Source organism: Budorcas taxicolor, chromosome 5 (genome assembly GCF_023091745.1).
Source record: "Budorcas taxicolor isolate Tak-1 chromosome 5, Takin1.1, whole genome shotgun sequence".
NCBI lineage: Eukaryota > Metazoa > Chordata > Mammalia > Artiodactyla > Bovidae > Budorcas > Budorcas taxicolor.
The window spans coordinates 87,777,204-88,065,561 of record NC_068914.1 but is presented as its reverse complement, the minus strand read 5'-3'; the positions used below and the strand labels follow the sequence as shown (position 1 = coordinate 88,065,561).

Sequence of the window (288,358 nt, the reverse complement as noted above, 5' to 3'; positions counted from 1 at the left end):
GTCATGGTCCACTTTGCTTAGAACTATCAGGATTCCCTTCTGGCACATAGAGAGTTATCCACGAAGGGCTTTTACCATTAATTTTAGCTAAAGACCTATATTTTAATTTTAACTAAAACAAATTTTAACTATCACAGACTCCGGGTGGGCTTATGGCTATTATCTTGCTGAGTCCGAAACAAAGGGGATTTTGTTTTCTGAAGTCATTGCACGAGAGCAAAATGCTGTATCAGACTCTAGGTCAGGGGACTGTGCAGTGGTATTCTAAGTACTCCAGTGGTCTCAACCCAGATGATCCAGCCCAGATGGAATCACACCACAGTTGGTTGTTTCCTCCAGGAAAGAGGGTGCACGTCTTGAGATCCTCCACGTATGTATTTGGACCCCAGTGGTTAGTTTTCTGGGAAGAACTCATGACTAGGTAGCTTTTCTTATATTCTTCTTCTCTACCCTGACCCTTTTTGTGGTTTATAACTGCTATTTGTCCAGATGCCTCAAGACTCTGCTTTCTGGACTTGAGCATAAAAATTCACTTCAGTGTCTACCTGAGATTACAAACTAACTTCCTATATTTCAGTCATTATTAAGCATCCCAACCACTTGTAACATTCTAGAACTGAGTTCTATCCTGCAAAGGACACACATGTCTCAGACACCTCAGAGGTGTCAGAGCCTCTCAGACTTATCTGTCTCTTGTTTTAATACCAGCTGTTCTATATGGGCTCCTGCTGACAGCGCCTCACACTGGGCTGCACCATGTGCCTCTCATCTCCAGCCCCAGGGAGGTGTTAATGCCGAGATTAAGAGCGCTACAGGATTCTGCTCGTAAAGCCCTGAAGTGCAGGGAGTGGGGGCCCCACGAGGCAATTTTTGCAGAAGGAGACAGCTAATAAATAGTCTCATCTCTCTTTCTCCCTGTGGACGGTCCCTTTTGGGATGCTGTATATGCGACTTCCTGAAGGATGATACTGTGGCTCTGAACAGTCAGTCTCACTTAACAGCTGCCAGTTTGGTATTGTGGTCCTATATTGGCTCCTCCTTTTCTGCTTCAAGCCTCTTGTCCCCAAGCTGGAAATGCACTCCCTAATCAAGGAGAAGTATTCTAAGTTCCTTGCCTCCAGCTCTGCTGTCTGGGTAACACAGGCTGAGACACCACCACAGGATCCATGGACAAAACTATACCGATTTCACCACCAATTTTGGTTTTTCTCACCTAGGGACACTTTTCTGGCTTTCCACTCAGTTGTATCCTAAATGTGAGACTGAAAAAATTACTTAATTTCTCTGAACCTCCTATTCTTCAAGGTAATATGGAGATAATAATAATGGTTATCTCGTGAAGAGTTGGAGGAATTAAAATTTTTAAATGATTGTAATTAAAATTTTAAAGTGTATCACTGAGTATAGTGCCTGGAGGTGTTGTTACTGCTATAAAAATCCATCCTATTTGCAACATGATGGAGCTCTAGGGGAGATGGAAAAAGAAAAGGAGGTTCATTTACAGATCTTTTAGCAAGGTTGGAAAGATATATTGGCATACCTCTGAGCACACATAATGATATTACTCAATAAAGCCTCAAGGTTCTATTCCATTGTCAAAAAAAAAAAAAAAGGTTTAGAAATGGGGCTAAAACTCCTTCCAGAGTGACACTTTTGTGGCCCCAATAAAAGTGATCATTTTGAGCACTTGAGCATTTTCAAGGGATTAGTAAATTTAGACTGAATTAACACCCCAGTTGTTTCAGGCTTTGACATTTTCATCTGTGGCTTCCCGTTCAAGGGGCTGGCACAGCCGAGGGACGGCCAGGCTTCTCTCATCTGAAGCTCTCTTCGTTAATTTTGTGCTGTGCCTTGGGTTTCTGATAGTATACCGCTTGCTTCTCACATCTTGCCATCCTTTGATTCCAGAGTTTTAGTTGTGTTGTTTTGGGGTTTTACTTGCTGATGAAGAGATTTTTGTGAATTTAATTTTCTTTAGTCTCTGGCTGCTGACTTTGGTGTTTATAATGTTCACAGGCAACTAGATCAATGACAACCTTTTTTTTTTTTTTTTGGCTGGGTGTAGATTTTCACAGTAGCGGGAAGTCAGAAGTGATTTGTAGGTTACTAAATCTTGGGCTTTGTTTAACATATAACATTTATAGCCAGTGAGAATGAATAAGGTCCCAATATTTCAGAACTTCATATAGGAAGTAAGCCAGAATGAAAAATTACACTGTCCACCCACCAAACCTAGCAATTGCATAATGTACTTTCTCAGAAAACATAATCCTGATCCCTATTCCAGCGTCATTTTGCCCTCCAAGTCTGGAATGAACTTTTGGTGCTCGTTTTCCTTTGGTAAAGCAGCAAATCAAGTGTCCCTCACACTACACCCAGATGTGCAGAGCAGATGCGGTTTCCTTGCGTGCGTGCATGCTCCTTCACTGTCATGTCTGACTCTTTGCAACCCAACGGACTGTAGCCCACCAGGCTCCACCGTCCATGGGATTTTCCAGGCAAGAATAGCAGAGTGGGTTGCCATTTCCTATTCCAGGGGATCTTCCTGACCCAGGGATTGAATCCGCATCTCCTGCCCTGCAGATTCTTTACCACTGAGCCAGCAGGGAAGCCCTGAGCACGTCTTAACTGATATTTTCTCTCTGATGGTCTCTCAGCTTTGGAGATGATGGAAAATTAAAAACCAAATTTTGGCCTAAATACGGAACCTTAGTCTGGTCCACTCTTTTGAAATCTCTTTAGGGAATTCAATTTCTGGTCAGTTAGCCCCAATAAATACTGAATGCTTTGCTGCTCCTGTTGTTCCACTCCAAGATGGTGTCTGCCTGTACAGAATAATATAGGTGCAATTCAGCTGGTAAGACGGGGGGCCTCAGCTCTACTGTGGCCTCAGAATCCTCCTGTTAGATGTACAGGAGCTAGAAAGGGATGCCCCTTCATGTGGCACTCATCAAGGGGCCACTGGCCTCACTTTTCTGCAAGTCTTCCCAGCAGCCTCTGCATCATAACCTCAGGACTTTACTGGATTGTCCCCTCTGCCAGTACTCAGAGCGTGCCCCTTTGAGACTAACAGATACTTCAGAGTCCTTCAGGAAAGGGATATTGGGAACTCTGTCTCCAACCCCAGATGGTAGACCTAAGGCTCACTGCTCAGATCCCCCTTCAAGAAAAGATTTGCTGCCTTGGCAGCTGAGAGAGTGGCCAGCAGATAGCGTCTGGGCAGATAGCGTCTGGGCTTACAGCTCCTTCAGGATCTCCTTCAGTCATAAAAAGGCGTCTCAGCCAAGGTCATGCCCTTCCCAGGGAAATCCTAAGTGAGGTGGGGTGTAAAGACCTGAGCAATTCAGCAGATTGCAAAACAATGCTAGAGTTTCCCTTTGGGTTAGCTGAGGCTTTGTTGAGTCTTATCATAACCTCATCAATTTCTCTTTCTGTCCAGTACTGCTTCCCCGTTTCTCACAAGTACTGATACCTGAAAACATCTTGTACCCCCAAAACTCTGTCTCAGCATCTATTTCCAGAGAAGCCAACTCACAACACTCATCCTTTCATGTGTCATCTGTCACTACCTTCAATGCCATTTTTTTCCAACGTAGAAACTAGCTTGTGTAGGGTTTTTCCAAAGGCTTTCTTTAAAAGACTGGCTTTCAAATTCAGTATCATGCTACATATCTAAAAAGCCCATTTTGAACACCAGAATCTATATACTAGGTCTTTCTTTCTCTCTGCATATCTATATAACAGTCTGAATTCCCCCCATGTTTTTCTCATAGATTCACGGCCTGGTCCTTAAGAAAACTTTTCATTCTAATCTTGTTCAGTTACTAAGTTGTGTCTGCCTCTTTGTGACCGCATGCGCTCCAGTACTCCAGGCTTCCCTGTCCTTCACCATCTCCTGGAGTTTGCTCAGACTCATATCCATTGAGTTGATGATGCCATCCAACCATCTCATCGTCTGTTGCCCCCTTGTTCTCCTGCCCTCAGCTATCTTTCCCAGCATCAGGGTCTTTTCCAATGATTTCTCTCTTTGCATCAGGTGTCTGAAGTATTGAAGCTTCAGCTTGAGCATCAGTACCTCCAATAAATATTCAGGGTTGATTTCCTTTAGGATTGATGACTTTGATCTCCTTGCAGTCCAAGGGACTCTCAAGAGTCTTCTCCAGAACCACAGTTCAAAAGTATCAGTTCTTTGGCACTCAACCTTCTTTATGGTCCAACTCTCAGATCCGTACATAACTACAGGAAAAACCATAGCATTCTAATTTTAGTAGGGATTATAATCAATTCTTGGTGTGAAGACAGCTATACACTGATGTTTAAGTATCCTCACAGGCTCTTACACGAGGCGAGATATGCAAAGGAACTGGACTCCCTGTCTCCTATGCCTTATCTGTTCTAACCCAGGAGACCCAACCCACCAGGCAGCAGAAGAAAATATACTACATTTTAGAACAATCCAGTGATATCTGTGTGACCTATGGTTTAATTTCTATAATCTCTGGTTGGATGCCTCAGGAAATTTTCCAGTCATTCAGAGTTTTGCTTTTTTTCTCCTGCTCTTTCCAAGCTGGTACAAAGGGAAAAGGGTCTACAGACTAACATTTAGCTGTGAGGAAAGATAGTTGGAAAGCCCTGGCCAGTCACTGCTGTGCAGTTTCTGATTCAGATTGCTCCTTGGCCTGGTGGTCACTGAGGTGTAGCTCGAATTTTCACAGTTTGTAAGAAGGCATACCAGCACCCACCCAGGTGCTCAGTGGTGAACAATCTGCCTGCCAATGCAGGAGACACAGGTTCGATTCCTGGGTTGGGAAGATCCCCTGGAGAAGAGAATTGGCTACCCACTCTAGTATTCTTGTCTGGAGAATCCACTGGAGGGACGAGCCTGGAGTGCTACAGTCCATGGGGTCTCAAAGAGTGGGACATGACTAAAGCGACTAAGTAAGCGTGTACATACCAGCATCCACTACCGGAATCTGTATTTTCTGTTACCAGTTCCTAGAAGGAGACTTGCTGCTCTTCACTCTAACCTAGGCTTCTGCTGATCTGTGGCCTCTTTAGTGCTCCTGATTACTTTCCTGCATGCATTTGCCACCTGTGAGCTCCAGGGAACCAGGAGTGCAGCTAAGCCCCACTGACCTGGTGTTCTCTTACCACCACCTCCATGATCTTGCTCCCATACCATGTGGATGTAACACTTAGTCCTAAGCTAGGCTTCTCCCAGATGCCTGCAGCCTTCCCACATTATACCCAGACCAGAAAAGCTAGCCATAAACCTTGATGTTTCCAGATGCTTCCTAAATTCTCTGTGTGTTTCTGAAAATGCTTCCTTCTACTAACTTTCTTGAGATGGCTTCTGGTGCTCCCAGTCCTAAGCAGAAAGGGCTACTAGAAGGACTCTGCCAGCTGACTTCCTTAATCTACTCCTGCAATGTTCTGACTGTAATTCCTACTTCCTCTCTGCTCTGTTCTCATTAGAGTCTAGACAGGAAGCCAGTCAAGAGAGACTTCAGAAGTCTTTGCCTTACTCAAGGAAATACGTTTAGAAATTCAGGCTCAATTTTCAGGACGCTAATAAAGGTAAAAGAAAATTTTAAATCATTTCTTCCTTGGCAAAATGAGGCTTTTGAAACTATTGCTTTGCTTTGATCTCAAGCAAATGCATTAGCCATTATCTCTTTGATTTAACAGGTATCTATCCTTCTCCTGAAGCATTTGAACTCCCTTTTTCCAATGGTGATAAGCTGCCAGTTGACAAGATTTATGACATGAAGGTGTATCTGAATATCATTCAAAAGCGTATGTATAATAATAATAAATTTGATAGTTATTACCTAAGACTCAGTGATTGTGCTCTGCATACATTATCTCATTTAATTTTTATAACAACCTGTGGCAAAAGTGTTTTTATCTTAATTTTGAAAATGATAAATGAGGCCCTGGAGGGCTAAGCCACTTGCCTAAGGTCAGGTACCTAATAAAAGGTGAACCAGAATTCGAATTCAGGTCTGAGTGATTCTAAACCTCTTGCTCTAACCACCTCCACTAGGAAAGATTTGGCTACAAAGCAGAATTTTGATCACACAGAGCTCTCATTTCTGGTTTACCATTTCTATAGTGAGAAAGAGCTGGGCACAGTGTTTGAGAACCAGGCTTTGAATTTGGGCTGCGTCCCTCTGCTCCATCATCTGTAAAATGGAGATGATCTTCCCCCTAACCCACAAGATCGTTGTGAGATTTAAATGAGTTAATACATGACAAGCAAGCGTGCTTGGTACCCAGGAAACTTTAATAACTGCTAGCTAATGCTGTCGTGAAATCCTCAGGATAATATTGGCTTTATGATAGCCCGAAGATTTAAAAATCAGAGGTGAAAAAGGTGTTTTTAATTTCTGGCATTCATAAATATTTCAGTTGTGTTCCTGTTGTTCTTTGTCCCTCTTTTTTCTTAGAAATTAGCTTCTATTCAGCCGTAGGAAGGAAAATTCTTCTGTGAATGTTTAGGGAGAATTGAAGCTTTGAGTGTTATCACCCTGTCAGATGTAACACTGATTGTTTTTAACCATTTTAACTTAAGAAATGATTGCTTTAGTGAAACTTTACCATGTGTTGAGGTTGTTATTATTATTACTATATCATTATTATTGATAGTTTGGTTTTGCAGAGAGCCAAGGAAAAGGTAGAGGCCTGGGCTTTGCAGACAGATATATCCCAGTGTGAATCCAGTTTCTAATGTATCCGAGGAAAGTAATTTAATTACTGAAACTTGGTTTTTGTCATTTGTACTTATCTCCCTAACACAATTGATATCAGATTAAATGATATATGCTTCAAATGCCTAAATATTTACTGACACTATAAGAGTTCAGGGAAAGCTATTTCACTTTCTTACTCCTGCTTTCTATATTTTCCTTACAAAGATGGCCAAATGAATTTGTGGGGGATATTTTTTATTTTTGTAGATCTTTATTACATAGTAAGTGTTATGGGTTACATTATGTTTTCATATTCCTATCTATTATGAGTTAACCAAATTTCTATGTTGATGTTCCATACCTCAGAATGTGAACAAAAAAAAAGATAGTGCCAAGTTGGGTCCAACTATTGTGGTCCCATGAACTGTAGCCTGCCAGGCTCCTCTGTCCATATGATTCTCTAGGCAAGAATACTAGAGTGGGTTGCCATTTCCTTCTCCAGGGGAACTTTCCGAACTAGGAACTAAACCCAGGTCTCCCACGTCGGAGGCAGATGCTTTACCGACTGAGCTATGCGGGAAGCCCCTCAGAATGTGCACCTGTTTGGAAAGAGTTATTGCAAATGTACTTACAGCAGCCCTCCTCCCCCATTATCCATAGTTTCACTTGCCACACCTTCAGTTTTCCATGATAAACCATGGTCCAAAATTATTAAATAGAAAATGTCAGAAATAATTCACAAGTTTCAAATTGCATATTATTCTGAATGGAATGATGAACTCACACACCATCTTACTCAGTCCTGCCCTGGACATAAATTACCCTTTGTCCACCACATCGTGCCCAGTAGCCACGTAGCAACTGTCTGGGTTACAAGACTGACTGTCATGGTATCGCGGTGCTTGTGTTCAGCCCTGATTTTATTTAATGCTGGCTCCAAAGCACAAGTGAAGTGCTACTGGCAATTTGAATATGCCAAAGAGAAGCCATAAAGTGCTTCCTTTAAGTGAAAAGGAGAAAGTTCTTGACTATAAGAAAAATTTCATATGCTGAGGTTGCTAAGGTCTATCGTAAGAACAAATCATGAAGTAGGAAAACGAAAATCATAGTGTTGTTGTCATCCCTCAGACTGCAAAATTATCGCCATCGTGCCATAAGTGATTAGTTAAAATGGAAAATACACTAAATTTGCGTAAGATATTTTGAGAGAGAGAACAAGAAAGGTAGCAGGAGCCAGAGCACATTCATGTAACTTTTATTACAGTTTATTGTTATAATTGTTCGAGTCTATTATTTGCTATTGTTCATCTTTTGCTGTGCTTAATTTGTAAACTTTGTCTTAGGTATGTATGCATAAGAAAAAACATGGTATATACAGCGGTCAGTGCTCTGTGCATTTTCAGGCATTCACTGGCAGTCTTGGATTGTATCTCCTGATAAGATAAGGGTGCACTATTGTAGTTAATAAAAGTTATACTGGGGTGGGGTGGGCCTCTAATCCAGTATGACAAGCGTCCTTATAGAAAGGAAAAATCTGAACACAGACATGCTCACAGAGAGAACACCACATGGAAATTAATCCAGAGATTGGGGCGATGCTTCTGCAAGCCAAGGAATGCCGAGGATTGCCAGCAAACCACCAGAGGCTAGGCAGAGGCTCAGAACAGATTCTCTCCAACAGCCCCCAGAAAGAATAAACCATACTAACACCTTGATTTGGGATTTCTAGCTTCCAGGACTATGAGATGTAAGTTTCTGTTCTTTAAACCATCTAGTTTTTTGGCATTTTGACACTGTAATCCCAGCAAACTAATATAGAAAAGAATGAGGACTAAAGCTTTCTCTGAAATGTTTAGTTGGGAGATTTGTTTTACTTACTTATTAACTTCTTATTTTGTATTGGGGTATAGCCAATTAGCACTGTTGTAATAGTTTCAAATAAACAGCAAAGGAACTCAGCTATTCATATACTTGTATCCATTCTCCCCCAAACTCCTCTCCTATCTAGGCTGCCACATAACATTGGGGAGAGTTCCCTGTGCTATACAGTAGGACCTTATTGGTTATCCATTGTAAATGTAGTAGTGCGTACATGTCCATTTCAAACTTCCTAACTATCCCTTCCCCCCATTCTTCCCTCAACCCCAGCAACCTTAAGTTCATTCTCTAAGTCTTCTAGCTTGGAAGCTTTAGATTTTATACTTATTAAACTTTCACTTATTTAAAAATTAAATTCTTCAGTCAAAATCAAGGGAAGTCAACAGCTTATCCATAGACATTACCTAAAATCAACAATATAAAGGAAAATAAATCCTTTATGAGACTTCATAGAACAATACTATAAAAATTGAATAACATTTTCATATGGCTTCTGATGCAACTTTTACCAACTCCCCATTAAAACAATTAGAAGCAATACAGAAAAAAATATGACAATAATACTAAAATCTAAGACTGACAGCCAATGTTCGCCAAAATCAAGTATAGACACAAACCACAAGTTGATGGAACTAGACTGAGAATCTATTTTCAATGGTCTATAAATACATTCCTTTCTGACACAGAGGAAAGTGTTGGACTGAACAGAAGTGAGAAGATGCTTCATTTCCCCCTCCCACCCCTCGCCCATGACCGTCTCTGGGCTGTTCTACTCAGGGTCTTTACCCATAAGTAAAATGTATGGCCACAGGCTATGGCTTTTAACACATCCAGATCAGTATGCACCATTCACTCATGCAAACTGATGTCTAAATTTCCACATTCATTTAGAAACTCAATTTCTTGAATGTATTAAATGAGAGGAAAAAATAGTGGTGTATTAATACACACTTGGAGGTGGGATTTTTATAAAGTGTTTGTGGAAGAGCTGTTGACAGCTATTTTAGTTCTCTTCGGCACATAGTAGGATCACATTATCTCACCCTCTTTGGAGTTGCTTTCTTGGTTGAGATGTAAGCTGAGGTGGTGTGTACCACTTTGGGCAGGAGCTAAAAAGCCTGTTTATGGTTCACCATGTTCTCCTCCCTCTGCCATGATGCTGAAAGAAGCTCAGGTCAAGAAGGAACACTCATCAGCTTGGGTTCCTGAGTAAGTTTTATGATAAGCAGTGTTCACTGACCTGCACTAGATGTATAGGATGAGTTAGGAGAAAAAGCTTTCTTGTATTAAACCACTGAGGTTTTATGGCTGATCTTTACTGCAATATAACCTAGCCTAGACTGTGGTGCAGGTGAAGGAAGAGACAGGAAGAGCCCTTTAACAGTCATTCTGGGCATTGTTATTTTTCATGAACCTCACAGAAGAAGAAAATTCTCATTCTACTTCCTATTCCAAATTATATCCAGCCACATTGCTCATCACATCCCAGCAGAGGCTTTGCAGTGAGATTAGCCAACTGAAGTATTCCAAGAATAAAATACCAGTATAGAGATGCCCAACATTGCTATATAAACTAACATTCCATTGCAAATTCCTGGGGAGAAGTTTAAGTCTAAAGGTTAAAATTCTTTGCATATTAGAATCCAAAGATATAAAAATATCTAAAGGACTTTAAGTCTGAAATCAGATTCTCTTGTTCTTATGAGTTAAAGTTCAAAAAAAAATTAAATTATGCTCTAATTTTGTATTCTGCTCAGTCTACCGTTTGCAATGCCAAGAAAGAATCGATGTTCACTGGTTTGCTGCAGCTTCGGCTGTCTTTCTTGGGATGGGAATGTTTCTTTCAGGGCCTCAGAAGCTAAAGAAGCCTCTTGCGGGACCCACTTTATCATGAGCCTCTTGAAGAGTTAACAGAATATCCTAGATTGACACAGAATCTCCCCAAACCCCCACTGAAGAAATAAGAAAGTAATCACCTAGTACACAAAGTCATTATTCCAGAAAAAAGAAAAATCTCAAGATCTCAAAATTTGATATTGACAAAGATCGTAGCAGACTCGCAGCAATATCATCTAAGATGGAATAAGCCTTAGAAGGAAAGTTGATCTCAGTCTCACCAGAATGCCAGTCAGTCAGATTTGGTTATCTATTACCTGTGCAAATAAATAGCACATCTGCTGGAATTAGAGATGGAGGTGAATGGTGAAATTTAACTATGCAAACTGTTTCCTATCTCAGAGAATGGCATTTGAGATAATTCTGTGTTCTTACCTTCATAACTGATAAAATTTGCCATTTTGCCTATTCGAAGCCTCTTGATGCTCACACATCTGGTACCCAGATACCACAAGGAGAGTAGGTCCCACCTAGACAGGCCTTGCACTGTCTTTTGGGAGGGAGTGCTTTCAGCCCAATATGCCAGGGGCTGTTCCCACTGCCTCTTGACATGAGGTTAACTAGGTCTGTGAACTATAGCTCCCTGGGAAGGTTTTCCCTCTCCTCATGTTTGTTTAAATGTTCTTTTTTTCCGTCTATAATCTAATTCTTCACTCAGTTAGCCCCACTTACCAGGACTTTTGCAGCCTACTAGCACCTTCAGTGTATCCTGCTAAGCCTTCCTCTGCACATTAGGGCCAAGGCTGTGTAGTTAAAAGTCAAGCAGCTAAGCCATTCATCCTCTTTTGCAATAAATGCAGCCAAGTGTTATCTTCTTTATGAAGATATTATGCTTATCAATTAATAACCTACAACATCCTTAAAAAAAGGCAGAAAATATAGAAAATTCCTAGAAGAACAATTAAATGGCTAGAAAGCATATTAAAATGTTTTTTCTAATACCATGTACATAGTAATAAAAATGTAATAAAATTCCTATACATTTAGAAATATTAAGAAAATTTATTTTCAGTGTTGAGGAATGTGAGCATGCAAAATACTGTAAATTGGTATGAATACATGGGTGAAAGAAGTGAATAACTGAATAAATGTATAGAAGCTTACCCAAAGCTTTTTGACAATATATGTCATCAAATGTTTTAAAAGTGTTATCCCACACTAAAAGTGTTTTAAAAGTGCTGCATGTGTTATCTCAGTAATTCAGCTTCTAGGAATCTATTTGTTACTGTTGTTCAGTTACTAAGAGTCGTGTCTGACTCTTTGTGACTCCATGGACTGCAGCACACCAGGCTTCCCTGTCTGTCACTGATTCCCGGAGCTTGCTCAAATTCACATCCATTGAGTCAGTGACGCTGTCTATCTCATCTTCTGCTGCCCTCTTCTTTTGCTTTCCATGTTTCCCAGCATCCGGGTCTTTTCCAATGAGTCAGCTCTTCTCATCAGGTGGCCCAAGAAGTGGAGCTTCAGCTTTAGCATCAGTCATTCCAATGAATATTGAGGACTGATTTCCTTTAGGATAAAAAAGGGAAGATAAAAATTATATGTTTAATATGACCCTCACAAATATACATAGAAAATATACTAAAAAGGAAATACACCAAAATGTAATAAATGTTTACATCTGGTTAATAGCATTATGGGAAATTTAAAGTATTATTTTCAATATCCTTTTTATATTTTCTATTGACTGATAATGAATATTTATGCACGTGTGATAAGTCGCTTCAGTCGTGTTTGACTCCTTGCGACCCTATGGACTGTAGCCTGCCAGTCTCCTTTCCCATGGGATTCTCCAGGAAAGAATGCTGGAGTGGGTTGCCACTCCCTTCTCCAGAGGATCTTCCCGACCCAGGGATCGAAACCGGGTCTCATGTCTCCTGCATTGGCAGGCGGGTTCTTTACTACTAGAACTACCTGGAAAGCCCAATGAATATTTATAACCAGAAAGAAAAGCAGAACATGGTTTTTAATAAAAAATAAAAATAAAACTTGGCTCTGCTTTTTACTTTGTAGTCTGAAAAAGAGACTTAGAAAATATATATTTAATTACATTCCCACCAACAGTGTAAGCTTTTATTGCTATTGTTTAGTTGCTAGTTAGTGTCTGACTCTTTTGAGACCCCATGGGCTGTAGCCCTCCAGGCTCCTCTGTCCATGGGATTTCCTAGGCAAAAATACTGGAGTGGATTGCCACTTCCTATTCCAGGGAATCTTCTCAACCCAGGGATAGAACCCACATCTCCTGCAAGTTTCCTACATTGCAGGGGATTCTTCACCGCTGAGCTACCAGGGAAGCCAACAGTATAAGAGGGTTCCTTTTTCTCCACACCCTCTCCAGCATTTATTGTTTGTAGATTTTTTTGATAGCCATTCTGACCAGTGTGAAGTGATACCCATTTTAGTTTTGATTTGTATTTCCCTAATAATTAGTGATGTTTTTATTAGCATCTTTTCATGTGCTTGTTTGTCTTCTTTGGGGAAATACCTATTTAGGTCTTCTGCCCATTTTTTGATTAGGCTGTTTGTGTTTTTTTGACATTGAGTCGCATGAGTGGTTGTATATTTTGGAGATTAATCTCTTCTCAGTTGTTTCATTAACAATATTTTCTCCCATTCTGAGGGTTGTCTTTTCATCTTGTTTATGGTTTCCTTCGTTATGCAAAGTCTTTTAAGTTTAATTAGGTCCTATTTGTTTATTTTTGGTTTTAGTATGGATATACAATGGAATATTACTCAACCACAAAGTGAAAGTGAAGTCACTCAGTCGTGTCCGACTCTTTGCGACCCTATGGCCTGTAGTCCACCAGGCTCCTCTGTCCATGGGATTTTCCAGGCAAGAATATTGGAGTGGATTGCCATTTCCTTCTCAAGGGGAATCTTCCCGACCCGGGGATTGAATCCGGATCGCCTGCATTGTAGGCAGATGCTTTACAGTCTCAACCGCCAGGGAAGTTACTCACCAGGAGTGAAATAGTGTCATTTGCAGACACATGGATGGACCTAGAGACTGTCAAAGAGAGTGAAGTAAGTCAGAAAGAGAAAGACAAATATCATACATTGACACGTACATGTGGAATCTAGGGAGAAAATGGTATAGATGATATTATTTGCAAAGCAGAAATAGAGACACAGACATAGAGAACAAATGTATGGACACCAAGGCGGGAAGGGAGGAGGGCATGGCATATATACACTATATACATTTGCCTTTCCCTAATAATTAGTGATGTTTTTATTAGCATCTTTTCATGTGTTTTGTTGTCTTCTTTGGGGAAATATCTATTTAGGTCTTCTGCCCATTTTTTGATTAGGTTTTTTTTTTGACATTGATTTGCATGAGCTGTTTGTATATTTTGGAGATTAATCCATTGTCTGACATATATACATATATTGGCATATATACACTTCTATAAAATAGAATAAATAATGAGAATAGATAAATAATGAGAACTTACTGTATAGCACCAGGAACTCTACTTGGAGTTCTGTGATGATCCAAATGGGAAAGAAATCCAAAAAAAAAGAGGAAATATATGTATATGTATGGCTGATTCACTTTGCTGTACGGCAGAAACTGATATAGCAGTGTAAAGCAACTGTATTCCAATTTTAAAAAGAAAATACATATTTAGCCAAAGTGAAAAAGAATAGGATCAATACATACTTCTTCCTTTTCTCTTTGCTCATCTTTCTGCCTCTCATTATGCATTTTCTCTGCCATTTTCTCACTCCCTATGTTTTACATAGCAGTAAAATATAGACAGAAGATGAATAAGCCTTCTACAGAATATAATTTTATTGGTTCCAAAGATACTTGGGGTTAATTCATTCATAAAATACCACTGCAGGCTATGACAAGAACTCAAAGAGACCACAATGCTAATGGATAATGGAAGGCCTTCTAGCATACAAAATATCCCTTCCCCCTTAGCTAACATTTTTGAAACCAGCAACAGGGTAACCTATTACAAGGCTTTCTCTGTGTTAAACTAGGGAGTGTAAAATTCCAGGTCCCTTCATTTTAGCAGTTGAGTGGTCAGAGGAAAATTATTGCTTCCTTTATTTTATGACCCTAGTGAGATGCAGCTTGTCCCCAGGATGTGCAGCTGAAAAATCGATGCCAGATGGCTCAGAGGAGACAGGTCTAATGGTTCTACATTGCTCTCCATCTCCCCAAGAGGAGAGCGATGCAGTGGGGGGTACTCAGGATTGTCACAACCAGTGACTACCAACAGCACTGGTGAGTGTTCACAGTGTGCTGAAGCCTGTTTTACATTCATTGTCTCCTGAAATCACAACAACCTGTAAGGTAGACACTATTGTGTATCATACATGTCACTGCTGCTGCTGCTGCTGCTGCTGCTAAGTCGCTTCAGTTGTGTCTGATTCTGTGCAACCCCATAGACGGCAGCCCACCAGGCTCCCGTCCCTGAGATTCTCCAAGCAACAACACTGGAGTGGGTTGCCATTTCCTTCTCCAATGCATGAAAGTGAAAAGTGAAAGTGAAGTCGCTCAGTCGTGTCCAACTCTTAGCGACCCCATAGACTGCAGCCCACCAGGCTCCTCTGTCCATGGGATTTTCCAGGCAAGAGTACTGGAGTGGGGGGCCATTGCCTTCTCCGATACATGTCACAGGTATAGATAAATAAATGTCCTGAAATCAGACAGCCTAGAGATGCAAAACCTAGAATCTGAATCCATGCCTGCTAGACTCTAAAGTCAGTACTTAAAGGCTATTTTAATGCAGCCTAGAGATGCAAACCTAGAATCTGAATCCATGCCTGCTAGACTCTAAAGTCTAATGCCGTTGGGTGAAGTGTCAGTAACAAGAAATAATAGTTCAACATCTTTCAATACATCAGTGAAACTTCTGACACATCCAGATGGGCCAAGGCCTCCTCTGAAAACATTTTCTAGCAGCCTCTTTCAGTGCAGCTTCCGCTAGAAAATTAGACTCTATCAAAAAGTGATTTGAATATTATATTTTCATTTCTTCCAAGGATGGTGGCATAGAATAACTAGTAACACTCTAGATGCAAAGGAAGGAAGTTATTCACTACATACAATGGATGCCTTAGGGCATTAGGGCTAATTTCTCATTTCTCTCTCTCTCTTTTTCTCACTCGGTTTTTCTCTATGTTTTTAACTTTCTCCCCTGAGAAAATCGCATGGGTAACAAGCTTTCACCGCTATTATCAGCTGAAACCTCCATAGTTCCATAAACAATGCCTGAGATGGAGGTATTTTATTCAGGACTTTATGTTGATGTAAAAGGATAAATGCTATATTGTATATTGCTACTCCACTTTCAATCTAAGCAACCATTCATAGCACCACAGACTACAAATAATACAGAGGCTGCTTCTGGTATTTGCTCTAATCCTTTCTTGTAAAGGGATAAGTAATACTGTAGCCCATGGAACTCTGCTGGATGTTGTGTGGCAACCTGGATGGGAGGAGAGTTGGAGGGAGAATGGATACATGTGTGTGTATGGCTGGGTCCCTTCACTGTTCACCTGAAACTATCACAACATTGTTTGTTATTCAGCTATACTCCAATACAAAATAAAAGGATAGGTAGATCCCAAATGAGAGGAGCACAGTGGGAGTCCTTGAGCTCTCCTGTCTAGATGTTCTTCTTTATTTATTTTATTCTTCTTTGCTTGGTGACCCTCTTTGAAGCTTCCCATTCTCTACTGGAGAATGGTTTATACAGTATTACTTATGTTAATGTAACTACTCAGAATTCCAACTTTAATTACAGAATCCTTATCAATGCTATTTTATACCTCTAAACAGTGTTACTTCTAACTTGTTATTCATGAAATGAAGGCACTTGGAGTACTTTGTTTTGCAAGGTCCCAATAACTAGAACTTCCTTTTCTCTTTCTTTTTTGTCATTGTCCCTCTACCTTGCTTTTGTTCCAGAAAGAAATGAACATTCTGGTTAAGTAGTAGCTGGAAAATCTTTCCCTTTGATACAGACGCCCCCATGGCTTAATGAGTCTTGTGGCTCTTGGCTAGGTGCAACAATTTGGTTGCTTCATGCTGGCTTTCATTTAAGCAAAACCAGCATCGTTAGCTATCATCGAATGTTTGATGTTCCACAAAATATCCTCATGCTAAACGGTTCAATGCCCAAAACATCCTTTTTCCAAACAAAACTGTTTAAGTTATGTTGGCCTTTTCATGGTGGAGAAAATAGGCGTGACATTCTTGAAGTGTTTTCAGTGAGGTTTGTGGGATGTCTTATAGACTGCAGTTAGGATTGAGTGGTCTAAATAGCAGCAACATTGGTGACAACACGAGAGTTGTCACAAGGTGTCCTAAGTCCTCTTGCTTTTCACTCTCAGATACCTGACATTGTAGGATGATGCCAGAATTTATGAATCTTTCTTTGATTTATCCTCTCATAAACCTCCAGTCACAGGAAGGTGGTGATGAAGAATATGGGCGTTACAGTCAGAGGATTCAAGCATAGCGCCACCATTCCTAAGTAATGATACTACCACCTGGGAAGCTGGGAAACTTGAGGAAACCTGGGAGCCCTTAGCACAGTACCTGCACGAAGACATGGTAATAATCATTCTAATTGTAATCAAAATTGACAATTATTGACAATAATAAACCACCTTACAATGATCCCATGAAGTAGATACAATTATAATTATTGTCATTTTATAAGTGAGAAAATTATGGTGAAGAGAGATTAAGTATCTTGTCCAAGGTCACACAGCCTGTGCGGGAAGATAACTTCTCCTACTTAATCAAGGGAATCTATCAAACACTAACAATAAACATTAGTCTAAATGGTAAAACTTTAGAGGCATATCCAGTAACAGGAGGAGATGAGAATGTCTGCAAAATCAAACTGGAATTCCTAATCAAAGGAATAAAAGAAAAGAGATATCAGAGCTAGAAAAGAAGATGCAAAATTTTAACTGGTAAACCATATAATTACCTTCTTAAAATATTCAAAAGAACCTTCAGTTGACTTGTAAAATTAAGAGGATTCAGATTATTTGACTTCAGATTGACAGACAAAAAGCAATAGCAATTTAAACACTAACAATAACAAATAGGAAATACAATTCAAATTTTTTAAATTAAGGCATTTATGGAAAATATCACAAAAACTATGTTAAAGAACGTAACATTAATATGGCACAAAAATACAATTGGGATACATACACAAATGACACTGACCTTTGGAAAGAAAAGAGAATGGTCCAGGACAAAGGGAACAGAGAGATTTTAATGCTTTATTTAAAAAAGAAAAAAATAACTGAAGGGAATGAAAGTTAATATTTGCTTATTTTGAAGGTGAATATCATAGATGTTCATTTAGTTCAGTCACTCAGTCATACCTGAATATTTGTAACACCATGGACTACAGCACGCCAGACTTCTCTGTCCATCACCAACTCCTGGAGCTTGCTCAAACTCATGTCCATCGAGTCAGTGATGCCATCCAACCATCTCATCCTCTGTCGTCCCCTTCTCCTCCTGCCTTCAATCTTTCCCAGCGTCAGGGTCTTTCCCAAGGAGTCAGTTCTTTGCATCAGGTGCCCACAGTATTGGAGTTTCAGCTTCAACATCAGTCCTTCTAATGAACATTCAGGACTGATTTCCTTTAGGATGGACTGGTTGGATCTCCTTGCAGTCCAAGGGACTCTCAAGAGTCTTCTCCAACACTGCAGTTCAAAAGCATCAATTCTTTGGCGTTCAGCCTTCTTACGGTCCAACTCTCACATCCATACATGACTACTGGAAAAACCATAGCTTTGACTAGACAGACCTTGTCAGCAAAGTAATATCTTGGCTTTTTAATATGCTGTCGGGGTTGGTCATAGCTTTTCTTCTAAGGAGTAAGCATCTTTTAATTTCATGACTGTGGTCACCATCCACAGTGATTTTGAAGCTCAAGAAAAGAAAGTCTGTCTCTGTTTTCATTGTTTCCCCATCTATTTGCAATGAAGTGATGGGACCAGATGCCATGATCTTAGTTTTTTGAATGTTGAGTTTTAAGCCAACTTTTTCACTCTCCTGTTTCACTTTCATCAACAGGCTCTTTAGTTTTTCTTTGCTTTCTGCCATAAGGGTGGTGTCATCTGTATATCTGAAGTTATTGATATTTCTCCCAGCAATCTTGATTCCAGCTTGTGCTACATCCAGCCTGGCATTTCTTATGATGTACTCTGCCTATAAGTTAAATAAGCAGGGTGACAATATACAGCCTTGATGTACTCCTTTTCCTATTTGGAACCATTCTGTTGTTCCATGTCCAGTTATAACTGTTGCTTCTTGATCTGCATACAGATTTCTCACGAGGCAGGTAAAATGTGAAAGTGAAAGTCGCTCAGTAGTGTTCAACTCTTTGCGACCCCATGGACTATACAGTCCATGCAATTCTCCAGATCAGAATACTGGAGTGGGTAGCCTTTCCTTCTCCAGGGAATCTTCCCAACCCAGGGATCGAACTCAGGTCTCTCACATTGCACTTGGATTCTTTACCAGCTGAGCCACAAAGGAAGCCCCATGGCAGATAAAGTGGTCTGGTATTCCCATCTCTTTCAGAATTTTCCACAGTTTATTGTGATCCACACAGTCAAAGGCTTTGGCATAGTCAATAAAGCAAAATAGATGCCTTTCTGGAGCTCTATTGCTTTTTCGATGATCCAGTGGATGTTGGCAGTTTGATCTCTGATTCCTCTGCTTTTTCTAAAACCAGCTTGAACATCTGGAAGTTCGTGGTTCACATACTATTGAAGGCTGGCTTGGAAAATTTTGAGCATTACTTTACTAGCCTGTGAGATGAGGGTGATTGTGCGGTAGTTGAAGCATTCTTTGGCATTGCCTTTCTTTGGGATTGGAATGAAAACTGACCTTTTCCAGTCCTGTAGCCACTGCTGAGTTTTCCAAATTTGTTGGCATATTGAGTGCAGCACTTTCACAGCATCATCTTTTAGGATCTGAAATAGCTCAACTAGAATTCCATCACCTCTACTTGCTTTGTTTGTAGTGATGCTTCCTAAGGCCCACTTGACTTCACATTCCAGGATGTCTGGCTCTAGATGGGTGATCACACCATCGTGGTTATCTGGGTCATGAAGATCTTTTGTTGAGAATCCCATGAACAGTATGAAAAGGCAAAAAGTTGTTCATTCCATTTTCTGTATGTTGAGATTTCCTCCCAAATATAAATGTATTCAGAACAGGATCTTGTTGATCAGAAAGAAGGATCCTAGGGGACAATAGTTATAAAGATATCTTCAATGATTACTGAATCAATTACCATCTAGTGCACATGGCCATTTATAGTATTTTTAGAAATACTACAATATCCTTAAATACCCTATCCTGGGCCTTTTAGGCATGATCCATTTCCTGGGCTTCAAAAGTATTTAACACTAGATGGAATAAACTGCTGCAGTGATTTCTGGGCTTTACTAGAGTAGATTTTAAAAGTCTATTTGGGGCTCTGTATCAACCTAGAGGGGTAGGATGGAGAGGGTGATGGGAGGGAATTTCAAAAGGGAGGGGATATATGTATACTTATGGCTGATTCATGCTGAGGTTGGACAAAAAACAACAAAATTCTGTAAAGCAATTATCTTTCAAAAATAATTAATTAATTTAAAAAAAATGTCTATTCACAAGTGGACTTTTGGCAGACTCTACACCCTGAACCATCATACCTTTTTTGAATATACAAGTAGGGTATGAATATTCAATAACTGAATGGGACATATAGGGAGAGCTTCCAATGCCTGCATTCTCTACCTTTTGCTGCCCTGTTTGGCAAGAGATCTATGCCCAAATATTAAAGAAAGCCTTTTGTTGGAAGCAATTCAAATTCTACAGCACAGTGAGGCAGTCTTACATGTTTTCAGAATTTTGAGTTATTTTTCCATTTTGAACCATGAGAAATTCTAGAGTGTAGAGGGAAACTTTAAGAGCCTGATTTTATTTTATCTAATTGTTCCAGAATTTATGCACTGTTCAGAATATGCTTTATAAGTTAATTTATGTGTTAATAAGAACCACCCAAAGGGCAAAATTGATATATAAATTATTAAATCAGTCTGTCTGCATATTCTCCTTTTTTAAACAATTACTTTGTCCAAATATTACCAAACAACCAGACAATATAATTACTTTGTGCTCTGTTAATAGAGGTTTTGTAGAGAGCTAGTGGTCAAAGAAATCCTTTATCTGTAGCTACACAGAAGGTTGTTTCTTGGAATGTCTTATAGACATAAGTTCCATTTAAATAATGAGAAAATTACTGAGTGTCTTTATCAGAGCAGTATAAATGTTTTGACCTTAGATGCCAACATTTGGCTTATTTTTTATTCACTGATCTGCTTTATAACAATTATCAGCATGAAATTGTTTCTGTGAGTGTAGAAGTCAGGAAAACTCTGATGTCACCACAAAGGAAAAAAATTTAAAACAAGCATCAAAGTGGGGAGGAGAATAAACTCAAAGTTTTTGTTTCCCCCAACCCTTGGAGTTGAGCTCTGAAACAGAGCCACCATTTGGCAAAACTGAGACAGACAAACTTATCTGAATTCTGAGCTCTTCTCCTCTCTCCTGATTCCTTGTAACTCAGATTTCCACAGCATCTAGCCTTGCCCTTCATAGCTCTCTATGTAGACTTGGGCAATGATCAGGGCTTCAAAATGATATTTCTTACCTCCCACACATCAGAATCCTATTTCTCCAGTGCTGAGCTCTGAGATGATAGCTCAGGAATAAAGCAATTCCCCACCAAACAGCTAATGGTTAGGTATGACTCTTTGGGCCCACACACACACACCCATCTCTCCTGAGAAGTAGACAATTGAATCTGAGACACTGCAGGGTTATGAAGCAATTTCAGAACAAAACTCAGAGCTAAGAGTCCTTTATCAAACCTAGTGCGAAGGTTATTTTGCTTATACACCTGGATACCCCACATATCCCCCCAGTACTGGGAAATGGGTACATGTTACTGTGAGAGTGACAAAGGATCCAGCTAAGCTATGTGTGTCCAAAGCCTTTAAACCCATCGGTGAAAATACAATGATGCTTTTCACTTCCAAAGAGGAAACTATGAATGTACCGTTATCTACCTCTCACATTCAAAAATTGTCTTCCTATAACAAAACAAAAAGTATTAGAGAATAAGCCATGTTGACTTTGTCTTCCTGAGTATTTTAGAGGATGCAGCAGTAAAAAGATCACAGATAAATTACAATATTGGAAAAATACTTTGTGTGGCTCAGAGCCTTGAGAGCACTCTGAATGTCATATTAATTCTATAAAGTCTATCAGACCCTCAGAGAGGATTATCCTGGGATTTGGGGGAGGGCAGCACAAAAGTCACTCCTTTGCAAATAACATTAGACAGACCAGTCCAACATTTTATAAGCAGATAGCAGAAAGAGCATGGAAAATATTTTTTAAAGTGGGTATTGGAAGATGAGATGGTTCTTGTTAAAATCTGATATGCACTGAGGAGGGTTCTCCCTAGAATTCAGATTAGAGCCTGGGTACCTAAAATCTATTTTTTAAAGCTTCAGTTAAAGACATTAGAGTCTATCTTTGAGAACCAAATCCAAAGTAAATCCAGCAGAGGGATTATGTGTTAAATATACAGATGTTTGGGATAAAATATTTTTTTGTCCTTGTAAGTAATTATGTACATGTAAGAAGACTGATCAGTAAAAGGACATAGATTTAACCTTACTATTAAAACATTCTGTGGAGTATTTTAGTTTCTTTCTGGGGTGTGTGTATGTGTTTATCTGTCTGTCTGTCTATATATGCAAGAGATAAAAACTAATGTGAGTGCACATGCTAAGTCGCTTCAGTTGTGTCCAACTCTTTGTGATGCTATGGACTGTAATCCACCAGACTCCTCTGTCCATGGGATTCTTCAGGCAAGAATAATGGAGTGGGGTGCCCTGGCCTCCTCCATGGGTCTTCCCAACCCAGGAATCTCTTGTGTCTCCTGCCTTGACAGGCGGGTTCTTTACAACTAGCACCACCTGGGAAGCCCCAAAGCTAATGTGCATGCTAAGTTGCATCCAACTCTTTGCAAATCTATGGACTGTAGCCCTCCACGCTCCTGTGTCTGTGAATTATCCAGGCAAGAATACTGGAGTGGGTTGCTATGCCCTGCTCCAGGGGGTCTTCCTGCCCCAGGTATCAAACCCCCATCTCCTGGGGCTCCTGCATTGCAGGCAGATTCTTTACCACTGAGTCACTGGGGAAGCCAGTAATTGGGAATTTCAGAGAGTTTAAATGACTGTTTTCCTCTATTAGAAAGTCATAACCACTCAATTTCTACTACAAAGTTTTATTCTGAGAAGTGAGTAAATAAACATGTAATAGAAATTACCATTATGGAACAATATTCTGTGTTTTCTACCGCTCCTTTTGAGAAAAGAGAATATAGACTGCAAATACAAAAGTTTTAGATCAGAGTTTCACGTGTCTCAGGGAAATTTTCAAATGAGTAAATTATTGATCCATATTTCTGTCCTCACAAATTTCTTACCTAAATAGCTATTTTTAAGTTGTGAAGAAAATGAAGACTATTAGAAAGGGCCAAGACGGAGGAGTATTAATAGAAACACTCTGAACTCATCTCCTTCCATAGATGAAAATTCTAACTACTTACAGGGTAACTATCTGTGAGAATGACCTGAAGACTAGTAGAAAAGATTTCCCACAACTAAAGACATAAAGAAGGAATCACAAATAATTGATAGGAAGTGTAGAGAAGCAGTACCATCAGGATCCACATCCCTGGGTTAGTGACCCACAAATGAGAGGAATACCACAACTGTAGAGGTCCTCCCCAGAGAGTGAGGTGTCTGAAACCCACATTGGGCTTCTCAACCAGAGGTCCTAACATGGGAAGTAAACCCCCAGAACATCTGGCTTTAAAAATCAGCAGTGCTTATGTTCGGGAGAGGTAGAGAGGTGGAGAGCTACCAGCAACTCTGCTCCTAAAGGGCACACACAAAATCTCTCATGTGAAAAACAAAATGAATCAACAAACAAAGCAAAATGAAAATAGTTTCATAGACACAGAGAGTAAACAGGTGGTTGCAGAAGGGAGGAACCTGGGGGGGCAAAATAGGAGGAGGGGATTGAGAGTTACAAACCTCCGGTTATAAAATAAATAAGCTATGTGGATGTAATATACAGCATAAAAATATGGTCAATAACATTGTAATAACTTATATGGGGACATATGGTTACAAGACTTTTCATGGTTTTCAGTTTATAATGTATGCACATGTCAAATCACTATGTACACCTGAAACTAACATAATATTTTACGTCAACTGTATTTCAATTTTTAAAAAAGAATGTAAAAAACCAAGACCTATTAGCTTAAAATAAGAGAATTCATTATCTCAGACAATGGAGATGTACAGTTGGATTTAGCCGTAACTAGATCAAAGGGCTTAGCGACTGTCACTGGGTCTCATCTATCTGTCTTTCCAACTCACAGCTCTACTTATTCTCTTTGTTGGTTTTTCTTTCACATAGAGTCTCCCTTTATGATACCAAGAAGGCTACCAGCAGCTCCAAAGGACATCTCTACCAATACAAAAACCTTAAAGAAAAAAAATTTCTATTTTCAGTTGTCCATATAAAACCCCAAGATTGAGTTTCATTAAACCGTCATGGAACCATGATATTCATCATTACATCCATCAACAGAATTAGCACCATGACTAGGGCTGATATACACTGAGTGGATTTTGCTTGTAACTAAAAACTTAAGTGTTACTTTATTATGTTGTAGCACACAGCTAGTTAATTGTCTGTTGAATCTTGTGATGCAGACAGTGTGCTTAATAAAAATGCAACATTCAGAGCCTTGGAAGGACAAACCTGGATGTTATAATGTGTGGACTTTTCTTTGAAGCCTCAGGCAGTTTTCTCCAAAAAGGGGACAACTTTCAGTTGAATTAGAAATGGGGAAAGAAGCACATATATCTTCATTCCAAAGGTTTTTTTTGTCTAATAACCAAGATGGAAGACAGCCTAGTAATTTGATTGAAAAATACAAATTCCTACTCTATACAAGGTTAATGCCAGGAAAATCATGGAGGAAAGAACTAACTGGAAATTAATTCTGGAGAAAATTTGATTCCCAGGGTACTCTTACATGTTTGTTTTTTGCTAGAGTAAAATATGATTGATAAGTTGTAAAATACTGTACATATGAATATGGCTCCCCAAGGACATTCACACCCTAGTCCCTAGAACCTGTGAATGTGTTATTTTCCTTGGCAATAGAGGCTCTTTAGTTGTGATTAAATTAAAGATCTTGAAATGAGAATATCATACTGGATTAGCCAGGTAGATCCATTGTAATTGCAAAAGTTCTTAGAAGAGGGAGACAGGGGAATCAGAGTGAGAGAAGTGGGTGTTAGAAGAGAAAGAGAAGCTAGAGTAGTGCAGGGTCAGGGGGATAGGAACATGGTTGTAGTGTCCAGAACCTGGAAAAGGCAAGCAGACAAATTCTATCCTAGAACATCCAGAAGAAATGCAGCCCTACTAGTCCATTTTAAACTTCTTACCTAGCGAACTGTAAGATAATAAATGTGTATTATTATAGGGCACCACATTTATGGTAATGTGTTATAGCACCCATAGAAAACCAATACATGATAATGCAAGCAAAAAAGAACAGAAACCCAGGAAAAACAAAATAAACACATGGAACACATGGTCTAACTAAGAAAAAAATTAAAATGAAGCTACTGGTTAATAAAAGTTTAACAAAGAGTATACCCTCGATCTTTAAATGTAATATTTGGGGACTTACCTGGTGGTCCAGTGGTTAAGAATCTGCCTGCCAATGCAGGGGACATGGGTTTGATCCCTGGTCTGGGACGATCCCACATGCTTTGGAGCAACTGAGCTGGTGTGCCACAACTACTGAGCCCACGTGCCTAGAGCCCAAGCTCCGCGACTAGAGAAGCCACCTCAATGGGAAGCAGCTACAGAGTACCCTCCGCTCACAGTGACTGCAGAGAAGCCCAGGCACAGCAATGAAGATCATAAATAAATAGTTAATTTTAAAAAACAAGCAACATTTTTCTTCAAAAAGGCCAATTTTACTTTGAATCTATAAAGAAAGAAATACAGTCTTGGCACAGTAAATTGAACTGGCATTGAATAAATTTTACCATGATAATAAAGACCATCTACTGCTTTTTAAGAGTTAACTTATGGCAAAATATAGACGACCTACTTGTGTTTCTAAGACCAAATGCAAATCTCAACGTCCCTGACAGCAAAAATTTAAAGTTTAGTTGACAGGAGGTAGGATATGGAAACAGGATGAAAAGTGAAAAATAAAATAGATGCATTCATACTACAAACTTAAAAGAAATGGGAGTTAAAAGAGATTGTTGAAGCTTTATGGAACAAGAAATAGAGGGTTATGAATATACGTTAGAGCTATAAAGATGTACAGTAGAACTAAAAATAATACAAATATCAAACATACTGAGGAGAGGAAAAAAGACAGGAATAATGTAAGTCAGCTAAATTCTCATTTTCCTAATCTAGTTATAACTAGCTTTTAACTTACCAGTCCCAGGCAGCATCTGTTTATCAGCACTCTTTGGTTAAGTAGTTAATACTCAAAATAATTCAAGTTAAAAGTGTAACTGTGACAATAATACAAAAGGTAAGATTAGAGGTGAGAATCTCCTGATGAGTAATATCATCCATTTAAGGAAGGAAGGAATACGGGAAGTAAAAAACACAATACAGGAAGTAAAAAACAAGAGAACACTTCACAAATCTTTTTATGAGGCCACACTATTCTGACACCAAAATCAGCTAGCTAATAAAGGAAGACAAAAGTTAAAAATTTAAAGTAAAATATTATGAACTCAAATCTAGCAACACATAAAAAATTTAATAAATCTTGACAATGAGATTTGATCTATAAATGCAAAGATGGTTTAATATTCAAAAATGAATCCATGTAGTTCACCAAACTAAAGTAGCAGAAGCACATAATCATTATAATAGATGCTGAACAAGCTGTTAAAAAAATTCAAGATCAGTCATGATAAAAAAAAGAATCATGATATATATGGACAACCTAAAGATAACATCATACTTAATGGTGAAAGACTGAACATTTCCCTTTGCAACTGAGAACAAGGAGGATGTTCACTCACACAACCTATATTCAATATAGCCAGTGTAAAATAAGTCAAGAAAAAGAAATAAACAGCATACAGACTGGAAATATAAAACTCATTTTCCCTTCATTAATATGGTTGCTAACACAGAAAATCCAAACTAATCTCCAAAAACCTATTAAAATAAATGTGAGTTTATCAAGGCCACAGAATACTAAGTAAATATAAAAAAAATCATATCAGTTCAATTCAGTTCAATTGCTCAGTCATGTTCAACTCTGAGACCCCATGGATTGCAGCATGCCAGGCCTCCCTGTCCATTGCCAACTCCTGGAGCTTACTCAAACTCATGTCCATCGAGTCAGTGATGTCATCCAACCATCTCATCCTCTGTCATACCCTTTTCCTCCTGCTTTCAGTCAGTCCTAGCATCAAGGTCTTTCCCAAGGAGTCAGTTCTTCGCATCAGGTGGCAACAGTATTGGAGTTTCAGCTTCAACATCAGTCCTTCTAATGAATATTCAGGACTGATTTCCTTTAGGATGGACTGGTTGGATCTCCTTGCAGTCCAAGGGACTCACAAGAGTCTTGTCCAACACCACAGTTTACAAGCATCAATTCTTTGACGTTCAGCCTTTTTACGGTCCAACTCTCACATCCATACATGACTACTGGAAAAACCATAGCTTTGACTAGATGGACCTTGTCAGCAAAGTAATGTCTTGGCTTTTTAATATGCTGTCAGGGTTGGTCATAGCTTTTCTTCTAAGGAGTAAGCATCTTTTAATTTCATGGCTGTGGTCACCATCCACAGTGATTTTGAAGCTCAAGAAAAGAAAGTCTGTCACTGTTTTCATTGTTTCCCCATCTATTTGCAATGAAGTGATGGGACCAGATGCCATGATCTTAGTTTTTTGAATGTTGAGTTTTAAGTCAGCTTTTTCACTCTTTCACTTTCATCAAGAGGCTCTTTAGTTTTTCTTCTCTTTCTGCCATAAAGGTGGTATCGTCTGTGTATCTGAGGTTATTGATATTTCTCCCAGCAATCTTGATTTCAGCTTTTGCTTCATCCAGCCTGGCATTTCAGATGATGTACTCTGCATGTAAGTTAAATAAGCAGGGTGACAATATATAGCCTTGATGTACTCCTTTCCCTATTCGGAACCAGTCTATTTTTTCATGTCCAGTTCTAACTGTTGCTTCTTAACTTGCACACAGATTTCTCTGAAAACAGGTAAGGTGGTCTGGTATTATCATTGCTTTAAGAATTTTCCAAAGTTTGCTGTGATCCACACAATCAAAGGCTTTGGCGTAGTCAAGAAAGCAAAAGTAGATGCTTTTCTGGAGCTCTATTGCTTTTTCAATGATCTAACGGATGTTGGCAATTTGATCTCTGGTTCCTCTGCCTTTTCTAAATCCAGCTTGAACATCTGGAAGTTTACAGTTCACATACTGTTGAAGCCTAGCTTGGAGAATTTGGTGCATTTCTTTGCTAGCATGTGAGATGAGCGCAATTATGTGGTAGTTTGAACATTCTTTAACATTGCCTTTCTTCGGGATTGGAATGAAAACTGACCTTTTCCAGTCCTCTGGCCACTGCTGAGTTTTCCAAATTTGCCTGCATATTGAGTGCAGCTGTTTCACAGCATTATCATTTAGGATTTGAAATAGCTCAACTGTAATTCCATAACTTCCACTAGCTTTGTTTGTAGTGATGCTTTGTAAGGCCCACGTGACTTCACATTCCAGGATGTCTGGCTCTAGGTGAATGATCACACCATCATGGTTATCTGGGTCATTAGGATCTTTTTCGTATAGTTCCTCTGTGTATTCTTGCCACCTCTTCTTAATATCTTCTGCTTTGTTAGGTCCATACCATTTCTGTCCTTTATTGAGCCCATCTTTGCATGAAATGCTCCCTTGGTATCTCTAATTTTCCTGAAGAGCTCTCTAGTCTTTCCCATTCTATTGTTTCTTCTGTTTCTTTGCACTAACCACTTTCTTATCTCTCCTTGCTATTCTTCGGAACACTGCTTTCAAATGGGTATATCTTTCCTTTCCTTCTTTGCTTTTCACTTCTCTTCTATTTACAGCTATTTGTAAGGCCTCCTCAGACAACCCTCTTGCCTTTTTGCATTTCTTTTTCTTGGGGATGGTCTTGATCACTGCCTCCTGTACAGTGTCACGAACCTCCGTCCATAGTTCTTCAGGCACTCTATCAGGTCTAATCCCTTGAATCTATTTGTCACTTCCACCATATAAACATAAGTGATATGATTTGCATCATACCTGAATGGTCTAGTGGTCTTCCCTACTTTGTTCAATTTAAGTCTGAATTTTGTGATAGGGAGTTCATGATCTGAGCCACAATCAGCTCTTGCTCGTTTTTTTGCTGACTGTTTAGAACTTCTCCATCTTTGATTGCAAAGAATTTAATCAATATGATTTTGGTATTGACCATCTGATGATGTCCATGTGTAGCTGTCTCTTGTGTTGTTGGAAGAAGGTGTTTGCTATGACCAGTGCATTCTCTCGGCGAAACTCTGTTAGCCTTTGCCCTGCTTCATTTTGTATTCCAAGGCCAAATTTGCCTGTTACTCCAGGTATTTCTTGACTTCCTACTTTTGTATTCCAGTCCTCTGTGATGAAAAAGACATCTTTTTTGGGTGTTAGTACTAGAAGGTCTTGTAGGTCTTCATAGAACCATTCAACTTCAGCTTCTTCAACATTAGTGGTTGGGGCATAGACTTGGATTACTGTGATATTGAACGATTTGCCTTGAAAACAAACAGAGATCATTCTGTTGTTTTTGAGATTGCATCAAAGTACTGCATTTCGGACTCTTTTGCTGACAATGATGGCTACTCCATTTCTTCTAAGGTATTCTTGTCCATAGTAGTAGACATAATGGTCATCTGAATTAAATTCACACATTCCAGTCCATTTTAGTTCACTGATTCCTAAAATGTATTTAGTTCACTGATTCCTAAAATTATAATTATATACAAATATTTCTAGAAGAAAACAGAGAAATTATTTATGGACTTGGGTTACATAAATGTTTCATAGAAGTAGAAAAAATGAAACTAATCATCAAAGAAAAAACTGATAAATTGGACCTAATAAATATTAAAATCTTACTCTTCAAAAATATTTTTTAAAAAAATAAAAGAGCAAAAAATTAAAAAATAAAACAAGCAAGCCAAATATGGGGTAAAAAATATTCACTATACATACACTATGGCACCCCACTCCAGTACTCTTGCCTGGAAAATCCCATGGACGGAGGAGCCTGGTAGGCTGCAGTCCATGGGGTCGCTAAGAGTTGGACACAACTGAGCGACTTCACTTTCACTCTTCACTTTCATGCATTGGAGAAGGAAATGGCAACCCACTCCAGTGTTCTTGCCTGGAGAATCCCAGGGATGGGGGAGCCTGGTGGGCTGCCGTCTATGGGGTTGCACAGAGTTGGACACGACTGAAGTGACTTAGCAGCAGCAGCAGCAGCAGCAGCAGCATACATACACTGGACAAAAGACTTGTATCCAAAATACACAAAGCACTTTTACCGCAAAATATAAGAAGAAAATGTTTAATGGGCAAAAGATTTAAATATTAGTATTATAAAAAATTCACAAAATAAAATGTATTAATATCCAATAGGTACATGAAAAAAGTTCAACATCATTAGTCATCATAGGTATACACAATAAAACAGAACCACAATGAGATGCCACTTCAAACCTACTAGAATACTCTTGCCTGGAAACTCCCATGGACAGAGGAGCCTGGTAGGCTGTAGCCCATGGGGTCGCTGAGAGTTGGACACGACTCAGTGACTTCACTGTCACTTTTCACTCTCATCCATTGGAGAAGGAAATGGCAACCCACTCCAGTGTTCTTGCCTGGAGAATCCCAGGGACAGCGGAGCCTGGTGGGCTGCCTTCTATGGGGTTGCACAGAGTCGGACACGACTGAAGCGACTTAGCAGCAGCAGCAGCAGAATGGCTAAAATTAGAAAGACTGATAATACAAAGTGTTAGTGAAAATACAGAGCAACTGGAGCACTCCTATATTACCTGTGGAAATTTTAAATAGCACAACTACTTTGGAAAACAATCTGGCAGTTTCCTATAAAGTTAAATACATACAACCTAGTAATCCTACTTTCAGATATTTACTCAAGAGAAAGGAAAACATGTCCACACAAAGTCTGTACATGAGTATTTATACCAGCTTTATTAATAAAAACCTACAACTAGAAGCATCCTAAATGTCCATCAACAGGTGACTAGATAAACAAATTGCTCTAATCCATGGCAAGAATACTGCTCAGCAGTAAAACAAACAAAAATTTCAGATCCATGCAACAATACATGCGAGTCTTGAAAACATATTGAATAAGAACAAAAAAGACTCAAAAGATTTCATTCTGCATGCTTTCATTTGCATAAAATTTAGAACAGGCAAACTAATCAATAGTGACAGAAATCAGATCAATAGTTTCCTGGGATCAAGGGTGAAGCAGATTAAACTGGAAAGGATACAAAGAGTGATAGAAATGCTCTACATCTTGTTTGTGGTACTGGTTACAAAGTTGCATTCATTTCTCAAAATGCATTGAACTGTAAGTATACAATATAGGGAAAAAGTGTTAGTCACTTAGTTGTGTCTGACTCTTTGCAATTACGTGGACTGTAACCCACCAGGCTCCTCTGTCAGTGGAATTCTCCAGGCAAGAATACTGGAGTGGGTTGCCATTCTCTTCTCCAGGGGAACTTCCCAACCCAGGGATTGAACCTGGGTCTTCTGCATTGTAGGTATGTTCTTTACCATCTGAGCCACGGGGGAAGCCCATAATGCTGAAACGGGTAGACATTCCCTTCTCCTGGGGATCTTCCCAACCAGCTGAGCCACCAGGGAAGCCCAAGAATACTGGAGTGGGTAACCTGTCCCTTCTCCAGCAGATCTTCCCGACCCAGGAATCAAACCAGGATTTCCTGCATTGCAGGTGGATTCTTTACCAGTTGAGCCACCAGGGAAGCCTTATGTATACAGTAAGTGCATTTTATTATATGCAAAGTATATTTCAATAAAGGTTATTTTTAAATTTGGGGGAAAATGTTACTTTCAAAAAATGAATTGTTTACAGAATTGTGATTTTAAAGACGATTATAAAAAAGGATGAACAAGTACCACAGATGTTCTGTACTAAATTATTAAATAGGTTAAACTTCTTTATTTTTTGGTTACACTGGGACTTCATTGCTGTGCGTGGGCTTTCTCTAGTCACGGCAAATGGGGGCTACTCTTTGTTGCAGAGCGTGGGCTCTGGGTGTGCAGGCTTCAGTAGTTGTGTCTCATGGGCTTAGTTGCCCTGTGGCATGTGGAGTCTTCCTGGACCAGGGATTGAACTCATGTCCCCTGCATAGGCAGGTGGATTCTTATCCACTGTATCACCAAGAAAATCCTTAAACTTGTTTTTATGCTCTTTCATATTTTCTATAATCTGCTCCTGTCTCCTTCTCAACCTCTGTAAATGCTTAGAACGTTATTTTCAAAGAGAAACACGACAGTAACAGTAAAAGTAAGAATACCTCACTTTGGATTAGTGATTATGGTTTATTAACCCCATATACTGTCTCAGTCTATTTTTAACAACCCCATAAGGTAGATCTTTATTATTTTTCATTTTATAGATGAGAAAGCCATATCTTTGCTTCATTTAAGCCTCAACTCAAATGACACCCTCTTAGAGAGGTCTTTGCTGATCACACTTTCTAAAATAGTACTTTATTCCTTTATGGGCTTTATTTTGTCAAATGTGTGCGTTAGTCACTCAGTCGTGTGTGATTCTGCGACCCCATGGACTGTAGCCCACCAGGCTTCTCTGTCCATGGAATTCTCCAGGCAAGAATACTGGAGTGGATTGCCATTCCCTTCTCCAGAGGAACTTCCCAACCCAGGGATCAAACCCTGGTCTTCTGCCTTACAGGCAGATTCTTTATCATTTGAGCTACAGGGAAGTCCTATTTTGTCAAATACATACCACTAAACTGACACAAAGACAGGAACTTTGTCTATGATGTTCACTACAATATACTCCTAGTTCAGTGTTTGACCCATAGTCAGTTCTCAATATGGAGAAGGAAGTGGCAACCCACTCCAGTATATTTGCCTGGGAAATCCCATGGACAGAGGAGACTGGTGGGCTATAGTCTATGGGGTCGCAAAACTGTTGAATATGACTTAGCAGTTAAACAACAAAAACAAGTTTCTAATAAATAAGTGTTGAATATTGAAGTAATTTGCCTGAAGTTATAGAGCAAGGGCAAGGTTCTAACCCAAATTTTCTGACTCAGGAAATCTGTTTCAGATTCTATTTCATTCTAGGTTGTGAAGCAAAACCCTGTCTCCTCTCCCAAACACTTTGAGGTCCATTTGTCCCTTTCTCCTGGTCCTATGACTCTTTTTATTGTGTCTTCTGAATCATCCATGCAGTAATTGTAGTTTTGAATAGTGATATTAATGGGGGATGAACTGGTTCTAGGTCAGAACATCATTATATCTTGAAATCCTGTCTCTTAAAAGCAAATTTTATTTTCTATAGAGTACAATGCAGAAAACCCAAGGAATAAACTTATAATAATTCAAATGAATTAAAAAACAAAAGCAATATCCCATGTACATGAAACCCATGTCTTATTTATCTTTGTATCCCTGTTGCAGAGTATATAGGCATAGTTCAGGAATACTGTAGATTTGGTTCCAGACCACCTCAACAAAGTGAATATTGCAATAAAGAAAGTCACTAATTTTTTGGTTTTCTGGTGCATATACAAGTTATGCTTACACTAAATTGTAATCTGTTAAGCCGACAATAGCACTATGTCTTAAAAAATGGACACATATAAAAAACACTTTATTGCCAAAAAATGCTAACCATCAGCGGAGGCTTCAGCAAGTCCTTTTTGCTGGTGGAGGGTCTTTCCTCAATGTTGATGGCTGCTGGTGGATCAAGGTGGTGTTTGCTGAAGACTGGGAAGATTGTGGCAATTTCTTAAACAATGACATCTGCTGTGTTGGTTGATTCTTCCTTTCTGTGTCTGTAGCATGCAATGCTGTTTGATAACACTTTATCCACAATACAACTTCTTTCAAAGTGGAAGTCAGTCTTCTCAAATCCTGCTACTGCTTTATCAACTAAATTGATGAAACATTCTAAATCCTTTACGATCACTTCAACAGTCTTCACAGCATCTTCACCAGGATTAGATTCCATCTCAAGAAATCACTTTCTTTGCTCATCCATAAGAAGCGACTCCTCATGATTCAAGCTTTAGAATGAGAGTGCAGCAATTCTGTCACCTCTTCAGGCTCCACTTCCACCTCCAGTTCCCTTTCTATTTCTACCACATCCAGAGCTATTTCTTCCCCAAAGTTTTGAAGTCTTCAGAGCCATCCATGAGGGTTAAAATCAACTTCTCCCAAACCCCTGTTCATGCTGGTATCTTGACCTCTTCCTGTGAATTAAGAATATTCTTAATTGTATCTAAAATGATGAATGCTTTGCAGAGGTTTTCAGGTTACTTTGCCCAGATCCATCAGAGGAATCACCATCTGTGGCAGCTATGACCTTACAAAATGTATTTCTTAAATCATAAGACTTGAAAGTCAAAATGACTCCTTGATCCACGGGTGGCTGGATGGATGTTATGTTAGCAGGCATGAAAATAACATGAATCTCAATGCACATCTCCATCAAAGCTCTTGGCTGACCAGGTGTACTGTCAATGGGCATTTGTATTTGCATCTTGGCTAACTGTTTGACTCAAGAGACTAGCTTTTGGACGGTTTCAGCTTTCAGCATGTCTTCCTCATTAAGCTTAATCATTCCTAGCTTTCGATTTAAAGCGAGAGACATACAACACTTCCTTTCATTTGAACACTTACAGGATATTATAGGATCATTAATTGGTTTAATTTCAATACTGATGTCTCAGGGAATAGGGAGGCCCAAGGAGAGAGATAAACAGACACACACACACACACACACACACACACACACACACACACACACACAGTGAAGTGTGTGAAGAATAGTGACATAGTGAAGCCTGAGGGAACAGTCAGTCAATGGAGCAGTCAGAACACATATATTTATGGATTAAGTTCACTGTCTTACATGGGCATGGTTCGAAGTGCCCCAAAACAATTACAATAGTAACATCAAAGATCACTGATCACAGATCACCGTAACAAACACAATAGTAATGCAAAAGCCTGGGATGGTGTAAGAATTACCAACACGGGACACAGGGACACAAAGTGAGCAAATGCTGTTGGGAAAATGGCACCGATAGGTTTGCTTGACACAGGGTTTCCACAAATCTTTGACTTGTAAAAAACCACAGTATCTGTGAAGCACAATAAAGTGAAGTGCAATAAAATGAGATACGCCTGTAGTGCCTGACAATTAGTGAACTCAAATATTTGTTATTTATATGACTTAGACCGCATCCTCTCTCCCATACCACACACTCACAACTGTTTCCTGAAGATATCAGTGTGCTTTTAATCTCAGCATTTCCTGGTTTTAAATCCTAAAGTAAAACGTTGCTAGAGTTCAGGTCTACCTAACTCATACCCTCCCTGCAACTGACGCTTCCCCAGATTAAATTTTTTAAAAAGCAATATACCCACCACTATGTTGCACATGGAAGTAGAGACTATATTTTACCTACTGATCACATTCTCCTATAATTAAAAAATATATACAAGCAATAAGACTCGTAGTTGAAATGTTAATTCTTCTAATAGTCTCAGAGTTTCTCTTCAATTATATATCAGGAAAGAAAACTTATTACAGAAAATGACTCCTGGGGTACATAGAGTCATAATCTCGTTAATAATGTTACAAGAAGAAAATAAAGATAGAATCAAAGGGGTAAACAGATAACTGGAAATGGCCCACCCCACTTGTTTTTATTGCCTTTAATAATAATGTGTATTAAACTCTCTGCATTTTTGTGTGGATGAAGTGGAATATGGAGAGGAGAATGTTTTACTATCTGCCCCAACATTTCTACAATGTCACATTAGAAGAGGAAACAAAATTCCTAGAAGGCTCAGCAGCATCATGGGAGATACAACAAGGACTATGTAGTCAGTCTTGAATTTGAATCCTATGCCATTTAGTAGCTAAGAAATCTTGAGTACGTAGCTTAACTTCTCTGAACCTCAATTTAGCAACCTATAAAATAGGGATATTACTACTGTCTTGACAGCATGATTGGGAGAACTGAATGAGATAATACATACAAATTCTTACAGCACAGTGTCTGGCACAAAGGAGTCCTCAATAAATGGGTGAATTGGAGTATGTGCTAAGTCGCTTCAGTTGTGTCCGACTCTTGCGACCCCATGGACCTCACCTTGCCAGGCTCCTCTGTCCATGGGATTCTCCAGGCAAGAATACTGGAGTGGGTTGCCATGCCCTTCTCCAGGGGTCTTCCTGGCCCAGGGATTGAACCCAAGTCCCCTGCAGCTCTTGCATCAAAGGCAGACTCTTTACCGCTGAGCCATGGGGAAGCCCAAATTAGAGTATAGGCTACATTTAATGCAGTGAAGAGACTCCCAAAACAGTTGGTTAAAAAGTTGTTTTTCTATCACTTAACAGTCCCAAGTTGGTAGGGGTGCTTAATTTGGTGGGGTCATCCTGGGGCCCAGATTACTGTTTCTGCCACACTTCAGGTCAAGGACACTGCTGCAGCTGTAGCCTGGAAATCCAGCCAGCAGAAAAAGGGAAAGTAGTAGTTCCAAGTGAGCAGTTTTATTCTTAAGGAAATGATGCTGAAGTTGCACTCATCATCTCCAGTCATATCACACAGGCAAAGCTTAGTCTTTTATTAGCCACATCTTGCTCCCAGGGTGCTGAAAAATAAAGTTGTACAGTCGTGATCAGCCAAATTCAGGTGTTCTCTTACTAACAGGAAGAAGGGTTAGCAATTTTTGCCATAACAAAGTGGCTTTATTGAGGACACATCAAAAAGCATGCTCTAGTGAAGTTGTCAGAATAAGAGAAGTATACCACAAAGTAGATGAATACCTCAAAACGTGGTTTACTTTCGTGTGCTCAGCCACTCAGTCATGTCTGACTGTTTGCAACCCCAAGCACTGCAGCCTGCCATGGGATTATGGCAGCTGTCCATGGGATTATCCCAGCAAGAATGCTGGAGTGGGTTGCCATTTTCCTCTCCAGGGCATCTTTTCAACCTGGGATCCAACCCATGTCTCCGGCACTGGCAGGCGGATTCTTTACCTCTGAGATATCTTCAGCATAGCATAATTGCAAACTGAACAATATTCACAAATTTATGCATTTAAGCAAATCTGATCAGTTGTAGATCCAGATACCTTCAACCCACAGGGTCAGCCACACTTGGATCCTGAGTCACTTCTCCACAGTGCAAGGAAGAGTGAGCAGTTTGGTTGGATCTGAAAACGGTTGTGCTGGTGTGTTGCCCATGATTTGCGAGGAGTCCAGGGATCTCAGCCTCCTCTTAATACTTTCTATGGTGTATTCTGCATTGGCTTCCTTAGTTGATCTTTATTAATATCTGAGCATCTATATACTTGACATGTCATACCTCCTCCCTACTTCTTCCAGCACTTTCCACTAGAAAGGCTGTGTTTCCTTATGTTCCCAGCTGCTAGCTAACTATCTTGCTATAAAATAAATCTAGGACTTAAAACCACAATGTTGCTACCCATCTGAGTTTTACAACTCCCTGATGCCTTGCACTCCCATTTCCTATCAGATAAGACTAACCTTTATATTAATGGCAGCTGGGGGCAAACTTAGTATGCCCTTTGGACTTGCCATATTAGGCTGCTGACTATCAGTCTCTTGAGACTCAGTGTGCTTGAAGTGGGGCAATAAAGGAAACTTTAGTCTGGCAAATCTACAAATCTTACTACTGGCTTCTTTTCCCTACCAGGCTCTGCCTAGAAGGTCCCTACATACCTTTCAATTATACTTGTCCGAGTTATGACAAGAGCAGACAGGAAGCTTCAGGATGGAAAGTTCCGAGGTTACTTACCACCAGAATCCTAATCCCTTGAGAAAGAACTGAACAAGGCAGTAACTCTAGGCCTGGGATCAACTTGGCTTGACACTAAGTTCCATGACAAAGAGCTAAATCTATCTTGTTCACTGAGTGTTTTCAGTACATAGCACAGAATAGTACATTAGGAGCCAATATATACGGGCTTCCCCAGGGCTTAGCGATAAAGAACCCAGTGCAACGCAGGAGATGCAGCAGGAGCCATGGGTTCAATTCCTGGATCGAAAAGATTCCATGAGGAAGGAAATGGCAACCCACTCCAGTATTCTTGCCTGGAAAAAATCCCATGGACAGCCCATGGGATTGCAAAAACGTCAGACATGACTTAGGGACACAACAACAATTTTCTGATGAGATGAATGAGACACTAAGCAGGGACGTGACTACAAAGAAGGAAGAAGCCTCGTTTTGAAAACCGAGACTCTAAATACACCAAATATTTCCTATCTGCCAGTATCTGCTTATAAGAGAATCTATCCACACCACCAAATCTTGTCCCATGGCTGAGTCCAGCAACAGAAATGGCAAAATCATTTACGGCGCCCTGATTTGAAAACAAAGAATTTCATGATAGGGCTTCCCTGGCGGTTTAGTGGTTAAGAATCTGCCTGCCTCAGCAGGAGACATGGATTCGATCCCTGGTCCAGGAAGATCCCACATGCCTGGGAGCAACTGAGCCCGCGCACCACAACTGTTGAGCCTGTGCTCTGGAGCCCGGGAACCACAGCTACTAAGCCCATGTGCTGCAACTACCAAGGCCCATGTGCCTTCGAGTCCATGCCCCACAACAAGAGAAGCCCCTGTAATGAAAAGCCTGTGTACCGCAGCTAGAGAAAAGCTCAAGCAGCAACGAAGATATAGCACAGTCATAAATAAATAAAATTATATATATGTATGTATATATAAAGAATTTTATGATAGTGACACTAGAACCTTAAAGTGAGTGTGGAGAGTCCTTCAGAGCCCAGGACCCCATGTGACTGCACAGGTTTCACACCAAGGAAGTTTCTTGCCCAGCAGCCATGTTTACACAAGTAACCCTGCTCCCCAGACACAGGTGACCCAAGCTGGCCCAATGAGATCCTCTCTGAAGAACTAAGTCTAAGAGACAGAGACTAACTCAGTTCAGTGGTGGTGAGCACTGAGCTTAGTTAGTGTAGACTTTAAGCTGGCGGCAAGTTGCAACCATGTGCATGCGGTTTCCTAGGAGGAAAAGGCCAGTTATAAGAAGAAGTGGAGAATGTAGAAGCTTTAGGTGAGATAACCAAGACACCTTGTGACCACAGAGAGCATCAGAGAGAGAGAAGCTATCTGCTGAGCCCTCGGGAGGCTGCATTATGGAGACCTTTTTCCTGTTCTCATAAGGCCCAGCTATTCTTGAAATCCCTATGCCCTCTTAGATAGAATTAGGTTCTTGCATGTACTAGCTACTCTGTTGTTGTTTAGTTGCTAAGCCGTGTCCGACTCCTTGTGACCCAAAGACTGTAGCCCGCCAGCCTCCTCTGTCCATGGGATTTCCCAGGCAGGAAGACTGGAGTGGGGTACCACGTCCTCCTCCAGGGATCTTCCCAACCCAGGGGTCAAACCGACGTTTCCTGCTTGGCAGCTGGATTCTTTACCACTGAGCCACTGGGAAGATTACTTAGTGAATTCAAAAGATGTCTCAGGCTCTAATCCAGTATCACAGGGTTCATTCCCTCTCCAACAGGGAGAAAACTGGCTCTTCTCATCCACCACCCATTACTAATTTGTTCAACTCTTAGAATCATTTTAAAATTAAGTTATATATATATATATATACACACACACACGTGTATGTAATCTTATTGAATTGTGAGTTCTTTACTTAACCCTTATTATTGTGAATATGTCTTTTATCAAGTATATGTGTTGCAAATGTTTTCTCCTAGTTCAAGCTTTTCTTCTCATTTTCTTCCAATGATTAAAATGTTTTCGTTTCAATGAAGTCCAACTTATTGATTTTTTTCTTTCACCAGTCTGTTTTTTGTGTTCCATCTAAGAAATTTTGGCTCGGCTTAAGCCAAGGTTTCAAAGGTTATTTCCTATGTTTTCTTCTTTGACTTAATTTTTGTCAATCTAGTTTTCACAAGGTGTCACTTTTATTTTTAAAAAAAACTTTTAATTTTGTATTGGGGTATAGCTGATTAATAAACAATGTTGTGATAGTTTCAGGTGAACAGCAAAAGGACTCAGCCATACATACACATGCATCCATTCTCCCCCAAACTCCCCTCCCATCCAGACTGCCGCATAATGTTGAGAAGAGTTCCATGAGCTAAACAGTATGTCCTTGTTGGTCATCTGTTTTAAATATAGCGGTGTGTACATGCCCCCAAACTCCCTAACTATCCCCTCCCTGTATCCCTTCCTCTGGCAACCATAGGCTCATTCTCTAAGTCTGTGAATCTCTTTCTGTTTTGGGAGTAAGTCCATTTGTATTATTTCTTTTTAGATCCCACATGTGAAGGATGTCATATGATATTTCTTCTTTTCTGTCTGACTTGTCACTCAGTATGACAGTCTCTAGGCCCACCCATATTGCTGCAAATGGCATTATTTTGCTCTGTTTTGTGGCTGAGGAATAGTCCATTGTATATATCTACTGCATCCATTTTTCTGTTGATGGACATTTAGATTGCTCCCATGTCTTGGCTATTGTAAACAGAAGATAGCACTTTTATTTTTGCATTAATATTTCTTTGGTTATATAAAAGTCAAATTACATTATTGCAGTAACAAGTACAACTGTATGAACAACTTAGGAAAGCTCAACCGAGTCTTGATAAGTGTACCATTCAACTGGGAAAGAGGACACATAGAGTATACTAGAGAATAGCTTCCCTAGCCTTGAGTCTTCAGCACTGTAGACTTCAGTGGGTAAGTTTTTTACTGACAGAACAGAAATACCTGGTTAATCTGACATATAGGTAAACAGAAAATGGGTTAAAAAAACATCTACCAGATATAAGCAAGTGAGTTGACAGATCAATTTCATGCAAGCCAAACTTCGTGCATGCCCTGAATTACGTGTTCATTTTTGGATGTCACAACTTTGAAAAAATTGACAAACTCATAGAGTGGTTTACAAACTATCCTTCAGAGTTCTGTGGTTCCATGGCAGTTACCTCAGTAATGCTTATGCAGAGAAAGTCATTAGTTTTGTTTTTCTATTTTGCTTGGATTTCTTTTTTTCTTTTCTAGCAGCTCCATAGCTTAGAAGAAAGGGAGTGAAAGTTGGAAATCCTGATTGAATAGGTATGCACTTAGAGGAAGTCAATCAGATATGAGTATACTGGACAATATGCATGGAAGACAGCTCTTTCCTCCCCTTCATGCACAAAACCCTGATTTTGTAACAGCAACAATGTCCCCAACATAGTAGGCCCTAACAAAGAGGTAAAGGCTTGCCAGCTACAGAGACCCAGGGCTTAGACCCCATCCTGCTTGATCCTACCTCAAGAAAATCTTACAGTCCTCAGTCATTTCTCTGAGTTTCCACTTCCTGCTTAATCGGCCTTTATAACAGCCAAATAAGGTTGACAGGCAAATGAACAAATGTTGACAAGGTATATGGTACCATAAAGAGACTGTTTCATTTTAGTTATTTCATTCAAGTTGATTCATGAATTGCCTCACCAGGTTGATTCACATTTACATGTCTCAAAGGAGACTACTTTCTCTAGTTTCCATGGAAGATAGGTTACCAGCCTTCGTTGTTCAGGTGCTAAGTCATGTACAATTCTCTGCAGCACAGCATGGACTATAGCACACCAGGCCTCCCTGTCCCTTACTATCTTCTGGAATTTGCCCAAATTCATGTCCACTGAGTCAGTGATGCCATCCAACCATCTCATCCTCTGTGGCCCTCTTTTCCTTTTGCTGCCCTCAATCTTTCCCAGCATCAGGGTCTTTTCTAATGAGTTGGCTTTTCCCATCAGATGGTCAAAGTACTGGAGCTTCAGCTTCAGCATCAGTCCTTCCAATGAATATTCAGGGTTGATTTTCCTTTAGGATTGACTGATTACCAGCCTTATCAGTTTCAATGTCATGATGCAATGTACTTGTTTAGTTCTCTTGAGAAAAATTTATCTTTGTAAATATGAGCTTAGAATATTGCTTTACTTACCTTCAAAACATTTTTCAGTTTGGATGATAATGCATTATTGAAGAAAAATCTTATTTGATCTGATTTTTAAAAAATTAGAAGCTTTATTTTATGATTTAGGTATACATAATCTTAGATTGCAATCATTTTATTAATTCGGACTGTGTTGAGAAAATAATTTTTGGTATTAAAAGAGCCTGCCTAATTTATTCTCTGAATTGTGAACAGATAAATTTAATTATCAACCTCTTTAAATTTCCTTTGGGAATATCCTTTCCAAACTTCAAATTGTAAAAGCCAAGACAGATGTTTTGACTAATCTAAATGCAATGATCAGTAGGCACAAAATAAAGAATAGTTTAACATGCCATTCCAGATAAATTTGAAAAGATATAGAAATGTAACAAAAAGAAAATACCTACCTCAACTCTATCACTGGAAGGCATGGCTGGAACAGAAATCAGCAATGATGCCAGATAGGAAACATGAAAGTCATTTACAGCCAAGCACAGTACCACAGAAGTGGAAACTAGTGCTCAGAAAGGTTGAGTGATTAACTTTAGATCATATTCTTTATTATTGGTGGGGCTCTAAATCCAGGTTTCCTTACCTCCAGTCTTGTGTTATTAATGATTGTTGTTTTCCATTAAATTACAGTGTGGATGATCACATCTGTTATGGCCATTTTTATGCTGGATATAATGACTAATTTAATTGGTCAGTCATCATTATCCTGGTGATCAAATGATTAGGAAGCTTTCCCTTCACTTCATTCACTTCTGATGGATGAACTTCAACCTTGTCATAGCTGCCCTGGTTTTTCAACTTGGTTTTGTGAGCATAAATTCATCAACCTTTCCAGTTTTCCATTTCAACCCTGGGGGAAAAAAATCAAGAGGTCTTAATCTAGAATGTGGAGCTTCCCAGATGGGAGAGTGGTAAAGAATCCACCTGCAAATGCAGGAGATTCAAGAGACACAGGGTCGATCTCTAAGTGAGAAAGATCCCCTGGAGTAGAGAATGGCAACCAACTCTGATATTCTTGCCTGGAAAACTCCATGGACAGAGAAGCCTGGCGGGCTACAGTCCATGGGGTCTCAAAGAGTCAGGCACAACTGAGCAAATAAGCATGCACGCAATCTACTATGTAGAGTTGTATAAGTTAATCCAAAAATGAGTCTATCTCAAATTTGCAAAGCACTTTATCTCAACACTGTGAGATATTATTCCCACTTTACAGATAAGAGATATGAATTGTCCAACTGAGTTGCAGAACCAGACTAGAAACAAGTTCTTCTATCTACAAATCTGTGGAAAGTGCTCTTTCCACATTTTGACTATTGCAAATCACTTAAGAAAATATTTACCTTCTATTATAATCAGTCAGTTCTGTCACTCAATTGTGTCTGACTCTGAAACTCCATGGACTGGAGGCCGCCAGGCTTCTCTCTCCATGGAATTTTCTAGGCAAGAATATTGGAGTGGGTTGCCATCTCCTACTCTAGGGGATTTCCTACTCCAGGGGACTGTAGTCTGCCAGGCTTCTCCGTCCGTGGGATTTCCCAGGCAAGAATGCTGGAATGGATTGTCATTTCCTTTACCAGGTGATCTTCCCAGCCCAGGGATTAAACCCAGGTCTTCTGCATTGCAAGCAGATTCTTTACTGTGTGATCCACCAGGGAAGCCCTGTTATTATTGTAATACTTGAAAAAAAAAAAACCCACAAACCTTCACTGCTGCTGCTGCTGCTGCTAAGTAACTTTAGTCATGTCCGACTCTGTGCAACCCCGTAGACAGCAACCCACCAGGCTCCACAGTCCCTGGGATTCTCCAAGCAAGAATACTGGAGTGGGTTGCCATTTCCTTCTCCAACGCATGAAAGGGAAAAGTGAAAGTGAAGTCACTCAGTTGTGCCCGACTCTTAGTGACCCCATGGACTGCAGCCTACCAGGCTCCTCCGTCCATGGGATTTTCCAGGCAAGAGTACTGGAGTGGGGTGCCATTGCCTTCTCCAACAAACCTTCACTAGGAAGATTTAAACATTTATAGTAGAATGTATTAATTCACAAAAAAATATATTTACTAAGCACTTACTACTCACAAGAAGCTGTTAGTTTTCAGGAGACAAACCTATTTCTAGGAGTCGTATGTAAACTGTAAACACTAATGTAGAGTGTCATTTTAAAGGAAAATCCACCAATTAGTAATAGCCTATAAATGCCTGAGTTTCATTAAATTAAGGCCCAAATTAAAGACTCAAAAACACTTAGAAAAGAAATCTTTCCAGTCACTTGCTTCAATAACCACCTTTTCATGATAAGGAAACCTAGAAGAGAGAGGTTAACTGCCTTGCTAAGCATCACTTCACCACTTAGTGTCAAAGCAAGATGATTGTTTTAGAAAAGTTTCAAGTTTCAGGACACGATGAGACTTATTTGGAACTTTAACATCCAGGACCTAACAGCAGTTTAACTTGTCTACAGCAAGTGAACATAAAACACAGAGGAAGCCTCTAGTTTCTTTTTCAATAATGTGGCAATTCCCTGGTCTACAATTGCACAGAGATGACTGATTGGCTTATATATAACAGTCACCAGTAATGGAAATCACCTGACATTGTAATCAGGCAGAGCTGGGTCATTTGCATTTCAACTACTTTGTCGTCGTCGTTTTCTACAAAACTGAAAAGTACCGGTGGTGTGATACGGCATCCCTCTCCCTCAAAGCTCAGGTTATCACTTTCAACTGTTATGTAGGACACTTCGAGCTGGAAATTTTAAAAGGTATTATTTCCACAGCATATCAGCATAACAGAAACAAAACACCTTAAGTCAATGAGCATGGAGTTATATAGAATTAATGGAATGTAGACAAATGAGATGTGATCAGTAAAGTGAGTGCTTCGTTATCAGTCCATTTTATTCCTATCAGAGAGCTTCCTCCTAATTCAAAGCAATCTTAACTGTCAGTCACTTCCAGTGAAAGAAATGGAGAAATCCATTAATGAGCACTGCTTATCAAATGGGAATCTATATTCTTTTAAATCGGTGGAACACTGTAGGCATAGAACCCAAGCATAAACAATGCTCTTGGCAACTGGGTATCCATTCACCTTCAGTTTAGTTCAGTTCAGTCGCTCAGTTGTGTCCAACTCTTTGCAACCCCATGAATCACAGCACGCCAGGCCTCCCTGTCCATCACCAACTCCTGGAGTTCACTCAGACTCACGTCCATCGAGTTGGTGATGCCATTCAGACATCTCATCCTCTGTTGTCCCCTCCTCCTCCTGCCCCCAATCTCTCCCAGCATCAGAGTCTTTTCCAATGACTCAACTCTTCGCATGAGGTGGCCAAAATACTGGAGTTTCAGCTTTAGCATCATTCCTTCCAAAGAACACCCAGGACTGATCTCCTTTAGAATGGACTGGTTGGATCTCCTTGCAGTCCAAGGGACTCTCAAGAATCTTCTCCAACACCACAGTTCAAAAGCATCAATTCTTCGGCACTCAGCTTTCTTTATAGTCCAACTCACATCCATACATGACTACTGGAAAAACCATAGCCTTGACTAGACAGACCTTTGTTGGCAAAGTAATGTCTCTGCTTTTGAATATGCTATCTAGATTGGTCATAACTTTCCTTCAAAGGAGTAAGCATCTTTAAATTTCATGGCTGCAGTCACCATCTGCAGTGATTTTGGAGCCCCGAAAAATAAAATCTGACACTGTTTCCACTGTTTCCCTATCTATTTGCCATGAAGTGATGGGACCAGATGCCATGATCTTAGATTTCTGAATGTTGAGCTTTAAGCCAACTTTTTCACTCTCCTCTTTCACTTTCATCAAGAGGCTCTTTAGTTCTTCGGCACTTTCTGCCATAAGGGTGGTGCCATCTGCTATCTGAGGTTATTGATATTTCTCCCAGCAATCTTGATTCCAGCCTGTGGTTCTTCCAGCCCAGCATTTCTCCTGATGTACTCTGCATAGAAGTTAAATAAGCAGGGTGACAATATACAGCCTTGACATACTCCTTTTCCTATTTGGAACCAGTCTGTTGTTCCATGTCCAGTTCTAACTGTTGCTTACTGACCTGCATATTGAATGGCAAATAACAAAGGCAAGCAAACAGATAAATACTGGCCCACTTATTTGTTCTTTAAAATACCTGTCTCAACATATCCTGCAAAGTATGTACAAGAGGATAAATGGAAAATGAGGCCAAGGAGGAAATCAAGTACAGAAGGATCTCTGATGATGTCATCTCCATTTTAGCTGTGGCATCAGATCGGCCTCAGCTTACTTCATCTATTCTGGGCATTAGGCTCCTGCTGCAAATGTTAACGGGGTCCACTAAGTTTAGATATTTCATCTAATTGAAAATTTTTGAGGATTTGCTTGCAAAAGCACTAATTTAAAAGAATAAAATCTCCTCTATGGAGGCTTCAGGCATAAATATACACACGAACATTCAGACACTCTGTCATGTCCAACTCTTTGCAACCCCATGGGTTGTAGTTTCTGTCCGTGGAATTCTCCAGGCAAGAAAAATGGAGTGGGTTACCATTACCTTCTCCAGGGGATTTTCCTGACCCAAGGATCAAACCTGGGTCTCCCACATTGCAGGCAGATTCTTTACCATCTGAGCCACCAGGGAAGCCCAGTGAATTATAAATCAAGCAATAGGAATAAATATTCATAGCAAATTAAAAATAATCCCATTTCACAAGCATCAATAAAACCAAGTTATAAAGAGAGATTCATTATCCTTCACGTTAAAGCATAATTTTCAAAAAGTAAAATCATGACTCTCAAACAAATACACAATTAACACATGTAAAAGATTTTCTTTAACTCTTCAACTAACAAGAAAGCCAGTAAGATAAGCTCAAAAATAAGATGCTGAGGTATTTATGGGTAATTTAAGAAAGAAATATTAGAATGAGATTCCTGGGTTAAGACCCAGGAATGACCAATAGGCCATAAATCTCAGGGGTTATCTTTTCTAGCAGACTCCATCACTGTCTCCACTTGGCAAAGTCCCTGAGTTAGTGAGCCATGTCACTAAAGTCTGGGCCTTTAATCAGTACTAAGTATTGTTATGAACTGAGTACCTTCCCTACACAATCCTTGGGTGGCATTGGCCCCTGCTTTATAAAAGGTGGAAGAGTGTCCACATTTTTTTTGTTTTCCTGGTATTATTTCCAAGTTTTGGGTAAATTTTCTGGCATGTCATGTTATTACTTACTTCTGTAGAACCATAATCTAGGTGAGTCCAAACCAGTTCATGGATCAGGATGAAAATTCTAACTGACCAAGAGAGTTGTTGATTCTTGTTCTATGTTTGCTTTATTTTGTACTCGGTCACCAAAAGTGCAATAACTTTCAAACCCAACTATATAAATACCATAAATATATTTTCTATTGCCCTGGGTTTTCTGTTTCTATTTAATTCTGTACAAATCTATGGAATTAAGGGAGTAATGGAGATGTGCATGTTATATGTGAATATTCTCTGTTAAAACTTCCTGAAAAGTGTCTGAGAGTGACTTCTATTATTTAGGGTAACCCTAGAGCTCTCATTAGCTTCAAATAGTGGGGTGAAAACAGTGTCTTTCAAGCTAACCTCTAAATGAAAGTTTTACTGAAAACCCAGCTCCTCTTGTGGTTATTCCATGCCTTTTCACTTTATATTTGCCCTTCCCTCTCTATTTCTTTGCCTTTTTCAACTACAACCTGATAACATCTGACTACTTTTCTAGAATTTTGATGGTTACCTGTTTCACAGCCTATGATATATAAACCATTTTAAAATGAAAAATAAAGAGTGTGATTAAATGATATTATAACTTCATCTGAAATCCCTTCTCATCCTCCAAATCAAAGACTAGTGGAAATTTGAAAAACAATGAGTTGAGAGAATATTCCTTTTACATAAATTTGTATTTGAATCTCTGGTTATTCCTTTGTAATAGTTTTTCTGGAAATGGAATTAGAGATTCAAAGGTTATGAACTCTGGAGTCAGACCTAGGATTTTTTCCCCTACCCTTCCACTTTTTCTCCACAGTTTGTTGTAGTCCACACAATCAAAGGCTTTGGCATAGTCAATAGAGCAGAAATAGATGTTTTTCTGGAACTCTCTTGCTTTTGGATGATCCAGCGGATGTTGGCAATTTGATCTCTGGTTCCTCTGCCTTTTCTAAATCCAGCTTGAACATCTGGAAGTTCATGGTTCATGTACTATTGAAACCTGGCTTGGAGAATTTTGAGCATTACTTTGCTAGCATGTGAGATGAGTGCAATTGTGCAGTAGTTTGAGCATTCTTTGGCATTGCTTTTCTTTGGGATTGGAATGAAAACTGACCTTTTCCAGTCCTGTGGCCACTGCTGAATTTTCCAAATTTGCTGGCATATTGAGTGCAGCACTTTCACAGCATCATCTTTCAGGATTTGAAATAGCTCAACTGGAATTCCATCACCTCCAATAGCTTTGTCCATAGTGATGCTTCCTAAGGCCCACTTGACTTCACATTCCAGGATGTCTGGTTCTAGGTCGGTGATCACACCATCATGATTATCTGTGTCATGAAGATCTTTCTTGTGTAGTTCTTCTGTATATTCTTGCTGTCTTTCTTAATATCTTCTGCTTCTGTTAGATCCATACCGTTTCTGTCCTTTATTGTGCCCATCTTTGCATGAAGTGTTCCCTTGGTACCCCTAATTTTCTTGACGAGATTTCTAGACTTTCCCTTTCTATTGTTTTCCTCTATTTCTTTGCATTGATACCTGAGGAAGGCTTTCTTATCTCTCCTTGCTCTTCTTTGGAACTCTGCATTCAAATGGGTATATCTGTGCCCTTCTCCTTTGCTTTTCACGTCTCTTCTTTTCTCAGCTATTTGTAAGGCCTCCTCAGGCAACCTTGCCTTTTTGCATTTCTTTTTCTTAGGGATGGTCTTGATCACTGACTCCTGTACAATGTCGCAAACCTCCGACCATAGTTCTTCAGGCAATCTGTCTATCAGATCTAATTCCTTGAATCTATTTTTCACTTCCACTGTATAATCATAAGGGATTTGATTTAGGTCATACCCAAATGGTCTAGCAGTTTTCCCTACTTTCTTCAATTTAAGTCTGAATTTGGCAATAAGGAGTTCATGATCTGAGCCACAGTCAGCTCCTGGTCTTGTTTTTGCTGACTGTATAGAGCTTCTCCATCTTTGGCTGCAAAGAATATAATCAACATGATTTCGGTATTGACCATCTGGTGATGTCCATGTGTAGAGGCTTCTCTTGTGTTGTTGGAAGAGGGTGTTTGCTATGACCAGTGCATTCTCTTGGCAAAACTCTATTGGCCTTTGCTCTGCTTCATTCTGTACTGCAAGGCCAAATTTGCCTGTTACTCCAGGTGTTTCTTGACTTCCTACTTTTGCATTCCAGTCCCCTGTAATGAAAAGGACATCTTTTTTGGGTGTTAGTTCTAGAAGGTCTTGTAGGTCTTCCTAGAACCGTTCAACTTCAGCTTCTTCAGCGTTACTGGTTGGGGCATAGACTTGGATTACTGTGATAATGAATGGTTTGCCTTGGAAATGAACAGAGATCATTCTGTCATTTTGGAGATTGCATCCAAGTACTGCATTTCAGACTCTTCTGTTGACTATGGTGGTTACTCCATTTCTTCTAAGGGATTTTTGCCCACAGTAGTAGATATATAATCATCATCTGAATTAAAATCACCCATTTCAGTCCATTTTAGTTCGCTGATTCCTAAAATGTTTATGTTCACTCTTGCCATCTCCTGTTTGACTGCTTCCAATTTGCCTTGATTCATGGACTTAACATTCCAGGTTCCTATGTAATATTGTTCTTTACAGCATTGGACTTTACTTCCATCACCAGTTGCCTCCATGACTGTTACTCCAGTATTGTTTTTGCTTTGGCTCCATCTCTTCATTCTTTCTGGAGTTATTTTTCCACTGATCTCCAGTAGCATATTGGGCACCTACTGACCTGGGGAGTTCCTCTTTCAGTGTCCTATTTTTTGCCTTTTCATACTGTTCATGGGGTTCTCAAGGCAGGAATACTGAAGTGGTTTGCCTTTGCCTTCTCCAGAGGACCACATTTAGTCAGTGCAGGTCAGGAAGCAACAGTTAGAATTGGACATGGAACAACAGACTTGTTCCAGATAGGGAAAGGGCTATGTCAAGGCTGTGTGTTGTCACCCTGCTTATTTAACTTATATGTAGAATACATCATGAGAAACGCTGGGCTGTATGAAACACAAGTTGGAATCAAGATTGCCAGGAAAAATATCAATAACGTTAGATAGGCAGATGATACCATCCTTATTGCAGAAAGCAAAGAAGAACTAAAGAGCCTCTTGATGAAAGGGAAAGAGGACAATGAAAAAGTTGAGGAGAGGAGAGTGAAAAACTCAACGTTTAGAAAATCATGGCACCTGGTCCCATCACTTCATGGCAAATAGATGGGGAAACAGCAAAACAGTGACAGACTTTATTTTGGGGGGCTCCAAAATCACTGCAGATGGTGATTGCAGCCATGAAATTAAAAGATGCTTGCTCTTTAGAAGAAAAGTTATGACCAACCTACACAGCATATTCAAAAGCAGAGACATTACTTTGCCAACAAAGGTCCATCTAGTCAAGGCTATGGTTTTTCCAGTAGTCATGTATGGATGTATGAACTGACTCACATAAAGAAAGCTGAGCACCGAAGAATTGATGCTTTTGAACTGTGATGTTGGAGAAGACTCTTGGGAGTCCCTTGGACAGCAAGGAGATCCAACTAGTCCATCCTAAAGGAAATCAGTCCTGGGTATTCATTGGAAGGACTGATGTTGAAGCTGAAACTCCAATCCTTTGGCCACCTGATGTGAAGAACTGAGTCATTGGAAAAGACCCTGATGCTGGGAAAGATTGAAGGCAGGAGGAGAAGGGGACAACAGAGGACGAGATAGCTGGATAGCATCACCAACTCAATAGACATGAGTTTGAGTAAACTCCGGGAATTGGTGATGGACAGGGAGGCCTGGTGTGCTGCAGTCCATGGGGTCGCAAAGAGTCAGACATGACTGAGCCACTGAACTGACTGAACTTTCCACTTTCTACTGGCCTTGTGACCTTAGTAGCTAACACCTAAGTTTGCTCATCTTTAATGTGGGCATCATATTATAGAGGTGAAAGATAATACATTTTAAAAATTAGCTCAGATTTATAAAAATTTACAAAATTTACAAATTTACAAAAATTTTGAGCTTTTGTAGCTCAAAAAAGTGGTAGCTATGGAAAGAACACCTCACTGCTACCCCACTTCACCATGCATTCTATTTAAAGGTCATCTCTTCACAGAGGTTTTCCTCGCCAATCTCCTTCATCCCTGGTATTCCCTACCAGAGTTTCTTGTTTGTTTCTTTTATAGTCTTTTTACAATTTGTAGTTATTTATTTGAAAGTTATTTATTCCTGAAAGTTTCAGGAAGCAGGGGTAATGTGTATTTCATTCACCACTATGTATCCAGAATGTAGCCCATTGCCTGCATAGAGTAGACATTTAGAAAATAGTTGATAATATATTAATCTAAGCCCCATATAGGGCAGCATTACCCAACATTGGGCTTATCATAAAAAATGTGGAAATCTGTATTTTTCCTTCAGTCTTTGCAACTTTCAGGGAATTGAGATTTCATCCAGAATCCAATGATTTCTGGATGAATAAATTTTCTTTTAGTCATGTGCCAAAGGTACAGTATATAAGGATATGCTGCTGCTGCTGCTAAGCCATGTCAGTCGTGTCCAACTCTGTGCCACCCCGTAGATAGCAGCCCACCAGGCTCCTCCATCCCTGGGTTTCTCCAGGCAAGAACACTGGAGTGGGTTGCCATTGCCTTCTCTGTATAAGGATATGGGATATTTTTAAATACTGTATAATTGTGAACATTAAAAGGTACAGATTCATAAAAAAAAAACCAAATACATTAATTAAAAATAAGTAGAAGAAATAAATAGACATTTTCCAAAAGACATCCAAATGACCAACAGGTACATGAAGAGATGCTCAATATCACTAACCACCAGGGAAATGCAAATTAAACCACAGTGAAAGTATAGGTGTTTGATGTTTTAATGAGATCTAAAAATAAACAAAAAGCTATAACAGTCAAAAAATTAAAATTAAAAAACCACCTTATACATATTAAATAGTTGTTGTCAAGAAGACAGTTGATAACAACTGCCAGCAAGGATGTGGAGACAGGGAAAAGCATATACACTGTCAGTGGAAATGTAAATTGGTCCAGTCACTATGGAAAACAATATGGAAATTCCTTAAAATATTAAAAACAGATCTACCATTTGACCCATCAATGCTACTTCTGGGTATATATCTAAAGGAAATGAAAACAGGATATTGAAGTGATATATGCATTCCCATGTTTATTGCAGCATTAATCACAATAGCCAGGATATGGAAACAACCTAAGTGCCCACCAACAGATGAATGATTAAGAAGTTGTGGTGTATATATACAATCAAATATTGTCCAGTCATGACAAAGGATATGCTGTCATTTGTGAAAACCTGGGTTAACCTTGAGGACATTATGCTAAGTGAGGTAAATCAGACAGAAAGATAAGTACTATATGATTCACTCATTATGTAGAATCTAAAAAACCAAACTCATAGAAACAGGGTAAAGTGGTGGTTACCAGGGATGTGAGGCAAGGAATGGAATCAGACATATTTTGTTTAAAGGTACAAACATGCAGTGAGTAGTTTAGAGATCTAATAATGCTCATTACAGTGACTATAGACAACAATATTATATTATAATCATCAAACTTGCTAAAAGACTAGAATTTAATTTGTCTAGCCATCCATAAGAAATGATAGTTAGAGTGAGAGAGGTGCTAATTATCAAAAAAATAGCAATCATACTACAATATATAAATGTATTAAGATTAACATGTTGTATCATTTAAATTTACACAATGTTATATGCCAAATATTTTTCTATTTAAAAATGTACAAATATTCATTTTGTATTACATATCTAAATGTAAATGGAACTTTAACTTATGGGAATTCTGAAATGAAAGAGATTTGTAAAGGTGGCCAATCCTTAACCATATAAAATGCTTTTCTTCCCAAAGTAATGATAGATTAGATTTCTAGATGTATAAATTATAGGTATCCATCACCCCCACTTGTCACCCAGCACTTAGATATCCTCCTCTGCTTCTCTGTTTCATTTAACATAACTCAAGCCTTTAGCAAACAAAGAAAAAACATCAATATAGAAAATCCATATGTGCTTATTTGAAGCGCATACTGTAGTAAACATCCTGGGTGTGGTGTTGATGGAGCTTAGTTCTGAAAAACATTTACTTATTCAAATGACATTTCACAGAATTGCTTCATAAGTCTACAAATCTAAACATCTGCCCTCACTATTTACTCTTATTCAGGCTTCTGGGAATTTCAGCTCAGGCTTTATCAGAATAAAACTAAGTAGAAGAAATATTTTTCTTCTTCTGTTTTCATCATTACTATCTAATAAGAAATATTCTTGTTATTTCTGCAATCTAATTATTTTAAATAGTCAAACTCAGAGGCTCAAGATCAAGGTTAAGTTCAAAACCAATGGGAAAGAAACTGTCTTGCAAACTGAAAGTAAAGGGCCTTCAACAATGGCCTTGAGTTCTGGATTGAAGAGAAGCACTGAATTTCATGATACAAAAATTCAGAATGGACTCTTCCAAGGCTAGCAGACTTGAGACCAATCATAAGAATTCAAATAGAAATGATTCTATGTGCATTAATTTATCATTTTATTTTCTAAGCCATTTTTATTGAACTACATGAAGGAACTGTGTTTTATAATTTTGTTTCATTTGGTTACTTTTTTGTATTTGACATGTTTTTCCCTTTAAAAAATTACAACAAAGAGCCAAAAAGAGAAAAAGAACACATATTGTGACATGAAACCATTTCAGACATAATTACTGCCTTATGTGGTTCCATATAAATTAAAACAACACATAGGACAGATGGTACAGAAAAAGTTTCACATTGGCGTTTAAAAACTTAGGAATATGGTTGAGTTTCATGTGATTCTGTTGATAAAATCAGAAAGACACAGAGTCTTGAAAATAAATATTAGCCACTATGTGGCCTTGACCTTAGAAATTTGAACCTAGAGAAAATCACCTAGCTGGTGCAAAAACAATACTCTTCAAAGTCCATTCAAAATCATTTTTGTTTCATCAGATTCATCTACATTGTGAAAGAAAGAAGCCTTGGTGTGACCAGAAAGCTTTAGATTGAAAGAATTAAGAGACATGGATTCTAGGCCATGCTCTATTAATTCCAAGAAATTATAGTCCCACCTCTCCAGACCTCTGTTTTTTATCTACAAATTGAAGGAATTAAATTGACTCATGGGCTTCCCAGGTGACACTAGTGGTAAAGAACCCACCTGCCAGTGCAGAGATGGAAGAGGCATGGGTCTGATCCCTGGGTTGGAATGATCCCATGGAGAAAGGCATGGCAACCCATTCCTATTCTTGCCTGGAGAATCCCATGGACAGAGGAGTCTGGTGGGCTACCGTCCATGGGGTCAGGAAGAGTTGGACACTGAAGCGACTTAGCATGCATGCACACACACTTAGTATAGCTAGAAATACTTAGTAGAGCTCTAGATGTCAGCTCTAATAGTCTAGAGGTCAATGTTCCTGTGAACATCATAATGTTCAAAGTATCTCATCTGCCTTATTACAGAAAACCCTTAATGAATACCCATCTTCCCATCAAAGACTGCTTTTTAAAAAGGGCTCCTACTGGATGGGAATTAAGGGCACTGATCATAGACTTCTGTCTTCACGGTTTTGTCTAGGTGTGGGTTTTCTTTGCCTTTACATGCTATAGTAGCATAATGACTTTGAGATCAGGTTGATCTGAACAGAAATGTTAACTTTGCCACTAACTAGTTTATGACCATCTTGAGCAAGTCATTTAATTTCCCTGAGATTTAGTTTCCTCATTAATAAAATAAGCATATTAATACTATCTTTGTCGTAAGGCTTTGTGAGGATTAAATGAGATGACCCACAAAAAGTCATTGGTAAGGCACCTGCCATGTGTTCAACGATTTTTGTTGACTCTCTCTTCCCATTTTGACTTGTCCTATGGATCTGTGTGAATGTGGGGCAGGGGTTTTGGCTTACACTTGAAGGTGAGCAAGGATTAGTACAATAGAATGAAAGGGAATGGGATGGGGGGAGGGGCAAATGTAAAATGTCAAATTTAAGCTTCAAAAATAAAATCTGCAGAATAATCTTTTTTTTTTTTTAAGAAATGTTTAAAGCTAAATTTAGAGCCGCTAAGGGAACTCTTGTCTCTATTTAGCAAATTACTAACTAAATGAAAGTTGAGAATTATAGACTCAGTAAAGGAGATCAGTCCTGGGTGTTCATTGGAAGGACTGATGTTGAAGCTGAAACTCCAATACTTTGGCCACCTCATACGAACAGTTGAGTCATTGGAAAAGACTCTGATGCTAGGAGGGATTGGGGGCAGGAGGAGGAGGGGACGACAGAGGATTAGATGGCTGGATGGCATCACCAACTCGATGGACATGAGTTTGAGTGGACTCCGAGAGTTGGTGATGGACAGGGAGGCCTGGCGTGCTGTGATGGGGTGGCAAAGAGTCAAACACGACTGAGTGACTGAACTGAACTGAACCGAAGGCTGAAATTTGGATTATTTCATTAAAAAACATTTTCCGCAAATGAAAGGAAATACACCACTATATTATTAGTGGATATAGCTGGATGATAAAAGTATAGGTAATATTTGTTTGCTCCTTTATATATACTTCATTTATTTTCCAAGTTATTGTGTTCTATAATAATGGTTTTATTCACAATCAGAAATTTAATCACTATAATATATGTAATAATTGGAGGAAAAAGGATATGGATCTTTCATGGGTATGTTTTTCACATTGCTTTAATTCTCCTGAAGCTGTTTAATATTTGCACTTTTTTTCTTGTTAATGATATAATTATTTAATCCTCCTCTGAGTCTGCAGCATCAAAGTCACTGCCTCAAAGGCTGTGAAATTCTGAGATGATTTCATACATCAAACACTCTCACAGGAACACGGTAGAAAGAGTCAAGTCAGGAATGAGGGGGCAAAGCAGGCAGAAGAAATAAAATTTTTTTTTAAATGTTTACACATTTACGTTCTTACACAGACATACATGTATACAAATATATACATAAATACACACATAAATATTCATACACATACATATGCACATTGTCCCCATCTTACTTCCTGTTGCCTTTTATCTTGGATAAGGTTTGATTATTGCTAATGATACCCAGCTGTGCCAATTCCTTGTACTCTTTACCCATGCTTTTCTTTCTCTCAGATGTAATTTCTCTTGCCATTTAAATAACCCTTCAAAATGAGGCCATTCTGACAGGCCCTGATCTAGCATATGGTTGGCAAATATCCAACAAGTTCAGGATGCTTAGCCAGATAATTCAGATACCGCAGATGTGGCCTCTGCTTAAATGACCTTAAATGGACTCCAGGGCCTAGAGGCTGAAGGCATGCTAAGAGACCAAATGAGAAGTCACAGTTAATGGGAAAATGCATTATCCCTCAATCTATTCATCTAGGAATAAGCATATGCTCAGAATTATTAAAGACTTCTAAGGAGGGCTGGCCTTAGGTATTTATTTCTTTTCAGAGTTAGAGAAGAAATTAGAAATCATGTAGTTCAGCCACTTCCTTTTCACACAAGAGAAAAATAAAACCAGAGATGCTTAGTATTTCACACAGAGCCATCATGTCTCCTAATACCTTAAGTTGGCTGTCAGTCTTTGGTTGTAAGAAACAGAAGCCTCCCTGGCTATCCTAAGAACGAAGGACTAGCTGGGAGATAGTGGAGATCTCTCAGATAGGGCAAAGTCTCAAGTGCCAAGATCAGAAAGTACAAAACCAGGTAGCTACAGTGGTAGCTTAAAATACAGAAAGTATTCAATGTTTTGACAGAGAGCAATCCAGTAGTCGTGTATGGATGTGAGAGTTGGACTGTGAAGCACCGAAAAATTGATGCTTTTGAACTGTGGTGTTGGAGAAGACTCTTGAGAGTCCCTTGGACTGCAAGGAGATCCAACCAGTCCATCCTAAAGGAGATCAGTCCTGGGTGTTCATTGGAAAGACTGATGCTGAAGCTGAAACTCCAATACTTTGGCCACCTCATGTGAAGGGTTGAGTCATTGGAAAAGACTCTGATGCTGGGAGGGACTGGGGGCAGGAGGAGAAGGGGATGACAGAAGATGAGATGGCTGGATGACATCACTGACTCGATGGACGTGAGTCTGAGTGAACTCCAGGAGTTGGTGATGGACAGGGAGGCCTGGCGTGCTGCGATTCATGGGGTCACAAAGAGTTGGACACGACTGAGTGACTGAACTGAACTGAACTGAACTGAATCATAGAACATGAGGAACCAATAAGTTGTCCTTATTCTGGATCAATCCATTAATGAGCCCAAGGACTAGTAAGAAGAAGTCAGATTGGCTCTTGGGTCACCTACCCATTCCTCAGTCTGTGAGACATGCACCTTGATTTATGGTATCAGAAAGTTTTTATTTAATAGGGGAGACATAATTCCACAAAAGGAAATTGTAACACTATTATGCTATTGACCAAAAAGTGAGAATGGATTAAAAAAACCCTCCTCTGCCTAGTATGCTTGTCCAGTGCTCATTTTACCACATCCAACTGTCTCATTTAAGTGTAGAAATCCTTGAGTTCATTAAACATATTTCTTATACTGCTTACAGATTCATATATTTCTCATATATTTTTCTGACTTTGTCCTACCTCCTTGTTGACTGGAAAATACCCCTGAGGGAGGTAATACATTTACAAATTAGAGTTAATTCAACAGAACCTCCAATAAAAGGAGAAAGGGGAAAGCACTGGAGAGCCCTGTGTACTCAAGACGGGGGAGTGAAAAGAGAGATCAGGGACACCAAAGACAAACTCTGTCCTCTTCATATTTTTGTCTAATCTTCACCCAACTATAGGGCTTATGAAACTTTCATTTTTGTCCTATTGCCTTTTGCCTAAATCTTCTAATTTGTAAGAATTTACTAAGCAGTTGAAGATTAGTTCTTTTCTACAGGGCCCTTAGGTGAGCCAATTTTTCTCTCTTCATGATAATTGTAGAAAGATCATAGAAAGTTGCAGAAAAAGGAAAACTGTATCAGTGACTTTCTTTTCTCTGAGATGTGCTCAGCTGCTCAGTTGTGTCTGACTCTGCGACCCCGTGGACTGTAGCCCACCAGGCTTCTCCGTCCATGGGATTTCCCAAGCAAGAATACTGGAGTGGATTGCAATTCCCTCCTCTAGGGGATCTTCCTGACCCAGGAATTGAACCTGTGTCTCTGGCTTGGTGGGTGGATTCTTTACCACTGAGCCACCTGGGAAGCCCTTTTCCTTCAGATAGCTCTTGAATAGAAAAAGTAAAAGTTGATTGATATTTTTCAATTTACCAAAAATAAGGCTTGCTTTCCAAAACTTTTGTACATGCCAAAAACTGTAACAGTACTAAGATTCAGGACAGAAACTGTACTGATTCAGATTTTCCATTGTTAGGTAATCCTATAGTAATTGGGAGCAGTCTGTCTATTTCATTTTCCTCTATTTTGAAATTTATATTCAATATACAGTTTTTGGAAAGAGGAAAGAATTGACACTGTTTAAAGACCACTCATTTACCCTGCACACTGGGTATTTTATTGTCATTTTCTTGAGAGAGAAAGAGACAAAGATTCAAAGTTATTCTGTAACTTGCAAAAGTTTCAATTGAAGAATGAGTCCTGCTCTGGAATTTAAATACATATCTGTTTAATCACAACATGTGCACTTTTTCCATTATGTCATCCATTAAACCTAAACACACAAAAAAACTTCAGTGCAGGAGCTGAAAACTGGAAGAGAATTTTCTTATCATAGAATACTGAAAGCATATAGCAAGGGAGTCTATTTCAATCTGACAAAATATCCAACTATCATGCAAGATCTGTGTGTTTTAGATGTGCAATATTTTATCAGTTTCCTATATTTTAGGTTTCTTGTTGGAAGGAGGGTTGGCACAGTTGTTTGATTGAACCTATATCACCAGTGCCAAGTGTGGGAACTGACACAGAGTAAGATTTCAATAAATACTGGTTAAATGGAAGTTGTTGGGTGCTAAAATTAGTTCATTATTTCACAGATTATTAAGCCTTTATAGTAATTCCTAATCTACAGGTTTCTTTAATCAGTTTGTTAATTCAGTTCAGCTTCTGATACACAGAAATGAATAAAATCCAGTAACTCATGATGCTACTGTAGAAGTTATGTTGCTGTTTTGCTACCATGTTATTGTTTTGCTGATCCTGTTAGACAGAACATCCTTTAGCAGTCACTTTTATAGTGGATACAGTTGGTGCCTCAATCAGATCCACCCAGTAAGGTGCCAACACAGCTGTCCTATTCTCCAGAGAATTGTCCTAAGCTGGCAGAAGCTGCCCGGCCTGCAAGGATTTGCTCCACACCCCTCACAAACTGTCTTCTACCATCCCTTCCAGGGTTTCCCACAGGTAATGACTGCTTGACATGTAGGTGTCAGAACCAGTCTGCTCAGGTCAATGTAATTTTTATGTGAGAACGCCCTGTGGAATCAGACTGAATACAAACAAAACAGTAGTAAGAGCAGAGATAGGGGAGAGGAAGACTCAATGGAAGCTTGCTAAGCGTAGAGGGAGGAAAGTTTGAAGGCGAAGGTCCTGAGGCAAGAAGCTCATGGTATCTTCAGAAAATGGGAAGAAAAACATAATACTTGAGCAGAGATTTCATGGGGGAGAATAGTGGAAAGGAAGCTGTAAGTTAATACAAAGATATCATACTATAAATGTTTAGATGTTTATGCGAAAGCTTTGAAAGTTTCTGTCTGCAAACTAATTCTCTAATGATAGAGTAGAACATTTATTTTATTTTCTCAAGGATATGTTCACAATGACATTTTCTTTTAAAATGGTTACTTTAAAGGATTTGCTGTTTTCCTAAAAGTGATTTTATTATTCCTTGGGGCCAACATATTTGTCCAACTGTGGACACATCTGTTTGTTAATGGAAGCAATGGAAACTTTGGATTTAAAATCTTTACATGAAACCCTTAAAAACCGCATTTACTGCTTATATAGAATAGTATAGGGTAGTATCCATTCTCATGTGCAGCTGGAGTCATGTGGTATGAATTCAGTGGTAATTCTGAGCACTTCAACTTACAGCTCAAGCAACAGTGAAACAAGGATAAAGTGAGAAGTGATGGTTAAGTGAATAAACTATAAAAATCATATTTTAGACAAAGCTTTATCTTGGTGATACTTTTCCCATATAGATTAAATCCAAATATACAAAATAATTGTTGTATAATTATATGAGTGGTTACATAGTCAGTCTAACTACATGCTTTGCAATAAGTTATCAAATATCTAGTATGAATACATAGGCATGCTTCTGCTCACATTCCACTAATATAGTCATGGCATATGGCAATGGTAGTACTCAAGCTTATATAACTTCATTTTCTTGATTATGTACAATAGCAGACAGAAAATAATGTAATGATAAATGATCATCAGTCCTGAATATTCATTGGAAGGACTGATGTTGAAGCTGAAATTCCAATCCTTTGGCCACCTGATGTGAAGAACTGACTCATTGGAAAAGACCCTGATGCTGGAAAAGATTGAAAGCAGGAGGAAAAGGGGATGACAGAGGATGAGACAGTTGGATGTCATCACTGACTCGATGGGCATGAGTTTGAGCAAGCTCAGGGAGTTGGTGATGGACAGGGAAGCCTGGTGTGTTGCAGTCCATGGGGTCACAAAGTCTTAGACACGGCTGAGCAACTGAACTAACTGAACTGAGCCGGATTGAGGCACGTTACTGAAAATCACGTTAATGCTGTACTCAGTGTTCCCATTGGAAAATTATAAGATCCCCAAAATTATAGTATTCACTACTATCAAACTGCTATTTTAATGTTGTAACATTAAAAAAACAGAGATAAAATCAAAGAATAAGAAAGCTATCTTAGCCAGCATAAAGCCTGTCTCAGTTCTTACTAAGCTTCCATCTCTCTTATATATCATATTAAAGTAACTACTGTGATAAACATTTCAGGCTTCCATATATGGATTTAACCTGGGTTAAACCTAAGGTTTCTTGTGGACTTAGGTACAAGCTAGATTTAGAAAAGGGAGGAACCAGAGATCAAATTGACAACACTCGTTGGATCATAGAGAAAGCAAGGCAATTCCAGAAAAACATCTACTTCTGCTTCATTGACTACATTAAAACCTTTGACTGTGTGGATCACAACAAACTGTGGAAAATTCTTAAGGAGATGGATATACCAGACCACCTTATCTGTCTCCTGAGAAACCTGTATGTAGGTCAAGAAGCAATAGTTAGACTCAGACATGAACAACTGACTGGGCCAAAATTGGGAGAGAAGTACAAAAAGGCTGTATATTGTCACCCAGCTTATTTAAAATATGCAGAATACATCACATGAAATATGAGGCTTGATGAATCACAAGCTGGAATCAAGATTGCCAGGAGAAATATCAACAACTTCAGATATGCAGATAATACCACTTTAATGGCAGAAAGTAAAGAGGAACTAAAGAGCTTCTTGATGAGTGTGAAAGACGAGAGTGAAAAGCTGGCTTGAAACTCAGCTTTCAGAAAACCAAGATCTTGGCATCTGGTCCCATCACTTCATGTCAAATAGAAGGGAAAAAGTGTAAACAATTACAGATTTTATTTTCTTGGGCTCCAAAAATCACTGCATATGGTGACCTCAGCCATAAAATTAAAAGGTGCTTGCTCCTTGGAAGAAAAGCTATGGCCAACATAGACAGCATATTAAAAAGCAGAGACATCATTTTGCTGACAAAGATCCATATAGTTAAAGCTATGGTTTTTCCAGTAGTCACATACAGATGTAAGAGTTGGACAATAAAGAAAGCTGAGCACCAAAGAATTGATGCTTTCAGATTATGGTGTTGGAGAAGACTGAGAGCCCTTGGACTGCAAGGAGATCGAACCAGTCCATCCTAAAGGAAATCAGTCCTGAATATTCATTGGAAAGACTGATGTTGAAGCTAAACTCCAATACTTTGGCCATCTGATGCAAAAAGACTTCTTTGAAAAGACCCTGATGCTGGGAAAGATTGAAGGTGGGAGGAGAGGAGATGACAGAGGATGAGATGGTTGGATGGCATCACCAACTCAATGGACATGAGTTTGAGTAAACTCTGGTCATTGGTGATGGACAGGGAGGCCTGGCATGCTGCAGTCCATGGAGCTGCAAAGAGTCAGACAGGACTGAGCGACTGAACTGAACTGAACTGATGCTGAATCTCCAATACTTTGGCCACCTGATACAGAAAATCAATTCATTGGAAGAGACTCTGATGCTGGGAAAGATTGAAGGCAAAAGGAAAAGCGGGCAGCAGAGGACTGCCTTATTAGCTGTATTATCGACTCAAAGGACATGAATTTGAGCAAACTCTGGGGAACAGTGAAGGATAGAGGAGCCTGGCATGCTGTAATCTGTGGGGTTGCAAAGGGTTGAACACTACTCAGTGACTGAACAACAGCAATCACAATCCCCAAAGAAGTAAAATCTAGTTAAAACATAAAAATAAAGTCCTGCCTTTAATCTCCAGGAATAAGAGATGAGGGAAAGAGCAGCCAACTTCTGTCTCCAACTGCTAACAAAAAACTTTGAAAGCAGGAGACTGTCAGTAACCAGGAGAATGGCTATATACATATCAACGTGCAAAAATGGGCATCTTTCTTATACACTGCCGATGACATGTTTTTGAAGATTCCATTCACAGCAGCAACAAGAGCTATAAAGTTTTGAGGAATAAATGAAATAAGAAATGCACAAAATCTATGTAAAAAAAATGAAACTTTACAAATATACAAAACACCCAGTTAAATGGAGACACACCATATTCCTGAATAGGAAGACTCAATATTCGAAAGCAAAGTAATTATGGTCCAAACCCCCTCAGGATTTTTTAAAAAGTGGACTGTGATTAGCTTATTCTAAAAATTACGTTCTGAGAAACAGAAATAAAGACTAATAAAGCAAATGAAGCAAAATATTAAAAGTTAATAAAGGATAAGTGGAAGTTCTTTATATTATTTTTGCAATGTTTCCGTAAGTTTGGGAATATTTCAAAATAAAGCATTAAAAGTTCAAAAAAAATTACATAGAAGAAAAAAATTTGTAAACATCATTAGCCTTCAAAAAGAATTACAATAGGTCTTTTATACAGCAAAGGAAACCATAAACAAAATGAAAAGAAAACCTACTGAATGGGAGAAAATATTTGCAAAGGATGCAACCAACAAGGGACTGATTTCCAAAATACAGAAACAGGTCATACAGCTCAATACACAAAAAGAAAACTACAATCAGAACAAACTGGCCAGAAGATCTAAGTAGACATTTCTCCAAAGAAGACATATAGGTGGCCAATAGGCACTTGAAAGAAAAATGTTCAACATCACTAATTATTAGAGAAATATAAATCAAACCTACAATTACCTGACACCAGTCAGAATGGCCATCATCAGAAAGTCTATAAATAAATGTTGGAGAGGGTGTGGGGAATGGATCCTTCCTACACTGTTGGTGGAAATGTAAACTGGTGCAACCACTATGGAGAACAATATGGAGGTTCTTTAAGAAACTAAAAATAAAGTTACCATACGGTCCAGTAATTTCACTCCTGGGCATATATTCAGAGAAGTCTATAATTCAAAATGAAACATGCACCCCAACAGAGCCTAGATATGGAAGCAACCTAAATGTCCATTGATAGATGAATAGATAAAGATGATGTGGTGTGTGTATATATATTTATATATATATATATATATGCATATATATTTAGGTGGGTAAATATATATAATAGCTGAGTAATGAACTACTCATTTAAAAAAAAGTAGAAATAACCTGGGGAAGGTAGAGGGGCAGAAGTTGAAAACTCAAAAGGACAGGATGCAGACAACTTCTGTGTTGTTGAACACATGGAGGTGCAGACAGAGTGGCATGCCTTGAAAGGGCATGAAAGCTCCAAGCTCCTTCCTGCCTATCTTACCCTATCCTTCTCTTCCATCTGGCTCTTCATGAGTTGTATCCTTTGTAATAGCTAGTAATCTAGTACATAAACTCCTTTTTGTCCTGAGTTCTGTAAGCCATTCTAGCAAATTATCAAACCTGAGGAGTGGGTTGTGGGAACCTCTGCTTTACAGCCAGTCAGAAGCCCAGGTAGCAACCTGGACTTGGCAACTGGCATGTGCAGTGGGATAGCAGTCTTGTGAGATTGAGTCCTTAATTTGTGGGATTTGATGCTACTTACCTCCAGGCAGATAACATCAGGATTGAGTTGAATTGTAAAGCATCAGGTATCTGCAGAGAATTGGAGAATTGCTTCGTCTGGGAAAACCCACACACATTGGAGTACAGAAGTATTCAATGAGTGGTGAAGTGGACAAAAACAAGGAGCTTCCCATAATACCTATCATTTCAGTTCAGTCTCTCAGTCCTGTCTGACTCTTTGTGACCCCATGGACTGCAGCATGCCAGGCTTCCCTGTTCATCACCAACTCCTGGAGCTTACTTGAACTCATGTCCATTGAGTCAGTGATGCCATCCAACCATCTCATCCTCTGTCGTCCCCTTCTCCTCCCACCTTCAATCTTTCCCAGCATCAGGGTCTTTTCCAATGAAGCAGTTCTTCGCATCAGGTGGCCAAAGGATTGGAGTTTCAGCTTCAACATCAGTCCTTCCAATGAATATTCAGGACTGATTTCCTTTAAGATGAACTGGTTGGATCTCCTTGCAGTCCAAGGGACTCTCAAGAGTCTTCTCCAACACCACAGTTCAAAAGCATCAATCCTTCAGTGCTCAGCTTCCTTTATAGTCCAACTCTCACATCCATACATGACTGCTGCAAAAACCATAGCTTTGACTAGTTGGACCCTTGTTGGAAAAGTAATGACTGCTTTTTAATAAGCTGTCTAGGTTGGTCATAGATTGTCTTCCAAGGAGCAAGTGCCTTTTAACTTCATGGCTGCAGTCACCATCTGCAGTAATTTTGGAGCCCCCCAAAATAAAATCTCTCAGTGTTTCCATTGTTTCCCTTTCTACTTGCCATTAAGCGATGGGACCAGATGCCATGATCTTAGTTTTCTGAATGTTGAGTTTTAAGCCAACTTTTTCACTCTCCGCTTTCTCTTTCAAGAGGCTGTTTAGTTCTTCTTTGCTTTCTGCCATAAGGGTGGTGTCATCTGCATATCTGAGTTATTGATATTTCTCCTGGCAATCTTGATTCCAGCTTGTGCTTCATCCAGCCTGGCATTTCACATGATGTACTCTGCATATAAGTTAAATAAGCAGGGTGATAATATGGAGCCTTGATGTACCTATACTCAAGTCATTTTCTCAGAACCTGCTTTTGGAACATCAAACTAAGATAACAGATACTTAAGTTTTTATTCCATAAGCTTCTATATAATATTAATTTTTCATAATAATGATATATTCATGTAGGACTTGTGTCATTTAAAAATATAATTAAAATTTTTCACCCTGGCCAAATGACACCTGTGAATCTGGAATATTGTTTAAGGATTTTAGGTTTTGTTTTTATAAGAGTCTGTGAATGCACGCTCAGTCACTCAGTCGTGTTCAACCCTTTGCAACTCCATGGACTGGAACCCACCAGGCTCATCTGTCCATGGGATTTCCCAGGAAAGAATATTGGAGTGGGTTGCCATTTCCTTCTCCAGGGGATCTTCCCAACCCTGGGATCAAACCCACGTCTCCTGCATCAGCAGGTGGATTCTTTACCGCTAAGCCACCTGGGAAGCTTTTTCTAAAAGAACCTTGTATTTAATAAATACTTCATGCTTCATACTCTTTTAAATCTCTCAAAGCTTAGATCTAGAGTTCAACAAATATTTCCAACTCATTCTGCTCTTGGCTTTTCACATTTAGAACTGATAAAGTAGAATCATAGGAAAGATTCCTGATGTGGAATTTTGTCAATCTACAAGTCTACAAAAAGCTGCAATTTATAAACCTGCTATTCCCTCAAAAAAAGAGCATTAATGGGATTTATCTATCTCTCATCTTAAAGTGTTTGAAGTCTTAAGCACTATAATGCTATAACTAAAGGACATTAAAGAATATGTTTCTATAACTAAAGAAACATTATCTCTTAAAAACATGTGTTAAACTCCAGAAAGAACATGAGAGTGTGCAGTGTGCAGAGCTGGATACGTAATCCAGGAACTGATAGGAGTGTAGTCCCAATAACTGACTGAGCTCAGGAAATCCCATTTATTTCTACTGTAAATGGAAAACTATTCTTCCAACAGGAGGTAGGAAGGGAACATAAATCTGGAAACAGAAAAAGCATGGACTAAGAGGAATATGACACCATGAAGAAAAGTTAAGAGTTAAAAATGAAACTGGCCAAGGTATTTCACAGGCAACAGAGAAAGTCATTTGAGAGACAAGTATAATCTACATATAAGTGCCACTACATGGATAAACCACATAAACCCCAGTGGTCAATAAATGGATAGCTTTCACCACAGCTCATGCTAATGGAAAAATAGAAAAGAAGTATTGATTAAATTATACGCAAAATAACCATAAAGTAGTGGGATTATAAGTAACAGGAAGAGTTTCTAGTGAACACTCATGTCAGAACTGACTATTCATCAAACACCATGGATCCTTAAAAACTACCATAATAGAATAAATAAATAAATAGAAGTTAGTTGAAGCTGTAGCAGGCATCCTACTATGATTAAAGAATTATTCAGCCTGTATCTGTTCAGCAGCAAAAAAGAATAAACACAGCCAGAACAACTGAAAAACCATAAAGACATGGTAACCAACCTTTGTCCCCATCTTAGTGGGGGTGAAGCAGTAATTAAGGCCAAAGCTACATATTATACTAGAAACACATATGTTCCTTTATTAATATGGGCTCCATTATTCTCAGTTGTATCTTTATAGCACCCCAAATGAAAATTGCCCTTTTGATCACTAATGGTAGGAGCTTGAAACACCTGGAATCAAAAAGCAGACAGTAGTCAAGATCTAGGGCTTATGACACTTGATACTTGTTCTTGGTGAGTAGCATGATATATAAACTGTTGTTAAACTAGGAATTTAGAACATGTGCTAAAAGAAAGCAGAAGTTTAGAACAGTGAGAAAGGGACTCAATCCATCTGTTCAGGTTTAGGAGTGTCCTATGTCTGTCATATGTTCAGAATAATAAGCAAAGAACCCTTACTCTAACTGAAAGTAAAAATAATCTTTCAAATCTGCTGATATATACTTATAAATGAGGTAATTTGAAAAATAGAGAAAGCTTAACATTCTGGTACCTTTCAAGAGACCTCTTTAAGAAGCTATCAGTCAGCTACTTCAAGGTCAAAGCAAGATGATATAAACTTGTAAAGAGAGCTCTGGAGTCTAACTAGGTGGGGTTTTTTTCTTCCCCTTTGGCCCAATTTTAGTTTTTTTCCTAGTTACCTCCTCATTAAGGAAGGGCACCAACATATGTAAAGAAATCCACATTTTCTCAAGTTTCCAATGAGAAACTAAAGGTGGGAAGTGAATAAAGGCGAATCCTCAAGACTAATAATTCATTGCTTTTCATCTTCCGAAATGTGGATGGGATACAGAATCTTGGTGATTTATTCTCAGTAGCAAAGACCCACACCTACAAGGCTCATCTGTAAACTAGAAGACCTATAAAATCTAAGGGTGATTTTTTTTTAATTGAGGCATAGCTAATGTACAATATTATACAAGTTTCAGGTATATAACATAGTGATTCAAAATTTTTATAGATTATGCTCCATTTGAAGTTATTATAAAATATTGACTATGTTTCCTGTGTAGTACACTATATCCTTATAAGTTTATTTATTTTATGCATAGTAGGTTGAATCTCTTAATTGCCTATCCCTGTTGTGTTCCTCGCCCCTTCTCTCTCCCACAGGTAACCACTAGATACACATATGTGTGTGTCTGTTTCTATTTTGTTATATTCATTTGTTTACTTTTTAGATTTCATATATAGATGATAACATACAGTATTTGTCTTTCTCTGTCTGACTTATTTCACTAAGTATAATACCTTATTTCACTAAGTATGAAAACTTCTAGGTCCATACATGTTGTTGCAAATTGCAAAATTTTCATCCTTTTCATGGCTTAATAGTATTCCATTGCTCTGTGTGTGTGTGTGTGTGTGTGTGTGTGTGTGTGTGTGCATATACATACATGCATATATATATATGTATGCTGCTGTGCTGTGCTTAATTGGTCAGTCATGTCTAAGTCTTTGCAACCCCATGAACTATAGCCCACCAGGCTCCTCTGTCCATAGGGATTCCCCAGGCAAGAATACTGAAGTGGGTTGCCATGCCCTCCTCCAGGGGATTTTCCCAACCCAGGGATTGAACCCAGGTCTCCCGCATTGCAGGCAGATTCTTTACTGACTGAGCTACCAGGGAAGCCCAAGAATACTGAAGTAGGTAGCCTATCCCATCTCCAGGGGAAATTCCTGACCCAGGAATTAGACTGGGGTCTTCTGCATTGCAGTCATACTCTTTACCAGTTGAGCTATCCAGTTCTGTTGTCCCCTTCTCCTCCTGCCTTCAATTTTTCCCAGCATCAGGGTCTTTTCCAATGAGTTGGCTCTTCACACCAGGTGGCCAAAGTATTGGAACTTCAGCATCAGTCCTTCCAATGAATATTCAGGGCCGGATTCCTTTAGGATTGACTGGTTTGATCTTCTTGCAGTCCAAGGGACTCTCAAGAGTCTTTTCCAACACCACAATCTGAAATCATCAATTCTTTGGTGCTCAGCTTTCTTTATGGTCCAACTCTCACATCTGGGCTCCAAAATCACTGCAGATGGTGACTGCAGCCATGAAATTAAGACGTTTACTCCTTGGAAGGAAAGTTATGACCAACCTAGACAGTATATTCAAAAGCAGAGACATTACTTTGCCAACAAAGGTCCATCTAGTCAAGGCTATGGTTTTTCCAGTGGTCATGTATGGATGTGAGAGTTGGACTGTGAAGAAGGCTGAGCGCCAAAGAATTGATGCTTTTGAACTGTGGTGTTGGAGAAGACTCTTGAAAATCCCTTGGACTGCAAGGAGATCTGACCAGTCCATTCTAAAGGAGATCGGTCCTGGGTGTTCTTTGGAAGGAATGATGCTAAAGCTGAAACTCCAGTACTTTGGCCACCTCATGCAAAGAGTTGAGTCATTGGAAAAGACTCTGATGCTGGGAGGGTTTAGGGGCAGGAGGAGAAGGGGACAACAGAGGATGAGATGGCTGGATGGCATCACTGACTCAATGCACATGAGTTCGGGTGAACTCCAGGAGTTGGTGATGGACAGGGAGGCCTGGCGTGCTGCAGTTCATTGGGTCACAAAGAGTCGGACACGACTGAGCGACTGAACTGAACTGAGCTCACATCTGTATGTGACTACTGAAAAAACCATAGCTTTGACTATACAGACCTTTGTTGGCAAAGTGATTGTCTCTGCTTTTTAATATGCTGTCTAGGTTTGTCATAGCTTTTCTTCTGTTGGTTCAGTGGTAAAGAAGCCACCTGCCAATGCGGGAGACATGGGTTATATCCCTGGATTGGGAAGATCCCTGGAGTAGGAAATGGCAATCCACTCCAGGAGTCTTGCCTGGGAAATCCCATGGACAGAGGAGCCTGGCAGGCTACAGCCCATGGGATTGCAAAAGAGTCAGACACGACTCAGCAACTAAAAAACAACAACAACAATATAAATATATCACTTCTTCTTTATTCACTCATCTCTTGATGGACACTCTGGTTGCTTCCTTATCATGGCTATTGTAAGTAATGCAAACTTGGGAGTACATATATCTACTCAAATTAATGCTTTCTTTTTTTTCAGATATATTCCCAGGAGTATAATTGCTGGATCATATGGTAGTTCTATTTTTAGTTTTTTGAGGAATCTCCATACTGCTCTTCATAGTGACTGCACCAATTTGCATCCCCACTAACAGTGCATGAAGGTTTTTTGCCACATCCTCACTAACACTTGTTATTTTTTGTCTTTTTAATAATAACCTTTCTGACAGGTGTGAGGTGATATCTTATTGTGGTTTTAATTTGCATTTCTCTGATGATTAGTGATGTTGAACATCTTTCCATGTGACTGTTGGCTATTTTCATATCTTCTTTTTTTCAATGTTCTTTTTTTAAAACGAATTTATTTATTTTAATTGGAGGTTAATTACTTTACAGTATTGTAGTGGTTTTTGCCATACATTGACATGAATCAGCCATGGGTGTACATGTGTTCTTTTTTTAAAACTATCTATTCAAGTCTTCTGTCCATTTTCAAATCAGATTGTTTGTTTTCTTGATATTGAGTTGTATGAGCTATTTCTATATTTAGGATATTAGCCCTTTATTGGTCATATTATTTGCAAATATTTTCTCCTATTCTGTAGATTGTCTATTCATTTTGTCAATAGTTCACTGCGAAAAAGCTTTTCTGTTTAATCAGGTCCTATTTGTTTATTTTTGTTTTTATTTCCTTTGCTTTAGGAGACAGATCCAAAAAAATACTGCTTTGATTTATGTCAAAGAGTGTTCTGCCCTTTTTCCTCTAGGAGTTTCCAGTCTTACATTTAGGTCTTCAATTAATTTTGAGTTTATTTTTGTATGTGATGTTACAGAATTTCTAATTTCATTATTTTACATGTAGCTTTTACCTTTCTCAGAATCATCTATTGAAACGGACACCTTTCCCCCATTTAATATTATTGCTTCCTTTGACATAGATTAATTGACCATAATGCATGGGTTTATTTCTGGGATCTCTATTCTGTTCATAGACCTATGCATCTGTTTTTGTACCAGTACCATACTGTTTTGATGACTGTAGCTTTGTAGCATAATCTTCAGTCTGGGAGCGTGACCCCTCCATCTCTGTTCTTCACTCTTGAGATTGTTTTGGCTGGGGCTGGGGCCTAGCATGTCCCAGGGCTGATGCTGGCCTGCTAGTGCTTGGGTTGGGTCCTGCCATGGCAGGCTGTGGGGCTATGCTTCTCTTGTAGCTGGTATCCATCTGTTGTTGGGCAGGGCCATGTCCAGAAGTGGCTGTGGGCTCAGGGGGTCTTATGGCAACCTGCCTTCTGGTGGTGAGAACTGTGTAACTACCTGGCTAGTTGCTTAACCTGAAGTATCCCAGTACTGGTACCTACAGGCTGGTGGGCAGGGGCAGGGTTAAGTCTCAAAGCAAATAAGCTAGAGGGAGAATTCAAAATGGTGCTTGCTAGCACCAGAATCCATGCAGTAGAATGAGCTTCCAAAAATGGCTGCCACCATTGTCTACATCCCTAGTGTGAGATCCAGTTTCCTTCTGCCTCTCTGGGAGACTCTCAATAGGTAGGTATGACCCAGGCTCCTTTCATATTACTGCTTCTACTCAGGGTTCTGGAGTATGTGAGAGTTTGTGTGCAACCTTAAGAGGGGACTCTCTATTTCCCACACCCTCTGGGTCTCCTAAAAGTAAGCCCCACTTGCCTTCGAAGTCAAATATTCTGAGGGTCTATCTTCCTGATGTAGGACACCTGAGCTGGAGAACCTGAAGTGAACTTCAGCTGCCTTATTCTTTGGGGAGAACATCTGTGATTGCAATTATTCTCCTGTTTGTGAGCTGCCACCTGGGGGTTATAGATCTTAACTATACTGTGACTCTACTCTTTCTACCCATGTCATTGCTGTTCCTTCTTTATATCTTTAGTTGTAGAAGATCTTTTCTGGTAGATCCCTGTCTTTCTCATCCACAGTTGTTCTGTAAATAGTTGTAATTTTGGTGTGCCCATGAGAGGAGATGACCTCAGGGTCTTAGTCTTTCCACTCTGCTCTTGCAGCAAAGCCTGAGTCTAGCTAGTTTCTTAAAGATTTATTGCTGCATAACAAACAATGATAATCATTTCAATTTGCTTATAATTCTATGAGTCATACATTTGAGCAGGGTGGTTCCTCTGCTAATCTCATTCATTTTGCTGATGGTCACTTGTAGAAATTATCGTCTAGAGGCCATTAAGTATGCATGGTCCAAACTATTTTTAATTGAGAAATCTGGTGGTCAGTGATGGCTTTGATTAGGTCTCTCTGTCTCCATGCGATCTTTCATTCTCAAGCAGACTGAGACTTTTTTGTACGATAGTGTCAGTGTTCCAAGAAGACAAGAATAGAAGCTTCAAGGCCCTCTTGAAGGCTACACTCAGAAGTACCACAGTGCTAAGTTCCACTGTAAGTAAAGAAGGCAAGGTCAACCCAGATTCAAGGATCTGGAGAAATAGTTTCACCTCTTGATAAGAGAAGTATCAAGGTCATACTTGCAAAGAAACACTTATACACAGATGGAAGGAATCATTGCAGTTGTCTTTATAAACAATTACCTCAGCTATGTATTATTTAAAAGTCTTTCTTCTCTAGAAGCTGAGACATAAGCTGAGAAGGTCACAAGAGGCCTCCATTAGGAGGCCACCAAATGTATTTATAGTGGGATCTTAGACAGACTAGACCACTGAGTGTTTGAATACTAAAAGATTTAGGGGAAACACCAAGATCAACTGAAGCGCTTTTTATTCACCAAAATATTGAAACAGTTTAGGATTTCCCAAATATTTATTTCATCTGTAATGTTTTCCTGCCAGATATTCAGATAGCCAACTTCTTCAATTATTTGAGGATAAATTCAAACTTTGCCTCCTCAGGTACCACCCTAATTAAACTTAACCACCTCCATTTCACCATCACATTTTCTTTATACAATACCATAATCTGAAATTACTTTAATATTTGTTTACTTGTTTATGATCTGCTTCCTTCACTAGAATGTAATTCCATGGGATTTGAGATTCTATTAATTAGTTTAGCATAGTAATATCAGTGAGTGATGAGTGCTTGAAAAGGTAGCAAGGCAAGGAAAGGATTTTACTAATGACTTCTGCACTGATATCCCAAATTTGGTTCAAGTCAATCTCTGCTACAAAGCACAAAGTAGATAACGCCATCTAATCTGTCCCTGGGCTTAGGACTTATTAAGCTTTTCGTGTACAAACATGTCTTCTTGGAACTTTCCATTTATGTTACAGATTCTAGTCTTTGAAACACATCTATTTAACCTCAATTTTTTTCATTTGTATACATGAAAAAATACCTCATTTATTATGTAAATTAAATGAGTTTCCATTTGTAAAATGTATAGTGCAGTACCTGGTATAAAGTAGACAATAAATTGTAGTTACTATCATTATTATCCAGAAATCAGTTGTGACTAACTGGACTTCCACACATCTCAAGCTCAATCAATATTCCATTTGTTTTTTGTTTTCAATGATCAATTCCAGTCTTCTGTTTCTGAAGTGTTCTCTTATTCCTTACTCCTCAGAAGGTTCTAGAAAAAGTCTGATCATTGATGTTTACAATTTACAGTGTCCAAAACAGAAATACAATTCGCGGAGTCAAAATAACACATGTTGTATCAGTTAAGATGTTCTTGCATATGTGGCCATTGGCATTATTGCCTGCTGAGCAGTCTCCCCAGGTTTCTTAATCTTCTGTTGTTCTAGCTGGCCCTTTCCTCATCTTCACAAAACCCAGGGACTCTTGCACTTAAGCTTAAGCTGCTCATAGAGGTGGTGATCTCTACACTTTCTGTAGTCCTTACAACTCCATATTACAGCAGTGGATAACTGCTGTTAGTAATGGCTTTTTAAAGACTATTCACACCTCAGACATTTTATTGTCTGACTTTCATTAATGTTATTGTAACAATTTCTAGTCACATTCTGTAGTCTTAGAGTGAAATATTTTTTATTAAGCTAAAATTGCATTAATGTAACAGCTGAACCACTCTAAATCTGAAAAGCCCCTAAATCTGAAAAGTCTTAAGAGGGTGTTTTCCTCTGAAATAAGAACATTGGCTTGCTCAAATTATGGGTTTCTTCTCATGCCCTGTTAACTACTTCCTGTTTACTCTTGTTGGTATGTTAGATACCAATCCACCGGGGAGGACAGCATGTAATTATGTACTTGTCACCTTCCTTCCTTCTGGATCCCGAGAGTACCACCTTGGACTCACTGGGCCACTTCATTGCTTTCATATATTATAAGAAAGATTTTACTTTACATTTCTCAGCTGTCCTCAGATAGTACCCTTTTCTTCTTTATTCATCCCTGTGAGGGGGCAATAAACAAACAATTAGATTCAGTTATGTCACTTGGCTGACATGAACAGGCAGTGGTTGGTTTAATGACAAAAGTCCAGCGTTCTTGATTCCCCACACAGGTCAAAACTACCCTCCCTCAGGAAAAGAGATAGGACCTTGTTAGCTATATCAGAGGAAAGCTGCATTAATCCAAGAAAACGGGTGTATAGCTGTTACCAAAGCAAATTCTGTTTTTTTCTCTCTTGTGGTAAAGAGGATTAGTAAATCTGGCATAGGGATTTTAAAGAATATGTAATGATGGTGTGCCATGATAGTCAATTAGACACTCCTGTTTCCTTGGTGGCTCAGGCTATAAAGAAACTGCCTGCAATGCAGGAGATGCAGGTTTGATCCCTGGGTAGGGAAGGTCCTCTGGAATAGGAAATGGCAGCCCACTCCAGTATTCTTGCCTGGAAAATCCCACAGACACAGGAACCTGGTGGGCTATAATCCATAGGGGTCACAAAATAGTCAGACAGGACTGAGCAACTAAACAAAACTCAATGATATCGCAGCTTAAATTAAAACACTGAAGAAGCTATGTGTGACTTTGGTGCCTTCGTGAAAAATATGGTCTGCTTTGAAAGCCTGAGATGTTTTATAGACAATGACAGTTATACAAAAAGGAATCCAGTGAAACTGGTTAAGTACTAATGTGAGGGATGCAAAAAAAGACTTCTAAAGAAGGCCCATTTATTCTGTGAGCATTTTACAGCCTTGGCTAGGCCAAGATGTATAAAACTGAGTTTGGGAGTAGGGGACATGGAGACCTAAGTTACTCTATCACTATAGAGTTGGAGAAATTGAAGTTATATTCCTTAAAGGAGGGGACAAGAAAAGTCACAAGGGTAAGAAAAATACAGGAGGCTGACATCAATTTGGGCTGTTTTCTGTTATTGTGAAATGATGAGCATCCCTGCACATTGCCACCTTCATTAAAGTCATCTCTACATATAAAAGTCTTTGAATGTTTTAAATGGCTATTGGGGAAAAGACCAAAGTCTACAGCTGGGTTAACATGTCACAAAACAGGTAACATGACCAGGATGATGCATAATTTGTAAACTAGACTAAGTAGATGGAAGCAGGAACTCAGAGCCAGAAATTATTATGAGGTCTCAAGACTTCAAGGGACACATATAAAACTCTAGGAAAACAGACATCTACAATCCATAGAATAGTGATGGATTGAAGCAACCTCATCCATGTCTTTGGTGGCCCCAGAGAACCAAGATGATCTCTGAGTTATACATGTTATGTTTGACCATTTTATAAAGAAAAAAATATTAAGTACTGTTATGATCTGAAATACTGAAATCTTAAATTGAGTTCTGAAAATAATAATATTCATAAGCATAGCACCAACTTATCTTCTTTATCTTTTTATCTCTGAAGTTAAATTATTGCTGAAAAATATTTAAAGAAAATATGCCCAAGAAAACTTCAAACTATCAAGCATTTGGGCACATTTATGAATAACTTTATTAGTTACATGTGAAACATTAACATGCCTTGGCAATCTTTTCTCCTGTCCTTGACAAATTTATATTCCACTTTTTGTAGTTCTCTCCACATCTTTGGGGCTTCCCTGGTAGCTCAGACAGTAAAGCGTCTGCCTACAAGGTGGGAGAACCGGGTTCAATCCCTGGGTCGGGAAGATCCCCTGGAGAAGGAAATGGCAATCCACTCCAGTATTCCTGCCTGGAAAATCCCATGGACTGAGGATCATGGTAGGCTACATAACATGTGGTCACAAAGAGACACGACGGAGCAACTTCACTTTCCACATCTTTATGGCTATCTTCAAGGCCCCTTCTTTGTCCTCTACTACCTAACCTCACTTTTGGAAGATGACTTAACGTTCTGCTTAATAAAGAAACTTGAAGTCGTAAAATAATATTTTCCTAAACTTCTTTCCCATCTCTGAAAATAGTCTTGCAACTTCAGGAATAATTTAATCTCAGAGGGACCCTCCCACCTCTTCCAGACCTTGCTGCTTTCTCTCTTTCCATTACATTCAAATTTTTCTTCCCTACTAGCAACATATTCTCAGACTACAATCAATTTCTCTTATACTAAAAAATAAACTCCTTTAACTCATATTCTCCCAAACACCACCCACTACCTATTTTCCCTTCTTATACAAACTTGTCATAAGCATTGTCTTTATTTTTTTTACTTAACTCACAACATACTTATTCTCAATCCAACAAATATTTCTTTAGCAACTACTCTATATCCAGCACTGGGCTTTGTACAACCATTACAAAATTGCTCTGCCTCTACCCCTCCTCTGAAACTGGACTAAGAGATTACCATGTGAAATCCTAATTGTCAAAGCCAAAGTCTAGTTTTTGATCCTTGTATTTCTTGACCTTTCTGCAGCATTAGATTTCTTTCACTCTCACCTTCTTGAAATTCTTGTAATCTGTGATGGTTTTTTCTTCTTTTTTACTTCTTTGACAATGTCTTCTTTATATATTCTTAGTGTAAAAAGCTTCAGAAGAGGGTAGAGTGAAGATTACTATTGAGGTCCACTACCCTGACAAACATTTCCCTTGGCAAAAAGTGATAGGACCCTAATCTATGTGCAGTCTATCAGGGACACAGTTTGGACTCAGCAGATCCATCTCTTTATTCAAAGCTTTTTGAGAGCGGGGTCTTTGATGTCTCCACTACATTATTTCCAGAACTTAGAAGAGTTTTCCAGCACAGAATGAGCAGTCAATCAATATTTTTTGTAACAGTTTTATTGAGAAAGAATTAATGTACCATAAAATTCACTGTTTTAAAGTGCACAACTCATTTTTAGTATAGTCACGCCAGTTCATAATTTCTATAACATTTTTATCACCTCAGAAAGGAATCCTTCTACACTCATTAACACTTTTCATCCTCTTTCCTCCCCCCAACCCTTGGAAGCCATTAATTTATTCTTCTCTGGATTTGCCTATTCTGGACATCTTATATAAATGGAATCATATAATGTGTGGTCTTTTCTTGTCTGGTTCTTTTACTGTGGCTGAACATTCCATTGTATCAATATATCACATTCTGTTTATCCATTCATCAGGTGAGGCACATTTGGGTTCTTTCCACTTTTTGAGCTGTTAGGAAAATGCTGCTATGAACAGTCACATATAAGATTTAGTGTGCACACATATGATACATTCTTTTGGGGGTATGTCAAAGAGTGGAACTTCTGGGTCACATGAAAATTCTATGTTGAATATTCTGAGGGACTGCCATACTGTTTTTGTGAAACGGCTGAACCATTTTACAGTTTCACCAACAATTAATGAGAGTTCCAATTTCTTCACATTCTCATTAATGCTTGTTATTATCTGTCTTTTTTAAACCATCCTAGTAGGTGTAAAATGGTATCTAATTGTGGTTTTCATTTGCATTTATCTAACAATTAATGATGTTGAGCATCTTCTCATGTTCTGATTGGCCATTTATAGTCCATAAATATTTTATGAATCAATGTGTTCAGTCAGAGACTCTGAGGCAGGCTCTCAGGGATACCATCCATAGTTATTCAGATAGTCATTGTCTAATAGCAATGAATGATCAGCAGAAGTTGGGAGTACCTTATGAACAAATGACTGCGTATCCAACTCCCTTACTTAGTCAACATAGCTGGTGTTTAAACCTGGTTTGTTTTGTTCAGTATTGACTTCTGATTTTGATATTATCAAGGAGAATTAGTACTCCTAATTCTGAGTTCAAATTCTTTCAAGCAAATATAAAAAAAGAAAAAGTAGCTTCTTCCATGGCAGCCACTGAAGAGCATCAGCCATGGCTCGGTGCCGTCCCATGGCCATAGGCCTCAACAAGGGCCACAGGTGACCAAGAACAAGAACATGAGCAAACTGAGACACAGCTGCCACCACTTCACCAAACACACCAAGTTTGTGCAGGACGTGTGCGGCTTCGCCCCTGATGAGTGGCAGCCCATGGAGCTATTCAAGATTTCCAAGGACAAATTGGCCCTCAGCTTCATCAAGAACAGGGTGGGGACACACGTTCCTGCCAAGAGAAAGAATGACGAGCTGAGCAATGTCCTGGCCACCATGAGGAAAGCGAAGAAGGACTGGGCCTTTTCCCTCTGTGCATAATAAAACTCTCCTGGGGAGATGGGGAAAAAAAAAGAAAGAGAGAGAGAAGAAAAAGTGAAGGACCTATAAGAAAATCAATTGTCAGAGGGGATGACTGGCCTACACCATTTGGGGGACCAGGAGCCAGGAGTTATCTTGACTCTAATCTGTCTTGATTTCCCTGTTCAAATGCTAATATGCAATATGGAATTATTTTTGAGGTGACTGTACTGTAATAAAAGGTAGTGGGCTTAGGCAGCCTAGCTGCTTTTGCCCAATCCTTACAGCAACTCCATTATCTTTTAGGGAATAGCTTTTAATCCTATAAATACAATAAGGTGGGACTGTAATTTCTCTAACCAACAGATATCCTTGTTCACCATACTAGGCCAGTTAGAAACTTATTTTCTAGAGTGTTTTTTTTTTAATTTAACCTTTTTATTATTAAATAAAGCACAGATACAGAAAGTGACACAAAATAAATGTATAAAAGTGAATTATTAAAGGCCAACACCCTTGTAACCACCACCCACATTATGAAAAAGAAACCTTGCAACTACTCCAGAAGTCCCTTCATGTTGCCCATCCCAAAGGCTATTCCTTTTCTACAAAATAATCACCATCATGACTGTTACAATGATTGCTTTTTACATTTCTTTGTGACTTAATCATGTAAGTGTCTCTAGGCATTGCAGTTTAGTCTTGCCCCATTTTTAAAAAGTCTATGGGGACTACCCTGGTGGTCTAGTGGTTAAGACTTCACCTTCCAATGTGTGGTTCATCCCTGGTCGGGGACCTAAGATGCCACATGCCTCATGGCCAAAAAACAAAATAGAACACAGAAGCAATATTGCAGCAAATTCAATAAAGAATTAAAAAAAACAAACTTAATATGTCTTTTAAGAATCTTTTAATCTGCAGACTCTCCATTATTCCTCTTTCTTAATATACATTTTTTGAAGAATCTAAAACCATTTGACCTATAGAGTATTCCAAAGTCTGGATTTTGCTGATTACACACTCATGGCGCAGGTAAAATTCTCCTCTTTCCTATTTCTTATGAAGTAGCAGTTGAAATCCAGCCAACTAATCAAATGTGTTAGGAAGCACATAACGTCCAGTTTTCTCACTTTTTTAATACTAGTAGCCAATGATGCTCAATGCTTATCTCCATTAATTCACTGAAGATTGCAAAAATGCTTATATTTTAATTTCATCATTTTATTTTCATTTATTTGCTGATATAATTTTATGTTCCTTGGCTACCCCATGGTACAGTTTATATAGGAAAGGCAGGTTAAATATAAGATTCTTTTCTTTCTCTACTTTTCAAGAAAATGAATTGGTTCCCTGTTACCCTCAGAAATCACTCCAAAATCACTGCAGATAGTGACTGCAGCCATGAAACTAACAGACACTTGCTCCTTGGAAGGAAAGTTCTGACCAACCTAGAGCATATTAAAAAGCAGAGATATTACTTTTGCCAACAAAGGTCCATTTAGTCAAAGTTATGGTATTTCCAGTAGTCATGTATGGATGTAAAAGTTGGACTACAAAGAAAGCTGAGTGCCAAAGAATTGATGCTTTTGAACTGTGATGTTGGAGAAGACTCTTGAGAGTCCCTTGGACTGCAAGGAGATCCAACCAGTTCATCCTAAAGGAAATCAGTCCTGAATATTCATTGGCCGGACTGATACTAAAGCTGAAACTCCAATACTGTGGCCCCCGATATGAAGAATTGACTCCTTGGGAAAGACCCTGGTGCTGGGAAAGATTGAAGGCAGGAGAAGAAGGGGACGACAGAGGATGAGATGGTTGGATGGCATCACCGACTCGATGAACATGAGATTGAGTAAACTCTGGGTGTTGGTGATGGATAGGGAAGCCTGGCATGCTGCAGTCCATGGGGTCACAAAGAGTCGGACACAACTGAGCAACTGAACTGACTACCCTCAAAAGGTGACCAATTGTTTTTTTCCCCAATGTCATTATGATAATTCTTTATCACACATTTAAACTTATCTAATGGACTTAAACTGGAAAAGGTCAGTTTTCATTCCAAGCCCAAAGAAAGGCAATGCCAAAGAAGGCTCAAACTACTGCACAATTACACTCATCTCACACGCTATAAAGTAATGCTCAAAATTCTCCAAGCCAGGCTTCAGCAGTACATGAACCGTGAACTTTCAGATGTTCAAGCTGGTTTTAGAAAAGGCAGAGGAACCAGAGATCAAATTGCCAACATCTGCTGGATCATCAAAAAAGCAAGAGAGTTCCAGAAAAACATCTACTTCTGCTTTATTGACTATGCCAAAGCCTTTGACTGAGTGGATCACAATCAACTGTGGAAAATTCTTCAAGAGATGGAAATACCAGACCACCTGACCTGCCTCTTGAGAAACTTATATGCAGGTCAGGAAGCAGCAGTTAGAATTGGACATGGAACTACAGACTGGTTCCAAACAGGAAAAGGAGTACATCAAGGCTGTATATTCACCCTGCTTATTTAACTTCTATGCAGAGTACATCAGGAGAAACGCTGGACTGGAAGAAGCACAGGCTGGAATCAAGATTGCTGGGAGAAATATCAATAACCTCAGATATGCAGATGACACCACCCTTCTGGCAGAAAGTGCCAAAGAACTAAAGAGTCTCTTGATGAAAGTGAAACAGGAGAGCAGAAAAGTTGGCTTAAAGCTCAACATTCAGAAAACGAAGATCATGGCATCCGGTCCCATCACTTCGTGGGAAATAGATGGGGACACAGTGGGAACAGTGTCAGACTTTATTTTTCTGGGCTCCAAAATCACTGCAGATGGTGATTGCAGCCATGAAATTAAAAGACGCTTACTCCTTGGAAGGAAAGTTATGACCAACCTAGACAGCATATTCAAAAGCAGAGACATTACTTTGCCAACAAAGGTCCGTCTAGTCAAGGCTATGGTTTTTCCAATGGTCATGTATGGATGTGAGAGTTGGACTCAGAAGAAAGCTGAGCACAGAAGAATTGATGCTTTTGAACTGTGGTGTTGAAGAAGACTCTTGAGAGTCCTTTGGACTGCAAGGAGATCCAACTAGTCCATTCTGAAGGAGATCAGTCCTGGGTGTTCTTTGGAAGGACTGATGCTAAAGCTGAAACTCCTATACTTTGGCCACCTCATGCAAAGACTTGACTCACTGGAAAAGACCCTGATGCTGGGAGGGATTGGGGGCAGGAGGAGAAGGGGACGACAGAGGATGAGATGGCTGGATGGCATCACTGACTCGATGCACATGAGTTTGGGTGAACTCCGGGAGTTGGTGATGGACAGGGAGGCCTGGCGTGTTGTAGTTCATGGGGCCACAGAGTCGGACACAACTGAGCAACTGAACTGAACTGAACTGAACTGAATGGACTTTGATCCATCGTAATTCTATCCTTGTGCTAAGTCGTTTCAGTAGTGTTCAACTCTTTGCCACCTTATGGACTGTAGCCTGCCAGGCTCCTCTGCCTGTGGGATTCTCCAGGTAAGAATATTGGAGTGAGTTGCTGTGCCCTCCTACAGAGGATCTTCCTGACCGAGGGATCAAACTTGAGTCTCTTAGGTCTCCTCCATTGGCAGACAAGTTTTTTTTACCACTAGCACCTTCTGGGAAGCCCTCTTATCCTCAATGAAGTTCAAATTATGTCATGTTTGAGCAATAGAAGCTTACTCCAGTTGATTCCTGTATTCTATTGGCACAATTTTTTTTTCTAGAAAGAAGATATTTTATTTTCAGCACGTAAGTTGTATATTTTATGGTCTAGCATATGTTTTTGTTTTGAGCTATTCCTCGAGGGGGAAACATCATATTTTCGGTGATTAGATGTTAATGGTCATAATTCAGTGAGAACCACAGCATAACAAAGAGACAGAGTTGGGGAAATCTGCAGCATTCACACGGTTCATACTATTTCACTCAACTGTACTCCTGGAATTATGTCGATTGATTAATCCAGGTCAACTCAGAGACTTTCATCAATTTATGGGTCTGATCTTTTCTTATGATTAGATTCAGGTTATGCATTTTTGGCAGAAATACCACAGAAGTGGTAAAAATGTAAAGAATGGTATTTACAATTAAACCTAGGCTCAGACATGCTCACTACTACTAGCATTCATTGCTTTTAGACCCACTCAGGAAAAATCAAAGTTTACTAGAATGAGTTCTGCTTCCAGTAACAATAGAGTAGCATGTATCAGGCTAACTCTCCTGCACATGATACATTTAAAATCTGGACAACATTTGTTTAAAAAAAAAGTTTGTTTAAGCCAACCAGTTGAAGGCTCTGGAGAATGAAAAAGACAGGCAAAAACTAAAGGAATGTTGACTCTTGAAATAAGGGATGTACTGTGTGATATTTGTGTTCCAAAGGCTTTTTGCTTGAGCGATATCCCTTGTCTGTGAGACATATGGTAGCTAGAACTCAAGTAGAAAACTGAGATCTTAGTGGCGTGAGGAATCATAAGACTGAGTGTAGAGCTGCTGGAACACCTGGAATGGGGAGCCCTGAGAACAAAGAAGTCTGAAAATCTGCATAAAAATTCCATCCAAGTCTTTGGCTGATCACAGAACTATACCCTTGTAGGGAAACTGTATGGAACCCCATAGAAAACAACAGTGGAGAGAGGGAAGGAATTTAGCACATTTCAATTACTGTCTGTCACAGGCGAGACTGAATTGAGTTTGTATCCATTCAAGTTAACTACTGCTGAAAAAAACAACTAACGTTCTTCGGAGGAAAACAGCAAAATCCAGTGTCCCTATAATGTCTGGCGGCTAGGCTGTCGCTTCAGTTGTGTCCGACTCTGTGCGACCCCAGAGACGGCAGCCCACTAGGCTCCCCTATCCTTGGGATTCTCCAGGCAAGAACACTGGAGTGGGTTGCCATTTCCTAATGTCCCAAAAATGTGGTGAAGTGGTAAAGAATTCACCTGCCGATGCAGGAGATATGAGTATCATCCCTGGGTCGGGAAGATCCCCTGGAATAGTAAATGACAACCCACTCCAGTGTTCTTGCTTGAAAAATCCCACAGACAAAGAAGCCTGGCAGGCTATAGTCCATGGGGTCGCAAGGAGTCAGACATGACTGAGCACACATGCATACAATAAAAAAATTAATTTGCACAGAAAAATATGGCCCATGGACAAGAGAAAAAACAATTAAGAGAAAGCAATCCTGGGTGGCCTAAATGTTGCAATTAGCAGACGAGGATTTTAAGACAGCTATAGAAATTTTGTCATAATGGATTAACTAAAGGATAGATACCAGGAGAGAAATATCAGTAGAAAAATGAAAACTATGTTTATAATCCCAGTGGAAATTTCTGGGTATCATTTTGTTCTAAGGTCTGTCAGATGCCTTGGTGCTTCTTCCAGGTTTCTTCCACCAAGACAGTGATAACATACAAGCCTGAGGATACCAGTGTTTGGGGGCTGGGAGGGACATCTTATTCATTTCATTCTATTATAAATGCTCTCCAGATGGTTTTGTTATCTAGTTTCTCACTTTACTTTCATGTAAAGATTCAAGAAAATTCTGCTGCCACTCTGCCACCTTCTTCCCAGAACTCCTGAAATTTGAATCTTCAGCAGACTTAGTAAAGGTACTGAAAATAGTTGAAATACATTCATCTCAGTGGACGTGTCCTAACTAAAATAGTGCTAATATAACTTCTCCTATCATTCTTGTTAATCGATGCCCAGAGCTGCTTTGATTCTCAATATCCTTCTGAAAAACACCTTTTTACTTAAGTAAACCAGAAATCATACCTTATGAAAGTGAAATACTTTAAGATCTATAGTCCCAGAAAAAGAGCAAAATATAAAAAAAGAAACTTGACCATGTTAATAGTAAAGTCGATGCACAGTCTCAGAATTGGCTCTGGGTAGAAGTTAAAAAAGAAGTCTCTCCACAAAATGTTGGCCATTACGCTATCTTCACAAGGGTTTGAAGTCTAAATCCTCTGTAATTGAGGACTGAGATTTAAGTGGCATTGGTGTATTGTGTTTCCTGGAAGGCGCCTGGAAGAAGAAAACAAACCCTCCTTGGAAGAGTATACTCTTATGTTAGCCTTAATGTCTACAGATAGAGTTCTAATTATTTAATAATAATTTAAAAATTACAAACACAAAGGGAAAAAAATCAGAAATAGAATAAATAATATACTAGAGAAACATGCCTTAACAGACTACAGATACTGAAATTATCAGATAAATATACAAAATTACTCTGACATATTTACAGGAATATAAAAGAGACTAAAATATCTGAAAAGTAATAGGAGAAAAAAGTAATAGGAACTGATCAGGAAGATTTGAAAGCTAGTACATTGAACTCATAAAAATGAAAATGTAATAAATGTAAAACTCAACCAAAGAATTAGAAAGCAGATTAGATACAGCTGACTAGAATGAATGAGTTATAGAACTGAAAAAATTTTCAGATTGCAGATTGAGGGGACAAATTGATGTAAAACACCAAAGTGAGTTTTGGAGACATAGAGTGTAGAGTGAGAAGGGCTAATTAGAATTCCTCAAAAGGCAATTGAGATAAGGAAAGACAATATGAGAAGACATAATGACTAAGGGAATTCCCTGGTAGTCCATGGTTAGGATTCTGTACTTCCACTGCCAGGGTCCTGGGTTCAATCCCTGGTTGTGGAACTAAGATCCCACAACCTGTGTAGCACAGCCAAAAAGAAAGAAAAAAAACAATGGCTAAGAATTTTCTAAAATCAATTCAAGACGTAACCACATTCAGGAAGTCCAATAAATGCCAAACTGTATAAATAAAAAGAAATCCATACCTACATACAAAATAAAGCTGCAGAGTAACAAAGACAGGAAGAAGGTCTTAAAAGCAACTAGAAAGAAAAGATAGATTACCCACAAGGGAGACATAGTTAAACTGGCAGCTAATGCCTTAATAATAATAATGGGGGCCAGAAGATAGTGGAATAATATATAATCAGCATGACCTTCTGAAAATGAAATGCACTATTCAAAAATAAATAACTAAATAAAACCAAGAGGATTTACCAATAAATGATTCTCACTGAAGGAACAACTCAAGAATGTAGTTCAATAAGAATGTAAGTGATTCCAATAAGATGTCCTGAGATGCACCTATCAAGCAGGAAGGTGGAAACTTTGCTGAAACATGACACCAGAGATCTTCAGAGCCACACATAAAGAAAATGCTGTTTATTTCTTCCAACCACGGTTTTAGATTTACCTATATTTGATTTTGCCAACAGATTCAAAAGCCTCTGTCATTAAGGCCTTGAATGCTTTCTAAGCAAAAAGTTTTTTAAAAAGAAAAACTCAATGGTTTTCTTAAACATTACTAGCTGGGGTGAATTTTATATTTCTATAGTCAAAGGGACTTGCTTTTGGCTAACAACACATTTCTGGAACAGCTTGGTCTATCTGAATCAGGAAGCAGAGAAAAGAAGCAGTCAGATCAGCAGGAAGAACAAATGTTGCAAATGGAACAAAACATGGACAGATGGTTGAATCTGTGTTAGATCACTCTGAACCACTGTGAAGGCAAGTAGGGACATTAATTGTTCAGAGCATGCACACAGTGAAATGGGGGGAAACTATTCAATATATTGCATGTGAATTTCCCAGTACTCTACAGAGAAGAATCACTGATACACATGTATGATGTTTTCCTGGAAGACATTAAAAGTTTTGGCATTTCTCCCCAAAGCACATCTTAGTTTCACATTTCCAGAGAAAGGGTCTTCACTAGATTATTTATCATTATGGTCATCTTGCTTGATGGCTTTTGCATTGGTCGAAAGCTGGGAGATAATAGAACACTTTGGAGATACTTGCTTACTAAAAAAGTCAGGTTTTAAGTCCTCATTACTTCAGTTGTTGCCAGGTGTCCTTAAATTATTGTCATCAAAAAATGTGAGAATTTTGCCTATAAAAGGCAAAATTGTGAAGAAGGCAATAGTTTCTTTCACCATAACCTAAATTAAAATTAAAATTTTTTCTTTCATCATCTTTCTTCTTCATGAAGATTTGACCTCCAGAGCCAAAATTACTGTTTTTTTTTTTTTTTGCTACATTTATCTCAGCTATGTATTAAGAACTCAATGCTATCTAACTTGCACTGTAGTGTTTCTAATTAATAACCCTTTCACCAAGGTTGAATTTTTACAAGGATTCTTTTTAACCAGAATGAAACACTAATTGACAGAATGTCCAGTAATTTAGCAAATTTCTGAACATCTACTGTATCAAGGTGGGATATCAACTCATTAGAGAAAAGATATATTTTGGAGATAAATGGATAGCCATCTGGGGGAAAGTGAAACTAGACCCCTACCTCAGACGATAGACACACATAGTAAGAGATTCAAGATTAATTATCATAAAGTTGAAAGTTAAAATCATAAAACTTCAGACTAAAATACAGCAAAATTTTTATTTTTCACATTTAGCCTTAGTATAAAACAAATTGAGTATATTTCTTAAAATATTAAAAATTTGACTATATAAAAATTTAAATGTCTAAACAGTAAAAGATATCATATAAAAAGTTAAGAAGATAAATGAAAATGGAGAAAATATTTGCAACACATACGATAGACACATAAAACCAGCATAGGTGATGTTTAAGAGCACAGGCTCAGGAATGAGATTGCCATATACAGATACTAGCTACACCATATTCTAGTCTTTTGATCTTAGGCAAGTTACTTAATTCCTTTGAGCCTCAAATTTATTCATCTATAAAATGGAGATAATAATAGGGTTAGCTGAGAGCTATTATTATTGCTCATAGTATACAAGGAGTCAATTGAATCAATAAGAAAAAAGCAACTGATCCAATAGAAATTCAACACCAGTTAAAATCACACAATTTTGGTGTATCAAATTGTCCTAGTCTATATTCTCTTTAGATTGGCTGGCATTATACTTCTTTGCTTCCATACTTTGCTGTTCTCTTACCTCAATCTAAGAATTCTCCACCTAGTCTTCACACAAGAAAACATCACCCATATTCTAAATCCTAACTCAGATCCTGACTTCTCTATAAAGTGTTTCTCATTAGAGAATGGTGCATTCTCTCCCTTTCTCTCTGAATTTCTAAGGTGCTTATAATACTAGTTTCTACATATAATCGAACTTGGTTTTTCCTTTCAGAGTAATGTGTGTACATGTTTTATCTCCTATAGAAATTTGTGAATTTTCACAGGACGGGAAATTCACATATTCTATTTCTATATCCTCACAGTGCATAGTAAGTATTCACTGTATAAATGTTTAATTTTTTATTTCCCATAACTTGATCTATTACAAAGCATTGAGAAGATATATGCAATTCTCACACCCATAATTTGTCCACCCCACCCATTCCACCCACACACATAGGAAAAAAAAACATTTCCCAAACAGCACATAGCTTCTTTCTTTATTTACACTTAACTGTAAACACATCGGATGGGCACAGCTGAGTGACTGAGCACACACACACACACATAAATACATGCTGTAATGGAATTGATCTGGGTTGTCTGGCATTGATAGTTTAAACATCAGTCCAGGTGATTTTATTGTGTCTAAGATGAGGACCACTTTTTAAGATAAAATTATTAACTATAAGCATAAATTTAATTTTTAACATAGAAGTAAATATCTGTGTGCAAAGAAGTGGGAAGAAGGCAAAACTAAAAGTCAGAAGATGTGGGATCATGCCTGGTACAATCTTCTGCCATGAGCCAGCTTTGTGTCTTTGGGAAAGTCACCTAATCTATATGGGCTTTAGTTTTCTATGTAAAACTAGAATGCTGGACTAGTCATTCTCAAATGTTCTAACCACATGGTTTTTTTTGGGGGGGGGGGGGGGTAATAGCTATGACATCCTGTACTATAAAATCTAAAATTTTTAAAAGTATGCAACAACAGAAAGTTCTCTATGTGATGTTGAGAGTAATTATTATCATTGTTTAATCAGTGACTATAAATATTTTTATTGTGTTTTTTTTTGATACCACAATGATGGATATATGTCATTATGTATTTGTCCAAACATAGACAAAGAATGTATAACACTGAGAGTGAACCATAATGTAAACTACGGACGTTGGGTGGTAATGATATCAATGTAGGTTCATCAGTTGTAGCAAATGAACCACTCTGAAGGGGGATGGTGATAATAAGAAGGTTATGCTTGTGTCAGTGTTGGGGATATATAGGAATTCTCTGTACTTTCCCCTCAAATTTGCTGTGAATATTTAACTGTTCCTAAAAAATCTTTAAATTTCACTGTGTTTTTTAAATGAATATTATTTTTCATACACACATATGACTTTTCCCCATAACCTATTTATTGTATCTGGGCTTCCTTGGTGGCTCAGATGGTAGAGAATCTGCCTGCAATGCCGGAGACCTGGTTTCAATCCCTGGGTTGGGAAGATCCCCTGGAGGAGCACATAGCAACCCACTCCAGTATTTTTGCCCGAAGAATCCCCATGGACAGAGGAGCCTGTTGGGCTACTGTCCATGGGGTCATGAAGAGTCAGACACGACTGAGCTACTAAGCACACAGCATATTTATTGTACCCAGTCAATAATCAGCTCACCCTGGAAATAAAGATCAAAACAGCTGAGATGAATTTATATTTGATGGCAGAGCAGGACATCATTTCATTTCTCCAAAGGAACATTTGCTAAATTGCATGTAAGAGAATGATAAACTAGCCCACCCTTGAGTTATTGTGAATTATTTTCCCAGTAGTGATGATGAGCAGATCCTAATCCTTCTACTGGCTCCATACCTCTTTCTACCAGCAGTACCTATTTGTCTGCTCTTAGCTAAATTTAAGAGAGCAATATGTGGTCATAAATTCAGGCAAAACAAAGTAATTGATTAGAGTAGTAGCTAAGCCCTAGTGACACCTCATTACTGGAAAGTCTTACCCTCATTATCCCAGACGCTTAGTATATCTGCTGTCAATTCTCAATCATAAATACTAACAAAAGGAGATTTGGGGAATGAGGATTGATATAGGTAATTCAAGGAATTTTATATTTAGTTTAGAATGCACTATATATGGAAAACTTTCAATATCCTTTGTAATTACATTTTCTCTAGGATAATTTAAAATCAGCTTTCATTTCTCGAGTCAGCAGAGGTGACTGCTATTATGCAGGTAGAGAAGATAACATTGTCTGAAACAAGAAATCAGTTGGCCATAATTACAGATGGAGAATGAAGATTCTTTTTATAAAACTAAATATATTTGTGGGCATGTGTGTTTGCCTGTGACTTTGACCTCCTGCCTTTTAAGGAATTTTTTTACCCAGATGGAAATCAGAAGCTATAGTAATCTAGCGCTGAAAGGTGAATTGTAAAATGAAAAGAAGTCAGAGCCATGTGTTATGATATTACAGGTAGTTAAAAAAATGAACTGAGAAGTCACCATCTGGTGGGAGGCATCTTAGGGAAGCAGCCACCTTCTGTTGGGTATAAATAGAATGAAAACTTGTTGAGCTATTTATTCTTAGATGTTTGTGATCATGTGTTGTTCCTCCACTGAAATGTGCCCATCTTACCTTCTGGATATTTTTAGCTAACTCTGGGTTAATCTAATCAATTGATTTGTGCTAACTGAAGTTCAGAAGATAATCTCCTCTCTCAACCCTTAAGTTAGCCTTACCTGTCAAGGTAAAATATGGACATGTTTTCAGAAGTTAGAACCCTCTTGTCTATCCTACTAGAAACCCAGATTGTGAAACTTCAGTTAAAGTAGGAGAGCAGCTAAGCACAGAGGAGAAGAAAGATTAGTGGGCTAGTGGGATCTTACACCCTACCTGCAATCACAGAATCTATGAATAATGTCTAGAAAATGCACACCTGAAAGCAGTTTCTATGTGAGTGGAAGTTTCATCTCTGTTTTCTTGCAGAAAAGCATCGAGTGTTATTCGAAGTCATTTGAGACAGAATTATAAATAACATAAGAAAGTAACCTGCAAAATAAACAATAATGCTAACTAATATTAGTAGCGTTTTACAAGTGCTTCAACAAAAATGATCTTAACATAAAAATCTTGTGAGGCAGGTGAAATAAGTAAAATCTCAATTTAACACATGAAGAAATTGAGACTCAAAGAGATTAAATGGAATATCAGCAATGCTATATAATTAGCTCATGGTGGGAAGAGAGGGAAGTGAAAGGGTTTGCATTCAAGTGACTATAATAACAACTCCATTTTTTAATGGCAGTAAGTGAAAAGGAACTAAAGAGCCCCTTGATGAAGGTGAAAGAGGAGTAAAAACGCTGGCTTGAAACACAACATTAAAAAAACTAAGATCATGGTATCCTGTCCCATCATTTCATGGCAAGTAGATGGGGTTTCCAAAATCACTTTGGATGGTGACTGCAGCCACGAAATTAAAAAACACTTGCTCCTTGGAAGAAAAGCTGTGACAAACCTAGACAGCATATTAAAAAAGCAGAGATGTCACTTTGCTGACAAACGAACATATAGTCAAAGCTATGGTTTTCCCAGTAGTCCTGTATGGATCTGAGAGTTGGACCATTAAGAAGGCTGAGTCCCAAAGAATTGATGCTTTTGAATTGTGGTGCTGGAGAAGACTCTCCAGAGTCCCTTGGGCTGCAAGGAGATCAAATGAGTCAACCCTAAAGGAAATCAACCCTGAATAGTCATTGGGACGACTGATGCTGAAGCTGAATCTCCAATACTTTGGCCATCTGATGCGAAGAGCCAACTCATTGGAAAAGACCCTGATGTTGGGAACTGTGAGGGCTGGAACAGAAGGGGGTGACAGAGGATGAGATGGTTGGATGGCACACCAACTCAATGGACATGAGTTTTAGCAAACTCTGGGAGTTGGTGAAGGAAAGAGGAGTCTGGCATGCTGCAGCCCATGGGGTCACAAAGAGTCAGACATGACTTAGCAACTGAACAGCAACACTCAGCTATACTAGAGCTGTAAAATGTGTGCTAAGTATGAATTCAAATGTGAGATCCCTCCCTAACTCCATGATATCCAAGTATATAATCTCCTTACAAAATACATATATATATTTATAAAAGAGGTATTATCTTCCTCATCTCACAAATAAAGAGATGTGACCCAAAGAAAAAGAGACTGGCTTTACCAACCAGGGACCAGGAAGGAAACTCAGTTCAATAGAAGATTATAATAGACTACCTACAGAGATATATGCAAAGTTAGGGAAACCAAAAAGAATGCTGAGGCATCCAGATTTTAGCAACAAAGGGAAATTGTTGCTACTTCCAAACCTGAAAGATCCATGGGAGGGGAAAAAGTGTGACCGGTGTTGCAGGAGAGCTAAAGGCATGTAAACTGTCATGCAAGAGTTGTTGCTGTACAGGAATATTGACACCACCGGAGAAGCTTCACTGAGGCATGGAAGAGGCAAGGAAGAAGACCTGACCTTTCCCTGCTCCTGCTGTCTATTCTGCTCCCAGCCCCTCCCACTGGCTGAATTCAACAAGAAGCCAACTGGCAAGGAAACACAGGAAACAGAGACCTCAGGAGTCGGTCTCCAGGAGGGATACAGAGTAGGGCAGAAGAGGGTGGATGAGTCTGGCAGACTATAAATAACCAACATGCTTGCCTAAAATAGGGTTGCCAAATTTAGGGAATAATAACACAGAATGCCTTGTTAAAGTTGAATTTCATAGTTTTTTAAAAAGTAAAATTTTAGTGTAAGTATGTTTCATGTAATGGGGTATACTTAAAATGAATAATTATTCTTTATTTACTTAAAATTCAAATTTAGCTGGGTGTCAATTTAGTCTAAATCAGTAAGAGAAAATACAATTCTTCACACCTGAGATACAATTCTACTAGTCTTCTTTCTACCATCTCACAGCTTTTTTCATATTTTACATGCTTACTTTGTATATCTCTCTTAGCAGGCTGGAATTTCCCTGGGGAGAAAGACTGTATCTTTTTCATCTGTATATCCTACTATTTTTTATCTCCTTCTACTTCATTCCCAGAATTTTGTGATGTCTTGTACATAGAAGGTACTTTTCTTAAGCATGTTAGGCCCTTTATGAATATCTCATTGAATCTGATTTTCATTACTATTTCTCTAAAATACATTTATGCTAAAGTCACATATTGACTGAAATAAAAGTGTGATGTCACATCAATTGTCACAAGTGTTCAGATTCCATTTTCATCCCTTTTCATCCCTTCCTCTTAGAACTCTTCCATGACCATATAAAAAGACTATTATCCAGGCATCTTTCTACTTAGGTTCAATGAGGGTTCTCTGAATCAAGTGACTGAACATTGGGTCAGCACAGACCAAACTGAAAAACAAAAAAAAACATTAAAATGCAATTTCAATCATCATCAAAGCTTTGGGAGGGAGCAGCGGGGGGAATTCTGCTCTGTACACATGTTCTACTAGCCTAAAATATTATGAAAATATGTACATTGTAAAACGTGTGAAGGCTGACATTTTAAGAGGATAAGAAGACATAAATTGAAGGACTTCCCTGGTGATCCAGTGGTTTGAGAATCTATGCTTTCCCTGCAGATGGCATAGGTTCCATCCTGGCTGGGAACAAAGACCTCGCATGCTGTGCAGTGCAGTCAAAAAGAAACCAAACCAAACAAAAAAACAGAAACAGAAACAGAAGCATCCAAAGTTTATCACATACTCTATGGATCATCTTGCACAAACTAAATGTCCGTTCTAGAGAATGCTGCCCTAAATTAGATTCTCTAGAAAGTGTTTGATTTCTTAAACAAAAGTATTATTCACAGCTTTTGTCAAATCTAGAGATATATGTGTGTTTGAACTCATGCTTTCTCAGGCAAAGTCATTCTGACAGGATTCAGTAGGACCAGGGAAATATAGAATGAGAATAGCAGTTGGAAGAGATGGCTACAGAGAGAGTTGGAGCAGATAAGATAGAGATGTAAGGATATTTGCTGGCAGTAAGAAATATCAGCCTAATTAAGATTTAAAAATTAACAGCTTAGAGTCCTTTTTATAATAAGAACAAATAGTAATTATGAATATAAACATTGCTTTATTGTTGTTTTGTTTAAACAAAAATAAAACTTTATTATTGCTTTGTTGTTGTTCAGTCACTAAGTTGCATCCGAATCTTTGCAACCCCATGGACCACAACATGCCAGGCTTCTCTGTCCTTCACTGTCTTCTGTAGTTTGCGGAAACTCATGTCCATTGAGTCGATGAGGCTATCTAACCATCTCATTCTCTGACGCCCCCTTCTCCTTTTGCCTTCAATCTTTCCCAGTGTCAGGGTCTTTTCTAGCATCAGGATATTTTCCAGTGAGTCAGTTCAGCACATCAGGTGGCCAAGATATCAGAGCTTCAGCTTCAGCATCAGTCCTTCCAATGAATATTCAGGGTTGATTTCTGACTGGTTCAATCTCCTTGCAGTTCAAGGGACTCTCAACATTGCTTACATAATATTATAGGTTCAGTTACACAGTCATGTCCAACTCTTTGTGACCTTATGGACTGTATCCCTCCAGGCTCTTCTGTCCATGAGATTCTCTAGGCAAGGATAGGACACTGGAATGAGTTGCCATTTCCTCCTTCAATGGATCTTCCTTATCCAGGGATCAAACCCACATCTCTTTTGTCTCCTGCATTGGTAGCCAGATTCTTTACCACTAAGCCACCTGGGAAGCCTTAAATTGAAGAAAGTAGGGAAAACCACTAGACCATTCAGGTATGACCTAAGTCAAATCCCTTGTGATTATACAGTGAAAGCGACAGATTCAAGGAATTAGATCTGATAGACAGAGTGTCTGAAGAACTATAGATGGACGTTTGTGACATTGTACAAGAGACAGGGAGCAAGACCATCCCCAAGAAAAAGAAATGCAAAAAAGGAAAATGGTTGTCTGAGGAGGCCTTACAAACAGGTGAGAAAAGAAGAGAAGCAAAAGACAAAGGAGAAAAAGAAAGATATACCCATTTAATGGCAGAGTTCCAAAGAACAGCAAAGAGAGATAAGAAAGTCTTCCTCAGCAATCAATGCAAAGAAATAGAGGAGAATAGTAGAATGGGAAAGACTAGAGATCTCTTCAAGAAAATTAGAGATACCAAGGGAACATTTCATGCAAAGATGGGCTCAATAAAGGACAGAAATGGTATGGACCTGACAGAAGCAGAAGATATTAAGAAGAGGTGTCAAGAATGCACAGAAGAACTGTACAGAAAAAAACTTCATGACCCAGGTAACCATGATGGTGTGATCACCCACCTAGAGCCAGACATCCTGGAATGTGAAGTCAAGTGGGCCTTAGGAAGAATCACTATGAACAAAGCTAGTGGAGGTGATGGAATTCCAGTTGAGCTCTTTCAGATCCTAAATGATGATGTTGTGAAAGTGCTGCACTCGATATGCCAGCAAATTTGGAAAACTCAGTAGTGGCCACAGGACTGGAAAAGGTCAGTTTTCATTCCAATCCCATGAAAGGTAATGCCAAAGAATATTCAAACTACTGCACAACTGCACTCATCTAACACTCCAGCAAAGTAATGCTCAAAAGTCCAAGCCAAGCTTCAACAATATGCGAACCATGAACTTCCAGATGTTCAAGCTGGATTTAGAAAAGGCAGAGGAACCAGAGATGAAATTGCCAACATCCTCTGGATTATCAAAAAAGCAGGGGAGTTCAAAAAAAACATCTACTTCTGTTTCATTGACTATGCCAAAGCCTTTGACTGCGTGGATCACAACAAACTGTGGAAAATTCTGAAAGAGATGGGAATACCAGACCACCTGACCTGCCTACTGAGAAATCTGTATGCAGGTGAAAAAGCAACAGTTAGAACTGGACATGGAACAATAGACTGGTTCCAAATCAGGAAACGAGTACGTCAAGGCTGTATATTATCACCCTGCTTATTTATCTTATATGCAGAGTACATCATGCAAAATGCCAGGCTGGATGAAGCACGAGCTGGAATCAAGATTGCTAGGAGAAATATCAATAACCTCAGATATGCAGATGACACCATCTTATGTAAGAAAGCGAAGAAGAACTAAAGAGCCTCTTGATGAAAATGAAAGTAGAGAGTGAAAAACCTGGCTTAAAACTCAGCATTCAGAAAATTAAGATCATGGTCTCTGGTCCCTTCAATTCGGTTCAGTTCAGTCGCTCAGTCATGTCCGACTCTTTGCGACCCCATGAATCAATCGCAGCACGCCAGGCCTCCCTGTCCATCACCAACTCCCAGAGTTCACTCAGACTCACGTCCATCGAGTCAGTGATGCCATCCAGCCATCTCATCCTCTGTTGTCCCCTTCTCCTCCTGCCCCTAATCCCTCTCAGCATCAGAGTCTTTTCCAATGAGTCAACTCTTTGCATGAGGTGGCCAAAGTACTGGGGTTTCAGCTTTAGCATCATTCCTTCCAAAGAAATCCCAGGGCTGATCTCCTTCAGAATGGACTGGTTGGATCTCCTTGCAGTCCAAGGGACTCTCAAGAGTGTTCTCCAACATCACAGTTCAAAAGCATCAATTCTTTGGCGCTCAGCTGTCTTCACAGTCCAACTCTCACATCCATACATGACCACAGGAAAAACCATAGCCTTGGCTAGACGGACCTTTGTTGGCAAAGAAATGTCTCTGCTTTTGAATATGCTATCTAGGTTGGTCATAACTTTTCTTCCAAGGAGTAAGCGTCTTTTAATTTCATGGCTGCAATCACCATCTGCAGTGATTTTGGAGCCCCAAAAAATAAAGTCTCACATTGTTTCCACTGTTTCCCCATTTGCCATTTGTCATCACTTCATGGGAAATAAATGGGGAAACAGTGGAAACAGTGACAGACTTTATTTTGGGGGTTTCCAAAGTCACTGCAGATGGTGACTGCCGCCATGAAACTAAAAGGCACTTGCTCCTTGGAACAAAAGCTATGGCCAATCTGCTGCTGCTAAGTCACGTCAGTCGTGTCCGACTCGGTGCAACCCCAGAGACGGCAGCCCACCAGGCTCCCCCATCCCTGGGATTCTTCAGACAAGAACACTGGAGTGGGTTACCATTACCTTCTCCAGTGAATGAAAGTGAAAAGTGAAAAGTGAAAGCGAATTCGCTCAGTTGTGTCCAACTCTTTGCGACCCCATGGACTATAGCCTACCTGGCTCCTCTGTCCATGGGATTTCCCAGGCAAAAGTACTGGCCAACCTAGATAGCATATTCAAAAGCAGAGACATTATTTTGCCAACAAAGGTCCATCTAGTCATAGTTATGGTTTTTCTAGTAGTCATGTATGGATGTGAGAGTTGGACTATAAAGAAAGCTGAGCACTGAAGAATTGATGCTTTTGAATTGTGGTGCTGGAGAAGATGCTTAGGACTCCCTTTGACTGCAAGGAGATCCAACTAGTCCATCCTGAAGGAAATCAGTCCTAAATATTCATTGGAAGGACTGATGTTGAAGTTGAAAATCCAATAATTTGGCCATCTGATGTGAAGAACTGACTCATTGGAAATGACCCTGATGCTGGGATAGATTGTCGCCGGGAGGAAAAGGGGATGACAGAGGATGAGATGGTTGGATGGCATCACCAACTCGATGGACATGAGTTTGAGTAAGCTCTAGAATTTGGTGATAGATAGGGAAGCCTGGCATGCTGCAGTTCATTGGGTTGCAAAGAGTCAGGCATGACTGAGCGACTGAACTGAACTGAACTGAACTGATGCTGGGAAAGACTGATGGTAAAAGGAGAAGGGAGTGGCAGAGAATGAGATGGTTCAATACCATCACTGACTCAATGGACATGAATTTAAGCAAACTCCAGGAGATAGTGGAGGACAGAAGAGCCTGGAGTGTTCCAGTCCCTTGGGTCACAAAGAATTGAACATGACTTAGCAACTGAACTGAACTGAACACTTGGGAAGCCAAATATTATATGAGTATCTATAATTATGGAGCTTCTCTAGTGGCTCAGATGATTAAGAATCTGCCTAGAATGTTATGACCAACCTAGACAGCATATTAAAAAGCAGAGACGTTACTTTGTCAACAAAGGTCCGTCTAGTCAAGGCTATGGTTTTTCCAGTAGTCATGTAAGGAAAGTGAGAGTTGGACTATAAAGAAATCTAAGCCCTGAAGAATTGATGGTTTTGTACTGTGGTGTTGGAGAATACTCTTGAGAGTCCCTTGGACTGCAAGGAGATCCAACCAGTCCATCTTAAAGGAAATCAGTCCTGGGTGTTCATTGGAAGGACTGATGCTGAAGCTGAAGCTCCAATACTTTGGCCACCTGATGTGAAGGGCTGACTCATTGGAAAAGGCCCTGATGCTGGGAAAGATTGAGGGCAGAAGGAGAAAGGGACGAAAGAGGATGAGATGGTTGGATGGCACACTGACTCAATGGACATGAGTTTGGGTAGACTTTGGGAGTTGGTGATGGACAGGGAAGCCTGGCGTGCTGTAGTTCATGGGGTCATGGAGAGAAGACACGACTGAGTGACTGAAATGAACTGAGAATGTGGGAAACAGGAAGTAAACCACATTATGACCCCAAACTGCCATTACTTGAAATTGAAAATATGGCTAGAAATAACACAAGATATATAAGTGTTACTCCTGAAATCTACCAATACCAAATCTATAATTTACTATAACTTTATTATATATTACTAAAATGTGGATTAAGTGAAAACACATATTGAAACTCAGAAACTCTATCGAGGTTGTTTCACAAACATCTGCCTGGGGAAATTTCCTGATGGTCCAGTGGGTAGGATTTGGAGCTTTCTCTGTTGTGGCCGCAGTTCAATCCCTGGTGGGAGAACTAAGATTTCACAAGCAGAGTTGTGGAGTAAAAAAAAGAAAAACCCAAAATCAAAAACCTGCCTGAATTTCTTCATCATTTATGTGGTCTGGTTTTCATAAAGTGACAAAAATAAAACCTGTGTATATGATAAATAAAGGCTCAAGGAAATCATTATATATATCTGATTGAAAAATATTTAGTTATTTCCTCTACTGATATTATTTTGCTATTCTTTGACTCTCAATTATATTTTCCTTGGTCTTTTGGGGATTGTTTATATTCTGGAAATGAGGCAGGGAAATATCTCAAGATCATGAAATTCTTTTCAGCCTTTCTACTCAGAATTTTCCCTTTTAGTCCTTCTTAAACTCCAGATTCACATCTTGTGAGGTTCCTTTCCAATCTGAAGCCAGAAAACTCAGACCAAAGAGGGGCTTGACATTTCTCTAGAAAGGAGATAGGGTCTCATAAACATTTTATTATTTATCAATAACAGCAGGTTTTATAAGAATTTCCCAAGAAATAGTAGCTAAGTTTCCTAAGATGTATCAGTTAATATAATCATCTACTTATTAACTAAAATTTCAGCTTTAATGCCTAAACTCTAATCTTTTTAAAAAATTTTATTTATTTTTGACTGTGGGGTCCATGTTGCTGCACAGGCTTTTCTCTAGTTGCTGAGAGCAGGGGCTATTCTCTAGTTGCAGTGCACAGGCTTCCCATTACGGTGGTTTCTCTTGTTGTAGAGCCCAGGCTCTAAGGCACATGGGCTTCAGCACACGGTCTTAGATGCTCCATTACATGTGGAAATCTTCACAGACCAGGGATCAAACTGTGCCTCCTGCATCGGCTGGCAGATTCTTTACCACTGAGCCAACAGGAAAACCGCTAATCTCTTATGACAAAGAATAAAATATGAAATATCTTGTCTCCAAAACTGAGTCTTATTACATGTCTTTCTTCTTCCTAAATAACTTTTTTTTTTTTTTAAGAACTGGCTTTGACCTCATATGAGATTCAATTTACTATCTCTGCTCTAAATTTGCGAAGATTCTACTGATATAAAATGTACTTTCTTTGGCATTCTTTGAAAGAAACCATCTTTGGAAATAGTAATTGCTGGTATTGCTTTATTCCTTTAACTAAACATCATCTTTTGGGCTAATGTATGGGCCATGCATTAATCTTTCTGAGAACCTCACAATGAACATTGTTTTGAGCATGAACCTGGGCATTGAAAACCACCTTGACCTTGATTAAGCTTCAACTTAATTGTACCCGGTGCAAGGATTTCAGGCAAAACTGCCTTTTGCAAAGCCACCTGGGAAGCCCTATAATCTGCTGAACTACTGTTTATTGATATATGCACAGAATACATCATTGTTTTGCTTGTTCCATTTTCCTTAATATTCCTTCACATTCATATAACATAAACTTGCAACTCAAATAACAAAGCATGGAATTTGCAACGTGAATGAATGAGATACATAATTTATTTTATTATTCCAAATCAGTATACTTATTTACTAACTTTTATTTATACTCTGACTTTTTCTACAAAAAGATTTACATGGTTATGTAAAAATTTTAGTATCTACATTATAAAAACTGTGAATCAACAATAGAATAAAACAAAACTATGTTTTGCCATGGATGACTGTATTTTTTAAGAAATTTTATTTGGCTGCACCCATCTTCTTATGGTCGTGTGCCTGTTGGTCGTCTTCTTTGGACAGCTTCAGTTTAAACCTCTATTTGCTACTGAACTTATTTTCAAAGAGTGAGTAAAAGAGACAAAGCACTTCTGAGTTAAAAAATAAAATAAAACTCTGGTAATTTAATTGGAGTGGGACTGGAGAATGCTGTGAAAATATTTGATATAAATAAAGTCTAAGTAAGAAAAGACACAGACTTAACGTAGGTCCAAAATCATCATTGGAACAACGAACTTGTTCAAAATTGGGAAAGGAGTACATCAAGGTTGTATATTGTCACCCTGCTTACTTAACTTAGATGCAGAATACATCATGCGAAATGCTGGGCTGGATAAAGCATAAGCTGGAATCAAGATTTCGAGCATGCTGTCATTTCAGTCATGTCCGACTCTTTATGACCCTTGGATCGTAGCCCATCAGGCTCCTCTGTCCGTGGAATTTTCCAGACAAGAATACTGGAGTCGGTTGCCATGCCTGCTGCCAGGGCATCTTCCCAACCCAGGGATCAAACCCACATCTCTTGTGGCTCCTGCGTTGCAGGCAGATTCTTTACTGTGGAGCCAACCAGGGAAGCCCGGAACCAAGACTACTGGGAGAAATATCAATAACCTCAGATATGCAAATGACACACCGTTATGGCCGAAAGCGAAGAACTAAAGAGACTCTTGATGAAAGTGAAAGAGGAGAGTAAAAAAGTTGGCTTAAAACTCAGCATTCAGAAAACTAAGATCATGGCATCCAGTCTCATCACTTTATGGCAAATAGATGGGAAAACAATGGAAACAGTGACAGACTTTATTTTGGGGGGCTCCAAAATCACTGCAAATGGTGACTGCAGCCATGGAATTAAAAGGCGCTTGTGCCTTGGAAGAAAAGCTCTGACCAACCTAGACAGCATATTAAAAAGCAGAGACATTACTTTGCCAACAAAGGTCCATCTAGTCAAAGCTATGCTTTTTCCAGTAGTCATGTATGGATGTGAGAGTTGGACTATAAAGAAAGCTGAGCACTGAAGAATTGACGCTTTTGAACTGTGGTGCCTGAGGAGACTCTTGAGAGTCCCTTGGACTGCAAGGAGATCCAACCAGTCCATCCTAAAGGAGATCAGTCCTGGGTGTCCATTGGGAGAACTGATGTTAAAGCTGAAATTCCAATCCTTTGGCTGCCTGATGTGAAGAACCGACTCATTGGAAATGACCCTGAGGCTGGGAAAGATTGAAGCCGGGAGGAGAAGGGGATGACAGAGGATGAGATGGTTGGATGGCATCACTGACTAAACATGAGTTTGGGTAGACTTCAGGAGTTGGTGATGGACAGGGAAGCCTGGCATGCTGCAGTCCATGGCATCATAAAGAGTCAGACATATCTGAGCAACTGAACAACAATAAAGTCATCATTGAAGTAGACCTAATATGTGGTGTTGGTGTTTTATACAGCAATGTGAGTTTATGACGTGAGTTGACTTAAAGTTCTTAAATTGTTATGTATGCGAACACTGTTATTAGAATTTTCCCTGGCTCCCAACCTTAGTCCATATTTCCCCTAATTCCACTTGATTTTTAATATTGTCGTAATTTTAACTACACCTATACACTGTTGACTACCAAATCTGTATATTTAACAGAAGCTTCAAATTCATATCCATTTACCTCCAAAAATGCCATCAGATATGACATAGACTTCCTCAATATCAATTTGACCAAAAAATACTTGATTCTTGGCATCCCATTCACTCAATCACCCATATTAGAAATTTTGAGTATCTCCTATCCCTCAGTCTCTTTGATTCAATCCATGATCAAGTTCATCACTCCAACCTCCTAAACATTTAAAAAATCCTTATCTTCCTTCAACAATCTAACTGCAGACCCTTGTTTTTGCTCCCCTGGAATGATGGTCTCCTAAATTCTCTCTCTGCCATCAATTTTGTCCCCTTGCAATTGTTGACTACACAACGGCTGGAGAGGTCTGAAGTGCTGCCAGTGAGTTCCACAATGCAAAAGTATCCATAACATGAATCTATTTAAAATTCTTAATGTTCCCCCCAAAATTTGTACATTTCTTTCCAAAGTGTGCTTTTCAGAGCTCTAGCCCCCAATAATGATCTTCTATAAGTGTTTCATTTTAAAAAGCTGTATAGTATACCCTTGTTTCGGAGAGTCATAATACACATTAACATATTTGAGACTCTACTTTAGAGAAGATCTTTGTGATCCCTTGTTTCCCAAAGTTTCTTTTTTTCCCCCTATGGAATTCTCCTTCTAGGAGTAAAATATTCCATTCAGTATCTGCTAGGAAAGCTCCTTAACATATCACATGAGGCCTTGAATGATCTGGACTCTGCCTGACTCTTTGGCCCTCAGTTCCTCATCCTACTCTATTCTCTAGTACCCTTCAAGCATTGGTTCTCAGCCCTTGGCCCTAGTTCAAGCTGCTTCTTCTTTCTAGTCTTCTTCAAGACTTTTCACAAGCCACTTCTGCAGAAAACCTTGCTTAAGGCTTCCTACTTTCTTCTGCAGCCTTCCATGCGTGCTTCTTTCCTTACACTTACTGTATCATTACTGAATGTGACTATTTAATTTAATATTTATTTGGAATCTCTCTCCCTACCAGACCGTGAATCTCTTGAAAACAACGATTATATTTCATTAATCTCTGTGTTCCTAGCATAAACACAATAGTTGGCATTCAGTGAGGTTTTTTTTCTTTTTCATTTAGTAAGATTGAAATGAAGTAAATAGTGCTTGACCCATGTAGCAGGGACTCATAAATACATCTCGTAAATATTAGTTGTATCAGAAACGGGTTTCCCTCAGCCATGAAACAATTATTTTAAGGTCCTTGAATGTAAATCAGTTCTGTCAATGATGACTTTTATCTGATGCATCAATAAATTCTTTATAATCATCACTGTGCCATCACAGACAGGGGTGATGAGCACAAAAACAGGTCAGAGCAGCCTCTTTTACTGCCCTGACAGTGCATATGATATTGTTCCAGAAATCTGAAGAGTTGCGGCCTTTCTTTTAGTTTGTTTTTTTAAAAGCTAAACCTTTCAGATACACAGAACTGAGAAGGCAAAAGAAAGAGGATGTCGTTTAGGAGTCCCTGGATTGATTCATGAAAGGATATAGTGAGGTAAAGTAATGCTGACACAGAGCCCTTTGTCAGAAGAGTGTGCCGGTCTAAGAAAATGACCCCAAGCAGCTTATGTGCTGGCTGAGGAAGAGTAGAGCATCTCTGATGGCTGTGCTACATTTGAAATTTTTAAACAGGCAGACTTTCAGAATAGAGAAAGGGAAAATCTGGTATCCAGATCATTCCTAAAGCTCTTGCAATCCTGACTGGTAAATAATGACTACTTCGCTGTCGGGCAGATTGTCCTCTTAGAACTGAAGGCTAGATGGATGTTTACTAAAATTCATGCTAAAGTATTTTTTCTTTCTTATAAGTCTGTCTTCTTTTTACTTATCATATGTCATCTACCATTTCTCTTATACTTTTGCAGAACAATTAAACCCCTGCATACCTGTAGATTGGTGAGAATTTGTGTATTTGGATCATTTAATATTTCTGGGTAAGTCAAGCCTTTAGTTTAAATCTCTCACAATCTTCCATGGATTCCTTCTATCATGAAATAGAGGCATCTGCCAAAAGGGCACCCCAGTACTTCATCCAGCTGAGTAGGAGGATCCATTTCTGGTCCAATGGCATACGATTTTTGAAAGAATCTCACTACATAGTGATCACATGTGTTGAATTTCATTATAACATTACTTATACACTGTGTCGGGAAGATCCCCTGGAGAAAGAATGGCTACCCACTCCAGTATTCTTGCCTGGGAAATCCCATGGACAGAGGAGCCTGGAGGGCTACAGTCCAAGGGATTGCAAAGAGTTGGACACTTTCATATAGTGGGGAACAGACTGTTGTATGCTCCGATAAGGAGCTTTGAATGGATTCTAATGCTGTAAACTCCAAAAACGTGGGAGAATGATGAATATTGAGCAATACTGGCTCTAGTCTGCTGAGATATCAAGAGTTCTAGGATTATAGCAGGAGCCTCAGCTTCACCTCCTTGCCGCGTGTTATAGCCGACTGGCTACTCGTTTCTAGACCTAGAAACTGACAAGGGCAAGAGGAAAATTTTGTTTAATTTTTCTCCATGAAGCAACAGAGGAAAAAAAGCATAATACACAAGATGAGGTAGACACAGCAACTTCCTTTTTGCTCTCTACTCTTGTCTTTAATTTAAATGGGAACGTGAGGATGTTACCAACACCTTCACATTGTATTCGCAATCCTGTTTCTGAGCAACTCATCCCTTTACTTGGTTATTTTGATACCATGTCCATTTCATACCAAGAATATTTTTATCTCCAATATAACAAATATTTTTAATCATAGGTTTTGAGGTGAAAATTTTATGTAAATGTGTATAAATTCATAGTTGCACTTTTTGGTTAGGGTAGATTTTTCTCTCTACTGTATTATAATGTTCTATCATCTTGCAAACTATTAAAATTCCCTGTTTCTTTTTTAGTCATTATCATCTTCTATGTCTTTCCTATCCTTAGAGTTTCTGGAACACAATTCCATTCCAAGCTGTTGTCAGGTTTCCTTTGAAATGAAGTCCTGCTTGTATCTTCCCTGGCATATATGTCTAAAGTTGTATACATGTATTTTACTTTTCTTTCCTCATTCACATTGACAATGCCTCCCAAATTAGGTCACCAATATGCCTTATTATCATGCTTTTTGCCTTCCTAGTGTCTAGATAAGGAGTAAAATGTCCAGTAGAATAAATATGACCTTATTCTGACTCCTTTTGCACTCAGTCAGGCATCTTCACACAATAGCCCCATTCTTACTCTTTGTCTATGGTTAATAACTGTTGCACAAATTACTGAAGCCAAATTTCAAATGATACACATCATACTATATTAAAAAAAATATTTTGAGTCCCAAATAAGTAGCAAGCCATATTCCATTCTTTTGTTTAGCAGTTTTAGTAGGAAAACAAATCATTTAGTACAGTTGATGCAATCTACTTTCTTCAAAGAGCAACGGCTTGAGATTCTATTCCACCTAATACTTACACCTTTTCTCCCAGTGTTTGATATCAGATTTGTAGGATCTTGCTTTTGGCATTTTGCCTTGCTTTGTTTGGTGTTTTTGTGGGCTCTGAAAGTGTGTATCTAACACCTAGACATGAGCCAACTAGATATTATGGGAAGTCCACTAGTTTTATAGCTAAGAGACCTGGGTTCTAATCCTGGCTCTGCTATTAATTAGTGATAATACAGGGTAAGACAAGCAAGTTGTCAAGACTGGAGTTTTTAATCTGTACAATGAGAGAGTTAAATTTATCACATCTCTACATATTTTGAATCTCTGGCTTTGTGTGTGTGTGTGTTTAAGATTTCCTTCCTTTGGACTGGTCCTATGGAAGACTGAACAGAGTCTTCCAATACAACTTGACTTAAAGGTCCCTGGAAGGTCCATCTAGCACAAACATCCACAACGATCTGGCTTTAGATTCCATTATAAATAGTTGTCAGCATGCGTGACAGTCAAGGAAGAAGAGGTACAATTTCCAAAAGGCCCTGGTTAACTAGTATATATATTTTTTGTGGGTTTGGTTCATTCACTGTGTCCTTCTATTAGGTGGGTATTAATTTCTTTAATTACTGAGGCAACGCTTGGGAATTTGAAGGCAAAATAACACATATGTTGCCTAGGTAAAGGACTGTACATTTTACAAAGGACTTTGATGTCTCTGTCAGTGAAGGAGCAAGCAGGACAGAACCATGGGAGTAAATGATCACTGATAAATGCCAATCGAAAGAAAATTCAAGCTCAATAACCAAATGCAAGCCCATTTAATAAATACACTTTGAACAATTCTTTTATCAACATTTTACATTCTCTCTCCTCTATCTCTCCCTTATTATTCAGTCGCTAAGTTGTGTACAACTCTGTGACACAATGGACTGCAGCGAGCCAGGCTCCTCTGTCCTCCTCTAACTCCCGGAGTTTGCTCAAATTCACGTCGACTGAGTCAGTGATGGTATCAAACCATCTCATTCTCTGCCACTCCCTTCTCTTTTCACCTTCACTCTTTCCCAGAATCAGTTCAATTCAGTTCAATTCAGTCTCTCAGTCATGTCTAACTCTTTGCGACCCCACAGATTGCAGCACGCCAGGCTTCCCTGTCCATCACCAACTACCAGAGTTTACTCAAATTCATGTCCATCGAGTCGGTGATGCCATCCAACCATCTCATCCTCTGTCGTCCCTTTCTCCTCCTGCCTTCAATCTTTCCCAGCATCGGGGTCTTTCCCAGTGAGTCAGTTCTTCGCATCAGGTGGCCAAAGTATTGGAGTTTCAGCTTCAACGTCAGTCCTTCCAATGAATATTCAGGACTAATTTCCTTTAGGATGGACTGGATGGATCTCCTTGAGTCCAAGGGACTCTAGAAAGTCTTCTCCAACACCACAGTTCAAAACATCAATTCTTTGGTGCTCAGCTTTTCTTATAGTCCGACTCACATCCATACATGGCTACTGGAAAAATCATAGCTTTGACTAGATGGACCTTTGTTGGAAAAGTAATGTCTCTGCTTTTTAATATGCTGTCTAGATTGGTCAGAGCTTTTCTTCCAAGGAGCAAGTGCCTTTTAGTTTCATGGCTACAGTAACTATCTGCAGTGATTTTGGAGCCCCCTAAAAATAAAGTCTGTCACTGTTTCCATTGTTTTCCCTTCTATTTGCCATGAAGTGATGGGACCGGATGCCAAGCTCTTAGTTTTCTGAATGCTGAGTTTTAAGCCAATTTTTTCACTTTCCTCTTTCACTTTCATCAAGAGGCTCTTTAGTTCTTCTTCTTCACTTTCTGTCATAAAGGTAGTGTCATCGGCATATCTGAGATTACTGATATTTCTCCTGGCAATCTTTTTTTTCTTTTGAGATAAAAATTCCAGCTTTATTAGGAAATGTTCCCAGAAGGAGACTTGTAGAGGAGTAGGGGATTGGGACATGAAGAGGAGGGTGTGCCAGGGTGTGATGTTAGGCAGTCATAGAGAGAGTAACTTGGGCTCAGTTCCACAGAAGAGTTCAGGAAGAGTGTAGGTCATGCCTTTGAGTTGTCCTGGCCAAGGGAAGAGGGAGCAGAGGTATTTATCCTCCCACATCTGTCCATTATTGTTGTTGTTCAGTCACTCTGTTGTGTCTGACTCTTTGTGACCCCATGAACAGCAGCACGCCAGGCTTCCCTGTCCTTCACTATCTCCTGGAGTTTGCTCAGACTCATGTCCATTGAGTCAATGATGCCATCCAGCCATCTCATCCTCTGCTGCTCCCTTCTCCTCCTGCCTTCAATCTTTCCCAGGATTAGGGTCTTTTCCAATGAGTCAGCTCTTTGAATCAGGTGGACAAAGTATTGGAGCTTCAGCATCAGTCTTTCCAATGAATATTCAGGGTTGATTTCCTTTAGGGTGGACTGGTTTGATCCCCTTGCCGTCCAAGGGACTCTTCAGAGTTTTCTCCAGAACCACAGTTCAAAAGCCTCCATTATTAGTTATGAGCTGACATGCTATAGGATGGTGGAGGTAGGGATGTGTGGGATAGTCATTCTTTTATTTTTTTTTATTTTAATTGGAGGCTAATTACTTTACAATATTGTGGTGGGTTTTGCCATACATTAACATGAATCAGCCATGGGTGTACATGTGTTCCCTATCCTGACCTTCCCTCCTACCTCCCTCCTCATCCCATCCCTCAGGGTCATCCCAGTGAATCAGCCCTAAGCACCCTGCCTCATGCATCGAACCTGGACTGGCGATCTATTTCACATATGATAATATACATGTTTCAATGCTATTCTCTCAGATCATCCCACCCTCGCCTTCTCCCACAGAGTCCAACAGTCTGTTCTTTACATCTGTGTCTCGTTTGCTGTCTTGCATATAGGGTCATCGTCACCATCTTTCTAAATTTCATATATATGCATTAATATACTGTATTGGTGAATGGAATTGTTCCTTAATTTCTGTTTTCTCATTGTTAGTGTATAGGAATGCAAGTGATTTCTGTGTATTAATTTTACATCCTGCAACTTTACTATAGTCATTGATTAGCTCTAGTAATTTTCTGGTGGAGTCTTTAGGGTTTTCTATGTATATGATCATGTCATCTGCAAACAGTGAGAGTTTTACTTCTTCTTTTCCAATGTGGATTCCTTTTATTTCTTTTCCTGCTCTGATTGCTGTGACCAAAACTTCCAAAACTATGCTGAATAGTAGTGGTGAGAGTCGGCATCCTTGTCTTGTTCCTGACTTTAGGGGAAATGCTTTCAGTTTTTCACCATTGAGGATAACGTTTGCTGTGTGTTTAACATATATGGCTTTTATTACGTTGAGGTATGTTCCTTCTATGCCTGCTTTCTGGAGGGTTTTTATCATAAATGGATGTTGAATTTTGTCAAAGGCTTTCTCTGCATCTATTGAGATAATCATGTGGTTTTTATCTTTTAATTTGTTAATGTGGTGTATCACATTGATTGATTTGCAAATATTGAAGAATCCTTGTATCCCTGGGATAAAGCCCACTTGGTCATGATGTATGATCTTTTTAATATGTTGTTGGATTCTGATTGCTAGAATTTTGTTAAGGATTTTTGCATCTATGTTAATCAGTGATATTGGCTTGTAGTTTTCTTTTCTTTTCTTTTCTTTTCTGGCTTCTCTGTCTCCCAGCAATCTTGATTCCAGCTTGTGCTTCATCCAGCCCAGCATTTTGCATGATCCAGCATCAGGGTCTTTTCCAAAGAGTTAACTCTTTGCATCAGGTGGCCAAGGTATTTGAGCTTCAGCATAAGTCCTTCCAATGAATATTCAGGAAAGATTCCCTTTAGGATTGACTGGTTTGATCTCCTTGCAGTCTAAGGGACTCTCAGTCTCACAATTCGAGAGCATCAATTCTTTGGCACTCAGCTTTCTTTATGGTCCATCTCTCACATCCGTACATGACTACTGGGAAAACCATAGCTTTGACTATGTGGACCTTTGTCAGCAAAGTGATATCTCTGCTTTTTAATAGCTGTCTAGGTTTGTCATTAGAAGAACTAAAGAGCCTCTTGAAAGTGAAAGAGGAAAGTGAAAAAGTTGGCTTAAAGCTCAAAAGTCAGAATACTAATATCACGGCATCTGGTCCCATCACTTCATGGGGAAACAGTGGAAACAGTGTCAGACTTTATTTTTCTGGGCTCCAAAATCACTGCAGATGGTGACTGCAGCCATGAAATTAAAAGACGCTTGCTCCTTGGAAGAAAAGTTATGACCAACCTAGACAGAATATTAAAAAGCAGAGACATTACTTTGCCAACAAAGGTCCATCTAGTCAAGGCTATGGTTTTTCCAGTGGTCATGTATGGATGTGAGAATTGGACTGTGAAGAAAGCTGAGTGCCGAAGAATTGATGCTTTTGAACTGTGGTGTTGGAGAAGACTCTTGAGAGCCCCTTGGACTGCAAGGAGATCAAACCAGACAATCCTAAAGGAAATCTATCCTGAATATTCATTGGAAGGACTGATGCTGAAGCTGAAACTCCAATACTTTGGCCACCTGATACGAAGAATTGACTCATTGAAAAAGACCCTGATGCTGGGAAAGATTGAAGGTGGGAGGGAAAGGGGACGACAGAGGCTGAGATGGTTGGATGGTATCATCAACTTAATGGACATGAGTTTGAGTAAACTCCGGGAGTTGGTGATGGACAGGGAGACCTGGAGTGTGGTAGTTCATGAGGTTGCAAAGAATAGGATATGACTGAGAGACTGAACTGAACTGAACTGAGGTTTGTCATAGCTTTCCTTCCAAGCAGCAAGTGCCTGTTAATCGCATGGCTGCAGTGACTGTCTGCAGTGATTTTGGAGCCCAGAAAATAAATAACTGCCCTCCCCAGCATTTATCATTTGCAGATATTTTGATGATAGCCATTCTGACTGATATGAAGTGACATCTCATTGTAGTTTTGATTTGCATTTCTCTAATAATCAGTGATGTTGAACACCTTTTCACATGCCCCTTGGCCATCTGTATGTCTCCTTTGGAGAAATGTCTATTTAGGTCTTCTGCCCATTTTTTGATTGGACTGTTTTGATTATGTTGTACTTCATGAGCTGTTTGTAGATTTTGATGACTAATCCCTTTTTGGTCAAGTTATTTGCAAATATTTTCTCCTAGTCTAGGGTTGTCTTTTCATTTTGCTTGTTGTTTCCTTTGCTGTGCAAAAGCATTTAAGTAGATCCCATTTTTTTTTTTCAATTTCCATCTTTCTGGAAAATGGGTCAATAAAGATATTGCTATGATTTATGTCAGAGAGTGTTCAACATATGTTTTCCTCTAAGAGTTTATAGTGTCTGGTCTCACATTTAGGTCTTTAAAACATTTTGAGCTTATTTTTGAGAATGGTGTTAAAGAGTGACCTAGTTTCATTTTTTACATGTAGCTGTCCAGTTTTCCAAGCACCATTTATTGAAGAGGCTGTCTTTCCTACATTGTGTAATCTTGCCTCCTTTGTCATAGATTAATTGACCATAGGTGCATGGGTTTATTTCTGTAGCCCTTGAACTCTTGACCCATTATCAATTTTGGAGCACCAGTCACCACAACTATATTCCAAGCAGCAAGACTGAAGAAGGGAAAGAATACATACACACTCCTTTTTTTTTTAAAGAATTTCCAGAAATATCACGTAATACTTCTTGTATCCCTAGCACTGCTTGTTTGGTAGTTCAGCAGTAAACTAAAGTGAAAGTAACCTTGAACTGAGTTATCGTTCTCATCAGTCTTTGAACCTAGATTGGATTTTATCAACTGGCCCAGCTCAAAGGGGAAAAGAGTATGCTACATACATTTTCAGCAGTTTTCCTCCACTCTCTTTCTAACACATTTTTATCTTATTAGACCAACCTGACCCATGAATATATGACCAGAACAAGAAGAAAAGCTAATGATGTTTCAAATCTGTTCAAGGTTATCATCTAGAGTCATCTACTCTTTCATTCAGCAAATGTTCACGGAACACTGACTACGTACCAAGCACTGTGTTCAGTGCTGGGACTGTAGCAAAGGACAAGTGCTTAAAGGTCTTAGCAGAAACACCTTTCCTGCCACTCACTATTCTCTCTCTTTCACTCTGCTCCTTATTTGTTTTATTCATATCCTCTTTTAGCAATCTGTCATTTTACTTCTCTTTACTCTGAACTCTTAAGTCCCATGAAGGCAGGGAGATTCTTTCTGCTCCGTTCATCACCATAGCTCATGTCTAACAAAATATGGCACTTAAACACTTAAATATTTGATGAATTAGCTAACATAATGGACCTTCAAATATACGTTCAGTTTTCTGATTAGAGTTCAGAATTTAAAATAAAGAAATTACCCAACAAAAAGCTTTGAGAAAAATCTCTTTCATAATTGAATTATTCAGTTACTAAATCAAACAAGCATTTTCCACAGTGATTCAAATAATTAGATATACTTTATTTAAAACAATTTGATTGTTCTAACCTTCCAAAATAGTTCTTATTTTTGTTTGTCAGACTCTACTGGACTTCATTTACCAGCAGGTGGCACTCCAAAATAAAGCTGAACAGGCTATTACTACCCACCCTCTGCTATTCAACTCCCTCCCTATAACTTGCTTTCATTGGTTATAGACTACTTAGTAAGCGGTTTTCAGTGAGAAAAGTCTTCCACATTTTTCTAATAAATTTCTCACACTTTAACATGGTATTTAGATAATTCTCGCTAAAGGAGAATCCCTAGACAAATCTATGTAATGTGCAAGAAATGAAGTCGCTCAGTCTTGTCCAACTCTTTGCGACCCCGTGGATTGTAGCCCACAAGGCTCCTCCGTCCATGGGATTCTCCAGGCAAGAATACTGAAGTGGGTTGCCATTTCCTTCTCCAGGAGAATCTTCCCAACCTAGGGATCGAACCGGGGTCTCCCGCACTGCGGGCAGACGCTTTAACCCCTGAGCTACCAGAGAAGCAGGTCTAAGGAAAGAGTTAAAACTAAAAAACAGTGCTGCTTCAACGAAATTTAGAACCAAGGAGAGGTAAAATATAAAACAAGATCGAAAATAAAAAAGCAAATAGTTGTTGTTGTTGTTCAGTTACCAAGTCAATTCCGATTCCATGCAACCACGTGAACTACAGCATGCCAGGCTTCCCTGTCTTTCATTATCTCTGGGAAATTCATGTCCATTGAGTTAGCGTTGCTATCCAACCATCTCATTCTCTGCTGCCCCCTTCTCCTTTTGCCTTCAGTCTTTCCCAGCATCAGGGTCTTTTCCAAAGACTTGGCTCTTTGCATCAGGTAATCAAAGTACTGGAGCTTCAGCTTCAGCCTCAGTCCTTCCAATGAATATTCAGGACTGATTTCCTTTAGGATTGACTGGTTGAATCTCCTTGCAGTCCAAGGGACTCTGAAGAGTCTTCTCCAGGACTACAATCTGAAAGTATCAGTTCTTTGGTGCTCAGCCTTCTTTATGGTGCAACTCGCACATCCACGCTTGACTGCATGATAAGCCACTTCAGCCATGTCTGACTCTTTGCGACCTTATGGAATGTAGCCTTCCAGACACCTCTCTCCAGGGGATTCTCCAGGCAAGAATACTGAAGTGGATTGCCATGCCTTCCTCCAGGGGATCTTCCCAACCCAAGGATCAAACCCGCATCTCTTACGTCTCCTGCATTGGCAGGTGGGTTCTTTACCACCAGGGCCACCTGGGAAGCCCCCATACATCACTGTGTTTTCCAAAATCGATTAATTTAGAGATCTGACAAACTTGAACCAAGCAATTGGCAGTTTGGGTTATTAAATTAAAAGTTCTTCAAAAACAATTTCCCTATCACCTCTTACATACCAGATGGTCCAAATATTCAATTTTATGTATACCCATTATGCTTTATGGAAATGTGATTGTAAAGTTTGCTTATATATATATGGCAAGTATCATATATGAGATTTTATAAAGTACTTTAATATGCATTAGCTTATTTCATATTTGACCTTTACACCAATCCTGTCAGGCGTGGCAAATGTTTTTATGATGAGTCAGAAAAATTCAGTGATTTAAGTGAGCTAGTAAATTGCAGAGCAGGGAACAGAATCTCAAATTTTTTGACAACTTCAATGCTTATTTTTCTATGTCATATTAAGTTTTCTTTTTGTGCATCTAAGATTTCTTCTGTAGTATTTCAATTTCAATCACAGACACAGCATTTACATTTTAGAAGAAAGACTGACAGGTACACAATTAGTGTACTCATTAAAAAATTATGTGTTCTGATATAAGAAAAAACCAAAATCTTCTCTCTATTCTCCTTCCAAAAAGCCTCTCTGACTCTGCTTACAATGTCCATAAGAGTTATTCTTCTAGGCCTAAGGCCAGTTATAATACTAATAAGTTATCTGGAAAAAACTAACAAACCACATTCACTCACTAATATTTCAGAAAGAATAGTTTATTAAATCATCAATATTAATTACTTAATAAAAGTCTAGGGAAGTAAGACAGAGAACCTGGCAATTTTGTTGGATCTGGTCACTAAAACTGAGGACTCCAGAAAGAAACAAGACATCAGAAATTTCATGGAACTCTCTATTTAAGCACTATGCATTTTACTATATATGTTATACCTTGGTTTACAAATATTTTTAAAAAATGGGACAATAGTATCTACCTCATGGGGTTGTTGCTTGGATTAAGTGAGCTGGCATACTTAGTGCTCAATGAAGTTAGCAATCATGACTGTCATCACTATTATTGTTATTTTAAAGAGGAAGATGAAAAGTATGAGACAAAAGAGAGAAGCTACATTCCACATAAAAGACTTGATTAAAGTGGAGTATCACAAAAGGGCAACTCTGAAGCCTGTGGACAGCGTGAAAGCATGGTGCTTGAAACTTGAAAGTTAGTGCCAGTATGATCTATTAAGTTCAGGCTCTTGAAGCTGGATCACCTGAGTTTCAATGTAGATGGTACCTACCACTCACTAGGTGTGTGACCCTGCCTTAGGCTATATGTGAAAAGTAGAGATAATACTATCTATTTTATACATCTTTTTTTTTTTTTTCTTGCAAAGAAAACACATTTGGAGTGAAGGAGAAAATAACGAATGTTTTACAACTACTAACAGAAGCCTTTCTACCTGCTCTATCTAAAACAGTATTTTAGTTTCCTAGGGCTGCCATAACAAACTAACATATACTGGGCTCCGTAAAACAACAGAAATTTACTTTCTCATAGTTCTCGAATCTAGAAATCCAAAATCAAGGCATTGGCAGGGCCTTGCTCTCTCCCAAGACTCTAAGAAAGAATCTTTCCTTGCTTTTTCTAGCTTCTGGTGATTGCTGGCAAATGTTGGTTTGGGCTTGTAGATAAAGTACTTCAATTTTGCCTCCTTCATATGAATTTCCTGTGTATCTGTGTCTCCTCCACATTCTCTTTTCATAGAAAGACACTAATTAGGCTCACTTTAAACCAATATGATTTCATCTTAACTAATTATATCTTCAAAGACTCTTATTTCTACGAAAGTCACAATCTGAGGTTCTGGGTGCACATGAACTTTTGGGGAACACATTCAAGCCAATACAAATAACTCTTACCAATAAGACAAAGATAAAGTAGTTTAATAGACCATACCAATTCTTTATTAAAAATACATATTTCTTTTACAGCACAAATTAATTTTTTTAACTTCTTTGTTATCTGTGTCTCTCAACTAGAATCTAAGCTTCCTGAAGGTAAAAACCAGCTTTAGTGTCAAGCACTCAGTTGATGTTCAAAACACATTTGAAAGATGAATTAGTTGATTCTGACTGAAAGAAAAAAAATTCTGTTTAAAATAAAAATGTTTTTAGCCACTGCTGCAGGAAATTTCCCATCACTTTTGAGGTACATTTTTATTGTAATCAGTGGATAATCAAAATAAATCAGTTAAATATTGGGAAAGTAAGCCAATTAACCAAGTGTTCCAGCCAAACATGGGCTTTAAAGGACATCCTCAGATTTATAAGTAACTATCAGAAGTTACAAGAGGAAATGGAGAGGGGGGAAACTGGGCAGGGGGCAAGCAGCTACCACCTCCCACTTGCACCCTTGTTTCAACCCTTTTCATTTGTTTTATATAGTTTTGTTTGGGGAAAAGAAATAGTTTTTAAAAAAATTTTTTGTAAGTTTGAAAATCACTGACCTACAGTTGAGCAAACAGATCATTAGATTTTTTTTCTTAAATATTGTATCTAAGTAAGTTTTCTCTTACAGTAAAAAATAACTGCTCTTTGATTTTGCCCTCCTGATAATGAGAGCTAATTTATATTACTTTAGAATATTTAGTTGAGCTTTAAGAGTAAAGCAATAATTTGTTTGTTTGTTTTTTAACATCTAAAAACCATCTTCAATCAATATCACAGATTTGTAAATTTGCCTTACTATTTGGATTCCAACCATTTACATAGTGTGATAGAGCTGAGAAAACATGAGTTTAGGAGTGAGATAGAACTGGCTTGAAATGATCTTGGTATTTCCTATGTGTGATCTTAGGTAAGTCATTTCTTTCAGTTTCTTATCTGCAAAACAGGGATAATGATCTTTATTTCACAGGATTATTATGAATTATATAAACAAATTATGCAAAAGCACCTTGCACACAGCATGACCAAATAAATGTAAAGTTTCTTTGCCTCAAATATTAATATATTCAAAAAACTCTTTTCACAGATTTGTTATAACAACTTTTCTAATTTCAACTTTTTCATGCTCAAGAAGTCTAGTATTCTATTTATTACTTAGTAAAGTTAAATTTTTACTTATATTTTTCTTTCTATACATGCCTAATTGAAAGTTATCTGAAATCAGTAAGTAGCTAAAGTTCTTTCTAAAAACATAATTCAAAGAGATTAAATAATAGATGATTTATATCTTAAAAATACACATTGCCTATCTTGATTCACACCTGGCTTTTGGAAACTGGCATAAACCTCATGAATGGGCAGAGTGCCCTGAAAACAGATGGATGTGAATACTCAGGTGCCAGAAATCCTTGTGGCCGCAGTTCATGTCGAATGTTAAAATGGCGACAGCTCTTGTGATTGGTCATGTCTTCCTAGTTATAATCAAGGGTATCAGAAATAGAAAACAAATTCTAAAATACACGACTGTCTATTCAATCTTGAGTAAGAATTTATAGATATTTCATATTCAAATTTTTTGGTGTCCTTTAAATTCTATCGATGTTAAGATCCATTGCATCTGATAGAGACAATCTTTCTATGGTTATGTCTGAAAAAATACCAATCCAGGTTGCTGGTTGATAGTAATATGTCTGTTTTTCCAGTTTCTGTCTTTCTGGCACAATTTAAGCAGTCATTCTTAAAATCAATAGAGATTCCTAAATTATGTAGCAATTATATTAGCGAAGATATAATGACGAAGATGTTCGTTTTAGTGGTATTTATAACAGAGAAATATTGGAAAGTGCTTCGGCAGATGAGAGTTAAATACATTATTCTACCTATACAATGGCTAAATTATGCTATCTCCAAACGATACCATGCAGCCACTAGTATTATGTGGTAGGAGAATATTTAAAGAAATGGGAAATGATCACAGTATTTTACCACAGAAATGTATAACACAAATAATTATAAAAAATACTTCAGTCAATGACAAACTAAATATATTTGGAACCTCTTTATTCTGTATTCAGAATCTTGTCCAACCCATCATCTTCTTTCATCTGGACTATTGTTATTGCATCTAACTGGGCTTCTTTCTTCTGCTTCCCGTCCCACTTCTGTCAGATCCTAATAAAAGAGATCGTGTCACACCTCTGCCCTAGTGGACTGTTAGCTCACTTAGAGTGAAAGTCGCCGACAGAGCTTACAATGGCCTAAGTGGCTGAAACCTGGGCCCTCCCCCCAGGACGCTGCCCGCCCTCACCCCAGCCCCTCACCCTGCCTCCTGTTGCACTCCCACCTGCTCACCCCTTTCTAGTCTAGTTTTTCTTGCTGAACCTTGAGCACATCAGGACTTTGCATTTGCAGTTCCCTTCTGGGGCTTCCCAGGTGGCGCAGTGGTAATGAATTTGCCTACCAATGCAGGAGCTACGGGAGACACAAGAGATGCAAAAGATGGGGATTTGATCCTTGGGTCAGGAAGATCCTCTGGAGTAGGAAATGCCAACTCCAATACTCTTGCCTGGAAAATTCCATGAACAGAAGGGCCTGGCAGGCTACAGTTCATGGGGTCACAAAGAGCTGGATGCGACTGAGTACCCACGCATTTGCCTGCAATGCTCTTGCCACAATATTCAAAATTCGAAGGCTCATACTCATTCTTTCTCTAGGTTTCTCTGTAGTCACCTTTTCAGAGAGGACTTCCTTTCAACTTGTTTAGCATTACAATCCTTTCCTACCCCTAACTCTACTCTTTACTTCCTATATTCCTTCTTGGCTTTTTCTTTCTCCCTAGTACTTAACCACATCTAACATACCAAATATTACTGACGTTATTTTCATCTATTGCCTGCCTCACCCTCTCTACTGCTTCAGTTCCATGAGGCAGGGATTCTGGTCTGCTTTATCTCCATCTGGCACAAAGATTGCTAGAGAGGGTAGTGTAAGAAGAAGTTTCATTCAGTGATCCAATTAAAAGCCAAGAATAAGTTGTAAAATTCAACACAACAAGTTAGAAGGGTTGAAATATAAGTTCTGTACTTATATAGTCACTCCTCTCTTTTACAAAGAACTGTCATAGTGAGAATTAATAATGCCTATTTATCAATTTTATCCACTAATCAGGTAGTCATCCTAAAACTTCAAGCCAAAATTTTAAAAAAAAATCAAGTAAGTTTGACTTTCTTAACTGTTGTAGTTTTTAAGGAAAGAAAGGGTATTGCATCTGTTGTAGTAGAATAGGTTGACAGGTTCTTGGTCAAATTCCACTTTCCACATTACATGAATATGTAAACTAAGCAAGTTTGATTAAGTACATTGCAAGTTAATTGCTGAACTTTTTAAGTTCTAAAGTCATAAGCTTGTCTGACAAATGTGTTTTTCCATCCCCTAGCTGTTTTTCTAGCGATTATTGATGATCAAGCTAATGGAGCAGTTATTTGGCATAATACTAGGGTTCCTTCACTAAAGTATAACTTTTGATTAATGAGGCCAAAAAATATTCTACTGAAACTATGGTAATTTAAGCTGATATTATCAACTTACGGAAAATAAGACCTAAGACTACTTATTAAAAGTTTTTTACACTTTCATCAGAACTGAAAAATAACTTTTTTTTCTCCTTAGAAAATCTGAATTTATAACCATTGAGAAAAATAACAAAAACTATGGTTTAACCAATACTGATTTTTGAATTTTTAACATAACTAAACATTTTAATTTGGACTATGAGAAAATATGCTAATGACAACTCTTTACAATTATAATATCAAATATTTTCCAAATAAAATCTTAAAAAGCACAAGTACTTTTTTTTTTTTTTTGCCATGCCACCAAGGCATATGTGATCTCAGTTCCCTGACCATGGATTAAAACTCCTGCAGTGAAAGTGTGGAGATCTAACCACTGGACTGCCAGGGAAGTCCCAAGCACAGGTACTCTTTAGGACTCTTGCAGAAGACAGGATTAGCAGTTGTGCTAGTCACAGCAGAGTTCAAGGATTTTCACTATATGACTCACACTGATGTAGAGGGCCAGCTTCATGGGCATGCATTCTGTGCAGGGCCATTCTATGCTTGGCTCTTTTATCAGACTAACTACTTGATAGCCCTTAAAAGTAGAGATCCCTTGATTCTACTTTTTGTGTATGAGGAGATCATATACAGAACAAGTAAATTTCCATGCAGAATGTGTACAGGTAGAGGGAAGGTAGGGTGAGGAGAAATAGAGAGTCAAAAAATTATGAGAAACTGGAAGTCAGTGTGTATTGTTCAGTCTCTTCACAAAACCTATAGATGTGAACTTAGAAGTTCATGTGAAGCTTCAGCTTTGCCCAGAGCTAATAGGTCATTGTTGTCCTTTGTCAAGAAAAACTTAGGAAGCACAATGTCCATACCTCACTTTTCTCTTCATTAGGTTAACTGGCTAATCTTTCTCCAACTTCCTAGTCAAAGTGGTTGGGCTCCTAGGCCTTGATAACTTGTGCAGTACCCGATTTTTCTAAGATTGGAGTCTCTCTTTCCCTTTCTCCAATCTACTCTGGAATTGGAGCACTCCTTTCGGGAAAAAGATACTCATCAGGGATAAGGATCTAAAGTGAGTAAGGGGTAGGTATCAAAGATTAACTTGTTTTCCTAAGGACATCTTGCTGCTGCTGTGTGTGCGCTCAGTCACGTCTGACTCTGCGACTGCATAGACAGAACCCTGCCAGACTCCTCTGTCCCTGGAATTTCCCAGGCAAAAATACTGGGGCAGGTTGGCATTTCCTTCTCCTCTCTTAGGGGATCTTCTAACTCAGGGATAGAACCAAAGTCTCCTGCATTATAGGCAGTCTTCTGCATTCCAGGCAGATTCTTTACCAACTGAACCACCACAAGGACATCTTAGACAAAACTGATCCTTATACATGATCCAGTTTAGCATCAGTAGTTGAGGACATGTATATCTGGGTAGAACCAGGGACCATGTCACCTTAGTTATTCAAAGATTAAGTTTCTCACATGGCAGGACTCTCATGACTGGTTTTAAAATATACTGCTCATATTTTAATGGCAAGAATGTTTCCACTGTTATATTTAACATCTGTGAAGGTTAGAGGTGGAAAACATGGAACTCTGCCCTCCCATTTCCTTAACATTTATATCTTCAGGCTGTGTTGCTATAAAAGAAAAACATTTTGGTGTCAATATAAAACAAAAACATTTGGGGGCTAAACTATTTCTCCCTAACACTGCTCATGACCAACTTTTTACATCTAAAAGCTGGCAATTACAAATTTGGGTACACAATTATTTTTGATAATAGAATTCCAACTGCCACAGAGAAATGAGGAATAGTGGAAAACTCAACTCCTTCCTTAGCTCAGGGTGGCATATTACAAAAACACTTTGAAACTCACAGAGACTCCAATTTGAGTATAACTTTGTATACTACAGTATGTCATATATTTTTCACTCGCATGCCATTTCTGCCAATTCTACTCACCAAATGTGAGGAATTTTTTCCCACACCAAGCAATTCTCCAATTCTCTGCAAACACAAGCTGGGTATCCTGCAATTCAATTCAATTCTGCCACTATCTACCTGAACACAACAATCAGATCCCACAGGGTAAGGGCTCAGACCCAGAAGACTGTCCTTACTTCAGAGGCCAATCAGAAGTCCAGTTTGTTACCTATTGGCTATAAATTAGGGGTTCCCACAAGCCTTCCTCATGATTAATTTGCTAAAATTATTCACAGTACTCAGAAAAACAGTTTATTTAATAGATTACTGGTTTGTCATAAAATCATATATGACTCAGGGAAGGTACGGGGGGAAGAAGCATGGGGCTTCCAATGCCCCTCCTGGTGTACCACCCTCCCAGCACTTCTATATGTTTACCAACCAGAAAGCTATTCAAATCCTGTCTTTTAAGTTTTATGGAAGTTTCATTATAGCAGGCACTATTGATTGATTGAATCATTGGTCACTGGTGATTGGTTCAACATCCAGCCCCTCTCCTCTCCCTAGAGGTTGGATGATGAGCTGAAAACTTCAGTCCTTTAGTAATGTGGGTGATACCTTTGGCAACAAGCCTCCATTCTTTGAGGCTGTGTAAAAGTCATAGTGTTAACATCAACTCAGGTGTGGTTGACTAGAGCTTGTTATGAACTGTACTTTTTTATCTCTCATCACTTAAGAAAGTCCATGGGTTTCACAAAATCTATGCCAAAATGAGGATGAAAACCAAATTATGTCTCTGATTAAAAATCACAATATCATAATAGTAACTCTGAGTTATGTAAGTTATGCTTGTATTGAACAAAAACTTTTAGTGGAACAGTTACTTTTTGAAAAATCATTATGCTAACTGATAAGAACTGAATCTTTGTCCTTGGAAAAGGTATAGTCTATTTCTAGAAGCTAAAACAAGACACAAGACAGCTTGTATAAAGTGTGAAATAAGTGGTATAGAAAAATCTGTTCTAAAGAGTGAGAGGAACACTGTAGACTAGACTGGAAAGGAAGGATTTTATGAAAAATAGTTTAAAAAATTTTAGCAAGTCAAACATATTATTTCATATTAGTAAAAGAAGTATGCAAAATGTTTAAGTTCATAAAACATTTGTGCCCTTTTCAATAAGACAATGTACCAAAAGTTATAAAAAATTGACTGCTGGGAATTCCTTGACGGTCCAGTGGTTAGGGCTCTGCACTTTCACTGACAAGGGTGTGCATTCCATTCCTGGTCAGGGAACTAAGATCCCACAACCTGCATAGTTTGGCCAAAAAATAAAAAAATAAATAATATAAATAAAAAATCATCGGTTATTCAATACCGATTCAAAAGTACAAACCAAGGAGGTAAAATGTAATTTTGTTATTACAGAATAAAACAGAAAGCAACTTTAAATTAAAAAAGAAATTTAGTTACTATTTCTCTATGGCTACTTGTAATTGTCTAGTTACTTTTTTAAAAAGTTATGGGTTAAAAACGCAAAGATTAGAAGATTTTATTTAATTCTGCAGAACAACAGATAGTACAGGCAAATTGATGAAGGCTGACTTTAAACAGATTTATAATAAAGTGATAACTGGAAAACAGATGGAATGAAGGAAAATGAAAGACTATAAATTGTTCTAATTTTATTGAAAGAACTCATAAAGGTACATTTTTCTACTCATATTGACAAATCATTTTGCTTGCTAGTTTACAAGCACTCAATTTATAGCATGAAGTAATTAATCTGCCATGTTTTCCAATTTATTTTAAATTATTTTGGATTTTTAATACGTCTTTGAGAATATCATTACCCTTGAAAAAAAGAGAAAGGATACAGTAGTGTAGCCACTAGTAAAAACAGCATGGAATTAAAAACAAAACTACCATACCATCCAGAAATTCTACTTCTAGGTATTTACCCAAAGAAAACAAAAACAGTAATGTTAAAAGATATTTGCACCCCTATGTTCATTACAGCATTATTTATTATAGCTAAGATACAGAAGCAATCTTAGTGTCCATTGATAGATAAATGGCTAAAGATGATGTGGCATGCATATTCACGTGTGTGTGCGGGCTCAGTTGCTTCAGTCGTGTCTGAATGTTTGTGACTCCATGGACTACAGCCCACCAGGCTCCTCTGTACATAGGATTCTCTAGGCAAGAATACTGGCATGGGTTGCCATGCCTGCCTTCAGGGCGTCTTTCTGACCCAGGGATTGAACTCATGTCTCTTGCATTTCAGGTGGATTCTCTACCACTGAGCCACTGGGAAGCCATATATATGTATGTATATGTATATATGTACACATATATGTACATACATATACATATATAGGTGGATATATTTGGTATGCATATACAATGGAATATTAGCCACTAAAAAGAGTGAAATCTTGCCATTAGTGACCACACGGATGGATCTAGAGAGTATTAAGCTAGGTCTGACAGACACTGCATCATCTCAGTTATATGTGAAATCTAGAAAAGAAAACAGATGAATAGACAAACTAAAAAATGAAAACAGACTGATAGATATAGAGAACAGAGGTAGTTGCCAGAGCAGAGGAAGATGGGAGGTTGGACAAAATATGCAAAGGGCATTAAGAAGTACAAACTTCCAGTCATAACATAAGTAAGTCACAGGGATACACTATATAACATAGGAAATATGGTCGAGTATTGTAATAGCTTTATATGAAGACAGATGATTATTAACCTTATTGACCATTTTGTAATATATTTAAAAATTGAATTAGTATGTTGTATACACAAAACAAACATAATATTGTACATCAACTAGACTTCCCTGGTGGCTCAGATGGTAAAGAATCTGCCTGCAATGCAGGACAGCTGGGTTTAATTCCTGGGTCAGGAAGATCCCCCGGAGAAGGGAATGGCAACCCACTCCACTATTCTTGCCTGGAGAATTCCATGCAAAGGGGGAGCCTGGCAGGCTATACTCCATGGGGTTGCAAATAGTCAGACATGACTGAGCAACTAACACTTACACTTGATACTTCAAATTAAAAAAAATAAAAGATATAGTATAATTGCTGTGTGACCTACACATGCCAGTACATAAAAATATGTACATATTTTCTTGCCATGCCACTCAGCATGTGGGATCTTAGTTCCCTGATCAGGGATTGAACTCGCATCACCTGCATTGGAAACAAGGAGTCTTACCTACTGGACTGCCAGAGAAGTCCAAAATCATGTATATTTTTAATCATGTTATTTTTCAGTGATTTTTCAAATGGTAGTGACATAATCTGATCACAAAAAATCAACATATCTATCAAAGTGGCTTTTAAGTAAATAATAGATAACATGTACACTTTTAAGTAGTTGTATATAGCTACTCTATTTTTATAAGCTAAAAATTACATGTTGAAGATAGTAACTTCCTTGAAGGCAAAAGCATATGTATGTGTGTCATGTGTGTATGTTATGCATGCGTCAATGAGAGCTGTTCCCACTTAGGTAACTCCCTCAACTCTTCAGATGTTTGCTCTGGTCTAATCTCAAGACCCACCCTGACTAGCCTATTTACTAATGAAACCTATCTTCCTCTCAGTATTTATGTATCTCTCTGTCTCTGGTCTACTTTTCTCCTATATTACAAATCACCTTCTATCACAGTATGTAATTTATTATATTTATACATTAATATTGCATATTTATTGTCTGCCTTTCCCTGCTAGAATGTAATATCCATATAGTCAGGAATTTTTGTGTGTTTTATTCACTAGCACACTGCAAGAGCCTAGAATAAAGCCTGGAATATAGCAACTGGGCAAAAAAGATCTGTTGAATTAAAGTGAAATGAAATGGACTTCCCTGGTGGTCCAGTGGTTAAGAATCTGCCAGTGCAGGGCACACCGGTTTGATTCCTGATCCAGGAAGATTCTACATGCTGCAGGGCAACGTAGCCCGTGTGCCACAACTACTGAAGCCCACGAGCTGTAGAGCCCATGCTATGCGACAAGAGAAGCCATTGCAATGAGAAGCCTGCTTGCCACAACTAGAGAAAGCCTATGTGCAGGAACGAAGATCCAGTGCAGCCAAAAGTAAATTTCAAAAAATTAATTAATAATGAAATGAGACCAGAAGCAACAGCATCAAAAACAAAAATTAGTTTCTATGAAGATATAACAGTACAAAGCAATATGCTACCTTTTGTATTTTTTGTTTTGGCCCCACTGTGTGGCATGTAGATGGGGAAACAGTGGGAACAGTGTCAGACTTTATTTTGGGGGCTCCAAAATCACTGCAGATGGTGATTGCAGCCATGAAATTAAAAGATGCTTAGTCCTTGGAAGGAAAGTTATGACCAACCAAGACAGCATATTAAAAAGCAGAGACATTACTTTGCTGACAAAGGTCCGTCTAGTCAAGGCTATGGTTTTTCCAGTAGTCACGTATGGATGTGAGAGTTGGACTATAAAGAAAGCTGAGTGCCAATAAACTGCTGCTTTCGAACTGTGGTTTTGGAGAAGGCTCTTGAGAGTCCCTTGGACTGCAAGGAGATCCACCCAGTCCATCCTAAAGGAGATCAGTTCCGGGAGTTCATTGGAAGGTCTGATGTTGAAGCTGAAACTCCAATACTTTGGCCACCTGATGTGAGGAGCTGACTCATTTGAAAAGACCCTGATGCTGGGTAAGATTGAGGGCAGGAGGAGAAGGGGATGACAGAGGATGAGATGGTTGTATGGCATCACTGACCCAATGGACATGAGTTTGGGTGGGCTCTGGGAGTTGGTGTTGGACAGGGAGGCCTGGTGTGCTGCAGCTCATGGTGTCAGAGAGTCAGACACGACTGAGTGACTGAACTGAACTGAACTAAACTGTGTGGCATATGGGATCTTATTTCCCTGAGGAAGGATCAAACCCATGTCCCCTGCAGTGGAAGCTGGGAGTCTTAACCACTGGACTGCCAGGGAAATCCCTAATGCTGTTCACTGTAAAAAGTTGTGTTTCTTAGATAGGGTTGTTGGTTCAAAAAAAAAAAAAAAAAAAAAATATATATATATATATATATGTCTCTAAGGAATACTACATGCTTCCCACAGGGCACAGTGGTAAAGAGTCCATCTGACAACACAGATGTGAGACTTGGGTTTGATCCCTGGGTTGGGAAGATCCCCTGGAGTAGGACATGGCAATCCACTCCAATATTCTTGCCTGGGAAATCCCATGGACCGAGGAGCCTGGTGGGCTACAGTCCATAGGGTCACAAAGAGTCGAATGTGACCGAACATGCAACGGATACTAAACTCATAGCCTGACATCTAAATCATGTCTATCGAGTAAACTTGATGCAACTTCATTTCCCCTGCTTATTTAACTTATATGCAGAGCACATCACGGGAAATGCTGGGCTGGAAGAAGCACAAGCTGGAATCAAGATTGCCGGGAGAAATATCAATAACCTCAGATATGCAGATGACACCACCCATATGGCAGAGAGTGAAGAGAAACTAAAAAGCCTCTTGATGAAAGTGAAAGAGGAGAGTGAAAAAGTTGGCTTAAAGCTCAACATTCAGAAAACGAAGATCATGGCATCTGGTCCCATCACTTCATGGAAAATAGATGGGGAAACAGTGCAAACAGTGTCAGACTTAATTTTTTTGGGCTTCAAAATCACTGCAGATGGTGACTGCAGCCATGAAATTAAAAGATGCTTACTCCTTAGAAGAAAAGTTATGACCAACCTAGATAGCATATTCAAAAGCAGAGATGTTACTTTGCCGACTAAGGTCTGTCTAGTCAAGGCTATGGTTTTTCCAGTAATCATGTATGGATGTGAGAGTTGGACTGTGAAGAAGGCTGAGCACCGAAGAATTGATGCTTTTGAACTGTGGTGTTGGAGAAGACTCTTGAGAGTCCCTTGGACTGTAAGGAGATCCAACCAGTCCATTCTGAAGGAGATCAGCCCTGGGATTTCTTTGGAAGGAATGATGCTAAAGCTGAAACTCCAGTACATTGGCCACCTCATGCAAAGAGTTGACTCATTGGAAAAGACCCTGATGCTGGGAGGGATTGGGGGCAGGAGGAGAAGGGGACGACAGAGGATGAGATGGCTGGATAGCATCATTGACTCGATGGATGTGAGTCTGAGTGAACTCCAGGAGTTGGTGATGGACAGGGAGGCCTGGCGTGCTGAGATTCATGGGGTCGCAAAGAGTTGGACACGACTGAGCAACTGAACTGAACTGAACTTCATTTCCTGCAGATATCTTGCTCTGTTACCTCCTGAATCAACTGACCACCTTATCTAAAAGAGCATCCCATCCCCTCATCATTCACTAGCCCTTCAATTCAGTTCAGTTCAGTCGTTCAGTCGCGTAAGACTCTTTGCGACCCCATGAATTGCAGCACGCCAGGCCTCCCTGTCCATCACCAACTCCCGGAGTTCACCCAAACTCATGTCCATCGAGTCTGGTGATGCCGTCCAGCCATCTCATCCTCTGTTGTCCCCTTCTCCTCCTGCCCCCAATCCCTCCCAGCATCAGAGTCTTTTCCAATGAGTCAACTCTTCGCATGAGGTGGCCAAAGTACTGGAGTTTCAGCTTTAGCATCAGTCCTTCCAATGAACATCCAGGACTGATCTCCTTTAGGATGGACTGGTTGGATCTCCTTGCAGTCCAAGGGACTCTCAAGAGTCTTCTCCAACACCACAGTTCAAAAGCATCAATTCTTCGGCACTCAGCTTTCTTCACAGTCCAAGTCTCACATCCATACATGACCACTGGAAAAACCATAGCCTTGACTAGATGGACCTTTGTTGGCAAAGTAGTGTCTCTTCTAGCCCTTATCTTGCCTCATATCCTTCATAATTCTTATAATTGCATAATATTATGTTGAATATTCATTTATTATCTATATTCTCCAGGAAAACAGGGAATTACATACTTTCCTTACTGCTCAATTTCCCTGTGTTTGGATCAGTGCCTGGCACACAGTAAATACTTGTCAGCATTGAATACACTGGGAATTTGCATGCGTTCATATTGTTCTTCATCTGAGAATGATCCAATTGTTTGTCTCCAGATTCAAAGTTGTGCAGCAATCATTTGTATTGTATTAGTTCCTCACTAATAAACAAACAACCAAATAGCAATTGTTCTTTATGCTTTAAACCACAACAAGTAAGATGGTTAAAAGGTTTGAGTAGATATAGTCTAGATATTTTTCCACCAAATATCGATGAAATTTAATATTTATCTGGAAGATTAAATCTTAAATCATATTAAAGTTTTAGATTTACTTTGCCCTTTTCTGGGTGGAACTATAATTTGATAAAATTAGAAGTAAAGACAAATCTAAAATTCTGTGGAATTCATTTAAGAACGTGAGCAAGGCCAACATGAAAGTGGAAGTAGTTTATACTACTTTGCTTTTAAATTCTGTTTTTCTGTTTAAAATCTGGACTGAGTGGCTATCAGGATTGAACAGCATAGCTGCTCATCATTGTGATGGGTTATCGTGTTGTTTAGTCACTAGTGTGTTAGTGTTAGTCACTCAGTCGTGTCTGACTCCATATAGCGTACCAGGTTCCTCTGTCCATAGGATTTTCCAGGCAAGAACACTGGAGTGGGTTGCCATTTCCTTCTCCAAGGAATCTTCCCAACCCAGGGATTGAACTCAGGTCTCCTGCATTGCAGGCAGTCTCTTTACCACATGAAGTCGTGTCCAATTCTTCTGATTTAGCAAATGCAAAAAGGAGTTGTAAAAATACTATCCTGTAAAGAGTGTTGGGCCCCAGAATCTTCAGCAAAACTTAGATACGTGCAAAGATATTTTACATTTCAAAACTTTATAAAGTTCACAAAAGAAATGGATGAATTATGGAAACCATACTTTGAAAGGAACTAGATAGGGAGTTCGCTGGTGGCCTAGTGGTTAGGATTCAGCACTTTCACTGCCGTGGCTGCGGTCAATCCCTGGTCAAGGAACTAAGATCCCTCAAGTCATGCTGCTCAATCAAAAAGAAAAAAAAGAACTAGATAATTTGAGCATACAAATGTTTTAAAGTATTTATTTACTAAAAATAAATTTTCAGTGTTTCAGACTGAGAGACAAGAAACATCCTTATTTTCTTTCAATAACTATCCTTAATAATATATGGTAGAACTTTCCATTTCCCAGAATGGTGGCTCCTTTAATGGTTGTGATTTCTAGTCATTTTATTACAACAGTTACAATCTAAAATTAAAGAATCAGTCTCAAAAAAAAAAAAAAAAAGGAACCACCAACTTGAAAGCTTTTATCTCTACTCAGTTCAAAACTCTTTCCATCTGCTCCTCCCATCTAGCCATCCCCAGTACAGGTAAAGCTCTAGTGCTTGGAGATGGGGGAAAATCTGGCTCTCAGACAACTCCCTTTCCTCCCACTTCGCTTCCAGGCCTAGTGCTCGTGGCCTGTGGCAGAGGGAATGGAGTGAAAAAAGGGTAGATGCTTCCTTACATGAAAAGGACAAATGCTTCCTTACTTGACTGGTTGAGAACACAGTCTTCATTGACTGATTTTTGAGACCGCTCTATGACAGTATCCACAAAGCTAGATCTTCAGTAAGTCTTCAGGGGTTTACCACTATCTACTTTCCTGATGGTGGTTATCGGGGCTCCAGCTTACCAGATGTTTCATTCCTCTCCCTTCAGTGCTTCCTTCTTTTTGTTGTCAGCTCTCATACTGACAAAACGGCTCAAGCCCACTTACGTTCTCCAGTATTCACACCATCCCTGGGGACCCTATTATTCTCGCCACACTAAACGGTGGCCATGAAGGCTATTCCCCTGGTCCTGGCCTCTCTCAGTCTATCATCCTTCAAATTCTCTTTCCTCAGCTTCAGGAGATAAGCAAGTTCTACGGCCAAGCAAACGTCCAACAAAGAAAATGTCTCCACTTCTTTCATAAATCCAATCTTCAGAAACGAATCTCTGAGCATCCTCCGCCCCAATTACACATTTGAAATAGCTTATCTAAAAACACTGCTTTCTCTTAACAGGTCTCCTCTATATCTCTTATTTTTTTTGACCAAGAGTGGACAGGAGTGGCTGTGGTGGTGGTGACGGGACTGCTTGTGACCCTACTCATTTAATACCATGAGGTTAAAGTTATTTTAACTTATAATGTGATGGATTCATGCATTTCATCTTCAGTTTTGAGGCATAACAGGGCAATTATAGGGAAACTCCCATTCAATACACTATGTGTATACAAAATACAAAAATATTGAGCTCTAACTACAGCATTGGTTTTAAATGTTGCCAGTCCTTGCTTAAAGTACTGGTAAAACTTAGTCTAAGTGGATACGAGAAATATCTCTTATTTGGTTCGGTTCAGACATCTATGACAGCCCATTCAAATCTCAACAAAGTTGATAGTAGAGAATCCTGTCTGTTTACAGGAACTCAAAATTCAACCTTCCAAGCACTACTTCTACATTTATTTCCTTAAATGTAGATAGTTCATGGTTTTGTGAGGTATTAACTGAAGTCATCAATAAAAAAGGACTAAGGCATTTAGTAACATATTTGCATATTAAAAATCTCAACAAACACTGCAGTCATAAAACTTCTTATACTTGGTTTAAGTAACTCCTATGTCTACTTTACAATGCAATCTTTTCCCACAGAATATTTGCCAGTATCTCACAGAACTGGTCTGAGGAACCTCGTTTGGATCCCTTCTCCCTCCTCTTTCCCTTTTCTGTAATTTTTGTTTCCATAAGGAACAATAGAGATATACACAAGTTCTTCAGCTTAAAGAAGTATAATAATATATTTGGTATCATTTCATTCAAAACAGAGGTTTTCTCTTCCTTCTGCTGCTATGGTTAAGAGGTTTTTATTTTGTTTTCTAAAATAAAGTTTCTTGGCTTCTAGCAGGAAAACTAGCTTTAGGGATGAGGCTAACAGAAAGGGTCTTTCTTATTATTAGAAGTGTTATATCTTATTTTGCACTATATTATAAAATATCTCCTTGTGGTAGCTTCTGAATTTGTAATTGATCAACTGACTGTTTTTCTGGGTTCTGCCATTTAACTGTCCTGTGCCCACTTACATATGTTGTTTATGAAAAGTTCGTTCCTAATTATATAGGCTGCGTCATTAAAAGGATAAGAGATGGTCTGAGGATAATATACCTTCAGGACCACCTTCACCAGTCAAAGCTAGAGCAGATGTAGCAACTTTTAAAATCTAGAAGCCAAAAGGAACTAATTTCACTCATATCAAAATACAAGTGTTTTATGAAACACTGTGCTTACCTATATTTTAGGTAGTGTTTTTAAAATACCTGAATTATGACTAAAAGTTCTACTTCATTTAGAACTGAAAACCACATTAAAAAGGTAAAATTGAGAATTGTAATCATCTTGTAAACAATGTCTTCTTAAAATATTTATTTATTTATGGCTGTGTTGGGTCTTTGTTGCTATGCTGACTCTTCTCCAGTTATAAAGAGCAGGGACTAGTCTTCATTGCAGTGGAAGGGTTTTTCATTGCTGTGGCTTCTCTTGTGAAGCATGGACTCCAGAGCACAGGCTCAGTGGTTATGGCCCATGGGCATAGTTACTCCAGGGCATGTAGGATTTTTCTGGACCAGGAATTGAACCCATGTCTCCTGAACTGGCAGAATTCTTTACCAATGAGCCACCAGGGAGCTCGTAAACAATGTTTTTTAAAAGTGATGGTTCTTTTAAAATTCTGTTGGTAACTGTGGAAGGAATATAAATCCAATATCACAAGAAATGAAAAGGATTAGCTAATGGTTTATTTTTAAAAACCCACAATTAAAAAATATTCTTACAAAAACAAAACATAGTAACTAAGTTGCTACTATGAAATACAATCATTTAAGAATATGTTTCACTTTCTTACTTCACGTGAGTTTTATTTAACAGAAAGTATTTGTCAGCCAGTTAGCACATTTATGTTTCTGTTGTTTTTTCAAGTGGCCTTAAAATTTTTTTTAAATTGAAGTATAGTATTTGATTGACAATGTTGTGGCAACCTCTGCTGTACAGCAAAGTGACTCAGTTATGCACATACCAGGTGGGCCAAAAAGTTCCTTCAATTTTTTAAGTAAACATAAAAGACAAATTTTTCATTTTCACTAACTTTATTGAACAATGTATTAACTGTTTTTTTCCACTGCCTTCTGCCATTTTTCAGGCAACTTCATAATTTCATCATCCCAAAACTTTGCTTTTTAAGCAAAGAATGGTGCTTCTTCTTATCCAGGGAATTGAATTTTTTTTTTTTTTTTTCCATTAAGAGAATTTGGTAAAGATTGAAATAAATGGAAATCCAAAGGTGCTATGTCTGGTGAACACAGTGGATGAAATCAAAACTTTCCAGTCAAGCTGCAATAGTTTTTGCCTGGTCATCAGAGAAACACGTGGTCTTGTGTTATCCTGATGGAGGACTATGTTTTTTCTCTTGACTAATTCTGGAATTTTCAAGTGCCTCTTTCAGCTGGTTGAATTGGGAACAGTACTTATTGGAACTGTTTGGTTTTCCAGAAGGAGTTCATAATAGAGGACAATCCCACCATATACACATCACCTTCTTTGTGTGAAGATCAGTCCTTGGTGTGGTTGGCAGTGGTTCATTACACTTGCCCCATGATCTCTCTTCCATGCCACATTACTGTGCAATATCCACTTTTCATCATCCACTTTAATTTGTTTTAAAAACAGAATGTTGTCATTATATTTCAGTAGAGAATCACATGCAGAAATACAGTCTTTTTTTTTTTCCACTTAATTTATGTAGAAACTAAACATCAAAGAAATGAACATAAGCAGGCTAGTGTAAATGATTTTCAGCACTCTATTTGGATATTTTGAGGGTGTCAGCTCAAAATATCTACCTTGCGGTATGTTGATTGTTCTCAATTAATGTCTTGATTTGATTGTGCTATCAACTTCAGCTGGTCTATCTGACTACAGAGCAGCATCCTCCAACAAAAAATCTCCAGCACAAAACTTTGCAAACCACTTCTAAGACATTTGATCAGTCATAGCATCTTCTCCAAACACTGCACAAATCTTTTTCTGCTTCAGCTGTGTTTTCATCTTCCCTGAAATAATAAAGCATAATACGAAGAAAGTTTTTCTTCCATCTTTCATATTAAAATGGCTACACAAACATCAAAATTTTGATTTTTTTTTTTAATGCATGCTGCTATGACAGCTGTCACAGTAAGAATTGTTTCAAATGAAGTTAAGGACACCTAAGCATTACTAAAGCTCTCTTATGGAAAAAACTGAATGAACCTTTTGGCCAACCCAATATATACATTCTAAAAAATTTTTTTTTCCATTATGGTTTATCTCAGGAGATTGGATACAGTTTCCTGTGCCATACAGTAAGACCCTGCTATTTATCCATTCTGAATAACATAGTTTGCATTTACCAACTCCAAACCCCCAGTCCATCCCTCTCTCTTCCCCTACTTCCCCTCAGCAACCGTGAGTCTGATCTCTATATCTGTGAGTCTACTCACAGATGTTTTGTAGGTAGGTTCATTTCTGACATTTTATTTGGCTGCACTGTGAGGCGTATGGGATTTTTTTTTAATTCTTATTTTTACTTTATTTTACTTTACAATACTGTATTGGTTTTGCCATACATTGACATGAATCCACCACAGGTGTACATGAGTTCCCAATCCTGAACCCCCCTCCCACCTCCCACTCCATATCATCTTTCTGGATCATCCCTGTGCACCAGCCCCAAGCATCCTGTATCTTGTATCGAACATAGACTGGCGATTCGTTTCTTACATGATAGTATACATGTTTCAGTGCCATTCTCCCAAATCATCCCACCCTCTCCCTCTCCCTCAGAGTCCAAAAGTCCGTTCTATACATCTGTGTCTCTTTTGCTGTCTCGCATACAGGGTTATCATTACCATCTTTCTAAATTCCATATAGATGTGTTAGTATACTGTATTGGTGTTTTTCTTTCTGGCTTACTTCACTCTGTATAATTGGCTCCAGTTTCATCCATCTCATTAGAACTGATTCAAATGTATTCTTTTTAATGGCTGAGTAATACTCCATTGTGTATATGTACCACAGCGTTCACTATAGTGCTAAGAGGAAAGTTCATAGCAATACAGGCATACCTCAAGAAACAAGAAAATAGTCAAATAAATAACCTAACTCTACACCTAAAGCAACTAGAAAAGGAAGAAATGGAGAACCCCAGAGTTAGTAGAAGGAAAGAAATCGTAAAAATTAGGGCAGAAATAAATGCAAAAGAAACAAAAGAGACCATAGTAAAAATCAACAAAGCCAAAAGCTGGTTCTTTGAAAGGATAAATAAAATTGACAAACCATTAGCCAGATTCATCAAGAAACAAAGGGAGAAATATCAAATCAATAAAATTAGAAATGAAAATAAAGAGATCACAACAGACAACACAGAAATACAAAGGATCATAAGAGACTACTATCAGCAATTATATGCCAATAAAATGGACAACATGGAAGAAATGGACAAATTCTTAGAAAAGTACAACTTTCCAAAACTGAACCAGGAAGAAATACAAAATCTTAACAGACCCATCACAAGCACGGAAATTGAAACTGTAATCAGAAATCTTCCAGCAAACAAAAGCCCAGGTCCAGATGGCTTCACAGCTGAATTCTACCAAAAATTTCGAGAAGAGCTAACATCTATCCTACTGAAACTCTTCCAGAAAACTGCAGAGGAAGGTAAACTTCCAAACTCATTCTATGAGGCCACCATCATCCTAATACCAAAACCTGACAAGGACGCCACAAAAAAAGAAAACTACAGGCCAATATCACTGATGAACATAGATGCAAAAATCCTTAACAAAATTCTAGCAATCAGAATCCAACAACACATTAAAAAGATCATACACCATGACCAAGTGGGCTTTATCCCAGGGATGCAAGGATTCTTCAATATCTGCAAATCAATGTAATTCACCACATTAACAAATTGAAAAATAAAAGCCATATGATTATCTCAACAGATGCAGAGAAGGCCTTTGACAAAATTCAACATCCATTTATGATAAAAACTCTCCAGAAAGCAGGAATAGAAGGAACATACCTCAACATAATAAAAGCTATATATGACAAACCTACAGCAAACATTATCCTCAATGTTGAAAAATTGAAAGCATTTCCCCTAAAGTCAGGAACAAGACAAGGGTGCCCACTTTCACCGCTACTATTCAACATAGGCATGTGGGATTTTACTTCCCTGGCCAGCGATTGACTGCAGCAGAAATGTGGATTCTTAATCACTGCTAGGAATGGCAACCCACTCCAGTACTCTTGCCTGGAAAATCCCATGGACAGAGGAGCCTGGTGGGCTGCAGTCCATGGGGTCGCTAAGAGTCGACACGACCAAGGGACTTCACTTTCACTTTTCACTTTTCATGCATTGGAGAAGGAAATGGCAACCCACTCCAGTGTTCTTGCCTGGAGAATCCCAGGGATGGGGGAGCCTGGTGGGCTGCCATCTATGGGGTCACACAGAGTCGGACATGACTGAAGTGACGCAGCAGCAGCAGAAGCAGCAGAGAAGTCTTGTGACATATTTTAGATTCCACAGAGAAGTGATATCATAAGGTATTTGTCTTTCTCTTTCTGACTTACTTTACTTAGTATGACAATCTATAGTTGAATCCATGTTGCTGCAAATGTGTCTGTTTTTACAATCTTTTCTTTCATTTTTCCTTTCAGATGTTACATTAATAATTATGCTTCTCTCTTTGACATCCTTGTGTTATATGGTTATTACACATTATAGCAACTACTGTTTTTGAATGTTTGGTTCATTCCAAATATTATGCTAAGCATTTACATAGATCATCTCTTAGAATTAAATTTTAATTCTGAAAAGGCATATTTCTACATGCAATTTTTAGGTAACAAAACTGAGGCTTAGTGAGGTTAGTACCTTGCCCAAGGCCACTTAGCTTGCCTGTGTCTTAACTGGATATAATTTCAGTTCTGAGCTATTCTAAAACCCTAAGCTCTTAACCTTTGCTTTTCAAATCCTTGGCAATTCACTACCATGTTCTTAAATATCTTTGATTTCTCATCAAAAATGCTTGGTTTTGAAATTTCATTTCAAAAATGATTTAAAAATTAATAACTATACTTTGGATCACAGGGAAGATTAATATATAAAATACTTTTGCCTGATTTGAATGCCATATTTTCATTTGTGTTTATAAGTTGGAGCCAAGTTATAAAACTTAAAATGCCCTGAGCTACACAGTAAGAAATAGAAACGAACAAATGAATGGTGCATACATGCCAGGAAAAGCTCAAAAGCTGTGACTGCTTGCTTCTGGAACAAAGCCTTAAAAACTGGCTGGGAAAACTGAGTTACCATGTAGCAATACAAGTATACCCCTCCAAACCAAATATGTGCTGTATAAATTTCCAATGATTTTAGGCTCAACAAAACAATACTGTTACATTAAAATCAATGTAATTAATTTAAAATATTTAAGCTTAATTTCCATTTTTTTCCAAATTAATAGTTAAAACGAGCTATCAGCACAGTGGAGCTATTTCAAATCCTGAAAGATGATGCTGTGATAGTGCCGCACTCAGTATGCCAGCAAATTTGGAAAACTCAGCAGTGGCCACAGGACTGGAAAAGGTCAGTTTTCATTCCAACCGCAAAGAAAGGTAACGCCACAAATGCTCAAATCACCACACAATTGCACTCATCTCACACGCTAGTAACGTAATGCTCAAAATTCTCCAAGCCAGGTTTCAGCAATACATGAACCGTGAACTTCCTGATGTTCAAGCTGGTTTTAGAAAAGGCAGAGGAACCAGAGATCAAATTGCCAACATCTGCTGGATCATCAAAAAAGCAAGAGTTCCAGAAAAACAGCTACTTTCGCTTTATTGACTATGCCAAAGCCTTTGACTGTGCGGATCACAATAAACTGTGGAAAATTCTTCAAGAGATGGGAGTACCAGACCACCTGACCTGCCTCTTGAGAAACCTGTATGCACATCAGGAAGCAACAGTTAGAACTGGACATGGAGTAACAGACTGGTTCCAAATAGGAAAAGGAGTACGTCAAGGCTGTATATTGTCACCCTGCTTATTTAACTTCTATGCAGAGTACACCAGGAGAAATGGTGGGCTGAAAGAAGCACAAGCTGGAATCAAGATTGCTGGGAGAAATATCAATAAACTCAGATATGCAGATGACATCACCCTTATGGCAGAAAGTGAAGAGGAACTAAAAAGCCTCTTGATGAAAGTGAAAGACAGTGAAAAAGTTGGGTTAATGCTCAACATTCAGAAAACAAAGATCATGGCATCTGGTCCCATCACTTCATGGGAAATAGATGGGGAAACAGTGGAAATGGTGTCAGACTTTGTTTTGGGGGGCTCCAAAATCACTGCAGATGGTGACTGCAGCCATGAAATTAAAAGACGCTTACTCCTTGGAAGGAAAGTTATGACCAACCTTGACAGAATATTGAAAAGCAGAGACATTACCTTATCAACAAAGGTCCATCTAGTCAAGGCTATGGTTTTTCTAGTGGTCATGTATGGATGTAAGAGTTGGACTATAAAGAAAGCTGATCACTGAAGAATAGATGCTTTTGAATTGTGGTGTTGGAGAAGACTCTTGAGAGTCCCTTGGACTTCAAGGAGATCCAACCAGTCCATCCTAAAGGAGGTCAGACCTGGGTGTTCATTGGTGGGACTGATGTTGAAGCTGAAACTCCCAATACTTTGGGCACCTGGTGCAAAGAGCTGACTCATTTGAAAAGACTCTGATGCTGGGAAAGATTGGGGGCAGGAGGAGAAGGGGACGACAGAGAATAAGATGGTTGGATGGCATCACCGACTCAATGGACATGGGTTTGAGTGGACACTGAGAGTTGGTGATGGACAGGGAGGCCTAGCGTGCATGGTTCATGGGGTCACAGAGTCGGACACGACTGAGCGACTGATCAGCACAGGCCTAAACCGAGTTTTCTACTGTATAATAATTCCTCACATTGTGCTTAGTCACTCAGTCATGTATGACTTTTGCAACCCCATAGACTGTAGCCTGCCAGGCTCCTCTGTCCATGGGATTTTCCAGGCAAGAATGCTGGATTGGGTTGCCATTTCCTTCTCCAAATTTCACTCATTGGGTATACACAACTCTTACAAGGTGTTTGTATATATTCAACTTGAGAAAGTATTATACAATCTGTGTAGCTGATGCAAATGGAAATTCAATAAATGTTAGTTGAATCAGAATTTTCACATTCTACTTAGCTTCTCCACCTTTATTCATTTGAATGATTCAGCCAAAACTATCTCAGCATAAGTCTCTTCCTCACGGTAACAGCACAGAACTCACAGTTTTAGTGGTTCTTAGACTTCTTTCATTAGGACCCCTTAAAGAATCTTATGATACCCATGAGTCCCCACTCAAGAAAACGATATATAAAAATATTATATACAATATTAAAATTACCTTAACAACAAAAAAGAGACAGGCTCTGAAGTTAGAAATAATCTGTGTAATCTAAGGCCTCTCTTTCAAAGCCTCTTAAAGCCCCCATTTCCCATCTGTAAAGTACTAGCTATCTCAGTTTATGCAGATTGAGTCAAATTATGTAATTACGGTGCTTGCAATTTAGTAGATGCCAAGTTGTAGCTGTAATTATTATCAGGCCAATACTGACCTTCTATTTTATCTCTAATTAGTTTTTTTCTTTGAGGCTTTCTCGTGCTGATTGGTTTGTCACAGCCACTATATGGTTCCCAAGGATCTCATATTATTCTCATTGGTTGCTTGGCTTTTATTTTCAGGCCACCTATTTTTTACATGATACTGACCCATGAGGGCTTCCCCAGTGGCTCAGTGGTAAAGAATCTCCTGAAATGCAGGAGATGCAAGAGATGTGGGTTCACTCACTAGGTTGGGAAGATCCCCTGGAGGAGGGCACAGCAACCCACTCCAGTATTCTTGCCTGGAGAATCCCATAGACAGAGGAGCCTGGCAGGCTACAGTCCAGTGGGTCACAAGGAGTCAGAAATAACTGAAGCGGTGAGCATGCATGCACGACCCATAAAAACACTTGAGAGTAATAACATCTTTAATGTTCAGCTGAGAATATTAAGTGGCTTTAATATTGCTGCTATCAATTCCAAAGGTGATGAATAATAAAAAAGAAAGAAATTCAATATAAGAACAGGATACATGAAAGATAACATTGGCTTAGAAGTTTACACTGGGTGTCTCCCACATACATGTGGCATACCAGAATATGGGAGAAATTATACTATTATACCTACATTATGTACTTTCTTGAGAACTAAATGACAATAAAACACAATGTGGGGTACAAACTTGAGATTCAGTCACATTTGAATAATGAATGATAAATGAATACCAAGTCAGAACAGAACATCCTATTAAGATGAAGCATTTGTTCTATTATTTTCAAATCTGGTTATATTAAAAACATACTTTTATGATCATACCTGGAAAACAACTCATAAAGAATATAGAAAACTTACATAAGTCAGAAAAAATGCCATGAAAATAATGCAAAGCTTTAGAAAATCACAATTATAGAAATCCTTTATATGACAAACTCTAAGCAACTGTCCAAACTTTATTTTACTTTATTTGCATTGTCATTATAGTATTTTCCAGCATTGAAAATTTCAAGAAATGTACAGATGACAGGATGAAGATTGAAGATATTTTGGTTATGTGTTTGATAAGAGTTACTGTTTTCATCATTACGAGATTAAACAAAAGAAGTTTAATAAAGATTCTCAAGCATTAAGAAATGCTTATATAAGTAAACAGTAACCCTAATCTGTGTGGAAGTTCATAAAAAGTGATCTTAAGAATATGCACAATAAAACATGTCCCCCTCCCCAGAAAGATAGCAGTCTTATGATAAATTTATCATGACTCTCATTTTAGAATGGTGAATGCTTCATTTAATGTATAGTATGCTGGGTTTTTTTCAAATTTTGTTTTAGATCTTATGCATTTATGATTCTATGCAGTTTCTAAAAATATGTAAAGCTGAACCTGTGATCCAGTAACACTTTTTATTCTACTAAATTTGTCAGACTGGGAAGGCAAGCTAATGGCTTTATTCCTTTCATATTTCAAAGACTTCAGAGTTGAACACTAGTAATGTAATGGGCATATTAAATGCAGCACTTTCACAGCATCATCTTTCAGGATTTGAAATAGCTACACTGGAATTCCATCACCTCCACTAGCTTTGTTTGTAGTGATGTTTTCTAAGGCCCACTTGACTTCACATTCCAGGATGTCTGGCTCTAGATTAGTGATCACACCATCATGATTATCTTGGTCGTGAAGCACTTTTTTGTACAGTTCTGTGTATTCTTGTCACCTCTTCTTAATATCTTCTGCTTCTGTTAGGTCCGTTTCATTTCTGTCCTTTATTGGGTCCATCTTTGCATGAAATGTTCCCTTGGTATCTCTAATTTTCTCGAAGAGATCTCTAGTCTTTCCCATTCTGTTGTTTTCCTCTATTTCTTTGCACTGATTGCTGAGGAAGATTTTCTTATCTCTCCCTGCTATTCTTTGGAACTCTGCATTCAGATGCTTATATCTTTTCTTTTCTCCTTTGCTTTTCACTTCTCTTCTTTTCACAGCTATTTGTAAGGCCTCCTGAGACAGCCATTTTTCTTTTCTGCATTTCTTTTTCTTGGAGATGGTCTTGATCCCTGTCTCCTGTACAATGTCACGCACCTCTGTTCATAGTTCATCAGGCACTCTATCAGATCTAGTCCCTTAAATCTATTTCTCACTTCCACTGTATAATCATAAGGGATTTGATTTAGGTCATACCTGAATGGTTTAGTGGTTGTCCCCATTTTCTTCAATTTAAGTCTGAATTTGGCAATAAGGACTTCACGATCTGAGCCACAGTCAGTTCCCGATCTTGTTTTTGCTGACTATATAGAGCTTCTCCAAATCTGGCTGCAAAGAAGAAAGAAAGGCAATGCCAAAGAATGTTCAAACTACCACACAATTGCATTCATCTCACACGCTAGTAAAGTAATGCTCAAAATTTTCCAAGCCAGGCTTCAGCAATACGTGAACTGTGAACTTCCAAGCTGGTTTTAGAAAAGGCAGAGGAACCAGAGATCTAATTGGCAACATCCGCTGGATCATCAGAAAAAGGAAGAGTTCCAGAAGAGCATCTATTTCTGCTTTATTGACTATGCCAGAGCCTTTGACTGTGTGGATCACAATAAACTGTGGAAAATTCTTCAAGAGATGGGCATACCAGACCACCTGACCTGCCTCTTGAGAAACCTCTATGCAGGTCAGGAAGCAAGTTAGAACTGGACATGGAACAACAGATTGATTCCAAATAGGAAAAGGAGTACATCAAGGCTGTATATTGTTACCCTGCTTATTTAACTTCTATGCAGAGTACATCAGGAGAAACGCTGGGCTGGAAGAAGCACAAGCTGGAATCAAGACTGCCGGGAGAAATGTCAATAACCTCAGGTATGCAGATGACACCACCCTTATGGCAGAAAGTGAAGAGGAACTAAAAAGCCTCTTGATGAAAGTGAAAGAGGAGAGTGAAAAAGTTGGCTTAAAGCTCAATATTCAGAAAACGAAGATCACGGCATCTGGTCCCATCACTTCATGGGAAATAGATGGGGAAACAGTGGAAACAGTGTCAGACTTTATTTTTCTGGGCTCCAAAATCACTGCAGATGGTGATTGCAGCCATGAAATTAAAAGACGCTTACTCCTTGGAAGGAAAGTTATGACCAACCTAGATAGCATATTCAAAAGCAGAGACATTACTTTGCCAACAAAGGTCCATCTAGTCAAGGCTATTGTTTTTCCTGTGGTCATGTATGGATGTGAGAGTTGGACTGTGAAGAAAGCTGAGCACAGAAGAATTGATGCTTTTGAACTGTGGTGTTGGAGAAGACTCTTGAAAGTCCCTTGGACTATAAGGAGATCCAACCAGTCCATTCTAAAGGACATCAGCCCTTTGGGTGTTCATTGGAAGGTTGATGGTGAAGCTGAAAGTCCAGTACTTTGGCCACCTCATGCGAAGAGTTGAGTCATTGGAAAAGACCCTGATGCTGGGAAGGATTGGGGGCAGGAGGAGAAGGGGACGACAGAGGATGAGATGGCTGGATGGCATCACCAGACTCGATGGACGTGAGTTTGAGTGAACTCTGGGAGTTGGTGATGGATAGGGAGGCCTGGCGTGCTGTGATTCATGGGGTCGCAGAGTTGGACACGACTGAGCGACTGAACTGAACTGAATGTAATGGGTTCTTTTATTAAATCTCGGTAACTTAATGGCATTTTGGCATATGTATTACTGAAATATTTGACACTCTTACTGCACAGACCTGTGATAACTATTTTGTTTAAATGAAACTGGTATTGTGTTCTCACACATTATTACTAACAGTCTTTGTGAACTAAATTAACTATTCATGTTTAACCAGATAATTAACAGAAGGTTCCTTTTTGAAACCAATGCTCACTCTTCAAAAGCTACTGTTTCTAATATGCATTGAACAAATGTGTAATAGTTTATGCCAGACTTAGATGTTATCAAGCACTGTAAAGTAATGAGAGGTAACGTTAGAAACATTAAAATTTATATTTAACCTTTTCAGGGTTGAACTATATTTCACGGGTCAACTGTATTTTGTTGAGTCTTTTTCAAGTGTGGGGAAACATCTTGCAGAAGAATCAGCATTTACTTTAGGACTGATTTGAAGGTAAAAATTTATATCTCATTAGTTTTGGGATGATTCACAGATAAGATCTTATCTTGGTAAGATAACAGCAGTGATAAAAGTAGATAAAATGAAAACAAATACTATAAAGGATTCTATTTAACTTTTTTTTAGTGCTAAAACCTGGGAATGGATTGATTATTGGTGACTTATTGAAAGCCATCCATATCAACTCTTCTGCCTGGCATTTAAAATCCTCCCCAATTTACACAAATTCCACTACCTCTCTGCTTATCTTAGGCCAGTTCTTACCTCTGGTCCATGCTCATTTCAGCATCTGAGTTGGCCTGAATTGTGTCCCCACTCCCAAATTTATTCTTGCTTTGAGCCCCGCCCCCCTGCCCCCACCTTTTTGGACACAGGGGAGATAAGAATACTGGAGTGGGTTGCCATTCCCTTCTCCAGGAGATCTTCCCAACCCAGGGATTGAACCCGGGTCTCCCACATTGCAGACAGATGCTTTTCGGTCTGACCCACCAGGGAAGACCCGGGTTCAGGAAGATCCCCTGGAGAAGGAAATGGCAATCCACTCCAGTACTATTGTCTGGAAAATCCCAAGGACAGAGGAGCCTGGTAGTCTACAGTCCATGGGGTTGCAAAGAATCAGACATGACTGAGCAACTTCACTTTCACTTATCCCTGCTAGTTCAGAATGTGACTGTATTTGGAAATAGGCCATTTTAAAAAGTAATTAAGGTTAAATGAGGTCATATAGGTATGTACTAATCCAATATGACTGGTGTTCTTATAAAAAAGGGAAATTTGGAGACAGACTCACAGGGAAAATAAATGTGATGTGTTCAAGTCATCATCACTGGTACTCTGTTGTGGCAATCTGCCTTTTGTCATGTTCTTTCTCACTGAAAATGTCTCTTCCTTTCATCCACATCTATCCAAACTATGTCGCTGAACATGAAACTCAAGCAGCCACATGGTGAAGCTATCCCTCACAAGCTGGTCTGTCCTCACTTCCCTTTACTGATCTAGCAGAGAGTTTATATAGACTCTACCACAGATTTTAGCAATTTCTAGCACATAAAGTAGAAATCATAAAAGGATTTCGTGAGTTAATACAGGTAAAATGCTTAGAACAGTGCCTGTGGTTATACGTATTTCCTTTATCTGTTGTTATTTCTATTTCCTAGTTATATTTTTCTCTAATCAAATCATGTTACTCATGAGACTCTTTTTAGTACAACGCTGGGCATATTAATACTAAAAACACTTGATGCATAAAATTCTTAGGTCTAACCTTATCACATAGATCCTTCTGGGGCACCTGCTTAACTGCTTTCCTATACTGTGTAAAGGAAGATAAAATGATAAAAATACAGGGTTTCTACCCTCAAGTTGCTTACAATTGGTGAAAGAATTTTACACTTCCTTCTGGTAAAAAATTTTTGAGGACTTAACATTTGTGAATACTGTGCTAGAAAAAGGGAAAAAATTATAAAGCAAATATAGTTCTTGCCTGTAAGCAGTTCACTGTCTAGTTGGGCAAAACCCAATTTTATCGGAAGCGAAGAAAAATTTCACACAAGATGAGTCCCAAAGGAAGCTTTATGGGTTCTGCTACTGAATAACAAATTAATCCAAACCGTAGCAAATATTATCTCAGATTCAGGAAGGGCTTAGCTAGGTGGTTCTTGTTCAGGTCTCTTATGAAGTAATAGTTAAGCTGCTGGCTAGGGCTGGAGTCATCTCAAAGGGGCCCGAAGATTAGCTTTTGAGTTCACTCACCGTTGTCCACAGGCTTTGGCTCCTTGTCGGCTGGGATAGCTTATTTCTAGGCACACAGGCTTCTCCACAGGCTGTCTGAAGGTCCCATGACAAGGCAGCGGGCTTCCACTGGAGTGACTCAAGAGAATATGCAGGAGGAAGAACTCAATGCCTTTTATAAGCTAGTCTCAGAGTCACAGTCTCTTCTATCTTATTCTATTTACAAGAAGAAATTCACAACGTTCAACTCACACTTGGAAGGAGGTGAATTAAGTAGTTTCGCATCCTGAAGAATAAAGTATCAAATATTTTGCAGACATATTTTTTTTTTGGCCATGCCACACAGCTTTGGGATCTTAGTACCCTACCTGACCAGGGATGGAACTCATGCTCCCAGCAGTTAAAGTTCAGAGCTCTAACCACTGGATTGTCAGGGAATTCCCTTATGGACATATTTTTTAAACAAGCATAGAAGACTATACTGGTTTAATATATTTTGAGGGGTGGAAGCGGTCACTCAAGGCAGGAGGAAAACTGCAAGATTCGAAGCATGAAGCATCATGTATTAGGACAGACCCACAAGTAGTACCTAAGGCTACAAACATAGGAAGGTGTTAGAACATGAAGAGCTTTATGCCTCATGGAGAGGAGTTTGAACTTTTAACTTGTGGTGGATGAGGTATATATCATTATAAAGATTTTAGGCGGGGGCGGGGGGGGTCTCCTAAGATGTGTACTGTAAAGTCTGGTGGTAGGCTGGAAGGCTGAGGCGGGGTAAAACTTACTAAAGACCAATTTAAACAAAATCTCTTTCAAAGTTCAGATGAGAGATGATGAGGAAATGATTAAGAGAATGGCTGAAGCAATGGAGAGTTAAGGGAGGATCTCAGAAGTATTTAGAAGGTAAACCATAAAAGAAATGGAAATTAGTTGTGGGGCATAGGACGAAAAAGGATATACGATATCAGGCTTGTGTATCAGGTATATGTATGATACTATTTCCCCAAATCATCCACTTTTTTCTCTAAAGATAAAGGTAGAATTTTAATTAGTATAAAAATGTATTCTATGAATGTTAATAAAAACTACAAAATAGAAATAATGAAACAAAAATAATTAAGTTACTTCTAAAGGACTGAATTAATAATCTGCACATATCCTGTTGGGCCTTTGCGAGACTTACAAACATTTTTTTACAAAACTGGATATTTTTAAAACTTTCTCTTCGTACTTTATATATGAGGTCAATAAAATTTCTTCCATATCATTTTTAATGACTGAATACTGTTCTGTTGTATGCATGGAGCTTCAGTTCAGTTCAGTCGCTCAGTCGTGTCCGACTGTTGCTGACCCCATGAATTGCAGCAAGCCAGGCCTCCCTGTCCATCACCAACTCCCGGAGTTCACTCAAACTCATGTCCATTCGTCCCCTTCTCCTCCTGTCCCCAATCCTTCCCAGCATCAGAGTCTTTTCCAATGACTCAACTCTTCGCATGAGGTGGCCAAAGTATTGGAGTTTCAGCTTCAGCATCAGTCCTTTTGAAGAACACCCAGGACTGATCTCCTTTAGAATGGACTGGTTGGATCTCCTTGCAGTCCAAGGGGCTCTCAAGAGCCTTCTCCAATACCACAGTTCAAAAGCATCAATTCTTCGGCGCTCAGCTATCTTCTCAGTCCAACTCTCACATCCATACATGACCACAGGAAAAACAATAGCCTTGACTAGATGGACCTTTGTTGGCAAAGTAATGTCTCTGCTTTTGAATATGCTATCTAGGTTGGTCATAACTTTCCTTCCAAGGAGTAAGCGTCTTTTAATTTCATGGCTGCGATCACCATCTGCAGTGATTTTGGAGCCCAGAAAAATAAAGTCTGACACTGTTTGCACTGTTTCCCCATCTATTTGCCAGGAAGCGATGGGACCAGATGCCGTGATCTTAGTTTTCTGAATATTGAGCTTTAAGCCAACTTTTTCACTCTCCTCTTTCACTAAGAGACTTGTTAGTTCCTCTTCACTTTGTGCCATAAGGGTGGTGTCATCTGCATACCTGAGGTTATTGATATTTCTCCCGGGAATCTTGATTCCAGCCTGTGCTTCTTGCAGCCCAGCGTTTCTCATGTACTCTGCATAGAAGTTAAATAAGCAGGGTGACAATATACAGCCTTGATGTACTCCTTTTCCTATTTGGAACCAGTCTGTTGTTCCATGTCCAGTTCTAACTGTTGCTTCCTGACGTGCATACAGGTTCCTCAAGAGGCAGGTCAGGTGGTCTGGTATTCCCATCTCTTGAAGAATTTTCTACAGTTTCTTGTGCTCCACCCAAAGGCTTTGGCATAGTCAATAAAGCAGATGTTTTTCTGGAACTCTTGCTTTTTTGATGATCCAGCAGATGTTGGCAATTTGATCTCTAGTTCCTCCGCCTTTTCTAAAACCAGCTTGAACATCAGGAAGTTCACGGTTCACGTATTGCTGAAGCCTGGCTTGGAGAATTTTGAGCATTACTTTACTAGCATGTGAGATGAGTGCAATTGTGCGGTAGTTTGAGCATTCTTTGGCCTTGCCTTCCTTTGAGATTGGAATGAAAACTGACCTTTTCCAGTCCTGTGGCCACTGCTGAGTTTTCCAAATTTGCTGGCATATTGGGTGCAGCACTTTCACAGCATCGTCTTTCAGGATTTGAAATAGAGCCACTGGAATTCTATCACCTCCACTAGCTTTGTTCGTAGTGATGCTTTCTAAGGCCCACTTGACTTCACATTCCAGGATGTCTGGCTCTAGGTGAGTGATCATACCATCGTGATTATGTGGGTCGTAAAGATCTTTTCGGAGAAGGAAATGGCAACCCGCTCCAGCGTTCTTGCCTGGAGAATCCCAGGGATGGTGGAGCCTGATGGGCTGCTGTCTATGGGGGTCGTATGGAGTCGGACACGACTGAAGCAACTTAGCAGCAGCAGCAGGAATAATTTAGGAGAAGGCAGTGGCACCCCATTCCAGTACTCTTGCCTGGTAAATCCCATGGACGGAGGAACCTGGTGGGCTGCAGTCTATGGGGTCACTAAGAGTCTGACATGACTGAGCGACTTCACTTTCACTTTCACGCACTGGAGAAGAAAATGACAACCCATTCCAGTGTTTTTGCCTGGAGAGTCCCAGGGACGGGGGAGCCTCGTGGCTACCGTCTATGGGGTCGCACAGAGTTGGACATGACTGAAGCGACTTAGCAGCAGCAGCAGCAGCAGCAAAGATCTTTTCTATATAGTTCTGTGTATTCTTGCCACCTCTTCTTAATATCTTCTGCTTCTGTTAGGTCCATACCATTTCTGTCCTTTATTGAGCCCATCTTTGCATGAAATGTTCCCTTGGTATCTCTAATTTTCTTGAAGAGATCTCTAGTCTTTCCCATTCTGTTTTCCTCTATTGCTGAGTTTAATTTAAATAATATCCTAATAAACAATGCAATAATGAATATTCTTGCAATCCAATTATTACACATATCCTATTTTCTATGATACGTTTCTAGAAGAGGAACTGCAGGATCAAAGCATAGGTTCAAGGCTTTTGATACATACTGCCAAACTGCATACTAGACCTTCAAGGCTTTTGATACATATTACCAAACTGCACACTAGAGATATGCTAATTTACACTCTCAGCAGTGTAACAAGTCCTGTTTCTCTGATCCCTTGCCAGTATTATCAAGACACAATCACCTGTTAAAATAATACCTGAAGACCAAATTAATGTTTAACATATCAGGTCACTCCTAAGTTGGACTTACAATTAAACTTTTATAATATTACCATTCAAAGCTTAAGATTCTTCCATATATTACAGATGAAGAATCTAAGGTCCAGTAAGTGTCAGAGTAAATCAGACCACTATGTAGTGGGAGCTTCTGCCCCAGATTATTTTGCAGTGCTTTCTGATTTGCCAGTTTGGTTCACCAAGTAAGCTTTTTCTATAATAATCTTATTAGTGTTAGTCATTCAGTTGTGTCCGACTCTTTTTGACACCATGGACTATATACCCTGCCAGGTTCCTCTGTCCATAGGATTTTCCAGGCAAGAACTCTGGAGTTGGTTGCCATTTCCTTGTCCAGGGGATCTTCCCCACCCAGGGATTGAACTCAGGTCTCCTGCATTGCAGGCAGACTCTTTACCATTTGAGCCACCAGGGAAGCCCAACCTTATTATGTATACCAGAAAAAAGGAATATATCTTTATTATTAAGGGCCTATACCATTAATTTAGACTATTTCTCCTAGCTGCTTCCTACCTTGGATTTTATACATTACCTGTTGAAGGAAAATGTATGACATCTATTTTTAAAAAGTCTACGTAATCTTGGATAAGGACCTATTTCATTCATTCAATGATTTTTATTCACTGTCTCATTCATTCAACAGTACTTATGTAATGGATACGGTTTAGAGAATAAAGCAGTGAACAATACAGAAATAGTCTCTGCTCCCACAGAACTTACATTTTTAACAGGGTGAAAGGAAACAGATAAGCAGTAATAAATTAGAAGATAATGATACAATTACAAATGCTGTTATGAAAACAAAGGGCCATGTGTGAGAAGAATGGGGAAAGGAGCTACTTTAGATACAGAGGTCAGGGAATGCTGGTCAGAAATGATACCTGAATTAAAAGCTGATGAGTTAGCCATACAGACATAGAGAAAACACACCTCAGGCAGAAAAAAATTGGAAGTGCACAGGTTTTGAGATGGAGTATCAGTTCAACTGAGAATAAGATGCCCTAAATAGTGGCTTCTGAACTGTGGTGTTGGAGAAAACTCTTGCGAGTCCCTTGGACTGCAAAGAGATCCAACTAGTCCATTCTAAAGGAAATCAGTCTTGAATATTCATTGGAAGGATTGATGCTGAAGCTGAAACTCCAGTACTTTGGCCACCTGATGTGAAGAACTAACTCTTTAGAAAAGACCCTGATGCTGGGAAATACTGAAGACAGAAGTGGACACCGGAAGATGAGATGGTTGGATGGCCTCACTGACTCGATGGATATGAGTTTGAGTAAGCTCGGGGAGTTGGTGATGGACAGGGAAGCCTGGCGTGCTACAGTCCCTGGGGTCGCAAAGAGTTGGACATGACTGAGTGACTGAACTGAAATAGTTGCTTTAGCAAGATAAAAGTTTACATTTTCCTCACATCGGTACTTGTACATAAGGAGTGAGGGCTGATACACTACTCTGCGAAGATCTCAAGGACCCACATTTTCACCCGGCTGAGGTCCTGCCATTCATCCTGGAAAAGGGAGCTTGCGTATGCCAAATGGCTGTCACATCTATATTCCAGGATGCAGGACATAGAAAGAAAGGAAAGCACTGGTGTGCAGCAGCTATCTTTTAAGAACAGTTTTGGAAGGGAGTCACATACACCTGCTTATACTCTATTGGCCAGAACTACCACACAGCTACACGAGGCTAGAACATAGTCTTTATTCTGGACGCCCATATGTCCATGTATATTACTATGAAAAAAAAAAGAAATTTTAGGGGACAACAGTCTTTGTCTGCTACAGACTGGAAAAAGCTTGGTACGCGACAGAAACAGAAAGGAGGCAAAGAGAAGGGTGAGGATAAGATGAGTTTGGAGAATTAGTCAGATTAGGCAATTTCAAAGGCCATGGTAAGGAAATTGGACTTTATTCTATTTCAGGGAAATCATTGGAGACTTTTAAACAAGCGAGTAACATAATCGAATCAAGTTTTTTAAAATGGTCACTCTGGCTGGTTTCTAGAGAATGGTTTAAAAGTACAAGGAAAAATGGAATCAGAAACAGTTGGATATTGCTGTCTAAGTGATGATGGTGGCTTGGACAGAGTGGTAGCATCAGATGCGATGTGGTTGAAGGCACAATAAATACAAGGAAGAGCTGATGATACTGACTGATAAGCAGAGTGAGAGGAATCACAGAAGATTCCTATTATTTCACCAGAGCAAGTGAGTGAACTGTTGGGAGTATTGTTTGTGGAAATCAGTAAGACTACAGGAAAAGTTTGGATTCAAATGTTTTGTTTCAGCACATGTTAATTTTGAGACACCTTTCTTATTTTTTTGCCATGGTAAGATTTTCAGTAATGTCTATACCTTTTAAACAATGGGAGGTCACCCTTTTCTACAACTATTAATGTGAAAGTAAAACAGTTGCTCAGTTGTGTCCAACTCTTTGTGACCCCATGGACTATATAATCCATAGAATTCTCCGGGCCAGAAGACTGAAGTGGGTAGCCTTTCCCTTCTCCAGGGGATCTTCCCAACGCAGGGATTGAACCCAGGTCTCCCACATTGCAGGCATATTCTTTATCAGCTGAGCCACAAGGTAAGCCCAAGAATACTCGAGTGGGTAGCCTATTCCTTCTCCAGTGGATTGTCCCCATCCAGGAATCAAACAAGGGTCTCCTACATTGCAGGCAGATTCTTTACCAACTGAGCTATGAGGGACAACTATTAATGATCATGTATAAAGTCATTCTTCCCTTGGGTTTCCCAGATGGCGTGAGGGGTAAAAAACCTGCTTGCCAATGCAGGAGGCAAGACAGGATACAGGGATTCAGTTCCTGGGTATCATGGATTCAGTTCCTGGGTCGGGAAGATCTTCTAGAGGAGGGCATGGCAACCCACTCCAGTATTCTTGCCTGGAGAATCCAATGGACAAAGGAGACTGGCAGGCTACAGTCTATGCGATCAAAGAGTTGGACACGACTGAAGCAACTTAGCATGCATACATGCATTCTTCCCTTAAGGAATTTTTTTCTCAATCCAAATCGGCAATTTTACTATAAGATGCATCTTACATTTCAAAAACACACATTCAGTATGGGCTAGTTTTCAAGTAAGACAATCTATCAGAGTGAATAGTTTAAAAAAAAAACACTTCACAACCTATCAAATGGGCAGAATTTATCAACGTCAGCAGTAAAGACAAACTTCTGGAAGCAACAGGACAATGTTAAAAATGTACCACTTATAGTGCTTATTAGAAAGCCATAAATACAAGCCCTTGGCAAACGTTGGCTTGTTTAATATCTAGAACTGACCCCTAAGGTAGGTATTACATAAATTTACAAATTTACCAATATAAAAGATTGGACAGCACTAATAGAACAATTTTAAATTTGTTCTTCTGCAAGGCTTAAAGCAGATTTATCATCAACAAATATGTTCTCAAGAAAACAATAGTATCAAGGTATTTTCCCCTAACACTGCTACCATACACATTTAAGATGAAAATATCTGCTGTTCTATCTTTCCCAGTAAAATATCCACGGTAATAAAACCCTCAAGTTAGACCTGTCTCCTTTTGTAAGTGATTTCTTCAATTTCACCCAAAGTTTATACAATTTAAAACTTGTGCTTTGAGTAAACATGAGATGATACAAATAAGGGTCATTTTTTGGCTTTAACAATGTCCTGTGCACATGGGTATGTGCACACACATGCTCTTTACTGGGGTTCCCTGGTGGCTCAGCGGTAGAGAATCAGCCTGCCCATTTAGGAGATGCGGATTCAATCCCTGAGTCAGGAAGATCCCCTGGAGAATAAAATGGGAACCCACTCCAATATTCCTTCCTGGGAAATCCCATGGACAGAGAAGCCTGTCCATGGGATCACAAAAGGGTCAGATATGACTTAGCAACTAAACAACATTTGCTATATAAATCAAACTGATACTTGATGTTACCATACACATATCCATCCAACTTTTCTCATTTTATCTTACAATTCCAAATATCAGTTAGACTTTCAATTTATTAATAGCTAAATTAAAAAGCTCAGTAATACACAGATATATGTATTAATATGTACTTAAAGGTATTTAATCTTTTAACACACCATCTTACAAAGTTGAAGAGAAAGATGAAGAGGCAGGAAGGAACTGTTGGGGGAAAGGGAGGAAAAAGGGAGGGAAGGACATAAGAAGATTTGCTCCTTCTTGAATTTTCCCAAAGTAAAAAAGAACACAATGAAGCAGAATGTTTAATAAAACGAACACCAGGCAAAACATTTTCTACTGGCTACATCAGCATCACCTAAGAGTTTAAATAAATTCACACAGGATCTACTAATTCATGGAGATACTTGGTAACTTATGAACATAGAAGTCATCTATAATTTCACAGTACGCTTATTTTTCCTGCTATTTTTGACTGACAGATGTCCCTTTCCCTTCAGTTATAAATTTTAAATTGGATTACAGTCAGTTTTTGGAAGGATGATTTTATAAAAGAAACAAAACAAGGGAAGTAGAAACTTTATTTACCCCAAATGAAGTGTACTTGACATTAGTAAATTCTATAACTCAACTAGAAAGGAAGTAACAATTTTCACTTTATGAAACTATACGAGTCCTAATACAGATGCAAATGCTCTTTTTCAGGTCCAAAAATATCAAGCAAGAGGGAAGAGTTGAGCAATATACAAACGAATAGAGAGAGAGTTATTATTTCAAAGAAAACTAATTTTACTTTGAGCAGCAATTATTTTTCTGGGAAGCAGAGACTCTGCTGAAGTTTCCAAAAAAGCCCTCGTAATTTCAGATGGTCTCGCTGATAGCTCAGGCATCACTCCAGCTTACGTGGGCATTGGGGAGTGAGAGTGAGAAAATGCTGTTAATCTGAATCAGGAAAGCTCAACCAACAGAGTTTCAAAAACCTGCCCCCTCCCCCAATATGCTCCCTCCCAACAAGTTAAAAAAATAATAAAATAGGAAGCGTGATGAGTTAAAATACCAACGGTTTCGGCTGACGATCACTCACTTCTCAAAAAGTGATGGTGACGTGCTGCTGGTCCCTGGAAGTGCGTGCACAAGCACCGGAGGTTTCGGGGTCTGAAGGAAGAAAACTGGACAGCGATCAGATGCGTTTCAGGGAGCAGAGGGAGGGAGGGCCGGTACGAGGCAGACGACGGGGGTGGGGGGGTGGGGAACGAAGTGCTGAACACAAACACAAACACGTTCCGAGTCCCCGGGAAGGGCGGACCGACGCCACCTCACCATTCCCCGCCCCTGGACCCCGCGATCCTTCCAGGACCTAGGGCCCGTGGCCCGCGCGAAGCAACCTGGACCCAGGGGAGCCTAGCGGCAGCAGAGTTCCTACTCGCTGTAACGACTGCGGAGTAGCTACGAGCCTCCCGGTGAGTCGGTGAGAGAGAAGATGGGGGCCGCGAGGAGGAAAGCGAGGTGCTGAAAGGCCCCTCCGAGTCCCCTCTACAACGCGTGAGAAACAGACTACCCAACCCCTACTCTGTCCGGTCCACAATCGCCGCTCCCCTCTTCCGCCGCCGCCGCCTGGAGGGAAGTCGGAACGGCGGGGGTCACGGCGGGGGTCAGAGGGTAAAGGTCTTGCTCCCAGCAGCCTCCGCGGTGGATACGTCGCCATCTTGGATCCGCGGGACAAGAAAATTCATGCGGTGAGTTTTTGGCAAATTTTCGGAAGTCTGGCAGCGGGGCGCGCGGCGGGAGCGGCGGATTCGGGGCCCTCGCAAGGCGGGGGAATGCCTCGGGGCCGGGCCGGTCGCGCCCGGGGTCCGCGGGCAGCGTCCCGGCCCGCCGCTTCCCGTTGCTTTTGTCTCGGCTCCAATCGAGAGAGGGAGAGCGGAGCGGGCGGGGAAGGGGGGGTGGTGGCGGTGGAGGGAGGGAGGGGGTGTGTATAGGGAGGGTGGTGGACGGGACGTAAAGCGTCGCTGTAGTCGGGTAGCTGCAGCGGCAGTTCTGGATCCTAGGCCCTGTCCCTTCGGCTGGCGCTGGGGCTTCCCCCAGACTCCTCTCCCCCGGGCTCCCGCCAGCACGGAGAAGCCTCCGCCGCGCTGCTTCTTGGGGAAGAAGAGAAGGCGACAGCGGCGGTGGCCAAGGACCCCGGGCCCGCTTTAGACGGCGCTGCCGCCTTCCCAGCAGTTGCCCCGGTCTTTGGCATTTCACATTCTCAATACACGTACATCATCTGCAACTTGTCTGTTTCTGTGTATGTATATGTGAAAGATGGGGGATCCTGGACTGGCTAACGGGTCTCAGGAGCTGCCAGGCCCTGGGGTACCGAAGGCTGTGTATGGTGGAAGGAGGAGTGCAACTGTGATGCTTCCTCTGCTTCCGCACCCGGAGGGTGAAGCTTCCGTAGTCTGGTAGTGACTGAGCCCGGAGAGTCCTGGGGCGGCGGAGGAACCCGAAACGCCTCGGTCTGTGAAGTTGCGAGCCTTAGGTTTCTACTTCCGCCGGGGCCTCTCCACCTTTTGCTGTCTTGAGTCTAACTGAAAAGTTTCACGGAAGAAGTGAGTAGGGTTAAAACTTAGTTCAGGCTCTTGTCCGTTTAGGAGAAAAAGCCTCTAACTCTTGGTAACTGTGGTCCTTAGCGAATATGAGGTTTTTTGTTTTTGTTTTTAATGAGAACATTTCCAAGGTCTTAAGTTTGCATTTCTTTCAGGCCCTGTGGGTACGATATTACAACCATAAAAGTCTTACATACGGGTGCCACCCTCTTGAGAGGAACCTAAGCATCAACTCCCTTAGAATCTGAGCAGATGCCTTCAGTTTTTAACATCCAGAAGACAGAATGCAATACATTTTGTTTCATAAAACTCTTGGTCAGAGAATTCTATTCCTTTCTTAATCTTCTAGTCGTTTTCTAATAATTAAATACATTGATAGCAACCCTTAGATTCTTGGTGAAATGGTAGGAAGTACCTAGTTAGAATCTGTCACGAGGGAGGCCTTGCTTGAATTTAGAGTTCAAAGCTGAACAAATTTTCTGTCATGCTTGATATTAGGAATTTCTAGACCTCTGGAATCGTAAGTGCAGCTTTATTTGCCCCTTAAAACAACTTAAGTGGAAGTAACAAATACGGAGGCAGGGGATAGAAATTTGAAAATATTTGTTTATATATTGGGTTTATGTTGTTTGTAAATACTTAGTATATTTGACAAGTTATTTCTCAAACGTGTTACCAGTGAACACGTCTCTCTTGCAACTTTGGAAGATAACTTTGTCCTAGGTGTAAGGAGTTGGTTAAGAATCGCAGTGGTCTGAAATGACTAAATGGCTGCATTCAGACAGTTTGATGTGTACATTCAGATCTCTTTTCCTGAAATACTCCTTAGTAGATCAAGATCTTTAGTTAACTTTGTCATGTTGAACATCCCTTCAGTTTGTAGTTCTTGTGTAATATTAAACCTAAAGGAAAAATACAAGATACATGTAAAAAGAAGAGAACTTGTGTTCCACTTGTTTCTTGACCTTTTAAGATGCTCATTTAATTTTAAAAAGGTTCTTTTCTCTCATTTTTTCCCCTGCTTGAGGGCTTGAAGTCCAGTGACTTCTGTGATTACTTTGTATTTTAGATAGAAATTGAGAAACTCACATTTTGGCATCTTGATTAATGCTGCAACAATAAAAATACTGTGAGCATCGTTTTTTGGCAGAACCCTTTTATTATAAGTATACTGTATAAAGATATCTGTAACCTAATCTGATACTCTTGGGGAATTAGAATTGCTTATATATTTAACCAACCAACAGATACAGCCTTTTAAAGATTTTTAGTTTCTGAAATACTTTAGTTTTAAAGTACATTTTTGTGGCAGAAAAATGAGAGCATAATGCATGAGTGATTCATGTTCCCTTCCATTTCCAATTACTTGATCTTGAAGATAAAATAAACTTCAGAATGATATTCCTCCCCGAGACCTAGTTACTTATGTTTTTACTTAGTAACTTTAGATATTTAAATCTCTTTGATTTCTCAGAGATACTTCACAGTTAGTTTTAATCTGAAATTCTTTGTTTAAAAGTAATTACTTAGATTTATGAGTAGATTTTATTAGAAGTGCTTCTAACCCAGTTGTTTTGGTTTTCAGTCTTTTCAGTAGATACTGGTATTAAAAGTATTTGTATTTTGAAAGACCTTTGCAGAATCTTTTGCAACCTCTGGGAAATTACAGGTTTACCTTTTCATTCACAAATATGCTTCATAAGATTTTCTAATAATGTGCGAAAAGAAAAAGTATGCTTCATGTTTACATATGAAATAATACTAGACGTTACTAGATTGATAAAAATAAGTCAACTTTTTTTTTTTGGCTTGTTAAAAGCAGTGTTAAACAGTATTTTTTGTCTTAACATTTTTAACTGTAGAAAGTTCATTCTATTATAATTACATATTTAAAAGCAAACTGTCCATGTACCTGCTTATTAGGCATTTGAGAACAACTTATGCAAATAGTGATACAATGTTAGGAAAAGATACTACTAAGATTTTATTTGTTACTTAGACATCTAGTAGATGTTGTGACACAAAGAAGCAAAAGAAGCCAAGGTTCCAGGTAGGGCCGCTTTAGAGGCAGAGTTAAACTGAGTTGCACTGTAATGTTGGAATAGAATCACACACACTACTGATATCATAGTATTGATAACAAAGGAATCATTTTGGTTGATGATAGGTGTGATTGTTCTTCCTTAACTATGGATGATTTCTACCCCAAATGCTTAAAGGAGTAGAATTTCCTTGTAAATTTTACTAGGTTTTGTTGAAATATCTATACTTAAAATTGGTGTCTGTTTAGAAAGTCTACTTTTGAAAACAAATAGAACAGACTAATGAGTTGTAAAAATTATTATATATTAAATATAAAATTATTATATAATTTTTACCTTGGTTTTTTTCATTGAACTATATATATATTTTTTCCTTTGCTTTAGCTTTTCTGTTTGACATCCTTTTTTAAACTCTTAAAACTCTTGTGACAAGTCTGATATGGCTCATGCTGATATGGTTTGTTTATTTATTTACTTTGTCTGTACTATTAGAAATGACCTGGAAAAAAGAATTTCTAGTGGTTTATTTTTTCTCTTAGTTCTCTGAAATACAGATGATAATCTCTTGGTATTATTGCTTGGGGGTATGCTATACTGTGAATTAATAAAATGTTTTATAGTGTTTTTTGGTAAGACCTCATAGCTTATATAATCATGAGATGCAAAATAAATTATCTAAGGAAAAAAGATTTTTTTTCTGGATACACTTTAATGGTTTGTATATATTTAGACTGGGGAATCTAAGTCTGTTTAGATAAAGCTTGATATTTTGGACATATTTGCCAGTTACCCTGAAGGTATCCCCCCTACCCTCACACACCCCCCCCCCCCCCCAACTCCCCCGTGCCCTTTTTTTTTTCCTTTCATGCTTATGTTCTTATGTGGGGCTTGAATGGGATAGTGGTGGTGATATTTTTACTATCACTTCTCTGTTGTTTGACAAACTTTATTTTTCGAAACTACATAGTGCCACTGTCTTAAGAACCTATAGTGTCACTTTCTGAATGAAAGCTTTCCTGATTTCCCAAATCCTTCTGTACTGCTTTTATTCCTCAGATTTCTATTATTGAATGTGTCACACTGTATTCTAATTTACTGTCCATCCCCACCATCCATAATAACCTCCACTGGATTGTAAGCACCTGAGAGGTAGGGCTTTGTCTTACTTACATTTACATTTCTAGTACCTTCTAAATGTGTAATACTTGGTTATCAATAAATATGCAATAAACTGGACTAGTGCCAGATTGTCACTTGACACTTAGTGCTGCCATTATGCCGTTTCCTAGTCCACACGTTGGAAGAAGATTGGAAAAGGGGATGGGGAAGAAGGGCATCCTGTATTCCTTTACTTCCTTGAATTGTTTCTTACAGTTTTGCTTCGTAATAACCTATGGGAAACTAGATAACAAGCTTCTAAGAGAAATGTGTTTGGAGTAAGAACAGGACTTAAAAAAGTAGCAGAATGTTTCTGGCAGTATCTAGGTCTACATTTCTTGCTGTATTGTATGATTAAGGTCAGAGCATGAAGGAGATATTTTGTATTTACCCCATAATATATATTTACAGTTGCTTAACCATGAGATACTGTTAGATTTGGGCTTTTTGAAGTTAGATTCTATGTCCTCGCCTTTCTCTACCTTTTTACTCCTAATGCCTGGCCCAGTGCCTAGTACAAAGTAAGAGTTCTCTAGTTTTTGAATACCGTTCTCCTTATGAAAATTGGGTGAGATGATTTAATGTATTTTTATTGGCTGTCTAAATTTCAAAAAGCTCTAAAAATGGACTTTTTTAAAAAAGCAAACATGATGGCAAATTCCAACTGAAATTAGTAGCCTAATCATAGTCTTAGTGGTCTTAACCTGATTTTCCATTTTTATGTAGAAATATTAATGTATTTGATTGCAAGTGCTGCCTAGGCCACCCTGTGAGGTTTTAGGTCATATATGATACATATGCTATCTTAACTGTCTAAAATCTGACAAATTCCAGTTCTGAGAAATATCTGGCCTTTAAGGGTTTGGATAAGAGATTGTGCACCAATATTTTGTTCATTTTTGAGCTATAGAAATAAACCAGTAAATGACCTCCAGAATTGCATACTGGAGATGTTAACATTTGACTTAAGAGCTCAGAAATGTCTCATTTGCCTGTGTATTTTTCATTGACTTTTTAATGACAGAAAGCTATGAAAGATACAGAGAGAAAATTTGTTCTAGTACTTGGGACACCGATTTTTTCTGTGCTTTTACTGAACTGAAATGTCTTTCCTTACGTGAAAGTAGATGAGAATGCACACACAGTACATATTTACTTTGCCAAGTATTTGCTAAGAAATGATAAAATAAGAGAAAAATTTGTGTTCTGGCAGTTTCGGTAACAGTGAATAGATTTGCCTGTTTTCAAACATGATATATCATTTTCCATTTATATTTTTGAATGTTGAAACAACCATTTTTTATCAACATTGGACAAAATGTAATGACTGATCAAGTATTAATAATACAATGTGTTTGGGAGAGGAACATTTGGTTTTGTGTCATATCTGGCAGGAATGTGTTTTTATATTAACTTTTTACATTATAGATTATGATGCTATTCATACAAATTTTGTACTTAATTTTCTGTTTGTAAGAGTCCTTCATAGGTTGGTAAAATAATAATAATCACTAAGTTTACCATGCTATTCAAAGGACCTCATTCCTTTTGACTTTGTTTTACTACTTAATCATGTACGTTAAAAAAAAATACTTGGTAGTCTTCAAAGCACTTTCATAATATACCACCATAATTTTATAGTGTCATTTTAATGTGAAGTGTTAAAATAAGTTTAAACTTTTTAATGTTAAATTTTAACATTGACTTAAAGATAGAACAGTCAATTTGTTTTGATTAGCATGAAAATTAGTAATTGGGAATTTTGAAGGCCATTTTATCCTTAGATTGAATCTAGCATCTAATGTCTCTCTCACTTAATTTAATGCTGCTCTATAGGGAAAATCCTGATTTATCAAATCAAGTAGGTGTAAGTAGAAGGTTTGTTTTTAACTGATCATCCTTTAGATTCAGGATCATTTAATACGGAAATTTGAAAGAGAAGTATTAGGAAATTGTGTTTCAAGTGACTTTTTGGCAGAACACAGTAGCTGCTCACATTTTAAAAAATATAAACATATTCAAGAAGCACCAAAACTTTTAATGATAATCCTGTGTTATAATGAGAGTAAGTAATAATACTGTATCACAGACACCACATTTTACAAGTTTACTTACTATTGCACAGTTATTTTTTGAGGAGATCATGTGTTGAACTTTGTCTTGATTTAGTAGTACACAAAATAGTGCTTTAAGGGTATTGTTTTTATAATTTTATGAGTGACCATGTCTGGCCTTAACGTTAGAAAAATTTCAGAGCCAAAGAACTTTTCTAATCAATGCACACTTCAGAGAAATTGTACATATATTTATTGACATGCCAGGCCAATCTTTGAGGTCTATAGCAAAACTATTTAACCTGACAGAACAGATTACAGTCACCAAATTTTAAACTTGACACTTGATGCACTTCTGTGTTCTGTATGTTTTGTATGTTTATGAGTCACACATCCTAAAATAGATACATATGTGTAGAATAGTTATACATAGTCCAGCGCTTCAGGAAATTTGACCTCTGATTGTATTAAGATGTTTCAAGCATAGTTTGAAAACTGCTGAACTTGATGTAGAGTCACTTCTAACCTATAATTATGTATTTTTAAAAAATCAAGACTTTGTCTTCTCTCACAGAATTTGCTTGTTTTTGAGTAGACATTTTCAACTAAACCCTTTAATAATTTGAGTGTTTATTCTCTTCTACATATTACAGTAAGTGCTGGGTATATATGATGGTGAACAGGACAAGTCTCTGCCTTCATGGAACTAACGTCTTAGGTGGGGAGACATAGTAAACAAACACAATTTCAGAGGATGGCAATTATGAAGAAGACAAAGGGGAGGTACAGTTACAGCAATTGGTTATGGATGGAAGGAGGAGACTATTTTAAGTAAGTAGGGTAATGAGGGGAAGACCTCTCTGGTGGTAGCTTTTGAACAGAAAGTGAGAAAGAAGACAGCCATGCAAAAATCTGGGTAATGTTTTTCCATGCAGAAAGAAGACCCTAAAATGGAGTCAAGTTTTTCATGTTTGATGAAAACAAGGAATTTCATCAGTAGTTACTTAGTGCTTTCTGCATAAATAGGGGCAAACTCGAAAGGGAAAAAGAGATGATTCAGATGTAAATCTTTGTCTTCCAACTGCTGAAAATGTTTTGATAGACCCAGTAGCTTATAGAGAGGAGGAATTACTCTTCATTTAAGAGGTCATGATAATGTTTTCTGGATCTGGTGGAATGAGGGGTATCTCTCTCTATTAGTGGAAAATTATAAAGGAGAACAAACTTAAAACTTTGTGTTTGCATAGGATAATCAAAACATTTAAGAGAGTCTGACTTTGCAGTATTTTGATAGACTTTTCTTAGAAACTAATCAGTAATGATTTTCACGTTTACTTAGATTTCCTTGTTCAGTTCAAGAAATATTACCATGTGCCATGAACTGTTAGAGGTGCAGTAAATTAATTCTTGAAGTTCAGTTTTGTGATGAATGCTGTGGATACATACTAGAGTAGAACAACCTTGTCTGAGGAAAGGAAAGAGTTGGCTTCAGGTCAGTGATGTTTGAACCAGGTTCTGAAGGGTGATTTGGTGGTTCAGTTAGGTGGGGGAGGGGGATACGGAATCAGCCCTGCAGATACGAGAAAAATCTGGAAGGATAGACTAGATTTAGAGAATGACAGAGTAATCTGTAGTATTTGATTGAATCTTTGGACCTCATGAGAAGTTGATTGAAGGAATGAATTTGCCAAAAAAGTAAGAGACATTTTTTTACATGATGAGGAATAATTAACCAGTTTTTTTGAACAGTGTGAGTGAAAATCAGATTTGTACTTCAGGGAGAAATTTTAGGTTCCACAGGTGATTTATAATTAAATTACAGACTTGATGTTTCAGTGTATTTTGAAGGATTTTTTTTCCTCTGTTAAATACAACATATTCTGTATTTACATTGGCAGGATATTTTAATTATTAACAACTTTGAAATTTTGTAGTTTGTTATTTTCCAGAGAACTTGTTAAATATATATAAACCAGTGTCCATAATGAAAAATTTTATGTTAATGAATGGAATTGGGATTTGTTATGTAAGTTTTAGGGCAGGCAGAGTTTGAATGTTGTATTTGATTCTGTTTGCAGGCATGAAATTTAACATTATGTCAGTAAATTAAAATACCAAAAGAGTCTAAATTAGTGATATAATCATTCTTAGGAACTTCTACCTATATTGTATTTCTAGCAGTACCTGTTTTGCAATGCTGGTGTGTGTGTTTTTCAAAATACTGTACATAAATTATGAATTTATTTTAGGTTGCTAACATTATTAATTCTGACATTTTAAAAAAGAGCCCAAATGGACTGTTTTTAAATAAAAAAGATTCCCTAAGAATGCAATTTGAGCAAATTACTACTTTGATAGGATTTACTATGTACCTCTTTATTTTTTTTTCCATAGCAGATGTATGTTATTCTACATGATGACCTGGAGCTGCCCAAGTTGCCTAATTGTTGTTGAGTTTTTGACTGAATAAAATGGAACTGATTATAACTATTTCCTATTAAAGAGAGTTATATTGTGCTGGAATTTTACATGATTGTGTTGAAGTCTCTGGTACTCACCAGCCTGAATTGATTAGCTGTGTGACTTATCCTCCCTAAACTTCAGGTTTCTTATTGGGAAAATGTGGATAGGTAAACTGTATTTACCTCATAAAGTTGATATAACGCATAAAGGCTCTTGTGGGGTTGTTTGTTTTTTTGGAGTGAGGTTGCAAGTTAAAGATAAGCTTCTGAAGCAAATGAGAATTAGCCACAATTTGTTTCATAGAGTGCTCTATGCTCTTTTTATATTGAATTCATAAATGTAAACTAGAAGAGGGCAGTTTTGTTCTTACATGTTTTTCCTACCAAGAAATTTGTTTAGATGACGTTGTGTTAAGGGTTATATGTAACACTTTGGGTCACATAGATCCATCTTAGCATTTCTCTGTCTGAAGCATTTGGCACGGTACATGGCACACAATAGGTATTTAATAATTTCTTTTGCTAAATGGGATAAGTCTTAACAGGAAGAGCGCTGACTTAGGACTCATATTGTGTCTATCACTTAGGACTTGAGTTATGTCAGGTTATCTATAACAAGTTTCTTCTCTGTGCTTCAGTTTTCATCTCCTTAAAATGAATAAAATATCTTCTTTTGACTTATTTACAAGGTTAAATGGAGGAGGAAATGGCACAGTTCAGTTCAGTCGCTCAGTCGTGTTCGACTCTTTGTGACCCCATGAATCCCAGCACGCCAGGCCTCCCTGTCCATCACCAACTCCCAGAGTTCACTCAAAGTCACGTCCATTGAGTCGGTGATACCATCCAGTCATCTCATCCTCTGTCGTCCCCTTCTCCTCCTGCCCCCAATCCCTCCCAGCATCAGGGTCTTTTCCAGTGAGTCAAGTCTTTGCATGAGGTGGCCAAAGTACTGTACTGGAGTTTCAGCTTTAGCATCATTCCTTCCAATGAACACCCAGGACTGATCTCCTTCAGAATGGATTGGTTGGATCTCCTTGCAGTCCAAGGGACTCTCAAGAGTCTTCTCCAACACCACAGTTCAAAAGCATCAATTCTTCGGTGCTCAGCCTTCTTCACAGTCCAACTCTCACATCCATACATGACCACTGGGAAAACAATAGCCTTGACTAGACAGACCTTTGTTGGCAAAGTAATGTCTCTGCTTTTGAATATGCTATCTAGGTTGGTCATAACTTTCCTTCCAAGGAGTAAGCGTCTTTTAATTTCATGGCTGCAGTCACCATCTGCAATGATTTTGAAGCCCAAAAAAATAAAGTCTGACACTGTTTCCACTGTTTCCCCATCTATCTCCCATGAAGTGATGGGACCGGATGCCATGATCTTTGTTTTCTGAATGTTGAGCTTTAAGCCAACTTTTTCACTCTCCTCTTTCACTTTCATCAAGAGGCTTTTTAGTTCCTCTTCACTTTCTGCGTTAAGGGTGATGTCATCTGCATATCTGAGGTTATTGATATTTCTCCCGGCAATCTTGATTCCAGCTTGTGCTGCTTCCAGCCCAGCGTTTCTCCTGATGTACTCTGCATAGAAGTTAAATAAGCAGGGTGACAATATACAGCCTTGATGTACTCCTTTTCCTATTTGGAACCAGCCTGTTGTTCCATGTCCAGTTCTAACTGTTGCTTCCTGACGTGCATACAGGTTTCTCAAGAGGCAGGTCAGGTGGTCTGGTATTCCCATCTCTTGAAGAATTTTCCACAGTTTCTTGTGATCCACACAAAGGCTTTGGCATAGTCAATAAAGCAGAAATACACCACTCCAGTATTCTTGACTAGAGAATCCCAGGGACAGAGGAACCTCATGGGCTTCTGTCCGTAGGGTTGCACAGAGTCGGACACGACTGAAGTGACTTAGCATGCATGCATGCATTGGAGAAGGAAATGGCAACCCACTCCAGTATTCTTGCCTGGAGAATCCCAGGGACGGGGGAGCCTGGTGGGCTGCGGTCTATGGGGTCGCACAGAGTTGGACACGACTGAAGCGACTTAGCAGCAACAGCAGCAGAAGGTTAAATACAGTGCAAAACACCTGACAGTAGGTTCTTAGCAATGTTAGTTCCTGTGTCAGGAATCTGGAGGAAGTTCAGAAGAAATACTTAACATAGCACCTATCATTTACTTTTTAGAAGTTGAGAAGGGTTTGAGTATGTGCTCATCTTTAATGGAGGGATAATAATGTTATTTTCAAGAGACTACAACACTTGGATTCACAAGATGGGTTCTAGCTGGGTTCTATGAATTTGTTAGCTATATGCCTGTGCAGATTAGATAACTTCAACCTTTAGTCACTTACCTCCTAATGTTGCTGATGAGAACTAAGATGTTAAAAGCAAAAATGTTTGACTAATTATAAAGCATGTGAAAGTATAAAGTCCTGATTAATAGTGGTTGTAATGAAACTAGTTTCTTAAGTTGTGTGGTTCAGTTACTCATTCAGTCACTTCTTTTACCTTGTGGTACTTTGGTATTCATGTGGTTTGTCCTTTATTTTTATTTAAATATTTGGCTATTGTACTGGGGAGTTGGAAGAGGGGAAAAATGATTCTGCTGTGTTTCAGAGTAGGCTCGTTAGTATTTGGGTATATGTTTAGCATGCTGAATTCTTAATACTTTCTGTGTGTACGTATATATGACAGGAAGTCTGCCTTTCTCATCACTCCCTCTTCATTAAGGATGAAAGATTTTGAATTCGAATATTTTTCCCCTAGGTTTTGTAACCTGTGTGTTTTCTCCTTATTGTTAGCCAAACATATTTTTGTGAACATCATGCTGTTTTTTTTCGTATAAATGAAATTCATTTGTAATTTATAATTAAGAGCATTAAGAAGTCAGTGCAGTAGTTTGAAACTGTTGTATATTCTCTGTGTTATGTAATGTGTATGAGTAACTTTAAAGATCTGTTGGATACTTAGTGTTTGGGAGCATTAAAATAAATACCATATAAGGAAAGTGAATAGTACTAAGTAGCTGCAGTAGCAGGAAAGTCAATCACAGAGTAACGAATTTGGAAAATGATTGTGTATTGAAGGGCAACATTATTTGTTTCTACTCACCATATTTGTGTGTAACGAATTTGGAAAATGATTGTGTATTGAAGGGGAACATTATTTGTTTCTACTCACCATATTTGTGTGTTAAAAAGCACTCCAATTTTTTTTTGTGTGTTTACTCACTATTATTAAAGTAACACAAGTGAGTGTGAAAAGTTTAGAAAATCTGGAGAAGTATATAAAAAGAGAAAAACCATCCAGAGACAATCACTCTTCCCATTTTTGTTACAGGGAAATTGGGCTATTCTTACTGATTTGTAATTTAAAAAAAAAAATGTATGTAATAAACATTTTTCACTGTCTAATATTTATTCAAAATGTGATTAAGAGATAGTTTCAGTAAATAATTATTACACAAATATGAAACAGAGTTGTGTGTTCAGTCACTATGTTTTGTCTGACTCTTTGCAGCTGCATAGACCGCAGCATGCCGGGCTCCCCTGTCCTTTACTATCTCCTGGAGTTTGCTCATGTCCACTGAGTTGATGATGCCATCCAACCATCTCATCCTCTGTCACCCTTTTCTCCTCCTGCCTTCAGTCTTTCTCAGCATCAGTGTCTTTCCCAGTGAGTCAGCTCTTCCCATCAGATGGCCAGAATATTTGAGCTTCATTAGTCCTTCCAATGAATACTCGGGGTTTAGTTCCTTTAGGAGTGACTGGTTTGATCTCTTTGCTGTCCAAGGGACTCTCAAGAGTCTTCTCTAGCATCACAGTTCAAGAGCATCAATTCTTGGGCTCTCAGCCTTCTTTATGGTCCAACTCTCACATCTGTACATGACTACTAGAAAAACCGTATCTTTGACTAGGCAGACTTGTTGGCAAACTGATGCCTTTGCTTTTCAATATGTTGTCTAGGTTTGTCGTAGCTTTCCTTCCAAGGAGCCAAGTGTCTTTTAATTTTGTGGCTGCAGTCACCATCCACAGTGATTTTGGAACCGAAGAAAGTAAAGTCTGCCACTGTTTCCACTTTTTCCTCGTCTATTTGCTGTGAAGTGATGGGATCGGATGCCATGATCTTAATTTTTTGAATGTTGAGTTTTAAGCCAGCTTTTTCACTTTCTTCTTTCACCTTCATCAAGAGGCTCTTTAGTTGCTCTTCATTTTCTGTCATTAAAGTGTTGTCATCTACCTATCTGAGGTTGTTGATATTTCTTCTGGCAAATAAAAGTTGTTGATATTTCTCCCAGAAATAAAGTTAGCAAACATATAATGGTACTTCGCATACCCTCCACTAGCAAACCACCTATTATTTTCAAATTCATCCATGGATATCAGATCAGAGCCTATAACATATGTTCAGTTGCTCAGTCATGTCTGACTCTTTGTGACCCCATGGACTGCAGCAGGCTTCCCTGTCCTTCACCATCTCCCAGAGTTTGCTCAGAATCATGTCCATCGAATCAGTGATGCCATCCAACTATCTCATCTTCTGTTGCTCCCTTCTCGCCCTCAATCTTTCGCAGCGTCAGAGTCTTTTCTGATGAGTCAGCTCTTCTCATCAGGTGGCCAAAGTATTGGCGCTTTGGACTATATCTTTGGGATGCATATTTAAATTGCCTGGTCATGGCAGTCCTCCCCTAGAAGGTGATGCGAGTGGGGGAGCAATCTTGTGCATGTTCAAGAGAAAGGGGTTCCAGGAAGGGACAAAAACAGGAGCAAATGCCCTGGGAGAGGATGTTTTATGATTTGATGTCTTGCAATTGAAAAATTGCAAGAGGTATATGTGACTGGGGTGTGGTGGGAAAGGAGAAAGGTAGACAGATGGAGAAAAGGTAGATGGATGACTTATTTAAAGGTAAGTCAGGGAAGATTTTGTAAAGCCATCGAAAGTTCTTTGGCTTTTACTTTTCATACAATGATCTTATCTGTACTCTTCACAATTATTATATATACAAAATTAGTTGAATACTTCTCATTCTATAGTTGATTAAATAAAGGTTCTATAAGACAACCTATAATTCACTTCTCTAAGTTCATATAGCTAATGAGTAGCAGAACTAAGATTAAAAACTTGGGGGTTTTTTGTTGTTGTTGTTGTTTTTTTACTTCAAAGCTTACTACTTTTTCATCACACTATTATTCTTGCTCTGCCATGTTTCTAGAGACATTCACTTTTTTGCCGCCTCAAACCAGTATCCATAGTGTGGATTCAGGTCGAGTGTTTATGCATCTGTATGTGACTGAGAGAAAAAAAAGAACAACAAATCTCAGAAAATATTTTCCTTACTGCAAGGTGCATTCAGATGTTTCCTATTATATATCATGTCTTTAAACATGCTAGTTTTGACTCACTGAATTGATTTCATGGTCCACTGTTGGAGTACATAGTTTAAAATCACAGCACCATGTCTTTTTGGAATGCCAGAAGTTCATATTTCTCTGGCTTGGAATTATGCTAAGAGTAGCCGCTATGTTTTTTTAAGAAGCATTTGTTATATCTATAGAAAGTGAAGAAGTAAAAGCATTAGTTGCTCAGTTGTGTCCAACTCTTTGAGACCCCATGGACTGTAGCCCATCAGGCTCATTTGTCCTCGGGATTCTCCAGGCAGGAATACTGGGTTCTCCAGATCTTCCCGACCCAGGAATCAAACCCAGGTCCCCTGCGTTGCAGGTAGATTCTTTAAAGTCTGAGCCACTAGGGAAGCAAGCCCTTGTATCTATAGAGCTAGCTCTTAAATTGGGAAGGAAGATGTAATGCAGTTAGTAGAGTATAAAAATATATATGTAACATTTGAAGGCTCATGTGTGGTTTAAATTCCTTGTAGAAAAACTATAACTTAGTAAGGAAACTTTAGTTGGCTACAAATAAATCTTGTAGTAAGAGGACAGGACAGTTACAATCAGGCAGCTTAATGATGCAAGTTCTACTACAACTAATTTCTGTCAAATGTTTATTGTACTAAGATTTTTTTTAAAGCATGTTAATTCGCTTCCTAAACATTTTAGAAAGATTTAAAATCTGTATACATGTATCTCCTATTAAGATTTTGCTCCTACTTAGGGCAAGATACTCATTTTGATATCTGTAGGAACTACTACCATTTTTTAATTTCAGGTTTTTTCTTGCCATTTGTATTTTTAAATCATCTTTGTCAAGGAAGTTTACATGTAATACAAGACACATCCATTTAAGTTTTTTTTTCCCCATGATGAGTTTTAACAAATTTATATTCCTGTGTAACCATCACCACAGTCCAGAGAGAAACATGCCCATCATACCCAGAGTTCATTATTCCAGGCAGTCCTTATTTGTAGCCACAGACAAACCACTAGTCTGCTTTTTGTCCCTGTAGATTAGAATTGTTTTTAGAGATTTGAACAAATGGAATTGTACAATATGCATTCTTTTTGTGTCTGACATCTTTTGCTCAGCATAACATTTTGATTTTTTCAGTGTTGTTTCCTGTATCAATTACTCATTTCTTTTGGATAGTTTTCTGTTGTGCTAACTGGGCCTAAAAACGTTGATTGAGTGCACTGATTGAATGAATGGATATTTAGGATAGTGAGTATCCCTTCCTCCACAATTTTGCTGCATTTCTTCTATCATGCTGCTGCTGCTGCTAAGTTGCTTCAGTCGTGTCCAACTCTATGCGACCCCATAGATGGCAGCCCACCAGGTTCCTCCGTCCCTGGGATTCTCCAGGCAAGAATACTGGAGTTGGTTGCCATTTCATTCTTCATCTTGTGTCATGAGGATGCTAAAATCTCTTCCAGATTGTGTGTATTGCTAGACTTAAATTTATATAGATTATGTGAAGGTGTGATTTAATAGTGAAAAATGCACAGGGTTTAGAGCTAAATGACTTTGACATGGAACCTTGTCCGTGTTCTCCCACCCTTTAAGAATAGGCAAGTTACTTAACCTTTCTGGAGTTCAGTTTCCTTTTTTTTTTAAAGTGGATATAATTATACGTGAATATTGCTGTAAAGTATTTAGAGTGTTACATGTAAACACTGTATGTAGACTGTTGTAAAAATGGTAGTGATGATTCTTGGGTGGTGATGTCTAACACCTGCTTTTTATCTACTAACAATTGTGTCAACCTATAGAGTTGCACTTTGTATTTTTAATTAGTCTTCATTACTGGCTTGAAGAAGCATATGTTTATGCTTGCAAAAAGTTTCATATAGTGAAAGTGATTAAAGTCTTGATTAGTTTACTTTAGGTTACAAAATTGTAGGTTCCTGCTAATTAAAGTTGTAATAAAAATGACAATTCGTAAAACTTTTTAACAGCTTGGAAAGCTTAGTAAAATACAAGGAAGGGGGGAAAACCAATAAGATCAACTCTTCATTATTGTGGATAACTTTTTCAAAGAGTAATATGCTCTTGGGGAGTAAGCAGTCAGGAAACTAGTATTTTTTTAGTCATGTTCTGTAGTAAGTGCTTATCACACACAGTTTATTCATTCAGCAAATTTTAATTAATGCCTACTAGGTACCAGATGGAAAATCCCATGGACGGAGGAGCCTGGTAGGCTGCAGTCCATGGGGTTGCTAAGAGTCAGACACAACTGAGCGACTTCACTTCCACTTTTCACTTTCATGCATTGGAGAAGGAAATGGCAACCCACTCCAGTGTTCTTGCCTGGAGAATCCCAGGGACGGGGGAGCCTGGTGGGCTGCCGTCTATGAGGTCGCACAGAATTGGACATGACTGAAGTGACTTAGCAGCAGCAGCAGGTACCAGATACTTTTCTAAGACATAATTCACTTTGTGGACTATTAATTTTTAATTCCCCTGTCTGTTTGTTGAATGCAATAATATTTTTATTTGGCCTTGAAATTGAGGAGTTAATGTGGCTTTTAGCAGATTAAATCAGTGTGTATTTGTGGCCAAAGATAATTTTAAATTTACCTAATAATTAAAAGGCTAATGCAACTTATATTTTGACCATAAACAATGATTATTCTTGTATCAAATTAGGCTTGATCTTTGGAAAGAAAAAATTAAAATGGTAGCGGAATAATAGTAAATTTTGCTGATTGTATATAGTATATAGAAACTTTGAAATGAGGATGCCAAATTTTGAAGGCTGTCTTTTGGTGGCTTTTTTTTCACTACAAAATTTTAGTTTGCCAATATGTTGCATTTTTTAAAAACAATTTTTACAGAGTAAAAGTGATTTATTGTCTTGTTGGTAATTGTTTAAACCAAATATTGATAACTTTTTAACTGTACAATCAATAGGAGAAAAGATTACATGAAAACGAAGCAGGATGTTCATTCTGAAAACATGTCATGTAGAAGAAAGAAGTTAATAGAACAGGTACAAAGTGGAAATAAGTGGGGATACACATGATGATGAAAGTGGGAAGATACTAAATTGTGCCTTTGAAGACAAAAAAATGAGTCAAGATCCTTAAAAACTAGTATTAGTATTTAGGCATTAAGGTAGACTAGAAACATTTTCATTTAGGCTTGTGGTTCTTAATGCAGAGTGCTTTATACCCCATGGGGTCAATGAAGATAGGAGTGTGTTTTTTACTTCATTGTTTAAAAAAAATCAAGCCTAATTAAAATCAGTCTTGTTGGGTTCTTCTAAACAGCATATCAGTTTATGATAATAGTAATCATTTTCTATAGATTAAAATATCTTGGTTAGTTACATGTATTTATTAAAGAGAGAAAAGCTATTTTATTTAATCGGATGATAAATAGAAAATAATTTTGAGTCCTTATTGAATTGGTGAGCTTTTTTATACGTACACACATACACATACACCCACATCCTTTGAATGACTTATCAGTTGTAACTCAAAAAGTAACTCCTGATTACTTTTATCCAGTTTACCTTTTACAGTATTATAATACTCTCTGTTTGGCTTAACATTTGTCAGTATCAAAAATCATTTCTGGGGACTTCTATGACGGTCCAGTGGCTAAGACTCCGCGCTCCCAATGCTAGGGGCCCAGGTTCCATCCCTGATCCGGTAACTAGATCGCATATGCTGCAACTAAGAGTTCACATGTCGCAACTGAAGAACCTGAATGCTGCAACAGAGACTGAAGATCGTGCAGTGCCTCAACCATAAGGCCAGGTGCGGCAAATAATTTAGTAAATATTTTTGAAAAAGTCATTTCTGTTCATTATTTGTTAGCTAGAAGAAAATTCTGTGAGAGCAGGTATCTCTCTGCCTCATTTCTTACTTGGTATCTTGACTGTATTTCTAGCACCTGGAGCAGTGTTACATTTTGCCAGCAATGTGTCAGGGATCCAGTTTTTCCATTTCCTTGTCAATACTTGTCTATTTGTGTGATATAGCCGTTCTTGTATGTTTGAGCTCATTGTGGTTCTTATTTGGATTTTCCTAACGATTGATGGAAATCTGTTTGTTTTTATTAAAAAAATCCTCTGGGGATTTTGGTTGGCATTGTATTTAGTTGATCTGTTGATCAATTAGAAGAGAGAGTTGACATCTTAATTATACTGCTTTCCAATCCTTAGACATAGTATGTCTTTGATTTATCTCATAAACGTTTTGTTGCTTTAAGCATATAGAATTTGCACCTTTTGTTAAATTTATAACTATGTATTTTATATTTATACCTGAATGTCTAATTTGGGGGAACTATTTGGAGTTCTAATATACTACCTACTGGGAAGACCCCCTGGAGAAGGAAATAGCTACCCATTCCAGTATTCTTGCCTGGAGAATCCCATGGACAAAGGAGCCTGGTGGGCTACAGTCCCAAAGAGTTGGACACAACTGAGCAACTAACACTTTCACTTCACTTTTACTTCCATGTAGAAATAGGATTTTGTTCATACTTTGATCATGCTTTTGACCTTGCAAAACTTACATAGTAATTCTAGGAGCTTTTTAATAGATGGTTTAGTATATTTTGCTCAGGCAGTCCATGTCATCTGCAGACAGGGAAGATTTGTTTTTTTCTATTTTTCCCATCTGTGTTGTTTGTCTGTTCTTTTCTTTTCTTTTCTTTTTTTTTTTTTTTTTTTTTGCGTTATTGCACTGCCTGGAACATCCTTGCCTGATTTGCAGTCTTAAAGTGTAAACAGTTTCATAGAGTTACAATTCACCTACCATGTTTTAACTCACCCATGTAAGATTGCGCAGTTCAGTGGTTTTTAGTATTTTCTTATAGCTTTGTAACCACTGCCACAATTAATTTTAGAACATTTTTCTCACCTCAGAAGAACTCATACCCTTTAGCTGGCTCTCCCCGTTTCTTTCCGACCCCCACCTCCACCAACTTAAGCAGCCACAGATCTCCTTCCTGTCTCTGTACATTTTCCTGTCCTATACATTGCACGTAAATGGAATACATGATCGTTTGTGACTGGCTTCTTAAACTTGGCATAATGTTTTCAAAGCTCATACATGATGAAGTATTTATTACCATCTTAATCCTTTTATTTCTGTATACTATGTCACAGAATGTGTATATCCTGTTTTATTTATATGTTTATCAGTTGATGGACCTTTTGATTGTTTCTGCGTTTTGACTGTTATGAATAATGGTGCTGTGAACAACATGTGCCAGTTTTTGTGTACGCATATATATTTCTCTTGACTACATACATAGTAGAATTGTTTGGTCAAATGATGATTCTTTAACTTCTTGAATTGTCAGGCTGTTATCCAAAGCTGCTGTACCATTATATATTTCCACCAGCAATATGTGAGGGTTTTAGTTTCTACAAATTCTGGCAAATGCTTGTTATTGTTCGTGTTTTTATTGTTCTCATCCTCCTGTGTATGATCTAGATACTTCACTTAAAAATTATCCTGGTGGTTAATGACATCAAATTTTGTGTGTGTGTGTGTATGTGTTTACATATTTGGCCACAAATATGTGTATGTTCTTTGGAAAAAATGTCTATTCAGATCCAGATCCTTTGTCTATTTTGAAATTAGTTTTAAACCAGTTTGTCTTTTTATTAACCAATTGTAGCAGTTCTTTATTTTAGGTACAGATTCCTTACTAGGTATGTAATTTTTCTAATACTTCTCCCATTCTCTGGGTTTTATTTTTACTTGTTAAGTGGTATAATTTTCATCAGAAAAGTTTTAAATTTTGATGAAATACAGCATATTATTTTGTTGTTCATTCTTTCATGTTGAGAACTTAAGGTCTTGAAGATTTATTCCTATGTTTTCTCAGAGTTTCAGCTCATGTATTTATGTTTATGGGCCATATGCGTACATTTTGTATGTGATACAAGAAAACGGGTCCAGTTTGATTGTTCTACATGTGGGTATTAAGTTGTCCCAGCACTGTTTGTTGAAAAGACTATACTTTTCCCCATTGAATTATCCTGGCATACCATCTAAAACAAAATGACTATAAAATGTGACGGTTTTTCTAGACTAAATTCTTCTTTGTTGCTATATCTGTCATCATGCCAGTATGTCTGTTGCATTGTGAAATTTTCAAGTCTGGAAGAATGAATCCTTCAACTTTGTTCTTTATTCAAGATAGTTTTTATTAGTCTGAGTCCATTGAATTTCCACGTGAATTTTTGAAGTAATTTGTCATTTTCTTCAGAGAAACCAGATTGTCTTGAGTTAGCAGATCAGTTTGGGGAGTATTGCATCTTACTTGCTCTGATCTGTGTACTGTCATTTCCATTTACATAGTTGATCTTTAGGTTTTTCGACAATGTTTTGTAGTTTTCAGAAGATAAGTCTTGTAATTCTTTTGTTAAACTCATTACCAAGTAATTCATTCTCTTTGATGCTTCATAAATGGAATTGTTTTCTTAATTTCATTTTCAGATTAGAAATGCAGTTGATTTAGGCATATTTATTTTGTACTCTGCAAACTTGCTGAACTCATTTACTGTTATAAAATCCATTACAGAAAGTTTCCAACTTATGATTGTTCAGTTTGAGTTTTCAACTTTGCAGTGGTACAAAAGCAATCAAGTAGAAACTGTATTTACAGTTTTGAATTTTGATTTTATCCCAGGCTAGCAATATTTAGTAGAAAACTAGCGATGCTGGGCAGCAGCAACAGCAAACCAGCAGCACCCCCGTCAGCCACTGGGTCTCGAGGGGGAGCAACCGATACAGACGTACCTTTTTTATTGTGCCTTGAAGATATTTTGTGTTTTACAAATTGAAAGTTTGTTGCAACTCTCTGTTAAGTAAATCTGTTGGTGCCAATTTTTCCAACGTTTGTTCACTTTGTGTCTCTGTGTCAGACTTCAATAATTCTTACAATATTTTAAACTTTTTTATTGTTACTGTATTTCTTATGTGATCTGTTATCCATGATCTTTTATGATACTATTGCCAAAAGATTATGACTTACTGAAGCCTCTGATGGTTAGCATTTTTTAGCAATAAAGTATTAATTGAAATAAAATTGATTTACAATGTTGTATTAATTTCAGGTGTACAGTGAAGTGACTCAGGGGGGTGTGTGTGTGTGTGGACATGAATTTGAGCAAATTTCAACAGCACTCAATGAACATGAATTTGAGCAAACTCCAGGAGATAGCGAAGGACAGGGAAGCCTGGTGTGCTGCAGTCCCTGGGGTTGCAAAGAGTCGGATACGACTGAGTGACTGAACAACAACTACATTTCCATTGAGTCAGTGATGCCATCCAACCATCTCATCCTTTATCACCCCCCTCTCTCGCCCTCAATCTTTTGCAGTATCACGGTCTTTTGGTTGTTTCCAGTGAGTCGGCTCTTTGCATCAGGTGGGGAAAGTACTGGAGCTTCAGCTTCAGTGTTAGTCCTTCCAGTAACTATTCAGGGTTGATTTCCTTTAGGATTGACTAGTTGGATCTTGCAGTCCAAGGGACTTTCAACAGTTTTACAGTACCACAATTCAAAGGCATCAATTCTTGGGTGCTCAGCCTTCTTTATGGTCCATCTCTCATATCTGTACATGACTACTGGAAAAATCAGTAAGCTAGCTTTGACTAGACGGACCTTTGTTGGCAAAGTGACATCACTGCCCTTTAATATGCTGTCTGTGTTTGTCATGGGTTTTCTTGCAAGGAGCAAGCATCTTTTTATTTTGTGGCCGCAGTCACCATCCACAGTAATTTTGGAGCCCAAGAAAATAAAATCTGCCACTGTTTCCACTTTTTTCCCATCTAGTTGCCATGAAGTGATGGAATGGGATGCCATGATCTTAGTTTTTGAGCTTTGAGTTTTAAGCCAGCTTTTTCACTCTCCTCCTTCACCTTCATCAGGAGGCTCGTTAGTTCCTCTTCTCTTTCTTACATAAGATGGTATCATCTGCATATCTGAGGCCGTTGCTGTTTCTCCCAGCAGTCTTGATTCCAGCTTGTGCTTCATTCAGCCCGGCATTTTACATGATACACTCTGCATATAAGTTAAATAGGAGAGTGACAGTGTACAGCCTTGACGTACTCCTGTCCCAATTTGGAACCAGTCCATTGTTTCATGTCCAGCTGTTCTAAATGTTGCTTCTTGACCTGCATACAGGTTTCTCGGAAAGCAGAAAAGGTGGTCTGGTATTCCCATCTCTTTAAGAATTTCCACAGTTTGTGGTGATCCACATAGTCTAAAGCTTTAGCATAATCAATAAAGCAGAAGTAGATGTTTTTCTGGAATTCCTTGCTTTCTGATCCAGTGAATATTGGCAATTTGATCTCTGGTTCTTCTGCCTTTTCTAAATCCAACATGTACACCTTGAAGGGTGTGTGTGTGTGTGTATGTTTATATATATATATGTATGTATATATATATATACACACACACTTGTATATGTATATATACACACCACATCTTTATCCATTCTTCTGTTGATGGACATTTAGATTGTGTTATTTATATTTTTGCAGTCTGACACTGCCTTTTGACTGGATTCTTTAATTGTTTACATTTAATATTGTTGCTGATGTAGTAAGATACACAGTCTGCCATTTAGCTGTGTTTTCTGTATGTTTTCGTATCTTGCCTGATGTTTTGTTCCTCCTCTACTGCTTTCTAATTTTACATCAAATGGTGTTTTTCTAGTATAACATTTTAGATCCTCTAATGTTATTTTCACCATATTCTTTTGTATTATTTTCTTACGAGTTACACTCACGCTTACTGTATTCTTACTAGAATTTACTTAGACACACTAGTTTAATTCTAGTGAGATATAGAAATTTTATTTCTATACAGCTCTCTCTTCTCCCTTTTTGTGCTGTTAACCATATCACAGCTAAATATTTTACAAACTCAACAGTATGTTGTTATTATTTCATATGTTTTTATCCTATTCAAGAAACTGAGAGAAGGATGAGCAAATACAGTCCCAGAAAAAGGGTTATTTGTCATTTATCTTTATTTTCTTGAATTTGATTTGCTAATATTTTGTTGAGGATTTTTACTCTATTTTTTTGAGGGATATTGGTCTTACAGTTTCTTTTTTTTTTTTTATCTTACATTGTCTTTGGTTTTGGTATCCATGTGATGGTAGTGTCATAAAAATGATAGGAAGTATTCCTATCAGATTTGTTCTATTTTTCTGGAAGACATTGTGTCAGATTGGCATTCTTTCTTTAGAAATCTTTGGAAGATTTACTGGTGAAACTGTCTGAACCTGGAGGAATTTAAGTGTGAATTCAGTTTTTTCAATAGATTTAAGACTTTTCATGTTGTGTCTTAGTTTTAGAGATTAGAAGTCAGAAGTCAGGGTAGCAGCGGGTCCATGCTTCTTCTCAAGGCTCTAGGAGAGAACCTTTATTGCCTTTTCTACCTTCTGGTTGTCAGAAATCCTTGATGTTCTTTGACTTACAGCTTTGTCACTCATATTTTTGCCTTCATTTTCATTTGGTTATCTTTCTTTTCTGTACATCTCTGTGTCTCTCTCCTTTTTCTTAAAAAGATACTAGTCATCAGATCTGGGCCCCCCACAAACCGAGAAATTATCTTCTTTTAATTTGACTGCCTTGGTGAAGACTTTATTTCCAAATATAATTACATTCAGAGATACCAGGGGTTAGAAGCTGAATATATCTTTATTGGTACACAACTCAACCTGCTACACTTACTACAGTTTATAATCTTGTCGCCATGTAGCTCCCTTTCCTTACACTCATCTATGCTGTAGTTGTCTATCTGCATGGTTCACATACCCCTTCAGACAGTGATGCAAATTTTGCTTTAAATTATCACACGTTTTAAAGAATTTGAAAAGAAAAGAATTGGGATTGTTAGACTGTGCGTGCTAAGTTGCTTCAGCTGTGTCCCACTCTTTGTGACCCTGTGGGTTGTAGCCCTCAAGGCTTCTCTGTCCATGGGATTCTCCAGCCAAGCAATACTGGAGTGAGTTGCCATTTCCCCCTCCAGGGTATTGAGCCCTGTCTCATGTCTCCTGCACTGGCAGGCAGGTTCCTTACCACTTATGCCAGCTGGGAAGCCTGTTAGACTATGACTACAGGCCAAATACACCTGCTGCCTGCTTTAGTAAAGAAAATTTTGCTGAGATACAGCCACACCTGTCAGTTTATTGTCTGTTGGTTCTCTTGTGTTGCAAGTGCAGAACTGGTTATTTACAACAGATTTTTTTGGCCTGCAAAGCCTAAAACATTTATCACCATGGTGGCCCTTTATAGAAGAGTTTGCCGTCTCCTGGTGTGTTGTTCAGTCGCTCAGTTTTGTCCAACTCTTTGCGACCCCAAGGACTGCAGCATGCCAGGCTTCCCTGTCCTTCACTGTCTCTCAGAGTTTGCTCAAACTCATGTCCATTGAGTTGGTGATGCCATCCAACCATCTTGTCCTCTGTCATCCCCTTCTCCTCCCGCCTTCAGTCTTTCCCAGCATCACTGTCTTTTCTATTGAGTCAGTTCTTTGCATCAGCTGGCCAAAGTATTAGAGCTTCAGCATCAGCATCAGTCCTTCCAGTGAATATTCAGGATTAATTTTTTTTAGGATGAACTGGTTTGATCTCCTTGCAGTCCAAGGAGCTCTCAAGAGTCTTCTCCAACCCCACAGTTCAAAAACATCAATTCTTCAGCCCTCAGCCATGTTTATGGTCCAACTCTCATCTGTACATGACTACTGGAAAAACCATAGCTTTCACTAGACAGACCTTTGTTGGCAAAGTAGTGTCTCTGCTTTTAAAAATGCTGTCTAGGTTTGTCATAGCTTTTCTTCCAAGGAGCAAGCGCCTTTTAATTTCATGGCTGCAATCACCATCTGCAGTGATTTTGGAGCCCAAGAAAATAAAGTCTGTCACTGTTTCCATTGTTTCCCCATCTCTTTGCTATGAAGTGATGGAACCGGATGCTATGATCTTTGTTTTCTGAATGTTGAGTTTTAAGCCAGCTTTTTCACTCCTCTTTCACCTTCTCAAGAGGCCCTTTAGTCCTCTTTCCTTTCTGCCATAAGTGAAAGAAAGTGAAGTCACTCAGTCCTGTCTGACTCTTTGTGGCCCCCTGGACTGCAGCCTACCATGCTCCTCCGTCCATGGGATTTTCCAGGCAAGAGTAATGGAGTGGGTTGCCATTTCCTTCTCCAGGGGATCTTCCCAACCCAGGGATTGAACCTGGGTCTCCCGCATTGTAGGCAGATGCTTTACCATCTGCGCCACCAGGGAAGTCTTTCTGCCGTAAGAGTGGTATAATCTGCATATCTGAGCTTATTGATATTTCTCCCAGCAGTCTTGATTCCAGCTTATGCTTCATCCAGCCTGGCATTTTGCATGATGTACTCTGCATAAAAGTTAAATAAGCAGGGTGACTATATGCAGCCTTGATGTACTCGTTTCCTAATTTTGAACCAGCGTGTTGTTCTGTGTCAGATTCTAACTGTTGCTTCTTAACCTGCTGTTATCATTAGGCTGGGCCTTTACAGAAAAGTTTGCCATCTCCTGGTTGATTATACATTGCCACATATTTGGCATTTTTGTTGTTTTTCATTCAAGAAATTCTAAGCTTCATTATTTACGTTTGCACAAAGAAACTTCCTGTTTTTAGAACAAGTTGTCTTATGATCTTGTCTCTTTTTTCCCTCTGACGATGTATTTCACCTTCATTTTTTGAGGGATACTTTTGTTCCATCCAGAATTCTAAGGTGACAGTTCTTTTCTTGGTAGCATTTAGCTAGAGTTGAGTAGTAGCAACTGCCTTCTTTCTGTTGTTTCCTTGGTATGGATACTAACTGTTATTTGATTTTTGCTGTTGTGCTTATGCTGTTTTACTTATTATCATAGATAAGGAGGAAAGTAAAAATTTCACTCTGTCTGCATCACTGTATAAAGTGGGAAAAATGACCAAGAAGTATATGTTTCAGGAAAAGTGGGAGAGATGATATATTTTAATAACGTTTGGAATATTTAGGTATTTAAACTATGCCTATGCATTCTGTGCAAAGAGGGTGTCACCTTTTTGTTTTCTTACTTGTCTTCTTCAATGTTTGTCTTGGCATGCCCTGTAGTAGAATTTATCTTCAATATGCTTTCACACCTCGACCCATCCTTTTGTTTTGCAAACCAGCTCATCTTTCTGTATAATTGCTCTCTTTTTCTAATAACTTTTTGGCATGTATTTGCAGAGTCGTCTTTTCCCTGTCTTGCTTTGTTATAGCCAAGTCGCCTCAAGGTTAATTTTAGCCTTGAATCCTGAGCCAGAAAACAGTGGATTCTGTTTTCTCTGGTTCTGTCAGTAATTAGTTGTGTGTGTGACCTTGAACAGGGATGCTGTCACCAGACCACAATTTCTTTATCTCTGAAACAAGGAGTTTCAACTAAATATGCTCTGAGGCTTTTTCTTGTTCTTAAATTGCTATGCTTTGTTATCCTCTGGAAAGTCTTATTCTTGCTCTGAAATTCTCTCCCAGGCATTCTTATCCTTTTTTTGGGCCGTGAATGCCTTTGATTCTCTGTTGACACATGTGGACCCTTTCTTAAAGTAGTATTTTAATTGTGCAAAATTAAATATACATGCTGGTGAGGACACCAGTTAGAATATGATTTTTAAGTAAAACTTTAAAACAAAATTTAAAAAAATTTACTTTTAAAAAGTAAATTCAGTGATGTGCATATCAACAGTGTCCAATGGTGTAGAGTAATTTTTAGACTAGTAATGCACATAAAGGAGAATTTGAGACTTGAAGCAGCTGAACTGTTTTGAAAATATCTGTATTTTCTAATGGTAAAAAAATCACAGCAGTAGATAATCCCACTATGGCTTGCTACTTACCTTTTTTTTTTTTTTTGACACTTTAAAAATTGGTGTGTAATTGATTTATAATATTAGTTTCAGTTATATAGCATAGTGATTCTAAATTTTTATATTGTACTTCATTTAAATTTGAAATAATGGTTATATTTCCTGTGCTATACAGTATATCCTTGTAGTTTTTTATATGTAGTAGTTTGTACCTTCTAATTCCCTGTCCTTTTCTTGTTCCACCCTTCTCTCTTGCCATAGAGTTGCTTGGTAACCACTAGTTTCTTCTCTGTGTCTTTTTCTGTATTGCTGTATTCATTCCTTTATTTTTAGGTTCCACAATAAGTGATAAGATACAGCATTTGTCTTCCTCTGACTTACTTCAGTAAGCTTAATACCCTCCAGGTTCATCATTCATGTTATTTCCAGTGGCAAAATTTCATCCTTTTTTATGGCTGAATAGCACTCTGTTGTATATGTACACGCCACTTCATCTCTATCCAGTCATCTGCTGATGGGCGCTTTTCTTGCCTGCTTATTTCGGCTCTTGTAAGTAACGCTGCTGTAAACATGGACGTGCATGCTTCAGTGCACATTAGTGTTTTCATTTTCTTCAGGTAAATACCCAAGAATGGAATTGGTAGATCATTGGTAGTTCTCTTTTTAGTTTTTTTAAGGAAATTTCATACTGTTTTTCACAGTGGCTGTCAAATTTACATTCCCACCAACAGAGTACAAGGATTCTCTTTTCTCCACGTTCTTGCCAGCACTTCTTGTTTGTGGTCTTTTTGATGATTATTGCTTATATTTCTAATTAAAGATATGCTAAATATCAATTAGAGATTAGTAGAATAAAGATGTAACTTTTTCCCATCCAATTTCATAACCACTGTGTTTGATCAACAAACTCTGCATTAAATTTTTTAAATTTATTATTATTATTATTATTACTTTTGCTGTAGTGCACAGCTTGTAGGCTCTTAGTTATAGGAGTTGAACCTGGGCCACAGCAGTGAAAGCACTGAGTCCTAACCACTGGACTGCCAGGGAATTTCCAACAAACTAAATATTTTTAAAATCCATATTAAAAACTCCTGCTCTTATTAGTCTGCCAAGACACTTAATATAGTGTGTTGCTGCTGCTGCTGCTAAGTCGCTTCAGTCGTGTTCAACTTAGGTGAACATAAATTGTGTTTAATAAATATTAAGTGCTTTTCTTAATGAATGAATATTACTGTTAAAGATGTGGATGTTATTGCCATTTGTAACTTTGTGTTGTTCATTACTTTATAATTCTATGGAGAATAATTTGGAAACATAGTTTCTGACTCCAAGATCTGTACAAATTGGAGTTTTTATTCCAGAAATAAATTCTTTAGTTCTGTGCTTCTTATGGGTCCTTCTTTTCTTTCTTTTTTTGTTTTTAAAGATTTATTTATTTAGAGGTGCAATGGCACCCCACTCCAGTACTCTTGCCTGGAAAATCCCATGGACGGAGGAGCCTGGTAGGCTACAGTCCCTGGGGTCGCTGAGGGTCGGACACGACTGAGCGACTTGCCTTTCCCTTTTCACTTTCATGCATTGGAGAAGGAAGTGGCAACCCACTCTGGTGTTCTTGCCTGGAGAATCCCAGGGACGGGGAGCCTGGTGGGCTGCCATCTACGGGGTTGCACAGAGTTGGACACGACTGAAGTGACTTAGCAGCAGCAGCAGCAGCAGACTCTAGAGCATGTGGGGCTAGTTGCCCTGCAGTGTGTGGGATCTTTCCGAACCAAGAATCGGACTTGTGTCCCCTGCTTTGGCAGGCAGATTCTTAACTACTAGACCACAGTGAAGTCCTTCATATGGGGATTTCTAATTGAAACCTCCATATACTACCTGGGGTATAGTGAGTGAAAGTCGCTTAGTCATGTCTGACTCTTTGAGACCCCATGAAACTGTAGCCTGCCAGGCTCCTCTGTCCATGGAATTCTCTAGGCCAGAACACCGGAGTGGGTAGCCATTCCCTTCTCCAGGAGATCTTCCCAACCCAGGGATTGAACCCAGGTCTCCTGCATTGCAGGTGGATTCTTTACCAGCTGAGCTACTAGGGAAGTCTTGGGATATAGTAAGGCTTGTTAAATATTTTTGCTAGGAAGTAGAAAATAATGTGATTATTAATATCAAGAGTATTTGGCTGTTTTAATGGTGAATAATTGTTCCAGAATCTCTGATAAATTTCTACTTGAAATAATTTGTCCAGCTAATGTTTCTTAAAAGAGAAAACAAATATTTTTTGTCAATGGAACACTGCTATAGTTAGCCTTGATATGACATATGATAAAATGAATTTGGCTGTTATGCAGATTAAGCAAATAATACATCTTGTCTGTGAACTTTTTGAATTGTGGGATTTTGTCATTTTTAATTCATTAGCAGTAGAACACCTAAAGGTTGTAAAGGTTCTTTATAGTTTCTGTTCTCTTACTGCAGTGCTGCTTGCCTGGAGTTGAGACTAAATAGATTCATACTCACACTTCTTGATTCTAGGTTTACTTCCATTTTCTCTCCTGGAAACATTTGTCCAAGGTTTTTTTTTTTGGTACGATTTCTTAGTTGTCTCCCCACCCCATCCCCCACTTCACATAGAAAAAGAATATATTTTTTGTTAAATACATAATCAGTCATATACAGAAATGTGTTTGTGACATGTGTCCTTAACAAAATTCCACTTAACTGACATGCTCTTAAACCATTGCTTTCAATTCCTGTAGTCTAGAGTGTTCTGAACACTTACAGCTAAAGAATCATTCTAGCTTACTTATGTACCGTTTGCCCTACTGGGCTAGGTATATGCTAAGAATCAGCTGTTTTTATGCCAGTGTTAATGCAACTTTTAGCTTAAGTATAAGCTAATGAAATAATGAGGTAGAAAGAACTGTTGTTTAAGCTGTTTGTGTATATGCTCTGGAAAAATAGGGTGGATGCATTGGAAAGACTTTACATAAAATGATTTAAAAATTACTGAAGGATTAAGTGTAGATAAGCCTCAAGGTTTAGGAAGATTTTGGTTCAACTGCATAAAGTGTATTTTCTCCCATATTTGGAATATTGACCGTTTGCAAGTTGGGGTTGCAAGAATTCCTGAGCAAAATTCTTTTCATCTTTCAATTCTGCCATTATTAAAATGTGAGATTCTGTTTAAGTTAGCTCACTATAGGGTTGGTTGGTTGATTCTGACCACACTACCCACAACTTGTGGGATCTTAGTTCCCTGATCAAGGATTGAACCCAGACGCTTGGCAGTGAGGGCAGAGTCCTAACTACTGGATTGCCAGAGAATTCCCCAAGCTAGCTCTCATTGTGGTTGAAAGATGGTTACAGTAAGTAGTTCTAAATGTGATAGCCTGATAATAACTTTTAGGGGAACAAAAGAGGCTGTCCCCCTCTCCTTTCCTAAAACCCTACAATCAGATTTCTCCTTGTATTTCACTGGCCAGAGTTGGTTCTAATGCCCTTACGTAAATCATTTACTGAATGGTTCTGGGAGGGGGCATTGTATTATCATATTAACTTAGACCAATCAGAATTTGCCTTTAAGTCATGTGGGTAAGGTTGAACCACGGAACAACCGTGGCAATCACAGGGAGGACTGTTAAGGAGTCACCCAGGAGTGTCTGCTATAGAGAGACAATTTAAAAGGTAGAAAGCATTTGCAGAAATTCAGAAAGGCGTAGAAAGTGGACTTCTTAAGGAATTTTGATGCTTCCTTAGAGAATTGTATGAAGATAAGGTACATTGAATTTACTAATTTCTGTGTAAATTTCTGGTTGACACAAAAGCATAGATTGACAGTAGTAATCTAGCTTTAAAACTTAACAAAACAATTTAGCAGTTTGCCTTGTGACGTAATGCCTGTTTTTTCTCTTAGTTGTCTGAAGCTGTGTCTGAAAGGATATTGTGGGTACTTTATTTCCTGATTCTAGAACTTTGAAACTCCAACTGATTAATGTCTGTCACTTGCCACCCTGTTGCTGATTTCCTTCTTCTAGAATCATAGTGAGACCTGAGTAGAACTTTTGACAGCTGGAATTTCCCAAAATGATTTCATTTTTCTTGAAACCATAATTGGGATGATAGATACATGTTGTATCTATGATATGTATATGATATCCATCATACCAGTTACATTTCATGAAGGAACAGCACCTTTTCTTCATGAAACTGTAATTGGTATGAGATATATACGTGTACGTTTATGTCTTTGGGGCTTCCCTTGTGGCTCAGCTGGTAAAGAATCCCTCTGAAATGCAGGAAACCTGGGTTCGAACCCTGGGTTGGGAAGATCCCCTGGAGAAGGGAAAGGCTACATATTACAGTATTCTGGTCTGGAGAATTCCATGCACCGTATAGTCCATGGGATCACAAAGAGTTGGATACAATTGAGCAGCTTTCACGTTCACTTATATCTTTGTGTGTGTATATACATATATAGATATGTAAAGACTGGATTCATGTCAAGTGAACATGAGCTCAAATTACGGCAGTTATCCAGCTTACTTAACTACCTGTTGACCTGGTGTAATTTTCTTATTGTCAGAGGTTTTTTCCTCATCTGTAAAAAAGGTAGATAGTAATATCTACCTTATAGAATTATTTTGAGAGTTGAAGTGCACAGTACCTCATGCCTCACAAATGATACTTAATATTGCATTTCTAGGAAGAAATGTTAAGATAGTGGATGTATTTTTAAACCTAAAGTATTGAAACTCCAATACTTTGGTCACTCTGTGCGAAGAGCTGACTCATTTGAAAAGACCCTGATGCTGGGAAAGATTGAGGGCAGGAGGAGAAGGGGACGACAGAGGATGAGATGGTTGGATGGCATCACCGACACAATGAACATGGGTTTGGGTGGACTCTGGGAGTTGGTGAAGGACAGGGAGGCCTGGCGTGCTGTGGTTCATGGGGTTGCAAAGAGTTGGACACAACTGAGCGGCTGAACTGAACTGAACTGATTGAATATATTAGAAGAACATTTTTTAGAAATTTCTCGTAATGATGTTTTACTGGAATTTTTCATCTACTTCTGATTATTTCCTTCTGCACTTGCATTGTATGTATTTTAACAAAAGAAATCTTGTGCTTTTAAAAAGCAGTTTAAAAATTAATTTTCTAGGCCCACCATTATTTCTCAGAGGTAGAATAAGAGGCAAGGAAATGATGCATTGGCATGCATAGGAAATGTAAAATGCTTTTATACTTTACTCTGAATATATATAATGTTTCTTTTTGCCTAGTATTTACACTGAGGTGAAAACATTTTTGAATTTCACTCTGCTATAAAGTCTTAACCCTCGCTATACATTAGAATCATCGGAGCACTTGAAAAAAAAAAAACTGATGACCAGGTTCCAAAGATAGGGGCAAGGGTATATCAATATTTCTTAAAAAACAGCAATAACAGAAAAACCCCCCAAAACCCTCGATGATTCTGATGTGCATTCTGTGACTAAAAACAGTGTAAATCCTTCAGCCTGTTTCTGTCCTGTATAAATAGGCCTGTTGTCTCTTCCTGTCTGTGTTAGTGCCCTAGACAGTCACGTACCAGTGCCTTGAAGAGCATCTGTGGCTATTCCCTTGTACTTCATGCAAAAAGTAGTGGACCAGTAGCTACTGCTTTGTGTTTTACAGAAAATAACTTTGATGAGTTGGCAGAATATCTATTAGTTAATGTTCACTGACTATGTTATCTTTGAGTGGAGAGCTGTGATTATTCTTTTCTGCTTTCTACTTAAGCTTTGTTTTAATATTCTTATGAAACCTGGAAAAAATTAGTTGTGAGGTTTCAAATACATGCTTTAATATATAACTGGCTTTCTAGATTTATGTTAAGAGCAGCATCTTAATGAGGTAATTTGATGAGCTTAATTGTTACGAATTTGGTAATTAAGTCTAAATAGTTGATATGAATTAGTTAGTTTTTAATATCACCCTATCAGAATGAACAGCTTGTATAAATTATGAGAAAAATATGTATGTATTACCTATAAAAATTGTTAGTATTAAAGTTGCAGTTTTCAGATTTCTGGCCCCATGTGCTATATTCAGTTGCTGGTATAAAATAAAATTATTTGTTGAATGTACAGCCATTTTGCAAGGGAGAATATTAAGAAAGGAGCTTTTATATATTCTAAAGAATTTGACTTACAGATTATAACTTACACAAATTTCCTTGTTGAATCAATAGAACTAGTAAGTCCCTTCTAGTAAATTGTGAAACTAGGTTGGTTATTTTTTGTTTGTTTCTAATTTTTTGGTTGTACCATGTGGCGTGTGGGATTTTAGTTCTCCCACCAGGGATTGAGCCTGTGCCCTGCTGCATTAGAAGTGTGGAATCTTAACTACTGGACCACCAGAGAGGTCCTGAGACTAATATTACTTGGTCTTATTTTAGAGGGACTGCTTTGGTGGTAGCTGCTTCCTCCTTGGAAACGTTTGTGGATTCGTAACTAACTGCAATGAATGGTACACAAACATTTCATTAATTCTGATAACTTTCTTTAGCTATAAACTTGGAGAAAATTGTTGTTGTTCAGTTGCTGAGTTGTGTCCCACTCTGCGACCCCATGGACTGCAGCAGGCCTGGCTTCCCTGTCCTTCACTATTTCTCGGAGTTTGCTCAAACTCATGTCTGTTGAATCAGTGATACCATCCAACCACCTTATCCTCTGTCGTCCCCTTCTTCTGCCTTCAGTCTTTCCCAGCATCGGTGTCTTTTCCAATGCTTCAGTTCTTCACAGAAAATTAGTAAGTACTAATAGTTTGGCCATTTACACATTCAGGTTGTTAAACGCATCTGGTAGTCTGATCTAGTACTGAAGTGTAGTGAAGTCGCTCAGTCGTGTCCGACTCTTTGCGACCCCATGGACTGTAGCCTCCCAGGCTCCTCCCTCCATGAGATTCTCCAGGCAAGAGTACTGGAGTGGGTTGCCTAAACAGCTATTTACTGAAATGAGGTTTTTGTATTATAAACTTATTTCAAACTTTTTGATCTTACTCGTGAGCTAGACTTTGTAGATGAGTGAGTGAGTGAGTGAAGTCGCTCAGTTGTGTGCAACTCTTTGCCACCCCTTGGACTGTAGCCCACCAGACTCCTCCGTCCATGGGATTCTCCAGGCAAGAATACTGGAGTGGGTTGCCATTTCCTTCTCCAGGGGATCTTCCCCACCCAGGGATCAAACCCAGGTCTCCTGCATTGGAGGCAGACCCTTTAACCTCTGAGCCACCAGGGAAGCCATATTACTACCTTAATATGAAGTTATTGAATCACACAGAGGTTAAGCAACTTATCTAAACATATATGTAAGTTTCAGGCAGAGGAAGACCCCCTGATTGTTTTAATTTGGGGCCCCAATTTCATTTAAGACTAAAACAAATGAGGAGCGTTTAATTTGAAAGCCTGTGGTTCAGAAATTATTGTACTTTTGTCATTTGCATTCAGTAGGACTGTATTGTATTCCATTTTATTTGGAACTTTTAAGACTTGGTAGTAGATATTTTCTGGCTTGCGATGCTGGGCCTTTAGACTGTTGATTTTTTAACTTTTCCATCTCTGGCTTGCGAAGATCCCCTGAAGGAGGGTATGGCAACCCACTTCAGTGTTCTTGCCTGGAGAATCACCAGAGACAGAGGAGCCTGGCGGGCTACAGTCCATGGGGTTGCAAGAATTGGACATGACTAAGTGACTAAGCACACACAGCACATGTGTCTGGTGCCTAAAACCTCCTTGAAATATTTGTGACATAACTACACAGGTACTATAGAAGTAGTGTGTCAGGAATGGTACCAGTGGAGAAGATAGAAGACACGCAAAATTAAGTTATAAAGCATTAAATTACGACAACCAGGAGTAAGCAGATTTTTGTGTCCGACTCTTTGCAACCCCGTGGACTGTAGCCCACCAGGCTCCTCTGTCCATGGGATTCTCCAGCCAAGAATACTGGAATGCTGGATCTTCCCAACCCAGGGATCGAACCCAGGTCTCCCGCATTGGAGGCAGACGCTTTAACCTCTGAGCCACCAGGGAAGCCCTAAAAGAATGGTTATTATTTATAAATAATGACTTATTTTGTTTTTCTTTGTTGGTGACTTTGGTGACTTTTCACTTTGCATGTTAATCATAGACCCATGAAACCTGTATTATTGAAACATTCAGAAAAACTATTTTTAGTTAATGTGACATTTTCCCAAACTAAGTTTGGTACGAAACAGAAATTCCTGAGTTTATTTTTATTTTGTCTGCCCACATTTCTTGTATATAACATTAGTCATCAATTCAAAATTTTGAAAACATTTGTCTATGTGATTGAACCAAAAATTAGGTCAGAGAATAGTTTATAAAATCTTTGTAAGTACAGCCTACCTACTAACAAGAAAACGTTTCTTTGAAACAGTTCTGGAATTTGAGAAACCTAAGATTTAAAAAATAAATAGCAGCCGTGTGCGTTTGCTTCAGCTTTTGTTGAGCTTCAGTGAAATTGGTTACATCTGGTAATGTGTTCTAATTAATACCTTATCTGGAATATAAATATCCTCTATATCAGAAAATAAAACCTGCCTGGGGTCGCACAGAGTAGGACATGACTGAAGCGACTTAGCAGCAGCAGCAGCAGCAAGTTCTAGTCAAGGCTATGGTTTTTCAGCGGTCATGTATGGATGTGAGAGTTGGACTTTCTTGTGTGAAGAAAGCTGAGTGCCGAAGAATTGATGGTTTTGAACTGTGGTGTTTTAGAAGACTCTTGAGAGTCCCTTGGACTGCATGGAGATCAGCCCTGGTATTTCTTTGGAAGGAATGATGCTAAAGCTGAAACTCCAATACTTTGGCCACCTCATGCGAAGAGTTGACTCATTGGAAAAGACTCTGATGCTGGGAGGGATTGGGGGCAGGAGGAGAAGGGGACGACAGAGGATGAGATGGCTGGATGGCATCACCGACTCGATGGACGTGAGTCTGAGTGAACTCTGGGAGATGGTGATGGACAGGGAGGCCTGGCGTGCTGTGAATCATGGGGTCACAAAGAGTCGGACACGACTGAGCGACTGAACTGAACTGAACTGAACAAGTTCAACTCTTAACCTGACCAAGTTCACATTGTAGCTTAGTTGAGTGTGGTAATAACTACCAAATTAAAATCTTTTAGATATCATTCCCAACCTCCAAAATGTTTGGGCAGTGTTATAATGTACTACTGAGAAATAAAGTGAGAGGGAAAAAAAAATGGGAAAACGTCAACTGTAATTGTCCACTTTCCTAAATGGATTGCTTTGACACAGAACATTGGAGCTGCACACATTTTAAAAAATTCATGTAAATTGATCACTTTATTTTACAGACTAGGAAACTGAAGACAGAGAGGAGACTGGTCAGGCTAATACTAACTAGAATTCAGATTGTCTGGTTCTTGTTCTATTCAAGGTATAATATTTTTGTATGATAATGATATATAGAACTTTATGGAGAATAAAGTTAATGGTTATTTCTCCTCTCTAATAAAGTAAATTTTCTAGAAATTTTACCACTGATTAACCGATTTCTTGTTTTGAGAAATCTTTTTTTGAAATAAAAATCAGGGTTCAGTTTGCGTTTATTTAGAGAATATTAGGTGCTTAATTTTTGTTAACCTTGTATTAGGGAAAGGCGTAGGATGAATAAGCCTGCTTTCTTTTTTTCTTACGTAAGATTTGGTTTATAGTTTCCCTTTTACTGGTTTCTTGTCAAATTTAAGCAGATAGCATGACTAAATCTATTTTAAGGGTTTTTAACGGAGTTAAGGCATAAAATGTTTATCATTTCTACTGGTATATTCAGTAACTTTATTCTAAAAGTATCTTGAATATGACAGAAGTTACTGCATGAGTAGACCCTAGTGATGTATGTATTACATGCTTTGCATTTTTGAAATTTAATTCTGTTATCAGTCTGTTAAAATGATTGGAGATCCTTATTCAACTAGTTATTTGGAAATATTTAGTACAATATGGAGGCTTTAGAAAATCAGCTTTGTTTACATTGCTTACAAATCTTTTAAATATTACTTTATCAAGCTTGATATATGTAGCATTTTACAGACTTATTTTCAAGCAACACACAACATACCAGTAAAATGATCCATCTCTAATAATCTGAATGATTACCTTATTTAAAGTGTTTCATGGTTGAGAACAAATTGGTGCCAGTATCTCTGACTGTGTTCCAGTTTTACATAGTTTGTTCTGACTGTTCCTCCTTGCTTACCTGTAACCTCCCTGAAGTGGAAAATCTGGCTCCCACCAGCCACCATCTATTTTACTGATTGCTTGTCTTCAGCAGACATGTATAGTTGTTTCAGCATTACTACTAATCTGTAGCCTTGTAAGGAATCACTTTACCAACCAGAACACAGTGTTCATATACAGTTCTTTTTCTGCTACAGTTTCCAGTCAGAATACTGTCTACCAAAGTTATTAAGGTCAGCACCATTTTCCATACCCTCTTCAGTGTGGATATGCCAAACATTTGTAATACAGTTACTCTTTGGCCAGTTTTGTATTTCTAGACTCCTGGGTGATTTTTTAAATTTGCATACATTCAGCTTTACTCTTCATGTGGTTAAGTTCTATGGATTTCAGGACATGCAGGTTCCCTCTTTGTCTCCTCTGTACTCAGTCACTCATCCACCCTTCTCCAGTTCCCTGGCAACCTTTGATCTAGGTCTGTCTGTCTCTATAGCTTTGCCTTTCCAGAATGTCATATGAATGGAAACACTATATGCCCTTTTTGGTCTGAATTCTTTCTCTTAGGAAGTACTTTTAATATTCATCCATGTTGCATGAATTAATAGCTTTTTGAAAATTGTTAAATAGAATTCTGTTGTATAAATATACTGTTTTATTTATCCCTTCCCTTGTGGTTCAGATGGTAAAGAATCTGCCTGTAATGCAGGAGACCTGGGTTCTATCCCTGGGTTGGGGAGATCCCCTGGAGGAGGGCATGACAACCCACTCCAGTATTCTTGCCTGGAGAATCCCCACAGACAGAGGAGCCTGGCAGGCTACAGTCCATGGGGTTGCAAAGAGTCGGACAAGACTGAGCAACTAAGCACACACACTGGAGGACACCTTTCTTGGTATAAACATTCACACGTAGGTTGGTATGAGCATTAATTTTCAGTACGCTTTGATAAATACCCAGGGGCACAATTGCTGGGCTATATATATGTTAAGTGTATATTAAACTTTATATAAAAAAAAAACAAACTGCCAAATGCTTCCATAGTGACTGTATTTGTTTTCATTTTTGAAAGATATTTTAGATAGATTTAGAGTTCTTGGTTGAATGTTTTATTTTCCTCTTTCTTTCTGTAGTTTAAGAATGTTGAGAGGAGTTCCCTAATGACCTAGAGGTTAGGGTTCTGGGCTTTTACTGTCATGGCGTGGGTTCAGTCCCTCCTGATCTGGGAACTGAGATCTTACAAGCCTCACCCCACCCCATCCAAAAAAAAAGTTAATTTTTCTCCTCTTGTTTCTGATGACATGTTGGCCATCATTTATGTCTCTGTTTCTCTATGTATATTCTTTTTTTCTCCTTCTGACTGCTTTATGATTTCCTTATTACTATTTTTCAGTAGTTTGACTCTCAAATGATAATATTTTTTTTGGTTCTCCTTAGAACCAGAGTTGAAGTTACTGGATCTATGAGTTTATAGTTCTCATGAAATTAGGAAGAATTTGGCGTTTGTTTTTTTAAATTTGTTTTTAATGTCCTTCTTGCTCTTGTACTCTTTCTGGGATACTGTTACATTAATTTTAGACCCTGTGATGTTGCTCAGCAGTTCACTGCCACACTTGATATTAACTCACAGTTCATTGTCCCATGGTTCCTCCCCCCCCTCCCCCACCAGCCTCTTTTCTCACTGTGTTTAATTTTGGATTTTTTTCTGTTGCTGTATCTTCAAGTTCGTTAAGCCTTCCTTTTCAAGTTCATTAAGATGTTTTTTACTCCAGAAGAATTCCAATGCATGTTTAGTTATAGATATTAAATTTTTATCTCTGAAATGATCAGCTTGGGCCTTTAAAGAATCTTTGGACTTTCAAATAATTATAAATTCATAAGATGCTAAATTAGTACAGATGCCCATTACCTGTCTTCTTCCAGTGATGTCATCATATATAACTATAGTGCATTAATTATGAAAACCAGAAGTCAATGTAGCTGACTAGATATGCAGATTAACTCACTGCACCATTCTCTTCATGTGTCCACCTTTTCATGTTTTCATCATTCTGTGGTATTTTTCACATGTATAGACTCATGTAACCGCCACCACCAAGAGCGTGATACAGTTTGATACTTTGCATTTCTGTTGTTATGTTCATAGTTTTCTTTATTTGTTTGAATGTACAGAATACATCGCGGAGAAGGCAATGGCACCCCACTCCAATACTCTTGCCTGGAAAATCCCATGGACGGAGGAGCCTGGTGGGCTGTAGTCCATGGGGTCACTAAGAGTCAGACACGACTGAGAGACTTCACTTTCACTTTTCACTTTCATGCATTGGGGAAGGAAATGGCAACCCACTCCAGTGTTCTTGCCTGGAGAATCCCAGGAACGGGGGAGCCTGGTGGGCTGCCGTCTATGGGGTCGCACAGAGTTGGACACGACTGAAGCGACTTAGCAACAGCAGCAGCAGCATAAAATACATGTATAATACCTTTTAACCTCCTTGTCCACTGATTCTATCATCTGTATCACTGTTGGTTTTTTTTTTCCATTTTTATATTTCAGCTGTGGATTGTATTTCCTGCTTCTTTGCATGGCTAGTGTTTCTGACCAGATGCCAAACATTTAATTTTACATTATTTAATGCTGATATTGTATTATTTTAAATATTTTTCAACTTTATTTTGGGGTAAAATGTTATTTAGAATTGTTTTGATCTTTTTGTGGCTTGATTTTAAGCTGTGTTAGTGCTGGTCAAGAACATTCTTTGGTTTAAAGCTCTTTTGGGTTCATTACTGAAATTTCATTATTTTTTGAACTCTATTCAGTACCCCCTGTGTTAAAAGGTCTACTCTGGTTGATGCGAGGGGCTTCCCTGGTAGCGCAGAAGGTAAAGAATCCGCCTGCAATGCGGGAGACCTGGGTTTGATTCCTGGGTGTGAGGATCCCCTGGAGAAGGGATAAGCTATCCACTCCAGTCTTCTGGCCTGGAGTATTCCATGGACAGAAGAGGCTGGCAGGCTTCAGTCCATGGGGCTGCAAAAAGTCAGACATGACAGAGCGCCTTTAACTGGTTGATGGGAACATGCGTTTGAGGGGATTATTCTGACTCCTCCTTTTCAGAGACTTTTTCTTCAGACTCAACAACTTTTTTCACATGCATGCACAGATTTAGTGAAGACGTTGAGGAGAATCTCTCTCTAGACCTTTGGAGCCCTTTGTCTGCAGCTTCCTTCTCTCCATTTGCCCTGGAAATTCTGTTTTGGTGGTTCCCCTAACTCAACTCTTTTTTTCCCTTAACTCGTAGAGACTCTTGGGGCTCAGATTGGGTTCCAGCCCCTAACCCCCTCCCTGTGTTTCAGCCTCATAACTCTATAGGCAATAAAGCTTTACTTCACTTGGTTTTTTCTCTTTCTGGCCTGAGATGATGTTCAGTTTCTGAAAATCATTGTTTGATATATTTTTTCCTAGTGTTTTAGTTATTTAAGGTAGAAAGGTAAATACAGTTTGTTTTTCTGTCTTGGCATCACTGCCTTATAGAAAACTTCATTTTAGTTTTATAAATATTTGTCTTTTATGACTTTCTAAAACTTACTGGTGAAACTGCATAAAATTCAGTAAATTTAGGCACCTATGGTACATGTTCTTTCTCACGTTTACTTTCTTTCACATATTCTCTGTCTCACATATCTGTTCACACTTCTTTTATCTATTCAGTGTCCTTCCATTCCTAATATGAGCATCAAGACAGTCTATTACTGAGCATTTTTATTTAATATAGTGGTGACAAATGTTAGTTTAATATAAGATAATTTTGACATGTTATCTGTTTACCTAGAAGAAAATGGAGTATCTTCATTTCTTTTTTCCTTTGTTTACTAAAAAAAGATAATGATTCTTAGTTATTGTTCCATATAGAATATTGATTCCTATACTGGTTAGGACATACTCAGGCACACTTATTGTCTCATTGTGTTGCAGGAGGGGGGACCCCTTCCAGGCCCCAAGAGTGGGCTCTTGTCTAACACTCAGAAGTGAATTGTCCAAGGAGACACATGTGCTGACGCAAGAGACTTTACTGGGAAGGGGTGTCCAGGTAAGAGCAGCATAGTTAGGGAACCCAGGAGGACTACTCTGCCACGTGGCTTGCAGTCTTGGCTTTTATGGAAATGGGATTAGTTTCAGGGTTGTCTCTGGCCAATCATTCTGACTCAGGGTCCTTCCTGGTGGCACGTGTGTCACTCAGCCAGGGAGGATTCTGAGAGGTTGATGGGACATGTGGACTGGTGTCTTCTTTCTCCCAAATTATTTCATTTGGTGGTAGCTTGTTAGTTCTGTGCTCCTTACCAAAACCTCCTGTTGTTAAGTGGTTACTCGCATGTCTGGCCAGGGTGAGTAGTTTCGGTAGTGGTTCCCCTAACAACTGCACTTCATTTTATTGTGCTTAATTCTATTGTGTTTTTACAAATTGAAGATTTGTGGTAATCCTGCATCAAACAAGTGTTGGTGGTGTTTTTCCAACATTTGCTCACTTTATGTCTTTATCTCATTTTGGAATTCTCAGATTATTTCAGACTTTCTCATTCTTGTATTTGTTTTGGTGATCTGTGATCGGTGATCTTTGATGTTAGTATTTCAAAAAGATGGTGACTCACTGGAGGCTCCAGAGATGGTTAATATTTTTTACCAATAATTTTTTTTTAAGTTAAGAGATGTACTTTTTTTTTTTTTTTTTAAGACATAATGCTGTTGTACACTTAATAGGCTGCAGTATAGTGTAAACAAATACTATGTGCCTTGGGGAAAAATTTGCATGACTTGCTTCACTGTGATATTTGCTTTATTGCTGCGATCTGGAACCGAACCTGCAATTCTTGGAGGTATGCCTGTAGTGGCTGTTTGAAGCCCTAAGCCATGAAATACTTAACGTTACTCACACTGGGGAAACAAAAGAAACAAGTTTTACTTTTGTACTAATCCATAGTACTCCAAAGTTAGTATTTTTCTTTTATCTGGTGAATGTACAGATTAAATATTAACTTTTATTTTTAATTATAATATTATTTAGTAGAAAAAGTCCTAATCATCTCTTTTATATGTATAACGTTATGCTGTTGAAAATGGGATAGCCTTGCCTGACTTTAGATTTCTGACATATCTTTTATTAAACTAGTAAAAATGCAAGGTAGTGCATCAACTTATTTTTAAACTTATTTAAGAAGGAAAACATGCTTATTTCCTAAGAAAAAACTGAAATTTTACACTTAATGTTCACTGAATTCAAAGTTGTCATGAATATGTTAATGAGGCAAGTGCTATTTCAATCTATTAATATTATAAAATACATTGAAACAGGGTTAATGTTGTTTTGGGGATGTGGGATGCATAATAAATACTTTTCTTCTCATTTTGTGACTGTCATGAATGTTTAAATTGAAGTTGAATATATGTCACTTAAACTGTTCTTGACCCCCCCAATTCATTAGATCATTTTTCTTTATGAATAATCCAGTTCCTTGCTAGGATTATATTTATAGTGATAAATATTCTTTAAAAGACTTTTCTCCTTTGTTAGGTTTAAAAGAGATGTTTAATTCCAGTAGTACATATAAATTTGGTAATGCACAGTTACATTTTTGCCATAGAGCCAGGCATCTTTGAAGTATTTTAGGGAAACATTTTCAATGTAAGATGGTCACAATTAAGTACCCACTAACTTGTTACTGAGGAGAAGGCAATGGCGCTCCACTCCAGTACTCTTGCCTGGAAAATCCTATGGACGGAGGAGCCTGGTAGGCTGCAGTCCATGGGGTCGCTAAGAGTCGGACACGACTGAGCGACTTCACTTTCATGCACTGGAGAAGGAAATGGCAACCCACTCCAGTGTTCTTGCCTGGAGAATCCCAGAGACGGGGTGCCTGGCGGGCTGCCGTTTATGGAGTCGCACAGAGTCAGAGACGACTGAAGTGACTTAGCAGCAGCAACTTGTTACCAAACATAAAATGGGAGGTGGCGAAGAGGTTTTTACTACTTGAATTCTTTTTAAATTGTAAACCTAATAATACTAATTTTAATGTTTTCCTTGAAAAATATTCTGCTCTTCTTACTAGATTGCTTTTTAGGGGTAATCCATATGTATGTGTATATGCATGTTTATTTGTTTTAATAAAATTGATTCATACTTCTTGTGGATTTAAGTTAGATGTTTTTATCATCCTCTTCCAAAGTGAATTTTGTCTGACGTTAAATAATTGCTCTAAATTTGATTATAATTTTTAGTGGTTAGCAACTGTTGTGACTTTTGTATGTATGCTACTTGGGAAAGTGAAAGAAGTCGCTCAGTTGTGTCCTACTCCTTGCAATCCCATGGACAGTAGCCTACTAGGCTCCTCTATCCATGGAATTTTCCAGGCAAAAGTACTGGAGTGGGTTGCCATTTCCTTCTCCAGGGGATCTTCCCAATCTAGGGCTCGAACCCAGGTGCCCCACATTGCAAGCAGTAAACATTTTACTAAAAGTTAGGTAAAACTTGTGTTTTGAAAACAGCTGTTTACAAATTCTTTGTAGATACCGCTTTTGAATTTTTGGTCTTTCATATTCAATTTACATTTTTGAGTTAGCATATCTGACAATTAGTAGCTCTGCCTCAGTGATTTTTTTTTTCTTCTTTTAATATGTCTGAGGTTTACAGTGCTTAGTCATTTTTGGACTTGTTTATCTCTAGCCAGGTTAAGAAGTAAGCTCTGTTAATTTTTTGCTTTAATGTAAAAAAGCAAATTGTTAGAGCATGCATGAAATTGGAGGACTGAAGGACCAAGGCATCCAGAAAGTTGACAATTTGTTGCTATTCTTCATTGGGGTAAATTTTAATGGACTATTGCATCTGTTTACAATTCTAAGATTATATGATGTATTCACATCCTATGGCATAGGAATAAACCTCATAAACTGAATAAATAGCAGCTATATAAATAAGCATTTGGAGGAGACGAATTTGAAATTAAATGACTGGAACTGAATTAACTGAACATTTCTAAGATTAACAGGAGAATGTTTATTTAAAAGAAAAAATATGTCAATTCAGGGCTGCATTTATTTGTCCACTCCATTTTTATTCATGATAACCTTCTTCCTATGTTTGTGGTCTGGCGGACAGTTTTAATTGCAAAGGAAAAGGTTTTCATATTTAATAACTTCTATCTCAAATAAAGTATGTCTGCCAGTCCAGCCTTTCCTAGATGGTTAAGAGGAAGATCAATTAGAATATTTAAAGTACTTTTGATTTTGTTTTCTATGTATCATATTGGATATTTTTGCTGCTGTTCATTTGTTTACATGTTAGTAATTATGACGGCTTTTGGATAATTCCACTCTAGAGGGAGAACTGGTGGGCGGTCCTTCCTGTGACACGACCCTTGAGTGACAGTTCTATTTGATTGCCTCCAGTACTGTGAGGAAAGGACACGACTCTATGGTGAGGACTGATGGACATACATTATCTGAGAAAAGAAACTACCAGGTAAGATCAATTTTTTTTTCTTATTTTCTATTGGTCATATAGTTACATGAACTGCTTAATATGTTGTATTTAATTGGAATCAGCAGGTTGGATACACCTGAGTTTGAAAAATTGGAGTTATAATTTTAAGAATATGCATGTTGGTTTAGACAGATGAAATAGTTGGGAACATTTTTCAGACTAAACCATGCTTATAATAAATGTATATTGTTACAGATGATGTACATATATTTATATAATAAATATGTATATGTTCTTTTAGTGTCAGCATAAATTTCCTGGTATGTATATATATGTCAAAACTTAGATTATCTAATACACAGTTGATGACTTCATGGCTGGATTCAGAGTTAGTGTTCCATAAAATGTTGATTGCCTTTACACATATTCTTCCTGTAAGACTAAGCCTGAAGTTTTGGACTATATTCAGGGTACTATAGCATCACAGAGATGTAGACACAGTTGGTTAGAGTATAAAAGAAATAGAGATCAGGGTACTCAGACACTCAAATTGTATTGAATTAGCTTATCTATTATCATTAGATTGCTTGCTTTAAAATACTGAATTCTTGCTCTGTATTTACATAGTTAATATTATCCATCCTCTACTAAATATGTAAGGATGCTGAAAGGATAGTTGAAATGTAATATTCCTGTCTTTCTGAACTTTGAAAAGAAAGTGAATTTTAAAGATAGTACTATTAAATAGTGATTTTTTAAAAAACCCATAACATTTGAGTTTAATTTTCTCAAAGAAAATGTTTTATTAACTTGCTAATAATTTAATGTCAAATTATGTAGTGATTCAGAATAAGCAATAGTTCATAACTCAAGTAGGAATAAGCTTTAGGCTTCTTTCACAAATACATATCCAACCTCCCTCTGCCTCTTACCACCAGGTGTTATTCTCTGCAGGCTTTGAAGGCAACTAGTGTGATAGTAGCAGCTTTGTTAACTAGCCATTTATCTTTCTAATCATTAATTTTAGTCTAGTTAGTCTTTTCTTCCCTCAGATTGGAAAAGTGAACAGTGGAGAAAATTCATGGTGAAATAACAAAGAACCTTTCTTTGAACACAAGACTTAGGTCCTATACATAATGAAAAATAGAGTCATATTTAACCTTTCTAGAATTTGACCCAATTTTATGTCTGAAGTTTCTTGCCAGATTTTTACAATTTAATAAGCCAAAGTAAACGGTGGCTATGCAGAAGCAGTTCTCCCTATAACCTTTTCTGCCCTGAATTGCTCTTATAGACTTGATCAGCATGGCCTTTGTTCATTAATTACACTAGCTGTGACTCCTCCTCCCTCACAACCACTTCCAACTACCTTGACTCATAAAAGATTTCATTGGTTACACTACTTGGGTTGTTCTGTATTTTGATAGATTATGCTGGTTTTTTTTTTTAAGAATATCATAATTCTAGATTATGTGGCTTTTCAGTATTCATAATCCAGTTTGTAAAATGTAAATATAGAAGTTTTGTATCATCACACAGTGTGATTAATTTACTTTATGAAATGATATTAATAGAGAATTCCAAATTTTACACGTAAGAATAAAATCAAATTATTATACATGAAGAGATTTCCTAGTTTCTGTTTATTCTGCTCTAAAAAAAACTGTCCACACTGTTTCAGTCACATTATTATAAATAATCCAGGCTTTTTAGCTTATGAGAAAATTCATTTTTAGTTAGGGTTTTTCTGCCTGAAAATATTTTTCCTTTTCTTTTTACTTAGTGACAGTCAATGCATGTTGGAATATTCTTGGAACCAGTTGTTTAAATTTCTATTGTAAAATTATTTTATTTTTAAAAGCCTTTTCTGAAAAGTACATGTATAGAGATATAAATTCTGGTCTGATAATTATGATGATATACTAATTACATATGGGAAATTCAAAGGAATAGTAGATAAATTACTACTGTATTGGTAGCACTTAGAGTCTGTATATGTATGCTGAGATGAAATGATTTGGATTTTTTTAAATTCCATGTTTGTGGAATTTTATTTGTTGTTTTTCATGGATAAAGTAGGATTTCTTTGTATTCATGTTTATACCTATTTTAATTTATCTTACTTATTTAAATTTATCTTTGAGGCCTTTTATTTTTGGAATGCAGTTGATGTCTTTAAGCATTCTGATAATAATAAGCTTATGTTCCAGAATTTAATAAAAAGGATAATACTTTGCCAATTCTTATTTCATTGTGGACTTGATTAAAGACTTAGGAACTCATTTGGGAAGGTGCATTTCCTCAGCTTTGTGCTAAAACTTAGTGACTTTCAAATGGGCGTTGGTTGAAGTATTGATTTTTCTACTGCTATCTACTTTTTGTGTTTTATTTCTTAACTAAAATTTGAATAGAGTATTTGAAGTTTATTTAGATGGACAGACTGCTGTACAGACAGGACAATTTAATCATATAAATGGTTTACAGTTTATTCTTAGAAGAATTGTCAAGCTTCTTCCAAGGAAACGTAACTCCAATTTTTGGCTAGAATTTCTTATCTTCCTCTAATTTACATAATTTATTCCGACTATGAGCACAGATCTAATCATACTAACTACCAGGTTTACTTACCAGTGCCTATTCCCCTTTCTAATACAATAAAGATGAGCTCCTAAACCTTACATATAATCTTTGTACATTGTAATCCCGCATGCCTTTATTTCCATTGTCTTCTCTGTTTATAGTGAGTTTTTCCATGAGTAATATAAAACTACTTTTAAATCTCCCTGCAGTGCACTTTTACATGTATGCCTTTACTTGTTTGGGTTCCTCTTCGTGTGATGCCTTTTCTTCCATCAGTGCTTTCAGAAGCCATTCAAAGTGATGGCCTTCGGCATTCCTTTCCCTTGCTTTCATAACCTTTGTATCTATTTCTAGTTTAGTGTGTACCGTGACAAACTGAAGTTATGTTTATTTTTTCCTAGTCTTGCTGTAGCCCCATGCTGCCCAATACCATAGGTACTAGCCCCATAAGTGGTATTTCAGTTCAGTTCAGTTCAGTCGCTCAGTCGTGTCCGACTCTTTGCCACCCCATGAATTGCAGCACGCCAGGCCTCTCTGTCCGTCACCAACTCCCGGAGTTCACTCAGATTCACGTCCATCGAGTCAGTGATGCCATCCAGCCATCTCATCCTATGTTGTCCCCTTCTCCTCCTGCCCCCAATCCCTCCCAGCATCAGAGTCTTTTCCAATGAGGCAACTCTTTGCATGAGGTGGCCAAGTACTGGAGTTTCAGCTTTAGCATCATTCCTTCCAAAGAAATCCCAGGGCTGATCTTCAGAATGGACTGGTTAAATTCATGTAAATAAAATAAAATAATTTAAATTCTTCGTCATGTCAGCCATGTTGCAAATGCTTAATAGTTGCATGGTATTAATGGCTACCATATTGAACAGTGCAGATACAGAACTTTTCCATTATTGTAGAAAGTTGTATTGGACAGTGTTTCTGTATATTAAGCTTCTTGAAAACTGGAGCCATATTTATTGATATTTTGGTACTGCCAGTACCAAATGGTTTCAGTTGCATAATAGGTGTTCAAAGGCATATTGTTGTAATAAAATTAAAGAAAGAAAGAAGTTAACAGAAATTGCACAGTGTGCTGAGGGAAATGCTACATAGATATATCCAGTATTTTTAGGATATTACCTTTTTTTAATTTGAGCTTAGTGATCATGTCATATGTTGGCTAGTTCAATGTATATTATCTATAAACTAGATCTAATGCATCCCAGTCTGTATGTCCCTTAAGAATACCTCATAATCTAAAATACCACATTAACTTTGTGAAATATGTCATGTCAGAGAGCAAACGATGGCAGTGATTGTAGTACTGGTTCCTCCTCTCTTCCCCTTCCATTAAATATTTTATTTCCGTTTTATTATTTTTTAATTACAGAGCTATAGAACGTAAAAGTTTGTAATTTTACTGTTAACAATTTAGTGTGTCTTTTTTTTCTAGTAATTCTATAGGTGCAAATATGATTTGTTATCGTTTTTAACAAATATACATATTTCAGCAGCTTGCATATTGTACCTAATGTAGATGTTTCCATGCCCCACCCTTCAACTTGCCTCCTTCCTCGTAAGTACTTACTAGTTTGAATTTTGTTTCATCCTTTTTGTTTGTATTTTTTTGTTACATACATAGTTCAGTATACAGGTGCATCTTTATTGTGTGTCAGTCTTTTAGGAAGTGGTACCCTATATTCTGTTATTTTGAATAGAAAATAATAAATTTCCAGCCCACCTCAAACCATAAACAGTTTCCCAGATATTATGAAAACACTCAACACCTATCTGACAGTTCAGATCAGCATTTCAGATATCTGACAATTCTGCATAAGGAAAGCATTTAAAACACAAATTACCTAATTATGTAACAATTGATGGTGCACATACAAATGCATCTAGTAGGGGAGCTTCCATTCAGTATACAAGAGTATTGTACAATAATGAATACAAATTAATATTTTTATTTACTGCAGTGAAAATGTAAATGAGCAGTGGTGTACTCTATTTCCTTTATTGTAAGTTATAACACAGTATTGGAAATTTTTGTCTTTCTGCTATCAGGATGCATCTTACAATGGATGGTGTCTTAGAGCCGTCTAGTAGCTTATAACCTTTTCGTGATAACTTCTTATATGATGGAAAACAGCACTAGCATCAAAGCATTTTAGAATCTGTTATGTTAATGTTACAGATACATAATATAAAGAACACTTAAAATGAAAAAGAATTTTTGAAAAATGAATATACTTAGCAAAGAATTGTCAGAATAGATATAGTGCATAGAGTAGAAGGATGAAGGTTTTAGTCATTGTTGCTCTTTGGCATCGGGTTGAGGGGACCAAGAGTGAGCTGAGGAAGGAATTCATTCAAAAATAAATAAAATACCTGAAGCCAGTGAACTGGTTCACAGTTCATTGCTCTTGAAAATCTTGGAAACTAATGGCTGTAGCCACAGATGAAGGATGGGGAGTAAAAAAATCCTCAAATTGCGTGACTATTAAGTTTTCTTAATTTGCAGTTAACATAATTCCTGCCAAAATGAGATTGCTTTCGAAGTTACATTTAAAATGCAATGCTTCTGTTCATTTCATGATCATATTAACAGCCACAAAAGTTATTTTGACTCCATGATCTAAATATTGGTTTAAAATAAATTTTTGACATTGATTTGTCATTTATGGCTCCCTTTCTTCCTCTGGCCAACCAAAGACATCCACTGAATTCCCAAGTTCCTCATTGGTTGGCTTATTATGTGATGCTAACAGTGTTGCTCTTTCTTTGAATGTGTATATTCTGATACTCTTTTATTCATCTTATGAAATCATCAAATGAGGTGAAATTTGCTTTCCAAAAGGCAAGTTTCATTAAGATATGTGGTTTTATGGAACCCGTGGTATCTTAGTAATTTTTTCACAGTGCCCCTCGGCCAACAGAAATGTTAAAAGTTTCATTAAATTAAATAACTAGGTCTAAACACTCACATAGTTCATATGGTATCTGACAGATACTGCCTTGTTTCCCAAGAAGATTTAAAATACCTGACAGCATCCTCATGTGTTCATTGTGGTGTTTCTTTGGGAATTTAGTTCTAGGCTTTTGCATATGAAAGAATTGTGTTCTCTTTCAGAAATAAATTTTACGTTGAAGTGATTTGCCCAATCATGAATATGGAATATGTTCATGATTAAATAGCAAAGTAAAACATTAATGTAGATACTTCTGTCAATCAGAGAAAGTATAGAAGCAGTTACCTTTTTTAAACTGAAGTATAAATACAGTTGATTTACAACGTTAATTATTGCTGAACAACAAAGTGATTCAGTTGTACATATATACATTCTTTTTTAAAATATTCTTTTTAATTATGGTTTATCATAGGATATTGAATATAGTTCTCTGTGCTATACAGTAGGATCTTATTCTTTATCCATTCTGTATATAACAGCTTACATCTACCAATTCCAACCTCCCTTTCCATCCCTCCCCTCCTCCCCTCCACCTTGGCAACCACCATCTGTTCTCTGTATCTGTGTATCTGTGATTCTGTTTCATGGATAGGTTCATTTGTGTCATATTTTAGATTCCATGTATAAGTAATACCTTGTAGTGTTTGTCTTGCTCTTCCTGATTTTAGTATGATAATCTCTAGTTGCATCCGTGTTGCTGCAAATGGTATTATTTCATCCTTTTTTTTATGGCTGATTAGTATTCCTTTATGTATATGTACCCCATCTTTATACATTTATCTGTTGATGGATAGATGTTTCCATGTCTTGGTTATTGTAAATAGTGCTGCTGTGAACATGGGAGTGCATGTATCTTTTTGAATTGCAGTTTTGTCTGGGTATATGCCCAGGAGTAGGATTCCTGGATCATATGGCAACTCTAGTTTTAGCTTTTTGAGGAACCTCTATAGTGTTTTCCATAGTGAGTATACTAATTTATATTTTCACCAACAGTGTGAGAGGGTTGGTTCCCTTTTCTCTGCACCCTCTTCAGCATTTATTATTTTTGTTTTTAGAGTTTGCAGACTCTTTTATATGTATATAAATATATATATACACACCCGCATATATATATACTTTTATTCATTTATGGGTGTGCTAGGTCTTTGTTGCTGCAGGGTTGTTTTTGGGTCTTAGGCTAGGCTGCGGCAAACGTAGCTACTCTCTAGTTGCAGTTGTCGGCTTCTCATTGTGGTGGCTTCTCTTGTTGTGAAGCGCAGGTTCTAGGGCCTGTAGGCTTCAGTAGTTGCAACATGTCAGCTCAAGTTGTGGCTCATGGTCTTAGTTGTTCCGGCACATGTGGGATCTTTCCAAATCAAGGCTTGAACCTATGTCTCCTGCATTGGCAGGCAGATTCTTTATCACTGAACCACCAGGGAATCCCTGTCATTTATTTGTAGGCTTTTTAACGATTGCCATTCTGACTGGAGTGATACAGTACCTTATTGTGATAATTGGTGATGTTGAGCATCCTTTAATGTGCCTATGGCCCATCTGTATGTCTTCTTTGGAGAAATGTCTGTCTAGTTCTTTTGCCCATTTTTTGATTGGATTGTTTTGTTGTTGAATTGTATGAGTTGTTTGAATATTTTGGAAATTAAGCCCTTGTCGGTTGCATCATTTGCAAATATTTTCTTCCAGCCCCTAGGTTGTCTTTTTGTTTTGTTTATTTTATGGTTTCATTTGCTGTGTAAAATAAGCTTGATTAGGTCGCATTTTGTTTTGGGAGACTGACCTAAGAAAACATTGGTGCAAAGTTACTTTTAAAAATATAGTCTCAGCAGGGATTGAGAAGATGTAAGAAACGTTTAACAAGGATCTAGAAGAAATAAAAGAGAGTCAGTCAATAATGAATAATGCAATAACTGAGATCAAAGGCACTCTGGAGGGAACCAACAGTAGAATAACTGAGGCAGAAGATAGGATAACTGAGGTGCAAGATAGGAATGGTGGAAATAAATGAAGCAGAGAAGAAAAAAGAAAAAATTAAAAGAAATGAGGACAACCTCAGAAACCTCTGGGACAATGTTAAACGCCCCAACATTCGAATCATAGGCATCCCAGAAGAAGAAGACAAAAAGAAAGGCCATGAGATAATACTCTAGGAGACAATAGTTGAAAACTTCCCTAAAGTGGAGAAGGAAATAGCCACCCAAGTCCAAGAAACCCAGAGAGTCCCAAACAGGATAAACCCAAGGCGAAACACCCCAAGATGCATTTTAATCAAATTAATGAAGATCAAACACAAAGAACAAATATTAAAAGCATCAAGGGGAAAACAACAAATAACCCACAAGGGGATCCCCATAAGGATCACAGCTGATTTTTCAATAGAAATTCTTCAGGCCAGAAAGAAATGGCAGGACATACTTAGAGTGATGAGAGAAAAACCTACAACCCAGATGACTGTACCCAGCAAGGATCTCATTCATATATGAAGGAGAAAGCAAAAGCTTTACAGACAAGCAAAAGCTGAGAGAATTCAGCACCACCAAACCAGCTCTCCAACAAATGCTACAGGATCTTCTCTAGACAGGTAACACAGACAGGGTGTATAAACTCGAACCCCAAACAACAAAGTAAATGGTAACGGGATCATACTTATCAGTAATTACCTTAAATGTAAATGGGTTGAATGCCCCAACCAAAAGACAAAGACTGGCTGAATAGATACAAAAACAAGACCCCTATGTATGCTGTCTACAAGAGACCCACGTCAAACCTAGGGACACATACAGATTGAAAGTGAAAGGCTGGAAAAAGATATTTCACACAAACAGAGACCAAAAGAAAGCAGGAGTAGCAATACTCATATCAGATAAAATAGACTTTGAAATAAAAGCCCTGAAAAGAGACAAAGAAGGACACTACATAATGATCAGAGGATCAATCCAAGAAGAAGATATAATAATTGTAAATATATATGCACCCAACATAGGAGCACTGCAATATGTAAGGCAAATGCTAACAAATATGAAAGGGGAAATTAACAGCAACACAATAATAGTGGGAGACTTTAATACCCCACTTATCCCTATGGATAGATCAACTAAACAGAAAATTAGCAAGGAAACACAAACTTTAAATGATACAATGGACCAGTTAGACCTAATTGATATCTTTGGGACATTTCACCCTGAAACAGTGAATTTCATCTTTTTCTCAAGTGCACACAGCACCTTCAACCAGGATAGATCACATCCTGGGCCATAAATCAAACCTTGGTAAATTAAAAAAAAAAATGAAATCATCTCAAGCATCTTTTCTGATCACAGTGTGGTAAGATTAGATATCAACTACAGGAAAAAAAAATATTAAAAATACAAACATATGGAGGCTAAACAACACACTTCTGAATAACCAACAAGTCACAGAAGAAATCAAAAATGAAATCAAAATATGCATAGAAACAAATGAAAATGAAAACACAACAACCCAAAACCTATGGGATTCAGAAAAAGCAGTGCTAAGGGGAAGGTTCATAGCAATACAAGCCTATCTCAAGAAACAGGAGAGAAATCAAATATATAACCTAACTCTACACCTAAAGCACCTAGAAAAGGAAGAAATGAAGAACCCCAGGGTCAGTGGACGGAAAGAAATCACAAAAATTAGGGCAGAAATAAATGCAAAAGAAACAATAGCAAAAATCAACAAAGCTAAAAGCTGGTTCTTTGGGAAGATAAATAAAATAGACAAACCATTAGCCAGACTCATCAAGAAACAAAGGGAGAAAAATCAAATCAATAAAATTAGAAATGAAAATGGAGAAATCACAACAGACAACACAGAAATACAAAGGATCGTAAGAGACTGCTGTCAGCAGTTGTATGCCAATAAAATGGACAACTTGGAAGAAATGGACAAATTCTCCAAAACTGAACCATGAAGAAATAGAAAATCTTAATAGACCCATCACAAGCACAGAAATCACAACCATAATCAGACATCTTCCAATAAACAAAAGCCCAGGACCAGACAGCTTCACAGCTGAATTCCACCAAAAATTTAGAGAAGAGCTAACACCTATCCTACTCAAACTCTTTCAGAAAACTGCAGAGGAAGGTAAACTTCCAGACTCATTCTATGATGCCACCATCATCCTAATACCAAAACCAAACAAAGATGCCACAAAAAAACTACAGGCCAATATCACTGATGAACATAGATGCAAAAATCCTTAACAAAATTCTAGCAATCAGAATCCAACAATATATTAAAAAGATCATACATCATGACCAAGTGGGCTTTATCCCAGGGATGCAAGGATTCTTCAATATCCGCAAATTAATCAGTGTGATACACCACATTAACAAATTAAAAGATAAAAACCACATGATTATCTCAATAGATGCAGAGAAAGCCTTTAACAAAATTCAACATCCATTTATGATAAAAACCCTCCAGAAAGCAGGCATAGAAGGAACATACCTCAACATAATAAAAGCCATATATGATAAACCTACAGCAAACATTATCCTCAATGTTGAAAAACTGAAAACGTTTCCCCTAAAGTCAGGAGCAAGACAAGGATGCCCACTCTCACTGCTGCTATTCGACATAGTTTTGGAAGTTTTGGCCACAGCAATCAGAGCAAAAAAAGGAATACAAGGAATCCAGATTGGAAAAGAAGAATTAAAACTCTGACTGTTTGCAAATGACATTATCCTGTACGTAGAAAACCCTAAAGACTCCACCAGAAAATTACTGGAGCTAATCAATGAATATAGTAAAGTTGCAGGATATAAAATTAACACACAGAAATCTCTTGCATTCCTATACACTAACAATGAGAAAACAGAGAAATTAAGGAAACAATTCCATTCACCATTGCAATGAAAAGAATAAAATACTTAGGAGTCAATCTACCTAAAGAAACAAAAGACCTATATATAGAAAACTATAAAACACTGATGAAAGAAATCAAAGATGACACAAATAGATGGAGAAGTATACCATGTTCATGGAGTGGAAGAATCAATATAGTGAAAATGAGTATACTACCCAAAGCAATCTATAGATTCAATGCAATCCCTATCAAGCTACCAATGGTATTTTTCAGAGAATTAGAACAAATAATTCCACAGTTTGTATGGAATTAGAAAAAACCTCAGATAGCCAAAGCAATCTTGAGAAAGAAGAATGGAACTGGAAGAATCAACCTGCCTGACTTCAGACTATACTAAAAGCAGCAGTCATCAAGACAGTATGGTACTGGCACAAAGACAGAAACATAGATCAATGGAATACAATAGAAAGCCCAGAGATAAATCCATACACCTATGGACACCTTATCTTTGACAAAGGAGACAAGAATATACAATGGATTAAAGACAATCTCTTTAACAAGTGGTGCTGGGAAAACTTGTCAACCATTTGTAAAAGAACGAAACTAGAATACTTTCTAACACCATACACAAAAATAAACTCAAAATGGATTAAAGGTCTAAATGTAAGATCAGAAACTATAGAACTCCTAGGAGAAAAAGTAGGCAAACCACTCTCTGACATAAATCATAGCAGGATTCTCTATGATCCACCTCTCAGAGTAATGGAAATCAAAGCAAAAATAAACAAATGGGACCTAATTAAACTTAAAAACTTTTGCACAATGAAGAAAACTATGAGCAAGGTGAAAGATAGCCTTTGGAATAGGAGAAAATAATAGCAAATGAAGCAACTGACAAATAATTAATCTCAAAAATATACAAGCAACTCCTGCAGCTCAATTCCAGAAAAATAAATGACCCAATCAAAAATGGGCCAAAGAACTAAACAGACATTTCTCCAAAGAAGACATACGGATGGCTAACAAACACATGAAAAGATGCTCAACATCACTCATTATCAGAGAAATGCAAATCAAAACCACAATGAGGTACCATTTCACGCCAGTCAGAATGGCTGCGATCCAAAAGTCTATAAGCAATAAATGCTGGAGAGGGTGTGGAGAAAAGGGAACCCTCTTACACTGTTGGTGGGAATGCAAACTAGTTCAGCCACTATGGAAGACAGTGTGGAGATTCCTTAAAAAACTGGAAATAGAACTGCCTTATGACCCAGCAGTCCCACTACTGGGCAAACACACCCAAGAAACCAGAATTGAAAGAGATACATGTACCCCAATGTTCATCACAGCACTGTTTATAGTAGCCAGGACATAGAAGCAACCTAGATGTCCATCAGCAGATGAATGGATAAGAAAGCTGCGGTACATTTACACAATGGAATCTTACTCAGCTATTTAAAAGAGTGCATTTGAATCAGTTCTAATGAGATGGATGAAACTGGAGCTTATTATACAGAGTGAAGTAAGTCAGAAAGAAAAACACCAATATAATATATTAATACATATATATGGAATTTAGAAAGATGGTAACGATGGCCCTATATGTGAGACAGCAAAAGAGACACAGATATGAAGAACAGACTGTTGGACTCTGTGGGAGAATGTGAGGGTGGAATGATCTGAGAGAATAGCATCGAAATGTGTATATTATATGTGAAACAGATCGCCAGTCCAGGTTTGATGCATGAGACAGGGTGCTCAGGGCTGGTGCACTGGGATGACCCTGAGGGATGGAATGGGGAGGAAGAGTCAGGATGGGCAACACATGTACACCCATGGCTGATTCATGTGAATGTATGGCAAAAAACACCACAATATTGTAAAGTAATTAGCCTCCAATTAAAATAAAAAAAATATATAGTCTCAGACCTTACTTAGGTCTGGAGTGATTGCACTGAGGGTGAAACTTAGTTTTTTGCTTTTTATCTCTCTGAATTCCCACATGAAAATAGAACAACTAGATAGAAAATCAAAACCCATGAAAACATTTGTAACAAAAGCTAGAAATGAAGTATGTCCATGAACCTCAAAATACAAGCAGATGAAAGATTAACAAAAGACTTAAATTCATCAGTTTTTATGCATAAGAAAGTAGAAACATTGGGGTGTCTGGACCTGAGCATAGAAGCACCTCAAAGTGGTGAGCAACCTGTTTGAAAGTGTAAGTGTAATTAGGCCTTTTGAAATTGGGGAGTTTCTGCCTGCTTGATTGGATCAGTGTAAAGGACCTGTGCTGAGGCCTGCAGTGACTTGAGTCCCCCAGTTCTGAGCTCTCAAGACTTACCCGCTAATGCTCGCTTTTAGGACCCATTGAGAAGCTTCTGGGAGTGGAACCAAAATTGAGGAGCATAGGGGCAACAGAGATAGAGGAAAGAAAAAGAGGAGATAAAAGTGGGAAAGGGGAACAGAGTGGGAGAGGGAGATAAAAGAAAACCTTACAAGACACACCATTGTACTTTTAGAGACTGCATAAAAATAGAAGGAGCTTTATGACGTTAGAGAAGTTTTCTGAACTATGTCATAGTCTTGAATTTTATGCAAATTAGGTTCACAAAAGATCTTCTAGGAATATGTTTAGATGTGCTTATACCAACTTTGAGTCCCATCTGACATTTAATAATGTCACATTAAAAATTTTTCAAATTTATTGAGATTGTGTTGGAGACATATTTCCTTATTGAAATTAAGTAAATGAAGATATTGTCATATCTTTTTAAAGATTTTTAGTTTTGTCTTCCATATTCTTCTGAGATTGATTTTTTTTTAATATGGTGTGAGGAGACCAAATTCCTTTTGTTAGCATAAAGATAATCAGTTATATTAACATCATGTATTGATCTTGTTCTGCCTTCCTCCTAATCAGCAGTGAAAGTGAAGTCGCTCAGTCGTGTCTGACTCTTTGTGACCCCATGGACACCAGGCTCCTCTGTCCATGGGATTTCTTGGCAAGACTGCTGGAGTGGGCTGCCATTTTCTTCTCCAGAGAATCTTCCTGACCCAGGGATCGAACCCAGATCTCCCGCATTGTAGACAGATGCTTTACCGTCTGAGCCACCAAGGAAGTCAGTCAGCAGTACTTTGCTATAAATCAGTTTGATTTTATTCATGGATCTGTTTCTTATGTCTTTATTTGGTTCCTTTGATGTGTTTGTCTCTGCCTGCCCCAGTATCCCATTTTCTTTTACTGTAGCTTTGCATCAGATGTTCATGTCTGTCTCTCCACTTTGGTTTTTATTATTGTCTTAACTTCTTGGCCTTTGTTCAATGACAGATTTAGAATTGAAAAGAAAAGTATTGTGTTTACAAGTGGAATTTTATTACCTTCATTTTTATTTGGGGAAAATTTGACATATTTATGATATTCTTCCTCTCTCTGAATTCATACACTGAGGTCTTCTATATTTTCACTCAGTAAATTTTTATTTCTTTCAAAAGATTTTTTTAAGCAGTGGACTTACAAATCTTTAGTCAGGGTTATACATAAGTACTTTTTGTTGTTTTTTTGGTAAATTATATTTTTAAAATTATATTTAATAGATGTCACTGTTATATTGATATACATTTGACTTTTGAACTTGATTATTGTATCCATTAGTTAATGTTACTGAAATTTTATTCTTATAACTTATCTGTGGGTTATTTGGGGGCTTTTGTGTAAATAAATATATTATCTGTAGGCTACACTTTTGATACTTTATATTTTTTATGACTTGGATATCTTTTCAGAACTCACTTGTATTTTTGATACAATATTGAATAGAAGTGTTAATAGTAGAACTCTTTTCTCTTGTTACTTGTCCTACAAGCTTTAAGTTGTCAGTAAATAAGATATTTGGTGCAGGATTTTTTTTTTTTTTTTGGAGATATGCTTTATTAGGATTAAGAAATTACTCATAATGCTACCTTCTTATATATTTTTTTTCTCTTTAGCACCTTTTTTATCATTAAGGTTTTTTATTGTGTGCCTTTCCCTCTTAATTTGTCACCCTTGCTAGGGATTTGTAACTTTGTAATCAACTTCTAGCTTCATTTACCTATATTTTAAATTTATCTTTTGTTTTATATTCATCAGTTTATGCTCTTTACTAAGTTATTTCTTTTTATTCTTTTAGGGCTTGTTTTACTGTTCTTTAATCTTAAGTGTTTTTAATTTTCTAACCTTATGAGGTTTTTCTTATTATCTTCCTATTGCTGATTTCTCATGTATTCCGCTGTAGCTAGAGAATGTGGTCAGTATGATATCAATTATTTATATACTTGAACAAAATGCATATTGACCAGGTGGCAGGTATATTGCTGTTTCCATGAGACCAACTTTGTTAATCTTGTCCGTATCTTTTGTACCTGCATATTTATCATCATTATTCACATTTTTACCATTATTTATTTTTTTGTTTAGATTTTGACTCCAGCAGTTGAAAGTTGACACAGATCATTCTAATGTTTCTTGTTTCTGCTGGTTCTCACTTACGGTACCTTGATTCTTTGTATTTGTGTGTAAGTTGCCATTTTATGTTTCTTAAAAATCTGTGGAATTTCTTTGAGGAATGGATGAAAAGACATTTTTCCCAAGGGGATTTGCCTATGCTTCTGCCAGTGCCTAAGGCACTACCGAGTCCAGGCCCAATTTAAAATAAAATGTTCGTTTGAAGTTGTAGTCCATACAGGCTGCTTTGGCTATAAATTCTCAGAAGAGATTGCTTTACCTACTACTTCTGTGAGCATCAAATTTAGTTAGGGCCATCAAGAATTTTTGATGCATTCTTCACTCTAAGGGGTTTTAAGTTACCTGCTTTATGAGAAGTCTTTTAATAGCTTTCTACCTTGAGCAAATTCCTGTTTGGAAATGTAAGCATTTTTTGGGAGGGTGCTGAATTTCCCTCTTCCCCGTCTTCCACATTCAAAGTTCATTTAAAAATCAGAATGTAATCTCTGCTTTAGATTTCACTAATATTTTCTTCACACTGTATCCCTACCTGAGAATAATGCTTGGTATCTGCTTAATAAATGTTTGTTGTTGGCTGAGTATTTTGTGGAGCATTTTTAGTTGGTTTTGAGTGAAGCAATTTTAATAGTCTGCTAGACTGCCAGAAGCCTATTTATTTACCATTCTCTAGGTCTCAGTGGGAATTTACTTCTTAAGAGAAACAATTGTTTCAATTTCTGTGACATATTCTCATTGTTTACTGTAATTTGATGGGGAGGGGTTAGCGTTACTTCTGCTTTTTATTATTACCAGTAATTGAAAATGTTTGGTGATCCATTTTCATCGTATTCTTTCTCTTTCCGTTGCTTCTCTTCCTTTTTTTTTAACTTTCCTCTGCTTTTCCTTCCAGGTCCTTCCCTTGCTTGCCTCCTTCCTTCACCCCTTTTCTTTTCTTTTTCCTTCCTTCACTTCCTTATAGTATTATCATTTTCCTTCTAATTGAAGGACTTAAAATTTTTTTTAAAGCTTTTTAAGTTATGTGTAACACAGGCAAAATTAAAGTCATTAAACTTTTGCTTTTAAGAATTTTGCACGTTGTGATTCCTTCTGCTGCCTTTCACCTTACCTTAGTTCCTTGAAAGTTTGCATTTTAAAAGAACGCTCACCTAACCTACGGTTGTCATGTCAGTTCACAGTTCTTTCAGTTGAGCTGCTTTGGTCTCCACTTGAATATTAACATACTGATGACTTCAAAAATTCCCTACCTGTAATCTTTAGGATCCAGTTTCTTCAGTTTGTTACTGTTCAGTCGCTAAGTTGTGTCCTTCTTGTGTCCTGTTTGTGACCCCATGAACATGCCAGGCTTCCCTGTCCTTCACTATCTCCTGCAGTTTGCTCAAACTCATGTCCATTGAGTCAGTGATGACCATCCAACCATCTCATCCTCTGTTGCCCCCATCTCTTCCTGCCCTCAGTCTTTCTCAGAATCAGGGTCTTTTCCAGTGAGCCAGCTCTTTGCATCAGGTGGCCAAAGTATTGGAGTTTCAGCATCAGTCCTTCCAGCGAATATTAAGGGTTGATTTCCTTTAGGATTGACTGATTTGATCTCCTTGCTGTGCAGGCGACTATTAGGCAGTTTACTTTAGGGCAACTTTTAGGGTCAGAATCGATGGATCTACCTGGTTCTTAATTTCACATGCTCTCTAAGTATAAATTCAAGTCATATTCACCCTAATCACATCCTATCATAGGGTAGACCTTTGGGATATTCCAGTATCTTAAGATAAAAAAATTTGACTACTAGATCTTTCATACTTTAGTAGCATCTCGTCTTATAATTCTTTCCTACAAACGGTAAAACAAACCACAAATTTATACCATGAGGGTTTTCCAGCAATGTGAATCTATAGAAAAAGCTCCATTGGGGTAGACTTTGACCTAAAAAAGTCAGTCTATCCTGATGGATAAACTTGGTTAATACATTTCTGATGGTGATGAATTCTTTTAGGTTTCGTTTATCTGAAAAAGTTTTTAATTCACTTTTATTTTTGATAAAGTTTATGCTGGATGTGGAATTCAGAGTTGACAGATTTTTGTTTTAATGCTTTGAAGATTTTGCTCCACTGTTTTCTAATTTAACCATTTCTGCAAAAAACCTGCTGTTGTTTTATCTTTGGCCCTCTTTGCATACTGTAACTTTTTCTCTGGCTACTGTTAACATTGTTTTGGTCATTCAGTTCAGTTCAGTTCAGTCACTCATCAGTCTCTCAGTTGTGTCCAACTCTCTGCAACCCCATGAATCACAGCACGCCAGGCCTCCCTGTCCATCACCAACTCCTGGAGTTTACCCAGACTAATGTCCATCGAGTCAGTGATGCCATCCAGCCATCTCATCCTGTGTCGTCCCCTTCTCCTGCCCCCAATCCCTCCCAGCATCAGGGTCTTTTCCAATGAGTCAGCTCTTCACATAAGGTGGCCAAAGTTTCAGCTTCAGCATCAGTCCTTCCAATGAACACCCAGGACTGATCTCCTTTAGGATGGACTGGTTGGATCTCCTTGCAGTCCAAGGGACTCTCAAGAGTCTTCTCCAACACCATAGTTCAAAAGCATCAATTCTTCAGCGCTCAGTTTTCTTCACAGTCCAACTCTCACATCCATACATGACCACAGGAAAAACCATAGCCTTGACTGGACGGACCTTTCTTGGCAAAGTAATGTCTCTGCTTTTGAATATGCTGTCTAGGTTGGTCATAACTTTCCTTCCAAGGAGTAAGCGTCTTTTAATTTCATGGCTGCAATCACCATCTGCAGTGATTTTGGAGCCCAGAAAAATAAAGTTTGACACTCTTTCCACTGTTTCCCCCGTGATGGGACGAGATGCCATGATCTTCATTTTCTGAATGGTGAGCTTTAAGCCAACTTTTTCATTCTCCTCTTTCACTTTCATCAAGAGGCTTTTTAGTTCCTCTTCACTTTCTGCCATAAGGGTGGTGTCATCTGCATATCTGAGGTTATTGATATTTCTCCTGGCAATCTTGATTTCAGCTTGTGCTTCTTCCAGCCCAGCGTTTCTCATGATGTACTCTGCATAGAAGTTAAATAAGCAGGGTGACAATGTACAGCCTTGACACACTCCTTTCCCTACTTGGAACCAGTCTGTTGTTCCATGTCCAGCTCTAACTGTTGCTTCCTGACTTGCATATAGGTTTCTCAAGAGGCAGGTCAGGTGGTCTGGTATTGCCATCTCTTTCAGAATTTTTCACAATTTCTTGTGATCCACACCGTCAAAGGCTTTGGCATAGTCAATAGAGCAGAAATAGATGTTTTTCTGGAACTCTGTTGCTTTTTTGATGATCCAGTGGATGTTGGCACTGGATTTGATCTCTGGTTCCTCTGCCTTGGTTTTACACATTTAACTATGATATATCTTGGCATAGTTTTCATGTTTTATGCTTGAGATTCATTGAACCTTTTCAGTTTGTGAATTTATAAGTGTTTGAATCAAATCTGGGATTTTTATTAAGAATTTTTATTGGAGTATAATTGACTTTAAGTGTTGTGTTAGTTTCAGGTGTATAGCAAAGTGAATCAGTTGATATTTTTATTCTATTTTTGTAAATATTTACTCTGTACCTATTCAACCTTGGGGACTCCAATTATACATATATTAAATCACTTGAAGTCCCACAGCTTACTCTTGCTCTGTTCAGTTTTTAAAATATTTTTTTTCTCCATGCGTTTAGGATGGTTTTTTATATCTGTGTTTTTAAAAGTTCACCAGTCTTTTCTTCATCATGCCAGTTATTCTTCCCTTTACATACAAAACATAACAGCTCTATAATGTCATTGTTAATTCTGTCACCTGTACCATTTCTGGGTCTGTTCTCTTGTTGGTTCCCCATTATGTATTTTATTATGTTTTTGCACAGCCAGGAAACTTCTGCTTGGATGCCAGTTCTTAGAATTTTTAACCTGTTTTTATTTTTTTTTATTTGTTAGTGTTCTTGAGCTTTCTTAGTTACTTAGAAGCTTTTTGAGCCTTTTGAGACATTCTTCCTCTCTCCCCTCCCCCCTTTTAATGGTAAGTTTTGTTACAAAGGACCACAGTAGCTTTTAGTCTAGGCTAATTGTTCCCACATACTGAGACTGTATTCTTCTGAGTACTCTATCTGATGCCCTGTGAATTATGTTTTTCTATTTTGGCGTAGGGAACAGTTGTGTGAGCCTAGAGATTATTTGTGCTGTCTCTGTTCCCATCCTCTGCATGCATGCATATGCATAGATGACCAAAGAGGAACCCTTTCCAGATTTCTCTAATGCTTTCTTTGCAGCTCTCTGCTACTTGGTGCTCTAGCTGCCTTCTCAGCTACACTTCCTCAATTCACAGAAATTTCTGGCCTTCACCAGGACTCCCTCTCCTTGTATTGAAACTTAGTATTATAATTTGGAAACTCCCCCATTCAGTAAGCAGGGACAGTTGTAGGGCTCATATCAGTTCTTTCTCTTCCCTTAGGGGTTCTTGTTTTATACCACTTTATGTCCTATGTCTGAAAACTATTGGTAAATATATTTTACCCATTTAAAAAAATCCATTTTAAAAGTTGTTTCAGGTGACTTGGGAGCAAGGGGAGCCCTACTCCTCCATCTTGGTTGGAAGTAGAAGTTCTACTAAATATTAAAAGGTTTCATCTTTTAAAAAATTTTTATTTTGGTTAAGAAAATGGATGAAAAATCATTCTTGAGACTGAGAAAATAAGCTTTTAAGTTAGTGTTCAGTCAAGGCTTGAATACTTTTTATTGTGTAAGACACTATGTGAAATGCAATCCGAAGAAATATCAGACTTGTTCTCAGCACTTAGCATCATTTTTGAAGAAACATCAAACAGTACAAGTCAGTAAATAACTTCCAGTTCATATATGGAGTCATCAGAGCTGTGATTCTGTTTTACCTAAATCTAAAAATTGGATGATTTCCCCGTCAGTTCCCTCCCTTAAGATTCCCTGGAATCTAGTACACTTGTAAATGTGGTTGTTGTGCTTAGTCTCACAGTCTTGTCTGACTGTTCGCAATCCCAGGGACCATAGCCCATCAGGCTCTTTTGTCCATGGAATTTTCCAGGCAAGAATACTGGAGTGGTTGCCATGTGCTGCTCCAGGAGATCTTCCTGACCCAGGGATCAAACTCGAGTCTCTTGCATTTCCTGCATTGCCAGGCTGATTCTTCACCACTGAGCCAGCAGGGAAGCCCAGTAGACTTGTAATATAATGACCATTTATCTTCTCAACTGAGGTCATAATTTTATTAATTAGTATTCCTTATTCTGTCACATAGAATATTATATTATCTCTTCATTGTTTAATCTGCCTCTGTAGATTAAAGGTATTATAGTAAATGTGTATAATGATGTATAGTAATGAAAATAGGAAGATTTTTTTTTTCTTAGGAAAAAGAAAAGGTCTTTCTTATTTAGGGCTGGAAGTACTGATAGAGACTGCTTGGGGCATATGAAATTTTAAAAGTGCTCTTTTCTACTGGGATAAGAGTAGTGTAATGAAACTGAAAGAATGTATTGTTATAGATTAAAAGACTCTTGGTTTTAAGACATTATTTTTCACTTTCTGTCTATATCACTTTGGGTCAGTTAGGTTACATCTTTGATACTCGTGTTCATGTTTGAGAATGAGATCTTTAAAAGATGGTTTGTCTACTTACAGAAACATTTTGATGAACAAATACAATGTAAAAGAAATGAAGAAAATAGAAAATCATCATTAAACCATCACAGTAATAGGTGCTGTAGGCAGTATCCATGGATGAATGCTCAAATTAGTGAGCCAAAAATTTAAGGACAGACATTTGCATGATCTAAAAGTACTTTTTTCAGAATATTTACTGTTTTCAAAAGGAAAATAACGAGTTACAATGGAGAAAACTGGCAGATACACCATTTTAACCAAGATCAAGGTTAGTATCACTTGTAATAAGACATTTTATCATCACATGCATGCATATATTGGAATACATCCATCATATATGGTGCACTTGAGGACATGTCACATTTGTGGTAATGTGTCTTTAAAAATGTATGATGTCAGTCTAGTCATGACAAAACATCAGTCCTACCCAAGTTGCAGGACGTTCTGTAGTGTTAGCTGCACTGGTATGACTGAAGACATTGGTGTTGTGAAAGACTGACGTAAAGTCCGTGGTTGCAGAAGACCAAGGAAGCGTAAAACTAAATATAATGTCTACCCTGGTATAGAAAAAGGAAGTTAGTGGGAAACTGGTGAAATCTGTGTGAAGTTGTTAGTTAATAGCTAATTTCTTAGTTTTGATACTTGTCCTAACAAGATGTTACCACTTGAAGAAAATGGGGCATATGGGAACTCTGTCCTATTTTTACAGCTCTTTTGTGACTCTAAAATTATTTCTAAAAAAGTAAAGTGATTATGGTGTTTGTGGACAGTGTGTTAACATGTAGTTGAGTTAGCCTTGTCATTGGAAGGACCTTACTTTGTTAGTGTGTGACGTTTATTTCTCTGCAGCAATTCAGTTTTTCCACAGGTAGTATCAAAGTGCAGTGGACAGGGTGATTCTTACATCTGACGGTGTTCTGTAAGCAAGATAAGGAAAGAAAGCTGAGGATCCCACAGTTCAGAATGTGGGTCTTTACTTCATCTCTCAATTTTCAGGCCTCACCCTTACCTATACTTTGGCCAGCTTCTAAAATTTGAAGTCTGTCCACTTGGGTTTTTCTGGAAAATAAGCCTTTTGTATCTCATTTGGGCTGCAAGAACTGGGTATTCATAATAACTGTGATAGAGAAATATTTTCAGTCTGATGAGAGTATGTAGACCCTACCCTTCTGTGCCTCAATTTGAGGTAAAAGTACATCTTATAGAGGTTTTGTTATGATTAAGTGAGGTAATATGTATAAAGTGCTTTGAGCAGTGCTTACCGTTTAGTAAACACTCAGTACATGTTAGTGCATATATGTTAGTGCATATTTGTACCAGGCCCACTGTGTTAGACTGTTCTAGCAGTAAATGGTTCAGCTAACTTTAAGGAGTATATATTCCCATGGACTACAGTGCAACCCAGTGGCTCTGAGTAGTATAATTCTTCTAGGGGGATTTTTTTTTTTTTTGCTAGAAAAGAGACCTGTAATGGCTCATCATATTAAACTGATAAATCTGAAATACTCATGAAGCAGCTTTTTTTAAGAAGACAATCTAACTTGAGAAAAAGTTTAAGAAATAGAAAAATAATTTTAAATCCTGAAGTTTTTATTTATTTCTCATGGTGTGGCATTCTAACCACTGAAGGTGTCTAGTAGGTATTTTGGAAGTGGTTGTCAATTTCAGTGGAAAAAGGCATAAAACAGTTTTATTCATATGTTTCAGAAATACAAAAATTAATTTTTTACATAATTCCATTACTTTTTAAAATAATTGTTGTCCTCGTAAAATTTTCACATGTGCTGTAAGCACTGCATTGATGGGTTCCTGTCAGATAACACAGGTAACAGCATGTGTGGAGTAAGAGGAGGACTCATGCATGTATGGGCCTATTCAGAGCCAGGCACTGTTCCAGATTCTGCAGAGACAAAAGTGAGCAAAGAAACAAAAATAAATTCTCAAGGAGTGGATGTTTTAGAGCATAGGAAGACATTAAACAAAATAGATAAAATGCATTGTGTGTTATATGTTGACACATATAGGAAAAGGGGTAAAGGGTGCCAAGGGATTAGGGCAAAGGATAGTATAATCTAAAATAGAATAGACAGTGAAGTCCTCACTAGGATGGCTCAGTATCCGAAGTAAAGTGAGCCGAAGCCATGTAGCTACCTGAGAAGAAAGCTTTCCTGGAGTATGCAAATACAAAAGCCTGAAGTCAGGAGTATGCCCTTTGAGTTTGAGAAATATCAAGGGGAGCAGGGCAGTTTGGCAGGAATGGTGGGAGGTTAGAGGTAATGAAGGGTAAGTTCACTAAGGCCTGGAGGCCAGAGTAGTACAGGAAGACTGTAAATGTGTTCTCTTCTTTACTCACTTTGATTTATGATGTTCTTTGTTCTGAGCATCTAATGGATAAAGTATATAAGGGTATAAATGTAACTATTTAGCACATAGTAGATGTTTACTGAATAATGTTTACTGAATTAATATGGCAGGCTGTTCAGAAGTATTTTAAAGGTCCTGTGTTCCCTTGCTAAAGGGATACTTTTCATTTTTAATTGCTTCATATGAAATAATTTGGGATTCTTTAACTTCAGTGAATATAGTTTACAATTTTTTTTTTTTTTTTTTACCCCCCAGGCCCTTTTGTCCATTGGGTTCTCTAGGCAAAAATACTGGAGTGTGTTGCCATTTCCTTCTCCTAGTTTACGGTTTTATAGTATTTGACACCTTCAGTAATATTTGTGTTACTAAATAGATGTTATCTTTAAATAACTGAAATGAACATCTTCTATTAGCTTTATTAGTCATAATTATCAGAATCTAGTTTCCTTTGAATTGATAGTTTACTTTCTATATTATAAAATGAGGATTCTTATTCTCATAAAAGTCACATTTAAGTCCTATATTTAGATTTATTTCTCTAAAAGTCTAATTTTTTGTCATCTAGTTTGATTAGAGTTATATTAGTTAAAGGGGGTCCTTATTTGCTTTTATCAGAGTGGAACACTTTTAAGAACTTAGTTTCCTCCCAGGAATTTTTTTTTTTTTTTGCCACTTTGTACAACTTGTAAAATCTTAGTTCTACAGCTAGAAATAGAACTGGGGCCCCAGCAGTGGAAGTGAAAGTCCTTAAACACTGGACTGCCAGGAAATTCCTCCAAGGAATATCCTTACACCAAAAGTTATCCATGGGTTTTAAAAAGGTCACTAGTCTACTTTTCGGAGAAGGCAATGGCACCCCACTCCAGTACTCTTGCCTGGAAAATCCCATGGACAGAGGAGCCTGGTAGGCTACAGTCCATGGGATTGCAAAGAGTCGGACACGACTGAGTGATTTTACTTTCATGCATTGGAGAAGGAAATGGCAACCCACTCCAGTGTTCTTCCCTAGAGAATCCCAGGGATGGGGGAGCCCGGTGGGCTGCCATCTATGGGGTCACACAGAGTTGGACACAACTGAAGTGACTTAGCAGCAGTAGCAGCAGTCTACTTTTAGGAATTTAAATACATCTAAGTAGCCTGGCTGTCATTTTGCTGGTTGATGATGTTAGTATTAATGTGTTTGAGAGCCTTAAATGTTGAATGCTTAGGAGAACAAGAAAATATCCAAGGGGCAGATAGGCAGAGTATTTTAACGTGTTGTCTTGGACGTTTTTATGCTGGCCAGGTAAGCCCTATCCTCATTTTCTGTGTGCAAGTTTGTAGGACTTCGCCTCCCACCCTCTGTTTTGATGAGCACTTTAAATCAGTCTGAGAAGTGAATCGGGGGTTGGGGAATAATGAAGATGTGAACAGGGAGTCATAATGTTGAAACTGGACATTCAGATCTTTATAGCATGATTTCCTTATTTTTCAAAGAGCAGAAGAATCCCATCGTTTATCATGTTCTGGTTGGACTCCTTTCTTATCGTTTGCTGGAGTTTGAACTTCAGAGCTATGGTGTCAACCCTGCTGTAGTGTCTCAGGGGAGCTCCTAGTGTGGGGCTGGTGCCATGGCTCACCCTCCAACCTTTCCTTCTTCACTTCAGCCTCCAGCTCTGAGCTTTCCAATCCCCAGAGTAGCAAATGTTGAAAGAAGTTGCACAGGTAAGTATGTGGTGGGAAAGGCTGGGGGAAAAAACAGTGTCATCAGTATTTTAAGGGTGGATGTTGGGCCATTTTACCAGTGAGTCATTCTGTTAGTTTAAAAATATGATGCTTCTTAAAATTATTTTTCATAAAATTACCTCATTAATTATTAAACAAAATCCTAATGTGTTCTAAGAAATAATTTTTTTCTTATTGGATGTGAAAGAGGGACAACCTTAAACTGAATAAATCATTAATATTATAATACAAAGGAAGGGTGTTAGATTGTTTTAAACTTCATATTCTCCACAAAGTATTGCAGGACCAAAAAAACTGGTATTCAGAAAAGAAGCTAAGAGAAGTCAGGGAAAGCATAAATACATAGAGTTAAAATTTTGACATGTTTAGCTTGGTATCAGAAGGAGGCAAATTTTAGTTTCCTTCTGGTAGCTGTAGACATGCTGTCCTTCCCTTTCCCAAAGTTTTAGTCAGGTAGCTATATATTTTTAAAATTTGCAGGAATAGAAACTTGAAACATCTTTTTCCTTGAAATCTAGACAGGAAGACTGAAACTTTTCTACCCATCTCTAGGTTTGAGGTTAATAAAAAGAAGTATAGAAGCAGCACAATACTTAGTACACTAAGTTTAGCCAATACTTGAGTGAGCAAGTTCACCAAATTTTGTGTGTGTGTAAAATGCCAACACTCTTGACGTTTTCTACTTGTCTGTCTTATATCTAAAATCATGATCTAACAATGCAGGTTTTTTTCTTAATGCATACTTTTTAGAAATAGTTCTGTGGCAGTATAGCCCTGGGTCTGCACTTTATTATCACTTTAGGTTTTTGCTTCTCAGAAAGCCTTCAAAAATTGTTCTTTAGTTCTTTCATATCTATGCCACGTGATTTTTATTCATGTGATTTCTAAATTCTTTATCACATACTAAGATGTGCAAAATTATACCCAGGAAAGATAGAATTAATTTGGCCTGTGATTGCTAACATTTCTTCAAAGAAAGTGTGTCAGGTTTAAAAAGGTTGGAGCACCAGGTATTTGGCATTTCGCATCTCAGAGCAGGGTCTTGAAATACAGAATCCTCAACAGTTTATCTGAAGTTCCAGGGTTTCTTAAGTCTACTAGGAGGCTTATAGACATCCATATCTCCCAGCAAAGCAGACCATATGTCCAGTATCTTTTGAATTCCCTTCCTCTCCCCTTTATTAGAGCTCCCTACCTCTGACCCCATGTTTAACATTGGTTTAAGATCTCCACCTTCATTTGAAAATTTTCCTTCATATTTGTTTTATATTCAGAACTTAACAGGCTTACTGTTACATGTTCTTCCAGTTGTATTCAAGGATAAAATAATGCTTATTTTAATTTTAGTCCATATTTTGTGAGTTCTCAAATCTTATTGCTGGTAAGGCATACCAGCTATAATTGGTTCTTTAGTTAATATAATATATAATTGTTAGCACTTTTTGAGTAATTGAAGAGTTTTAATTTTAGGATGATACAGTTATCTTTCAGAGCTTATATGTTGATGGTTAAAGTTTCAATCTGTATGAGGCGATTGATACACGCGACTAAGATTTTGGAAAACCACAAAATCTATTTTGCTTCAAGTTGAAGCATGCACAACATATCCTCCCTAGATCAAAGTCAGACTGATAGGAGCATTTATAGACTTTTTGGTAATACTTTACAGAATTAGTAGGTTTGGGGGAGGGGCACGTCTTAAGGTATGCTGTACATACCAGACATGGGAATGTCATCTCAGTAAGGCAGCTTCAGATACCAGATTTCAGTAACAGGTGTTGGATTAGGAAGAGTGATGTGTTTTCATCTCCCCTTGATGCCCTCTCTGTCTTTCTATGAAATGTGAGCTACCCTGTTTTGTGGGGGATGGCACCTCTTACAAAGGAGTCCTGTAACCCCTGTAAAAAATCTTGTGCCAGAATATTTAACTACTCTCCAAGATAATGATTGTGGATATGCTCATATAAGTCTCTGGTTTTCTGCTGAATCACGTTTCCATCCACAGTTTCCTGTGCTGCCTTTTCAGAATTCATTAAGGCTTTTATTGCTCATTTATCAGGCCTTTTGCATTTACTAAAACTGTGAAGTGAATTGCTTTTATTTCCTTACCAATTTAAGTTGATGATTTTAGAAATTATCAATTCAAAATTTATCTGAATCTTCACTTTTCTTGGATCCATCCAAGGCAGATTATTAAACTATTCATTATACATTTATATTATAGTGTCAAGCCACAGTGTTCTAGAGCTAGTAGGACTTTGAGAGTAGTTTATTTTTTTAATAGAAGGAAAGATCATTTGTTTTTTCTTGAAGACTTCCAGATATTAAATTCTTTGTTCTTTGAGAAGCTAGATTTTTTTTTCCCCAATGTTAATGCCTCTCTCTCCTTTTATTTAATCCCATTTCAGGGTTTTTTTTAGTGTTTTCTAGGAACGAAAATTAGTATTATTTATTACAGTTGTGAAGTAGGATTGGTAGCTCAGAATCCTATTACCAAAAAATACCGCTAAACAGAAGTTCCTTGGGTTATAAATATTTCTAGGTGGTAGTATATATTTGATATAGGTGCACAGTAGTCTTGTTTCATAGAATTTGGGCAGTGTCTTAATGGATTTGATCTATCAACTTTTCCTGATGGCCAGTATTGAAGATAAGTAGATTTCAGATATCTTAGCTTCTTGTGATTGGTTTCAGTTTGGTTTACTACATCTTGGTAAAGGCAGATAAATGTTAATTGCAATTGACTGTGTTTTTTTAAATTAATTTCCTGCCTACTTTATAGATAACAAAAAACTCCAGTGCATATACATGTGTGTGAAATGTTTTCTGATAGTGAATATGAAATTGGGAGGGCCAAATAGGCTAGAAGTCAAATTTTATGTTCAGCAATCAGAATGAATTAGTAAAGTCTTCATTAGGGAAACAGGAGTAGAAAACAGTCTTGTTACTCACACCCACTACCTATACTTGGCTCTCTTTATCCTTTATAATATAAGGTGAGTACAGACTCTGTTGCTAAAGGTGAAAATTTGTTGACTATAGAAAAGTCTTCATGCTTTAATATTGTTAAATAGTTAATTTTGTGATGGGTCACAGGTATCAGCATGTTAATAGTAAAAACTTCTAGCTACTTTAGAAATGGAATCCCCAAGAAAATGTTGCCGTTAGGTATTTGTTCTTATTTTAACCTAGTTGGTAAATGTATTCTACTTGTTTAATGCTACAGTGTCTATTTCAGTAGCTTATAATAAAAGTATAGTTTTATAATAACCATTTTAATTCCTTGAATGATTCAATTATGTTCATTATATTTTGAAAGTAAGTAAAATTATTAATTTGAAATATGAAACAATAATTACTTTTTAATTGGTGTAGTAATGTTCTCTTAAGCATAATTTTATTCTAAAATTGTCTGTTTCTCTAAAAGAGATAAGATCAGTCTGATAGAGACTAGCTTTTGTTTCACATACCTCTAGTCAGTTCATTCTCATTCTTCTACTAAAGGGATCTTTTTGACTTGCACACATATTTGATGTGGCACCCTCTACCATTGTTTACTGCAAAGAAAGTCCCTCACCCTCTTTTGCCCTTTACTGCTTCTCCCATAATGAAGCTTATCGTTTTGGGAGAATACACACATTAAATTATGAGTTGTATGTCTGAGAGTCAGTGTACTATCATGGTTAAAATCGGGGACTCTAGCAAATTGTATGAGTTCATGGCCCTTCTTTGGCACTTACATATAAAACCTTGGATGCATCAGATATATGACCTTGGGCAAATTACCCAACTTCTGCAGTTCTCAGTTTTCTCATCTAAAAATGAAGACTAAATAAGTGAATACATGAGGATTACATACATGTTACATAGTTCAGTTCATTTCAGTCACTCATTCGTGTCCGACTCTTAGCGACCCCATGAATCACAGCATGCCAGGCCTCCCTGTCCATCACCAACTTCCGGAGTTCACGCAAACTCATGTCCATCGAGTCGTTGATGCCATCCAGCCATCTCATCCTGGGTCGTCTCCTTCTCCTCCTGCCTCTAATCCCTCTCAGCATCAGGGTCTTTTCCAGTGAGTCAACTCTTCACATGAGGTGGCCAAAGTACTGGAGTTTCAGCTTCAGCATCATTCCCTTCAAAGAAATCCCAGGGCTGATCTCCTTCAGAATGGACTGGTTGGATTTCCTTGCAGTCCAAGGGACTCTCAAGAGTCTTCTCCAACACCACAGTTCAAAAGCATCAATTCTTTGACTCTCAGCTTTCTTTATAGTCCAACTCTCACATCCATACATGACCACTGGAAAAACCATAGCCTTGACCAGACGGACCTTTGTTGGCAAAGTAATGTCTCTGCTTTTGAATATGCTGTCTAGGTTGGTCATAACTTTCCTTCCAAGGAGTAAGTGTCTTCTAATTTCCTGGCTGCAGTCACCATCTGCAGTGATTTTGGAGCCCCCTAAAATAAAGTGTGATACTGTTTCCCTATCTATTTGCATGAAGTGATGGGACCAGATGCCATGATCTTAGTTTTAACTATAAAGATTATATAAATACATTTTAAAGCATTTAGAATATATTCCCTGGCATATAGTAGGTGGTCAATAAAAGTTATATAATTATAGTTATGATAAAGTATTTTCAGTGACTGTAATCCAAGGGTCCTGATTTGGTGTGAGAGTTTCAAAGAATGGGAGAAAGAGCATTCTAAGCAGAGGTATCATCTTATGCAAAGGTCCAGAGGTGGAACCATCCCAAAGAAAAAGAAAAGCAAGAAGGCAAAGTGGTTATCAGAGGAGGCTTTACAAATAGCAGAAGAACAAAGAGAAGCAAAAAGCAAGGGAAAGGGGTAAAGGTACATCCAATGAAACGCAGAGTTCCAAAAAATAGCCAGAAGAGACAAGAAGGCCTTCGTCAATGAACAGTGCTAATAATAGAAGAAAACAACAAAAGGGAAGAGACTGGAGAGCTCTTAAGGAAAATTGGAAACATCAAGGGAGTATTCCGCCCAAAGATGGGCACAGTAAAGGATAAAAATGGTAGAGAACTAACAGACACTGAAGTGATCAAGAGATGGAAAGAACACACAGAAGACCTGTATATAAAAGATCTTCATGGTTAGTCACCCAGAGTCAGACATTCTGGAGGGCCTTAAGAAGCATTGCTACTAGTAAAACTAGTGGGTGTGACGAAATTCCAGAACTGTTCAGATCCCTGAAGGATGATGCCATCAAGGTATTTTCTTTCATTATGTCAGCAAATCTGGAAGACCCAGCAGTGGCCACAGGATTGAAAATGGTCAATCCTCATCCCAATCCCCTAGAAAAGTAGTACCAAAGAATATGATAACCATTGGACAGTTGCACTCGTCTCCCATGCTAGTAAAACCATGCATAAAATCTTTCATGCTAGGCTTCAGCGTTATGCAAACCAAGAACTTCCAGATGTCCAAGCTGGGTTTAGAAAAGGAAGAGGAACCAAAGATCGATTTGCCAACATTCACTGGATTATAGAGAAAGCAAGGGAATTTCAGAAAAACATCTATCTCTGTTTCTTATGCTAGAGCCTTTGTGTGGATCCTGACAAACTGGGGGAAGCTCTTCAGTGGGAATACCAGACCATCTTACCTATCTCCTGAGAAGCCTGTGTGCAGGTCAAGAAGCAACAGTTAGAACCCTGTATGGAACAACTGATTGGTTCAAGATTGAGAAAGGAATACAATGGGGCTGTCTGCTGTCACCCTGTTTGTTTAACCTATATCCTGAGCACATCATGAGAAGTGCTGGGCTGGATGAATTACAAGCTGAAATCAAGATAGGTGGGAGAAACATCAACACAGATATGCGGATGATACCGCTCTAATGGCAGAAAGCAAAGAAGAACCAAATTAAGCTGAGGCATAAGGTTTGTGTTGAATTTTGAGATAATTACTATAGCAAAATTATGTGTTAAGGTCATGATCTATTCAGTTCAGTTCAGTTCAGTCGCTCACTCGTGTCCGACTCTTTGCGACCCCATGAATCACAGCACGCCAAGCCTCCCTGTCCATCACCAACTCCCGGAGTTCACTCACACTCGCATCCATCTAATCAGTGATGCCATCCAGCCATCTCATCCTCTGTCATCCCCTTCTCCTCCTGCCCTCAATCCCTCCCAGCATCAGTGTCTTTTCCAGTGAGTCAACGCTTCATGAGGTGGCCAAAGTACTGGAGTTTCAGCTTTAGCATCAGTCCTTCCAAAGAACACCCAGGGCTGATCTCCTTTAGAATGGACTGTATCCTTTAGGGAAAATTAAAAAGCGATATGAGAGTAAGAAAGTAACAAATTCAGTGTAGTGGTTATGAATGTGTCATCATAGTGAAATATTGGTTGAGGGAAGTCTTCACCTAGATTTTTATACCTGATTTTCCTGTCTTTATGCATACCCTCTTAACCTGGCAATGGAATTTAACCTACTTTTCTTTACCACCTATCATTGTCCTTCCAGGCATCCTCCTTGTTGACTATATTAAAAGTCTTTTGTTTCTTGGGCTTTCTCTCATTTCCAAGCACTTATCCATGCTGTCTCTGATGCCAGAGTTTGCTGCATCACCCATCCCACACACTTTGTGTTTTTTTGTAATAAAAAAAAAATTAACAAATTTTAATATATGTTCACATATTACTTTATAATAAGATCTTTCAGTCTGTTTCCCTCAGTTAAAGTTAGATATTTCCTTATTTGTGTTCCCAAAACATCTATACAGATATTCATAGAACAATTTTTTGTTTACAGGTGTTTTTCCTAGCTAGACTGTAAGCTTGTTCAAGACTTTGAGCTGTTACTCAGTTTTTGTGTTCATTAGCACAATTTTTGGCATAATTCATATAGTAAACCCTTAGCATGTTCATTGAAATGTAAAGAGAGATCAGTCAGGGGCCTTAAAAAAAACTAGTCCAGATCTTAAACTAAGATGATGAAAGGAAGAATGGCAAAAAAGCATGAAAACCATGTGAAGAATGGATAGAACGTGATGATATGCAGAACAAAGAAGGAGAGAACAACTTGGAAAGTCAGTTTTAAATATTACTGATTAAGTTGATTAAAATGTGCTTCTCCTCAGATAGAAATGTCCTAGCAGCACTTTAAAATATGCTGCTGGAACCTTGGGAGATAGATTTCAAAATCAAACTACATTTGTTTGCTCTCAGGAAAAGGACCACTCTGCCATGGATTGTGTTTCTATTCCCTGGGAATAGGATTCCATGCCTGAGCCAACATTTCCAGCATCATAGACAGTAAAGGATTTTAGAGTAAGTTCCTTCCAGAGGTCTTGGTGAAAGAAAACTGTGCAAGATTAAGTATCATCTGTCCTGCCTTGGATATGGTCTGTTTTTTACTGTTTCTTATCTATCTAAATTTTATTTGTAAAGTTTCACTTGTATTTGTCCTAGTGTTGTTTCTCTGACTGTTTAAAAAGCTCCAGCCTTTTCTCTTATTCCTTCCCTTTTGTAATTACCATTCATCCCACCTGGATCAGGGGCCACTTTACCAGTCTTTGAAGTTGTTTGTTGGTTAAGATTATCTCACGTTTGAGGTTTTGTGAATTCTTCTGTGATTATTTTGACTTATTGAATTTGGCTTTGAAATATTATATTTAGATGTTAGGAATGTTAGACCTTAGGAATTCATGGCTAGTCCTAATTAAGTAATGAAGATGTTTACTGGGAAGATCCAGCCAACTTAGTGCTTCTATTCTGCTTCTCAGTTTAATTCCTCTCTACTACATTTTGAGGTCACCTCTTGTTTTTTTTTGTTTTTTTTGCAGTGGGGGAAGTCAGGCCGACAAAATTAGTGTATGCTAGCTTATGTTATATATATTTATATATATGTATGTATGTGTGTATATATATATATTCTGATTAGTGCTTATGAACTCAAAGCAAATAAAAAATGTCTTAGTTACCTGTTTTAGATCTGTGTTCAAAAAGGCTTTAGAAACCTTGCCTTTGGTACATATGTATTGCGTGTATTTTTCTCGGTGAAATCTCAACTTTTGCTTCTCCTTTGTTAATATATCTGGTATGAGAGTTGAGAAAGAAGGTTGTCAGTTAAAATGGGTGTAAACCCTTTGTATATTTTCTTGAAAAAACCTGAAAATTATATGTACCAAATATTTGAACAAATTTTATATGTAATGTAGAGTGAAGCGTGATTTTGTTTTTAAATTAGTTTTTTAAATTTCTGTGTACTGAGTTGACTTCAATATATATGGAATACTTTTAACATATTTTGGCCTAGTGTTAACATATCCCCTTTGATAAAAAGTAGATTTCTAGGTTCCTTTGATTCTTCCTTATTCTCTTCCAGGGGGTAATGTGAATATCTTACCCTTTCATATCCATCCATTCTTATATTCATTAGTGTCAGAACTCTCTCAAAATATACCCTTTATATACCTCTTCATCACTTCTACCATACCACTGTATGCTGAGCCACTGTCGTCTCTCACACCTGTTTCCCTGTTTCCACTCTTGTCCCCTCTTGTCCATTCCTTACAGCTTAGCTGCAGTCATATTAAATGTATACTTACAGAAAATATGCCAAATTATGTCACTCTTAAACTGCCCCCCAAATCCTCTTTTTTTTTTTTTTTAAAAGCCATACTGTGTGGCTTGTAAGATTTTAGTTCCCTGACCAGGAACTGAACCTGGGTTTTAAATCTAATTCACATGAGTAGTCAATGGGAGCTAATTATAACAATGATAGTTCCTAGTATTATAGTTGATAAAATAATGATAAAGATGATTGGGTTTATTATTTCGGGAAGGACATGAACAAACATTTTCAGGGTACAGGCCGGATAGCTTAATTAGGTGACCTTACTACTTCCTGTTAAAGTCTGAGCAAAAGCTACTCAGCTAAATATGAACTAAAGTCTGAAGACAACTTCTGCTTTGTTGTATGTTTTTAGGCTATAAATCTCTTTAGGTGTAAAATATAGAAAGATATTTTTAAAGGAACTATTAGTTTGTTCAGTTCAGTTCAGTTGCTCAGTCGGGTCTGACTCTTTGCGACCCCATGAATTGCAGCGCGCCAGGCCTCCCTGTCCATCACCAACTCCCGGAGTTCGCTTAAACTCATGTCCATTCAGTTGGTGATGCCATCCAGCCATCTCATCCTCTGTCATCCCCTTCTCCTCCTGCCCCCAATCCCTCCCAGCATCAGAGCATTTTCCAGTGAGTCAACTCTTCGCATAAGGTGGCCAGAGTATTGGAGTTTCAGTTTCAGCATCAGTCCTTCCAATGAACGCCCAGGACTGATCTCCTTTAGGATGGACTGGTTGGATCTCCTTGCAGTCCAAGGGACTCTCAAGAGTCTTCTCCAACACCATAGTTCAAAAGCATCAATTCTTCAGCGCTCAGCTTTCTTCACAGTCCAACTCTCACATCCATACATGACTACTGGAAAAACCATAGCTCTGACTAGATAGACCTTTGTTGGCAAAGTAATGTCTCTGGTTTAGAATATGCTGTCTAGGTTGGTAATAAGTTTTCTTCCAAGGAGTAAGCATCTTTTAATTTTATGGCTGCAGTCACCATCTGCAGTGATTTTGGAGCCCAAAAAAATAAAGTCTGACACTGTTTCCACTGTTCCCCATCTATTTGCCATGAAGTGATGGACCAGATGCCATGATCGTAGTTTTCTGAATGGTGAGCTTTAAGCCAACTTTTTCACTCTCCTCTTTCACTTTCATCAAGAGGCTTTTTAGCTTCTCTTCACTTTCTGCCATAAGGGTGGTGTCATCTGTGTATCTGAGGTTATTGATGTTTCTCCCAGCAATCTTGAGTCCAGCTTGTGCCTCTTCCAGCCCAGTGTTTCTCATGATGTACTCTGCATAGAAGTTAAATAAGCAGGGTGACAATATACAGCCTTGATATACTGCTTTTCCTATTTGGAACCAGTCTGTTGTTCCATGTCCAGTTCTAACTGTTGCTTCCTGACCTGCACACAGGTTTCTCAAGAGGCAGGTCAGGTGGTCTGGTACTACCATCTCTTTCAGAATTTTCCACCATTTCTTGTGATCCACACTGTCAAAGGCTTTGGCATAGTCAATAAAGCAGAAATAGATGTTTTTCTGCAACTCTCTCGCTTTTTTGATAATCCAGTGGATATTGGCAATTTGATCTCTGGTTCCTCTGCCTTTTCTAAAACCAGCTTGAACATCTGGAAGTTCATGGTTCCTATATTGCTGAAGCCTGGCTTGGAGAATTTTGAGCATTACTTTACTAGCATGTGAGATGAGTGCAATTGTGTGGTAGTTTGAGCATTCTTTGGCGTTGCCTTTCTTTGGGATTGCAATGAAAACGGACCTTTTCCAGTCATGTGGCCACTGCTGAGTTTTCCAAATTTGCTGGCATATAGAGTGCAGCACTTCCACAGCATCATCTTCTAGGATTTGAAATAGTTCCACTGGAGTTCCATCACCTCCACTAGCTTTGTTTGTAGTGATGCTTTCTAAGACCTACTTGACTTTATATTCCAGGATGTCTGGCTCTAGTGATCACACCATCGGGATTATCTGGGTCATAAAGATCTTTTTTGTACAGTTTTTCTGTGTATTCTTGCCACCTTCTTAATATATTCTGCTTCTGTTAGGTCCATACCATTTCTGTCCTTTATCAAGCCCATCTTTGCATGAAATGTTCCCTTGGTATCTCTAGTTTTCTTGAAGAGATCTCTAGTCTTACCCATTCTGTTGTTTTCTTCTATTTCTTTTCATTGGTTGCTAAGGAAGGCTTCCTTAATCTGTCCTTGCTATTCTTTGGAACTCTGTATTCAGATGCTTCTATCTTTCCTTTCCTCCTTTGCTTTTCGCTTCTCTTCTTTTCACAGCTATTTGTTTAAGCCTTCCTCAGACAGCCATTTTGCTTTTTTTGCATTTCTTTTTCATGGGTATGGTCTTGATCCCTGTCTCCTGTACATTGTCATGAACCTCTGTCCATGGTTCATCAGGCACTCTGTGTATCAGATCTAGTCCCTTAAATCAATTTCTCACTTCTACTGTGTAATCATAAGGGATTTGATTTAGGTCATACCTGAAAGGTCTAGTGGTTTTCCCCACTTTCTTCAATTTAAGTCTAAATTTGCCAGTAAGGAGTTCATGATCTGATACAGAAAACTAGACAATCTGATCACATGGACCACAGCCTTGTCTAACTCAGTGAAACTAAGCCATGCCATGTGGGGTCACCCAAGACGGATGGGTCATGGTGAAGAGGTCTGACCGAATGTGGTCCACTGGAGAAGGGAATGGCAAACCACTTCAGTATTCTTGCCTTGAGAATCCCATGAACAGTATGAAAAGGCAAAATGATAGGATACTGAAAGAGGAACTCCCCAGGTCGGTAAGTGCCCAATATGCTACTGGAGATCAGTGGAGAAATCACTCCAGAAAGAATGAAGGAATGGAGCCAAAGCAAAAACAATACCCAGTTATGGATATGACTGGTGATAGAAGCAAGGTCCAATGCTGTAAAGAACAATATTGCATAGGAACCTAGTACGTTAGTTCCATGAATCAAGGCAAACTGGAAGTGGTCAGACAGGAGATGGCAAGAGTGAACGTCAACATTCAAGGCATCAGCGAACTAAAATGGACTGGAATGGGTGAATTTAACTCAGATGACCATTATATCTACTACTGTGGGCAGGAATCCCTTAGAAGAAATGGAGTAGCCATCATGTCAACAAGAGAGTCTGAAATGCAGTACTTGGGTACAATCAAAAACAGCAGAATGATCTCTGTTCGTTTCCAAGGCAAACCATTCAATATTACTGTAATCCAATCCTATGCCCCAACCAGTAACGCTAAAGAAACTGAAGTTGAACGGTTCTATGAAGACCTACAACACCTTTTAGAACTAACACCCAGAAAAGATGTCCTTTTCATTATAGGGGACTGGAGTACAAAAGTAGGAAATCAAGAAACACCTGGGGTTACAGGCAAATTTGGCCTTTGAGTATGGAATGAAGCAGGGCAAAGGCTAATGGAATTTTGCCAAGAGAACACACTGGTCATAGCAAACACCCTCTTCCAACAATACAAGGGAAGACTCTACACATGGACATCACCAGATGGTCAACACCAAAATCAGATTGATTATATTCTTTGCAGCCCAAAATAGAGACATTTTATACAGTCACCAAAAATAAGACCGGGAGCTGACTGTGGCTCAGCTCATGAACTCCTTATTGCCAAATTTAGACTTAAATTGAAGAAAGTAGGGAACCACTAGACGATTCAGGTGTGACCTAAATCAAATCCCTTATGATTATACAGTGGGACGTGAGAAATGGATTTACGAGACTAGATCTGATAGAGTGCCTGATTAATTTGTTAGAACATATGTAATCTCCTTTGGGCAACCCTAACCCTAACCCCAGATCCTCTCAAGCTGAGTGCCATGGCCACTAGCTGTGGAATCCACTTAATTTCTTTCCTGACTCCGTATCTAGCACTGCATTGTTCGATGCTGTAGCCGTTGGTAACCACAGCTCCTGAGCCCTTGAAACATAGCCAGTCCAACTTCAGATGTGCTTGCAGATTGGTGGTGGTCCTGAAGCTATTCTGTAACTCTGACTGTAATTTTAGGGGCTAGAATCCCATACACCTATCCACCAACTGTCTAAGTAGTCCCTAAAAGGAAAAAGATTTTTTTTTAAATAAGTTTTGTTTCAGCAAAGTGACAGTGGAAAAAAACACTTTATTGTCTGCAAATTAAGGCTCTTTACACATGAGATTTAAAAGGTTTGTTGTAAAAAAAACTTAAAGATACATTTAATTCCCTTTAAATCATAATTGCTACTGAGTTATAATTCTAGAAAAGGAAAATCACAGGAAAATGGCATGGAACTTACAGAATTCAAAAAAATTTCAGGAGAGTACCAGGATATCTCTTCTCAATTTTACATACATGAGTTAATTCAAATGGAGCAAAGTGAACTCTTCTTTTGACAATTCTGATATAACATTTATCATAAAAACCAACTAATAGACTCTTAGAATTCTGAAATTAATTGTACAGAATAAAAAACTTCTTTCTACAATAGACTGGTTCCAAATTGTAAAAGGAGTATGTCAGGGCTGTATATTGTCACCCTGCTTATTTAACTTATATGTAGAGTACATCATGTGAAATGCCAGGGTGGATGAAGGACAAGCTGGAATCAAGATTGCTGGGAGAAATATCAATAACCTCAGATAGGCAGGTGACACCATCCTTATGGCAGAAAGCGAAGAGGAACTAAAGAGCCTCCTGATGAAAGTGAAAGTAGAGAGTGAAAAAGCTGGTCTAAAACTCAACATTCAAAAAACAGATCATGGCATCAAGTCCCGCCACTTCATGGCAGCTAGATGGGGAAACAGTGGAAATAGCGAAAGACTTAATTTTCTTGGCCTCCAAATTGACTGCAGACAGTGACTGCAGCCAAGAAATTAAAAGTTGCTTGCTTCTTGGAAGAAAAGCTCTGACCAACCTAGACAGCATATTAAAAAGCAGCGACGTTACTTTACCAACAAAGGTCCATCTAGTCAAGGCTATGGTGTTTCTAGTTGTCATGTATGGATGTGAGAGTTGGACAATAAACATGGCTGGGTGCTGAAGAATTGATGCTTTTTAACTGTGGTGTTGGAGAAGACACTTGAGAGTCCCTTGAACTACAAGGAGATCAAACCAGTCAATCCTAAAGGAGATCAATCCTGAATATTCATTCATTGGAAGGACTGATGCTGAAGCTGAAGCTCCGCTACTTTGGCCACCTGATGTGAAGATCTGACTCACTGGAAAAGACCCTGATGTTGGGAAAGATTGAAGGCGGAAAGAGAAGGGGGTGACAGAGGATGAGATGGTTGGATGGCGTCACCTAGTTGATGGACATGAGTTTGAGCAAGATCCGGGAGTTGGTGATGGCATGCTGCAGTCCATGGGGTTCCAGAGTCGGACTGACTGAGCGACTGAACTGAACCTAACCTGAGAGGTTTTACTTTTTTGAAAGCAAAACTAAACATATAAAATGCCTAGACAGAGGAAGACAAAATTGTTTCTCTTCCATCAATACCAAATTTGCCCAGACTCCCTGGGTGTTTGCCTGAGGGAGCGAAAACACAAATATGTAGCATCTCAGTTTCGTACAGATTTAACATGGAACTTGAGATATTAAGTGATTATTAAATAGCTTGGGTGATTTCAACAGACTTGCATATCACATTTGGCCTTTAAAGCCTGCAGTCTTATCAGTTTATCATATCTACTGGTAAATGGTAGTAACTACAGTCTTTATTTTGAAATGAGAAGAAATTGTTTATTCTTACTTAGAGTGGCAAAAGAATACACTTATTCATAATGTACCAGATGGATGTCAAATTTGATGAATTTTTCCCCCAATTTTTTTGTGAAAGCATGTAGTTACTGTATGTTCTCAAGTCTTTATAAATCTCTCCTGTCATGACATTTCAGTTGACTTTGAATTACAAAGTGTACTACTAGGGATAGACACATTGACCTGAAGTAAATAACCTGTCAGTTTTGGAAGTTTCATAGAGGTCATGTTGGGGGAAAAAGTTAGCAGAAATTTAGCAGTTACAGTGATGAGTGCTCAAAATTACTAGTGTTGGATGTGATAAAGACTTAAAACACAAGAGTAAGCAGGTTATTTACTGAAGATCTTAAATTTACACCAGGATGATGAATGAAAAGTTTATCTTACTGTTAACGTGAATGAAAGCTTGTGACTTGAGATAAAATTTCCAGTATGCTATTCATGGGCTCAAAAAGTGCTTTGTCTCAATAAACTTAGCTTATTAGTGAAGATGATATACTTTGGAAAACAGCTAGTTTAGAAAGTAGATATAGTGATGTCAGAGACACTCCTGGATATAAGAATCCTCAGATACTTAAGGATTATTCATACTGAATAATAATTATTCATATTGAATAATAGTGAAGATGCATGTGAAGATTTTGAATAGTTAAACCCAAACATGTTTTAAAAAATCTTTGTATGGAAAATATTTTGGGTTGCCATTTTTCAAGAATAGTGATGTTTTTTCTTGTAAAGGAATTGGAATCTTTGCATACAACAGAGTTTAAGTTTCTCCTCTTACTTTCAGGACCTGCAAATAAACATTTACTACTACATTGTTGCGAGTTTCTCACCTGTCCCCTTAATCCTTAGTTGACCTGTTTCTTTATCTTAGCAGTACTCCCTCCATTTTATGTTTTTTACATAGGAGTAAGGTAAAGCTTGACATTTTCCAAAATATTATTCTTGATAAAAGTAATATTTTTGTTTAGGTGACAAACAGCATGTTTGGTGCTTCAAGAAAGAAGTTTGTAGAGGGGGTCGACAGTGACTACCATGACGAAAACATGTACTACAGCCAGTCTTCTATGTTTCCACATCGGTCAGAAAAAGATGTAAGTTAACTGGTTAAGCTGTATTTACAGTGTATGTCTGTTTCTTTCTGATTCCTCGAAAGCAGTATATGAACTGCAGAGTACCATCTTTGGTTGAGGGACTCTGTTTTAGGCGCAGTGGTAGGCCCTTAGGATACCAAAATGATGAACTTTCTATCATTCTAATTGGAAACAAAATGTTGTATGATTTCAAGTTGGGATATGGTAATACTGTGCTAGGAAGTATTTAAGACATGAGGTAAATGTGATATTACTTCTAGATCATTGATTTTTAAAATTTATGAAATAAGTTTTCCTATTAAAATACTACTTTTATAAAGAACAGAAAGCTGATTTGTACAGATTTAAAGCTTTAATGGCAGGCTTCAGTGAAACTTTTTTTGCTTTGTACTATTCTGGTTATAATCCTAGACCTCAGATAGGAAGACATCTCTTCTCTGTTAGCTGTAGGGATGCTGCAGTAGAAAAATATTGAACTGTATTCACAACATGGAAGATTGTGTATTAAAGAAGTATGAATTAAATGCTTTGGAAGGTTATTAGTTCAGTAATCTCATTTGTAATGAAAGGATTTAGAACACAGCCAAGCCATAATTAGCAAGCTGATAAAGTATTTTAAAATAAATTCCATTGTTATTTTCAAATTCTGGTAAGCTACTTTAAATTATACACTGTATACTGCAGTCAAACCAGTTGCATTCTTGTATTTTGTACTTGCCAAACTTTTTCCTCCCCTTTCAAACTTTTATAAACTTGTTATTCCTAATTTCTCTATAGCAATTTACTCTAGGTATCAACCTAATGAGATTCTTGCTGATGTTTTAAAACACAACATTTTAAGATATACAACAAATGCACTCATTTTTCATTAAAGTTAATCATTAGTAAATTACTTCCTTTATCTTTTAGAATTTTACAAATAGGTTATTCAAGGTTTAAGCTAGAATTTTCATGGGGTTTGGTTTTGTTTTTCTATTTTGATGTTATTCCTTTTTAGTTGACAGTTGTGTTATTTTGGCAACTAACTATTAAATGCATTATTGCTGCTGCTGCTGCTGCTAAGTCGCTTCAGTCGTGTCCGACTCTGTGCGACCCCATAGACGGCAGCCCACCAGGCTCCCCCATCCCTGGGATTCTCCAGGCAAGAACACTGGAGTGGGTTGCCATTTCCTTCTCCAATGCATGAAAGTGAAAAGTGAAAGTGAAGTCACTCAGTCGTGTCCGACTCTTAGCGACCCCATGGACTGCAGCCTATCAGGCTCCTCCGTCCATGGGATTTTCCAGGCAAGAGTACCGGAGTTAGGACTCTTCAAATTCAGTGTTTGGTGGTTTTCTTTGTGCAGTTGAGTAGCTCACAGAATAGTGTCATCTGATTAATTTTCTGGTATCTTACTGCCTTTCTAGCTATTTGCTATTTGATGTAAATTATAATTGAATTTTTTAACATAAATTTCTAAGGTTAAGTTTTGATATTACAGTTAATAATATGGGCTGTCTTTCTGGTAGCATCATTGCAGAAACTTATTTGTGTGGTGTGTTACTCTGATTGTACAGTACAAGTTAAGATTGATGCAAAAATGGTGTTGCACTATTGCTTATTGATGGAAAGTATTCATTCTGATCAGGAAGATAAGAAGCTGTCTAACTGAAATTCTTAAAGCATTTTCAGAGAATGAATGACAGGGATATCTGTCTTCTAAGGAACAGAAATACTGTATGTCAAAATTTTTTAGTCAGAATTATTATATACATGCGTATACATATGCTGGTTACTACTACGGATTAGTTGTTTGTCGCGGAAATATCAGAATGATTTGCTTCAAAAAAACTTCTTTTAAAAATTAATTAAGAAGGTAGTAAGACATAGGGATTAAGAATTTGGGCTCTAACACAGTGCAGATATGGGTTTGGATCTTGGCTTTGCCCATTAGCAAAAACTTCAAGCCTCAGTTTTCTCATCTGAAAATGGAAATGATAATACTGTAGGCTACTTATGAATTTCTGCTATTGCTGAATCTTTTTTCATTAGAAAACAGTACAGAGATACTGCACAAATTTTAGAAAATATGCATGGAGCAGGGAGAGGAAAAATTACCTGTAATGGTGCAAGTTGGGAGTAATTTATTGCTAAACTTTTTGATTTTATAGTTCAAATATTTTTATTTAAAAATATATTTAGTTGAATCTCTGAGCCATATTGACAGATTTTTCACTAGAAAGTTTGTACCAATTTTTACTGTCATCAGCACCCTTAAGAATACCACCTATTTACCTTTAAACTTTTGCCAGTAGACAAAAGAAACTTACTGTTGTAATATAATGTACATTAAAATATTGCTAAATTTACACACACACACGCGCACACACACACACACACACACACACACACACACACCAGTGATATTTTTTGTCTGTTTAATTGGCCATTTTTATTTCTTCCTTTGTGGATTACTGCTTTTATGCCATTTTCTGTTTCTCTGTTGAAATTTTAGGTCTTATTTATTTGTTAGTGTTTCCAGTATATTAAGATTATAACCTTCTGTTATTTGTCACAAATTTTGTTTTTTCAGTTTTTTGCTTTCAGGCTGTTTTTTTTTCTTTAAATATAAGAATATTTATCATTTTTATTGCATTTGACTCATATATTTTATGTAACTTTATGGTTTTAATGATTTCTGTATTTGAAGTCATACCTCCGGAAGACTTTTCCCAACTACTTTCTTCTAGCACTTTTGTGCTTAATTCTTCATATGTAACTTCATTAGAAATGTATTTTGGATAGAGGTATGAATTTGTGGTGCCAGATTACCCTTCTTGCTGCCCATACCCACTAAGGCTATCTGGTATTCAGTTGTCTGAAAACATTTTTTTATAGTTCAGGTCACAGATTAGAAGACTTTTCCATAAAGAGCCAGATAGTAAATATTTTAGGTTTTGTGGGCCTGCTGCTGCTGCTGCTGCTAAGTCGCTTCAGTCGTGTCCAACTCTGTGCAACCCCATAGACCACAGCCCACCAGGCTCCTCTGTCCCTGGAATTCTCCAAGCAAGAACACTGGAGTGGGTTGCCATTTTCTTCTCCAGTGCATACATGCATGCATGGTAAGTCACTTCAGTCGTGCCCGACTCTGTGCGACCCCATGGACAGCACTCCACCAGGCTCCTCTGTCCATGGGATTCTCCAGGCAAGAATACTGGAGTGGATTGCCAGTTCCTTCTCCTAGAGGCTAAATAAAGGATAATATGTAGGTATTTATATAACCATTTAAAACATGGAAAACTATTCTTAATTTATGCATCCTACAAATATAAGCACTGTACTGGATTTGGCCTGCATTCAGTAAATTGCCCACCCCTGAGTTAGACTATTTATTTAGGCTAATTGGAATTCTCCCTTAACGTATACTAAGATCTGATGTGTTTGGCCTGTTCCTAAACTCTTGTTCTGTTTATCATACTGATTCTGTGGAAGAACTACAACATAGTTGAAATCTGTAGCTTTATAGATAATTTTCATGTCTTTATATAAGATCTTTCACATCCTTCACAAAAATGTTTTTGACTGTTACACATTTATAATGGTATTTACCTTATTTCAGAAGTGTGTGTTTCTTTTATTTCTGTTCTTTGTGTCCTTTAGTAAGTAGGGTTTTATGGTAGCCATTTTCATTTTCTAATTGCTTTTTACTGATGTATGGAATAGTTGGTATGTATATATATTTATTTTATAACCAGCTACCTGACAAAACTCTTCTATTATTTTTTGATTGAGACTATGGACTCTGAAAATTCTACTGTATTATGAATTTATATCTGAGTCACATGGTTTATTAGCTGTGTCCTTAGGCAAGTTACTCAGTCTCTGTGTATCTGAGTTTTCTCATCTATAATACATGACTCATGGGTGGTTTTAAGGACTGAATGAATAGCTATATGCAAAACTTAAAGAAGAGCAAATAGTAAATATTAAATGTGGATGCTGATAAGAATAATTATGACAATCCATTTAATTCTTTTTGTTTTTTTTCAGTAGTTGTGTATATCATCTGCAGATAATGGTTATTTTGTGCTTTTAAGGCTTTTGAAGAGAAAAAATTTTGACATAGTAACTGGGACATTTTTGCAATTTTTTTTTCTCCCTGGTGAGAAAATAATTTTAAATTTTAATTTATGATAAAGAAAAACTGGCCAGTAGTTGAGTGAATCTTCAGTCCAACTATCCAGAAAAATCTCGGAAGCAAAAAGACCTCCAAAACCTAACTGATTCCTATCTGCCCTGACTGTAGAGCATGTAACTTGTGTCTTCATCATATGCATGATGGTAGAAGTATTTGGGAAACTGTTCTTTGTAAGATTGTGTGCTGATTAAATTGCTAAATATTTCTTTAGAACTACTTCATATTTTCCAAGATCTTTTAAGAGATGCCTGTACGTATATGTGTCCTTTTATAGAATGCTGAGTTTCCTGGTTTGAAGGTATAAAAGTAATTTTATAAATATTGCAGACACATTACTTAAATGTTTTCACAAGATTAAGTAAATCATAGGCAGATGTGAGCTTGATTTTTCCCTTTCCCTTTTTTGAATCTTAGTGCTGCCATTTATTAGGTCTGAGACTTTGGGCAGTTCTGGCGGAGGGAACTTACAGAAAATGAAAACATATTCATATTACATAATAGACAACTCTTTGGGGACAATATAATCTAAGCAATGTAGGGTTTTCTTTAAAAATATATCTGTAATAAATTGCTCACATTTTCTAATCTAAGTCTTTGTTGCACTCATTTGATAATTTAAGCATAAGCGTTTTGGAAGCACAAACTTGTGGGAACCCCTTTTTCCTTGTTTTAATATGTGCTGGAAAGACATACAAAATGTAGCACCTGTCTGTCCTTACTTTTAAAAAAGTAACTCTTAAAACCTATTAGAGTAAGCTCCTTCCCATTTTGACAAATAGCAACCATTATGAACTTCTACCTTTCATACTTGTGTTAGCCTATAGCAATTATGGCAACTAAGATTTCTCTCGGGCCGATTAATAATCGATAGTTCATTAAAATCTAGTGTAAAATAAGGATACCATCTATCACCATTATTGTTGTCATATTCATAATTAGTATTTCATTACATATGGAGTCATGCTGGCTGACTCTCCAGCTCTTTGAATTTGTTTCTGTCTCAGGAGCTTGCACTTTGCACATAGTTTTTTCTCACTCCATCCATGTACCTGCTGAAATATTTCACGTGAGAAGCCTCTCTGATCACTCTTTTCCTAAGGAGTCTTGTATATAATATCAGTGCTACTCTTGCTGTACCTTCTAACTTCTTTCTTGCATTTTAACAGTTACAACACCAATCTCTACGTGATGTATATATTTATTAATTATTTGTTACCCTGTCTACTGCGGTAGAATTCGTTTAACAAAGGCAAGGACCTTGCCTCTCTAGTTTACTGCTGTGTTCTTAGAACTTACAATAAGGTGTAGGAGATAGTAGGCTCTTACTGAGTCTTTTTTAGAGAAAGGGAAGGAAATGAGCTGATATTGAAAATAACAAAGTTAACATTATTTGCAGATGATACGATTGTTTACCTAAAAATCTTTCAAAATAACCTTTAAAACTTTTAATAGAAAATTTGAATGTGTATAAATGTCAAAATTTTATATGACAGCAGTAACCTAATAGAGTTAAATGTAAATAAATCAGACTCTACAGAAATTAGAATTAAATATCAAATCATTTGAAGGGAATGTTCTAAAATCTCAATTTCATTGGCATTTAAATAATCTTCAGACTGTATTTTAAAGATAAAGTTCTATTTATAAAAGGGAGTTAAAATGATACACTTAAAAGGTATAACAAATTTTGATATATCTGCAAAAGTAATTGCAATATGTTATTCATTAATAACAATCATAAAAATCCATAGTCAGAAAATACCATTTCATCCTATCATAGTGGTAGAGAGGGTCTTTTGTTGTTTTTTTGATGTTTTTCTTTGTTTGCTTTTAAGTGGAAGAGTAGTCATTGCCTGAAGGGAACATTGAAGTAACTTGCTGTAGAAGCATAATTAACACAAACTTTGTAGAAAACGGTTTAGTGGTGCATATTAAGAGCCTTTATCATGCCTTCTATAAATTTGTGCTTTGACTCTGCTCTAAAATTAAGACAATAAAAGATGTTCATTGCCATACTCTTTTTAGTAAAGATTTTGTGTTCCATGTTCGATTAGAATGTATTACATTGACTATTTTAGCATATATTATACTTAAAAAAAATGTTATTCTTGAAAACTTGATGTTTTAATCAAAATTGCTTGAAATGCCTGGTAAACTCATAATTTGTTATTGGCTTGTGATTATAAACTACCAAGGCCCTATGACTTAATGACTCTTGTTTTTCTGCCTGCACCCTCCTTTGTCCTGTTCTTCTTTTTGTCTTTTTAATATATTATTTTCTCATAGTCTTTCTTTTTGTTTGCTAGATTTCATTCTGACTTTAGTGGTTTCTTATTTTTTTAACCATACTGTTTTTAATTTTAAAATATTTTTCAGATTGTATCTAGATTTAAAGCTTTCTTTACCTTTGTTTCTTTTTCTGTTTGTATATATTATATAGTCAGAGTCATATATCTTTGCTGTTTTCGTCCTAGAAAAAAATGACAATGCTCGGAATTATATTGTCACCATACCTTTAAGTTTATTGTACAATGGATTTTTAAGGAACACTTAAAAGTTTATTTCACTTTTAAATTGTTTTTGTGGTCATGGAGTTTAAATTTAATAAAACTTTGTTGTATTTTGAAGTCATTTGTTATGGAGAAAATTATTTCTTGACCAGATTGATTTTAATGTTTCTTGAAATAGGTTTTGTGACTGAGGGTACATTTATTGGAGGGAATATTTGTGAGAGGTGGTCACTGTTGGGAAGCATGAGGGGGACAGAATAATTAACACTTCTTTGCTGTTACGGATTGCTGGAGCAGTTTTGCCTATTATTAGGCAAAGGAGCCAGATTTGCCTACTATAAAGTTTTCAAATACAAATTTTGTAAAACAAAATAATTTTAGACTTTTTGGTCATGATTTTCAGAATTATATCTAGTAACAGTGGAAATGACTTAAAAGCACCTTGTTGATTTCCTTGGCTTTCTGTATATTGAGCAGAAAGATAAAGGAGCTCTTTGTTGAGTGAGGCAAATGACTTGAATTACATTACTATTTCCTCTGGTTGTTCCTGGTTTTTAGTGTTGGTTTTTGACTGAAATGTGTGTTGTAGACTGAGAAATGAAGAAGAATATAATTGTTATGATAGTTTTACACTGGGAACACAGTAACCTACTTACTGGTTGATTGTGTGACATTTTACCTAGAATTAGTTTGATAAACTTTTTTTCTTAAGCAAAAATGAATATAAAACTAGGGTATTAGTGATTGCTCAGTGACAAAAAATCTGCCTGCTAATGCTGGAGGCACAGGTTCAATTCCTGGGTCAGAAAGATCCCCTGGAGTAGGAAATGGCAACCCACTCCAGTATTCTTGCCTGAGAAATCCCATGGACAGAGGAGCCTGGCAGGCTTCAGTCTATGAGGTCACAAGAGTCGGACTCAACTTAGCAACTAAACAACAACAAAGTATGTCTCTTGATCTAAACTTCTATATTTTTCTAAGACATTTATCTGTATATAGTCAACTTGCAACATTTAAAAAAAATTATGTAAATTTTCTGTTGTCTGCTAGTTATAGTTATTTCTGTGCCAGTGTACATTTCTTGAACATTTTTCTGTTCTTATAAATACCATTTCTACCCCATATTCCTTCATTGTGTGTTAAATGTATTTTAAAGTCTGTTTTTACCACTGATATGTTTCATGAAGCATGCTTTCAGAGTTTAAAAATACATACCACATGGACTTCCCTGGTGTCTCGGACGGTAAGGAACCTGCCTGCAATGAAGGAGATCTGGGTTTGATCCCTGGATTGGGAAGATCCCCTGGAGAAGGGAATGGCTGCCCACTCCAGTATTCTTGGCTAGAGAATTCCATGGATAGAGGAGCCTGGTGGGCCACAGCCCATTGGATCATAAAGATTCAGACACAACCAAGCGACTAACACAGACCAATTGGATTGATTTCATAAGAAATTATATATTTGCATTTTTGACACATTTTGAAGTCATTTGAATATATGTTTAGCTGATCAATGCTTATTTTACTTGGATGCTTTCATATTTCTGTAAAGCAGCATTTACTAACCTTCCTCATGTACTCATACATAGAGAAAATTATAATATTTAATGTGTCACACGGGTAGTTGGGTCACCCTACTGCTCTTTGATTCAAGTATTTTTGGCCCAGGGATCCATTCTTCCTTTACCTTCTTGGTGTCTCCTCCTCTGCGTTATCTCTCAGTGCGGAGAGGAGTGATACCTATAACTCACTTGTGAATGTATAACCTTTGTGAGAAAGTAGATAAAATGTCTGTTCTTTGGAGTTATGTACACAGTAAGCATATACATTTCTGGGAAAAGTAAAATTTCAGTGGTCCATTCTAGAATATTTACATTATGTATCATTCTAAGTCATGGGTTCATGTTGGCCAGCATCTTATATGTGAAGCCTGAAGAAACTATTCTCTTTTACTTTTGTTCATAGATTATAATGATATAGAAAATCATGATTATTAAGGCCTTCTGTCACCAACTAAAGCTTCATTATACATTTTCTTTGATCTTTTTCTTGCAAGTTGGAAATGAACTTTTAATGTGCTTAAAATATTTGTGGTTATGTGGTAATAGTAACAGGAATTGTACCTAACAAAAGAACTTGGTCAGGCATAAAATGCATATTCTTTTAGTTTAATTGTTTATATTGTTTACCCTTCAGATTTCAGAAGGAATATTTATAAGGTTTGATGCTTCTTTAGAAAATGTGTTGCTGTATTTAAATATAGTGTTTAGTGTGAATTTAGCTATACCCCAGAAGAGTCTGCTGTGTGTCATTAGTTTAAAACTACTGTGTATAAAAACGTTCCTGAATTTCAGAATAATTAAAACAATTCAGAATTTCAGCATTAAGATAGTGGGAAATGTATGTTGTATAAGACTCTACTGTTAAAATATTTCTCCTCCTGGCTTTCTTAATGTTGTCAATGTCGACCCAGTTCGTCACAGGAAACCAGAATGGCCTCTGATAGTTCCCTGTCTGATGAGTCTCCATCCACCTCCTTTCCCCTTTACCTCAACCATTTCAGTAGGACTCTTTTTTAGTCCCGCTTCTGTTCTAACTTGGTATCTTACCATTTCCATCCAGTTATGCTCTTGGAATTATCTTCCCAAAGCACACAGTTTGATCATGTCACCTCCCGGCTTAAAATTATTTTTCTGGGATATCTCTGGTAGGCCAGTGGTTAAGATTCCGGGCTTCCAAAGCAGGGAGCCTGCATTTGATCCTTGCTCAAGGAAGTAGAATCCTACGTGCCACGCAATGTGGCTCCCAAAGAAAGTGTTAAAAATTACATTTTCTCTTTATTGCCATAGTTAGTAGCCATCTTTGCATAGCATTTAAGAACACCATTTACCTCTGGCCCTATCATACTCTTTATTTCCCATTCTTCTGTGCCCCAGTGTGGATAGGGTTGGCCTTACCTCCTTTTCCTAATTACTCTATTGTTCAGTCACTGTTTTTTCTTGTATTTTGTTTTCTAATTATGTCACTAGCTTTTATCACACTCGCTGCATATACTTTCCCTGGAAGACCCCTCATCTGTACCCACATCAGATGTTAACACTGTACAAAGTATTCTACCCTTTTTTAGAAATAACTTTCCTCCAGTGATGCTTTATACTTCCTTTAGAGCATTTACCACATGGTGCCTTGGAACATAATTAGTTGTATTAATATAATTCATTCTGTTCTTCCACTAGATTATAACCCTTTTGATGACATGACTCATATGTTATTTAATTAAGGTGTTTTGATGGTTGCTTAATATAAGACAGGGAATACACAAACATACACTTACGCATACACATTTTCATTTACTCAGTTTAAGTATCTAGCTTTTTTATAGCACTGCTACATGCAGTGCTAGTCTCTATGAGGAAATAAAAAATGATATGTTCCATGAATACAACATGCCTTCAAAGAATTTTATTCTGGGCAGGGGGGAGATAATACAGTAGATTGAAGGGCATTGTGTACAAATGCCATGCCTGTACATACAACGCACATTATATACCAGGTGTAAATGTTTTTGTAAGTATTTTGGGTTTGTCCTTTGGTGTTGTACCATGTCTCCGTGTATATGGTTGTGTGTGTATGTCTGTTAGATTTTTCTACCCACTTAATACACATCAATTATTTCTATATAAAAATCAGTAGCTATTATAAAATACAAAGCTTTCTACTTAGATAATTTAATTTTCAATAAATAAAACAATAAACTGAATTTAAAACTTAGCTTAATATATTATTTAAGAATCAAGTAATTTTAAATTTATAGAGACTGACTTGAGGTACTGTCTTCATGTATTTATTATCCTAGTTAGCTTTTGTTTTTTTTAAGTAAAGTAATGATGCTGTCATAGTTTCATTTAGAGTAATTTGGAGAAAAAACACTTTATAAAAGTGATCAAAAATTGTATTTTATTTGCATAGTTGGATGTCATCCAGTGTGATATGCTCTTAATTAATGTGGAATTCACTATGCAATGTTTATGTTTTTCTGAAGATTGAGAAGAAATGTGGATTTGACTCACATACTATGATATGTTGTATGTAAAGTGTCAATGCAATGTTCTGTGTACTTTCTTTATGCTCTAATATAATTAATTTGTTTCTAGATGCTGGCATCACCATCTACATCAGGTCAGCTGTCTCAGTTTGGGGCAAGTTTATACGGGCAACAAAGTAAGAATTTTGTATTTATTCTGGGATACTTTATTTAAAGAAAAAAGTAACTATCAAATAAAGAATAATGCTGCCCTTGTGGGTTTATTCTAGGATTTAAAAGGAAGGATATTTAATTTTCAGTTTTCCTTATTTTACTTAGCAAAACCTCATTATTTCAGACCTTTCTAATTCACAATTATTTGGATATAGGGTAGATCAAAATTTACTTCTACCTCTTTCATATCTGTATGTTCCTTTGCAGTAGTTTTGGAGAAGATTTGCTAAACAAATTAAAAGTAGACATCCTCTGTGTTTTCAGTTAGAGGAAGTTAAAGGATTTTTGATTGGCCAGTTAAGTGGGTTGTTTTGCTTATATTTTTTGGCCTTATTATTAATGTAAGCCCATACCTAGCAGTTTGTGAAATGCTCTCTTTGTTTAGCAAATACTTCTTTACTGTAGCTCACTCTGGGTATATAATCTCTGTTTTTGACTCATAGTTCAATGCTTTTTCCATATACAAGATTTTATTTCTTATTTTGTGTTGTAATAACTTTTATAGCGCTTAGCACAGTGCCTAGCGCATAGTAAGCGCTCAATAAATGTTAACTATTATTGTGACATAAAATTTTTATAAAACTAAATTAAAAATTGTCACCAGTTTTTCAAATTAATTTTCCAAACTTATCTATTAATAAGGTATATCATCTCTCTTAATGTCAGAGACTACTGATTTCTCATCTCTTTAGTGGGAGGGAAGTGTTAAAAGGGGTATAAATTCCCGTGAAAAATTACAGAATAATAGAGTAACTGAAGCAGATAATATGATAACCAAGTAATTTAACCAACTTCAAATAAAACTCAGATATTTCATTTTGAACTCTTTCCCAAGAAAAGGCAAATTTTGACAGATATCAGAGTAGTTTGTCATACCACTTTACCCTTCAATTGTGTATTGAAATTCAGCAGGGGGAAATAACGTATTTTGTTAGAAAAATACATTATAATTTCGATCTTATTTTTTTCTCTCCATCTTTTGTTTCATAGCCCTATTTTTGTTGATACAGAATTAGTAAGGAAAATTATTAATCACTTACTGGTATTAACAGTTTTCCTCTAGTTAAGTAGAAAACATTTTTAAAGCCTTTTATTACACAAAAAAGATGTTGCGTATTTATCAGCAAATCCTCATTCTCATTATTAAGGGAATATTATTAGCTAGGTGTTTTGTTTGGACTGTTTTTGTTTGAAATCTACTACTTTCACTTTCCTGGTAACCCTTAGATTGGAAATATCTAGTTATTTTAAAGCTTCCCTTTATTTCTATAGAATCACTACAAAGAACTTAAGTTGTTTTCCTTTTAAAGCCCACAGTTTATCACAGCAGAAAGTAGATAATGGAAAGGAAAAAGTTAAATTTGAGAAGCCAAGATTATTTAATGAAGAAAGAACGTCAGTTATTTTACAGCGTTATCAGCTGTATGGACTTTGAAAATGTGACCTAATTTTTTTAACCAGCAAATGTGAAATTGTAATTGAGCTAAGTAAGAGCCTGGACTAGGTTTGGAATATAGTTATTTCATTGGTATGATAAACGTTTATTGACCTCTTAATTTGTGTACATGATTATGCTGATAGTTTTACAAAGATTAATAAATGTGGAAAGTTATTTTCATTAGGAAAGATTTTAAGGTACTTATTAATTTAAAAAGAAGTCATACATGAGAAATCTTTCCTGTTGGAGTTTAAAATAATAAATGGCTATATTACTGTAGCAATGAAGAACCCGCGTTTTCAATGCATGGCTTATTCTTTTAACTGACATTGTAGGTATTAGCTTATAAAGAAGTGAACCATAGGTCACCTGGAACTGAAATGTCTCAAGTCAGGAAGTAGTTATTTCTTTCTATTGCACAGGCCTGGAAGCTACAACTAGTAAAGTAAAATAAAATAGAGCCTGCATTCCTGGGCTGTCTGTTAAGATAGACCTAGCAGGGCCAAAGTAGTTTGAACCTGGTCAGAGAGAACATCAGCTACCATTTAGGATCACAGCTTCGGTAGTACAAGTAAGTCAGAAAGAGAAAACTTGAGGGGCTGACCTTAATAAAGGATGGGGAGATAGAATAAGTAGGTAGGAATAGATTGAGGATGCTGTTCTTATGGCAGCTAATTTTAATTGTGCATTGGACTTGATACAACAAAGTTCTTTTGCCTCCCAAGTGGATTGAGTACCACTATTAACTCTTTATTCAGATGGGCAAAGTTCAGTAGGAATTTGAGCCATTAAAATGAAGGTCTATTGTCTGTTTTTGTTCTTGGTAATTAGAGAGATTAGAGGTGGAAAAGGTGAAGAAGGTAGAGTGCCCTCTCCAAACCTCAGACTCACTGAGTTTAAACAAGGGAAGGAGTGTTTCCTTGAATGGATACTGAGCTGCTTAAAGGTGGATTTTGCCAGATTTGGGTGGAAGTGATTGTGTAGTACATAATGATACCCAGAAAACCCTGGACTTGGGGCTAAGTGGGGGTTCTAGTATAGTATAATTGTATACAAATATGTAATTAACTTTTCATCTAAGGGTTTGTGTGACTGCTGTGCATCAAGTGGCAACTATAGAAGCTGGTGAAATCTTGTATTAAAGTTACATAATGTTCTCTACTAGTGTGTAATATTTTAAGTACATTGTCTAGGTTTAAGGACCTCTGGGCTCCCTGAAGCTGTGTACTGGATTGGAATGATCAGGGAACCAGAAATTAACTTCCCTATTTTAAGGTATTCAATAACCCTATTAAAGGTTAAGGGACTTGCCTAAGATAGTAAAGAGTAGAGCCAAGATTGCCTTACTTTACAAGTTTAACTTTTCGAATATGAGTTTCTTTGAAACCTGGGTGCCACATATTACTTACTGAATGTCATGACTCTGGAGGGCAATTTACACAGAGTAGAAACTGTAAATGTTAAATCCACAGACTCCAAGAGTCCACTGACTGAGGAATTATGATAGCAGTTATTTATTTATTGTGTTATACCATGAGTGAAGAATTATTCCAGGATTGAAGAGTGTGGCAAATAACAAAGTTCCTGTTTTCATGGAGCTTTCATTTTAATGAAGGAAGACATAGAATAAGTATGCAGACATTTAGTAAACAAATAATATTCTGGTGATAAGTACTATAAAAATTACCATATTAGTGGATGAGTGGATGGGATAAACAGCTTTCAAGTAGGCAAAGAGTATCTCTGACAAGGTAATACTTGCATGCAAACCAGACTATTGAGAAGTGGAGGTCCTTGGAAAGATCTGGGTAAGAGATTTTTCAGGTACAGAAAACAGTGAATGCAAACGTTCTTAATTCATGACAGTGTAAGAGTGAACCTCATGTGTTAAAGGATGAATGAAAGGCCCAGAATAACGAACAAACGGGTAGCAGATGTCAGATCATAGAGTCTTGTGAAGGCTTGATAAAGAATTTGGATTTTATTCTTAAGTTTAGTGGGAGGGAATTTAAGATACAGTTTCCTTTTTAAAATATCACCTAGCTATGTAGAAAATGAACTGAGTGGAAGTGGGCCAAGTGATAAGAAGAAAGGGCAGTTACTGCAGCAGTCTAGGCAAGAAAACAGGGTGGCTTGGATTAGTGATGGAGATGTTGAGAGGTGGTTAGATTTGGGATATTTTGGACATACAGCTAATATGATTTGGGGATGTGGAATATGAACGGAAGAGAAGGATCAAGGGTGATCTCTAAAGTTTAAGACCTGCATTACTTTGTGAAAATGTGCCACTAATCTGTTGTGCAAACTTGGGTTGAGGAGGAGTGTAAGGTATCTGTAGGAGATTGACACAGTTTATTCCACAGATAGAGTACCACCTGCTGTGAAGATCCATACAAATGTTGTTTGGGAATTGTGGCTGGGTTCTAACATAGCAGCTTCTCATAGTTGATTATGTTAAAGCCAGGTTAACTTCACCCATGCTTCTCTCGTATATCTTTAGTGCTCAGAAGCAAGCCCACTCTCCCACCAGGCATATATCTCTTGTCCTCACTTTCACACATCTCGCAGTTTTCTCAGATTGAACTGCTGTGACGCTTTTACATCACCCCTCACCCCAACCCAACTCCTAGCACCACTACCAAATGCCTGACTAGGGCTCTTTCTTTATTCAGCTAATGTACGATATTCTCTAGCAAACATTGTCTGATCCCAAATTCATTCTGCTTTCATGTCTTGAGTTAGAGGCACCTTCCATATACACCCAAGTACACTGTACATGTACTGCATGTAAACACCTTGATCATAGCAGTTTGGGTTTTGATTTTTTGATTTAAATAGTCTTTTATCTCTGTAAAACAATAGGAGGGAAAGAATTCTAGGTGGGGAGAAGGATATGAGTAAAAATATGGGGATATATTTTGGGAAGAAGGCTAGGGAAATTATGAAGAAGAGTGTAAGTTGAGTATGTGGTGTCTAGAAACTGGAGTTTGTATTGGGTGAGTAAAATATTATTGGAAAAGTATTATGTCAGTTATATCAATAAAGCTGGGAAAAATAAAGACTAGAAGAATTTTTTGGTGTTGACAGAGCACTTTAAAGAGTAAACAAACTGAAATTGGATTTAACTATACAACAGTGTTTCTCAACCCTTACTGCTCCCTCCCCCCCAAAAAGGAACACCCACAGAGTTAAAAAAAAATCCCACTGCCTGTGAATTGCTGGACCCAGACTCAGTCATGGTTTCTGGGCAGGGACCCAGATGTTAAAGTTTTCCATATGATGCAAAGGTTAGCACCTACCATAGGAAGCAGAAAGTGTGATTGGTTGAAATTAGAGACAAGAAATTGAATCAGTGTATTTATTCTTCATTGTTTGTGATCTTGGGCAAGTCACTTAATGCCTAATGTTAGTTCATCTATAAATTAAGTTGAATGACCTTCATCTGTAATTTAATTGGATACTCTCTGGAGACTTTTTTATCTCTAAAATTCTTTGATTTTAATGAAGGAAATGGCATAGTGAAATAGTATATAGAGAAGATTAACTAGATTAGTGCAGGACAAGCTGGAGGTAAGAGTATATGGGGATAGGTAGGAGGTAAGAAGATGGTTGCTGTTTATGTGTGGGCAGGACAGTGAGTTAAGGAAGCCAGTTGCTTTGGGAATGGAAAGGGGATACTTAAAGACCTCTTAAATCAATTAAGTTTTCTCCCTTCTCTTTAAAGATTTCAGGAGACTCTATTTACGTATGAGTATTCAGGAATTTGGTTGCTGTTACCCTTTTTCTTATTACTTATGTCATTAATGCTATTAATTTTTAGCAAAATATTGAACAAAGTATGACATATCATGCCATAACTGTTTGAGGAATATACTGTTAACCAGTTTGTGCAATGGAAGTAGTTCATGGAAACATTTCTTAGGCGATATCTTGGATTTCTGAAAAATGATCAATAAAGAATTCATTTTTTGTTTAGCACCCTGCCAAATAATAGGAATCTACTTAGAATATGTTCATTTATTTCTTCTAATACAGTATTATACTTTATTATCTCTGTCAGATTAAAGAAAAATTTGCTTCAGATCTATAACCTTTTAAACTGCTTTTTAACTGGTTTTTTTTGGGGGGGGGGGGAGAGTCCATTCTTTTATTTCTTATCTGTAAAAAAGGGATAAATACCTTCTCTATAATACTTTATAAGGAGATGAAGTAGCATAGTGCTTCACATAGTTCTTAGGTGCTTGATATATTTTATTTAATTCTGCTGTTCTTCCAATACACAAGCTTATGTGTACATATTTAACCATTTCTACTTGTAGTTATTTCATGTCAGTTTTTTTTTTTTTTTTTTTAATGAGCTGGATATCTTATTCCCCTTTCAGCTTATACATCTTCTGGTATAATATTTTGGGTTTCCCTGGTGGCTCAGTTCATAAAGAATCTGCCTGCAATGTGGGAGACCCAGGTTCGATCCCTGGTGGGGAAGATCCCCTGGAGAAGGGAATGGCTACCCACTCCAGTATTCTTGCCTGGAGATTCATGGACAGAGATGATTTTTTTGTGATGTTTCTAATTTTACTAGTAAAAGTAAAATTTCTCTTCCCTTGACCCTATGCTGTTGTAATATTAATAGTTTGACTCAAGCAACTCAAATTTAATGACTGTGTGTTTTGTTCCTAAAAATAAATCTCTGTTTCTAGTCAGTGGTATGTATTCTATGTGTTTTAAAGGAATTCAGTTGAATTTAAAGTAACTCCATTATTAAGTATTCAGGGGTTATTGATCCAGTTTGAAATTGATGCATTCCTCTCTTTTCTTTTGATTTTCTTCCCCTACCCACCTGGCTCAATAAAATGCAGCTCAGACCATTTGAATTTATTAGCTGTTTTCATGAAATCAAAATGTTAAAGGAAAAATAAAATTAAATGCTAATCTTTGAGTTCTTTATTTCATACTGTCTTCCTCTGCTTTCCTCACTATAGGTTAATTCAAGTGTGCCTATCTAAAATTAATTAAATAAATTATCTTACCCATTTTTGTTTCCTTCTCCAGAAGTTATTTTGAAAATGGTCAGATAATCTGCAGTCTTGACAATATTTCTCAAGTTATATATTTTCATAATACAGCATAGTATATGAAGGGTTGAAGTAAACAAATCTCTTTAGTCTTTAGAAGAGCTTACTGAAGAGTCAAAGGGTGCAGTTCTTTTTAACATGTATGTTTATTTATAATGACGAAGGTACAGAGAGAATGAAATGGGAAGGGAAAGTAAATCTAGAGGAAAAGGAAACTTGACAGATATAGAGAAGATGAGAAAGCAAATGGAGGGGAAAGATAAGATATGTTGGTTTAGAAAAAGTTTGAAGAGAAGTAAATGTGTTCAGAAAAAGAAAGCAAGAGAAAAAAATAGAGTAGATAAAGGGTGTTACAAGTCAGTAAGTACTCACAAGGGTGCTTATTTACTGTTTAATTGGTTTCCCATAGGGTTCCAGTTAAGAACACCAGGAACTAAGAAATCTAAATTCTAATCTTGGTTCTTTGAGTCACCTTGGAGAAGTCAGTTAACTTATCAGAGGCACAGGTTCCTCATCTGTAAAATGTGAACATTGGATTAGGTGATCTCTAAGGTCCCTTCAGGTTCTAAAATTGTATTTTTCTTGGTGGTCAGTAACTGTGAGAAACACATTCCTGTAATTTGCAGCTATAGCTGACTTTAGAACAGCATATTTAGGGAAAAGGATGTGAGCTTTTTCTGTCTTGTTCACTGCCATATCCCCAGCAGCTCACACAGTGCTTGACACATTAGGCACTCAATAGATGGTTGCTTAGTAAGTGATGTGAAAAGTGTCACGTTGGTGGTTCATTATGGGAGAAGCATCTAGAGGGCCTAGAGGAAAGCTAGTGTGCTTGAGAAAAGGCAAAGACTTAATGACTTCTGAAGAAATCTTGTGTGTGCTGGTTTTTAATCTCTTGTTCCTCCTTATTTTATCCTAAATTCAGAGAAGTGGTTGTAGCTAGTGGTATACTCAAGGTCATAAAACTTGTAGTGACTAGACATGCATATAACGACTAAACCAACATATAATCTAGTTCAGTTCCCTTTATGTATGTGACTTAAAGAATAACAGAATCAAGCTCAGGTCTTCATGGAATATAAGTATATATAGAATGTAGTAGTTATATTAAATTGGATTTGTTGGCTTCATTCAGCTAAGATGCAATTAGGCTACAAGCTGAGTACTGAAGCTGACAGATTCCAGCTAAATCTTCGGGATTCACTGGTATCCCAAATTACAAAGTGGTACACTGTTACGCCAGAAGATAAATTTGCAAAGATATTTGAAGGAAAATATTCAGAACATATACAATATATTCCAATTTTTTGGAAGTCATAGTTTCAAAATATTCAGGTCTTTGAAATTCTTGAACCCAAAGTTAGACCAGAAAGAGGGGGAGGGAGTCTGATGCTTTGTGCTAAAATCCTCTTATTCATTAACTTTCATTCTATCTTGCCATTTTTATTTACTCTCCAGTTCAGAATAAGTGTAGTTGACTGATACGCCATTCCACAACAAACTAGAAACTGAAGGCATCAAAAAGTATGAGGATAGAGGGAAGGAGGCATACTGGCATTCATAGGCAGGTGTGATGACAACATAAGTGATAGCTGAACATCCTTACTTTTGAGAGATGAAAGGGGAGGAAAGCATCTAGGACATTAAATATCTATGATAATTATTCTGAATTATTCAGAAAATAATCATTGATATCATTTTATATTAACACGAGGCAGGAAATGATTTATCCCAATTGGTTGATTTTTATTTTAATGTTTTGTTTCTGAGTGGTAAACTCAATAGTTTTTTTAAAGTACACATATTTGAACACATCTAACCTCACATCTGGCCCCATAAATGGTAGATAAATAGAAGGTCACTGTACTTTGAAATCTTTTGAAATATTATGCATTCTTATCTCATAGCTATATCAGGTTGAGTTTTTAACAGTTGCTGACATATTGTGTTTATAAAAATTGTAATGTTGAGAAATATGTATGTGTAAATAGTAGTAAATTAACTATTTCTTAAATGCATTTAGAAAGGATCAAATAAAAATCTAAACTACTTCAGCAAAGTGGGGATTAAATGTCTGTGTAACTCAGTTATAATTTAAAACTTAAAACACAAGATTGCAAATTTCTTAAAGGCATATTTGTACAAAATGTTTCTTATTGAAACAAGTCATCTAATTTGTTATTGGCAGACATAGTATATTGTAAAATAGAAACATGAAAAGATAGATGAAAGCAAAGAAGAAAAAATTTAAAAATGGAAGCAATATGAAAATTCATAATATGAAATTTCAGACAAACATTTTTGTTAAAATCAGATTAGAGTCCATTTGGAGTGAATTGAGTATTTCCATTTAAAATTTGCATATTATTTTACATTAGGTCATTTTTAAATGTTTTAAATTACCAACTCCAGAAGATGGATAGCAATTTCATTCCTGATGGCAATGAGTTTCCTTCTTCTGAATTTTTTTAATAGGTGCACTAGGCCTTCCAATGAGGGGGATGAGCAACAATACCCCTCAGTTAAATCGCAGCTTATCACAAGGCACTCAGTTACCGAGCCACGTCACGCCAACAACAGGGGTACCAACAATGTCACTTCACACGCCTCCATCTCCAAGCAGGTATTTATATTGATGGACCAGAATATTTCTCAAATGTATCTTTGTAGAGTAAGCAAGCTTTTTAATTTTTTAATAAAGTAACTATTTATTTGATTTTCTGGTTCAGTGCCTTTCACTGAGGAAAAGAAAGTTGATACCCTATGCTCATTTAATTTCATTGCAAATTTATAAGTATAGTGTGAGATGCTTTTATCTTGCAACTAGCATACTGGTTATCAGCTGGGATAGGTATCAAGGATCAATCACCACCTGGGGAGCTTTTTTTCAAAAAAGCAAACTCTTCCTCAAAGGAGAATGTGCAATTTCAAATCACTCCTCAGATGATTCTGTTTATTGCTCCCTCACCACACATCCATTATTCTAGTGAGAATAAAATAAAGCAGATCACAAAAATGATGCATATTAGTATTAAGATAGAATGACATACATTTGGAATGAAATTCAAAATATATATGTGAAATATGTTTGTATTTCATGTGATAGTCACATCAATAGTTCTCTCATCTTTGGTATCACTGTATATTCTTCTATAATTTGCCCTTTCTTGCTGGTTTGTTTACTTTGACTTTTCAGAAAGCTTTTTTTTTCTTTTCAAATGACCAGACAAAAGAATTAAATGAATAAAAATTTACAATGCAATTTGAACGTATATCTGAAATTCTAGGGTTAGGTCAATTGATTATTTACAGAGAATTTTAATGAGTGATTATAGAGAGCTTATTTAGTATACTGGACTTCTTTTTCAGGGGTATTTTGCCTATGAATCCTAGGAATATGATGAACCACTCCCAGGTTGGTCAGGGCATTGGAATTCCTAGCAGGACAAATAGCATGAGCAGTTCAGGGTTAGGTAGCCCCAACAGAAGCTCGCCGAGCATAATATGTATGCCAAAGCAGCAGCCTTCTCGACAACCTTTTACTGTGAACAGGTAAGATATTTATTGATACTGTGTATAATTGTTCTTTCTGGGTATTTTCAAATTTGCCTTTTCATATTCAACGTTCTGTTCTTGAGTCTTGGGTTCTGTTTCATAAGTGTGTTTCATCATATATTTTGACCAAAGCTTCTCTTTTTGTTACACATAGCAATTTAAACTCCCAAACTTAAAGACATAACTCTTTTGAGAATCAGTTTGCTTTTTGTTGCTGTTGTTAGAAAAGGATTGTTGTTAGGTTGCCAACCAGCAAAATTTTTGTTGAAATGTCCTTTCTCTATTAAATGAGGCTGGTCACCTGTGTGGTAAGAGCTCCATATTTATGAATAGCACTGGAAATATTATTATTGCCTTGCTTCATTTATCCTTTGGTTAAGTTCCTTTTCAACCAAATTTCTGTTTTGTTCTTTGGAGACTTACTGACCAAAGACCTTTTGAAGACTGTATCTGTAGTATTTGAACTAGTGTCATGTCCTGGGATTTAAAACAAAAGGAAGAATTTGTGCTTTTCATTCCTTTTTTTGCACTGTTATGCTGCTATGCAAATAAAAGTTAGCAATATTAAAAAGTTACATATTTTGTTAGGATTTTAAAGCTGTTCAGATTATTTCTATGAGCATTATGTCTGTAATACAGGGCTTTCTTTACTGTGAAAGTGATATATTAGTTTGATCTTTTTTTAATGGGCAGCATAGTGGGTAAAGGATGTAGGTACTACCATGATACTCATTTAATTCACTTTCTCTTATTTAGTACTTGTAAATTCTGAATAAAAATAGGTTATTAGCACATTTCCAATTTAATGTTCATCCCATAACCTCCAGTTCTTACTTTAAGACGTATATGAGCATTTCTTTTATAATTTTGGCTGCTCTTTTAATTTTTACCAAAGTTATTTCTGTAAAGGGTTCTCAAGACTCATCTCCTTGACAGTTTCCTAATCATGTAATACTTCTTGGGCTTTAACACATCTTTCTGCATTCTTGTAGTATGTTACTGAATGTATATTTAAATTTTTGCTTTCCCATGTTTTTCACATTCTAGTTGTAAATACTTTGCTTGTAAATTTTCTTATATATTGTCAATGAAGTGTGGGTCTCTAAAGCCCTGCTTAGTACTATCGATAAGATGTATTATTATGGAATGTTTTCATCTCTTACTGCTTATTCAATGTTTGAGGGTACCTCTATCATCAGCAGTTCTAACATGGTATTGAACAAAAGTTTCTGTTGACTTTTCTGCTCTTCTCTAGAGTATTGTTTCACCAGCTGCATTATTTTATGAAAATATTGTTTAGCTTTGGCTATAGTTAGTTTTCCAAATCTAGGCAAAAAAAAAACCCTGTCATCTTCAGTTTAACCTTACTCATAACACTAATACAACTGTCTTTTTATCAGACTATTTGATGTTAAAAATGCATTCTTTCATTGTAGAACTTGCATTAACAGTTCTTTTTGATGTGTTTAATTACTCTGACCTCACTTTAAATTCAGCCTTATTTTTTGTTTGTTTGTTTTCCCATCTTTAGGCTTGTGTAGAAAAGGGAGGCTTTGATAACTATTTATTACCAAGTACCTTAATTTAGAATTAAGGGTACTATGGAGAGATTTTTTAAAAAAATAACTAAAAGATAGACTTGATAAGAATGATGTGTTTTAGAACACTGAATTCAGTTAAAGAAAAGCATCACTTAATTCAGGTCAACTAAACATTTATTGAGTACCTTTTGTATCCTCCTGAATGCTAAGGGCAAAGAGATGCGAAGGTGTGTCTGACATGAACTCTATCCATTCTAGTTGGGAAAAGGCAGTCTATATGAATGAAAATCTTTTATGAAAAGTAATAATAGCACATTTTACCAGTAGTGAAAGAAAAACAAATATTCAAGAATAGTCTTAAACTAAATCACCTGTTTTTGAGTTTAGTTACTTCTTCCAGTATATTCAGTAAGTTGACTCGCCAAGTACACAGAATGACACCCTTAATCTGTTTTCCTCAAGCTTTATATAAATTCTTTGCTTTTTGTTTTTTAACTGATCGTTTTGGTTCTCAGTTGTTCATGGAAGGATTTTAGGGAACCTTTAAATAAAAATATTCAACTCAAAAATAAAATTAGTGTTTGTTTTTAGACATGTTGTTTTATATGAGGAGATCAAAAGTAAACACTTGTTTTTCTTCATCTGAAAGTTAGTGTTCTTACTGTATATCTAAAATTATTTTCTATGTACCCAGTATGTCTGGATTTGGAATGAACAGGAATCAGGCATTTGGAATGAATAACTCCTTATCAAGTAACATTTTTAATGGAACAGGTAAGCTTATTCTGGAGCTAGTACCCTATAAAAATATGATAGATCTTGAAATATAAAGCAGTTCAACGTACTAGTCTTAAAATAATTAAAGGAATTTTTGTGTTTAGATGATAGAACTTAATTTAGGGGAGAATTTGACAGGAAATAGGATTTAATTCAGTCAGTAGTTAAAAGATGGTTAAATATATTTTTTCACTTGGCATGGTATAGCAGTGTTACAACCTCAGATTTGTTTCCTTAACACCTGGAGAAAGCATGAACGTTAACTTAGTCTATATTTGTGCCTCAGAATCTTTTTGCTTCAAGAGCTTTTCTTATCCTCAGTCCTTTCACTGTAGTCTAAACTAGGTTGAGCGTTGTGGCATTCTGGCTATTGAGACCCAGATTGAAGAAACCTTTAAAACTATATGGAGCACTTACAATTTTTTCTTAATAGTTTTAATAATACTAATTTTTGCATTTAACTCATAAATTTTTAATCTGGTTTTATGTGTAAAATTCAAAATTTATGTACATAGAAAGCCAATTCTGATTTTGACAGTAACAAATTTTTGCAGTCTATTGGTTTCTTTTATTAGCTGGCTTTAGACAGAAGAGAACAGGAGGCTTTGTTACTATTCTGCTTCAGGTTTTATCTTCTTCCACATTTGCCTCCAGACCCTTTCCTGAGAAAGCAAATGAAGGATGTTGTTATAGTCATAGGAGCAAAAACGAGTATGATTGTTGAGAGAGAAATACAGTAAAGGAAGTGGAAGGTGAAAGAATCATCAGTGAAACGGGGTGTATGTGGAAGCATGAGATTAGCAATTGAAATGATAGTTCTGGCTATTGGCTTTTAATTTTTCAACATTATTGTATGTTTAGTAGCAGCCTGGATTGACCAAGTAACACTTCAGAATTTCAGTTTTTTGCATTTAAAAAAGTTTTGTGTTCTGATATGAAGTACCATATTGCATTGTTTCTCAAAAGCACGTTTTTTTCATATTTAAATATCTCTGAAATTAGGATGCAGATCATAATTTAATTAGAGAGGTTTTTTTCCCTCATAAATGAACCGTAAAGTGACAGTATGTCTCACAGTGCCATCTTATTTTCTGAAATATGGTTTATACACTTCCGTAAATTTTACAATTATTTTTTGAAGTCATTTTTAACTAAGGATATTTTACACTAGGAAAGTTGTTTCCAAGTCTTAAACCCTAAAAATAAAAATTTGTGAGTTAATACTATTTTTAGTTATTTTTAAATAATATATGCCAATTTTAAACTCCATCTTAGAGGACCTGAAGAAGTGTATTAAAAGTTAATGCTTACTGTAAGTTTATAGTTAGAATAAGTTAGAATAAGTTTATAGTTAGAACCAAGTAATTCAAGAGAGATTACTTTTTAAAGTACTATATAAGCTATTGATATGTCTTGTTGCCTTTTTATATAATGCCTGTTTAGAATTCAAAATTCATAAGCTGCAGTTTTTTTAAAAGCAATGGGTTTGAATTATTTTATCTTTTACCCTTCATAATTTTAAATTGTCACCTGACTTGGAATGTAACTGTTTTCTATGAACAGAGTACTCTTGAGCTGTTTCTTTCTGAGATCCTTCTAGTTATGAAAATTAGAGAAAAATTAAAGTAAACTGAAAGAGGGGGCAGATAAATTGAAAATGGTTAAACACACTAGATGAGACAAATCAAAGAAAAACTATAGTGCATACTAACAGTAAGATAGAAAATAAATTCTTCAAAAATTAAGAATATAAGATTGTTAGAATATTAGAATAATTAATACATTGAGAAGAGATCAAAGTAATGATTAAAATAGGCAAAGTAGAAATGTTGGATTAAATTTTAGTTTTTAAAAGGAAAGAAACTGATATTTTAAAATTCAAAATGAACAGATATTTTATTTATTCAATTTATTGAGCGCCTACTGTGTAATAGGTAATGTAAACTTCTGGGCTTTGTGTCATATTCTCATATAATTCACTCACCAGACATGGGAGCTCTACATGTATCCTATGTTCTTCACCCTGCTTATACTCTCAACTGCAAAACACACACACTCACATACTTGCATGTATACACATTTGTATATGGAATAGGCCAAATAGACCAAAAATATCCTTAGGGATTCTGTTCCCATTGCTTGTGCCTCAAATATGATTCAGACCATTTGCAGGAGGCACTGTCGTTATCACACCAGTGTTATAAATGAAGCCCCAAGCATTCCAGATACAACCTCTGTTTTTGAATATAGTGAAAAGAACAATTTTATCACAACAGTCTCCCCTCTTACTAATCAGCAACTTAAAACTTGAGTACCATCTTTCACAGGGGAAATAATGTACCACCTTACTCCTTATTATCTGTCTTAAGTCTCTAGGATTTGGGATTGTTACTGTGTAGTAGGTACATACTGCTTTGCTGAGTTGTTCATAAATTCTTTCACATGAAGTCAATCCACAAATATTTATTGTACATTTACATATACCAAGTACAGTGCTGTACGTTGTTTAGGAAGAAGACACTGCCATTTCAGATTTTATTATAGTTAGTAATAATCTCTTTAAAATGTTTGTAGAGCAGTAACTAGTTTGTTTCTTCTTATTTAGATGGAAGTGAAAATGTGACAGGATTGGACCTTTCAGATTTTCCAGCATTAGCAGACCGAAACAGAAGGGAAGGAAGTGGTAACCCAACTCCATTAATAAACCCCTTGGCTGGAAGAGCTCCTTATGGTAATTAATTAAGCTTTTTATGGATGGCTAGTGAAAATTTTCTGTTACACACACGCACGTGTATATTTGCATGCATGTGTGTGTACACACATGTATTTATGTATTTTCGAATCAGAGTAATGTAGTTTTGTCAGAGTCGATAAATGCAAAGTTCTTTTTCTTCCCAGAATACCATGATAGCAGAGTTAAATGGGAAAAGTTAATTTGTATAGAAACCCCAAAAGGAAGTCTTCATTGGTATTCAGAAGTTATTTTCTTCTGGCATTTCTGCCTTAGTACACCTTAATAATCTATGGTTTGCCTTTGTTCAGTTCATCACACTTTTTTTTTAATGAATACATTCTCACATTCCTAGTAATTAATAATGACTGACCATACACTGATGATTTTTTCTAAGCCAGTTTCTCAACCTCCACACTACTGAAATATGAACAGATAGTTTCTTGTAAATGAGAGACTGTCCTGTGCATTGCAGAATGTTTATCAGCATTCCTGCCCTTTGCCTACTCAATGCCCAGTAGCACCCCCACCCCTACTCCCACCCTTTGTGCACAACCCCCTTCCCCGCCCCCCCCCCCCCCCCCCCCCCGCCCGCTCCCGGCCATTGTGACAACCACAGATGTTGACACATGTCTCATGGGAACAAAAAATCGCCTCCTGTTGAGAACTGCTTATGGGTCATTTATATATAGTTTATGTAGAGACTTGGTCACCACTCATACCCTTTTTCACTGTCTTTAATAAATGAGAGATTTGGCTAGACGTGGGAATTATGTAACAGCAATATTTTTTTGTATCCTTTGCACATAATTGTTTCCTTTTGGTAGAATGTGATAAAGACTAATAGTAAAAACTTAAAGGGATCATTTCATCAGTTCTAAGATACCTGTTTTTCCCATTTTCAACCAGTGTGGGTTTATGTTACTTTCAGAATATGAATACAAATAATAATATGTGAAGAAGGGAAAACTTTATTATTCACTTTCAAATGTTTCCTAATTAGCCTTCCTCCGCACCAAAAAAGCAAAAATGATCTGCCCTGGAAGTTGAGTACCTAGCTACTTGATTCTCAGTTCAGACTCTAATGTTTTTAACCTTTCCTCATAGGTCCATTTTTTCATCCCTTTAATCATTCCCGTTGCTCTCCTTGGACCATCTCTAGTTTCTCCATATCGTTCTTGAATTGTGGAGCCCCAAACTGGATATTGTTCTCCAATAAGGGCCTGACTAATGCCAAGTATAGTGGGAGGATTACTTCCCAGTTCTTGCATGTTTTACATCTATTACATGGAGTCCAAGAAAATCTGAAATAATATGGAGTTGTTTTATAATTGATTGCAATTTGCTCACTCTGTAAGTCACTTTCAAGTAGAATACTGACATTTTCTTTAAAATTTATTCTGTTCATTTGCTATTTGACAATTAACTGATATTTATAGTAACTAGTCAAATATTTAAAGCAAGCTTTAAACAAAAAGTTTTAATAATTGTTACCAGTATCAGATTATGTTTTTTCAGCATCTGTGTGTGACATTAGATTAGAATTATGGGATTACCACTTATTTCCCTTGTATTATTTTGTATATTTTAGTTATTAATCAATTATATAAGAATTTATTCATTGTTATCCAGAATACTAATTTTTTGAAGTGTGTTTTCATAGCATAATCAAAAACAATTCCTTTTGGTATATTATCATGAGGAAAGTTAACTTTTTATAATTTGTAGCAAAATTTCATAAATATCAATTGCAGTTCTCCGGATTATTTTCATTATATAGTTGGAATGGTAACAAAACCAGCAAATGAGCAATCCCAGGACTTCTCAATACACAATGAAGATTTTCCAGCATTACCTGGTTCCAGTTATAAAGATCCAACATCAAGTAACGATGACAGTAAATCTGTAAGTAATAGTAGTAGTAATCTGAGAATTAACCTATGTGAGTTACATAGTTTTTTCCCTTCAGATTTCTCTTATATTAATAGTTTTATAGTCTATATTAAGGACATATTAAATACTATTAGAAAATTATTTAATTTGAATATCTGTAGTAATATAACTTCTGAAAACTGTGGAAAACCTTTGTAACTTAGAAGATAGCCTATTTTTCTCCTATTTCATATAGGTTTGCAAATTTCTGTTGAACTTCTCAGAGTTAATGTAGACTTTTATTATAGTCCCTGTCAGCTGGATCCCATGAAGTTTGATATTATAGCCTTCTAAGGAGCTGTGTTTTTCTTGAGTAAGTTTTCTCCTTGAAGAATCTTTATACACATTTTTATTCCTGTGTTGATTCAACCAACTCAGCTTCCTGTTTCTGACTTAACGATTGTGTTTATTTCTTCCACATTTCAATGAAAATAGTGCTTTTTTTGTGTGTGTGTGATGGAAGGTGTATATTGTTAAAATAATTGATAGAGAAGATTATTGGGTAAGAATTAAAATAGATATGAATTTTAAAGATTCATATTTTCTGATTTACCTTGGAGGTTTTTTGGTGCTATTTTAGGTAATACGCTGTGTTTAGTTTGTCTTCTAAATAAAGGTGTTGAGAAATATAACTTCAAGTGTATCCTGTAACAAACAGTTCTAAGATAGAGAGATGGATTTTTTGGTCTGTGACTGAAGATCTGAGATAAATAAGAATATTTTCCATATATTTCTTGTCCTTTAAATACTCAAAGGTGTATAATACAGGGTTTATTTGTATACCATGGAATAATTGTGGAGACAAAAAATTTCATGTAGAACTTGAAAAATAGGCAGTAATTTACTGTCAACTTAAATATAATAAAAATGAGTAAATAAGTATTACTATATGAACTTGAAATTTTTACACTTAACAGATTTTAACATCACATTTAAATTTTTTTTTTCATGTTAGAATTTGAATACATCTGGCAAGACAACTTCAAATACAGATGGACCCAAATTCCCTGGAGATAAAAGTTCAACGACACAAAATAATAACCAGCAGAAAAAAGGGATCCAGGTGTTACCTGATGGTGAGACTCTATAGAGTATATCAAAGATATTATAAAATTTATTTATTTATTTCCTTTTTCCTAAAAGATAGAAACGACTATGTTTTTCTTATCCAGGTCGGGTTACTAACATTCCCCAAGGGATGGTGACGGACCAATTTGGAATGATTGGCCTGTTAACATTTATCAGGGCAGCAGAGACAGACCCAGGAATGGTACATCTTGCATTAGGAAGTGACTTAACAACGTTAGGCCTCAATCTGAACTCTCCTGAGTAAGATTTTTTTCCTTTCTTCTATATTTGTGTATAATACCTCCCTACAGTTTTTAATGTATGTGTTCGAATTGTATCATCTTCTACCACTCATAGTTGCTGGTATCTGCTGACTCTGGGTCATCCCCTCTTAGGTTAGTTGCTGGATCACTCTCACTTTATAGTAATATTCCTCTTATAATTTGGCAGTTTCTATATACACATACATAGTAGAAGGCAATGGCACCCCACTCCAGTACTCTTGCCTGGAAAATCCCACAGACAGAGGAGCCTGGTAGGCTGCAGTCCATGGGGTCACTAAGAGTCGGACACGACTGAGCAACTTCACTTTCACTTTTCATTCACTTTCATGCATTGGAGAAGGAAACGGCAACCCACTCCAGTGTTCTTGCCTGGAGAATCCCAGGGACAGAGGAGCCTGGTAGGCTGCCATCTATGGGGTTGCACAGAGTCGGATACGACTGAAGCAACTTAGCAACAGCAGCAGCAGTCTTTCCTAAACCCTGAAATCCCAGCTTCTTGAATTTCTCTCCTCCAGAAATTTTACCCTTCATGATACCTCAGCTGCTTACTTCTAGTCATCCCTTTGACTTTGTCATTTTTGGTAACCTCAGTTTGTCTGTAAGATTGTCGGTGCTGCCATGCCACTTGATGTTTTTCATTTCTCAGTTGTTTTTGTCTGTCTCCCTCCCAATCCACCATCCTCAAACAGAAAGTAAGTTTCATGTTATTGATGATCTTTGTTATGCTTGCTAATGTATAAGCATCTAGTGCCAGGTATATACTAATAGATACTTTGTAAATGTTTGCTGAATTTGAACTTTCTTTTGTCATAATTACTTTTTTTCTGGCTATAAAAATGGGAAAGTAATTTTACTTGAAGACATAGTATTAATGAGTTTAAAGCATTCTGAGTGGAAGTAGTAACATATACAAATGTGCACACATGGAAGTATATTCTTCAACCTTGTTTCAGTTTCCTGCTGTGTAAGTCGTAGTCAAACCAAGGAAAGAAATTGAAAGTTTGACGTTGCACGTCTTAATGTATTAAGTCATTGTTTTTCCTGATTTCCTAAAATAAAATTAGAAATCTCTTTTTCTACTTTGGACTTCAGAATGATTTTTTTTCCCCTTATTCAGAAATCTCTACCCCAAATTTGCATCACCCTGGGCATCTTCACCTTGTCGACCTCAAGACATAGGTAGGATAATCTAATTTTCTTTAGACTTTTAAAAAATGTGTTTGTAACTGAGAATCAGTTAATAAGGCTTTTTTCATTTTATTATCCAGACTTCCATGTTCCATCTGAGTACTTAACGAACATTCACATTAGGGATAAGGTGAGTGTAGTTTATTATTCTACTCAGTCAGCATGAATTTATCTGTTTTTAGGTGCTGTTTTTCAATTCTGACAGCATAGTTTTTTGAAATAATTAGCAGTGGTCTCAGGGGTATGTTTTTGTATATCCATTTTGTTATATGTAACAATTTAATTTCTATTTTTGTTTATAATCTTGTGTTTTGATGAGGTCTGGGTTATATTTTTGAAATATTTTAAAAACAATGTTAGGACCAGTAAAATCTTTTTTATAGTTGTTAATAACAGAGTGTAACCATAACCACAGTTGATGGGAACAAAGTAACATGGAAAATTTGAAAATTTCGTCCTGATATTTTCATTTTATATATGTATCAATAAGAAAGATTTTTCTTTATGAATACTACAGGTACAATGTTTTTAATGAAAAAAATACATTTTAAAGCTATTGTCTTTGACTTTTTGGCTCATTTTCTATTTTTAATTACCAAAATTTCTAGTTATAGATAACTATTAAGAGTTTACAGCTTTAATTTTTTTATTGTTATTCTAAGAAAGAAAACACTTCTTTAGGGGACTAGATTTTGGTCATGTGAAAGTTTGTTAAAAATTATATATTTGTGTTATGTGTGTAAGTATGTGTAATATAAATATGTATAATTGGGGTCCTGCATCTGTACCACGCAGTTTGTGTAGTCAAATGGATGTTGACGTTGTGGATAGGCAAGTAAAGAGAAACATGTATTTATCAATATGTCTTTTAATACTTGACTGGATGGAAGACAAGAAGTATGAGATAGAGCTAGTTTTTTCTGTTTATGGATTATGTGATTTGCTGCCACTTTGACAGTAGCACTCATTTATTGCTCCAATTACCTGAGCGTTCGAGAACCTTTTCTTATAACAATTCAAGAAATAATGCCTTAGGATAATTTGTCACATTGAAGACTGTTGCTTGAATGGGGATAATATGAAAGGAGAGAAAAATGACATTCAAAGAATGTGTAACAATAACTAAATAAACGTTTAAATACAAGTGTGGATAAAGAGATAAAAAATATTAATTTTTAATGTGAAAATTTGAGACTATTGAACTTGTGTTTGATAGTTTGTTAGGCAGTTGTTTCTCCTCTGTGGAGTGACATATAGAGTAGCCATCTTTTAGTCATCCATTTAAACAAAATGAAGAACGTATCCAATTATGATTTTTATACTTATCTGTGTTTTGCTAAAAGTACATATCCATTTTGTGAATCACTCTCAGTTGTAAATTCAGTTAATATTTAAGGCTTGTATGTATCAGGCACTCTACAAAGTGCATTCACATTATCACTTAATTTCAGTTATATTTTTAGTAATTCTTGTTGGTATCATTGACCACGTTTTATAATTGAAAGGTCAGAGACATTACAGAACTTGGATATGGTCATATTAGTAAGTAATGAAACTAGGACTTGAATGTAAGTCCTTTATTTCTGAACACAGTGTTCCACTATTATTGCCACATTGATTATTAATAGACCCTCAAGTAAGACAGCATGAGAGCTTGCTCAGAAGTTTTATTTAGCTTTTTCCTCCTGTTAATACATAAAATAGATATATCAGAAATAATTGTTCATTGAATTTAGTTATTCAAATGATGAAACTCCCCTTTAAAATTACATAACTTAACGTCTGTAATCATGTAATGGCAGTTATCTGCTGCAGAGAGGAGTTTCTGTTTTATCTTTACATTTTTACTTTAGCAGAATCAGTTATATGTTAGGATTTTCAAACTCATTTTACATTTCAGAATAATGTATCTTTTCCAGCTGGCTGCAATAAAACTTGGCCGATACGGAGAAGACCTTCTTTTCTATCTCTATTACATGAACGGAGGAGACGTATTACAACTTTTAGCTGCAGTAGAGCTGTATGTTCAAAGTATTTTTAAAAGCTTTTGTATTATAGTAGATCTTACTTATTCTAAAAGTTTTTTTTTTTTATGACAATGGCTGTAGTTTTTGTCTTTGTTTTTAGAATGGAAATACTCATCAAGAAATTTGTTTTGCTTTTAGCTGTATACATAAAAAGCATTTTCAAACTTAAATAACTCTAAATTTGTAAAAGGTCAGGATCAGCTTGATACGTGCATTTGGTAAATCTGATTTTTATAAATAAGTATAATATATGGTTCATAACTGTGGGTCATCTTTCTCCTTGTGGAACCACTTAATGCTAATGACAGTGAATTTCATCATTTACTATATATATTGAGCATTACAGGGGCAAGGCACTGTGCATATTTCTTGTGTATTTTGAAGTATTGATAAAATGAACTCCATGGTTTTTATCAGAAGCGTATTGGCCAACTTAAATAAACTACTATTAAGAAATTGGTCCATTAAATATATTGTTTTTCTGAGCATTTCTGTTTTTACCTTATGCTCTAAGAATAAAAATTTTGTGTCATTTTTTTATATGTCCAGTTGGTAACATTTTGTTAGCAATAAACATTCTATTAATTGTGTTTACTCTAAAGTGAATTGTTACCAAAAACTTACGACGTAATGATTGGGAGACCTTTTTATAGAGTTCAGTATTTTATATTATTAACATTTTATTTAACATACTATTTAACATTATTAACATTTCTATAAATGGCATTGGATCAGATACTTTTAAAATGTAAAATGCACTGTGTTGGTAATAAATTGTTTTTAATTTCTCAGTTGAGAATTTGGCTTTTTCCATGTTTCCCCTCATTTTTTTAAGATAGCGTTTGTTACTTGTTCCTTTTGATTTCATCCATACATAAATAAATTCATCAGTCATTCATTCATCCATCACTGGCAGTTCTGTCTCATATCTTATTTATGTCTAAAAATATATAAACATATATAAAATATATGTCTAAAATAACTCCTCATTGTATTGATAGGAAGGAATTTGTTTGCATGGAGGTTTGTTCTACCAGAGACATTTTCTGTGGTACATTTACCTCCTTTGGATGTTACTTCCCTGGTTTACAGGTGGTGTAAACTATCATTGATTATTATGTGAATATTAATGGATATCCTTTGGGCTATTGAGAATTTAGGATCAATGAGATCTGAATAAAAAAAGAAAGTAATACACTCATTAAGAATTTTCTAAATATTTTTAAATTTGAAATTAGTTACAAATTTTATGTGAATTTAGTTAATTTAAATAGGCTTTGCATTTAGTTTCTTACAAAATAACACAAATAGGTGAGATTTTTGTTTGTTTTCATAGATATCTCAATTTCTATTGAATATTAAGAATGAAAAAGGAATGAAGTTTTTGGAACACTGGATCTTTATTTGGTCTGCCAAAGTTTTTATCACATTGCTCGTAGAGCTTTTAAGATCTCATTTTGTTTGCATAAAAAATTTCTCCAGTTAAATAAAGATGTATGTATTAATTAAAGAGTGTGGTTTTAGGAGAAATTTAAAAAAGTCTTTTCCTATATTTTATTTTACTAGGTTTGTATTTAATAACAATAAAAATCAGGGTAAAAGCATCAATATTCATGTAGTTGTTGTGTTGATTATTTTCTGAAAAGTGTTTTACAAGATGTAGAAAATGTTTGATGTGAGCTACAGGTAAAAAATTAATTGTCTTTTTCTCTTAAAAATTGAAGTTTTAACCGTGATTGGAGATACCACAAAGAAGAACGAGTATGGATTACCAGGGCACCAGGCATGGAGCCAACAATGAAAACCAATACATATGAGAGGGGAACATATTACTTCTTTGACTGTCTTAACTGGAGGAAAGTAGCTAAGGTATATTTTTTTCCGTGTGCAAATGTGTAAATGTATAAATCTAGATTTTAATAAGAAGTGTCTTCTTTTATCTGTTTATGTGTACCAGTACATCCATTCTAATAATGTGCCATATATTTGCTGAGTCCGTTGTCTCCACTTTCTTGGCTTGTTTTAAATTCTGGGAGTATCTGGAAGTAGTTCATTTTACCTATAGTTTAGGAAAATGATTGAACTTGGTAAGAAATTTTGTAATTTTTCACAAGCCTTGGTGACATTTGAAATATTTTTGTGTCTGCTCAGTTGTAAAATAAAGATACCCTCTTTCAATCCCAGTCATGTATTCTTATATTATTATTACTTTAAGCAAATATGAGATTTTCCCCTAAAACCAGTGTATAAATAGATGTAGACTTTTTAAACACTTGCACTCATTGCAGGAAATATGGTTGAGTTTTTATTTGCAGGTAAATATAAAGAAAGAAAATTGCATGCATTAATCACGATTGTTCCTTTGACTAGTATGTGAAATAACTGGGGGGAAGAGGCCAATGGAAAATTGTTTTGGTTCACCTCTTTTCCTCACCTTTCTGTCCCGCATGCAGTTTTCATCAGTGCTGTAGCGTGTTACACATTTGTGTTTAGTTCCTTGTGTAGGGACTTACTCTACCTAGTAGAAAATACAGTTCACAGTGTCTGATTGCATAACTTCAGGATTTCTCTGAATGTTCTTTCTACTGACAAATCTGAGGATTTGCAACTAAAGAGTTAGTTTTGTTGGTTTTATTAAATTTAAACAGAAAAAGCTATTTCTTTTCATTGGATAATTTTTTAGTGTTTTTTTTTTAAATCAGCTTTACTAAACTGAAGAGTAAAATATTTTTTAAAGATAGTATAAGATGCTTACCAGATAATTATTACAAAATTTTACATCCCTAAAAGACTTCATATAAAACATGAAAAAAAAAAAATTGAAAAGGTGAGCTAAAAAAAAAAAAAAGACAACGACACATACAAAAGGTCAAACCTTTCCTCATTATTATTATTTTGGGGTATTTCTCTAATGGTAAATGTCATTGCTTCTCAGTCCAAGTCCAGATACCACTCTACACTGTACTGTAGTTATTTTAACAATTCTAATATGCACCTCTTGACTTTAAAAGGTAGATTCATGACCTAACCTTTTAGTTAAATACAGATAATTAATTACAAATAGTATATAGGACATTGTGTATATTAACCTGTTCTTTAATAAATATAGTGAAGTAGAAAACCATAACTCTTGTATCAGGATTTGAATTTAACTCCTGTTAATGCTGTTTATACTTTGTGCTAGTTTCCTTTCCATACCTGCTTCCTTTCCCTGGTGGCTCAGACGGTAAAGCGTCTGCCTGCAATGTGGGAGACCTGGGTTTGATGCCTGGGTCGGGAAGATCCCCTGGAGAAGGAAATGGCAATCCACTCCAATATTCTTGACTGAAAAATCCCATGGACAGAGGAGCCTGGTAGGCTTCAGTCCATGGGGGTCGCAAAGATTCAGACATGACTGAGCGACTTCTCTCTCTCTCTCTCTCTCTCCCTTATCTTTTAAATCAGAATGATTTTTACCTCTGATTATCATGTAGATTAATTGAGATTACACAGGTACACATATACACTGAGTGCACTGCTTGGCATACATCAGGTATTTGATATGGGAGAGTAGTTGTGGTAGTTTGTTGTTGTTGTTTTTATCAGTGTTATTATTATAGATTATTACCATAATTGCAAGATAGAGAAATTCCGATTGTTGTTAGGTCAGCGGTTCTAGCTTGCTTCAGAATTACCTGGAGACCTTGTTTTATCATCTGGCAGATTGCTGGGCCAACCTGCTTTGTTTCTGGTTCAAGTAGGTGTATGGGTGGGACATGAGAAGTTGCTTTGCTAACAAATTCCCAAGTGATGCCAATGATAATGCTGCTCCTTGACACCATAGTTAGAGAACCTGGTTTTATAGGAGGAGTATCTTTGGAAGGGAAAAATTCTAATAGTAAAAAACTAAAGTTTGTTCTACTCATTTGAAGCATTTTGCTCAAGATCATAAATTATTCCAAACATATGCAAAAAGAAATAGATATTTAAATCAGTAGATGTGTAATTTTAGTTGAATTTTAATTTGAAATCTGTGAGGAAATCAATTTACGTGGAAAAAAAAATCCGTTTTCCAGAAAGAGAAATATTCAGAAACAACTAGAACATTAATAAGTCCCCTAATTTCCCACGAAAGCAGTTTCTCAGGTAAATGTCATTTTAAAGAAATTATATATGTGTGTGTATATGTAAAGTAATAGTTTTACCCAGTTTTGTCTGATCTCTCCTGTGTAAGTTGAGCATTTGCCTTAACTTTTACCTTTAAAATGTTTAGCTGTGAAGTTGAAAAATAAAATTTGAGAAATATCATTATTAAACTATTTTTGAGAAATCTTTCTTAAAGTAATTTGTTGGCCACTTGCACTGATATTCTTCAACAAAATTTTTCACAGTGATGAAAATAAGCAGAAATACTGATTTCTATCAAATATTAATATGCAGCTCTCTTCTTTTGATTCTATTTTAAAAATTCATGGACTTAAAACTTTTATGTTATATTCACAGAATAAACTTTTCACAAAGGCTTCTGGTTTTTTTTTTTTTTTTAAGGATGTTTTCACTGTTTTTCTAGAAATTGGATTAGGGATTAAGAATCCCATAGTATATTTATTAACAGACTTCATCAAACTATAGAAAATCCATTGATGTGCCATGTCCCAAGTCAAAGTCCCCATCTGTTAAGTGGTTGTGGTTTATTATTCACAGGTAAAGAACATGAATTTAATAGCATCAACTGATAAGCCTTCTGTATGAATTAGTATTATAAATTAATAGCTTGATGTTATGGTATTATTGAAAAGTATTGACCTGATCAAGACTGTAATCATGTTTTCAGTCATACTTGTATTTCACTTCTGCAAATTACTTAATATTTTCAGAGAACTGAAGAACTATAACTTCAAGTAAAGGGATTAGATTACTTAAATCAGAAGTATACTTTCTCCCCTAAAATTTTGTGTGAGTTCTAGGATACAGCCCCACTATTTATATAAAGAATTTCCTATATCTCAATAATGTATTTTCATAAAAATTTTGATACTGTAACCAAAAAAAAAAAAACGCAAAAAAAATTTTACACCATATTTGCTTATTCTTTTTTAGATAATCTATTTTGTTGACACACTGTGTGATCTGTCCTGTGTAATTAAGTTGGAATTATTAAATATCCTGTTAATTAAAAATTTTGTTATATACAGTCTCAATGAGTAAGATTTTTAAAATAATTTTACCCACGGAGAATTTTTAGGTGAAAATAGCTTTCTCAAACTATAAAGACTTAAAGTGTCAGAATTCTTTCAGGCTGAGTTTACCTTATGGGTCCAAGACTAAGGATTTTTAATGTTTAGGCTCCTTTATCATATCATAACCTATTATAGATGTGATTTTTAGTGCCTAGAACTCTTTCTAATCTTTAAACCATTTAACTGTCATCTACAAATCTTTTTTTCTGTTAAAGCAATTATATGCATAGACTTTCGAATACCTAATCTTTGAATATTTAAAAATTGTAAATGTTCTGTTCCTAAAACAAATGAAAATTTATGTTCATTTATTCATTAGCCATTCATTATACCCCTGCTGGGAGCCTGGCAACTCAGTAGTATTCTCAGTATTCTGGGCAGTAGATAGTGATACACAAAACAGACACACTTCTTGCCCCTACAGATTATACAAAAGTGTGTGTGTGGTGTGTGGTACGTGTGTACATGTAAGACAAACACGTAAAAAAGATATGATCAGTAAAGTTAGGGAACAAAGAAAAACTCTTGTAAGTCTTTATGTCTTTTAAGAAAAATAAAAAGACATAGAAGACAAAAAGTTTTTAAAAATGAGACCAAATTTGATCTCTTTAATTTCTGAATCTCTGATATATAAAGTCTTTGAGATTTTAATTATCATATTTACTCCCTAGGTTTAGCCTGATCTTCTAATATGATGAAGTTACTCTAGTTTAAATTCTGATAATACAGTGTAATTCACCAGTGTACAATGATGAGGACAGGACAATGGAACAAAATTTTAATTTCTGTATCTCAGATAGTGGAGTATATGATTTGTCAGCTACAAGTACACTTTATACCCAATAACTACACATATTTTGGAACTAAAGTTAGCCAATTTTAATTTCTAAAGAATAATACAACAGGAAGATACTTTCTCCACTAATTTAGATACTTTAGCCAGGCAACAAATCCTTTTAAAACCTAGACAGGGTATCGAGAGAGGGAGAGGTGCCTACACAAAGCTTTAGGAAGGCTATGTTGAGTATGATGATGATGGCTGGTGTTTGCTGAAGTTTTACTGATAAGCAAATAAGCTCTGTGTCTTAGTTAACGCTAAAGTGAACTTTTTAAAAGTCATCACAGTGTGCCTTCCTTACAGTCACTGGACTGAATTGTTTCAACGTTATTTCTGGATAGAAGTGTAATTAAATAGTTTTGGATTTGGGGCTAAAAATGTGTTCCACTAAGAAAATCATGGGCTTCGGTGTCCTACAGGTCTAGATCCTACTCCTTGATCTGCCAGTTATTGTATGACTTGGGCAGGTTACTTGTGAGCTTCATTTTCCTCCAGTGCAAATATGAAGATAATGATGACTACTTTTCAGTTATGAAGATGAGAACAAAATTAGTTCTGTCTCTAGTTTTGACACATACTAGGCTTCTGATACCTGCTATTTCTATGATTCTTATTGTAATATCCTAAAATTTTAAATCTTTGGTTTTAGAACTCATGACCTAGGTTTTCATTGTAATAATGAAATTTTCACTTAATTTAATAATGAAAATATCTATCATGAATTAATTTGAAATAAAACAGGTAAAATATATTAAGCCATGGTACTGACATTACTTGGCTTTCTTTAGTGTGTAGTACATATAATGGTTCATAATGTTTTAAATGGGATTAACTGAGGTGGTTTGTGCTACCTGAATTCAGGTTATAGAATTAATAATTTTAGAACCTCTGGCCTTTTGGTTTAAAAAGGTGTGTTTCTTTTTTTTAATATACAAAGTTATAGTCTTCATCACTCTTCTTGATCTTGGTGAAGTATGAAGAATTTGCTTTATCATTCTTAAATTTTAAAGCTCATGTAGTGTTTTGAAAGTTTAATTAAAATGAGCTATATATAGTTCATCTTCAGATGTGCCTGTAGCAAAAGCACTGTCAGTTTTGGGGTGGCAGTTACATCTTTTCAGGATTTGAGGATTGTGAAATGAGAAGTCTGGAGAGGTGTGAGTTTTCCCCAGATAATGACCTTAAAATAACTTTAATGTTTGTTTTTTAAAAAACATGTGATAAGACAAATTGAGAAATCCTTTATTTCTAAACTTTTTTCATGAAAAAAAAAAAAGATGTTTAACTTTTATACTTCATTGAAGGTAGCTTTACTTTAAATTATAATTTTTAATACTTTTTATTAGCAATACAGTAATTGTTTCCTTCAAAATTTTTTTTTGAGCAAAAAAATGTGTAAAATTTCTGTGTCATAAAATAGATGCTCGTGACTAGTCTCTGACTTTTATGCAGAAAGTCTACATTTTTGTATTTATCAGATAGAAACTACAGCACATTATTTTTCTTCAAGCTATATTTTACTTGGGAAAAAAAGAGTTGGTATATCTCTTCATTCACATATCTTGTAGGTATTTAATTTGTTCATATAGTAAATAAAATATATTTTGACAAAAATCTGAGATCAGAGAGAGAGGAAATCATCTAAATTTTTAAATTTGGTTTTATAGGAGTTCCATCTGGAATATGACAAATTAGAAGAACGGCCTCACCTGCCATCCACCTTCAACTACAACCCTGCTCAGCAAGCCTTCTAAAAAAAGACTTCCCTTTTCTTGGGGTATGGCTGTCTCAGCACAATACTCAACATAACTGCAGAACTGATGTGGCTCAGGCACCCTGGTTTTAATTCCTTGAGGATCTGGCAATTGGCTTACGCAAAGGGTCACCATTTGAGGTCCTGCCTTACTAATTATGTGCTGCCCAACAACTAAATTTGTAATTTGTTTTTCTCTAGTTCGAGCAGGGTCTGAATTTTTTTTCATTTATTTTCTTTTTTTTTGCCAGCAGACAGACTTGGGTCTGTAAAGACAAGCAAGTACACTGACAGAAGTTTACCATTTAGTTTCTAAAATGTAAAAAAAGAAAACCCACAAAAGACTCAACAGAATTAGACCACAAAATTTGCATTGTTCATTGTAGCACTATTGGTAATAAAATAACAAATGTTTGTGCATTTTTATGTGAAGATCCTTCTCGTATTTCATTTGGAAAGATGAGCAAGGTCTGCTTCCTTCATTTTACTTCCCCTTCTGTTTTTGAAAGGCAGTTTCGCCAAGCTTAACGCAAGAATATCTGACTGTTTAGAAGAAAGATATTGCCACAATCTCTGGATGGTTTCCAGGGTTGTGTTATTACTGAGCTTCATCTTTCCAGAATGAGCAAAACACTGTCCAGTCTTTGTTACGATTTTGTAATAAATGTGTACATTTTTTTTAAATTTTTGGACATCACATGAATAAAGGTATGTATGTACGAATGTGTATATATTATATATATGACATCTATTTTGGAAAATGTTTGCCCTGCTGTACCTCATTTTTAGGAGGTGTGCATGGATGCAATATATGAAAATGGGACATTCTGGAACTGCTGGTCAGGGGACTTTGTCGCCCTGTGCACTAAAGGGCCAGATTTTCAGCAGCCAAGGACATCCATACCCAAGTGAATGTGATGGGACTTAAAGAAGTGAACTGAGACAATTCACTCTGGCTGTTTGAACAGCAGCGTTTCATAGGAAGAGAAAAAAAAGATCAATCTTGTATTTTCTGACCACATAAAGGCTTCTTCTCTTTGTAATAAAGTAGAAAAGCTCTCCTCACTGCAGTGTTGACTTTGATTTGAAATTGTGAACTTATTTCTTCAACATGAAAAAACAGAGAAGAAAAACTTTTACAACTGAATGGTATCTCTGAACAATTTAAAATGCAGTCTTTTTTTTTTTTGGTTTTGACAGCTCATTTAATGGAACCATATACCATTTCATTTGCAGGTTAAAAATGTAGACATTCTTAGTGTTAACCAAATCTAAACAAAGAAAACTATTTTTTAAGTGAATAATAACAACATTAGAAATAAAACTGAACACTCCAGACACTCAATCAAAACACTTTGCTTTTGTGAGAAGTGTAGAAGAAATTTAATAGACCTTTGAGATATATCTTAAAGAAATAATGTACAAATTAAGCCAAAAAGGAGTGGAATCATCTTTCCCTTCAGTTTGCTTGCCTGGTTATTTCACGTACAAGTTGATGGATTCTTTTCCACTTAAAGATAAATATTGAAGTTATGAAAGTAGAACTAGAGATGGAAATTTTTTTTTAAAGCAATGAGTTTTTATTCTTTAAAATTTTCATTTTTAAGCAGTTTTTTCTATGAAGAATGAAAGTTTATTGACATTTACTAAATCATGTTTGAAAATGAAACATATAAACTTACTTGTATATCAGGAATATAAAATGATTCAAGATTTACCTTTTTCCATATATTTTGAGATAGGAGAAACTGACATCAAAATATCAAGATTTTATAATCTTTAGATTTAAACCAAAGCATCTCTTCTTTAGGAAGATGATACTTATGTAATTTAACTTTTGTGCAAATAAAAAAACTTCACAGAACACATACCTAACTTGGCATAAATAAGAATTAAATCCAGAAATCAATTTCTTAAAAGCAGATCACATTTTTTCATAATAATATACTATGTAAAATGTAACTTTTCCTACATAACCAAAAGAAACGGGTAGAAAAAAATGGAAGGGGCTCTTTATTCTTACAAGTATAAACATAGCAAGTGTTAGCACTATCACGATTGGGACTGTATGAATAACTCACAAAAACAAGATAGCATGTCAGGTGGTTTGGCTCTCTACTTGTTTGTTTTAACTGCTAAATGCAAAGTTTTAAGTGCATATTTTTCCAGTTTTCTGAGTTCCTTTTTACTCTGAATCATCAAAATGAGAAAATTCTTACATGTAAACAAACTTTTTATAACTTGTTGATAGCAGAAAGTGCCATGTTCTTGACTTCAAATCCAAGTTTTAAAATTCTATCTGAAATCTTTAAAATACTATATTAAACTCTTTAACACACTGTTATATTCCTTGGTTTTATAATTTGTGGTTACCTATGGACAGAAGTTGACCTAAACTAATATTTCCAGTTGCCTTAGATTTAATTCTGTTAACTTTTCCCTCTATAACTAGTGACACATACATTTGTTAAATAAATGTTGTGATTATACTATAATTGGCTTTCTGAAACAAAAGCTACTTAGTTGCAAAAGAAAGTCCTTTCAGCTGTTTAGTTTCAGATGTGCTGCTTGTGGTGATACTGTAATATGATAAATTTCACCTTTAGGGGTTTTTCACTGCACAGATAGTTTTCACTGGATACAACATTTTAATTAAATGAAATTTTAAATTCTCACAGTATATAAATTTTTCCAGTTTCCATTTGTCTGGTCTTTTCCTTTTTGCCACTGAACTTGGGACATAGTAGGTGCTTGATAAATACATGTTGATTGGTATAAATGGATAATTCCAATTTGAAAATAAAACAAAGCAGTGGGCTTTGAAATAACTTTTCTGCTGTAATTCCATTTTTAAAAGAACCTTTTTAGGCATTTTCAATTCTCAAAACTGAAATTTTTCCCACTGTAGCTAATCCTGAATCTTCCTTCATTCCAAAACCATAGATCTTCCATTTTGCATCTGAGCATGGCTGCAAAGGAGGACTTACTTATTTTAACTTAAATTTGCTTAATAGCATCAACCTTGCAAAAAAATTGCTGAGAAACTAAATGTGTATATGTGTAAAGAAAGAGTATGTCCGTCTTTAACGTTCTCTTCACCATGATTTGTCTGTGAGTTAACAAGATACAGGAATACCTGGTAACTGGTTCTAAAACAGTCTCTGGAAAATGAGTTAAGCCATATATATCTCAATGTCTTTAAAACGTAGATCATAATGGCATGTCGTTTGTCTCTCTGCTGCTAGTGTTACAGCATCACAAACGAATTAGATCATACCATGAATAAATGACAAATGTAGGAGATGAAGCAAATAAACACATTAAAAGTCAAAATTGGAATCTCAGTCTAACCCAGTAATCTCTTAAAATTACATCAACTAGGATACATTGCACCAGAAAAATTACTTAGTTTTGCACTTTGGTTGCTATTGAGTAAAGCCTGATGGGATATACCATGGCTTAAAAGTTGTTCATATGTAGATCAAATTGTTATTTTATTGCCAAAAACGCTAATCTAATTTTCAACTACGTTAACACGAGTACAGTGCTCAGAACAAGATAGGAAAGTTTGATGTATTTTAAGAGCTACCGTGACTAGGGAAGGCAGGAGAAAATGTGACGTGCATTCTAGCTACCAAGCAACACTCTTAAGTGTTTTACATGGATTAATGTGTTGTCTTAAGCATAGCATCAGAGGTAAGGTTTTTGAGTATCCTCATATGTTAAAGTATCATTTAAAAAAAAAAAAAAAAACCACCAGGAAGAAGGAATGTTTAGCATTGGAGAATAAACTTTGGGATCAATAATCTGTCTTCAGGTATCAAACTTGAGCTATCGCTGAAAGACAAATTTCATTTGTGTAACTGAAGGGCAGAACTACAACCAGTAAAGATTTCAGCCCAATATTAAAATGTAACTGAGATGAGATTTTGAAAAGAGTTAATTTGTAAGGCATTAAATTCGACACGATGTAACAAAGGAGAGACTGGCTGGACAGTGTTCTGTGTATAAGGTAAGGAATTGAACTGGATGACTGAGTTTCTGTCATTGAAAACGTATTTAAGTGGGATAATTACTTTATCTCAGCAAACGTAATTGCCGACAATTTTAAGGTACCATTATTTTGTATTCACAAAGGAACAAAAGTAGTTCAGTTAGAGAAATCACAAATTTCAAAATGCCTAGCAGTTTCAAAGATGTCACGTATGGGAAGAACTGAGTTAATCAGATGCAGCCCTCGGAGGAGAGACAGCAGACAACTATGGGGAGACATGGTGGCTGTCTGCAAATACAAGAAGGATTTAAATGAAGAGGGCAAGTCTCAAACCAGCAGATGGAAGTTGAGACAATTTTTTGTTCTCTATATGAAGGTGCCTATCCCACAGTATTAAATGCTTCATGAAGTGATATTTCCATCAACAGAGATGTTGAAGCAGAAACTAGGTGACTGTCAGAATTGCTGTTGAGGCAACTATCTTTTTGAGTAAAACGTTGGATTTGATAACTTTCAGCTCTTTTCATATGTTGATACTCTTCTTGATCTGAAGTCAAAGAACATGATGTCATCAGGGCTAAAAATTACATACTGAAAACTGATTAGTCTAAAATGTGCTCTTCTCTTAGTCATAGGTAAGGTTTACTTTAAATTACTGCAATATCTTTGGAAAGATTTAATCAAAAGCAACTTGCATTTTTAATTTTGGAGTAGGAACATGAAACAGTAAAGCACGAAGACTAGTAAATCACGTGCATGTGTGTATTCCCCAGATTTATTTATGTTTGCATTTAGTTCTACATTCAAAGGGGAGAAGAGTAAAATTTTGAGGTGAATTTCACTAATACCTTGTATTAGTGTAGAGTCTCCTGTTTTCTGTCACATTGGTGATCACAAAAATTTGATTAAGCAATACTATTTTTTATTCATAAAGAAAACATCATTAAATTTGATTATAGAAAGCCTAATTTGGATTGAGACAGCTGCAGGAACTCACCAGTTATCCTCTAGTTAGGCAATTCTCAAACTGGATGTGCACAAGAATCAACTGGGGAGCATATTAAAAATATATTTTAGGTCTCATGTTTACACACTGATCTTTTAATATCTATGGAGAGGCCAAGAATACAAATTTCAGTTAAGTACCACAAGTCATTTCTGAAGTTAGTGAACTACCTCTTATACTATTCTATGCCTACTGTATAAGTATTAACTAGAATAAAATCCTCAGATCCTGGTGAAACTCAAACCAAGTTGATCTTGGGATAATGCATTACTGTGTATCAAGGGTATCAACCAGTGTTCTAGTACAGACGCTGCATTGTTAACAATAGTATTTATTAGAGCAGAATACTGAGGGAGTTAAATCCATTTCCAAGTACAACACAGCAAAGATGCTTTTTCTCTTTTTTTTTTTTAACCTTAGTTATTTCCTTGGGATATTTTTGCTAGACATTAGATTGCCACTTCAACTTATATGCGTAAAAACTGCTAAGGGCAGTTAGGTGCACTATCAACTCTGTGCATCAACTGAAAAGTTTCTTTTTTAATCCAGTCATTTAAATAACTTCTTGAAAATGGCAAGAAAACGGTGGTTTTCACTGTCATAATTTCCTATTTATCAAAAACCCAAATTATTGCATAGTCTTAACAGCTTATGGCCACCACTTGGCATTTGCCAAAATATTTAATACTTTAGCTAATAAACTACTTATCTTCTCTATAGCAAAACTTAAGTTTTCACTTCTAAGGCCTGAAAAGGCATCTATCACACCACAAATATATTTTGACATTTTTTGTTAGAGAAGGTGAGATAAAACAGCCTGTGTCCCACATGGTAGTTCCTTTAAGCAACAACTGAGGATACTAGCTGAGGAAAACAAATTCTTACTATGAATCAGAGCTAGTCTCTGAATTTTCATAAGCATACCCTGAAACATAATGTTCTGCTAACATGCATTTGTATTTAGCCTAAGTAACATTTTGACCATATAATTTAATTTTTAAAACTTACAACAGGTGATGTTTTTCTTCCAGACCAATCTATTCTCTAGTATATACTGAAGATAATTTTAGGAATAACACTTGAGAGTTCTTTAAACATTTTGGAAGAAATGCATCAAATTTCAAAGAGTGTTATGATGTCAACAAATGGCCGGGTGTACGGGATTATTTTTAGGACCAGCTCTCTGGTTACTCATTTATAATGAAATGACTTTTAAATTGAACTTTGAAATTGATGATTATTCAAAAATATACAGCTCAATGAGAAAAAATTACATGCAGGAATGATATAAATAGTTTTATCCTTTGTACAAAAATAAAGATTTAGGGCAGCCAGAATGTTTTGAAGCTACCTTTAAATCTTACATACTGAACATTTATTTTAAGATGTAATTAGCATATGTAACAGTTGCATGAAAAAATGGTCTGTTTTAAGAGAAAATTTGAGCTGTTAAATATTTTTCCTCTTAGGAGTCAGACTTTTATTTTTAATGTTTTAGGTTATAATCTTCAAATGGTTAATAGTCTTCAAATATAAAACAAGTTATGTCCCTTTATTGAGTGGAAAATTATACCTGTTTTTAAAAATAATTTTTTTCAGCTCACTCTAAATGATTTAATATTTGAATGTTAAATGAGTTGACTTGCATATCACTTTTTGGAAACCCAATTCTATCTAATGAATAAAGCCAAAATCTTTTTGCAGTTATATTGTTCATTAGTGAACAGCAATGTCCTCTGTCCCAGAAATGTTTGTCAGCAGGAAAACATGGAAAAGAAAGGTTCAGACTTTTGTTTTAGAGAATGTTTCCAACCTCCAGTTATCTATTTTTCTTAGCATTTTGGTTTGGTTTTCTAAACCATATCAAAAGAGAATACCAAGAAATTTAAGAATAGCCTAAGAAAAAAGGGCCTAAGGACATGACAGTGGTCTTCCCATATCTTAAATTTGTAAGAAAGATTATCATTTGTGAGACAGACTATCTTTAACCTGTGTAACACCAGAGGGCAGAATAAGGATATTTACATGGATGTTATGGCAAGGCAGATTTCAACTTACAAGAAAATACTACACCATAAATGTTTTAAATGTCCAAAAATCAAATGAATAGCATTAGGAGTTAATGACTTTTTCATCACTGGCAGTGTCCAAGCAAAAGCGAGGAAGCTATTAGAAGTATTAGGTGATTCCCTGCATTAAGAGGAAGATAGACTCTTCTTCTGGGGCTTCTCGGATAGCTCAGTTGGTAAAGAATCTGCCTGCAATGCAGGCGACCGCAGTTTGATTCCTGGGTCAGAAAGATCCTCTGCAGAAGGGATAGGCTACCCACTCCAGTATTCTTGGACTTCCCTGATGGCTCAGCTGGTAAAGAATCTGCCTACAATGCTGAGACCTGGGTTTGATCCCTGAGTTGGGAAGATCCACTGGAGAAGAGAACAGCTACCCACTCCAGTGTTCTGGCCTGGAGAATTCCACAGACTATAGTCCACGGGGTGGCAAAGAGTCAGACATGACTGAGGGACTTTCATTCACTCACTTGGGCTTTTCTTCTGTCCTAAACTGATTTAATGATTTGTGTTAACATCTCATTCCCTGTGTTTACTTCCACAGTAACAGAAGCTTTGAATAGCTTGAATTTAGTCTCTGAAACCTGAATACTACACTTAATCTCCCTCTCCTGCATAACACAGTACTACTTATATTTGTTATGCATCTAAAAATGAGCTATTTTCAACACAAGTGTTTCTGAGTAAAATTAAAGAGGAGGACCAGATGAAGTCATCAACTCCTGCATTCTCTACCCACTGCCCTCCCGCCACCGCCGCTTCATAGTCAGGTTTCACAATATGGATTTTGATCAAGGCTAACCATACTTGAATATACGTATAAAAGCACATTTTAAATCCACTTGTATTACCTACACTTCTTTTGTATTGAAGACAATAATTCCTTAGCAACGGTGTAGTACAGAAGAAGGGATTTCCCTTGTAGCTCAGTTGGTAAAGAATCTGCCTGTTACACAGGAGACCCACATTCGATCCCTGGGTAGGGAAGATACCCTGGAGAAGGAAATGGCAACCCACTCCAGTATTCTTGCCTGGATAACCCCATGGACAGAGGAGCCTGGCGGGCTACAGTCCATGGGGTCACAAGAGTTGCATGTGACTTAGTAGAGTAAAAAAAGAGTAAAAAAAGAATGGGCCATGTACTATGCCATAATAAACACATGCACAATCTTGGAAAAGGTATTTAATTTTGTTCCTCTTCATCTCATGGTAAGATTAAATTAAAGCATTTGCTTATAGTAGGTGTTCAGTAGACGTTGGTCCGTTTCTCCAAAGACAGACACTCCCCCTGTTAGTCACTGTACTAAGAGGCACTTTCCATATTTGGGAATTATTAAATGACACAGAACTGGGAACTGTTAAGAGAGTAATACCTAAGTTTTCGAAGAACATGGGAAGAACAAAATCAACTTGGAATAAAAATCATGAAATGTTCCAGTCTGAAACATCCGTTATGTCAAACTATTTATTCTTAATGTTGAGACCAAAACTTACTAGCTTCATGCTTTCTAATTTCAAAGCTGATGTCCCTTTCACTACATTTGTATTTATAAACATAGAAGTTCACTTCCATTAACATGAAAGACTGACAGATGGCAAGAATTTAGGAAATCCAGCCAGCACTTCCAGTACAGTATTATGAATTTACTAATATGAAGTGATTATCTGGGCTTTTTGCTTTTCTTTTTCAATTGCAAAGATAAAGGCTATATGCAAATAAATTTGAACTTTGAAAAAATATTTTTAATAATCGTTATTTACTATTTAAAACAAAATGCAAAGTCTTTGGGAGCTTTTTTTCCTACTTAATATTTAACTAGGTAATATTTAAGATTCCTTCCTGTTCTAACATGATTATAACTATCTAAAAATAGTAAGTCATGTTCTCAATGATAATTATGTGCTCAATATCATAGGTAAAGTTTATAGACAGGAAAAAATAAAAGCAAGTGGAAAAGACAGTGGCCACAGGAAGTTTATTTAGAATGTAAAATTCTGACGCTAATAGCAAATATTTTACTTCTACAATGACGCATGGCAAGAAAGTTAATATTAGCAAGCTGGAAATGATTTATTACAACTTTAAGCATTTTTAAAGTTAAGACCAAACAGAAAGAAAACTTAATTTTCTGTGACAATAACAAAATCTAAATTTACATTACTAAATGAAAAAGTTTGATAAATTTTGTCTATATATTTTTTGTTTTTGGATCACTCATGCTTTCATTCATATTTACTCTTCTCGAATTGCAAATGTCTAAAACCTGTCCAGCATGTGAATTTTAATGAGAAAAGGTGATGATACAATATTAATGTTCTCCCCTATATTTTAGCTATCCAAGTGTGTAGTTTCAGTGTGAAAAACTTCACAGTGTGCAAATGTTGAAAATCATGTATAAAACATTTTCCCAACATATTCCAAGTTCACTTCTATTCCTAGCCCTACTTATGATCATTCTTTTTACAATGTTTTAATAAAGGTATATATACATATGAAATTGTATATTGCAACTTTAACATCAGTCACAGGACTTCTTGAGGAATATTGATCTTGAGAACAAACTATAAATAACAATGGTTTTAATGTCTTTGTTTAGATATGTTTTTTTCTTTTAAAGAACTTCATCAAGGCTTGACCATGATTCTCCTGAAAACATTGCTGTAATCAAAGAAGTACATCAATTAAGTTAGTCTGGTCCTGAGAACTGCAGTTTTAATCTCAATTTTAATTGGTGGACAACTATGCAAAGAAAAGACTAGCTTTTCCTTTTCCTGTGTTGCCTCTGCCCTCCACAGGAAACAAGATGCTCAGTGGCCTCAGAGTTCAGAATCTCTGACGTCCTAAGTGTTCTTACCATTATCCTAACTTAAGAGAGTTGATGGTGACCTCTTTTCAGAAATTGAGGGGCTGACATATCCAACCTTTCTTGGAAATGTGAAAAGGCAGCCCCAGTTCAAATAAATGAAACTCTAACACACAGCGTTCCATTAAGGATAAAATAGAAGTATGGAAAGTCTTTTTAATATGTTTGACTTTTAGTAAGAAACACATGAAATAATGAAAGGTTCAGAAGAGAAGCAAGCTAATTTAAAT

The 288,358-nt window shown here is 37.4% G+C and overlaps 1 protein-coding gene and 1 long non-coding RNA gene across 7 annotated transcripts; one reads left to right on the top strand and one right to left on the bottom strand.

Annotated features, from left to right (window-relative positions):
• Positions 1-151,720: 151,720 nt before the first annotated feature.
• On the bottom strand, positions 151,721-153,106 carry LOC128048731 (uncharacterized). The gene is made up of 3 exons (XR_008199401.1): positions 152,911-153,106; positions 152,545-152,642; positions 151,721-152,385 (listed from the first exon to the last, which is right to left on the bottom strand). It is a non-coding gene; the product is annotated as an uncharacterized LOC128048731 (long non-coding RNA).
• Positions 153,107-153,187: 81 nt separating this feature from the next.
• On the top strand, positions 153,188-279,258 carry CNOT2 (CCR4-NOT transcription complex subunit 2). 6 transcript variants are annotated; one of them, XM_052639847.1, is made up of 16 exons: positions 153,188-153,223; positions 197,631-197,773; positions 237,708-237,830; positions 248,669-248,735; positions 257,761-257,908; positions 258,655-258,837; positions 261,076-261,155; positions 263,764-263,889; positions 265,670-265,794; positions 266,777-266,897; positions 266,994-267,150; positions 268,291-268,352; positions 268,442-268,491; positions 270,281-270,381; positions 272,113-272,257; positions 278,113-279,258. In XM_052639847.1, exons 2-16 carry the CDS (start codon positions 197,726-197,728, stop codon positions 278,197-278,199), a joined length of 1,623 nt encoding a protein of 540 aa, XP_052495807.1. In that variant the 5' UTR covers positions 153,188-153,223; positions 197,631-197,725; the 3' UTR covers positions 278,200-279,258. The 6 variants fall into 6 exon arrangements, with proteins under 6 accessions (XP_052495807.1, XP_052495806.1, XP_052495810.1 ...); XM_052639846.1 differs by having other exon boundaries at positions 153,202-153,223; positions 197,701-197,773; XM_052639848.1 differs by lacking the exon at positions 153,188-153,223 and adding an exon at positions 222,293-222,350 and having other exon boundaries at positions 197,688-197,773.
• Positions 279,259-288,358: the final 9,100 nt, after the last annotated feature.

Excerpts from the sequence above, each read along its gene's own strand:
- CNOT2 (XM_052639846.1), top strand. Across the intron at positions 237,831-248,668 it reads CACATCGGTCAGAAAAAGAT|ATGCTGGCATCACCATCTAC; the intron begins GTAAGTTAACTG and ends ATTTGTTTCTAG. Across the intron at positions 263,890-265,669 it reads GGCTGGAAGAGCTCCTTATG|TTGGAATGGTAACAAAACCA; the intron begins GTAATTAATTAA and ends TTCATTATATAG.